Below are 261,747 nucleotides of genomic sequence, written 5' to 3'. Positions count from 1 at the left end.
ATTATACGTAGTAAGCAGTAAATCTAACTTAAACCTATAAAGGGACGCCTTTAGTAGAGAACTAAGAGCGCTATCTAACAATAATTATTAAGGCTAGGGAAACCCTAGGCAAAGTAAAAGAAAGATAGATAGCTAAAGTGCCAGAACTAAGCAGTTCCTAGAGAGGAATACAGCAAGAGCTAAAGACATATGTCCTGCCTATAAACAGCGTTATAATATATCTAACTGCTACTACGTAAATACAGCTAAGGCACCTAAGTAATTTAAGCTAAATAGAGGTGTTGCAAAACTAGTATACTATAAGCTTAAATATAACAGTAACTTACAAAAGAGAATATAGGCAATGTCTTAAGGGACTAAGCAACTGCAAATAATAACAGCGTCTTAATTAATTACTCTACACATTAAGACGTCTTAAACACTAGATAAAATTATTAAGTAACTAGATAGCTAAAAACTTGCTTAGGTTAATAAAGGTAGTATAAAAGCAGCATATAGCGTAAGTAATTAAGGATATCTATTAAAGAAGGCATTTCTCCTAGATTCTAGCTTAACTACGCATATCTACAATAACCTCTTAAGACTTAGAGACGTACGCCAGCCAGCAATAGAAGATTATATCTAGACTAGGAACTCTAAGGTCTAGATATAAAGATATAGTACTATTAATATATTAGTAGAGGGATCTTAAGGTAAATAAGTACTACGCTAAGACAATGTTGCGTAGTGCCTAGATTTCCTCTGCAACCTAGTATTATCTAGGCTACTCTAAAGACAAGGAATATAGTAGGATAACTAAGAAGATCTAACAATACTATGTTTAAGAAACAGTAACACTATAGCTATCCTAATAGAAAGCTTTAGATAGTAGGTTATTAAACAACTAAATATAGCTATAGTAGCACTCTATATGCGTATAAATTATAACAGAAGATTACTATAGAAAGTAACAGCTATAATATACCATAAGAGGCTTAGATATCTAGAACTATCTGCAATTAAGCACCTTATGCATTACTCTAAGGGGGTAAAGATTAAAGGTATTATAACAGTATAATATAACATATATAGATAATTAAAATTAAGGTATTAAATATAAAGAACCCTATAATTAAATAATAAAGGCCTAGGTAAATAAATAGCTATAGACTTCTATAAATATAAAGTAGGAAGCTTTAATAAGAAAAAGAGTTAATTACCTATTACCTGCTGACACTCTTGGTACGTGTAGGACTTCTACTTTAAGGATAATAGGCCTGTAAGATCTATTATCTGTCTACTTAGGATCTTTGTCTAGTTCTTAAAGAAACAGTTTAACATTACAGTTAAGGTAATTAAGACAGATAATAAAATTATTATAGTTAAATAAGAGGTTACGAGATAGTGCACGTCCCTCTTAATAAGACTTAAGCCTTCTGCTCTAGACACATAAGCTTAAAGTAGAGAAGCTAAACACTTAGGGGGTGTAATAAAAGAGAAGGTACACACAATTTAACTAGACGCACATCTAATATAGGAACTCTAGCTAGAAATTACTAGAGCAGTAGTATACCTATACAATTAGACACTAAATTATCTAAATAAGTAGAGATTACTGTACAAAATATTCTTTATGCGCATAGCTACTATAAATAGCATAGTTACTAGACCTTAAAAACTAAACTAGGCTTACTTAAGAGCATACAGATGCAAAGCATTTACTATAACTAATAACACTTATTAAAGAAAATTAAGGCTATAAAGACTAGACCTAAAGGTATAGATTGGATACTTAGTAGGATACCAGTCTACTAACATATACTAAATCTAGGTCCTATTAATAGCTAAAGTAATTAGTAGCTGCAATGTAGTTTTTAATAAAGAAACAATATTCAACAGTAAATAGAGGATATTATAGATAACCTTTTGTATAATATGTTAGAGGAAATTATAACATAGATTAGTATAGATAAACTTCTAGCTATATAGAGCTATATATCTAAAACTAAAACGTTCTATAAGAATAAGATAACGTAGGAGAACACTCTGCGTGCTAAACAACCCTAATATTACTAAGGCAGGAAGATTGTAGAGGCATACCTAACGCCTCTACTAACTCCTCTACTAGCAGTATTCCTAACTAAATAGATAAGCTATAATAAGACAACAGACTAACTTAAACAAGACTAAGGAACGTCTGTAACAACGCTGTAGGCAGCTCTATTTATAGCAGGCACTAAGGTAGAACACCTTAGTTAACATAAAGGAAAACCGTTTAATAAAGCTTAATTAAAGAGGATTATAGCAAAGGGAATTAAGCTGTATTAGAATAAACTTCTACTATTACCTACAGCATACTTAAAGCTAGAAGAGCACCTTCTCTATAAGATGTTTAAATAAGTAGAAAATAAACACCTATAAAGCTACAAACAAATAGAGTTATAGACTAAAGTTCTAGTAGCTCTAGTTTAGGAGTTTAGATAATAAATACTTAAGTATATATAGGTCTATACATATATGTTTAATAAACACTACTACCTTAATAAGTATAAAGTAAGGCTTATAGTTAGAAGAGACTAATAAAATAATATTATGTTATAAGACATATATACAGTAACACTTACAGGCTAATTACTTAGAATACTAATAGCAATTACTGCAAAATATAATCTTAAACTAAAATAATAGGATATTATAAATATGTTTATTTATACAGCTATTAACTACAAAATATACATAAGGATACTAAGAGGATACTAGAAGACAGGCACCTTACTAAAGGTACAGAAAGCCCTATATAGACTCTGTATCTCCCCTCTACTATAGCAGAAGGAATTTACAGCAATATTAGCTAGAATTAGATTTAAATAAGTACTATAAGAGCTATGCTGTATAATTAAGGATAGAATAATAATCTTCTTTTATATAGATAATATTATAATTATATACTACCTAAAGCATAAACAAGAGGCAGATAATGCTATTAAACAGATATAGGAGCGTTACCTATACACTAGAGGAGACAACCTTTAATAGTTCCTTAGTATAGAAGTCTAACGTAATAGACAGTAATAGATAATTTAATTGTTACAAGCTGCATATGTTAATAAGATTAGTTAATTAGTAACTAGACAGGACGTAAGGCATAATACGCTAATATCTTGAATTAAACTTAAGCCTAGGAACAGTCTAGCTAAACTACTAGAGATTAATTAATATTAGTAAAAGTTCAGATCTATATTATTTGTAGTAGTAACTACTTAACCTAATATAGCGTTTACTACGTCGCAACTTATATGCTTTCTAGTTAACCTAAGTAATAAATACTAAGACGCTACTAACTAAGTGCTTCTGTACCTATAGAAGATAAGGAATCTGTTACTTAACTTTAGATAGGGTAAAGGACTTAAAGTTATAAGCAACGTATTATTTGCTAACAACACTATAGACTAGAAGAGTTCCTAAGGATACGCTATTAAGCTATTTAGAGGACTTATTACCTAGAGAGCAAATAAACAAGATACTGTTACAACGTTAACTACTAAGGCTAAGCTCCTAGCACTGTCCTAAGTAGCTAAGGAAGTAATATTTACCTCTTAACTATCAAAAGAACTTTAAGTAACCCTAAGCAATTCTATAATTACAATTAAATGTAATAATATATAGATAATATGTCTAGTTACTATTGATATTACTAAAATATAAACTAAACTTCAGCATATTAATATACACAACTACTAGTTATAATAAGAAGTTAACTGCAAAATAATTTAAGTAGAATATATCCTATCTAATAATATAATTGCAGATAGATTTATAAAGGTGTTACTAATTAGTAAATAGGCTAGCTTTCTTAATTAGTTAGGACTTATTAAGGGCTAGAAGGGTATATTAAGGAATATTCTGCTTAAGAAGATGTAAGAGCAACTAGAGGACCTTATATTAAAGAGTTAATTAACTAGTTTACACAGCTTGCAATAGGATTCTAAGCTAAGGGGGTGTGTTAAATAAAAGGTATTAGAGAAATAGGTTAGGTGATATACCTGCTAAGAAACCGTGCAGGAGCCCCTACCAGAACCTAGATAAGACAAAAATCACCCTTACATAGAACAACAACAGAACATTAATACATTATTATTAACTTATTACTATTACTATCCAATCTAACAGTTTTATACTATCTAGTACAGTAGCTTCTGTAGCTTAGATAGTAAGGTAGAGTGTGCCTTTATTATAGGATTGTTGCGCGTAGTGTTGTAGTAGCATTGTTGTAATAGTGTGTAATAGTGGCGATGTTGGTAAGGGCGCGCTGCTTGGTAGGGGTGCACTGCTTAGTAGTGAAACACGTTAGACAATTATATACTTTAAGAACAAACTAAAGAAGAAGGGGGGATAGTAGTATAATCCTGTGCTAGGGCACAGCACAAACATAAGTACTGGCTAACTAAGACCCCTAACTCTGCCCTAAAGGAATAAACAGTAGAGAAGGATAGAACAGATAAGGATGTTATATAGATGCTTATTAATAAGTATAATATTTATAACTGCTTATTAATAAGTATAGTATAATATTACTATCTATAAGCAACCTTATATATTTTATTAGACTAACTTTGATTTACGCTGGCAAAAGGGTAGGGGGTACCCTAGGGTTGGGTAGGGGTTAGGTACGGTCTGCACGGACTAGGGGTAGGGGTAGGGTAGGGGTAGGGTCCACATAGGGTAGGGGTAGGGTAGAGTCCGCACAGACGTTAGGTAGAGGTAGGGTAGGGGTACCTCTAGCGTAGGGTAGGGGTAGGGTATAGTCTGCACAGACCAGGGGTAGGGGTAGGGTAGGGTAGGGTTTAGGGTAGGGTCTGTAGGGAAGAGGTAGGCCTAAGTAGGGCCCGTAGGTGTCGGCGTGTAACTCTTTAACTAAAGCAGGTATTGCAACACTTTGTACTACAGAAATGTAGAGCAAGACAAGCGCTTTTAAACAGTGTATATACCGTGAGATTCCGATTAAAACTGGTAGAGCTAGAGCAGTTGTTACGTAGGCCTATATTGTGACAACCTAGGATTTACACAACAACTGCTGTAACTCTACCAGTCTTGATTGGAATCTCACAGTATATAGATCGTTTAAAAGCGCTTGCTTTGCTCTACATTTCTGTAGTACAACGTTTTACAATACCTGCTTTAGTTAAAGAGTTACACGCCGACACCTACCCTACCCAACCCCTACCCAACCCCTACCCAACCCCTACCTGTACCCCATGTGGACCCTACTCTACCCCTACCCCTACCCTATATAGACCCTACCCTACCCCTACCTGTACCCCATGTGGACCCTACCCTACCCCTACCTGTACCCCATGTAGACCCTACCCTACCTCTACCCTCTTAGCATGGAATTAGCGTGGGTAGGGGTAGGGTAGGGTAGGGGTACATCACGTGATGTACCCTACCCCTACCCAACCCCTACCCTTTTGCCACTGTACTTTAGTTACTTATTAATAAGTATTATATCTCCTTAGTATATAAGTTAGTAGAAACATAACCCTTATAGTTTAGGTTTAACCTTATTAATTAAGTTTGTCTTTAGAATCTTAACCTGCTCTTAAACTAGACAGTCTACTCTGTACTATTTATTACACCCTATCTTTACAAGCTTTGCTTAAGTTAATAACCCTAACTAATCCACTAGTACTTATCCCTAAGAACTAATAGAATTAGTGCTTACGGTCTTTAACTAAAGTATAACTTTAATAATCGCCTTGTACACTCTTTACAGAAAGGTTAATTTCTATTAATTATTTATCCCAATATTACGAACATGCCTCTCTAACATCTATTTTCAGCGCATGTTTTATAGTGTAGGCGTTGGAACAGGCGTGCTGGCTATTATAAGCTAAACAGAGTGGTTATCTAGTCTTAGTTACAGTACTACGTCAAAAGTTAGTTCCACTAAGCAAATCCCCGCATCATTACCACGCCCACCACCCCACTTTGTAAGGCAATTAAGATAGCTACACATAGTCAAAACGCTCTAAATTTTAAGGTTGTACTGTTCTATACTAGTATTTTGTTTACTAGCCTTTTGCCTTCCTGTAGGCACTTAGGCGTGCTGGCATACTACTAATAAGTTTCTTAATAAGTAAGTTTAGGATACGACGCTAGCACTCCTTTAACGCCTTACAAAACTTATCCTAATACTCTTCTGCCCTGCTATAGTTGTTAAACTGTAGGTAGAGCTTATGTATTATCTGTTTAAGGCGCCACTAGAGGTGTTTAATTAGGTTAAGATTAGGTAAGTAAGCTAGCTATAGGAGAGTTGTAATGTTGTAATCTACTATAAACATCTATACAGCGTAGGAGGTGTGTATATATACGTTATCCTACATAAAAAACTAAGACTTATAATAGTAAGGTAAGAGACCTTACTTAAGTGTTTTAATGTAACTTTAGCTGCTATAGCCACCACGTAGAGCATTAGGATCCCTCTCTATAATAATAAGTAGACTCTACTGTAGTCTACCCTATGCATCTAGCTATATAGCTCCCTACACCATCTAAGCAGGTAGACAACTAGTAGAGATCCTAGTAATTATCCTTAGCTTCTATCTCTTATTGTTGTAGCGAAACACCTACTGCTGTTTATAGCCAGAGCCCTTCTAAACAGAGCACTTATTACTAAACTTAACTGTGTGCTAACGCTAATTAAACGTCTAATGCTTTTAAGTAAACTAAAGACGCTAGAGAGCATGTCTACAAGTAAGTTTAGGCCTCTTTTTACTCCTCTAACAGGTTATATAGTATTGCTTAAGTGCATAATAGATAGTTAACTTACTTAGCTTGTAGGTAGTAGTGTTGTTAGGTAGGATAATCTAGGCAACTTTAGCTAGCTTAGAGTAGGTAATCTAGGGATTCTTTTGCGTTGCGTGGTGTAGGAGCTTCTTCTACGTATTAGATAGTATCTTAGGTATGCCTAAGTAAGGTCTATTGCGTGTAGTTCCTGTAGTGTTAAAACATTTATAAAGATTTTAGATAGTACGCTTATAATAGCTAAAGTAACTAGTAATTTTATAGGTACCTGCACCTGCGTGTAGCCACCTAATTGCCTAATCCTGCTCTACAGAATTTAAGCAACGGCGTTTCTGCATCTAATGGTTAAGAAAGTAAGGGAAACGGAGTGGTAGTAGTGAAGTTGTAGGTGGTTAAAAAGTATGGGTGGCTGGGTTAACGCGTCGGAGGGACGCTAGCGCAGAACTAACTTTTAACGCGCGACTGTATGATGAAATCTCTGGAATAGCCTGTGCGCTTAAAGATTTAGACTAGTTAAAGGTATAATAAACAGAGAAAAACTTCGCTATAGCTATTGCCTGCATAGCAATTGCTACACAGCTATTACTTTATTATAAATACCTCCTATTATAACTAGCTATACTAACCTCCTATACCTAGGCAAAATTAACTAAGTAATAGCTTATGTTATAGACTAGCCTTAGGGTAGGATGTAATAAGGGTTGATATGGTATTGTATCTCTTAAGGAGGTAACACGTTGCGTGTCCTTCTAATATGTCTGTAGGGCACGTAACTGCCCTATCTTGCCTAAGGCTTAGATAAGGTCTAAGCCTATAATATACCTCCTTTCCCTATCTCTCCCTAGCTAAATGTATTTTATAGGGTCTTTTCTGCGTTTTACGTAGATTAGAGGGACGCTAGTAGTAGGTAAACTCTAGAGCTAGTTATAGTTGCGTAAGGGCCTACCTCTTAGTAAGTTAGCTGCTAGTCTAGTCTGTAGTTTACCTAGGGTGGTCCCTACGCGTACCTAGGTTGTTTTTGTTTTGTCTAGCGCACTTGCCTAAGTTAGCTACTATACTACTCTACGCTCCTACCTAACCTACCTGTCTTATGCCTACCCTATTTTTTTGTATTATACCTACACTTAACCTGCTATGTCTATTATTACTTCTAGTTACAGCCACTAGGCTACTAGCTAAGGAGCTGGTGGTCCCCCTAGAGGGGGCGGTTGTAGTCTGCCACAGTCCCTCCCCTCCGCTTATAATATACCCCTAGTATTTTTTATTTCTATAGTTTCTAGTTTAGTTATAGGGCCTAATAGTGTATATAGAAAGCTTACTGCTGTTATATAGGCAACTATAAGGTTAAGAGCAATTTAGATAATAAGGACCTAGTCCCTATCTCTACTAGCGCTGTCCTATACTGCCTATACTGCCTTTTTACTATCCTTACTAGTTAGCCTTATACATATCCTACTTCTATTATAGGCCTACCTACCTACTAACCTTCTACAGCTAACTGTATTCCTAGTACTAGTAAGACGTGCTGTACCTATGCTAAGCGTAAGCATACTTATATGTATAATAACAACCTCTTTACTATAAATACTAAGCTCTGCTACGCCTAGTATAACTTTAAGTAGTATATCTAAGTATATATCTCTGTCCTAGCCCTATATTCCTAACTAACTATAGTTAAGGTATTAGTGCGCGCTAGTAACGCCTATGTTAAGATACCTAGTACCTAGGGTATAGGCGCTAACAAGGCTAACTAAGGGTGTTAGCCTGTCTTCTACTATAAGTTACCCCCTTAGCGCCCCTATAGGTCTTCCTTTCTAACATAACAGTCTTATTAGGCACCTACTATAAGTATAGGCAGGTGTATAAGGCTACCCTTAACTTAGCCCTAGCTAACCCTACGCTGGCAAAGCAGCTAACCACCTCTTACGCTGCCTGTGCCCCTGCTAAGTCTAGTACCTAGGTTGCCCTGCCTACTATGCTGTTGTCTAGGCATTGTAGTAGTAACTAGCTTAATACATACCTTTAACAGTTTGTAGCTACTATAGGGTTAGCCTTCTAGTCCTAGACTAAGCATATAAACTAGATAGAGGTAGTCTAGGCCTATACTACTATAGGTTTTTCTGCCTATATTAGGTGTGCAGCTAACTTAATCTAAAGGATGCTATTAACTAAGTTAAGCGCCTGCTTACTATGCTCTGCTACTGCCTAGAGTACGCTCTGCTGTCCTACTTGTCCTACTGCTGCTGCTCTAATTTCTCTAACAAGCGCCGCTTGTCTGTCTGTTAGCTCTGCTTACCTCCCTGCTATTACTGCTCTCCTTCCCTTATAGAGTTGCCTACACCCCTACGCTGTTACTACGCTCCCTCCCTTATAGAGTTACCTGTGCCCCTACACTATTACTACTTCCCCTCCCCTATAGAGCTGCGCTTATTTACCTACTATTACTACTTACTATCTATTATAGAGCTGCACACACCCTACTATAACTTTAAGAAGATATTATAGCTAACGCATAGCAGCACTATTAAGGCAGATAAGGTAGATAATAACAACAACTATAAAGTTAACTGCTACTGCTGTATTGCGCAGAACTAGGCCTAGGACATAGCTACTGCTGCCTGTTGCTCCCTGTCTGTAGACAACTCTATCTTTTTTAAGTATTAAGGCTTACTGCTATTTGTCTAGTAGTATAGAGCTTAAGGTAGTGTTGTGCTAACGCTGTAAGGTCCCTAAGCTCTCCTGTGCTAGGCCTTGTGCCCTATACAGTATCTCCTAATAGGACCCTATAAGGGTTATTATAAATAACAAAAGTTTCTCCTTCTCTATATCTACTTCTTGCGTACTAAATATATTACTATAAAGGCCTTTTAGGCCTTTATATCCTATAACGCTTTAAGTAGTTCCTACGTTAGTTTGGTGTATCCCTTCTATTTAACTAGAACCTATAACTTGTTCTGCCTGTAAGCCCTCTTTTCTTTTAGGATAGACTCTACCTCCTATTTAGCTAGAGTTAGGTTGTCCTCCTCTAGGACAACTAGCAGGCCTAGTCTACTTTCCTGCAGGCGCTGTGTTAGTAACAGGTTAGAAGCTGCACGTTCTAGTAGGTCTATATACACTATCTTGTAGAGGTTACCTAGCAAATCTAAGGTAACTGTTAGAGGGGTAGGAACTGTAACTACTGTGTACTAGGCTTATAACTAGTTAAGCTTCTAGCTTAGCCTGTTAGTTTTTATATTGCAGAGGGAAAACTATACTCTATCTTCTACATAGTACTGCTCTATAGGCTAACAGCTACAGTTTATTATGTCCTAGGTGCGTTATTACACCTATGCTATAGCTGCCTAGGTAAGCTCTATGCCTTGCTAGAGGTAGTCTAGGAAATAGACTGCCTGTTCCTATAGTGTGTTCTAGCTAATAGTTAGTAGCACTATTGTCTGCAGGAGGTCTATATTATAACTGTAGAGGAGTAGGTTAGAACTAACCCTAGTAACTAAAGAGTTGCAATTATTAAGTGCTAGTTAGTAGGCTAGAAGACAGTTAGGCTAGTTATTCTGTTTAAAGTTAACTATAACCTATAGGACTGCCTACACCTCTTAGTTAGCACGCTCTATCCCTCTGTCTATCTGCAGGTAGTAGGCTGTAGAGAGTAGCTAGTCTACTCCTACAAGGCTACACAGCGTTGTCCAAAAATGTCCTAGCTAATCTAAGCTGCAGTCTAAGATTATAGAGCTAGGAAAGCCTTAGAACTACTACTACGTATTGGAGAAGACCTTAGCGCAATATTCTGTAGTTATAGAAGTTATTGCCTTAAGCTGCATATACTTAGAAAGGTAATCTGTAATAACTAAAAGATAGCATAGTGCGTCTTTATAAGCCTAAGAAAGGTTAACTATAAAGTCTATAGAAATCTAGAACTAAAAACAGTTAGTAATAGGTAATAGCTAGAGTAAGCCCTGCTGTTAGCGCTATAATACATGTGCGGTAAAATAGTAGTAGTTATAGATATAATGCTAAACATCCTATAACATCCCCTTCTAGTAGAAGTTGTGTCTAATAATGTAGAACGTAGCGTTAGCACCTAGATAGCCTATTAGGTTAGATTTATGTGCCCTTTAGATTATTATAGTTATAAGTAGCTTCTAATATAGAACCTATATAACCCTGTGCTATAGCAGCATGCTGTAAGCACTAAGCGTGCAATCTACAATTTACTAAGTAGTCTTAGCCTTAGGAGGGAACTAGTAGGCTCTATTATAGATAGTAGACAGGCGTGCTATATACCCTATATCCTACTAAACGCCTTTATTCTACAGTAATTATATATGCGTATTAATAAAAAGTAGGAGTATACTAGAGCCTAGTGTACTAATTACTAATACTAAAACTAGGGTTATTATCCTATAGACCCCCTCTAACTTCCTATTATAGTCCTGTTCCTAGCAGCTTAGCACATCTAGTTAGGCTGCTAGGCGTCCTAGGCAGAAGTAAAGGTAGAAACAGAACTTTAACAGCTCCTCTGCCTATTAGTGCTACCTCTTACTTAGCCTGCGCGCTGTTATAAAGTACTAGAGGTTCTTATAGTTAGTTAGAATAGTAAACAGCCTAGTAACAGACCCTAATTTAGCTACCTAGACCTCTAGGCACTTTATAACAGCAGTTAACTCCTTATTATAGATAGTATAGTTCTGTTATTCTATTATAAGTATAGCAGAGTAGTACGCTACTAGGCAAAGCACCTTCCTATGCTATTAAGAAAGGCAGCTACCTAGCGCCTTGCTAGAGCAGTCTGCCTCTAATAGTGTTTCTTACTTAGGGTCCTACTAGGCTAGGACTAGTTCTGTTATAAATGTGTTTTTTAGCTAGTAGAATGCTGCATCCTTCTCCTGCCCCTACCTAAACAGGATATCCTTCCCTATAAGTTAATTAAGTAGGGCAGCAATATTAGAGAAGGCTAGGATAAAGTCTTAGTAGAAGTTAGCAAACCTTAGAAAACTGCAGACCTTACGCAAAGACTGTAGGGCTTCCTAATTATAGATAGCCTTAACCTTCTTAGGATTAGGATAAATGTCCTTTCTAGCTTCTATAATATGTCCTAGGTATTATACTTTCTTTATTGCAAATACGCACTTCTTAGGATCTAAATACAGCCCTGCATTGCGTAGGAGCGTAAGGGCTCTGCTAACCTTCCCTAAGTAGTCTGTCCTAGACCTGCTACTATAAACTAGAACATTATCTAGGTACGCAGTAGCATAGTTACCTAATATCTCTTAAAGCGCGCTGTTAATGTAACACTAGAAGGACGCTAGTGCTCTAGCTAGGCTAAATAGGCAGACTAGCTACTTAAAGAGCCTAAAATAGGTGCAGAACGTAGTGAGGTACTTATCTCCTTCTATAACATAAATCTAGTAAAATGCTAAACAGACGTCTACCTTAGAGAACTAGTAGGCACCCCCTAGTATACGTAAGGTTTCCTTAATAAGAGGGAGTAGGTACTAGTTAGTAATTATAATGCTATTAAGTGCGTAATAGTCTACGCACATATGCTACCTGCTAGAGGACTTTTTAACTAGCAGGACTAGAGCCCCTACTAGGGAAGAGGAGGTGTAGATCTACCCCTTGTCTATTAGTACTAACACCTGTTTCTGTAGCTTAAGTAGCTAGTCCCTTAGCATGTTGTACAGAGGACCCTAGGGTAGAGGCTCCTTCTTTCTAGACTAGTTGTGTTACAACTATATATAATAATCTATCTAGCCCCTATATAAAGGGAGGCTAGAGGCCTTGCTCTTATTAAATAGGTCCTAAAACTAGACTAACTTGGAGGGAAGAGGGTCTACCTCCTCTGCCGTCCCTTACGCTCCTAGGGATTGAACTAAGAGGATTTTAGTAATGTTGTAGAGGCTAGTAGAGACAAACTAGTCCCTAGGCAGGCGCTTCTAGAGCCTATTAGCTAGGGTCTTATTAAACTTAGTTGCTAATAGGAGAGCTATATAAACGTCTGCTGTACACTATAAGGATTTATAGATAATAAGGTTCCCTACCTATTATATCCTTAATGTGCCCTTTTCTATATCTAACCCTACACCCTCTTATTAGAGCTAGGGCTTCCCTAAAATAATATCCTAGCTTAGACCTAGCACTACATAGGCTATAGCCTATAAGTGCTACCTGTCTAAGCTATACCTAAACAGGACTAAACAAGAGATTATAGACTTTCTACTAGTACCTACTACTTACGCTAAGCGTTATAGCAGCACCTTAATAAAGTCTCCTTCTAAGCGCGTAGTAAAGTTATTGCTTACTATACTAAAGTATTTATACCCTAAGTCTACTAGCGCGTTAGCCTAAATTACCCTATTAATAAATAATAGAATATAGAATAGGGGCTTGTCTATAGAGTCTGTAATAGCTCCCCTAGCAGCCTATAATACCCCTGTACTAGTAGTCTCCTCTACTAATATACTTCTACAGCACTCCTAACTTAGACTTATATTAGGAGCAGCTAGTTTCCCCTATACAAACTAGCCTCTTTCTTACCTAAGATTATTACTACCTATACTGTAGTTACTACTACATTAGCACAATTCTAGTAAATATGTCCTCCTTTACTGTAACAGGTACATAGGTTAGCCTCCTAGCGTTGCTAGAATACCTTATTAGGAACCTACGTAGCCTAGTTAGGAGCAGACTACTTCTAACCCCTACGCTTAGCACTACTGCTAGTGCAAACTACAGACATAACTGTTATCTTAATATTACTATCCTTATTACACTTAGGTAGCGCCTAGGTAGGGATATAGTGCAGCTAGTTTTCTATAGCTATAGTCTTAACGTCTATAGTAATAGACTTATACTCTATAATAGCTACGTTATAATCTATATAAGTTACTTCTTAGTTTATTACTATATTATAGATATTTGCGTTTAGGGCCTAGTAGAGCTTTAATAGGCGTTGTTCTCTATCCTAGTAGAGGCTGCCACTTTGCACTAGCAGCTGCTTAAACTAGATAAAAAAGTCTAAGAACAACTTGTTAGGACCTTAACAGACGCTTTCTAGTTTTGCCTAAGCCTGTTTCTAGCTGTAGTTGTTACTGTAGCAGAATTCTAGGTATGCTAGGAAGTCCTCTAGGCTCTACACACCTTAGGTACCTCTAATCTTATAGAATAGAGCTATATCTTATTATATAGAGGTATTAAGCTAGAACTATATAAAGGTAAATATGTTCTATAGCCTACTAATAAAGGACATATCTACCTACAGCTTATGTTCTATTATAACCTACTACACCTTAAATAAGGATTTGTCTCTAGTAAAGGCCTTACCTATAGGAAGAAGTTTCCTATAGGCTGTAGACGTCTGTATAGAGGTATATATACCTAAGGCAGATGCTAAAAACAGCGCTTTATAAGGTAGGTTAGGGGCTAGGGTAGATATTAATAGGTACAGCGTTACTCCTAAGAAGGATAATAGGACTGTAGACGCAGGTCTAGTATAGGCGTTAGCTGTTTGTGCTAGAGACTCTATAAACGCGTGTATATTAGAGTTATTATGCTTAAGCAATACTATATACTTATTAGCAGCTATTAAGGCTTACTATAAGTTTGTTATAAACTATAATATCTAGGCTATATATTCCTAAAGGGTTAAGGAGACAGATTTATCTAAGGGGTTATTCTAGTAGCTAGCTAATATAGTATAAGTGCTAGCTGTTCTCCTAGAAGAAGAAATATAAATGTTATAGACTGGCCTTAGGGTGGGATGCAATAAGGGTTGATATAGTATTATATCTCTTAAGGAGGTAACACGTCGCGTGTCCTTCTGATATGTCTGTGGGGCACGTGACCGTCCCGTCTCGCTTAAGGCTCAGACAAGGTCTAAGCCCATAACAGGCCTAGAGATACCTCTGCTATTCTTAGCGAGCTACTATAGGGCTAGTTAGCCTAGACTATATAAAGGTATTAGAGGCTATTACTAATACACTAGTAATAAGTCTTGTTACCATATACTACGTACCTTAATACACCTGCTATCTGCTTTAACACTATCCTCCCTTATGATTGCCTCGTACATTCTTTACAGCTGCGTGTTAAATAGTAAGGTTTATATCTTATTTAAGTACCTAGAGCGCAAGCTGTTTACAGCCTTTTTTGAGGACGCAAATTTATTTTGTTGTTAGGTTATTGCCTTACAAGTTAGAATGTTGGTGTAGTCTTAGCAGAGTGGCCAACTCGCCTGTGTGGCCGACTCACCTGTGGAATACGTTCATAAGCTTAGGATAGGTTAATTAGATACTGCGCAACAGCTTTACGTTGTTAAAGTTTTTATAAATGTTATGTATTTGTTGTCTTTAATAGTGTTTACCATGGGGAGTGTGAATGCGTTTTTTTTTGGTGGCTCGTGCGCGACGCCTTATCGGCCAAAAAGAAAACGAGCTCCTTCGTAGCGTAAAACGCCTTCGTATCCCAAGGCGCATCCCAATTCCAACGTCCGCAAGCGCAAAACGCTGGTAGAGACTAGCGAACCGAATGACATTGACGCAACGTGAAAAGAATCCAGGGTCCGAGGCATCCGGCGCAAAACGCCTTTCGTGTGTAGCGTGTACACGATGGAGGCATCAGCAACTGCAAAAGCCGTCACTAAAAGCCAACCCGATCTGCACGCACGTGACGGTCACCATGCACAGCTTGCGCCCTTTACCATTAACGCTCAACCCTGGATCCTGACACACCACCAAACCCCCGGTCCCAACGCTCATTCAAACGGCGACCTCGCCACCCATCTCGTCCCATCTCGTCCCATTCCACCGCACAGCTAGCCTACCAAACAATCACCACCATCTAATTCCGCGCACGAGCCGTACGCGCATGTCCTCTTAACGTAGCGTGTTTCGCATATCGACCGCGTCTCCAAACCAAGTGTCCGCGCACTCCTTCACACACACACAGACTCCAGATCGCGACGCGGGATCTGTAGATCGCAACCAAAGCGGACGCACTGCGACAGGCGGACGCGTGACTCGAAAACCAGGGTTGCGCAATAATACCCACCATACCTACCTAGTGGGTGGATGGATGGATGGATGGATGGAGCCGTGAGGAATAGCACCGAGATCGCGAAGCGCGCCGCGAGGCGGGGTCAGCTACCTGCCTGGTGAGCAGCGGACGGGGTTCAGGAGGGAGGGTTGATGAACAGGCGGGCGGGCATATGCATGGTCCCCTGGGCGTGACGGAGCGGGTGAATGGGGTGCCATAGTTGGTTAAATGAGCAGGAACGGCTGCTACCAGGGTAGATGTGGGTGGGTGATTTTGCTGTTTTTTGGCCGTTGTGTGGGGAAGATGGGGTTGTGTGTATGTGCTTGTTCGTGACGAAAACCGAAATGCAAAGTGATATCGAACTTTTGTTTTAGGACTATGGCGGAAAAAAAAGGTCGAGTTGTCAAAGGTGGGTCAAGATGGTCAGGACGGCAACTCCACAGATTTCACACCGCGTACCCTTGCATTCGGACGTATTCTCTTCCCTGCATCTCGAGACCCTGTACCCAAGGCAAATGCCAGAAATGGTTTTGTGGGCTCGGGGTTGCTCCTGCGGATTCGTGGATGCCGAAAGGGGATTGCGCGGGACGGATTGTGAGGCGTGATGTGGGTTTCGTGTATTGGAGGAGGCCGGCGGTGGAGCTGTATCTGCGCGGGTGGATTGTGAACGGGACAATATTCCCGAGCCGTCCTGTCAGTTCATGTCAGAGCCTCTGTACAACGAGTTGGTCTTTGGTGTTGCACGCACAGGATGGCGAACTAGGCCTGGTAGGTGCGCAGTTCGTTAGTAGCTGCGTGATATAGAGTGTTCATGCACGTATTTGCCGAATTGTAGTTGTGCTTCGTGAACTGGCAAGACAGGGATGACATGAATGACGACAGCATCGTATGTGGCGCGGTAGAATCAAGCTTGGCACAGGTTTCAGATGGTAAGATGGTAGATTGCAACTGCACGTCTATGCCGGGCATTGCTGAAGACTAAGTAATACCAACACTATAAGAGATCGTGACATGTTCATCGAGACAGCCAACCGGTTGCGGTAAGCAGGGATTGCTTCAGATCAAAGGATTAACGAGATGCATGCTAGATGCAGATAGCGACAGATATGGGCTGCGAGCACTTCGCGAACCAAGATATGATGACAAACAAACAAAGTGTGCCCAAGGGGATATCGTAACCTTGAAGCAGTGGAAAACGCCGGAAGAACGCCCAGGTATTATGCAGGTTCAGTATGATGAAGCGCTGTCGTAGTGTAACAGAGTGATAAGGGTGGCATGTACAAGTGCGGGGTGACGTGAGGGTGACAAGGGAGTGCATGAACGTCGTCTATGCGTTTATGCAGGTTCGAAACGAAACAATCAAGCGAGCTGTTGAGTCGAAACACTCTAGAGCAGATCCATGAGGGACTTGCGCTTCCGTAGCTTTCCGCTCTTGACGGCGGCCATGGGATTCATGTCCGTGTCTGCAAAAGGAGGAAGGACGAGCGTGGGCTCGCGCTCGTCGGCTCCTCTTGCGACCATCTTGGACTGGCGCTGAGGCAGGCCCATGGTGCTGGCTCGATTCAGGACAGGGACTGGAGGAGCCATCTCCGGCGAAGGGCCTCTGGATGGGTCTCCCCCGCGAGACTTTGGTCGCAGGATGGTGGACGCGCGGCGCAGCTTGTTGGGCATTGGGCTCGCGAATCCGGATGTGGCTTCGATGGGCGCAGTCTGTGGCGTCAGGGGTGTGTACGGCGAGACAGGGGCGTTGTTGGCACTCTTCTTTGACGAGGGGGTTATGGCGATCCTAGCGAGGGAGAGCTTCATGGAGATGGACCGCAGACGTCTGTGTGTGGAAGGCTTGTTTGCAGGGATTGCAGTGTTGCCGGCCGGCTTCGCGAAGGGGTCGGTGTTGAGGAAGGCGTGTGTTGCCGGCGACATGGGTGTCGGCGGTGCGGTTTGGTGGGAGAAACGGAACTGAGTCTGTGTTGTCTGGCCTCGCTGCAACTCAGGGCGAGCTCCTGTAGGGATGTAGACTGACGAGCGTCGCGAAGACGCAGTTTCTGGGGTTGCACTGGCAGGTCGGATGGGAGCAGACACTGCGGGCGATGCGCTGCGACTTGATGGTGCGGTGTTGACGGATGAGGGCGCGGAGGTCAGGTCGCCTATGTTCAGTGTGCTTGTCTTGCTTGAGGGGCTGTAGCTTGTGGAGGGGCGTCGAGGCTCGATGACAGCGAGAGGAGAGATGGGGCGTGCCAGTGGGGAGATGGGTCGCTTCAGAACAGGGACGACGTTCAGCGAGTGGCGCTGGACTTGGTCGACCTTTTGTGTCTTGCTCATGGCTGTCGCCGGCAGGTTGGCCAGCGAGACGGAGCGTTGTTGTAAGATGGGACGCTCGAGTGCTGGCGAGCTCAGGTTGAGCTCGACTACCTTGGGGCGGCCCACGAAGGCGTACGAGACTTTGACGGCCGTGTCGCAGCTCTTCCCCTGGTTCCAGCGCGACATGGACATCCTCTGTGCGGAGTGGCATTGCTTGGTCAGATCCTCGACCACGACGGCGTCGTAGTCGTACTCGGACTCGGAGCCAGAGTCCTCGTAGGCCGGCGACAGGTCCTCTTCGCTCGACATGTAGCGGTCCTGGAGGGAGATGGACCCCTTTTTGGTGGGTTGTGTGGCAGCGGTGTCTAGCCGTAATGTGTCGTGGCGGTCGTTGCACAAGGTAGGGCTGGAGGCGGAGCTGTCAGAGCTGCAACGCTCCGAGCGAGTGGCCATGGTGGGCTTCTCGTAGTTCCACGGATTCAGCTGCGTCGACATGACTGTGCTGGCCATGGTGTCTGGTGGGGAAGCAAAGGTGCGGGGGAGACGAGCCAGGCGGCTGCTATTGTAGTGACGGTGGGTGGTTTGGCTGGCCGGGTGGTGCGGTGTGAAACCCCGGGCGTGCAGGCTGAGGCAGTACAAGGCAGCGGGCGAGCTTGGTTACACACGGCTCTTACACTCTTCCAGTCGGCGGCAGCGGACTCTGACAGAGGCTGCAGCAGGGCAGGGCAGGGCCGGGCAGGGCAGGGCAGGGCAAGGAACGTGGACGAGTGGTCAGCTCGTGGTCGGGCAACAGCGTGCGCTGCGTGTGCCTGGGCGCCTGGGGGCTGCTGGAGAGATATAGTGGACGACACAATCCGGCCGTGCGCAGGCAGTGGCAGGGCACCTTCCCTGTGGGTGGTCGCTCCTGCAGCGAAGTTTCAAGTACAGAACGCGAACACGCGAATCCTTAGCACCGAACACCCAAGCGGACGTAGCGCGGGCCCGAGAGCCAACGTCGAGCAGCGTAGAGTCGTGCACTAGGCCGATTGTAATCTCCTCCATGTCATGTCAAGAGCCCCTGCCGCGTGCGCCATCGCCAGAGCCCGCAGGGTGCGCCCAGCGACTCAGTCGCCTGCGAACAGCGTCATGTCATCTCCGCTGTCCGCTGCCCTGTCTCTTGCCCTCTGTCCGCCCCTGGGCCCTGGCGCGCAGATTTGCGCTAAACACACGATCGCGCAAGAATTCACCGCTCTGCAGCTAGCGCAAGCTGCTGCACTGCACTGCACCACCCACTGCACCCACTGCATCCACTGCACCCACTGCATCCACTGCACCTACTGCACTGCACCTACTGCACCCACTGCACCTACTGCACCCACTGCACCTACTGCACTGGCGAGCTGTGCTGCACGCCTCGCTGGTTGGCTGCCGTCCTCGTCGCGGCCTCGTCCCCGTGATGCAAAGGCTCTGCGACCTGCACCGCACCTCGTTGTCCATCTGCGGACCAGCGCATGGCTGCACTGCGGTGGCAACAAATGTCACCACACGACGGCACGCGCTTGCCCTCTTCCTCCTTTCATCTCGTCCCCAAGCACACCAAGCCGCCTACAGGCGACGACATCCCGCCTTCTCAGGGGCAGGCCAACCACAGCCTGCGCTATCCCACTCAGCGACCCTGGAGACCCCTGGTCAAAGCAGAATCGTCTCACGCCACAACCGAGAGAGTGGCCCCTCTTGGAGCCCTGGCCGCTCTCTTGCCGTCACCGTCTTTTCCATTTTCGCTGAACCTGCTCTACCCGTACTGCGCTGTCAACACCACGGCCATCTTCACAGACCCTTTGTTCAGAGCGCCTTCATCCTGGAATGTGCCACCTCTACCGAACCATAGTACAGCTGCCTTGCTCGCTGTACCACTCATGCCCGGCTACGCACTTCTGCCCGTTTCATTCTGACAACCATCTGCGTATTCCCTCAAGTCCGAGGCCCGTATCAGTTGGCTCCTGCTTTACGTGGGGAGATCATTGCCAATACCTTTGCGCACTTTGTGCAACGCTGCGCTCTATTCCTGGACTGGGCATCTTCGCCGGTCTCCACACCCACAACCACGCACGGTTGCTCCTGCACTCCTGCCGTGCCATTCGTTCTGTGAGCGCTATCCCTTCTCCGCCAACACCCGACGGTTCAAGCGTACGCGCCAACAACCATTCAGCTACTGTCGCTCTACACACCACCGGGCTGCGATGAACAGGTCCGCGATTTTGCAGCCTGTATCAAAACCTCATCACCATCGATTTCACTCCCAGAGCCACGTTGCGCCTGCCATTGGCCTGCACACTGGCCCCGACCCTCGCCGATATCTTGGCAACCTAAATTATGAAACCTACTCAGCACGACAGCCGTGATAGGCGCGTGCCGTCCTTGGTGCCAATGCTATCGATACCGGGAGAGTGCCATCACCTCCATCGCGTCACGCTCACCGCTGAGATTTGACAGCAGCCAGTTCGCTGCTCTCAGCTGAACGGTGCATTGTCTGGCCTACGCCATGACCTTTTCGAACAATGCAGCGGCCATTCCTTCTCCATGCCCGTCTGACCTCTATTTTTCTTTTTCTATTACATAATCATCAGCACCGATGCTTTTATCCCAAATCCTGTCAAAGTCACATCGCATATCCTGCATGCTCAGCTCGACAGTGGTACAAGTGGTTGTCGAGTCCACGGCAACTGCGTCGGACATTCCCGGTGTAACTGGCTGCATGGTACCGCATCGAGATCTCCAGGCACACTGCTGTGCCTACCACGAAGAGCAGACTGAGAGATCGACTGCTAGGATGCCCAACGCCCCAAACACCAGCAACAGGTTGAGCTGCGTGCAGCCAGCTCCTCGCGAACCCACACTCACCGGGTGGAGCGGCGGCAAAGAGTCAGAACCCATACTTTCCCTACCAATGTCGAGATCGTGCAGGGTCCACAAAACGATGGACACACGATTGACTTTTGATACCTATGGCATAAATGCAAGGAAAGTAGCCAATTGCAGTGCGGTGCCTGGCGCTGTTGAGGATCGTAGGCTGGAACTGCCGGTCACGCAAGCCACAATTCGCTGGCTCCAAAACATAAAGGCCACCACGAGTATGTAGTGGACGGGTACCAAAGCCATGCATGCAGAGCTAAACATGCCATGACACTGTGTAGCCCTATCAATTCCGGGGAAGCCACTGAGCAACAGGCTTTCTTCTCTACACAGATGCTGACGGGATTTTCAACCGAACATCCTTCATAGCTCCAAGTGCTTTGCAAAGCAGGATCCACGCCACGAAGCGCCCCGCATTCAGGAGCCGTCACCCTAGAAAAGGTGACGCCGCAGTCGACTTCTTCGTCTCCGACGACTTCCGCTCCAAGTCACACAGTCCCGAGCAAAACTTTTAGTTTAGGTAACTCCAGATACCGAAGCGCCGATGTTACAGCAACCAAGCGCTGACAGTCCCATTCCGACTTTCCGTGTGGCACTCCAAGCGCTGAGGACATCAGCTCCATCGTGTGACAAGCAGCTTACCGTGCACCGACCGTCGCACACAACACGATGAACTAGATCGCCCGCTGTGCGACAACCCGACGCCTTAGCGCTGACATGCTGACAGCCTCGTGTGCGGTCGCACATGGGATGGACGAGTCTGGAGACTGTGGAGCCGTTTGCGTTACCGAGTAGACGTCAGATTGAAACGACAGTTGTGCGGTGATACAGCGTCGTTATTCTCCGCAACGCTCGATGACCAGCACCGGATTCTTGACCAGCGTCTGTTTGTCATGCAGAGCTTAACGCCCGGACTATCCACGATGACTCCGCAGGTAAAGGTCATGGCTCAGTGGCATACACCCAGGGTCTCATAAGCAACTCTTTGAATGTCTTGCAGTAGGTCCAAAGCGACTCCACCTCTACCAGCCATTAATGTCTCGGACATGGCTTACTTCCGTCACTTTCTTACGTGCGACATGCACAACAACCCGCTTCGATCCGGGCATAACAGTGACTGTCAGATACCATGTTGCTCTGAATGCGCAGCGGCTTATCGTGTCTCAGACCCTGTACATCATCATCCGAAATATCCGTCAAGGTAGGTATAGTAATTGTCATGCATGCTAGAGCAAGTCAATCTTCATTCAGGGTCGCCCTAATGTTGCCAAGCAAACTAGACACAACTCTGCGTTTTCGCTTAGCGTGTAGAAGAACTCAGAGCAGCTTTACAGATATGCTATAGATTCTTACACACCACACTAGAACTCAAGTGCAGGCATGCTTCCCGTTGGTATGCGAGAGAAGGAGACAGTAGAGCATCGTCAACTGATGGACGTCAAGAGTGAAGAAGTCAAGCAGCATACTTGGTAGCTGGCATAAGTAGTGTAGGTGGGTCCGGGATAAGCCGGAGGTCGCGGAATAGCCCTATTAACTAAATTACATTAAATCCTCCCTATTTTTGTATGTAACACAATGTCTCTTGTCTCTAGAAGCATCTACGTGCCGTTGCCCTACACCCTCATCCTCCTATCTCAGCCATCTCAGCTATCTCAGCCATCTCAGCCATCTCAGCCATCTTAACTATCTGCCGGCCATCCATCTCAGCCATGGCCGGCCAGCCATCTCAGCTATCTCAGCCATCTCATCTATCTACTCAGCTATCTACTCCTGCCTATCACTAATACCTCTCACAAGATAAGCGTCTCTAGGTCCAGACTCTCCGTCTGGCTGGCCATACTTATTAGTTTATTGCCAACCTCCTAAACATCACAGAGAGACAAGTTAGCTATGCCCTTGCTAGTAAACAGGTTACTCTAAGAAGGTGACCTAGTTGCCTACACACTCTTACAGATGCCCAGATTAACTATCTAGAGGCCTACGTCCGATTGTTACAACGCACGCGTTAGATAAGCTATTATTAGCTTGCCTATAGCCCCTTTAATTACTAGGGTGTCTTAGAGCACGTTATCTACTAAGCCCTACAGAGGAGAGGGTACTTACGTCAGATAGCCTAGGCAAAGCTACCTCTCTTACAAGATAATATAGATCTGTGTCTAGAGTAGGCTACGCTCTATGTAGACTAGGAGGACTAGCAATAGTAGAGGATACTGTGGAGTAATAAGACGTAGGTAACTAGAGGGCGGCACTGACAGAGATAGGTTACCAGGAGACCTAGAGAGGAGCTGGATCCTACCTGTGTAGTAGACAAGTTGCTAAAGAAGCGTAGGTAGATGTTCTAGGGCTGCTTCTCTAGCACTACAAAAGGTCCCTCCCTCTTCTAGGAGAAGGAGTAGGCTAGTATTACTAGTAAGAGGTACTGTAAGAGGATAGTCCCTCTAATTTATAGCTGGTTAACCCTTTATCCTAACCTCCTATTTATGCAGGATAGGGCATTAGCTTATAGAGCAGAGTCTACCCTTAAGGAGCTCTATAAGAGAGGAATTAAGCCTATCTACTAGCCTCTATTTTTACTAGATCTTAATCTAATTAAAGCTATCTAGGATAAGATAAAGGACTAGATAGAGACTTACTATCCTAACCTCCCTACTAGCAGGCAGTATAGCTACAAGAGACTTAGGGGTATTATACAGGAGGCCTGGGATTCTATTACTCCTAAGGACCTTTAGAAGGTAGTAGCGAGCATAAAGGACAGATGCTAGGCAGTTATTAAGGCAAAGGGCGGGTACACAAAATACTGAGTAATCAATTCAATTCACCCAAAAATTACAGCTGAGTACCCCTGTCAAGCGTCTCCACCTACACTACTTATGCCTGATACCAAGTAGTCATGATAAATCGGTAGTACTTACTACCCGACACTCCTGAGGTCGGCGATTTTGACCCCTGTCCTCCCCTCTTATACGAGTGCTACTAGGTATCCGAGCATCCCGACTGATCGCCTCAGCAGGCAGTCTGTGCACCGGCACTTTGGTTTTTCTATGTAACAGTTTGTTCCATCGAAGACGTAAAGTATTGCTTTTATTATTATTATTATTATGAATAGTTAGTCAAGTAGGCGTGGTGATTATTATGTACACTAGATTATATAAATCTCTGTTTAAATATGTTATACTTATATTAACCAAGTAGACTGGATATAGCTCGATATTCTATAAGCGTGTAGAAGCACCTGGAGCAGCGTTGCAGATGTTCGGTAAGCTTGCGAGTCCATGAAAACGATAGAGTTCCTTGGTTATCAAAGGCCAATGCGGAGATGTACGTTTACACCAGTAAAGTCTCGGATGGAGAGAGGCTAGAAACAGCGAAATCTGTCGATGATCCATATACAACCCCATCGCACCAGCGCATGCCATCTCCTCAGCGCCTTCACTCCAGCGTCTTCATGTACAGCTCCAGGCTCAGGCCCAAATTGACCACAAACTGCCACTGCGTGTTTCCCCGGAAGAAGCGGCACCAGATCTTCAGCACCGCCAGACCCAGCGGGAACGGCTCGGTTGGTACAGCGAGCTCTGCGTGGAAATCCTCGGCGTCGTCGAAATCGACCACGGCGTAGGCTTCTCTGATGATGCACCGCACCCAGTGGAGAATGCGATGCTCGGACCCTAGTTCTCGTTAGTCTGTGCTGTGCAGTGCATGATTGGGTAGAGGAAGGAACGCACGAGATAACGAGCCCTCCTGCAGCGGATTCGGCAGCGAGCAGAGCCATTTGGCCAGGAAGATGGCGCATTCGAAACTCGAGATCGCGTGCTGCACGCTCCAGAAGAAGGCTTGGCTCCGGGCGACTCGGTCAATGCCTAGCCTCACCGGTATGCTCAGTGCGTGCGTCGAGTACAGGAGCGCGGAGAGCAGATTGTCGTTGCGCTCGATGTCTGGCAGCTGCGCGAGCCCCGCGGCTATCGTGGTAGGATCGCGTGAATCCAAGTAGCGGTACTGCCCGATGTCGAGCGACAGACGTACATAGGCGACGACTAGGAGGGCGCTCGAGGTGAATGGGATGGGCCCGCTTTCATTGTTGGGGTCGAGGATCGACTCCGGGGTTTGTTGCCAGAGCGAGGTCCAGGAGCGGAGTGCGCGGCTGACGGTTTGTAGTTCCGAGGCTGATATCTTGGTAGACGATGTCATGGGGAAGGAAAGCTCACGCACAACATGGATACGCTGGAGTATGGCGTGGAGGAGAATGTAGTTGCCGATAGGACTGGGTATGGGACGGACCGTCTCGCTGCCCGTGGGACCCTGGAGCAATAGCGAGAGTGCTTGCTGGAATGGCATCTGCTCTTCTTTGTTATCTCGTCGCAGAGCGAACCACTGTGCTGCACTCGAAGCTTGCCATTGCGGAGTGCAGCAAGGTAGCTTTAGATGTAGCTCGCTGCTCCAGAGAAGAGGATGGATGTTGTAAGCAATACTGTGCACGTTTATGTAGCAGAAAGCAACCAGCTTCGTACGTCGCGCGGATTCTAGTTGGACCCATTGATCCCACATTGCCGATTTTGAAGTGGACGCAGTGTTGCCGACGCTCTCTTCACGAAGACCAATGTCGCGGAGAGTCTGTACTAGTAGACCTCGAAGGCAGAACGCTTGTTGAAGCAGATCCTTACGTTCCCATGTCGCAAATCCTACGAGCGTAAGAAGCGTTTTTGCCATATCAAGGGGAGCCCACGGCCCAGTGCGTCGCGTAGCAGGAACCGCTTCAGGGGTATACATATCATTCGAGGCGATCAAGCCTAGAGTCTGCGGTCCAAAGTATGACTCTTCTTGTCGAAGTCTTTCAAAAACAATTGCTTTCGCGACGCGAAAGAGGCGTTCAGAACTTCGTTTCTCGAAGCAATATTGGGCTCCTGCTGCGGCCATCGATAAGGTTAACTCCAAAGGGGAGCACGAAGGCTGGAATGTCGACCGGTGGATGTAGGGAAAATGACTATGGAAACCACCAAAGAAGGCCGTAATATAGCGTGTGAGGGTGTGCCTTGAGGGTATCTCGAAGTCAGATATCGGCGCAGGAAACCCGGTCAGCAGCGAGACTAGGAAATTGCGGTGGTCGTCAGTCACGTTGTACGTCCCGCTTCGGCTTCGTTTCTCTCGAACATCTATTCATGTTGAGTCAGCGCAGAAAATGTAGCGGGAAAAATAAAGCAGAAGTAAAACACGTTTGCATACCATCTCCCGAGTGGGACCGAAGATGAACCTGATCATCAGCGGGCGCTGAAGGCAGCCAAGTACTAAACGGTGTGCCAATGTCCTCAGGCGCAGGCGAACGGGTTCTCTCTCGTTCCTGAGAGTGCCGTCTTGACTCCTGGCGTTGTTGCTGTTGATGTGGGTGCTGCTCTCCAGGTTGCAACCAGTCGAAGCTGAATTCAGGAGACCACTGCGCTGACAGCCCCACACCATCGATGAAGTTTACAAAATCGCGGAAGTCCTGTATGCCTTCTTCGTGACAGGTATGAGGCTGTGACTCTGTTCGATTGATTAGCGATTGACTGACAGTGCAATACGTTAAAGCTCTGATACAGGCGTACATTTCCCTGAATATCGGTAGGTACTCAGAGAAGCTGTGCGAAGGTGCTACGAGCTTCTAAGGTCCTAGAAGCCCACAGATTGTTTCAAGAGGAAGATTTATGAGCTGCTAAGTTCGTGGTTCTCCACAGTATGGGAGGGTCTTCCTCAAGAGGAAACTTACCTTGAGTGATGAAGGGCACCTGGGTGTGATGCAGGTTGGTCACAGAAGTTGGGTAGTCTGTCTCACGCATAGAGTGATATATACTCTCTGAGCCCAGGTTGGTGTTTGTTACTCCATTATACGTGAGGAGCTGCGACTGTGCTGTATCTAGACGCTGCGGAGTGCCTCTGCTGTCTGCAGATGTTGATTTCGTCGTGGTTGTAACAGCTTCCCCGCCATGCTGCGAGAGTCGCCAATGACGGGTAAGAAGGTCGCGGCGGGTGTAAGCTGCTCCACAAGAACACTTGTAGGGCTTGTCTCTCGTGTCTAAGGATCGATCAGCTACGACCAGCGTATCGAAAGTGGGGCATCAGACGAGTGCGGAGGTGACGGGTCAAGTGCTCTGCGCGCTTGAAACTACGAGAGCAATGATTGCATATATGGGGCACTTTATGCATATGGTTCTTTGTCGTTGGAGCATGGTATTTTGGAGACGTTGGAGACAAGACGGAGAATTTTGGGCTTGGTTTTGACGGATCTTGACTCCAACCGTTTCGCACCTGCCTCGGCCGACTGGCCAATCAGCACGATTTTGACGATAACGTTACTCCAAATTAGCGCACTAAGATAACGCCGTCCAGGGCTTGAGCGTTGAGCGGAGAACGAGCTGCTGCAACGTCATCCCGTCTAATTTGGATGCCGAAGCTTCCTGTGATGCCTGTCGTATATAGCAAGGCTGATTGAACGAAACAACTACATATTCTTCTATCAAAGTTAGGAGACATTGAGCAGATCTAACATACCTCTTCGACGTAGGCAAAGTCTCAGTAGGATTTGCAGGCTCGCAACTCGCATATAGAACTGCTCTGATTACCGCCTCAAGCCCGAAGGATCTTGTGTTCTTGGCCAATTTTATCCTCCGACACCAGATTACTTCTGGAGTTATTAGTGGCTACTTGGGAGGAACCCCAGACACTTACCTGATCCTATTATCATGGCATCAATCTTGAGGAGACTGCCTGGCGTCGCAATCATCACTGGTGCTGGTGGAACTGGTAAGCTATTTGTCATTACTAATACAGTATCTTCTATGCTTACGGCTATACAGGTATTGGCGCAGCAGTTGCAAAAGGCTTTGCACGCTCGGGCTGCACCAAGATTGCAATCACCGATATCAACCCCGAAACGCTCAAACAGACTAAAGATGCCATTCTGTCTATCGATCCCTCCATCAAAGTCTTTGACCGAGCCGGAGATATTGCAGATGAAAGCTTTGTAGACTCGTTCACTGACGAGGTAACTTCGAAATTCTCCAGGCTCGATTACGCGGTGAATTGCGCTGGAGTCCTTGGGGGTAACCTAGTCAAGGCAGTCGAAATGACGATGGACGCTTTCGATCGACTGAACAACATCAACTATAGAGGGTCATGGCTGAGCTCTCGAGCTCAGCTGAGAAATATGCTGAGACAGGAACCGTTGTCAGAGCAACCTGAGCAAAGAGGCTCTATTGTCAATATCGCGAGTCAGCTAGGTGTTATAGCAAGGCCTGGCGCGGGTGAGTCGAGAGGGTCGTGATGCTTGACCAGAACTAACAGTCTTGTGTAGCTGCGTACTGCGCATCGAAATCTGCCATCATCAACATGACACGCGCAAATGCGATTGATTATTCAGATGATGGGATCCGAGTGAACTGCGTCTGTCCTGGCGTTATCGAAACTCCCATGACGACGACATCTCCGGAGATGGTGGAAGCATTGAAGCCTGCTGTCAACATAGCACCGATGAAGAGGATGGGTACCCCAGACGAGGTAGCAAACGCCGTGTTGTTTTTATGCTCTACTCAAGCATCCTTCGTTCAGGGTCACGCACTTGTAGTTGATGGAGGCTATACAATCAATTAAACTACGATTAAAATTAAGTCATAGTTGCTGCAGTGACAGTCCAAGGCAAGACATCTCAATCAAAGAATTGCAATTCAGATGTGTGCATAGCAACTATGTTCCATAAAGATCTATATGTTCGATTCGATTTAATCCACCTACAGTTTCGGAGGCACTGTCTCGCGTCGAGTGCAGTTATCGCCAAGATTCTTCCAGTCGTTGGCCGACTCCCATGCAAAGCCTGCATCGAGGATCTTCTGTTCTTGATTCAAACCCCCTACGAGTTGTAGCCCCACGGGGAGCATGACGCTAACGTCTTCTTTCGCTGGCGCAAAGCCAACGGGTAGAGACATGGCTGGATGCCCTGTGATGTCGAAGATAGCAGTATTCGTCGTGATGCCCATGCTTGGTTTGAGGGCTTTCATTGGAGAGTCCCCTCGCTTCCAGTCCACATTCGCTGGGGCAACGAACGGCGTTGTCGGCATTACGATGATATCGTACTCCTCGAACAGTTTTTCATACGCGTCCTTTATCTGCTGTGTTATGTTCAATGTCTTAACATAGAGGCCAGGGTAGTTTTGCATCAAAGAGAGCCCGTTGATAATGGTGTTCTTGGTTGAAGGGAAAAGCTTCTGAAATGTCTCGTTGGTCCATGGCTGGCGCACGGCTTCGTATTTTGTCGAAAACACGCCTCTTCGACCATGTGCAAATCCCATCATTCCAAGGGTTCCCGCAATGCGTTGTTGGATAGTCCAGACGGCAGGTCCTTCTAGATGCAACGGAAACGAAATGCGCTGCACAGTAGCGCCTAGCTCTTCGAAAGACTTGACTGCACTGAGTACTACATCTTTGACTCCTGAATCGACAAGGCGATGTTCGAATCCTTCTGTCAGCACTCCGATCTTCATATCAGCTACAGAGCTTTTCAAGCGCTCTGAATACTGTGACGAGCCATGCGAAGGAGCCCCTAGTGTCTTGTCGTCGAAATCGTCTCTCCCACTGATGGCATCTAAACACATTGCAACATCTGCCACAGTCCTGGCGATCGGACCAGCATGGTCGTTGACAGAGTCACCACTGGAGATTCCGGTATACGGAACAAGACCATGTGTGGGTTTGAGACCAACACCTGTAACATATGCTCAGCACAGTTGCTGTGAAAACTGAGCTTAGACTTACATCCGCAAAATGACGCCGGAACTCTGATGCTTCCTCCTTGATCGGCCCCAATGGCAATATCAACCAAGCCCCCACCAACTAGAGCCGAGCCACCCGAGGTACTGCCACCAGCTGAGTAACCACATGCGTAGGGATTGTGAACTGTCCCTTGGGCGCTGGTGAATGATGAGGTGGAGTTGCAGAAGTTCTCGCAAACGGTTGTTCCAACGATGTCTGCTCCAGCTTCGTACGCTCTCTTGACCACAGTAGCATCGAATTCTGGTGTCCATGCAGGTATAGCGTTTGTACCGAAGAACTGCGGAACACCAGCAACTGCGACATTGTCTTTCAAGCAGACAGTCTTGCCGCTCAAAATCCCTCCTTTTCGATTTCCTCGTATCCGGAATTTATGCGCCCAAGCATTTCCAAAGTCTTGTTCGTTTTCAGCAGGACGATGTAGTTGCTCACGGGGGTAACTTTGGGTATCTGGTTGGGGGAAATAATCTGGGAGCTCGAGGATGTGTTCTGCGACATCATGCACAGCTGCTAATAATTGACGATATTCGCCTGACTGATCTGGTGCTACGCCTTGATCGATGCCGATATTTGCCAGAAGCGATTCTACATCGCTTTCACCAACAATATCCTCGCTTCACTTCCAGTCAGTAACATAACCCGAGTAAAGAGCTCCAGGATGACAAACCTTATCGGTGAATCGAAGAAGACTGACATCTTGAATAGTTCTGCGGTCAATCTTCGTGGTTCAAAAATTAGCTGTAGAAGTCAAAACCGACGTTGTAGAATTATTGTCCCAGACATATAGTCTCCCGTCTACGGCAATGATAGGATTACGTACCAGCAGCCAATTGCGGCCAAGTGGGCCAGATAACTCCAATCCGGCCGATATCGCTCGTGGTCAGCTCCAACTAACCCCGACGAGTCGCTGTGTCGCTGCGTCGCCAGTCGACTCCTTGACAGACACTACCTGAACATTTTGAATGAGAACCTAATCTGATTGTGGCCTATTGCGCTATCTGTATGACCAATCTGCCTTTCATCGACTCATGCTGGTATCTGTCGACAAGGCTGGGAATCTGGTCAAAGTTCAAAATCGTCAGGTGTGAGGAAATGTTGTGTTCTGCCACGACCTTGAACATCAGCTCTACTTCTTCCGCACTGGAGACATAGCTGCCTTTGATAACCAGTTCTCGAAACACCATAGCCTCAGAATCGAACTGCCACTTGTCTTTTGGAAGACCCAGCGGCACCATAACACCCTTGTTACCCAACTGCTGAAGGCTCCAAGCATTTGCTTGAATGGAGTCGGTGCAGACTACGATACCAGCAAGTCCTTCGCCCAAAGTGAACTCTAGTATCTGTTTCTCTGCATCGCTGGCAGTGGAATCGACAACAAGGTCCGGTTGAAGATGGTCTGCAACTTCAAGTGCTAGCTGTCGCCCTTCCTCTCTATTGTCGATGGCCACGGCCCTAAACCCCATCGCTTTGGCGAACTGTACTGCAAGATGACCGACACCACCAATCCCAACAATGGCAACCGCTTCACCACTCTTGACGTCCGGTTTCAGCTTTCGCAAAGCACCCCAAGCTGTTGCCTTGAACTGGTCAGTATAGTAATGGTAAATTTTTGGTAAGAAGGGTAACGCACTCCAGCACACATCAAAGGCGCCCCTTGCTCATACGAAACTCCTTCAGGCAGATGCACAGCGGTATTGGGATCAGCTAACATGTACTCTGCGAAAGCACCATCATGCTTGAAGCCCGCCATTTGCCGCTTTTCACAAAATCGTGGATCAGCACGCGTAGATCTCCGCATGTGTTGCTTACACCCAACGCACTGGCGACACGCATCCTTGAAGTTCAAAACACCAACACGATCTCCCACCTTCCAGTGGCCCTGAACTTGATTGCCTATTTGCACAATTTTGCCAGCTGGTTCGTGGGAAGGAATCATGGGCAGCCTTGCTCGGAATTGGCCCTGCAGGACCTGGAGATCCGAATGACAGAAGCCAGCTGCATACAACTTAACGAGGAGGTCATTTTCGCCGCACCTCGGCTTGGGCTTCTTACAGAGTTGATATGGCGTATCGAACTGCATCCACGGTCAGCATTGCCTTCCTAAAACATCGATGACGTCACCATACCTCTACAATCTGTGCCGCGTTCATGTGTCCGGCCATATCTGAGATTGCTGCTTAAAGCGATGTGGTCAACGAGTTGCATAGATGATTTCTTAGAAGACATGCTTGCTTCTATCCGTCACTCGCGATGTGGTGTTGGGCGCAAGGCCGAACTCAGCCGTTCCACAGGTTGGAGTAGGTCCCGGAAAAGTTAGAGTTCCACATAGCCCAGATAACGTTAAATCGAGTTGAGATAAGCGGTAGGTGCTCCAAACCTGAAGGTAGCCCCGCGATGACGCCTATCCAAGCCGCCGTCGGCTTCGAACAGTTTCATAGACAACCTCCCCGCAACGGCTGGATAATATCATAATAAGAGCGACAATTGTCCGAACGCCTTGAATTGACATTCGTCTCGGTTTCCGCATCTCATCGTCAACTACAGTTCACATCACAATGGGCAAGAAGCGTGTTCTCATCTCTTATGGCGTGGATGTCGATGCTGTCGCGGGTTGGTTAGGATCATATGGCGGCGAAAATAGTACCAGTGACATCAGTCGAGGATTGTTCGCTGGTACTGTAGGCACACAGCGTCTCTTGAAGATGTTCAAGAAGGTACATGTGACGTTCTGTGAGCTTTTATAGAACAAGATCTGACAGGTTTTCAGTACGGAATTCGTACCACATGGTTCATACCTGGCCACAGTCTGGAGACGTTCCCCGAAGACATGGCAGCAGTGCGCGATGCTGGTCACGAGATTGGCCTGCACGGCTACAGTCATGAAAACCCGGTCGACATGACTATTGAACAGCAAAGAGACATACTCGATAAGACGTATCGCATGTTGACTGACTTCGCTGGGAAGCCGCCAAGAGGCAGTGTTGCACCATGGTAAGCAGGTGTGATGAAGCATTTTCGATACGATGATCAATATTATGCAGGTGGGAGACTAGCCGGGAGGGTGCCGAGTTACTGCTGTCATATGGTATCGAGTATGACCACAGCATGAGCCACCACGACTGTCAGCCCTACTATCTGAGAACCGGTGACACTTGGACCAAGATCGACTACGAAAAGAAGGCAGATGAATGGATGAAGCCACTAGTCACAGGTCAAGACACAGGACTGGTCGAGATACCTGCAAACTGGTACCTGGATGATCTGCCACCGCACATGTTTATCAAGGGCTCACCCAACAGCCACGGGTTCGTCAATGCACGAGACACCGAGGATTTATGGCGCGATCACTTCGACTATTTCTACAGAGAGTACGATGAGTTTATCTTTGTAAGTGTCCACCTGTCTATCAAGACCTGTATCACGCTTACTGACGAACATTCACAGCCGATCACGATTCATCCAGACGTCTCTGGCAGACCACACCTGCTGTTGATGCACGAAAGGTATATGTTCACATCTACAATATCTCTATTTCAATATCTAACAAGACTGCAGATTGATCGAACACTTCATGAAGCACGAAGGTGTCGAGTTTGTGACAATGGAGGATATGGCAGATGAGTTCAAGAAGAAGAACGCACCGCCTGAGGGAGCTCTGATGCCAGCCGAAGCAGGGCTGAAGCTAAAGTAGTCGACTTAACAGGAACACCGAATGAACGAAAAATCTCACGAATGATTTTCGTATGCCCAGACTTTGTGACAGCGGAAGATGGAGATTCCAGAACTACCCAGTGAGGTTACTTCGGTCTGCTTGTCCAATCTGTAACTCCAGTTTCGGCCGCCGTAAATCGGGTGCGCGCGTATCAACGTGCATATCACTTCCAATTGAGACTTTTAATGTGAGCAAGATATCAGAATTCAAGTTTGATACTGCTGATCAGAACCCATGCTAGATCGCTAATCCCCCTGCCCATGTTCCTCGCTTCAGGGGCCGGGGTTTCCGTTGGCGCAGCTCCAACCCTGACTCCTGTCCAGTTGGAGTAGCGTTCCACGACTCATACGACAGGAAGAAAAGGCCCTATCGCCACTATCTACCCCAACACTATGGGGCGGTGGAGCTCAACCCACCTCCCCAGATTCCCAGTGCGCGTGTGCTATCAGGGCGTGGGCTGTATCTATGTTATCCCAGCACGGCGAATATATATATCCATCTAAAGACTTCGAAAATTGATCGTGGTCATCAGTATTGCACTGTCGATTGTGTGTTTCTTTGCTTGTGCATACCCGTCATGTCGAACGAGAAACATGAAGATGTCATCGAGCCCGTTCAGAGCAGCACCAACAGTATCGATATCGGGAAAGCCGACCTCGAAGATGGCGAAGTCTTCAGGACAGGAGAGGGTCTCGTCAACTTTCGAACGGTTTCATGGATTCACTCTTCGGTGATCTTTTTGAAGCGTACGGATAGCCACACACTGAGGAGACTCAGCGATGCTGACAGTAGGAATATACAGTTATCTTCGCAACCGGTGTCCTTACCATTCCATCTGCCATGTTCACTCTTGGAGCTCTCCCAGGTGCTATCAACGTTCTTGGCTGGCAGTTCCTGAACACTTGGTGCGCCCTCGTCCAGGGACAATTCAAAGCCAATCACCCCGGGTGCCACAGTATTGCTGATATGGGCCAACTTGTCGGTGGTAGAGTCGTAAAAGAGATTGCAGGAATTCTGTTTCTAGTGGCATTCATCATCGTTGGCGCATCCGGAATGGTCGGTGTTTCTACTGCGCTCAATGCTCTTTCGAACCACTCCCTTTGCACAAACTACTTCTCTATCATCGCGGCGGTCATGGTCGGTTTGTGTGCGAGTGTTCGGAGGTTCGAGAAGCTCACATGGATCACATGGGCCGGCTTTGCTTCCGTCTTCATCGCCGTCTTCATCGTTGTGTAAGCGTTCTCAGATTTCAGAGTGTTGCGTTCCTGCTAACAAGATCATAGCGTCGGAGTAACCACACTCGATCGCCCAGCTGCAGCTCCTCAGACCGGAGATTACGAATTTGGTTATCATGTTATTTCCAGCCCAACCTTCGCTGCTGGAATCACCGCAGCATCCACAATTTTCTGCTCGGGCGCCGGAACATCAGCCTTCTTGCCAGTTATGTCTGAGATGAGGAACCCCAAGGAATACTCCAAGGCAGTGAATTGGTGCATGGGCATCGTGACAGCTGCATACCTCTCTTTTAGCCTTGTGGTCTACAAGTACTGTGGGAAGTGGGTCGCGTCTCCTTCGCTCGGCAGTGCTGGGCCAACTGTCAAGAAGATCGCGTACGGCATTGGGCTGATCGGCCTTTGTGTTAGCGGTGCACTTTACGTTCACGTCAGTGCGAAGTATGTGTTCGTGAGGATCTTGCGGAAGTCGAAGCATCTCCAAGCCAACACCGCTGTTCACTGGGGAACATGGTTCGGCTGTGTAGCAAGCATGAGCATAATCAGCTTACTGATCGCCTCGGGGGTGCCGATTTTCAACTACTTGCTCTCGTTGGCGGGCAGCATTGCCTTTGCTCCTCTGGCATTGGGTCTGCCTGGCTGGCTGTGGATCTACGATCACGCAGATTACTGGCGTGGAAATCTGTGGAGGAAAACTCTGTATTGTCTGCATATCATTTTGATACTCCTCTCGGCGTTCTTGACTGTTGGCGGGACATACGGAGTCATTGTGCAGATCACGGACGCGTACAAAGACGGGTCCATTGACTCGGCCTTTTCTTGCGCGGACAACAGCAACTCGTCTTGAGAGGAGCGGCAGTATAATATAGCTTTTAGCAATATCAGTGATTTCCGTGTTGTACTCCTCTATTGCTCGTGGACAGTTTGATGCCCTTTGACTCCGTGTGGACGTGACTGCAAAGCTGCATGCGAAGGTTTGCCGGCAGCGCTCTCCACTTTTCTTCGGTGTCAGAACGGCGGAAGCGCCACCCCATGGGGTAATGACATCCAAATCCACCACTGGATGGGTGAGAATCTGATCTCGGTCTGCACACGATTGCACCTGCTGCAAGAGCACTTCACAAGTTTAGGCTTTTTCTTCGCTTCTTCGGTTCTCTAGTTGTTCCCAACGTTGTTGCCAACGTTGTTGACTCTTGCCGAACATCGTAGCCGAGCGGCATCCCCGCAGAGCAATTGCCGAATCAACATCGTCAACACAAGTCCCTCAACTTTGAGCCTCAATCATCGACAGGAAATCTTTCACAATGGCATCTGAATATAGTATTCCGCGGAAGTTATGGCAGCATTCAAATCCAAAGTCGACTGCGATGTGGAAGTTCATGCAGTCTGCCAACGAAAAGAGAGGTTTAAACATGCAGGTAAGTGGATACATACATCATTCGATACGCAGACTCATACTCAGCTTGAATAGACGTTTCGCGAACTGTACGATTGGAGCGTTGGTGATAAACGCACCGAGTTCTGGGCAGATATGTGGACTGCGAGTGGATTGATCTACGAAGGTAGTTACAGCAAGGTTTGTCCGTCAAAACTGCATGCACCGCCTCAATTGATTCAGAGAAATAGGTAGTTGATACCTCAGTACCTATGGATAGCATACCGCAATGGTTCGAAGGTACACGACTGAACTTCGCCGAGAACATCTTGTACTCTGTTTCACCCACAGACCCTTCGAGACGAACCACTGAGAACAAAGGAGATACCAAAGTTGCTCTGACAGAAGTGCGCGAAGGTAACACAGAGGTACGTCACCTCTCATGGGGCGAGTTGAGACGAAAGGTAGCCGTGCTGGCGAACACTCTTCGTGTGAAAGGCGTAAGGAAGGGCGATAGGGTTGCGGTTGTTGCAAGCACCAGCTTCGATACATTTATCACCTTCATGGCAGTTGTAAGTCTAGGAGGTCTCTTCAGCTCCAGCAGTACCGATATGGGGACCAAAGGCATACTGGAGCGATTGCTGCAGATCAAACCGGTTTACGTCTTCATCGATGACTGGACTGTCTACAATGGCAAGACCTTGGATCTGCGCCCGAAAATTAAAGAAATCGTAGAGGGCATGAGCAATGTCTCCGAGTTCAAGGGAGTCGTAACGCAGCCTCGATTTCCTGGTGCGCCAGCAAGTCTAGAGGGTATTCCACGCAGCATTACTCTGGACAACTTCGTAGAGGCGGCCAAAGGCGATGAGGAGTTGACTTTCGAAAGAGTCGCTTTCAGAGACCCTTTCTTGATCGTGTACTCCAGCGGCACTACTGGTGTTCCTAAATGCATTGTTCACTCTACTGGTGGCGTGTTAATCAGTGTGACTAAAGAGGGTAGACTGCATCGCGAGATGAGTCCTGACAGCGTAGTGTTACAGTACACAACCGTAAGTAATCGAATGCAACTCACTACCACAAGCTGACTCGAGATAGACCGGCTGGATCATGTACCTTGTATCTGTGCAATGTTGTCTCTTCGGCAGTCGATCTGTACTGTATGATGGATCGCCCTTCATTCCATCAGCACAGAGTTTCCTGTCCATACTAGAGGAACAACGCGTCACTGATTTTGGAACATCGCCTCGCTTTCTACAAGAGTTGCAAAAACGCGACATCGTTCCAAAGAATTTGTTCGACCTCTCAGCCCTTCAGTCTGTCTGCACCACTGGTATGGTGCTCTCAGACTCACAATTCGAATGGTTCTACGACGTTGGCTTCCCTTCGACAGTCCACCTTCGCAACATTTCCGGCGGAACGGATCTTGCAGGCTGTTTCGGTATTGAAAACCCACTTGAGCCTGTTTATACTGGAGGTTGCCAGGGGCCATGTCTGGGCACAAAACTGGAAGTTTTCGATAGTACTATCGAAGATGGCCCTGGCAAAGCTGTTCCTTATGGTGAGCCGGGTGAGCTCGTTGCGACAGCATTCTTCCCGAATCAGCCTGTATTCTTCTGGGGCGATGAGAGCGGAGATCGGTATCAAAACGCTTACTACACACGCTTTCCGCATGTTTGGACCCACGGCGACTTCATCCAGATCCATCCAATAACCGGACAAGTGTTGTTCCTGGGTCGTGCAGACGGTGTACTGAACCCCAGTGGCGTGCGCTTTGGCTCTGCCGAGATCTACTCCGTGATCGAAACGTATTTTCCTGAAATAGCCGACAGCATTTGTGTTGGACAACGCCGACCGCAGGACAATGACGAAAGCGTGATGCTGTTCTTGAATATGAACGACGGGTACGAGTACAAAGAAGATCTGGTGAAGCGTATCAAGGATAAGATTGCGAATGAGAGAAGTCGGAGACATGTTCCCAAATACGTGTTTCAGACATGGGACATTCCGGTGCGTATCCTCAAGCACTTTGTAAACATGCATACTGATGGGTGACAGACAACCGTCAATCTAAAGAAGGTAGAGTTACCAGTCAAGCAGATAGTGTCTGGTAAGATCATCAAGCCTAGTGGAACACTGGCGAACCCGGAGAGTCTGAAGTATTATGAGCAATTCGCGAAGGTAGAAGAGGTCTTACAGGGAGAAAGAAAGGAAGGCGCATCGCGGCTGAAGAGCAAGCTATAGAGGGCGCCACTATATCTAAATTACATGTGGAGCTGGATGTGTTCGTTGTTCTGACACCGGCCGAGTGTATTAACTTCGTTGGATTACACGTTTGTAGATCGCGGACGAAATCTCTGTTTTCGATATCAAGATGAACACATCCAGACTCAACAACTCGGTCGATTGTGACAAAGCCCGCTCTCCATCGTAAACATTAGATCTCGGTTGCCATGCGCGGCTTCAGCTGATACAATTTCGTGCACACATCTCGATTCATTCATCTTCAAATATCACAGGTGAGTGAGCCCTTCTTATGTCCCGCTTAGCCGCTTCATAAGTATGCATGTGCACGCACAGCAGGACATGCGACCATCATACATGCCAGCTACTGAAGCGGGTAGCCAAATATGCTTTCGTTAAGCAGAGTGATGTTAGCTTTAGCGTGGCTCCTTCTGTGGTGTATGACGCTACCACGAGCACGTGAGCAGAAACAGCATAACAAGAAAATTCCATAGTTCCAAAGTTGTCGTACTCTTTGCCTTTCGGTTATTGTTCAGCGGCTCCGGATGAGTCTACTTCGATCGTCTGGGCAGATACTCAGCAGCAGGTGCGCATGTCTCTATCGGATCTTGCGGAATCAGTCAGAGCCTACAATCCCGTAACTGAATGATAGGATTTAATGGATCCACATTGACATATGCGAATCTTTGTTTATCGACTAGCCGATTCGATGGGTGCGCACTGTCTGGAAGGCAGTATGCAGTATCCCCAGCACAGCCACAGGCAACGCTCTAACCCATCTTGCTCTGCCGTGGCACGCACATCCTTGATGGTAGTGTAGGCTCGAGCGCCAAAGCAGTATTCCTTTATGATGGAACGCAGCTATGTTTTGTGCCCTGACCGTACACCAGAACCTTTCAGCTGGAAGTCTCCAATGTTTCGCGCTTCGAAGCCTACATTATGAATTCGCAAACCTCTGCTCTTGCTTGCGCGCGTGTTTTTTTGCGCCACGTATGCTGTCCTATAGGCGACCAGATGGCGTACTCGTTGCAATACGACAAATCTGTCGAGAGCTGTATTTGTAGTTTGTGAACCAGATTATGAGGTGGGTTCATTCAAAGGATTTAGCGACTCTTACATGATAGCGAATGGCAGTGACGAGATCAATTCTCTGATGCGGTGCAAAGCATTAAAGCGATTGTTCACGGTCCACAACCTCGAGAAGAGTTCTTCCATTGGCCATATTGACCCTCATATCGTGGATTTACCTTCTAAATCGTGACTGTTTGGATCGTTTTTGTTTAATCTAAAAATCGATCCGTACTCACTGTACCAAATCCAAAAGGAAGCTTAAGTCAGGCTCCACAAGTCCTTTCTTCAAATACACATCCATCTCTCATCACATCTCCCACATACAACACCACCACGTCTCAAACCCCAATACACCAATACACCACTACATCTTTAATATGTGCGACTACGGTCAGTGCATCTAGCTTAGGGCTGGGTCCCAAGATGACCTCAGTACCTACGCATAGCACGCTTCCAATATGCTGCGTGCCAGGTCTTATTCTCTTCGCAATTGATGGTGATTGTGCTGTCAACCAACACATTTCTAGTCAACTTCGATATATCTTTCCATGCTTGGCCCATGGGTACCTTATCCTTCACACAGAACCTCAATGACTGGCATGTGCGCGTCCTGCGCACTTTTCCTGGTTCGTAGTACCCTGATGTATTTTGCCTTACATTCTTGACTGACCTCCCACAGGTATCACTGCCGATTTCTCTTCGGAGTGGAGGGAGGCGCGCTATGCCGGCACGCAGCCTATGGTTGTCTGTCATGATCTGCTCGAGGCAGTAGATCAGTTGCACACCTCCACGCTCACTGATTGTGAGCATGGTGCTCTCTGGAACCAGGTTTTCGAGGTCGCGTATCTGCGGCCTCTGAACACGCTTGAGACGGCGGCCTGGGATCGGGCACTCACAAACTTCGCCGACTATTTGGACCTGAAAGTGCGTCCGTTGCCAAATTGACACCGTCGTGACCCTTTTCTACCCACGCCACCAACTTCTCAGTATGCCTCTTCCGAAAAGAGTATTGTCTCCCGGACCAATTCCGCGACGAAAAGTCCGGATTGTCTGCTTGGTGTGCTTTCTCGTGCACAATCTCCGCCACCAAAGAAGCGTAGTCGCAAGCCAGAGAACCCAGACACACCACCAAAGGAGAATAAACGGGTAGGTCGCCCTCCCGGTTGCCTTGATAAAGAAATACGTCTTCCTCAGAACACGATGAAGGGGATGACAGACGCGGAGAAGAGAAGGCTTACGAGGAGACGAGCTGCGCAAAGGCTACAGCAACCGACTCCTCCCTCCGAAGAGAACTAATCATCGGCATCAATTCCCTCTTTCTCCTCTTTCTTCTTCGGTAAGTCCGCGGGATGCGGGTTTCCTTCGTGGTGGCCATCGCCTCTCATTCTTCCCCAGATGATCATGAAGGCTAGGAAGCCGAGGAGGATGGCGATTATTGTTGGTGCGGCGGGATGGCGCATGGTTTTATTTCCTCTCTTTTTGGTTCGTATGTTTTGGAGCCTCTGCTGTGCTCTGGTCAATGCTGGGCGTTCTTTTTCTTCTTTCCAATCTCTCTTTGGATTCAAGGCAGATGACAAAGAGCAGGCGTTCGATGTTTTACACTCAATACAGCGAACTTGCAAGAATTGTAACTACCCACGAGATCTTCTAACACTCCACTTACCCGCTGTCACAGTATCTGGAGCTATTTGAATGCTATGAAAGATGGCGTTCTTCTGCTGCGAAACTAGATTTGGATGATCGATTGATGGTGGTGAGGTTTTTGAGGACAGACCTCGGATGGGGTTGCGCACTCTCGGTTATTCTTGCCACTCATCTCGCGTGCATTTCCAAGCGACCTTCCACCTGTGTAGTCTACCATACCTATAGCTCTGCTCATTGCTTGCAGAACCGTTGAAGTCATCCAGACTATTGAGTTCATCCAAATTTACCAATTTCATCCCTGGGCCTGGAGTTCTTCAAAAACTCTCAACACAAGGACAGAAACAAGAGATCGCATATCGGAAGTGCATTTAGAGCCACTGAGGACATGCGCGTGTCGCTATGTGTGGCGCGCTGTTTTAGTCCCGGGTCTCGTGTTCTGACCCACTACCTTAAAGTTAATTAGCACTCCCTTCATGGTCCTGCGACCGACGAGATTGCAGGGTACATGTGCGAATGTGTCATCAGAGCTCGCAAATCATAAGGGCAGGGTTCTGTTCAGGCAGGTCATGGTGCAACATAGCGGCCTATTGGTGTATGTAGGCAGCAACACAGTCGTAGATGCTCACATCATGGTCCGTTGAAGTAGTACCTCTCCTTCGGACTCTGTCTAGTGTATACCTGAGATGGAGACTGAGACAGCTTGTATGTACAGATATAAAGTCTAAGCCGAGCCAGCTCGGCTGCAACACCACGTAAAGCACGAGGGGCCATATTACTCAGTCCATCCCGACGTACTTGAACCACAGTGGGCGACAGTCCTCTCGGTTGAGCCACTGCGCGCCATCGGTAAAGCGGCCCATGACGCAGCCCTTGCATTTGGGACTGTTGGGGCAGTTGAAGAAAGGAATGTGCTGGTAGCCGATGTCACGGAACCAATGGATCTTGCTCTTATCCTCGAACAGCCCTAGGGCAACGCTATGCACAGGCGCATCACCCCAACGCTCGTAGAAGAAGCCACCAGCGCGGTCGAGGTGATCGAAGTACTCGCGATACTTCTTGCTGCGCCAGAAGCTCAAGTCGCCGACCTCGAAGTTCGACCAGAAGTGGCAGGTCGAGTATCCGTTCGCCTTCTTGTTATTTTCAGGTCTCCTGTTCCCGTCCTCCAGCCATTCGCGCGCGTTGTTCGGATGCACATAGTCTGGGTGGTCGTGCAAAAACTTTTTCGTCTCGGGCCACAGGGTGGCAACGCTCTCAGCACTATCGTAGATGTTGATGTTGAAACCGTAGGTCTTGTTGTGATCCTGCATCCACGCAAATACATCGTAGTCGACGTCGCAGAAGAAGTGGACGTTGGGCTCGACTCGCCAGTAGTATTGCACGTCTTTCAGCGCGGGATGCTCGCTGAACAGGCCGCTGTTCCACCTACACATCTGGTGATACGACCGTTTCTCCATGTACTGTACTTTCTGCGCTGTCAGAAGGGAGACGGACTCCCGGTAGAGGTCTTCGTTGATCCAGGAGGGTACGTCCCAGTGTTCGGCAGGGACGAGCTCTGTGGGAACAGGTCAGCATTGGCCGTGCCGTGGCTGTCTTGTCCAAAACGCACCATATCGCACTTCCGCCTTGGTAGCTGCCCGTGTCTTCGCCTTGAACTCTTCTGTAAACGGCTTGTCGTTGAAGAAGGTCCATGGATAGTTGAACTTGTGGTTCCACGTCCTTTCGAGATCGTGCATGCTTTGGAGCATGTCGTGAATCTCCTCATTGCGGACCAGGCTCAGGATCGTGGCGTTGATGCGTGCGCTGTTTGGGTTGTTCGGCGCATAGTTGTTCCCATCGACCCGTCGTAAAGGCTCTGGAGGCTCGCCCGAGGCTGTGGCTGCATGTAAGCTTTCCTGGCATTGCTGCAGCTGTGTGTAGTGTATGTGTATACGTACGATCCAGTTGTGGGTCATGGTCCCACTGACCTTCTTTCGACAGCGGGACTGTGTTCGGGACTTTGTTCGGGGCCTCCAGCTCACCTGCAGAGGGAGCTTTCAGTATCTGCACGAACAGGAAGACGAAGACGCATATCGTGGCACCTGCCAGGTAGCGCATGCTCTTTGGCAGCGCCATGATGGAGTAGGAGTGCAGAGAGACGGGGATGCAGACATGGTTCCTATCTTGCGGACATGACCTTCGAGTCGTCGATAAGTTTGGTCAGTTGCGTAACGTGTCAAGCTGCTTCGGGCATGGCGCGCCCGCGTGGAGCCGCGTCAACTGAGGCGTGCAACCGCACCCGCCTCACGCGCGCCACAGTCAGCAAATGAGCGCTCAATGAGCTATCGACTAAAGGCGCGTCGACATGGCCCAGAACGCGAAGATTGCGGGCCTCACAGATGAGCTCATATGCTCGATACTGCAGTTCGACCCTGCGACCAACAGACAAGCGTACAAACGTGCGAAAGACCTCGCAGCGAGAGGCCTACGCGGGCACCAGTACGCTCGAACGAACCAGTTCGATGTCCAGAACAGCTTTGTTGGCCTCGACGAGAAATGTCGTGTCAAAAACCGCGACGATCTGGCTGATGCCTTGCAGCTGAGGCTGCAGAGACTGGAAAGCGTGACCAACAAGTTCAAACCGGAGTTCCTGTCCTTGTTGCTTCAACTTTCTGGCAGGCCGCTGGAAAACACTCGTGTAGAGGCATTGGACCTGCTGAGCCCACCGAGCCCACCGCCACAGCTGACTTGGAACGAGATCCTAGAGGAGGATCCGTATAGCGACGAGGACATATGGAAAGACATTGACTACGCCGTTGAATCCTCCGGCGATGAGCATATCCCACAGAAGCGCAAGAAGCAGCAAGCCACGCCTGCGACAAGCGTCGATGAGGATGACACTTACAATCCGGAATCTTGTCTTGACCCAACTCACAATGTCCTTTTGTTAGATGTCGAAGCAGCGCAGTTCTGGTCTTCCTTCCCGGCCGAAGAGGGTGCTAAGACCGAGATCACAGAGCTACAAGCTATCAGAGAGACCCTTTTCATGCTCGGTGGACTACAGACAAGCTTGTACACAATGGATAAGGGGCGAAGCAGTGTGCGTGTCAATGCACGCTTTAAGCTGAGCCACGCTGTCGTCGCCACCGTGGACCACCTCTTGTCCCAGCTTGCAAGTATTGGCAAGGACCTTCTTCGACTACGACAATGGTCACGGCGATCCTCGATACTACCACTCCTCCAAACTTTCGAAGCAGTCACGCGTGAACGTCTTTCAGAGTTCGATTTTCGCATCTCGCAACTACACCGATGCTATCTCACGCCTGAGTCACCGGTTGCAGTGAGCTTGTTGACGCTGTACAGCAATGTCCGAACCGAAGCTGAGCAAATACTTCATCTGTCGCAGCTCGTATCGGACGTCGAACCCCGATTGCTCATCAACCCATTCAGCCACTTGGAAGAGCTCTTCAGCCAGACTTCACTCGCGCAAATGACGCTTCAGAAGGCCAATTTTGACTACTTTTCTGGCATGCTCTTCGACTGTTTGCAGACCTATCTAAAGCCGATTCGGAGATGGATGGAAGACGGTGAACTGGGCGCGAACGACGAGACGTTCTTCGTCTTCGAAACGGATTCAGGTAGTGATGCTGCCTCGATGTGGCATGATCGTTTTGTGCTACGTCGCGATGCACAAGACCAATTGCGGTCCCCATCCTTTCTACAGCCGGCCGCCATGAAGATCTTCAACACCGGAAAGAGCGTTGTATTCCTCAAGGAGCTTGGGTACAGCCACAATCTTGTGCGGAAACCCGAGAGGGAACCACGCCTGGACCACCTTACCGTATGTGGCTCCTCGGGCGATGTGCCCTTGTCACCGTTCCAGGAGCTCTTCCAGATTGGGTTTGAAAAATGGATCCGAAGCAAGTATTCACTAGCATCTACGTCTCTGCGTACACATATTTTTGAATCTCAAGGCCTGATGCGCATCTTAAACACGTTCCAGATGCTGTATCTCGGCAGCAATGGCGCAATCTTCGAGAACCTGGCGAACGCAATCTTTGAGCGCATTGACTCCGGGCACAGAGGTTGGAGCGACAGATACATGTTGACGGAACTTGCTCGAGGCATCTACGGTGCTGTGCTACAACCGCAAGATGCCGAGAGAATCGTGGTGCGCTCCACCAAACCGAAGGATCAGACACGATCCGTCAAAGGCCTGGCCGTCGTGTCAGTCGACTATTCGGTATGCTGAGCAACTCTTGAAGTCCGCGATACAACTGACGATGACTCTAGCTACATTGGTCTATCCTCAATATCATTCAGCGCTCCTCGATGCCCATCTACCAACAGTTTCATACCCTGCTTATACAGACCTATCGCGCTAAATACGTCCTTCAGCAGTCTCGTCCTACGCGCTCGCACAAGTTCAAACAAGCTGCACAGCTTATCTACAAACTCCGACACAGGCTTACCTGGTTTGTTGACATCCTGCGCTCCTACTATACTGAGACTGTCGTGGCTTTCACAGGTCAAGACATGGAGGCTGCGATGAACAACGCAGCAGACATTGATGAAATGGCACAGTGTCATGTAAAGTATGTGGCGAGGCTACAGGAGCGAGCTCTGCTATCGGAAGATCTCAAACCCATCCACAATGCTGTCCTTGGAATGCTGGATTTGGGCATTCTTTTCGCGAAGGCCGTCACGGACGCTGACAGCAGCGAGTCCGGCAGAATGCGACGCTCAGCATTGAGGCGAAAAAGCACTGCGCTTCAACTCGTTACTGCGGAAACCTCGGATTCAGAAAACGACGAGAACGCCGAAGAAGATGTAGGCAGGAGTAAGGCGTCAAAACGAGCAATAGGGCAAAGTACACAAAAAACACTTGATGTGATCGACCAAGAGTTCGAAAGACTACTACCCTTCATCACAGCAGGCCTCCGAAGTGTTGGACGAGTAGGCGCTGAACCCATGTGGGAGCAGTTGGCCGAGAGGCTCGAGTGGGAAGGAGTTAAAAACAGATAGTGAGCGAATCAGAAATTGAGTACAGCTGGTTGACGGTCTTTGCAGATGAAGATTCGCCCTTACGAGAGCTCCAGCGGTATCACGCCTCTTATGTATCGTCTGAGCAATAGGGCAACTGTACCAGCAAGCATCAGTGAAACAAGCACGAGCGTGGCTGCATGTACTGTAAACATGGACAGGTACATCGACAGGCTGAAACACAGTTCCAGAGCATCTTGCATGTTGTAGGTCTACAATGCCACAGATCAAGAGAGAGATTGTATGTACTAGTTCTTCGCACGGAGGAACTAGGTGTGCTCAGCTCAGCTATGAGCTGGCTAGTTCAACGTGCTCTGTGCACCATACAGTTCAACGCGTAAGTGTCAATCAATACCCCGAAGCCATCTGAACAGCTCAATCGTTGATTGTCGACACGAACGCAGTCCAGACGCCCAAGAGCATCGGCATCGAGATCGTAAGTTTGGACCCTGAAGGCCCGTCACGCCGAACCTTGCCGCTGGATCCAAACCCTGAAAACCGAATATTCGGCTCAGGGATCTTTGACAACACCCTACACGTCTTTAATCAAACGAGAGGGTTAATCGCATCAGTACCATCAACGCTCATCACAGCATCGCCAGGTATTTCAGAGCAAACGAATCATGTTGATGACTTTAATTCATATCCTACGAACCTAAACCAACGCAAATCAGAACTGTCAACGCCATGTTGTGGCGGACGGGTATCGTGTAGTAAAGCATGGAACAAACAGGCGCTCGCATCGTGCCATATAGGGCTGGAGGGGCATCAACGAGTCAGGAAGAGGGAGCGGTGCTGACATGCGCAAACCAGCCCGGGGTATCGTGGGCGCAAACTCCAACGCGCGCGGGAGGAGGGTGTGATGCGTGAGAAGGAAGAGAACCGGGTTTGAGAAAAGAGGGCAGTAAAGAGGTGCGGAACGGAGGATGCGAAAGCGAGCGGGCGCGGACAATGGGCGAGAAACGGATACAGAAACGGGACGCTGGAGATTTGTCGGTCTCTCTCAGGCCTCTCGGAACGCCCTGGTTGGTCCAGGACGAGGGATCTAGCGCGTCTGCGGTGGGTGTGCGAGATGGCCATCTCGCAGACCTGGAGCTATTCAGCCCCGTTATGCATATCGGCCGCGAACGCCGCGAAGTCGAAAAGCGGCGAAAACTCGTTGAACGCAGCGAGGTCTGCGTAAACCCCCTCGAGGGCTTCGTCCACGGGAGGCGTCGCAGCCTCACGCAGAGACAGCTGCGAGGAGGATGACGACGCCCGCACGGGGCCGTCGAGGGCGGGAGCAGGGTCGGGCGGAGACTGCGAATGCGGGTCTTGGGACCAGTAGAGCGCGGGGGGCGAAGGGATCTGGAGGTCGTTGACGACCTCAGAAAAGTCAAAGAAACCCATCGCAGGGGCTTCGGGAAGGTTCCCAGTCGTGGCGGTAGCAGCATCACAGTACCGTGCTTCGGGCCGGAGGTCGTCGACGACCTCAGAAAAGTCAAAGAAACCCATCGCAGGGGCTTCGGGAAGGTACCCAGTCGCGGCGGTAGCAGCACCACAGTACGGGGCATCGGGCTGGAAGTCTCCCACCGACCCAGCGACGCCCTGCTGGGCCGTCAAGGCAGGGACAGGGCCCTGCAGCGGTGGGGGGAAGGGGATCTGATACGCCCAGAACGGATCATGGAGTTCTCCGAACCAGTGAGGTTGGAGTGGTTCAGCAGGCGCTAGGGCCTGCATTGGCTGGTGCTGCTGGTGCTGGTGCTGGTGCTGGTGCTGGTGCTGGTGCTGGTGCTGCTGGTGCTGGTGCTGCTGGTGCTGCTGGTGCTGCTGGTGCTGCTGGTGCTGCTGGTGCTGCTGGTGCTGCTGGTGCTGCTGGTGCTGCTGGTGCTGCTGGTGCTGCTGGTGCTGGTGCTGGTGCTGCTGGTGCTGGTGCTGCTGGTGCTGGTGCTGCTGGTGCTGGTGCTGCTGGTGCTGCTGGTGCTGCTGGTGCTGCTGGTGCTGCTGGTGCTGCTGGTGCTGCTGGTGCTGCTGGTGCTGGTGCTGGTGCAGGAACCCTTCAAACCCCCCCTGCACCACCACCGACCCCGGATACGGCGCCGCGTAAGCTCCAACCAGCTGCGGCGTCGGCGGCGGTGGCGGTGGCGGTGCCAGCACTGGAGCAACCACAGCGCGCAAAGTCCTCCGCGCGTGTCGCGACGCAGGAACAGGCCGTTGACGGGCCCGCTGTCGCTCATACCACGCCGCCAAACGCGCCTCGAAATCTTTACCTCCCTCCAGAGGCCGCGTGTCGCCGCGAGCCCGCCTCATCTTCTTGCCTGCCGCTGCCGCAATAGGCGGGGCGTCGTCCTCCTGCTGCCGTCGCGTGGCGGCCTGCTGCTCTCGCTGTGCAAAGGCGGATACGCCCGCGGAACTGACTGGAGCGCGGGCTTGTTGGACTGGTGCTGGAGCCAGTGGGGCCAGGGCGCGGGGAGTGTGGGCCACGGTGTTGGGCATGTTGGCTGCCCTGTTATGCGGGCCAGGGATCTGGATTTGGTGTGGGGGGGAGGTGTTGTGCTGTGCTGTGGTGTGGTGGAATCCAGTTGTGTTGAGTCGACTTGGAGTGCGTCGAGTTGGGTGTAGACCGGTCCTGTTCAGTCCAAGGGTGAGCTGTGGTATACAGGTAGGCGAAGAAGAAGAAGAAGAAGAAGAAGGCGAAGAGGAAAAAGAAGAAGTGGCTAAAACTAAACAGGTGTTGTGTGTTCGTGGCAGCAGTACGCGGCAGTGATATGCAGTACAGTACCAGTAGGCAAAGCAAAGCGTGAAGTGTAAAGTGTAAAGTGTAAAGTGTAAAGTGTAAGCGTGCACTATAAAGCTTGAGTAACCACCGTAACAGTATACACAAAACCCTCACTCCCCATCCGGGGGCCATCACCTTATATACAGCCCGTCCCTCACAGGACCCACAGAAGGCGTAAAAAACCCTTCTCCACGCGCTCAATAATCGACAGGCGAAAAGCGTCGCTACCACGATAGCAGAGGCGGTGGCAGCGTAGCGTAGCTTTGAGCATGTTTGGTCCGGAAGTCTGCCACATGCCGTTCAAGGGAAGAGAGGGCGATTGGGTTGCTGGGGAGCAGAACCGTTGGTGGTGGAAATTCTCCGACCACGCGCTGAAGGGTCGACAGGCGAAACCGTCTCTCTGCCATCCCTCTACCACGGTGTCAACCCCTGTAGCAGCGTGAGCGTGACTTTAATATCTTCGGTCCGGAAGCCTGCCATATGCGATTCAAGGGAAGTGGGTGCGATTGGGCTACTGAAGAGCAGAACCGTTGATGGTGAGGACGCGCGGCGTGAGAGGTGTGGGTGGTTGGTGGGCGGGATCCGTTGGGTGGGTGGTTGGAAAAGAAAAAAAAAAAAAAAGGACGGCAAGAGAAGAGTGGTGGATGGATGGATGGAAGGAAGAAAAGGGGAAAATCATCATTTGGGACCGGTTCTTGGAGCGGTGACCCTGTAGCTATGCATGCAGCCTGTTCTTACCACTCTTCTCCGAGACACTATAACCCACAACGCCGTGGCCAGCGCTTCGCATCAAAGAGTCGCGGTCGCTGTCGCCGTCCTCGGATCGGGCCAGCACGCGTGATGGTGTCGTGTGTCTTCTGCTCTTTCCGAGCGGCGGCGCGCCAACGGCCAAATTGCTCGCTTATACGTAGCCTGCCAGAGTCGAATCAGCGGCCGCCGGTTGCACGAGACTGCAGCACCAAGGTAGGATTTATAAAATACCTTTCCTTGCGCCCTGGAAGAAGAAGCGGACAACTGCAACCTGCAGACCGGCCATGAGGACCATCAGGCCTCCCTCCATCAAGCTGAAGTTGAAGATGCGCTTCTCGGTGCTCTTGACGGTGCTGAAGTTGCGGTTCTCACGTGTGCGGAAGTACTTTTGGTTGCGGGAAATGGTGGAGAGCTGGGCGGAGAGCTTCAGGATTGATTCTTCCAGGACGGTCGTCTGTTCTGGCGATGACCCCTGTTTGGAGGGGATGGCAGCGCGGGGAGCCTCGTTCTCGACCTGAAAGGTGTCAGCGCCACTGCATCGGGGAGGTTCAGGATGGGGTCGCAAGCACGCACAGCGATTTCAAAGTCGACCAACTTCTCCGCGAACGTGCTCATCTCGTTGTTGAAGCAGAACTCGTACTCGCCGACCTCGGTGGCGGTGAAGACGAAATCGCCCTGTCGCTCCTTGGTGCCGTCGAGGATGACCTTCTGGTTCCTGCCGCTTACCGCAGGACCCACAACCGAGTAGTCAACATCGAAGGAGCCGCCGGACTGGACGGCGAAGTAAAAGGCAACCTTGGTTCCCGTGAAGTCGACGTGCGCGTAGAAGCACGCCTTCTCGTGTGCTTCTAGGCGGTAGGTGAGGGCGGTCGCGTATACGGCGGTGCAGTACGCCAGGAAGAGGCAGGCGATCGTGGCGAAGGACCGCATCGTGGGCGTGGGCGTGGGCGTGGGCGTGGGGCGACTTTTTGTCGGTGGTGTTGTCGCTGTCGTTGTATTATTGGGTTGGTAACAGCTGTCGACAACGAAGGAAGGTCCAAGCCGTCAAGGTCGGAGCTAGGCAGAGCGCGGGCATGTCTGACCAACCAGGAGCGTCTGCGGCCGACCCTGGACCTGAGCTGCTGCGCTGCGCTGCGCGTCGACAGTCCGTCGCCGTCTGGTGTGCGCACAAAGACCCAGCCCAGCGCGACACATGCAACATGTTGGAGGATATATGACATGTTATTCCAACCTACTCTACAGTTCCAATCATCATTACGCATCCAAGCGCCATTCATGACAGCCCTGGTCGAGACGTGTTGCGCGACCAGTCTTGCTGACACAGCAGACCTTTCGGGCTTCCCGTGCGCCATCCATGTGCAGTGTGCCTACGCGTCAACAGCCGTCTCCGCCACGCTAACGATAATAACGCCCCTTGCATTCGTGATGCCCTTTCTTTCATACATGCAACGCAAATCATAGCTGGCCTGTCCTACCTACACGGCCGTGTTGTGGATCAACGGATGAATATCGAGTCCGACTTCCCCCAGAAGCTCCTGCTCTTGTTCGGGTGGTCTAGTCCGAGCGAATGGTCGTCGGCTACAGTGTCCCACAGAATCTCGTCTGTTGACTCGTCAGCATGTGCCCATCCATGACCAGCTGCTGACCGGAAGACTTACCGTCCTCCTCGATGTAAACCGGCTTGGAGTATTGCGCCCTAGGCACCTTGGCAAACTTGATCTTATCGAGCTGCTTTCCCTTGATCTTCGTCAGATCCGAAAGACGCTGCTTGGTTTCGCTGAATGGCTCTCCCTCCAAGAGGGCGAATTGGAAGGGAATGCCGTGGGCCTTTGTGTGGTCCTTGTCGAAATGGAAGACCGAGATCCTGCGCGGCGCATCGATTTCCGGGACGGGCATTGCATACAGTTGCGAGTACTCGGTAAGAGCCGTGATCTGGAGCTCCGACGCCAGCTGCTTGGAGAATCTGTGCATGGATACCTCCCAGAGCTGAACCTTGTTCATCGTCTCGTCGCTAATGTTGACCTTGCGTTGCAGTTCGTCTAGCAAGTCAGCCACCTGGGCGCTCTTGGGAATCATGAGGGTGACCTCCTCCTGCATGGTGTTAGTCTTGTGCACAGTCGGCTGCGTGTCGACAGTACCTCTTTTTGGAGGCCTTCTGGCAACCAGGTCAGCCTAACAGGCTTCCTCTGCTCAAGCTCTTTGAGACTCATCTCGAGCTTCTCGTAAAACAAGGCGTCGGGTCGCTGGCCCGAAGCTTGCGCGTAGCTATAAGGTCCAGGGAACATGATGTTGTTCAGTGTGTGGTTAGCGTTGTACTTGACAGGCTGCTTGGGCTTGCCAGCCGTGCTGACCGTCGTGAATCGCAAATGGGTTGGGTCGGCTTGAAGATACTCGGCGACCTTGGCGGCCATCTGATCGTACGACATCTTCTTGCTCAAAGTCAAGGAGAAGCATGGCAGTTCCACCCCCTCGGGCTGAGACCTTGGAACGAATTCAACGCTGATCCTGTTCAGGAGAAATTCGTAAAAGTCCTTGGCATCGACGTAACCTCCTGTTGACTTGATCTGCTCAGTCTCCTTCTCGGTCAGTGTCTGTTGGACCGTGACGATGTCGCCATCTTGGAGCTCTGATTGCGCGAGTGTTGTCTTGGGCTTCATCCCTTCGATCATGCTCATCTTGATCTCTTCCGACAGCTTCATCGGTGTGCCAGCAGGCCAGCCGAGGAGGGTGCAGATGGTCGGAAATAGGTCGGAGACCCGGTCTTGATAGGCGGCGTAGAAGGTGGTGATACCAAACAGGCTCTGCGTCTTCATGTCGAAGTGCTTCAGGAACAGCATGATGGGCTTGTCGTTTGCGGCCTTCAGCTCCAAGAGCTTGTCGTCGAACGCAGGTGCGCCGTCTGCATCGCGCTGTGCGGCCTTCTCCATCCACAACCTGAATGTCGATTGTTTGGTACCGTGCTTGGCTGACGCTTCCTCCACCGTCATGTCGGGGAACTCTAGAGGTGTGTCTGGACGGATGGTGCCATTTTGGCGGTTCACCATGGACCATGGCCGTAGCATGTCGCCATCGATGCCGAGGTCCTTGCCTACCAGCGAGTTGAATTGGGCCATGGTCATTGTACGGAGGACGCGGTATACCTTGGGATTGGCAGCTGTCTCTGAATCACCCTTCCACGGCACGATATCGAATCCCTGGTAGACCTTGAAGTTCTCCTCGGATGCAACGGCAATATCCATGTACAGATGCGCCTCCTCTCGCTCCTTCTTCTTCTTCTCAAAAGCGGCGTGCTCCTCGGCGATACGCTCCGCTAGATGCTTCGGCGGCGCCACGCTTGCGGAGTCCGGGAGTATGCTGTCGATTCTGCTCTCGCGAATGTAGACCAGCATGTATGCGCTCATGGAGCGCTTGGAAGACCAGGTCCTGGTGTAGGGGTTTCGCTGGCCGGCATTGCCATTTGGCACCTGAGCGTAGTCGCCGCCAAAGTTCTCCTCCAGCGCTTCACGCTGCGTGGCGCGCGTCACGCGGTCATCGTCAAACTTGTAATAGTGTCCGTCCTTTGTGGGTTTGATGAAGGCGTAGTAGTGACCGGCGTTGAGGTCGCCGCTGTGCACCAGGACGCTGTGCAGACGATAGACGTAGGGCTCTGATCGATCGGCGCCCTCGGACAGATAGGGCGATGCGTCCCAAACCTCTGGGAACTCGTAACGGTCGTTGACCTTCATCATGGCATCGCGTTGGAAGTCGTACTCGAAGCGCTTGAGCTGGAGGTGCAAGACCGGGGGGAAGCTCTCGAAGATGACTCCTTTCTTGGCGTCCTGTAGACCGAAACCTTCGGCGAAGTATTTGTTCTCGCCGTCCATGGTTTCGACCTGGACGTAGTCCTTGAAGCTGTCATCCAGGTTCTTGTTTCCGCTGACGTTGAGCTGGATGTCCCAGTAGTCCTCTATCCGGGACGACTCGTAGTCCACGTTGATGCAGGAAATGTACGTCTTCATCTTGCCCACAAACATCCTCTCCAGGGCACCCTCGGCTATGGAACCCTTCATCTTGGCGTCGAGGTTGTCCATGAGAACACGAGATAGCTCCTGCACGTCCTGCTGCTCGAAGATTTGTTTCGAGTCCCAGCCGAAGGAGTGCGTCAGACCCGTGGTGCTGACGGCGTTGTTCGTGTTCTGCAGCAGATAAAAGAGGCGTTGCAACGCGTACGAGCTGCCCTTGTCGTCTTCGTCGGTGGGGATCTGGTAGACGGCCTGGCGGAAGGCGTTTGTGAAGTAGAGCGACTGCAGCAGCGAGTTCAAGTAGCAGGTTGCGCCTTGGTTCTTCAGGCCGACCATGCCGGTCTCCTTCTTGGAGTCGTAGCTGGAGCGGGCTTAGCGCGCGGGCGGTTGGACAAGGGAAGGGACAGACTCACTTCAAGAAGTTGTGCCAGAGCACGCCGGTGGGGTCCTTGAGCACGCGGACGTAGGCTGTGACGTTGGCGGCGTTGCCTTCGACCATGGGACGCCCCCGGTCGTCCCAAGTGTTTGCAAAGAGCCTGCGCAGTTCGGCGAAGCGTGTGAAGCCCCAGTCGCCCTCGTCGGCGGTGAAGCGGTGGTGTGCGGTGTGTGTGATGAACATGGTGGGGTCGTTTGGGTTCCAGAGGACGAGCATGAACTGCACGCAGGCATACCAGTCGTCGGGCATCTGCTTGTCTTGGTAGGCCTGCTCGAGGTAGAAGGAGGCAAACTCGACGTTGTTGCCGTAGGGGAAGAACAGGATGCGCCAGGGCTGTCCGGCGCAGTGGAAGATGGGGCCATGCTCCTTCTTGGTGAGGGTCCGCCAGTCTTTGATCTCCCAGGTGTGGTGTGTCTCGGCGGCCATGTCCTGGTCGGGCAGCTCGGGCAGGTGTTTCTTCATGAAGGCGTCGTAGTCGTCGGCGCGGGGCTCGGGGTCGGCGTCCAGGTCGTCCATCTGGTCGTCCGAGTCGGCGGGGGTGATGATGGCGACGTGGGCCTGCTTGTCGTCGTACTCGTGGTCGACGAGCATGTCGGTGCCGGTCTGGCGCATGGTTAGCGGTGCGTGGAAGGCCATGTTGGGTGCGTGAAAGGCCATGTTGGGTGCGTGAAAGGCCATGTTGGGTGCGTGTGCTGGGGGGGGCAATCGGCTTCTAGACGCTGCGATCCAGCGCTGGAGCTGCAAGCTGGAAGCCGAGAGGTCCCAGGCGGGAAGCGGGAAGCGGGAAGCTGCATGTCTTGTCCCAGCAACAGCTGCGCAGGCGCAAAGCTTACCTGATCCATGGTGGCTCCGGTAGCAGCGGGTGCTGGCGGGGCAGCGGGCAGCGGGCAGGCAGACGCACGGGAAGCAGCGAGCGGGAACCCGGTGGCTCACTGAACAGGGCTGCAGCGCTGTGCTGTGCGCTCGACGCAGAAAAGTCGGGGGGAGGGAAGCTGCGCGCCCGTGGCGGGAAGGGAAGAGGATACAGGAGGGCAGTCGCAGTCGCAGCGGGTAGCTCGATGCTAGCGACCAAGGACGCGTGCCTCGCTAAAAGGTGGCGGCGACAGGACAGGACAGGACAGGATCAAGCTTCGCCGCACGGAGCACTCACACGGCCAAGAGGGAAACGGACAAGGGACGGGGGACAAGGGAAAGGGACAAGGGAAAGGAAAAGGAAAAGGGAAAGGGAAAGGGAAAGGGAAAGGGAAAGGGAAAGGGAAAGGGAAAGGAAAAGGGAAAGGGGCAAGGGAAAATAGAAAAAAAGGGCACAAAGGCTGCAGCTGTCGAGGAGAGCTCGAGGACGTCGGCAGCCTACATGGGCCGGCCGCGTGCAGTGAAGATTGAAGATTGAAGATGGAACATGTTGCTCTGCTCTTGGCGCTTGGTTCCGTCCGCCGACGTCATGCGTCATGCTTGTCCTGTAGAGTGCCACGAACACGAACGAGAGCGAGACACAGCTTTTGCAGCTTTCGAAGCTTCCACCGCTTCCACCGCTTCCACCGCTTCCACCGCCATGTATGCAGCGGGAAGAGGCCTCGCTAGAGCTACACGCCCAGCCCTGTCGTTCTCAAGCCACAGGGGCGCTGCCCATGCTGCCCGTGCTGCCCGTGCTGCCCGTGCTGCCCGTGCTGCCCGTGCTAGCCATACTACCCATACTACCCATACTACCCATACTGCCCATACTACCCATACTACCCACGCTGCCGCTGTAGCCCCCAGATGGAAGCCCTCATCCGCGCTCGACGAGTAAGGCGACAGCACCAGCCTTCTTCCATCCCACTAACACGCTCTAGATGGGTGCAGCGCGAGGCCCGGCCCATCAGCCTCCGCCAGTTGACCTTCTTCGGCAGGACGCTCACCGAGTCTCGTCTGCTGGACTCGGCCAACTACTGTCGACTCGAGCTGCCGACAAGGTAACTTTCCTCCCACCAATGCCCCACCCACAGTCGCTGAGCCAGCCAGACTGGCCCATCGTCTGCGCGACATCCAGACCCTGCCGTACGTCGTCGTTGCGAACCCCCACCTCGCCCACGTCTACGAGTCCTATCTGCACGCCTTTGAGCGATTCCGCCGCGTGCCCGAAATCCGATCCCTCGACGACAACGACCGCTACTGCAAAGTGCTCGAGGAAACCGTCAAGGAACACGCTACCGTCATACCACGACTGGCCATTGGCGTGCTGGAAGTACGCAACCTCATGAAGCCTGACGAGACCGACAAATTCATGACCACCATGTTGCGAGCGGTAGGCGCAAACACCCGACGCTCCCAGGCTCTCGCTGACACCCACAGCGCATATCGCGGCGAGTCATCGCCGAACAGCACCTAGCCCTCACCGAGACCTTCAGTTCGCCCTGGCACTTCCCCCACGCCCAACCGCCCCAGGATCAGGAGGCCATCGGAGAGATCTTCTTACGATGCAACGCGAGAGAGATTGTCGAGTCGTGTGGCAAGACCACGCAAGAGCTGGTCAAGCGTGCCTACGGCGACCACGTCGACATTCCCGACATCAACGTCTACGGCCACCTGGATGCCACCTTTCCCTACATTCTGACCCACCTGGAATACATCATCGGCGAGTTGTTGCGTAACTCCATCCAGGCCGTCGTCGAACAGCGCAAATCCAAAGACGCAAAGCCACCGCCAATCGAGGTGCTCATCTGCGAGACTTCCCAGCACGTCATCATCAGAATCTCGGATCAAGGCGGGGGCATTCCCAACGAGCTGCTGCCCTACTTGTGGAGTTTCAGTAAAGGCCCACGTCGTGAGAAGAGACTGCAAAATCTGGCCAGAGTGCCAAAGCTGCTTGGCACGCTGCAGGAGCTGCACGTCGGCGATAAGTCGGCATCGGAGCTGCAACAAAAGCACAGCATGAGGTCAGGCGACGGCGACGTTCATCGCGGCTCGCTGGCGTCTTTGACCTCCAGGGCGCCTGATCTTCGCCTTGGCATCGGTCTTCCCATGTCGAGGCTGTATGCGGGTCAGTAGAAAAGAACCCGTTTGCCGTGCAGATCGCTGACTGCTCAACCTAGAATACTGGGCTGGCACTTTGGAGATCCACAGCCTCGAAGGCTATGGAGTGGATGCCTTTCTTCAGATCTCAAAGTTGGGCAACAAGAACGAACGACTCACCACACGTGCCTCGATGGATGCCATCTAGAAGGCACGACCAAAGCATCGAGCGTCGTTGCTGGTCTGGCGAAGAGGTGCTCCTGCTTGCCCTTCCACCGCCAGCACAATAGGCCAAGCACAAGCCCGAACCCACCTCCCACTTCGCACGCCAGCACGTATTGTTCATCATCGAGTATCGCATAACAAGGCATCCGTATAGCCATGCACGTTGTGAGTTCCGCGCACAGCACTCGATTGACACCGCTCATGGTTACGTATAGCCTACAGAGGTTGGCATCCTCAGCCATGCGCATCCCTCGCCCACCAAGCATTTGCCGCGCAGTCGGGAAGAACAACGCCTTCGAGCATTGATCAGCCGTCAGACCATCAATGTCAACTTGCGCGGACTGTCTTGCGAGCATGCGGCCACCGTTTCAGAAATCCTGGCCCCCAAGATACGGCGCTCACCTTTCAACGAAGAGGGTATGTGCTGCCCCCTTCGGTCTACCTTGTACATTCAGTACAGTAGACAGAAGCTGACCTTTGATAGTCACTGCCAGCCATCTGGACCTGACCGAGTGCTGGAGAGGCTTATCGCATTCTCAAGCAACAGAGCTTTTGATGTGGTATCACTTCCTGCACAAGTGCTTACAATCTGAGGTGCGGGTCAGCCTGTACGAGGACTTGGTCAAAGGCTTGCTACAAAGCAAAGGTCGGTCTTATCCGCGAGCACGTCACCCACCATCACAAATCTAGATGGAACCTTGCTTGTTTTTGCGCCAGGAACAGACTCGAATCGAGCATAGCTGACATGGTACAGAAGCCATCGACGAAGTCTACCTCGTACCACGCATGCTCGAACATCTCCACAGCCACCGCCATCGCGTAATCGATGTCAGCTTCATCGACCTGATGGACAGCATGATGGGAATGTTCCACGACCGCTTCCCTCACGCAGCGGCCGCGACAGCCTCCAACTGGTCTCATTTCTCTGGCGGTCTCTCGCTCTTTCTACAAAATTTCCTCCGCATTCAAGATTGCTTTTACGAGCTTCCTGATGGCCCATGCCTACTCGTCGACTTCGATTTCACTTATGCTGATTATACCTTGACGGCTACCGGTGACGTGACTTGGCACTTGCCCGACGTCCGGATTCTGAACCTGTCCAGTAGCCGTTTCCCGGGCGAAGAATACCGCATCACTCCTTTCATGCTGAAGGAATCTCACAGCCCTGTCAGTCCATATGATTGTGACGACTACATCGACCAAGTTAGCTACACGCTTCCAAGGTCGCCTCTGAACTTTAGCTGGAATGCAATGAAGCAATGCTTCCAGACTGTTGTACCAGAGTGTGGCCATGTGAGTCTACGTGTTCTTGAAGGCCCTTGGGCTTCGTAAGGCTTTCATTAGCTGACGCGTTGTTAGATGGAAGTACAAACTGCCGAAACGGTATTGTGCGCCACAACCACTACTCCTTTCCCTGACCACGTACTGTTTGAGCGACAGTCGCGATGGAGCATCAAGCTTGAAATTGCGCCCGCGAAAATCAACGTCAAGCCTTTGGTCACGAGCAACGACGAAGGTGTCAGGCTTGATGGCTTCAACAAGAATGAAACCATGGACGCACCGCGCTACGGCGTCGCCGGGATCAAGATGAGGGTGGACTCCAGAGGTCTTGACCACGACACTGTTCTCCAGAAGATATTCGGAAACGATACGGAGCTCCCGTCCTTGCCAAAGCGGAAGGTGTCGAGGCCCGGACTCGTTGATGTAGGCTTCAATGCCAAGCGCAGACGCCGCAATCTGGCCCAAGAAACTGAAGACGAGGCGTCACCCCAAACACACAGTAATCACGACTCTATTCAAACGGATTGGTGCTGTGAAAATGATAGTGCTTGTGCTGCCGACGGCTGCTCAAACGCCGCTCATCCAGAGGCTGCCCGGTGTCACACCAGGTCTCCCAACATGTCATCGCGTACTGAACACAACCAGCCGAAACAACACGACGGGTCAACGCCATTTACTGAGATCGGCACGCCCTGTTCAACCAAGTCTGCGCCAAACAGTACTGTCGAGAGAGCTCACGCGGGCCTTCGGCAGCAGCAGATCATGCACAACTACCAAGAGTTCGCAGAGCACAGGCTTTACAAGGATGCTGGCATGGTTAGTCCTGTCAGCGACGGCGAGCGCACGGCTTTTGAGAACATCTTCCTGGACGACGATGAACCGTGGTCGCCGGTGACGGACAGCAGTGCTGTGGATCTGGACACGGTCATGAGTGAGACATGACGAGGCGTTTGCAGCGTGAGGGCCTGGACATTGCTATTCCTGTTGCGTGTTGGCATGACTCGGTCGGTGTTGCGATTGCCATGAAGACACAAACGTAGCAAGTAGGGCGAATGGACTGGGCGATTGATTGCATTGACACGTTGATTGATTGATTGATTAGTTTAACGTCCTGTGTGAGTCTAAGACTATATAAGACGAGAGTAGTTAAGCTACTCTAGTAATACAAGGAGTGTGTTTGTGTAAAGGGGTAGTAAATACGTGTTCGCAGTCCTATAGTGAGAGCCTATGCTCTTAGTAGTAAACAGAGGGTGCATTGACACGTTGATCGTTTGCCATTTACCTCAGCCTCCTCTCACCGCGCATGGGATGCGACGCGGCCACCACCCATCAGGTTCAAGCCTCAACCGTGCGTTTGTTCTGACCAACGTACACCGTGGCAGTTACTTTCTCTAATCTATAGGCATTAAATGATTATATAAAATTATATATTAATTAGGTTGTTATATCTAGTTATATATTTAATCATTTACTTTCTTTTTCATTATACTTCTTTCTTTCACTGCGTATAGCATGGCATGTGATTTAGCTACCTATTAGGTTTAGGACTTGGTAAGTTGGTAGGGTGTTTGTTAGTGATGTGAATGTAACTGTTGTATTACTGGATATATCTCTGACAGTTATATATATGTTGACTATAACTATACCTCTACTTTTTAGGCTGTTTGTAGTAGGGTGTTTGTAGTAACGTGAATAGATGTTAGATGGATATTTTAGAGGATGAATTGGGTAGGTTGTTATATTTAGGTAGATGGTTGTTTGCTGTTTGTGTTGTAGTTTCTCTACTATATATAAAATGTAACGTGGCTGCCTGTTGGGTTTAGGACTTAGTAGGGTGTTTGTTCTGATGTGGTGTATATATACTGCGGTGGTTGATATCTCTGATGAACGGACATCAAACGATGACACGAGAGCGAAGGTATATAACCTCCAACCTCACCCCACGACTCGTTTCCCTCCCACCGCGACACTGCGAAGCTCCTCTCGGTTCGAATTGGGTTACTCGTCTGACCTTAAATGGATGTTGATACGTACGCTTACCACTTGACTCGACTCACTTTGGTATTTTACCATTCGTGCTTCGATGCGCACATTCATATATGACAACGCGCGAGGCCTGCTATCTACAAGGAACGCCTCATCACGATGCCGTCGCATCGCCACGAGGAAAAAGTGTCGCGGCGCGAGAAGGAACGGGGTGCGCAGAGGCGGTATCCCGTTGAGTGGGATGAAGAGGTGTATCGGTTACTGGGGAGCGGAGGTGGTGATGGTAGGGGTAAGCTTTTGACTCCCTCCCGTGGTGAGGAAGCCCTACGCAGTCCAAACTCCCCACCTCGTCCACGAGACACGCACAGTCTGAGCGGCGCCACACTCCACGACGTCGACGGCCCCCCGGTGCGGCAGAATACTGGCTTCCACATCCTAACGCAGGACCTCATACCCGCTCGTCGCGGCTGGACGGAGCGCCTGGACCATCGCTTTGGGCATTCTCGGTGTCCCGATGAGGAGTATTGTTCTGCCACGGAAGGAGATGGAGAAGATCAAGATGAACAGAGAGACGGTGACAAAGACAAAGACAAAGACAAAGACAAAGACGGGGAAATCAAATTCGCAATCCCACCAAACCGCATCTTGAAAACGCAGACAATCCATGTCGTTTCCTCGCCTGTCAAAGGCAGCGACAACATCACCGCCGCCGCCGCCGATTGCAGATACTCAACCGCCCCTCCCACTGCACCTCGCTCTGGGAAGAAACGTATCGGACTTCGTCACACACAGCGTGATGGACTCGACGCACCACCCCGACCGCACCCGTGCTGTGCGGACAAAGTGGTGACGGTGGATGGTGTGCAGAGTGGAGTTCTTCGCCGTAGTGGGCGGGGAGGTGGGGAGAGGAAAGGGGTGGTGGAAGAGGTTTTCTCGTCGACTTCTGCTTCGTCGTCCGCTTCTGGTACTTCGGGGGGTGAAGATGAGGAGGGTGAGGAGAGTACCGAATATGAAGACGGGAGTACTGAAGATGAGGATGAAGATGAGGAGGGAAGTAAAGATGGAGTACAGGAAGATAGATATGAGGAGGAAGAGAGGTATATCCAAGAAGAGAGGAGTGCGGGGATCTTGCACACGCCTATGCAGTGGCCTCGCACGAAGGATGGTGAGAAGAAGGGGGGAGATGATGTTCTTCTGGATCATGAAGTACGACGGCTGAGAGTTTTTGATCCCGAGTGCTTCCATCCGAGGCTTCAAGCGCAAGGAGCTTCGTGCCGCGATGGCGCGTTTGGGACGTATGCGCAAGATCAAATCGAGGAGTCTCTGCAGTGGCGTCCCCAGCTGGCAGAAACCGGCCGTGGATATCCAACTACCAAATCACCGCAGTTCAGCAATACACAACAACACCGCACATCTCGCTCGCAGCGACGAGCACAGGGACAGCCCACCCAGCAGGATGCGGAGGAATTTAGACCAGCCAACCAGCACCGCCATCACAACACCCTCACTGCTCACATCACACAGTCTGATAGACTCTCCCCCTCAAAAATTCCTCGGTATCGCTACGCCACCCTCGCACTTCCGCAGTCTCAGCCCGCAACCCACAGATCCGGCGCTTATGTCCCTGCGCACCAGTACCCTGACCTCGAATCCGCACGCTTCGCTTCCGCGCAAGGTTGGATGATGAAGCGGGCCTGCCGTTGCTCCGTCTCCCTCCGCCTCATTACCGCACTGTTTACCGCACTGTTTGCGTGTCGGGAGGCAGTGACTTGGTTGACCGAGAGGAGGTGTATGCGAATACCGTAAAAACTCGATTCTCTGGCCGCAAGCTAACAGGGGGCGGCATGGCCCGGATAAGTTTAGATAACGCATAATGCAACATTAGGTAGGGCGCCCTATAATTTTGCATAGCCTGTAATCCCTACACTCCCTAAATAATGCGTGTACCTTTGTTGCAGCAGCAAATATCTGTTATTAATTATTATTTTAACGATTTAGTGTTTAGAAGAGTGGCACGTGCTAAGTTAGCACCTTACCTAATTAAACAGTCTGTAATAGAATAGATAGGCAATTTTTTTAGTATTTATAAACTAAATCTGCTATAAATACGTTAATGCCCAAATATTCTGTTAAACTTAGTAAGTGTTAAGGCCACAGCTCTGCCTACTGTGCCAAGCATGCCTCAAAAAGGTAACAATGCTTACTTTAATAGTAAGACTGTGGCCAGAACAGTACTTATTGCCCTTAGGTCAGAGGTGGACGCATCCATATGCCTGAGGCTTGCTATCACAGGTCAGAGGTGGACGCGCCACATGCCTGAGGCTAAGAGTCTAAGGCTGAGAGCCTAACAGTAGGTAAGACACGTTGCAGAGAAAAAGTGAACGGATTTAGTGGTACACGCTAACAAGTAGTTTAGCAGGTTTCTGATATTAGTCTAAGCGCACCTAGGGGCTCCTATTTGTTAACATCTACTCCACCTCGGCCCTACTAAACTACCCGCTGTTAGCTTGCAGCCAGAGAATCGAGTTTTTACGGTACCACGTACTAAGATTGTGGGCGCAGATGCAGATGCAGACGAGGATGTAGATGTAATAAATAGAGTATTTCTATAATAGAAAGTTAGTCTTTATCTTTACTAACAGTAGAGTTAATTAGCATTTAAAATAAGAGATTTTGGTGTTTTTACTAGTAAAAAGTGGGTGTTTTGCAAATCCAGGCGTTGTGCGCACAGACACGGTACCACGCTAGTCTAGTGTCAAGGTCCAATTAAGATCAACTGCTCTAGATGTCAACGTAGGCAATACCACTGTTTAACTGTTTCCTACTGCTAATAGAGAATAAACAGAGAGTGGTTACGAGACAGTAGCTATGTAACAGTTAGAAGATAAAACTAGATGATTTGTTTAGTATAGATGTTAAATCATTTCTTCTTCTGTTATAATAGCTCTATGAGGTAAGATAAGAGAGAGCTAGAGGAGAAGAGAGTGGAGTTAGTGCTCTAGTGTTAAGGTGTAGGATGTCTTTCTTTTTAGCGAGGCGTTACCTGTTCGTGTCTTGTCTTGTCTTGTCTTGCCTAACCTTGTCCTGACTTGCCTTGCTTCGCCTTGTCTTGTCTTGTCTTGCCTTGCTCTGCTTTGCTTTGCTTTGCTTTGTCGAATCTGCTAGCGTCTTGCCAGGTAGGTATGCCGTGCCATGCTATTCAAAAGTGGAAACGTGGATTTTAGATTCCAAGGTTAGTTCATTTTTGATAAATATAGACACCAACTTGGATATAAACACTCTTGATAATGTAGATGCAGATCAGATGCATGATGACTCGTGATGAAACTACCTGATTGATTGGTATCCAACCCTGAATTTGATTGCAGAATCCAACCCACTTGAAGTAAACGCCGTGGCATCGTGTAATGATGCTGTTTTACATTTCCCATGCCTGACCTTCCCATCCCGCTGACGCCTTGCTATGCCGTGGTATTCAAAGGGGAAAAAAGCCGAATCCAAATTGCAAACCTCTCCATCACTCGTCAGAGTCGACGAGCATGCTTTCGCCAGCGCCGCTCTCCTCATCGACGAAGCCCGCGGCGTGTCTCCTCCCGCGCCTCCGACGTCCGGCGACGCGGTTGGGCTCCATGTCGCGCAGGGCGTTCTTGCGCCGCTTCAGCGCTTCTTCAAAGCCTGGGTCGTCGACCTCATCCTCGATCAGCAGCTGGCCGTTGTGGCTCTGCGCCGGCTCGAACATGGAGACGCCGCTGTCGGTCTCGTTTGCCTCGAGGGCTCTGTTCAGCAGGTCCGTGGCCATGGGGTCCTGGGGCGCGATGGCGAGCGCCTCGTGCAGGACGATGACGGCGTCCCAGCTGCGGCCCAGCTCGAGCAGGACGAGGCCCTTTGCGGTGAAGACGTTTGGGTCTTTGACGCCGTGGCGCAGGACGTCATCGAAGACGCGCAGGGATTCGTCGAGGTCGCCGTTGCGGCGGAGGGCGTGCGCAAGGTTGATGCGACTGGGGATGATGGTGTCGGGGTCGGCTTCATTCTGCTGGGCGTAGGACAGGGCGCGCTGCAAGAGGGAGATGGCGACGGTGAGGTCGGTCTCGTGGAAGGCTACGACGCCCATCTCGTTGAGCAGGAGGGGATCGGTGTCGCAGAGGGCGTAGGCGGCGTCGAGGTACTCGTGGGCGAGGGTGAGGTTGTTGAGCTGGAGGTTCTGCATGCCGAGGAAGAGCTGGGGCAGGTGGGTGCCCTGAAAGAGGCGGGCGGCGGTGCTGTAGGCCGAGATGGCCTGATCGTGCTCGCCCTCTGCGGCGAAGGTGTGGGCGAAGCCGATCCAGGCAGGGCCGAAGTGCGGGTCCATCATGGAGGCCTTTGAGAAGTAGCGGCGGGCGTCTGCGATGCGGTTGGTGGCGAGGTAGAAGACGCCGACGGCGAGCCAGGCGGCGGGCTCGTTGGGGTGTGTGTCGGCGAGGTTGTGGGAGAGCAGGAAGAGGGCGTTCTTCTCGGACAGCTCGTAGAGGGAGGCGAGGTGCAGGGGCAGGATGGCGAAGTTGTACTGGTCGGCGGCGAGGACGGACGAGGTCAGGGCGAGGGCGTCGCGGAAGCGGCCGTGGGTGTACATGAGGTCGGCGCGGGACAGCAGGATGTCCGGGTTGGCGGCGAGGTGGTAGTGGGTGCTGAGGGTCTCGGTGGCGGTGTTGAAGTCGTCGGGCCGCGCGTACTTGGACAGGCGGGTGGTGTAGAGCTGGCGGGTGAAGTGGGCGGCCTCCTGGGCGAGCGAGGGGCTGCCGGCGACGGCGACGGCGATGGAGTCGAAGTCGAGGGCGTCGAGAAAGGCCCACTCCTCGTGGGGCGACATGAGCGAGTTGGCCATTAGGGCATCGAAGGCCTCGAAGCACTGTACGTCGATCTGGACGGCCGTTTTGTAGCAGTCCTTTGCGCGGTCGAACGAGTTCTGCTTGGCGAAGCACACGCCGCGCAGGTAGCACATGGCGGCCTCGGACTTGAGCGTGTCGGCGGCCTCGCGGTCGCGCTCCTCGCTCGTGGGCAGGCGCTCGTTGCGGGCGGCGGCGGCGGCGGTTGTGTGGCGCGGGTGCACGTCGACATGGCGCAGCTTCTGGCGGGCGCTGCCGCTGCCGGGGACGCAGACGAGGTGGGCGGGGTTCTTCTCGCCGAGGATGAGCAGGGCGTCGTCCAGCTTGCCCAGCTTGATGGCGCAGTGGGCGGCCAGGTAGCGGCACTGGGGGTTGCGGGCGGTGAGGTTGCCGCGGGCGAGCAGCGATTGGGCACGGCTGTAGTTGCCCGTGCTGAAGTGCACCTGCGCCAGCCAGAAGGCGTCGTGGTCGTCGCCTGGGGGAGGATAGGAGTGTAAGTGGTGAGGGTGGACAGGAGTATGTGTGGTAAGAGTGGACAGGAATATGTGTGGTAAGAGTGGACAGGAGTATGTGTGGTGAGGGTGGACAGGAGTATGTGTAGTAAGAGTAGACAGGAGTATGTGTGGTAAAAGTAGACAGGAATATGTGTGGTCAGAGTGGACAGGAGTAGGTGTGGTCAGAGTGAACATGAGTAGGTGTGGCGAGAGTGAACATGAGTAGGTGTGGTGAGAGTAGCGAGGTAACGTGACGGGGTGGAGGCAGCATGTCTGGCATCCATCGACTCACCTGTAATGGCCAGCAGTTTGTCGGCGACGAAAATGGCCGTGTCGTACTGGTGCCGGTTGACGGCGTCCTGGCGCCACTCGCGCAGGTATTTCTCCATGCGCGGCAAGCGTTGGGGTGGGCGGGCGGTGGTGGGGCGTGGCCGTGTGGGTGATGTTGCGAGAGTCGGTGCACGCGTTGTTGACGATGCCAGCCTTGCGCGTGGGCATGTGGGGCCATGCCTGCGGGGAGTTCGGAAGTGCCAAGACTAGCCCTGCAGCCATTCACCCTCACACTCGCCTCCACACTCGCCTTCACCACGGATTGCTACGACCATCACCACCACCACCACCACCACCACCAACCACCACCCCCACACAACCCCGCCATGTCTGAGCGAAAGGTCCTCTCCAAATACTACCCCCCCGACTTCGACCCCTCCAAAATCACCCGCCAGCGCGGCCCCAAGAATGCCGGCCCCAAGGTCCAGACCGTGCGCCTCATGGCCCCCTTCTCCATGAAGTGCACCCACTGCGGCGAGTTCATCTACAAAGGCCGCAAGTTCAACGCCCGCAAGGAGACCACCGACGAAAAGTACTACGCCATCGCCATCTTCCGCTTCTACATCAGATGCACCCGCTGCTCCGGCGAAATCACCTTCAAGACGGACCCAAAAAACATGGACTACGAGTGCGAGCGCGGCGCCAAACGCAACTTTGAGCCCTGGCGAGAGGCGAAGCTCGCCGAGGAGACGGAGGAGGAGCGCCTCGACCGCCTGGAGAAGGAAGAGGCCGAGCGAGACGCCATGAAGGAGCTCGAGACCAAGGTCATCGACGCCAAGACGGAGATGGCCATTGCCGACGCCCTCGACGAGATTCGCTCGAGGAACGCCCGCATCGCAAAAGCAGAGCAGGACGGCACCACCGCGACCGTCGCGCCGCCCCCCGACGATGCAGACGCGCGCCGGCAGAAGCAGGAAGAGGACGACGCCGAAGCAGCGCGCAGAGCCTTCAGCAGCCGCGAGATGCCAGACCTGGGTGAAGAGGTCATCGACGAGGACACGCTCGACGAGCCTGTCGAAGCCACCCCCGTCGCCGTCTTCAGCAAGAAGCCAAAGGAGAAGAAGGACTTTGGCGCCGTCCTCGGCATCAAAAAGAAAGCACCTGCGCCCGCTGTCTCAGCACCCGTCAAGGTAGCACCCGTCAAGGTAGCACCCGTCAAGGCAGCACCCGCCCCGAGCACGCTGTCCACGATGCTCGTAGCGGGCTACGACAGCGACGATTGAGTTTTTGTTAGCAGCATCGCTCGGCGTTGATTCGGCATTCACGGCGCATCCAGATACCAATTCAAGTTTGTACTTTCTCGTATTGTAACTGCACGTCTACGTCCCTCGGCGCAGAAGCACATGATGTTCCAAAAAAAACACGGGTACGTCATATCTAGGCACCACTTGCCCGCTTCCAACCGTATCCGGCCGGGCCTGCGGTCGTATTGAGCTCCACCTCCACGGCCTTGGCCTCCGCAGATCCGGAGAAATCACTTCCCTCACCAATCCAGCCCCTCACCCACAAGATTTCCCACAAGGAATCGACGCTTCACCGAGGCTGCACTTCTCGTAAAGGCATTCGCTCCGACCCTCAAATCTCCACTACGCACTACGCTCGGCGATCGGGGCAATGATGGAACTCATGTACAAGGGGGGTCCCTGAACGGAGTAGAAATACGAGCCGCTTGCACTGAGCATCTAGGTAGGCAGTGATCTTTTACAAGAAGAAGACCCCGGCTGCGGCAAATCGTAATTCTACTCTGTTCAGGCACCCCCTTTGTATCACGAACTGCGTGCAGGATAAAAGCACGACTCAACCCACCGAAACACCAGACCTGCTCAACACCTCCATCATGCGTTTCTCCACGTGCCTTGCGCTGCTGCCCAGCGCCCTTGCCCTGCCCACTCTTGACTTTGCCTCCTACATGACCCCTCGCGCCAATGCCAAATCCTCCCTCACCGGCTACCTGGGCGTCTTCTTCCTCGGCGATGCGCCGAATGTCTACTTCTACCAATCGACCGGCAACAACGCGGCCTCCATGAACCCCCTCAACAACGGCGACCCCGTCATCGTCCCCACCCTCGGCACAAAAGGCGTCCGCGACCCCTCCATCATCACCGCCCCCAGCGACCCCAAGTACTACATCATCGGCACCGACCTCAATATCGGCGCCACCACCTGGGACATTGCACAGCGCAACGGCAGCCGCTCCATCTTCGTCTGGGAGTCCACGGACCTGACAACCTGGAAGTCCGAGCGGCTTATCGAGGTGGAAGACGCAAGCGCGGGCATGGTGTGGGCGCCGTCTGCTGTCTGGGATCAAGCAAAGGGCGAGTACCTCGTTCACTGGGCGAGCAAGTTCTACGGCGCCGACGATCCAGGCCACACCGGCGCTCCCAGTGCAACCAAGCTGCGGTACGCATACACGCGCGACTTCACCACCTTCTCGGCCCCAGCAGACTACATCGACTACTCCCCCACCAACGTCATCGACTTGGAGTTCCTCGACCTCGGCGACAACAAGTACGCGCGCTTCGTCAAAAACGAGACGGCCAAGACCGTCTTCACCGAGGTCAGCACGAGCGGTCTCTTCGGACCCTGGACGCGTCCACAGGGCGCAAACTCCATCATCGAGTCCGCTGTCGAGGGGCCCGCCGTTTACTGGGACAACGAAGTCGAGGGCAAAGCGCATCTGCTGTTGGATTTCTACGGCGGGGACGGGTACCGGCCGTACGAGAGTGTCGATGTTGCGGGCGGCGTGTGGACGCCGTCGGATCGCGCCGCGTGGCCCAAGAACCTGAGGCATGGGAGCGTGTTGCCAGTCACGAAGCAGCAGGTCGAGGCGCTGAATGCAAAGTGGGCGTAAAAAACGCTCACATATCCCGAAATCAACATCAAACTATACAAATCAATTTGACCCCACCACCTTTTCTTCCTACTCAAAACACAATTGCAGCCTTGACACACTCCCCCCGCCTTACCACCTCCAAACAGGCACCCCACTCCTCGACACGAAACGTCCGATCCACAACACCACTCACCCTCACCCGCCCAGCCCTCACGTAATCCAACGCGACCGGCACATGCCCCATACTGCAGAAACTCGCCAGCACCTCCAACTCCCTCTCCCAGATGACAAACGGCTCCCAAGCAATCTTGGCCGCCGCGTTGTAAACGCCGTACACGACCAGCTTGCCGCCCTTGCGCACAAAGCGCAGCGCTGACTCGAGCACGCTCGGGCTGCCCGTGGCTTCGATGACGACGTCGAAGCCGTGCGGGTTCGCGGCTTGCAGCGCTGAGAGGGAGGAGGAGGGATCCGTGGGCGAGATGGGGTGGTAGGCGTCTGCGAGGTGCATGGATTGCGCGAGAGCGAGTTTCGCATTGGGGTGTGCGGCGATGGTCAGCTTTTGCTCCTGGGTTAGTAGGCGGTGTGGTGTTGAGGTGTAGTGTTGAGATGACAAGAAAGGAAGAGGGGGGTATATACATACATGCGCACCACCATTCAACCGCACCAACTGCGCAATCAACATCCCCGTCGGCCCGCATCCAAACAGCAACACCGCGCTCCCCACGCCCATCTGCATGCGCTCGATCCCGTGCGCCGCGCACGCCAGCGGCTCCAGCAGCACCGCGTCCAGGAAGGGCAGCGCGCCAATGCAATGCACCTGCCGCGCGGGATAGCGACAGTACTCTGCGAACCCGCCCGGAGCGTTGCCTCCAAAGGCCTTCAGGCGGTCGCAGAGCAGCGGTTTGCGCCGTGTGCAGTGGAAGCACGAAAGGCATGGTTGCAGCGGGTCGGCGGTTACGCGGTCGTGCAGCGAGAGCGCGGTCACGTTCCCCCCCACTGCTACCACCGTGCCGGCTGCTTCGTGACCTGTCACGGTTAGAACTGAGACGAGTGGGTCGAGGTCGCAATGTAGAGCGGATGGGTAGGATGTACCGGGTATCAACGGCCACTGTTCCGGTAGTCAGTTTCGCCGTCGTTTTCTGCTACGGAGCATGTTGAAGTTATCATCACCTTCGCTAGGAACTCGCCCTTGTGGTAGTGGAGATCTGTGCCGCAGACTCCGCAAGCTGCTATCTTGACCTGCTGGCTTCAGTCTTGCTGGAGTGCATTGTCGTGCGTATGTGTACCAGGACGTCGTCGTCGCCAATCTCGGGCACGTCCATCTCGACTACGGCGAATGCCTCCGCACCAGAGTATCTGCTGCATGTCAGCTCTGATTTCGTATACTAAGAAGAAGAAGAAGAAGAAGAAGAAGAAGAAGAAGAAGAAGAAGAAGAAGAAGAAGAAAAAGTATAGAAGCAGCTCTTACTGCAGTGCCTTCATCTTCTCCGGCACGCCTTCACAGCGGCGTTGCCTCAATTCCACATCTGTACTCGAAGCCATCACTACCGCTGTGACAGACGCAATTCTTTTTCTCCACAACGCAGTTCGAGATAAACTGAGCTTTTATGCACACGGCGGCTCGATCCACCACAATGGCACGCTTACTTACACGCGTCTATGCAAGAAGCGGGGTTCCCACGCCTGCTAGCGCGCCGTCCAGGTGGTGACGCCGGTGTGGGGTGCGGTCCGACTTACTCTAGGTATCCGTGCCCGCTTCCAGCATATAGTCACTGGGACACTATCAGAGTTGTTTTGCTCAGACGAAGATGGGAAAGCTCCGCTTGTGCAAACGAGGTGCCAGCAGCCGGCATCTGCCGTTGAAGAAACGCAGTCCTTACCTTTGCGCCCAGATACCACAGCCTGCACGTCCTTCTTACTCGCTCTCTCATGGAGGGCGGTTCGATCTATAGAGAATCTGAGACGGCCAGGACGGCCCTGAGGCGATGAGCTCGGCCGTGACGATAACTCGACATAAAAGGAGCGACAAGATGTACGAGATGAGGGTGTGTGCCGGGGTGAAAAGCGCTGTAGAGTTTCGCTACGTGTGAGAACTAGACGCTTTTCTGCAGTAGCCGCACGTCTAGAGCGAGGGTGATAGTTACTACAATTAGTAGTCAACTTGGACCGCTGATGCAGACTCGATGAGCTTCAACTCGATCTCTAGCACGGTAGTGTGAAATAGTCCTTACAGCATAGCTGATCGAGACTGCTTTGCTGTTGTCCGCCGGTTGGATGGCTCGTTTCTGAAATTTGATAAACAATATGCCAGTGTTTGGGCCAGCGGGTGCAGAGCTTTGCGTTTACAGGGGTAGCGGGGTAGAGAGTTAGTAAGCAAGGGAAAATCACAACAGTAACAGGAGTGTAAATAGCACTGTAAACACTGTTTCATTCATGTGCAGACCTGTAAACTATTTAATCCTCATCATCTTCATCACTGTCCTCTGAGGAGGAGGAATCCATAGCAAGCTCTAGAGCCGCTACGGACTTCTTTACGTCCCGTACGCACTTACGGACCTCTGTAAAAAATGTTAGCAGCCAGTAGATTTCTTTTACAGGCCTGTAACCTACTCTTCTTCTTCCTCTTCCTCTTCTCCTTCTTCTTCTCCTTCTTGGAGGCGGTGGCGGTGGTGGCGGCGGCGGCGGCGGCGGCGGGGGAGGCAGCAGGGGTGGCGGTGGTGCGGCGGCGCTTCTTGGAGGGGGTGGCAGGGGCAGCGGCAGGGGCAGCGGCAGCAGCAGCGGCAGCGGCAGCGGCAGCGACCTGGCGGCGGGACCTGGAGGGGGTGGCGATGGCGGGGACGGGGACGACGGGGGCGGGCGTGGCTGTAGCAGGGTCAATAAGGTCTGTATGGGGAATGTGGAGGCTGTAAACTTACGGCGGAAGGAGCAGCGGGCGCCCTCACTGCCATAGTGGCAGTTGGCGCACGAGTCGAGCAGCTGGCCTGTAACTACCACGCAGGTAGTATACGGGCCAGCTGCTCGCTGGCAGGAGTTGCATTCGGTGGGGGCGACGCGGCCGACAACCTGCGCGAGCGCAGATTCGAGGTTCTGCTGCCGAACTGCTTACTGTCAGTACAGGGCTCTACAGGACACTTACAGGGGGTTACTTACCAGCGAGGTTGAACTTGCTGGGCTCGTAGCCCGCGCGGAACTCCAGCTGGCGCTGGACTGGCCGAGAAGCCAGCCTTGTGCAGGCCCGCGAGGCGGGCGGCATGGCGAGCAGGGCGGCGGCGGTGGGCGGGCCGGGGGCAGGGGGGAGCGGCGGAGGGCGGGGGCGGCAGCGAGGGCGGCGGCGGCAGTGGCAGCAGCAGCAGTGGCAGCAGCAGCAGCAGCGGCGGCGTCAGCGGCGGCGGTGTTGGCGGTGTTGGCGGGGGCGGTGTTGGCGGTGTTGGCGGGGGCGGCGAGGGCAGCGGCGGCGTCGGCGGCGGCGGTGTTGGCGGGGGCGGCGACGTCGTCGGCGGGGGCGGAGGAGTCCATATTGATGACCTAGAGAGTAGTAAAACGGGGGAGGGCGGCTGCCTATATAGTATATCGCAGCCAGCTAGCGGCTGCCAAGACCTGCGATATTTTGGTGTTGTAGCTCACCGTGAATAGTATATTCTGTTTGTCGGGCCAAAACAGTGAATAGGCAGCCATCAAATGATGTTATAGGGCCTGTGGCTATACTGTATCTGGATTGTACAGTCACTGTACGTGGCCTGATTGGTGCTAGATACTGGTACGCGGGGGGTTTGTAAGCTCACGGTGAAGGTCAACCTGCGGGCACAATAGCACCTGTAACGGCAGAATAACTAGGCGGTGACGTACTATTGATAGCTGTTAGCCCGATATACTAGTAGGTTGTGGCAGTAACGTTGACGGGCTGATATACTGGTAGCGGCGACGTTGGCGGGCTAATATACTAGTAGGTTGTGGCTGGCTACAGGAGCACCTCTGGGTATACGATATTAGGGACCGTACGGGATGGCTCATCGCTAGTATCAGGTGCTGGCAGCAGGATTGACAGGCCTGCAAGTGTAGTTACATGGGACATAGCTACGTATAGCTGGCCATGTGTAAACACAGCGTGACGCAGATCAACGCCTACAACAGAGAGTGACTGGCCCTGTGACTTGTTTACAGTGATTGCAAAGGAGAGGCGAACTGGAAACTGGACCCGGCTGACGATAAACGGGAGCTCTCTACTGGTTGAAGTGAGCCTGATACGTGGCAGCAGGCGGAGCTGGCCTGCAAACTCGCCAGATAGGATGCGGGCCTGGATACAGCGGGAGGATATCTGTGTAACCGCTAAACGGGTACCGTTGCAGAGCCCCTGGCTTGGGTACAGGTTCCGTAGAAGCATTATTGGTACGCCTACCTTGAGCAGAAGGCGTGACGGGGGCAGTGACGGGGGCTCAAAGGACTGCAGCAGCTCTACGGGAGGCAGATCCTGTGTTGTATTGTCCTCAACCTCAGCAGAGTCCACTGCAACCAGCTCTACTAGCTCACCAGGGAAGGCAGCAAGCATTGCGGCGTTGATTACAGCTACTGCGTCGTTCCGTACGGCCAGTATAGCACGGCCGTTGAGGACCTGATAGTCCGCAGCAGCCTGCTGGAGGAGGTGCGGCGGATAGACGTGATCCAGGAAGCCCTGTAGGCTGTAGTAGACGGTCATCCAGTCTGGGATGGAGATCAGGCCATCCATCTCACGGGTAGCCAGTCCCCGGCACCAGGCTGCAAAACAGGTGTTGTCAGCCCCAGATAGCACCCGCATATTCTGACGCAGGTGCAGTACGGTCATGTGCGGCCATATGAGCGTAGACTGCTGCAGGCAGGCGTTGACGATGGCAGGCCGCTGGCCCCGGCGGACGACGGGTAGGATCTGGGCAAAATCGCCGCTGGCAATTACAGGGAGGCCGCCAAACAGGGCAGGGGAGCTACGGACGTCCTGCAGCATACGGTGGACTGCCTCGAAGCAGTAACGGTGCTGCATAGGCACCTCGTCCCAGATAACTAGAGTAGCGGCCTGCAGCAGCCGCCCAAGCTCCGAGCCTGGAGCAACAGGGCAGATGGAATCGTCGTGGATATCCAACGGGATCCGGAAACGGGAGTGGGCAGTGCGGCCGCCGGGCAGCAGGACAGCAGCTATACCCGACGACGCAACGCACAGGACCACCCGGCCTGTAGAGCGATAGTAGGCACATATACAGCGCCAGAGGAACGTCTTGCCTGTGCCTGCTAGGCCCTGTACGAAGAAGTGGGCAGTGCTGTGGTCAGCCTCAATAGCGGCAGTAACGGCATCAAATACGGCGCGCTGGTCCATATTCAGCCCTGTAACAGTGTCCCAGAAGGCAGTGTCCTGCCCGTCTGTATCGTAGGCCAGCTCAGCGGCAAGAAGCTGATTCTGCAGCCGTACTCCCCAGTTGAACTGGCACGCAGGGAGTGAGAAATCCGTAAGACGTTTGCCAGACTCTGCCAGCAGCCCTTCTATCAGATACAGGCCGTAGTCAAGGTACGCGTCTGGATCTGCGGATACTAGCAGGGCAGCAGCAGCCTCAGGTAAGTCGTCACACAAATCCGCCTGGAAGGCTGCCCAGATAGCAGCTGGATCTGTAACAGGCCCATTTAAGAGAGCAGCAACGAAGAAGTACCGTAACGCCTGGCCTGTGGCAAACGTAACGGCGTCCTGGAAGCAGGCTACCCAGTCTCCATCGTGTAGCAGTAACCCGCGGGCAGCTGCGGCGGCCTGGAAAGTAGGATACTCTGTGCCGCTAAAGGTACGCAGGTCCGCGTAGGACTGTGGACCCCGTACGGTAGTCAAGAGAAGCTGTAGATAGAACTGTTCACCCTGTAGCGGGCTGCAAAAGTACATGCGGCCAATCGCAGTGCCGCGCTGACGCACGTGCCAGGTCCGTGACGGGAGGTGCTAAACAAACTGGGATGGATAGTCCTGATATAGGACCTCACGGCCATACTCATGGTCAGCGTTGCGCTGGAAGAACGCCGTAAGCGTAGTTACAGATCGCTCCAGGCGGGCTGATAACTCTGCAGTGGTAGCGTTAGCAGGGAACGTAACTATCTGCTCATTCGGTAGGTGGACCGCTAGGGGCACTACAGTGGGCCGCTCCATGTGTACTGGGTACTCAAACAGCCGCCAAACAGCCTCAGATGGACTGATATATCGCCCGTTTAGATGCTGCTTAACCTTATCTGCTTCTGAGACGTTTAGTACTGCCCTGTCAGTGCCCTTGTAGATGTACTTGTGGACGTATTTGATAGCGTGGATAGTGCCGCAAACCTCTACATTGATATGGGCCCAGTACTTACGGAGCAGACCAGGGTTATACGGGACAACCCAGCTGTTATTAAGGTGTACAATACGGCCCTTACACCGTACAGCAAGCGTGCGGCCATCATCCCGGCGCTGATACTCAGGGTACCCGTCCTCATGGACCACTGTAGATGGGCAGTAACGCTTAGGAAAGTTCTTAGAGCACCGCGGCGGGGCGCTGTCGCGCTGAGGCACCATACACGGGGCCTGCAGATTGTGCTCCCCACATGGCCCGTGAAGCATGAAGGTCCGTACAACCTCTGTAAGCAGGCCGTCTGGGTCATCCACAGGGGAAGGGATCTCAGCCCGGATAGTGCTATCAATTGTTACAGGATCCGTGAACGCCTCGCGGTTGTGTGGGGTCAGGAACAGCAGCAGGTGTATATGGGGCAGGCCCCGTTTCTGGTACTCAATCGTGTACACGTGGCCCAGATGGGTGCCGAACAGGTTGCTCTTCACATCGGCTACTAGCTTCTGCACCTTCAGATGGAAGGCCCGGCAGATTAGATCAGGCCGATTCAGGCCTGTCTCCCCAGGGCGGAGCTCACGGGCAACCTCTGGCCAGTATGGGCTAGCTGTAAAAGTGATAAACAGGGTAGGGCGGCCATATCGACGGACGATAGCCATAGAGTCCTGATAGCACTGGCTGACAAATCGTGAGCTGCCTAGATAGGACGACGGCAGGACAACGCGGCGTCCAACAGGGCCTGCCTGGGCGTCGTTGTTGCCCATAACGGCATCAGCAACACCGCTATACAGGTCTGCCCGCAGCTGTGCCTGGTTTGCTCGGATCCAGGCCAGCCGGGCCTGGTTGCAGATAGCCCAGATATCCACAACGTACTGCTGAAACAGCCTGTAGAAGCGGAACGGATTTGTAGTCTGCCCAGGGCGGGGGTGTAGATAGTATCGATAGTAGGTTTGCTGGGTCAGCGACGTCTGCAGACGGGATCCGTCCTGGTTACGGAGCGTTAGCCCCGGCCGCCACCCAGAATCCCCGTGGGGAAACATCAGTACGTAGTGTAGCGGCATGTAAGATGGGTGGGCGGCGCTGATAGTAAACAGGGCGCTGGAGTTACGGGCCGCTAGGACGATGGGACGGGACGTCTCTGCACCTGCTGCGTCAGGTATCACTAGGCCTAGCTCATCGCTAGTAGGTACGTTCTCCCTGCGGCGGTCCTGCCTAGTCTCTAGGGCTAGTGTAAGCCTGCTGGTTAGTATGACGCGGGCGTCTGCAGCGCTACTGTTGAGCCGATCCTGGGCCGTGCGGTATATAGATATATATGGGTTATTGATCTCATATAGCATTGCCGTTAGATCTTGGAGAATCTGGAGCTGTAAGTGGCTGTTCCGCTGGTGGCGGGCGTTGGCAGCGTACTGTGGGTCGTAAAAGTATAGCTGAGCGTACTGCGGCAGGCTTCCCTCGAGAACCTCTACAGGGCCGCTGCGGTGGTATAGGGCCCCGTGGATCTGAAACACCTGCACGCCAGGGCCCTGCGCCCCACGGCTGGTAGGTGTACAGTCTACCGAGGTAAACGCAAAGGCAGCGTTGTAGGCCCGTAGCTCCTTACGGAAGTGCCGCGCTGCTAGAGTATTCGTGTTGAGTAGCTGATACAGGTACGACGGCAGCGGTGTGAGGGCTGGCAGGTCGACCTCGCCGTCCAGGCAGCAGAGAGTAAATCGCGGGTCTGTTACAGAGGTAGTGCTCTTCCGCTCATCTATCCAGTGTAAGGCGCCGCAGGCTGAACAGGGCACCTGCATGCTGCCAATATCGTAGTATACACCATCAGGACGACGTCGCAGGAGCGGGGTGGTGTCCTGTTGGAGCCCTACAAGGACTGTCTCGGGCAGGTCGTCAAACGGGTTATCACTATACTGGGAGCTAGGGGCAGCAGCTGGAGCAGCAGCAGCCGGGTTATTAGGAGTATTACTGGCACTGCCCTCACGGCGTGAGGCCTGTTCAGGGGCGCTAGCACTGGGCGCTGGCTGGGAGGCAGTTAGGCGGTCCCTCTGGGGGCTTGATGGACGTGGAGGTGTAGAGAGACGGCGTCGCCGGCGGCCTGCACGGGACGTCTACTGACTGTAAGCGTAATCAGAGAGAGGGGGAGGTAGTAGTTACGGCACTGCAGTTGCTACATGGCTGGTAGACGCCCCCTATCCGGTTGCGGCGGAAGTTAGCAGATGGGAGATAGGTCCTACAGCTGCTGCAAAATACTTGGGATGATGGCTGGCTGACGGCTAGGGAAAAGACTGGAGGGGGGGGGGGCTAGAACACGCCGTGGACGGGCCATACGAACCTGTAGCGAGCCTGTACAGGACCTGTAAAGCTTTTTACAGGAGTTTACAGGAGCAGATTACCGGAACAATATAGGGCCGCTACGGGCGGTGTAGGACGTCAGTATAGCTGAGAGTTGACGCTAGAGGGTGCACGGCCAGAAAACGACAACTTTACACGTCTGCTGCGCCCGCTACAGGGCTGATTAATTTGTCTCAAGCAGATAGGCAGGTAGCGGCGAGTTTTATCAGCCATCTGGCACTTATTTCAGGGCTTACAGGGGCTTTGTTGGGGAGATCACTTTAACCTGTTTATATATAAGAAGATTACAAGATTGATGAGCCGTTGTTTCCAGTTCAAGTAGCTGAATACCTAGACCGACAGCAAAGTTGTCAAACACATGACAGTTCCAGAATAGACAGTGCCGTTGCAGATAACGACGTTCATCTTCCAGCCGTCAAGATATTGTTGGGGCTAAGAGGCAGTCGCGCAATGCAATTTGCTGAGATACAGGTCATGTTTCCACTCGGTGACTCCGAGACCCGGTCATCGTTTCTCGAGCACTCGGTTTTCAGAAGTCAACTGGGATATGCCTCTGCGCAGGAAACCGATACAGGTTTCTGTCTAGCAACGAGCGAGATCGTTTGCAGGAAGAGATCCGTGCATGTTTCGCTCGGTTTTGATTATCCACATGCGCTTCAACTCCCTCCGAGATGATGGCGTAATAAAAGCTTGGAATCACCGTCCTCTAGAGGTCTAGCAGTCGGTCATTGTTCCAATCAGCACAAAGACAGCTCGGCAGAACAGAAGACGGTCAGTGTTTCGTCAGACAAACGGCTGCTTGACGACCTGAAAATATCATCCGAGGTCGATACTGATACGTCAGCGTAGCGAGGCTCAACCGGAAAGTTCAGGAAGACGTTGAGGGAACAGATCCCTCTCTCCGGAGCCGACTGTATCGCCTAACATGTCGATACTCTGTGTCAGTTGCGGCCGGACATGGACTTGATCTACCCTAGTCAGCATGTTCCACAAATCGTCTTTCCGATGGTAGGACCGAGGCTCGTACGTTGACAACCTGTAGCTTCCAGGCTAAGAACAGAGCTGCTGATACATTGTTCGTATCCGGTAGCCTGGCTCATATTGGAGCTGCGGCTCCGTAAGGCCATTAGTGAGGCTTATCTCGGCAACGGTACAGATCAGACTTGGCGCTACCGGTACTGTATGCTAACCCGATCGTAGCACGAAACAAGCTTCTCTACGAAGCTTGTTCTGAGGTACCATCTATTCCCGGCTGCATTGACATTCGATATTCGGACGAAGCGTTCGAAAAGTCGAGAATCTGCCACCCACAGCGATATCATCGGATACTTCACAGATATCACTAGGTCTAGTTTGTCTTGGTCACAGCAACCGCTTGCTTTTCCCAAAAAAAAAACCTTCGTGATCGCTACTCTCCAACATGGAAGTCTTAGGCAGCTTTCCCTCACAGCACCAACGAGTCCAACAACGACCTACTCCTTCACGTACACAACCGCCAGTGGTATAGCAACACCACTACCATTTACACTCCAGTTCGTCTACCCTAACTACGAAGCATTTCCTGCTCGGCGAGAAGGTTGTAGTCAGGGATTCAAAACCCCCCAGAATCCGGACAGCCGAAATGTTTCATGCGCAATCAGCAACGCAGCGTTGGCAACGATTTCCCTTTCTGGGACTTGTATGCATGTTGTAATGGTGGCAAGCCCGAGGAAGCTGGATACGACGATTATGGGGTATTCCACGGGTGCACAGCCCAGTACTCATGATTGTGGGTACGTGAAGACGGAAACAGACAGTCATCATAGCACATATATAGTATTGGGCACCAGCTGTGAGGTAAAGCCCGCCCCGACAGCGACCGCCTGTTTGATTTCCAAAGGAGCAGCTAGCGGAGCGGGACTAGTATCTGCATAGAAGTCGAAGTTTACAGCAGCCATGTCTGCGGTCGTATCGCTAGGGTGTTTAGCTAGCATGTTGTGATAACAGCCTGGGGCCAGTGAGGTATTGCGGGTCACGAATTTTTGCATCTGCTAGCAACTTTCCGCTTTCCGCATCACTCAAAACTTTCAGCATAAAATAACTGTACATGACTTGTCACTGTACACGCGCAATGAAAAACGACCCAAAGGCTTTCATAATGCGGTCCTTTCACAACGTGACCTGTTCAGCGCGAAGGCGATTTCGCGCAATGCGGTGTCAGGCATAAGTGTGAGGTACAACAATGCAGATCGTAAGCGTGCTACAAGGCACGAAAACTTCTTTCTGTCATGTGAAGTATTGTGATGAGGGTTGTATTGCTATACTGACATCTTCAGATGTGTTCAGTTGCTTCTTTGTCGTTTCCAGAGACAGTCTACTTCTCTCAAGTTGTTCATAATGTTGGCCCTGATGTTAGAACTTCCGTTGTCATGCGAAAGGCGTTCGATTCGACTTCTGATTCCTTTGTGTGTTTGCTGCAAATGCAGAGTTGCTACTCTTTCTTAGTCTCTAATAAGTATTGTGCATGCCATGGAGATTTTGGCGTGGTAGATATAATCCTGTGCTAACATCCGCTTCCTTTCATGGATCGCATGTCCCCAGTTTCTCCTTCACTTCACCAACTTCCGCCTGGATGGAAATTTCGTCCGGGCTACAATGTGGGGCGTTTTTACTGAGGCGTTGACTTCACTCTACGTATAATCGCTCGACACAGATAAACGCTGCGCTTCTCCGCTGTCCGTCGATACCTGCGCTTACACGAATCTACTAAGACTAAGGACTTGATCAGCCATGAAACCTCGCGCAGTATTCTCACTCATTGCACTAGCTGCATTCACCGCTGGTCGCGTTATTCAAGGACCTTTCAGATCGGCCACTGTCACCAGCCTTCTCCCCACATTGCAGTTGCGCAATCTGCAGGTCAACAAGACCGATATCGCTGCAAGCATCGCTGCCGACCATGACTCCAACCCAGAAGACACTTGGTCCTCAGATCCAGACGACGAGGAAGATGAACATCCACTCACACTCACTCCCGAGCAGCAGGAGGCCATCTGGTGCAAAGCCAGGAGTCGCGGTGTCAAGATGATCAAAGCCATGATGATGAACGACGGCGAAGCGCAGACCATGCTAGGTTGGCCATACATACAGAGCCCATGGGATGGCGACCTCAAGCCTGAATTGGAGAAGTGGGGATATCTCGACGATGACGAGAAGCACGAAGAGGTGGATGACCAATGTGACTTCGATAAGACGCACGAGATGGCCGACGCTTTCAAAGATCTCAATGTAGATCCAAGATCAGCGGGGAGTGGCGGCCCCAACCATTGCTTCTATGTCGAGCACATGAACGGTCCTGCCGTCACTCGTGATGAAGACGGTGAGCTGCCATTTGAGGAAGACCAGCACTATCTCGTCGATGGCAAAGACTATCAAGTACGTACAACGCTTTTAGGTACATTTAACTTGCGTTGTCTAACTAGAGAATCTTTAGGTCACACAAGCCTATGCTAAGATCGGCGTCAATCCCACCAACGGACTCGTTTACTTCATCCACCGTGAGAGCCCTGAGAGCGCTGCCGAAGAACACTGGAAGCGAAAGCCTGCTGCAAACGAGCTGCCGGCACTGAGAGCAAGTTCTGACATTGCATGGGGGAGTAAGTATTCTAAAGCCTTCAGGTGATGGAAGGTCAGGTCTAACATGTTCAGTGTGGAATCGAGTCGCATCAGCCGACTTACGCAACTTGAACTACTTTATGGCAGTGCAGGTAATCAATCCGGAGACGCAATACATCATGCAACGCGCTCTGGAGCAACACAACGTTGCCGTGGTGCCAGCATGGCCAGGCAAAGACTTTGAGTTCGCCGTACCCAACGGTAGAGAGCACGAGATGGAGGCCGCATTGGCACTACTAGGTGCGTCACTACACTCAAACATGTCTCACACATACGCATAGCTGATCAAATCCTAAAGGTTCCTCTAACGGACTTGGCGCTGGTTACTTTATAATCCAACATCGACCTCAACTTGGCTGGAAGTATATTTGGAAAGTGAAGATCTTTATGGCCGGTCAAGGTGAGTGGGCCTTGCCTAATGTTCTTTTCTATGTCTCGGACCACGCCACTTTGGAAGGAGAGGGACCGCAACGTCTTCTAGATGAGCAATTGGAGAACCTGCACATTTCACAGCGTCGCAAGAGGGATACGTATGACACTCCTAAGCCCAAGGTTGTGCATAGGAGTAAGGACGGCAAAAACGTAATCCGTGAGCATGTCTTCATGGCCAGATTGTAACTTTGTACTCCAAGTTCGGCGTCTATAGTTATTTCTTGCAGCGAAGATTCTCCACTAAGGTCAATTTTGTGCTCGTTGTGGAGTCCCATGAACAGCGCGACTGTTTGCATATCTTGAAATTACTTACAGCTCCCTCTTTAATTTTTCATACAAATGACGAAGAGTTTCCGAACGGCCAGTGCAGATGGCCAAAAATAGGCGGTCTTTCACCTTCACTGCGCCTCGCCTACCTTAGCGTCAGCGCTCTCGCTCTCCCCTACCATAGAACTCATAGACAATCGCTCTTCTGTACCTTGTCCACTACCAGCCCGGCCTCTCCACGATGAGGCTGTTGGTTGCAGTCGTCTTCGCGCTCTTGCTGGTCTTTGCAGCCGGCAGGGTCGTTCCTGCCCTTCCGCGACCATACAGTGTCACCAACATCACTACCCTTGTCAAGGTTTTCGGAACCCCGCTTGCTGCTGACAACACACTCAAGTATAGCGCAAACCCAGTCCCTGCATCACTTTCATTTCTTGATGAGCCGGTAGTCGCTGCTGAGCCAACACCTCAGCTCGAATGGCAGAAGTATGTCTGTCGAGGTGAGAAGCTCAGCCAGGCGTGTAAGCTGGACAAAGAAAAAGCCATGCAGTTCGTGGAGCCGATCGACAGTATATGGGACAGCACTATGGAAGCAGAGCTCAAGCTCTGGGGTTACAAAGAGCTTCTCGCTGACTCGCACTGTTGCTTTGACTTCTTATCTCAGCATAAGAGACAGCTTGGTGGTAACAAGCACATCCACCAAGCAAGCGTCTTTGCTTCAGAATGGGAAGTTAGCCAGCCCTCAATGATCTTTCACGTCAAAGATGCGCCGCCGCTCACGAAAGCGAATCAGAAAGGTCTGGATCTTCCAAAGCGGAGCAAAGGTCTCGCTGGCCGTGATCTAGCGCCAGCAGCTAACATTCTCCCCCTTTCCTCCTACAACGACGAGCCAGCACTCGGTGGTGATTCACCCCCACCGCCTAAGCGCCCGAAATTAGGTCCAGGCTCCCCTGAGGACCCTTCATTGCCAGCTTCGCCTAGGGCTTCTCCAAAAGATGGCTGGGCGACCTATGTATGCCGTGGTGAGAAGCTGACAAAGGCGTCTAAGCTGGATGCAGACAAGGGAAAAGAGTTTGTGAGCCCTATCGACAGCCCTTGGAGTGGAGCACTTAAAGCAGAGCGCAAGCTTTGGGGGTATACTGACATGCCATACGCTGATTGTGACTTCGAGGGCGAATACTACAATGTCAGAAGGGCGTACAAGGCTCTCAAGGTTCTGCCAGAGAGTGAGAACGAGAGCGAACACGAGGATTCGAACGATTGCTTCCGCATATTTCACTACGATCCTGAAAAGACGGACGACCAAGGCCATGATATCGAGCTTAAAGACCAAACATACAAGGTCAACGATAAAGTGTATCGGGTGAGTGAAGCACACTGTCCAAGAAGAAATCTGTTTGGTGACAACTCTAAATAGGCAACTGGTGCGCACGGTACATTTGGTATCAACGTCAACGAAGGTATCGTTTGGTTTATTGATCGAGCGTCCGCCCCACTCAAGGCTGCGAGTCTATGGGGTGTCGAGAATCCCCCAGTCGACCAACTCCCCGCATTAAGGCAGATGTCAGACCTTGCGTGGGGCTTTTGGCATGAAGCTCACGGTGGCTCGAATCTCGGCCACATCACCAAGTTCATCATACCGCAGATCATCAACCAAGATACGGTCGGCGCGATTCAGCAAGCCCTCGCGACGCACACTGTTCCTGAGGGTCAACAACGACTCACAGCAGTACCGACATGGCCAGGAGTGACATTCGATATTGAGACAGACCAAGGGAAAGCTCTCTTAGGTGAGTTCATCTAACCATCCTCTTGCTGGTAATGATCTCCTTTGGGAACTGATTGCTAATATGGATAGGGTCTCCGAACGGCATTGCTGTTGCGTACTTTCTTTCTCAGCATAAGCCTCAGCTTGGGTCTAACAAATATGTTCACCAGGTCACTGTCTTTCAGCCGGACGAAAATGACATGGACAGCGATGAACCTACGATCGTTTACTACGTCAAAGATGCGCCTTACCCTTCCCAAAAAGATGAACAGACCTTGCAACGGTCAGACGAGAAGAGAACTCTTGCTCGCCGCGACGACCAGTCACTCTGGCAGAAACACGTCTGCAGGGGCGAGAGATTGACTCAAGCATCGAAGCGCAATAAGGATACTGCGATACAATTTGCGAACCCTATCGACAGTGAATGGGACGGCACCCTCGAAGCGGAGTTGAAAACCTGGGGTTATACAGACTTCCGAGGAAAGTCGTTGTATTGCGAGCTCGACAATCTCGCTGACAGCTTGAACCAAATCGGAATTGATACAAGATTCAAGCACAAATCCAAGGACGGTCAAAATCAGTGCTTCAACATAGCACACCGTAATCCAGGAGAGTCAACACCTCTTAAGGATCAGAGCTATACTGTCGGCGACAAGAAGTATCGGGTGAGTGAGCATCATCCTCTTCACGGAATTGGCTGACCTGTAATCCTACTCAGATGACCGACGCATACGCTCACATTGGTGTCAATGCTCGTGATGGAGTCATCTCCTTCCTCAATGTCAAGTCTGCCGAACGTGGTGCCATTCAAGCTTGGAAGGTAGAACGGCCGCTGGTTAATGATCTACCGAGACTGCGGCAAATATCTGATATCTCGTAAGTTGTTTGTTGATGCCACGATCTCGATACACGAACTTACAATCAAATGCAGGTGGGCCTTCTGGAGAAGGGCGCACCCGGATGGAGCCAACCTCGACAACATCAACAAGTTTCTCGTTCACGACATTGTCAATGCCGATACACTGAAACTTATTGAACTAGCGTTGAAGACGTACAGAGTTCCTGACGGACAGCAACGCGAGAGGTATCTACCAAAGTGGCCAGGGTTGGTATTCGACATGGAGACCGACGAGGGTAAGGCGATGCTCGGTGAGTAAACTTCCTGCGTCGAGTTGCGTTTCCTCGCTGGATTGCACCGCTGACACAAATACCCTAGGATCCCCGAACGGAGTTGCTGTAGGTTACTTCGTTGCGCAGCACAAGACTCAGCTTCGCGCAAACAAATATGCGTATCAGGTCACTGTGTGGAAGGACCGAGATGGTGACGAGCAAATGATGTTTTGGGTCAAAAATTCACTTCCTCCGGCAGACGATGGCGACGGAAGCAAGACGCCAGTACCGCAGACTGGCGATGTGAAAACTCATGGCAAGGTGGTAAAGCGCAGCGCCGACGGCAGAAGCATTGTCAGGGAGCATGTTGTGCTTGCGAAGTTGTAACGATCACTGCGAATCAGCCAGGATCGTTCACATGCTGTTCTATGGTACAGGCCATCCTCGAAACATGTGTTTGACTGTGCAAAGTTAGCCCAAAGAGTTGTGCAGGAAACGTAGTACTACCACGAAGCCGTGAAGTAGTGATGGCAACTCGACTTGCACCAAGCAAAGCCTGTCTCTGCGGCCTTCTCAGTCACGACAGTGCCTGACCCTTGGCCCGGTTCATCCGAGCTCTCCACCACATCAAGCGGTCGGTCTATCGCAGCCCACACAGCACGCCTGATGCGCCGACCCTCCACCCAGAATGACGCCACATCGGATACTGCACCCGCCCCACCACTCGCGCCACTCGCACCCCTGCACGCGGAGCCGCAGAGACCCCCCAACTGTGTCCAGCGCAGAGAGCAGCGAAGCCAGCCAAGCGTCCACGCGCGCCCCACACGGAGCCGCAGTCTCCTCTCGCCCCCGATTCGACGGGAGTTTAATTCCTGGCTCCTCCTGCGCCGGAAGGCTCCCTCCGCATGCGGCAGGGCCGGGCGGGCAGGTACGTACCTACTACCTACCATCAGGCAGACAGGCCCAGGCCCTGGGCGAGCGCGAGGGCAAGCGCGCTTCGTCCCCCACCCACTTCCCTGCTGGGGATGATGATCAGCAGCAGACACGGACGCTTGGGGATGCGGGATCTCGATTGACATCTCGATACGAGCGTGCGCCGCAGCGTAAAGGAAGGCATTCCGAACGCCAATGAGCGAGGCCGCCGCGTGGATGCAACGTCGGTGAATTAGCTGCGTGTGCACGGCGGTACCTACGTGGTTTCTGCCGAGCCCGGGGCGGGTTCGCGGCGAGCGAGCGAGGCAGGCCGTTGGGCTTCGAGATGGAAGCGCCAAGTGCGAAAGGCCCGATAGACGGGCTGCTGGTCATGCTTTTTTGTGAAGGCTGGAAGGCTGAGAGGCTGGAGGCCGGGTGCAGATGGGGATGCATTTGTGGGTCAATAGCTCAGTTGGAGCCGGGTTTCGCAGAGGGCGTGTCATTCGGAGAAAAATCGCACGGGGTTGTGCCCCAAAGGTCATGGAACGGTGGGTATTTCTGAAGTGGGACATACACCACCTGTAAGCGGATAGCTTGGGGTATCGATTTCATGCAAAGCCACACGGCGTACGACGAATAAATGAAAACAACAACGTGTCACGCATCAGCTCGCTCCTTCCCGTTGTTCACCGCTCCCGTCCGTCCATCCTCGAGCGTGAGGTCTTCCCACCTCGAGACGACGGCATCCATCGTCGGCCTTGCGGCGTCGGTTGCGACCGACCGTGTGTCTGCGATGAACTGGCTACTGACCAGTTCAGCAGCCTTTCTGGTCCACTCCTCGCTTGTGCAATAGTCCAGCGCCCCCTGTACTTCAGCAGGCAGCCTTACGCCTAGCGCCTTGCACTTCTGTGTCAGGAGTCGGAAGATTGGTTGTGCATAGTAACTGTAGCTGAGGATCACTGTCAAGGCGCGCAAACATGTAACTAGGCCTTGGTAACGTTCGTCCGATTCGGTTTGCGGTAGGCTGGAATCGTCGTCTGATATCTCGTCGAGGGTTCCAAAGCTCGCGACCGTGATGCCGTGCAGGACAAACGTGATGGCGTTTGACCAGCCATGGTGAGTATCGTGCAGTTTGACCACGCGTCGTATCTCCTTCAAGGAGGCCGAGATGGCTGACCTGGCCCGATTGACATAGGCTGCGCCTTGCTCTGATGATGTCCCACGGTCCACAACGGGTCTAAAGAGCTTGACAATGTTGACATTGTATTGCATTCTATGCATGTTAGCAGACATGGCACGGAGGGATGACTCGAATACTCACGCGCAAAGAAGATTTACTTGTGTTGGGTGTCTGTCCGGATCTAAGCTAGCAGGCCGCGAGTTCCACCAACATCTTAGTCGAGAGTAGCAGGCTTCGATCTGATCTGCATTGTGCGTATCGTGCAGGCTCGTGTGCTCATAGTCTTGTATCGTTCTGACACAATCGAGGAGGATCGTATGCAGTGCGCATTCGGAGCCGAAGAGGGCTGCCAGGATGATGTTAGCCCCGAACCTGATTGGGAACAACCGACTTACGTTCAGTATCTCGATATGGGATTGGAGTCAAAGGAAGCGTCGTGATGATCACAGGGGTAGAGTAAGTGATGGACATGGAGCTGTAGCTTTGTTAGCTCGGCGGACACCATTTTCGAGGCTTTGAAATCAACTTACAGCTGAAAGTTGTGCACTGCCCACGCGGTCACTGCTCGAGCTCTTTCCCATCTATCGACAGATACATGCGATGGTGTCGTGCTGTAGTGGGATGATTCATGGTAGAACAGGCCTAGGTGCTGAGCAGTCTTGCATGCGTCGAGGAGAAAGCGTTGTCCGTCTCTGTCTCGGCCATACTTGGCAAGCACGAGATCTATAAAGGGCCGAAGTCAGCGAGCATTTCCAAAGTGTCCATATAGTTTCCGTGGATGGAGATTGATCTGGGAAGATGCGCGCTTACAGAAAATCATACCAGCTTGCACTTTGGTCAGGCTGTCCCTGTCTTTCTCAAGATCCCATAGTCGCCTCGCCTCGTGGTAGAAGGAAGTTTGAATTGAAGATTCCGAGAATGGCTTGTTACGGTCCTTGACCAAGGACGAGTGGAACTACCGCACGGTCAGCTTGCGATTCAGGTATGGTTTCAGCATGCCAGGTTTGAGGACTCACACAAGCGGAAACAAGCACGACGTTAACAAGAAGTTCTGAACAGAAATCGCTACGGTTGCACGACAGATCCGCAAGAAACGCCTCCCGGTCCAAGAAATGGTAGTAGATGTGCTCTCTCTCAGTCCATGTCATGAAGAGATGGGCCAGGAAACCGGTATCATCGGTAACGCCTGTCCAGTTGCCAATGTACCTCAGCCTTGGATCTGCAGCCAGGTCATCCGCAGCCGCAGACGAAGGAGTCTGTAGTATGGCCTCAATGGAAGTGGGTCGAGGCAGAGAGCTTTGGCTCTCTGTGCTGGAGCTGGTCAAAATCGCTCCCGTGTGCGGCGTGCACTCGACTCACCGAGCTGACAGATCTTGGGTGTGTCTCCGCCGTTGGGTAGCTGGACCGTCATAGCCCATTTTGTGTATACCAAGATAGGGTAGAGTGTAGGGCTTCATCGCGCCAGAAGAATCCAGGGCCTGGCGAAGTGGAGGAAGTGTCACAGAGAGAGCAGATTCGCGCTCACGATTGCTTAAAGGCGGTGTGTGCAAAGGCTGATGAGTGAGCGAGTTTCCATGGCGGACAAACTCTGCCAGCTCTGAAATGCGTTGGGAGGGAGGTACGTCCGGGGAGTTTGATCTGATGCGCTTGAGGACCTCCAGGGCTTCCTGCTCAGGTCGCAGTCGAAGGAAGTCATACAACTGGCGCAGATTCGACAGCTCACCCTGCATCTCCTCGTTCTTCCGCTTCATCGCCTGTGATGGCTTCTCGTTGGGCCCGAGCTCGTAAACGCACTCTGTATCTTTCTGAGCGCAGCATGTGCATACTGGACGACTGCCATCACATTTTGACTTGCGTTTTCTGCATGCCACACATGCACCAAGCGTCACTGTTCGTTTCGGTTTCGAGGTCAGAATCGGCCGTGGTTGGGATTGCAGCTGTGGTTGGGGTGTTGGTTCTTGATCCATCCGTGCTGGTTGAAGTGCTCGAAACGTGGACATATTGGCGGTACCATCAACGAGTGGTGCTTGGGGGAAGAACCATTCCAAGCGGAAGATGCCTGAGAAAGTGGGCACCAGCCTTCGAAAATTTGCGAGTCAGTAACAATGATCAATGTTGGAGAAAGACAAATGGGTGACATGGCAAGGGAAATCCGCTCGTGATATGAGAGGGCAGGATTTTCTGTGGGGAAGGCATGCCGGCAGTATGGTAGGGACGAGCTTCACAGGCGCTGTAGTTCAAAGAACGTCTGGCTCGGGCAGACACAGGATGCCGGAGCCTGTCAATCTTCTAGGCTGACGACACTGCAGTGGCGAGATCTTATGAGCAGTCCAAGGGAGCCATTTCGGTCATTAAAGTAGACTACGGGAGGTGCGCATGAGGATCGGACATTCACAGAACCAGCGTCCTTGGATCAGCACGCCAGGACCTCTAAGAACTTGGTAAAGTTCGGCAAGTCATTCGCTGCGGGGCAAAGTCCGCTTGCACTCTGTCGTGCGTCAGGTCGCTAGGCGCCACCCGCGGGCTATCCGATCCGATATGCAACACGCGCATGTATGCTTCCGCAGCTCATCTCGGTCGGCCTGTAATCGATGTACGACACGGATTCCGCAGCAGCTGGATGGCTATTATTGCCTGGCGTATTGAGCATGTCAACGTCTTGAAGAGCGTCGCCGTTTGGACGGATTTGTTCTGTCGTGGATCGTGATCCTCTGTCATGGACCAGTAAGGCAGGCTGAAAACACGCCGCTACCTGGTGTTGTACGCTGGTACGCTGGGTGCAGTTGGAATCGCCTAGTTTTGGCGAATCAAAAATGCATCGTCAACTGTCGGAATAGTGCTCCGTGCAAGTCATGTTCTTGCAAAACCAGAGACGCGAGGAAAACGATTACTCATCACGCCACAGCCATGGCAGGCAGGTGCTCCAGTGAAGGGCCGACAAGATCACATCGTATGACCTGGGAGGATGATACGCTGTGGCATAAGGGCCCAGAGTGCTGAGAAGGAAAGTTAGGCTTTACTTGAAGCTTGCTAGAAATCGGCTTGCCAGAACCATGTCTCAGACTGGTGACAGTCGGGCATACTCTGCAAAGTAGGAGACAGTTCCTGATCTCGATCGTGTGCCTGAGCGATTCGGACAACACGTCCGCGGACTGGCAGATGGAGGCGAATCTGTTGGTGGATCTACCCATAGGGCTGGGGCGCCTCAGCTTGTGTCCACACCACCTTGCCCTGCTTACCACTACCTATCAACGGCGATGATCTGACCGTGAACGTGATTGCTAAAGGAGTGGCTAGCAATGAACAGGATGTTCATAGCGACAGCTTTGATAGGAATCGGGTCGCCTACCTAGTGCAGTCTGCAAGGGTCAGCCATGGTGTGTGCATATCGATGTTTTGGGCGTCGCTGCTGACCGTGACGAGCGAAATTTAGCGATGCAGCACACGATGGTGCTGTCGAGTCTGAAGGCGTGTTACTGTCGCCTGGATGCCAAGATGGTAATGGCTGGTCTAGATTTTGCGTGCACTCTTGTTTCCATCAATACGTGCGCAACTAGGCCAGGGGCGACAACGTTGAATTGAGCACCTGGTGGATCACTCGGGACTTCTATCCGTAGCGAATGCAGTAATCCACCTGGTACGGCACTTTGGCCAAGGCTGTAGTCTGCATTCTGTCGCTCGCCGAAGATACCACTCTCGTCACCTATGACAACGCGGTTGGCATGTCTCACCGGTGTGCCGGTGTGCCTTGCTTGACGCAAGCCACGACTCCAATTCACGTGCAGGCAGCCATGTGCCCGCAATGTTGATGTCAAGTACGCTTCGCAGCTGAACGAACGATGCGTCGGCGAATGGTGAAGGTTTGAGGGCCGCGACGTCGAGCGAGGCCGACGCTATGGCGATATCGACCAGAACATGCACATCAACTGCCGTCTCGAAAGCTTTTTGCACTTTGCTTTCGCCGGGCACGTCGCAACAGACGGAAAAAAGTTCCGGGCGGGCTGTCTTGAACGGAGCACTGCCATCTTGGGCCGTAGGGTGTGCCATGTCAAGCGACGAAGTGATCAACAACAACACGCCCAATGAGGCCAGCTCCGCCTGTGATGCGGACACGAGAGCCTTCCAGACTCATGAGATGTTTGCTTCATCGCCATGGACAGAGAGTTGGTGGATCGGACGCTGAGAGGCGGCCGGTACAATGAGGTGGGGAAAGCAGGTTCCTTCAAGTTGTGGGGATAGGCTACCTATCTGGCCGGGGAACGCATCTGCCTCCGCAGAGCGCTGGATGGCCCTTTTCTTAGCGAGGATCAGCAGTTTCGCCATGCGCATCCAGGCCGTGCCGATGATGCAGAGGGTGCAAGAAGAGCAGGGCCACGAGCAGAGGTGCAGCAGATCGGGCGTTGCGCATTAGCAGTACCTGCGTTGTCACTGTCGTGGTGTGCCAGTTCAGTGATGGAGGCAATCATAGGGCCCAGCACATCGTTTGCAGTAGAGGTTAACTATGGGAGCAAGTTTGTGTGTGCGAAGCCGCTGCAGTAGTACACGTCGAGAACTGCCACAGGGAGCCTTACTCATGCAGGGTCACAAGCTTCGTCTGATGCACATCAACTGGAGAAAAAAGTGTACACAGTATTGCGACGAGCGGGCCAACCCTGGTATTGGGTGCCGCGCGAAATCTGCACGCGGAACTCGTGATGACTGAGCTGCCTAGGCATTGTCTCAATGGAGACCACACATGGCAGGAATCTCCTGCCTATCCACACCCGTGTCATGGCCATGCCGCGTCGCCCAACTGCGATGGACGGCGGACAACAGCGCATCCCCTGGCGAGTACAGGGGGCCACTGTTCTACACAGTCCGCGCATTGAATTCGGCCAACCATCTTATTTCCGGCAAGATCTACCATGGGCACAGGACTAGCTGCGGAGCGCAGTACACGAAGGGTCTACTCAAATCCCACGTCGCCACATCGCATTACTCGGGACGATGAATCTCACAGGGAATGGTCGATGTTGTATTGTGGTTCTAAGCGCAGGCCACTCCGAGATCACAATATTTGACACAACCGACATAGGGCGCGGACAGACACCGCTGGCGTGTCGACCGTCCCAAAAGCCACGGCTTCAGAGATGCCCTACTTCTTTGTAGATCTGGCCATGCTCTTGAGGAAAGTGTTTTTGATGCCCTTTGTGCCTTTGAGCTCCTTGTTTCTGCTTTTGTTCGTCTCCAGATACGCCATGTCTTGTCCACCCGAGTATTCGCTGAGCGCGCCTGCAGTTCTGCGAACACCACCTTTCTTCTTACCCATCCCGGAAGCGTACTTGGATCCAAACGCATCGCCTTGAATATTCTCTGTTCTCGCGTCCTCGTCCTTTGCCAGCAAAACATCCATGAGCAGCTCACGTCTTTCCTGCGGTGTCGCGAAGGCGAGACCGGAGTGTGAGTCGAGACCTTCAAGGCGAGTAATGACTTTGAAAGCGTAACCTTGATCCACGAGGAAGGCTTGTCGTTTGGAAGAGTAGAACATCTCATCTGTATCCTTGGAGACGAGAGAGTAGAAGAATGCGTTGAAGCCTTCATCGTTCCTCCTCTTCGCTCTCAGAATGCGACCCAACCGTTGAGCTTCTTGCCTACGTGAGCCGTAGTGAGAAGATATTTGGATAAGACAGGTGGCCTCTGGCAGGTCCAGACTGGTGTCTCCGATCTTGGAAAGAAATATGGTATTCACCAAAGGATTGTGCTGGAAGTTTTCGAGGATGCGGAGACGCTCGGCTTGTGGTGTTGCGCCGTAAATGTACGCCTTCCCGAGCTTGCGAGAGTATTTCTCCAAAGCATAGACATTGTCGGAAAATACTATGATCTTGTCGCCTCGCGACTCGTGATAGTCGATGAGAAATTGGCATGCTTGGAACTTCCGTGGGTTCATGATGGACAGCAATGCGCGTTTCTGCAGTGACGCTGGTTTCAGCCACTCTTGGTAGAACTCAGGGGTCATTTGACACCACACTTCTGCACACTGCACCCGGGCAATATGGCCTTGTTCCGACAGCTCCTGCCAATTAGCTTCGTACAGCTTGGGACCCACCAGGAAGTTTAAATCATCGATCTTGTCGTCTTCTCGCAGCAAAGTAGCAGTGAGCCCGAGCTTTGCGTGTGATGCGATCTGATAAGTGACCTTCTTGAAGATATTGGCAGGTACGACGTGAACTTCATCGGCAATGAGCAGGCCCCATTCCCTCTCTTTGATAAAGTTCATGACCTTCTCAGCGTCGTGTGACCGTTTCTGGACGGTACTGATCATGGAGTATGTACTGATGATAATGCCAGCGTTGCGAGGGAAGACGTTCTTGTTGTCTGCTGTAAAGACGGCGATGTCTTCAGGATTGATGTTCGACCACTTGATGAACTCGGCTCTCCATTGCACAACACTCATCGCACTTGTGCAGAGGACGATGACCGACTTCTTCACACCGCAAGCTGCTGTGATACCGACGAGCGTCTTTCCTGCGCCACAAGGTAGGACAATGATGCCGGATCGTGCTCGAGAGTTCGAAAACATCTTACTCAGTGCTTTCTCTTGGTAGTAACGAATCTGAGCGTGCGGCTTGAGATCGATCTCGAGGTTGGGATTCTTCATGTCGTTGTTGAAATCGTACTCTTCTGTTAGAGGGAGGCCTATAGCGCGACAACGCTTGACGACCCGTTCTCTCTCATCACTTTTGATTTGGAAAGAGTGGACTTGGGCCACCTCGTCGTCGTCATCATCCTCCCGTAGTGTTGCAATCATGTCGGCCGGTGCTGGCTCGGCACCAGATGGCTGTGCAATCTGGTTGGCCCCAGCAGCGAGTTTGGTGCCTGGAATCGCCATCTGCCCAATCTTCGGCGCAGCCTCCTTGATCAAGCCATCCGTCTGGTCTGCTCTGCATTCGGCGACTATAGGATCACGGAGAAGTTTGTTGAGAATAGTGGGGTCTTCACTTTCGATGAAGGAGAGCGTCTTCTTCAACACAATCTTTGCCTTTCCGAAAGCCGAGGTGGACCTCTCAATGAACTGAATGATTGAATCAGACAAGGCCGTCTTCGAGTACTTGTCGAGCTTGTCGATGATCTCCTGACTGGAGTGGCCGACACTGACGGCTGCGAAAAGACTATGCGTGGTAAGCTGATACTCATGCATTTTGGATACACGCGACTGTGGTTCAGCAATGTTGATCAGGAAGTCTTGCGCCTCATCAAAGAGAGGATGGAAAGACTCGATGATGATACCGCCCGCATCGTTGATCCATAGTGGGCGATTCTGCTGGTCTGCTTTCATGGGTGCGTTCGACTGGTCGGATTTCCTGAACAAATGCGCAGCTGCATCTTGAGGCCGGCCCTGCCGCGCCCTTTTCGTCATAGCTTTCACATCGAACTGGTCCTTCAACGTGTCGAACGTCTCCTGGTCACTCATAACGCCGACGTCATCGTCCCACGCATCCTCTGCCTCCACCTCAGCCGCCGACTGAAGCTTGCGTTTTGGCGGCATGCTGGTGCGCAGCGGCGCGCAGCAGCGCAGTCGACGTTGGTACGGCTACTCCGACGGCGGTATGCACGTGTATGGCGATAGCAGTCGGGAGTACGTGCACGGGCTGTGGGCGGGGTGGGTGCGAGGCGAGTGAGAGTGGGAGTTGAGGTGTCGTGGTGGCGGAGATGCCTGGGATTACCGGTACATGAATGATGAGACTGGAGATTATGTCATCACGACAACCGCGTTCGCACTGTGGCGCAGCGACCTGGGCTGCACGCTGTTCGTCCAAACCTGCTCTGGAAAGCTCGGGTATCGAGACGCTGGGGGCGTTTGTTCTGTTCTGTGTTGTTGCAATCTGGGGTTTGGGTTGGTTTGGTAGGCAGGGCAGGGTCGCGCGAGCAGAGCATGTGATGATGTGAGGCGCTTGGGTCCGTGAGGCGCTTGGGTTCGGCTTGGTTCGTAGGGCAGCGTTTGCCTTGTTTGCCTTGTTTGCCTTGTTTGCATCGCCGACGTCAACGGGTCCGGGGTGGTGCGCTCCATAGCACGAATACGACACACATGCCACACACACTGCGCACATGAAGCCGTGACATGCATTCCAATGGGCGCATCCGACTCCAAACTCACCTTCAAGCAGGGCATCTTCCGCCTATCGGAGCCCAAGCAGATCCCCGCCGACGATGAATACTGGACGGGCTTCTGGCAGCTGCCAGAGTCGGCCGAGGATGTCTTCTCGCTCTTCTCGCCCGCTGACATACGGCGCACCCGCGACGACAACCTAGCCAACCTCGAAACCCTCATACTCGCCGTCACCTCCCGCCTCGTCGTCCTCCGCAACCACCCCTCCTTCCCCGACCCCGAGCTTGCCCCGGAGCGGGATGCGCTCAACTGCATACGCGTGCTTACCAGGCTGCTGCCTTTTGTCTACGAAGCAGACCAGCTGGAGTCATGGGAGGACACGTTCTTCTGGGCCGAGCGCCGCAAACGCAGCCGGCGCGGCCAACTGCTGAAGAGCGAGGTCATCTTCGACGAGTCGGACCCAGACCCAACCCCAACCGAGGCCGAGCCCGAATTCACAAAAGCCAAGCCTTTGGCCGAGGAGATCATAGACACGCTGATCGATCTGCTGTTCTTCTCCGACTTCACGCTGCCCAAGGTCCAAGGAGGCAAGAACAAGGTCTCGTATGCGATCTGGCAGAGCGGTGTTGGCTGCAACACACCAGTAGCCTCGACCAAGGAGCTCGAGAGCAACAGGACAGAGATACTACGGCTGCTGCTCACCTTCGCCAGCAAGTCCATGTACATGTCCGCTGGTATGCAACACGACAATGACATGGCTACACGCCAACGCTGACTCAACACAGCCATACTACCTGTCAAGGGTGTAAGAGCCGTCACCTACATGGCTACCTGCCCAGAGAAGCAAGTAGTCTTATCGGTGCTTTGCTCAATGCTGAATACTGTGCGTCCTGCGCTCTGCATTGCTGCACACGCGCTAACGTCTGCAGACTCTGAAATACAATCCTGCGACATGGCGAGTACCTTACGATCATGTCGTGTTCAGAGACCAGAGGCAGATACTCGTCACCTACTGCTTGCAGCTCCTTTTGGTGCTGATTCTGTACCCCATACCTGAAGCCGGCAACGGCCCTGCTCCAAAGAACTTCTTCAGGCACTTCCTCGGACGCCTACATCGCCCACAAGACTTCCAATTCTTGGTAGACGGAATGACGAGGATCCTAAACCAGCCTGTACGTCGCCATTTCCATGAGACGGAATCATTGGGCTAATACTCTGCAGCTTCAAGCCAACTCATCATACCTCCCTGGAAGCCACAAATCACTGACGTGGGCGCCGGAGATGATTATGCTATTTTGGGAAGCTCTGCAATGCAACAAGCGCTTCCGCTCCTTCATCATTGACACAGACAGAGCGCATGACTTTGTGGTCCTGGTGCTGTACTATGCGATCGACCAGCGCAACGAGCCCTCCAAACAAGGGTTGGTGCGCATGTGCGTCTTTGTGTTACAGACTTTGAGTGTTGAGCCTCAATTTGGCAAGAGTCTGAATAAGACATTCGAGGGACAGGAGTCTCTGCCACCAAGCATACGGATACCTAACTTTCATGGGACCTACGCGGACTACGTCATCACAGTATGTTTCATGGCTCGCATCGCAGCATTAGCTAATGATCTCAGTCGATCTACACACTGCTCACAACTGGCAAGGGCAAGCTAGATGCTGTTTATCCAGCGTTGCTTGCCATCCTCAACAATATTGCAGCACACGTGCAACACCTTGGGCGTGCGTCGAGTTCAAAGCTGCTCCAGCTTTTCGCCTCGATATCTTCGCCTAGCTTTCTGTTGGCCAACGAGACCAACCACACTCTTCTTCATTCTCTACTGGAAGCGATTAACGCCATGGTCGAGCATCAATATAAATGTGAGAAGCAGTCGTCCATAGCCGCGCGCAGTTACTGATTGATTGACCAGACAACCCCAATCTTGTTTACGCGATCATACGATCCAAGAAAAAGTTCCAGGCGTTGCGGGACTTCACGCTTGAGAGCGGGCAAGAGGAGATCGAACGTCAAAATCAGCTGCGCAAGGAAGGCGGTGCAGAGTTGTCAAGGCAGGCATCCATCGACAGCCTACGAAGCCCCACAGCTGCCAGAACCCCATCGTTGGGCAATGTGCCAGAAGAAAACAGCGCTTTCGCCATTGGCAGTGACGAGGAAGATTCTGATATAGAGGAGGCCAGCCCACCTCCACGATCGACATCGCCGATACAGTCACCTCGTTCAGGGGGCTCACGAGGCGCATCACGAAGCGCATCGATAGCCTCTTCGATTGACGAATCGGTACCCCAACAACTTCGCGGCATGTCCGAGAAGGCGCGTGGCAAGATGCCAGTCGGGCAGCCCACCTTCTCCCGCCAGAACAGCATGACAAGCCTCGCCAGCGTAAATGCAACTCCCATGCTTGGCGCAAGCGAGTTCTTTACACCGTCAGTAACATGGGTAAGCATCTCCCACCTATCCTTCCATAAGGCAACGCGCAAGACACTAACTAGCGAGCAGCTCGAGTCTTGGCTATCCGAGCTCCCCCTCCATACCACATTGATGCTCATTCAGACATTGTCGCCCAAGATTGGGCCGAGCGAGGACACAGCCTCAGCCCTCCAGACCATCCAGACCACTACTGTCCCAGGTATAGACCCATCCCCGATCCGCGTGCACCTCTTCGAATGGTCGACCCTCTCATTGGGATGGTATGAGTCGCTTCTCTGGGGCTTCATATTTGCATCGGAGATGGTCGTGGCCAAGGGCACAGCTGGCGTATGGAACAACACGAGCATCAGGCTGTTCAGGGTCCAGCAAGGTGACGCACAGACGCCGAGCTTGCTTGCGCCAAGGGGTGCAGTGGACGCCGTGGGCAGCAACCTGGTGCAGAGGATCGGCAGCCTGAACCTTAGAGGTGGGGCGGCAGCGCACACGGGACGAGGAGCAGGAGCTGGTGGCGGTGCGCAGGCGGGCGTCAGGGACGTATAGTGAGGCAGCTGTCCGTCCCTTTTCCACGGCAGATGGATGGATGGGTAGGTGCACAGTGACTGCTTCGGCCTCGCCTACTGAGGTACATCGGTACTTCTGCCTCCCAGATGCAGGCCGAGGATACCGATTGGTGTGCCTGGCTGGCGCTGTCGCTTCCACGACCACATGCAGGAATCTGTATGTCGATCGCTGGACCCTGAGTGGCGGTGCACTGCCACAGTGTGGCGACGGCTCCAACGTGCAAGGGCGGATGGTGCAACAAATGAGGGCTCACGAATATCAACATACACATTCTAGACTTTTGTTTTCCATGGCACTGAGCTGCAAGTACGCGTAGGCTTGATGCATCCCTGACGTACTCTATCCGTTCATTGCCTTATTCAGCAATGCCTGGCTGCGTTTCGCAGCGCAGTCCGTCGGCCTCGCTATATGGGTGCATGGCACGTACGAGTAGCGGACGGCATACACCGACGACGAAATCCCCGGAAGCTCGAGGTCTGGAGTCCTGTAATCTCGCGCACGCTATGTGACACTCCTCGTCTTCTTCTTCTTCTTCTTCTTCATTTTCTTCTCTCCCCCCTTCTCGCTTCCTGACCGACCCACTGGGATGCACTGTGCATGAACGACAGGCCCGCGCAAACATGAACCGCACGGTGCAGACGGTCCAAGAGGATGTCGACGCTATCGTGCCGTACAGCATGCACGTCTCGTCGCGGTACCTCGCGCTCACGAAGCAGAAACTCGAGCTCACGCGGCTCCCGCGCGAGAACGAGACGCTGGGGCCAGCCGAGCAGTGGGCGCTGGGCACGCCGAAGAGCGTGCTGGAGCCGCTATTGGACCACTGGTATGTTGGTCTGTAGGCCGTACACGGAGTCGATGCTTATGGGTTGATGTTAGGCTCGAGACGTACGATTGGCGTGCTGAGGAGGACGCCTTCAATTCGACGCTGCCGCAGTTCCGCACGCGGGTTTCGCTTTCCCCAGGCGCGCGTGGGGGAGATCAGAAACCTGCGCGTACGCACTTTGTGCATAAACGCTCAGCGCACGCAAGTGCGGTGCCGCTGCTGTACTGCCACTCGTGGCCAGGCAGCTTCGTTGAGGTGCAGCGCATCATTGATCAGCTTGCGAGTCCGGAGGGAGAGGGGGAGCTGGCTTTCCACGTCGTGTGTCCGAGTATACCAGGCTTTGGGTTCAGTGATGCGAGTGAGGACCCTCAATTTGGGGTCCATGGCGCAGCGGAGGTGTTTGCAGGGTTGATGAGGAGGTTGGGGTATGAGCGGTGGGTCGTCTGTGGTAGCGGGTGGTAAGTTGTTTTCGAGATCTGGAGGAGTCTGTGTGCTGACGAGAATCAGGGGATTTGAGATTTGCCGCGCGCTGGCAATTAGGGAGCCTAAGAGGTGTCTCGCTGTGCATACATGCAATCCCCAGTTCAATGCACCAACGGTTAAGGACCAGCCGCTGCTGTGGGTGAAATGGCACCTGGCAAGACTGACGAAGGCGAAGTACCTACCCAGCGATGAGCTTTGGATACCTCCCCTCAGAGCTTACCGCAGTACCACCGACGTGGGCTCACCGAACATCTGGTGGACGACCACTTGGCCCAACGATGCACCAACTGTTCTCACTTCGCCCGCAGACTCTCGCCTTCTCGCTGTGCGATTCTCCCATCGGACTGCTGGCTGTTCTGTTGGATCTCGTGTCTGCGCAGGGGCCTGGGCCATCTGTAAACACAAGACCAAGATTACCATTTTGGGACCCAGGGGAGCTGAAGATGCCGGAACGAGAAGAGGGAGCAGCTGGACACGAAACGGCATCCTCGGACCTGCTGTACATGCCATGCTCGATCTGGGGTGTTTGTGCCTTGACACGTGCTTGGTTCGATGCGGCCCGGATCGACGATGTCTGGAGCGTCGTCTAGAGCGTTCGTTCGCTTTGCGCGCCGTGCGCTCCCCAGCCACAGAGCATTGGGCAGTGACGACACAGCCAGCGTTGGGCGAACATAGGCACGCGCAATTTTCTTCGCCCACGCGAGTTTTGTTGATTCTCAACAACACCACAGCCGCTGTCACTGTGATCGTCGATTCCCCGCGTCAAGCCCCGGTTCTGCGTACGTTTCCACCCCCACATCACTCCGTTTGCCCGCTGTTCGCTGTTCGCTGTTCGCTGTTTGCTGTCCGCCCGCCACCGGCGAAAACTCGCACAACGACTCACACCTCCCCCAGTCAACGCCCAACAGCAATTGCACCGTCTCCTTCACACCGCCCCACCAGTGCACTCGACATCGCCAAGCTGGCCGGCCTACTGTCCACGCATCTCCACACTGCATAGGCCGCGACAGCCCGCAGACAGCTTTTCCCCCGCTCCGCCTCGCTGTTCCATGCGTCAAGAGGATCTGGTACGCTTTCTATCCAAGCCTGCGAAGTGAGTCTCGTCTCCACCGCGCCTTCCACTGCCGCTCCCCATTGATGTCTGTACTCCAGAGACCCTGCTAACAGTCCACAGGCCTAGATAACACCAGCCACCCTCGACCTCCACCCCCAACCTTTATCCACCCTTGAGCAGATCCCTCGTCTGCTGGTCCCGATACTTGTCCAGGGTATCGGAATCTAGTCGGTCGAGGCGCAACGACTGACACCATTCCGCGGCGCAAAGCCTCGTATATTCCCCCCAACTCCCGACCTCCCTAACGTCCTCTACGGTCGTTCCTCATTCAACACACCTGCTGCTGGCACCAGCCAGCCTCTTCAATCCTCGTCCCTCGTGGGCCTTCTCTCCTCAGCCAAGCACCGCATTGCTTGCCTGAGCAGCAGACTGTGCTTCACTGCTCGTCAGTCAGCCAATCGCTACCGGGACCTCCGCGAATACGCCCCACGCAAACGCCCAGACAACGAATACCTTGTGCGCACAGCCGCCACATAGCCAAGAGATGGTCGCCACGGAAATCCCCAAGCACTACACTGCGTCGCCATCTTCGCACATGGGCACGCCTCATTTGACAATCAACAAAGAGGCCACTATCGACCTCGACTCCACCAACTCTTTCGAGGGTCCTGAGAAGCTGCTGGAAGTATGGTTTAGTTCCTCTGCCACCGACCTGCCCGGCCAGGCCGGTCCGCTTGGCCTCAAGAAGGTGTCTGCTGAGATCTGGAAGGAGATGCTTGACCTGGTCAACTGCAAGGTCCTGTCTGTCATTGAGTCTGAGCACGTCGATGCCTACTTGCTCTCCGAGTCGAGCATGTTCGTCTTCCCGCACAAGGTCGTGCTGAAGACGTGCGGTACCACTACCCTTCTCTGGGGCCTCACCCGTCTCCTTGAGATTGCCGCAGTCAATGCCGGCTTCCCCTACGTCACGCCCCAGCCTGGTTCTGGGTTCGCCGCTGCTGCCACGCCATACCGCGTCTTCTACAGCAGGAAGAACTTCCTTCACCCAGAGATGCAGCAAGGTCCTCACCGTAGCTGGCGTGACGAAGTCCGCTTCTTGGACCAGCGTTTCGAGGGCGGCAGCGCTTACATGATTGGCAAGATGAATGGTGAACACTGGTACCTCTACATCACGGGTCCTGATACCAGTCTGACCCCTCCCCCCAGCCCCGGTTCCGAGGAGGTCGATCGTCGTGAGACCAAGACCAAGTTCATGAGCGTCCCTGAGCGCATGCTACCCGAGATGAACACCGACGAAGAAGAAGACGAGACTCTGGAGATACTCATGACTGACCTCGATGTGAAGAACGCCCGTCAGTTCTACCTCGAGGACGCGAGTGCGGTCGCGGAAGGTCGCTATGTCCAGAGGGCCCGTGAGGCTCGCAAGAACGCTATCCAATCCCTTGGCTCCATCCCTGAGGGCGAGTGCGAGAGCCTTGGTGGTTCTACGGTCCTCAACTCTACTGCCACCACCCACATCTCCGACGAGAGCTTCGATGTCTTCGAACAGACTTCCTCCGATCACTCGGGCTTCAATTCTGACGAGGAGCTCACCTTCCCTGAGGAGTTGACTACCGAGGGTCACACCTTGGGTACTGTCGTCTCTGAGCACTGTGGCCTGGCCGATGTCTACCCCACTTCGAAGTACCCGGACGCTCGCATTGACGCCTACCTCTTCACTCCCTGCGGCTTCTCTGCCAATGGCGTTGTGCCCGCTCCAGGCGGCGCGCCAAACGGATCCAAGAAGGGTTCTGATGCCACGCACTACTTCACTGTACACGTCACCCCGGAGCCTCAGTGCTCTTATGCCTCATTCGAGACCAACGTCCCTGCTCGCCAGAGCGGTCGCGAGACTGCTGACGTCATTGAGCACGTGGTTGGCATCTTCAAGCCTGGCCGCTTCAGCATCACTTTGTTCGAGGCCAAGCCTTCGCCTGACGAGCTGCCCGGCAAGAACCTCGAGAAGAGCAAGCGTGTGGAGGTGATCCCTGGCTACCGCCGTGTCGACCGCATTGTGCACGATCTCGAAGGCTACGACCTTGTGTTCAGGTACTACGAAAGGGATGACTGGAAGGGAGGAAAGCCTAGGTTGGGCGAGATCTTTTAGGTGGTGTGGTTCTGGATCAAACCTTGGTTTGAGCTGTCTTCATGTGGACAGATTGCGGATAGGCTTTTGACGTTGTTGGGCGGTCCGTCATTACATCTGGTCTATAGATATTGTATACACTCTCTCTTTGTACAATCTCTACTTTTCTTAGACATACCATCCCTCCAAACCTGTGCATAAAGCTTTTCATCAGCTTTCTATAGTCGTCTGTCCTTCTGAATACTATACTGTGATCCTTACGATTCCGCGCGCTGCTCTTTGCATTTCTATCCTTAACACGCAGTGCAACTTGCGTTGGAACATGCACAAATGGAGCCACACCTCTAACAGCACAGACGTCATTGTACCCAGCTAGTATGTACACGTATTATACACTCAAAACGTTGCTTGACATGAGGTCAGCTTTGAAGGTTCAGCAGTGTCACTGGTTTCAACGCAGTGCTTACTCCAACTCGCATTCACCGCCGGCTCTAACCACACGCTCCAAGCAAATGCAGTAGCCTTGCACCCCCACTTTAGCACAGGGCTCAGACAGCTAGCCCTCGCTCATTTATTACCCCGCATTGTGAACAATGTCGCTGCTAGCAAGCAGGCTGGCGTTCAGCGCTGAACACAAGCAGTAAGTAATCAGCGCTACAACAAGAGTGAGGGTTGCCTAAGCACGTGGTTGCAAAGTTAGCAAGGCGTAAGAAGAGGGTAGATGGGGATATATAGGTTTGTGGTCATTATACTACACTCTTCTATCTTTACTAAGTCTTATTACTAGATATGTTCCCTCCCCTCAAACATGAATGGCATCAAAAGACCAGAAAACCGCGGCAGAGCCAAAAATACCAAGATGGAGATGAAGAAGAGACTGGGTTTTGACTATTACAGTGTCATGGTGAAGCTCCAGCTTCCCCCAGCATGGCTACAAGCTCTAGAGCAACGTCCTAGAATACCGCCAACGCCGCTAGAACACCTTCCAAATGACAACTGGGGCCAGGATGAGTCTTTCCAATTTTGCAAGGCAGATGATGACGAGCCATACTCAACACGCATCCTGCGGTCGTGGTCAAAGAATGGCTCGGAAAACAGCTTGCAAGATGGGGGCGATGCCGTTCCCATCGATGCCGACAACGAGCTTGACCATTCTATGTCTGACCAGGCTGGCACCAAATCCAGCGACGAAATGTCCAGTAACACTGGCGACGAGCTTGAAGATACAGAATATCAAGACTCAACTAGCGCAGTAAGTCCACCACCAAGCAAGCGCCTTTTATCGTTAACATGTGCTTACAGATCCCGCGATTCGAGTATATCCAAGACTGGAGTTATGAGAACAGAAATGATGTGGGTGCGCATCAGCAAAGAGATGGCTGCTGACAGAAGTGGCTGGGTGATACAGACAGTGGAAATATAGGCCTTGCAGGTCCCAGTCGAGATCTTCAGGGATAGGATGGTGCAGGTATGGGAAGAGCTGCCCTGGTACAGCAAGCTTGGGTTGCACAGCAACGACCTTCAGCTGTTCCTGCTCCAGAAGCAAGGGGAATAGAAGTGCTTACAGCACATTCCCGACTACTACATGCTACTTCTTCTTTTACTTTATACAATGGTACCTACTTTCTTCTCTCACTTATATTTGCAAATAGTTTGCGAGCTTTTCGCCTAGATGCAACGTACACCTACTTCTGCTTCTACTTACATAGCTAACAATGTAACTTTAAAGCAAGAAGAGGGCCTGTGTCTTAGGATTTTATATGTTAAGGCATACTTAGCATTCTTTTGCGATTGTACTGTAACGCGTTCTGCTAATACAAGTAAGTACTGGTCAACGTATTCTACCCTGTGTTAATTATTTTCTGATACTTGTACGGCAGATGCAGCGTTCTCGAACATAAGAAGTCTTGTAAACACCTTTAATTAATTCAAAGGTGTACGCTATACAGGGAATAGAGACATATGTCACTGCGCTGAATTTTAGTCTCTTCACTTTTGTCCTACTTTAAATGTTGCAACTAACGAATATCTTGCTGATCTTTAGGACGGTGGTGTACGGGAGCAGTCGGCCGGTAAAAGTTTTCAGCTCGATGCCACTAGCAACCCCTACCACGCTGCATGCTGAAACAGAACTACACGGAAGCAGTCAGCCGTTGAAACTCCTTTGACTTCTGCATTGGACATGTTTCTTGTCTTTAACCGCTTATTACCCTAGGGCGTCTAGACATGTGCCAGTATCATTAAGCAACAGCCACCGGAAGCTTCGGCTATAGTGCCACGCCTCCTTCCCCACAACACATTACGAACAGACAGTAGTACCGTGAGATGAGTGAGCGAGTTATGCTGAGGGTCGAGATTGCGAAGGTGGATTGTATTACTATATCGATGTCATTGTGGCCAAGGGGAGCTCTGGTTGTCTGGGCATCAACTACTCCACCATCAATATATAAAGGGACCACGTCTTACTGAAAATCGAATATTTATCAAACTAACAAAATCTTCCTTTCAAGCAATTTCTAGCTTATCTCGACTGCCAGGAACATGAAATTCTCTCTCACGACCATCCTGCTTGCCAGCGGCCTCGCTGTTGCTGCTCCGGTAGCAGACCCAGAACCACTCTTCTCCCGCCAGGCAGCCCAAAGCATCAACGATGCTATGGTGCGCAAGGGCAAGAAGTACTTTGGTACAGCAACTGACCCAGGACGTTTCAACTCGGGCAGCAACGGTGCAATCATAAAAGCGAACTTTGGCCAGGTCACACCAGAGAACAGGTACGCCCCTCTCTTGCTCCCCTCCTCCCGTGCTCAATACCACGTCCAATCTAGTAGCAACACACTAGCGCTTGGCTATCGAAGAGAGACTGATCTGACGCAGTATGAAATGGGATGCCACCGAGTCCTCGCGCAACAACTTCAACTTCGGCACCGCCGATCAGACGGTCAACTTTGCCACCTCCAACAACAAGCTAATCCGTGGCCACACCACTGTCTGGCACAGCCAGCTCCCGTCCTGGGTCAGCTCCATCAATGACAAAGCGACCCTGACCTCTGTGATGCAGAACCACATCACGACCCTCATGGGGCGGTACAAGGGCAAAGTCTACGCCTGGGACGTTATCAACGAGATGTTCAACGAGGACGGTAGCTTCAGATCCAGTGTGTTCTACAACGTGCTCGGTCAGGACTTTGTCCGCATCGCTTTCGAAGCAGCCCGCAAGGCTGACCCAGCCGCGAAGTTGTACATCAACGACTACAGTACGTCGCCATCCTGCCTGAACAGGAAGGCAGAGACGATCAAATGACACGCCTTAGACCTCGACAGCGCCTCGTACGCTAAGACCCTAGCCATGATCCGCAACGTCAAGGCCTGGCGCAGCGCCGGTATTCCCATTGATGGCATCGGTTCGCAAGGCCATTTGACCTCAGGCCAGGGCGCCAATGCGCCGGCTGCCATGGCGGCGCTGTGTGCTGCTGCGCCAGAGTGCGCTCTGACTGAGGTTGACATCCAGAATGCGCAGACGGCTGACTGGACCAATGTCGTCAAGGCTTGCCTGAGCCAGTCCAACTGCGTTGGTATCACGGTTTGGGGTGTCAGGGACTCAGACTCGTGGAGGCCAAGTGGTAACCCGTTGTTGTTCGATGCTAACTACAAGCCCAAGGCGGCGTACGACACAGTGTTGGCGGCTCTGCAGTAAGCAATGTCCAGGCCCGTGACAGGATCGTTCGTGCGATTGGTGTCTGTATGCTAGTTGTAGATAAAACAATGTCTACTGCATAAGACGTGTATCAGCCAGTGCGATATGTATTCTTGTCATCCTTGCACACAAATGCTGAGCTCCAGTGTTGTTGTTTGCTTTCAGTCTAATTTACCTCCTCTCCTCGTAATCTCTTTCTCTTCCTGAGCATTCTTTGCAGCCTTGATAATAGAAACTCCAACATTCTCACTCGCTCCTTCCTCAGCCTGCCTCGTCCAGAACAAGTCAGCTGCATTGATCCTGACACTTTTTCGTCTTTGTATTTCTGCAACACCCAGAAGCGCCGCTTTCTCTGCGTTCGCTTCGAGCTCGTCCAAATACCGCTTTCGCTTGGCGTATCGTTCAGCCCTCTCCTTCCGCGTTTGCTCAGAGCCAATCTTCGCGAGTGCGAATCGTACGCCAGCTCTGAAGCCCATGAAGATGTGTTCCGAGATCAAGATGGTGATTGGGAGACTGGCCCATAGACTCAAGCCGGCGCGTTCGCTGAGGAAGTTCTGGGATCCGAATAAGTGAACAATGGCGGCGCTGGTCAAACTGCCAAACCATGTGAGAGCTTCTAGACTAGCAACCCAGGGTCCCAGGCCGTCGCTTCGTGTAGGTGCAGGTCTCTGGTACTCGACTGAGATCTTGAGGAAATCAGAGCGTAGCTCAAACCAGTTGTTGATGAAGAAGCCAATAGGTACGAGAGGCCAGACAGGGCTGAACAAGGCCAGGTAGCCAAACTGAATGACCATTTCCGCCACGTCGTCTTGAACGTTGTATTCAGGCCTCAAAGCTTGCTTCCTTGCCCGTCGAAGGAACTTGGCTTCTCCAGGGTCGTCGAGTGCTATTGGCTGGCCGGTCCGTCCCCGCTGATGCAATTTTGTTGCTTGACGGTCGCGCCACCACTGCTTGAACTGAATCTTGAACCAGGGGAGAGCAAGCTCTTCGATCGCTCCCGATACTTGCCCCGTCAGAGTAAGGGCAATCACTTCGTTTCGCAGCCTATCGGGATCGGCTGTAAAGCTGATAGCTCGCCGCTCTCTATTGCCTGTCACTGTGTCGATGCAGTACTGCAACAAAGGTATAACCCGGCTACCAAAAGGAACATACAGGAACGCGGTGATGAAGATCGGCAAGTAGTTCGTGATCGAGTTGAGGACGAATATCTTCTGCGTCAGAGACATCTCATGATGGTCGGCGGTTCGGTGGTTTTCGTATTCAGTCATCTTTGCGGCAATGTCTTCGAGGAAGCTTGTCGCATACGGCAGAAAGACTCCAAGTAGAACTGTTGGAAGGTATTCCTGTTTGCAATCAGTAATTCGTACTGCAATGCAAGATCGATAGTCTGGGTAACTTACAAGGTAGAACTTATATGGACCGTCGTAGGCCTCACTGATGAATGTCTCGATAGCAAAAACGATAGCAATAAGTGCCCCGAGGAAAAGTGTACTGGCAAGTACAAAGGGGATAACAAGTAGCTGTCGAACAACTCTCTTCCACCTTGGAAAGTGGTGAAGTAGCCTTCCAGCTACATCGACTGCAGTGGTCTCATGTTGGAATTGTGGGCGATTAACGTTTAGGTTACCAACACCTCTGACTTGCCAACGAATTGCCAAATCTTGCTCTTGGATCTTCCAGTATTCCAAGAAGACAGTGCACCACACACCTATCATGAGAGCAAACAGTAACGAGTACTGTGGCAGAACCGCCCAAGCAAAGACGCCAGCTACGCATGGAAAGGCGAGGAACCGGAAGTAAGTTTGGAGGAACGCGAAGTAGAAAGCTACTTTCGCTCCCCAAAGGTCACGGATTCGATCAAGGTCGTTGAGATCCAGGAAGATGCGTTTGCTGAGGTGGGCGAGCAGTTGGTTGTTGACAGGCTGATTGTGAAGTGGAAAGATAGAAGATATATTCTCCCACTGCCCGAACCCCGGAGTGATGCCTGCTCCACCAAATTCCTTGCGCCAGTTGACGAGATGGAAAACCGACAGAAGATCATCAGCCTCATAAGCGCCAGCAACGACACTCGAAGCTGTTCCTCCAGGATGTTGCTTGGTGATTCCGTACAGCCAATCCTTCACCCTGTTGAGTCGTTAGTAAATCCCTCCTTCCTCAAGCACTAAACACCAACCTCGACTTGTATACAGTGTTTCCAAGTAGCTCTCTGGGCGCTTGTACGAAGATCAGCAGGGACTGGTCATAACCATGGCGGACTTCCGTATTCAGCCCGGCAGAATGTAGGTCGTTGATTAGCTCTGAAAATTCAGTGACGGCAGTCTCGTGCTCTAGCTGCAGTTAGCAACTATTAGATGTTAATTGAATCACTTCCTGAACCTACGCTGCCAAAGTCGTAGACTACAACATATTTATCGTTGTAAGTGACGTTCGCGAGCTCTTGGTCATCGCCCAGAGTCGTATCGGCTCTCCTCAGCTGCATGTCCCAGGTGTGCGGTCTAGATTTTGAGGGAGCCACAACCCAAATGTGTAACAAGGCTCTGGAACATGGTGAACCCGCCCTGTGGCTGGTGACTTTATAGATTCAGGGATGCGTCGTCATTGTGGCTATTTTAGGAGCGGAGATGATCAAGCCTGTCAAGGGCTGGACATTGGTGGCTCATGGGTGGGTCTGACGGTCAGCCAGCGCTAGTGCGCCGAAAGATCCGGACAGGACCTAGAGAAAAAGCTGAGACGGACGGCTGAAGACGACACGAATTGGAAGTGTTGCTGATGGTTCTGCGCGCAAACAGAGAGGTGATTGTGAGGTAGCAGTAGAAGACCAAGATATTAGTGATGGCAAAGGCAGCCGCTTCGGCGATCTTGCGACTCGCACGTACCGTACCAGCGGTGAAAACGCCAGCGAACAGCCGATCGCTCATCGCATGCCACATCGTCGCTTGCACAACACGTCAACAAACAAAGTCGATCCTTTGTTCAGCAACACCGATTCGCGCGCCGCCAACGCGGAGACAATGAAGGAACCCAAGTGTCAAAACATAGTGCAATAGCCTGGATCACAGCCTGATCAAAGGATCGCAGGAGAATTTCGCTCAGCCTTCTGCATTGTATGCTAATACAGCTTCACAACTGATATAGCTGCACTCATAACCTGCCGAAGAGACAAGGATTCATCCAGGCTCATCATGCCACTCAAAGAAGTTACAGTATGCTCGAGCGCACCTATGCCGAAGGGGTACAGTTTCTTACCCAAAGGCATACGATACAAGACCTTGCATAGTCGCAAACTCACTCATGAAGCAGGCAAAACGCTCTATGTTGTTCTGGATACGAACAAAAGACAACTAGGTCTGCGAGTGCCCAGCTTCATCATTCACCAAGTCCATAAGCAAGCTAAGGAAACCTTGCCAGCCCGGCGCGCCGCAGTTGAAAAGCGCGATGCCACTTTCATCAAAACCGTAGCTGCTCAGCTGGAAGAGCAGTTCCCCGAGATGCCAGAAACAGAAAAGGTGCTTGTGACAAAACATGGCTTCAGGAAGCATTCAGGTCGTGTTGGTAGAACTGGTCAGCTTCCACTGCCACGCAAAGTCCTGCTAGCCGTCCTTGCCCATGTACGTCATAGACACACAAGGTACGACGATATGTTGGCTCGTGGAGTGGAAAGAATCGCTGCAAGGAAAGCGGTCAGCAGAAAGATTGAGAGTGTAATGCGGGATTGGGGTTATGTAAAAGGTAGGGAATAACACATGACCAAATGTCGAGCATTTTCACTAAGCATTCTCGACAGACCTATCCTGGTATTTCAGAGATGATTGTTCAATCAGCAGTACGGACAGCGAATCGGATGAACGATAATATCGTGGAACGCTTGTATTTCTCACCTGACAGCACCGCAACACTCCGACACATGTGGAGTATCCCGATAACTGCAAGCAAAACATGTTGTGCGGGCTTTCGTCATAGATCAGAAAAGGACCAGTTCCGACTACCGTTCACGTCACGCAGAAGCTCGGCCTCGTCATACAAAACCTCCATCTGCTTATCTTCAAGTTGGATGACTTATGAACTTGACATACGGACTTCTCAGAGTGATACGCACCGATGTCCGTGACAAGTAGGCGTTACAACTGGATCTCGCTATAGCCGCTCAACTCCGACCAGAGTTAATCCCCCCCCCCCCAATAGGAAATTCCCCTCTAGAAGCATGTGAGACAATGCAGAAATACAAAGAAAGCTCTTCTGGCCTTGACCTGAAGAAGTCCAATGACGAGTAATTGCAGCACTCAACATCTTATCTCGCAGTATTTCGCCAGAAGACCTCAATCAAAAACATCGCTATAGTCGACGTCACCGGTAACACTTGAAGGCACATCACGGAAGCCCTCCTGAAGAAGAATCGCTTCACAATCACCGCCATCTCTCGCCACGACTCACGAGCTGAGTTTCTGTCCGACATCCAAGTTAGACGTGTCGACTACGATGATAAAAAGTCTATTGAAGATGCCTTAAAGATTCAAGATACACTGATCGTTACAGCATCAGTCTTTGTACCGAAAGACACATCTGCTACACTCACTCGCGCAGCCACAGCTGCTGGCGTTTCGTGAATCTCACTCAACGAATTCGGCATGCACAACATTGATGAGGGAGCAAACGACACTATTGGTCCCGGCAAGAAAGGTAATCGCAATCTTATCGAGTCTCTGGGCGTATATTCTTAGATTGGCATCAGATGTAGATTCTGGTACGAGCACTCGCTTTCGAATGGGGAGCTGTACGGCATCGATATCAAGAAGCGCGAGGTTACGTTCTTTGATGACGGAATACAGAGACTGAGCACATCGACATGGCCACAGGTCAGCTGTGCGGTCGCTGCGTTGCTTTCGCCACTGATTGACGCGAACGACCAACAGAGCGATGCAGTGACGCTGAATGCCTATCGTAATCGCATTGTTTATGTGTCGCCATTCACAGTCAACCAAAGAGAGATGTTTGATTCAGCGAAGCGCATTGCCGGCACTTCGGATGAGCAATTGAAGATCAGCCGGGTGCCCGCGAAGGAGCGGTTCAAGGGGTCTCGTGAACGCATGAAGAGCGGTGACCGACGAGCTTTCGCGCGAGTCCTGTATACGAGGTACTTTTTCGAGGGCGCAGGCTTATTCGAAAAACTGCATGGTCTAGACAACGATAAGTTAGGATTGCCGAGGGAGGGCTTGGATAAATATACAGAGAAAGCCATGCAGCTGGAGCAAGACGAGTACTGGGCGAAGTACGGTCTTTAAACCCATTCTGTACACGATAGCAGATTGTACTTGTCCAATAAAACCACTTGTTTTGCGATATCACAGCTGTCTCTTACTTTGATATCATCTATAGACAGTAGAGCCTGTTCCGCAGCCTCTTGCCTGTGCGATATCACCCAGATGTTCAGAACCGCAGCTGACTCGCCAACGTTATTAGGACAATGTTTTCTGTGAACCGTGTAAGCTTCGCACATTTACAGGGTGTGCCAAAACTCTTCCGATCATACAAGAATGGATTAGCAGTCTTAGTTCCTTGAGACCAGATATGACCATGACAAGGCTTGCAGTGAACGACAGCTCAGGCACAAGTGTGAGAACCGCGTCGACGAGGTCAGTATTGCGCATTACAAAATTGTAAGGTAGCTTCCGTTGAGCGTTCAAATTTGACAGAAACATGCTGGCAGTTCATAGTACTATGACACAATTCAAAAGTTTGAAAGGAGATTTTGTTGTGCTGGCTTTTGAGAGCACCTTTGCCTTCTTCCTCACAAAGTCAGGTAAGCCGCACACAGAACAAATGAAGTGCCACCTGATCTGAAAGCACAGCACGTATTTACGAGCTTTGAGTATAGTTTTGCTTCATGCATGCCAAGCATAAGCAGAGATCCTCTCCCAGCATTGCTTACGTGAGACAGCATTGGTGCTTATATGCAGTCCGCTTACTTGTCAATCTTTACTTACACTATTCCAAACATCTTCCAATCCGTCAAAGTCACGAAATATGCCTCGACCATACGTCCATTCCTTTTATCGAATCTGGTTCACCGTCGTGGACCCAATTATTCTCTTCTTCACAGTGCTGGCATGCATCTTTGCTCCCGCTACCATTCTTGAGACAGCAGTCCCATCGTCTGTCGAGCCTTTTCGGCCCTTGTCCCATGGGGTACTCTTACACGAAACTGCTGCATTGTACGGATTCATGGGCATTATGTTTGCAGTACTGTTGCGCGCTTCGCTAGATCCCAAAGTGTGGATGATCGTCCAGGCTGCAACGCTGGGCGTCGATATTGCGATTCTTGTTACGATTTACGACGCACTCAGGCTGCAGGAGAGGCTTGATGTCAGAGCCTGGTATGGTGGGGATTGGTTTAATGTAGGCTTTACAGTGTGGGTGGGGCTTATCAGAGTGGCGTATCTTCTGGGTATAGGTGTAGATGAGAACAAGAGAAAGACAGGCTAATGGATGGGCCCTCAAAGAAGAAGCAGATGAAAAGTTACGGGTCATGGATAAGATTTATGGTCCATGCAAAGTGCATGGCAAACAGTGGCAGCAGCGCAGTCAAGTTCGTCTTGATGATATACTTGAGGAGCGTCATGAGATGGTCAAACTCTCAGGTGTGTCGTGGTCATGTCATGTGACGCTCGTCCTGACTACATAATTCCAAGTTCCTGGACCATCTATAAGCGAGTCCCCTGTAGTAACTAGATAGAAGTCGTCATCAGGCTCCGCCTGAGTGTCGCTTAGGATCGATATCTTTGCATGAGTCCCGCTACATTTTACATGTACACTCTTGGAACGTAACAATTCCAAACTACAAGGATCTGCAGTTTAGTCAAAGTTGAAATGTAATCAAAAATTGTCAATTAATATGGAAAGTCCAACAGGGTGATTTGTGCACCATGCGCAAAGACCAGCTCGAAAAGCTCCGTTTATTACCTCTTCACCATTGTGCAGAACGAAGAGGAGAAGCAAATTCAGCGCTCGTACACTGTCCAAAGCCGCTTTGTGCTGCCGGTTGTGCAGAAAGCAAAGGATAGCGACAGAGTTTGTGCAAGCTGGTGCACTGTGATCTGAAAGAGAGACGCTGATGGGTTTTGCCATGTGGGGTGGAATCCAAGACTTAGCAATTGCAGATATCCCCATGCCTATATCCCGGCTTGCTGCCTACATTGGGAGATTCTTGGGCGAACAGGGGGTGTTGGTGAACCACCGGCTGCAGTAGGGCTGGGCATGTCTAAATCAACCGAGACATTAACATTGGGTTACCTTTGAGGAAAACACATGTCACATGATTTCATTTATCGAACTCGATAGCTAACGAAGGCGTGCCCAGTCATTTTTCAAGATCTGCTCCATAAGATAATAAATCAATATTCAGGCTTAATAACTCTGAATACGGACTGTATGAAGTCAGTGATGTTCAGCAAAATCGAATCACGATACTACAAGTACAGTGCCTGACTTTCAAACAATGGTCTCCTTCACTTCTCTCTTCCTTCGATGTTCTCACGGAGCGCGCAGACGCCAACACCACGGCGTTCGAGAAATGCCAAACGACCGCCAACTCAGAAGGCTTTCACAGCGGCTACTTCTACTCTTGGTGGTCCGACGGCGGCAGATCGGTCCAGTACGCCATGGACGATGGAAGCAAGTAGTCCGTCACATGGCGCAACACAGGCAACTTTGTAGGCGGCAAAGGATGGAATCCAGGCACTGGCCGGTAAAGACGCCATTACCGCTTCGGAAGTTCAATGGAACCCTGCTAATTCAATGCCATCTTTAAAATCATCAACTACAGCGGCTCCTTCTCTCCCTAGAGCAACGGTTACCTTGCCGTCTACGGCTGTACGCGTAACTCACTGGTCGAATACTACGTAGTGAAGAGCTACGGCACGTACAACCCCAGCAGCGGCGGCCAGCGCAAGAAAACTACCTACACCGACGGCGGCACCTATGAAGTCTACATCGCGACGCGCACAAACCAGCCGTCTATCAATGGCACGCATACCTTTCAACAGTACTGGTCTGTGAGGCAGTCTAAGCGCAGTAGCGGTAGTGTCAATATGCAGAATCACTTCAATGCTTGGGTGGACCATGGAATGCGCTTGAGAACTCACTATTATCAGATCCCAGCTACTGAGGGCCATCAGAGTAGTGGAGTATTGAGATTTATGTGCAGACTTCTTGAGTGCTGCTGCTGCTGAGTGGGTGGTTCTGGATATACGATTGGGGTTGGGAGCGATTGTGTAATGGATTCATCCCCTTTCGCAGGCTTTCACAGATAGAATAGCTTTGTGGAGGTACTTGAGTCGATAGTTTGGTGGATAGAATAGGATTGAGTAATGTCTGTGAACAATGTTAGCGGGCATCTTTGATGATATACCTAATCATTGTCTTTGAAGAAGTGGTGCTGTATTTGTGTCTTGGACACTGATTATTCTCGTCTGAACAATTAAAGTTGCTAAGCACAAGGGGAATCTTCTGGTTACCGTGCTGAATAAAAGATGACACCGCCCAGGCGCCCCTTTAAAGCCTACTCACTGCTCTACCTGAACAAGTAAGAGCGTTGATGTCGTCTCTCGTCCCCACCTATTAGCGGATAGCTGTCCACTCTACCATAATATCTCACCGTCCCAAGTGACCTCGGGTCACCTTCTTCCAGACGCTCTTGACCCGTCCTAGGACACGCTTGCTCTTTGAAGCTCTGCTCTTCGCTAGCCTATCCACTCCCACGAGCGCAAACACAACTCCAACAATTTTACACTTCTCATCCTTGACCATTTTCATCTCCAAGCCCATCAAACCCCCAACTTTAACAAAGTAATCCCGCAGACCCAAGCGAGCGTAAGAGCAACCGGCAGGAAAGCAGATCTGGACTTTAACCACTCCACCCAACGGAAGTGGATCACCCTTTGAACGATTCTCTTGCAAGGCAGTATTACACATGGCGTTGAACATGTGCAGGGTCAATATTTCGACAGCGTGGCCTACTACTCTGCAGGCGTGTTGCTCTGAGACAGCGGAGACGTGTTCAGGGACTGCCATATTGAGAGTCAGGCTGCGGACGTGTGGAGCAAGCGACTCGAGAAAGACTTGTTCGTCATTTCCTAGGCTACCCGATTGGTGAATGTCTGATGCGTATGTAGTGATACAGAGGTTCTGAATATCCTTGTACGTCTTTGGCTCTGAGTCGAGAATAAGCAATGGCTGCTCGTCCCAGAATGGGTCTGAAGGGATGTTCTGAAGAGCGGAGGAGTAGCCAAGTGGCTTTTTGACAGTGCCGATCGTACTTTCTACTCGACTGGTGGTATGTTGGACAATTTCATAGTCAAGTTCCCGCGTCACCTGGCGACAGACCAATCGTAGGTTTAGGATATCGGCGAAGCTTTTGAACCCTCCAAAATCATCGTGAACGGTCTCATCCGTATCTAATACGTTTCCCGCAGCTATAGTGGAGTTGTGTGCCAGCATGGCTTGGTCGTTTGGGGTGCGAGCAACGTTATCAAGACAGTCGCCGTTCTCGGTGGACTCGCTTCCGTTCCAGAAGCTATCGGCAAGGCCGAAATCATCGTTAGTCTCGGCTGAGCAGATGACCTCCCCGTAGATCTTCGCACGAATCTCTGCTGGAAGCCGCAAGAAGTTAGTGGTTGTATCACTCGATCCGGCTTCAATCTCTGCAGTTCCCTCTACTGGGCTGGCTTTCGTGGAGAATAGCTTCCTGAGTGGCCGCGGCATCTTAGCGTGCATTCTCTAGGACGAAAATGAAGGTAGTTGACGCCTCGGGACGTGTGAGTAGTAGAAAAGAAGTGAGTACCGCATGATGAAGCAAAGTGTTAGATACTCGCGAGTGTTGAGGCTGAAGCGCAGCGTCGGTGAAAGGCAGGTCCCCCATCAATATTGACGGGGGGAGAACGGAGCCGATATACTCCGAGCTTGGCAGGAAGGAGAGTCATCGGTGTAGTGCCAAATCACGTGAGGTGCCTTCGCACTGTGGCTGCACAGAAGAACTCTGATGCCTCAGACCCGTTCTGAGTATTTTCACTAGACTGACCATTAAATTTACAGTCTATCTCCCCAAAGAAACTCCAACAGAATTTTCGCTGTTTTAATCTGCATCTCTAGTCCGATCCGCCAACGACATCATATACATGCAATCCAGACTTCCCCCTTACATCACCAAAAGACAGAAAGTACCACTACCGCTAACGACTTCATCTAAATAACCCAGTCACAATTCAACACACCACCAAACACCCTCGTAACCCCCATCACTATCCAGTATCGAGGGGTCGCCGAACAGCCATGTCCTACACCGACCAAGACAACCCAAACTCCAAACTCCACCACCCACGACGTCATCTTCATCTCACTGAACTCGCTGAACAAGTTTCTAAACCCCTCGCCAACAAGCGCGTGATCCAACCTTCCAAGCAGCTCGTCGATCCCGTCGCCACCCCACACAAGCATGCCGCATCCCAATCCAAATCATTTCCACCATCGCACCAGACAGAACCGTACGCACAACACAACAGCACTAGATCCCAACCCCCATCATACTCCACTCCAGCCTCCGCCACACTTCCCCATTCCCATGGACATCTCCCCCGCCGCGTCCAGATGAAGCAATACCCAGCCACCACAAACGCCACCACCCCAACCCACACCCAGGACTCGATGGGAATGAGATGGACAGTGCGATGTAAGGAGACATTGCGCAAGTCCACTGTTTATTCAGTAACGGCAATTTTTTATTAAAAAGAATACAATTATATATATACACACGACCCACACCAACGATCAGGACAACACGCAACAATCCGCGTCAGATTGAGAAGAGCGCATTGCAATCAACGCCAGCCCGATTCAGATTCGAAGAACAAGCCGCAGGGATGGAATCGCACCGATTGTGTGCGTTGAGCGCGGAGAAACGGGGGAAGTGGGTGTAAGGGTTGCAGACTGCTGTGTGTACCAAGAGATCTTCTTATAAATATATATATATACATAAACATGCTTAGAATTTTAATGACTATAGTACTTATACACTACAGCATTACTACTTTTAATATTCTGTCTGTTTGCTTATCTTAGCCAATGCCTCCCTAACGGCCTTGACGGCCTCTCTAGCCTGTTAACGCTCCACAGCGCCCTTATCTACCTAAGTCTTACCCTGCTCTTTAGAGTAGATAGTTAGCCTCACTAAGTTCTTAGTTGCTTTTAGCGTCTGCTGTTCTTTCTTTTAGATTGTTCCTTGCTAGCTTTCTTATACTTTTTTTTTCTTCTAAAATAGAGACAGGCTAATATAGGGGTTGCGTATTGCTGTGTGTATTATAAGGTATTCTGCTAGGTATGCGTATGTAAACATGCTTAGAATTTTAACGTCTACAATACTTATACACTACAGCATTACTGCTTTTGCTATTCTGTCTGTTTGCTCATCTTAGCCAATGCCTCCCTAACGGCCTTGACGGCCTCTCTAGCCTGTCGACGCTCTACAGCGCCCTCATCTACCTGAGTCTTCCCTTGTTCTTTGGATCGGATGATGAGCCTGACCAAGTCCTCGGTGGCTTTTAGCGTCCGCCGCCCTTCCTCTCGCACCGTTCCTTGCCAGCTTTCTCGTGCCCCTTCCCACAACTTCTGCATTCGTCTCAAGCTGAGTGTCAAGCCCAGCGCTGCAACAGCGCCTGCTTCGAACACAGAACAACTCGAGGAGACGTATAGTAGCGCTGACAACGCGCTGGATAGGGATGTCGTGGACATGGTCTGCAAGATGAGTCTTTGGGCGAGTGCTTGGAGGGGAGGGACGTTCGCGGCTACAAGTTCCTCACGCGCAGTCGCTATGTTCTCTGACCAAGGCTGGGCTTTGCGGACTGCGGTTGAGAGGTTGGTAGGCGGTGGGTTGTCGAGAGTGGGTGCTGTGTCTGTCGTTGTCACCGGAATCTCGTACACTACATTCTCGGGCAAGTCTTCGGGGAAGCCAGCCTGTGCCATGCGTCCGGCCAGGAAGATGCTGCTCTTCTCGGCGCTAATGAGCCATCTTCGCTCTATGATCTCCTGCGAGAGCATAGTCACGTCGTCGACACGCCACAAGAGTTTCCACCAGCTGAGCTTGTGCCAATTGCGCGCTGAAAAAGCTTCGTCCAATTCGTCACGGAGCTCAGTGTGACTTCTCTCGGCCCAGACGTCGAGCGCATTAGATATGGCTGCTGTGGCCTCGTGGTCGGTGGATATCGATGCGAGAAGGGTGAGGCGCGCTGTGTCTTCCTTGAGAAGCTTTGCTTCAACATCGTCCGCAATGGAAGATACAAGGGTCCTCATGGTAGGCTTAATGGGCTCGACCGGTTGGAGGTCGCTGATTAGCCATTTGGACAGAGTGGGGAGACCGCTCTTGAACCAGCCGCGCTCGAAGATCTGTGAGTTCGCGACGGATTCGCGGAAGCTTGCGAGCGCTTGTGAGCCAACTTGGACGTTAATTACTGCGCTCTCAGCTTGCGCATCTGTGTGTGCCTCTTTCTGTGGTGCAGGCAGATCGACTGCGACCTTGACCATTTCACGCATGCCCTTGGCGCTGTCGGATGAGAATCTACCGAACGCCAGTGCGCTGTCGAGTCCTTCGCCAAGAATCAATGTCTTGTGCACTGGGTATGGCACGGGTGTGCCTCGCGCAGAAGTAGCCTGCAGCTTGGGCACCAGGACCGACTCCTCCGAGCTCTCCGTTGAGGCGGTCATCAGCATGTTCGCGGTGTCCACATTCAAGGTCGAGACGAGGACTTCCAGGTTGTGCGCTCGCAGGACCCTCGAGGGGGCGGAAAGGACTTTGTACAGCGGTGTCGGGCGGTGCGTGTCGTTCTCGTCTCCGAACCTGGCCATCGTCAGCTCTCTGTCTCGCGTTGATTCCTGGTACGATGCGCTTACTTTAGCAGCACAGCCTTCTCGTTCCCGTCTCCAGCCTTCTCGAGTTCCTTCTCCCAACTCTCTTCGTTGCCCAGTGGATCCGCAAGAAGGAGGCGCGCGAGTCGCTGGGCGCTGGTTTGGCCGTTCAGGCCGAGAACTGTATCCGCCTGTCAGCTATGCGCAGCCTGTGCAAGCATTGAACGCACCGGCAACCCGCGTGACAGCATCTTGCGCCGCCAATCCGCTAAGCGCCAATTGCAGCCTACTGATGTTGACATGGGTCTCGGCAGTACCGCTGAGTGCAGACAATGCATCGTATAGCTCCTTGTTCCGTGGGGGGATGTTGGGGCGCAGGTTTATCGCCGTGGGCGAAACATGTGTGGATGCGGAGCGGACCCGGAGGTTCAACGCGCGTGGCGTTGCATTATGACAGCGAAGGGCGGTGGACAGTCGTTCGACAGCTCGCCCTCTTGTCAGCGACGTCAAACGCGACGCAGAGGCCACCCATGGAGGCATCGGGCTTGGAGTTGTGCATTGCTGTGGGGAAGAGTTGGCATGCTGAAGGTGATGCATGGCGGTTCATCTTCGGGCCGCCAAAAGCTTGGGCCAGTCCACAGTTCATGGTGACTTCACGCGAGCTGGGCGTCGTATGCAAGTAGTGATATGTTTTCAATGAAAGGCCGACTCGCCCAGAGCACGGCGCTTGGCTAGCGAATTACTACCGTTCATCGTAAAGTCGTTTCCTCTAGGTCGCGCTGCTAGTTCGCGTAACGCCAGCGTGGTATGTAGGTAACACCATAGTCCACACCAGATCGAACACGCAGACCAGCGAACCCAGCTTACTCGCTCAAACTCAAAAGTCGCTTTGGCACCTAGCCTCTCCTTGACCCAGAAGACCTGCATCTATTAGCTCGTGTGAGGGCTGACGATACCGGACGACTTACATGCTGATTCTTCGTGCGACCCTGCCCAGCTCCTTGTCGTTCTCCGCGTCCTTTGTGGCCTTCTCGAGAGCCTGCTCTCGGTGCATCTCTTGAGATTTGCGAACCTCCTCGTGGCTTGGCGGCAGACGTTCGTTCTGCAGGTCGACCTTGCGGGCGTCCTCGAAGCTGTGGATGGCTTGCTTGATGCCTTCCGCGCCAAGCATGAGCGTACCCGCCGGGAGGCGGCCACCGGATGCTGTCTTCAACTCAGTTACACGCTCACTCTCTTCACGCAACACCTGGAATACGCGAGAGAGGCGACCAATGGCCAAGATCTTGTTCTTGATGGCGCGGCGCTTGAACTCTGTCGAGTCTGGGTCGAGGTTGGCGAGCGGTTGTGGCGAAGATGGCCCAGAAGCCAACGAGCTGGGGGTCTCCTCCTCGAGCTCTTCCTTGGAACAGGTGTTGAGGATCGCGATGAGCATATCGGTGACTGGGGAAAATTAGCTTAGCGCTGTCGTGGGGTGGACAGGTACGCACTCTTCTCTCCGACGAAAGGCAGGGACCAGGTAAAGACGTCCATGAAGTTGGGCAGCCAGTACGGGTGGGGCGTGCAGTTGAACTGCCTGATGTTCATGACATTGTTCTCGTACTTGAGAACAGCAGCCTTGTTGTTGTAGACATCAAGGTAGTTGGGCGCACTGAAAATGGTCATGACACTGGGGAAACCAGTGGTCCTTGTTTTCCTGTACATGCGGTATCCAGCATCTTGGGCTTCGTGCGCACGAATGATGGAGAGCAGGTTGTTCTTCTCGAGGAAGGCGCATGCGGCGGGATACGAGAAGAAGTACGAGCAACCTCGGACGTGGTTGTGGATGAAGAAGTCGTTGGTCTTTTCCTGTCCAAACTCCTCGAGAGGGTCGGCCCAGAGGATGTCGCACATGAGGCCGTGTGTGGGCGGCTCGCGGAATCGGTCAATCTACGAGAGTCAGCAGAGTTTCCATGGACGTGCGTCTTGTCACATACGCTCTTCAGGTCCTCGAGTGTGTGGAGCTCAGGGCTCAGTCCTCCGTGTATGCACAGGAACTGCTTGTTCATGACAGCAGCAAGGGGGAGCGCGCAGAAGGCGTCCATGCAGGCTTCGTAGACAGCCTCGGAGTACTTGTGCTTGCATTCGAGCTTGAATGTGAAGTAATCGGTCAGATGGCGACATTCGTGGTTGCCGCGGAGCAGCCAGAGCGTGTTGGGGTACCAGATCTTGAGCGACCACAGGTACAGAACGCACTGCGATGGCCAGTCAGCGTGTGCTGGTCACACCGGCGGGGGCTGCCTTACCTCGATACTGAAGTAACCTCGATCAACGTAGTCGCCCAGAAACAGATAGCGTGTGTCTGCGGGGTCTCCACCGACTTCGAAAAGCTTCATCAAATCGTAGTATTGCCCGTGGACGTCGCCGCACACTGTGATGGGGGCGTCCATCTCCAGGAGGTTAGGCTCCGACCTCAGAATCTCCGCACCCTTCTTGATGATCCACAGCGCCTGCTGCTCCGTCAAGCGCCCTTCGCGGTAGAAGTGCTGCTTCAAGAACTGGATGTTGGGCTTTGTGCGGTCTTGGGGCGAGAAGAATTGCTCGTCGGTGGGCGGGTGGAAGGCTGGCGCCTGCACGTCTGAAAGTCACAGCGGGGTCAGCGTCATGTCGCCGGCGCCTCATTGCGAGGAGAAGCTGCTGCTGCTGCTGCTGCTGCTGCTGCTGCTGCTAGCCAGAGCGCGGGCAGAGCTTTGGTGGCGAGCATACCTTTGCATACACGCTCCTGGGTGCTCACTTGTGTGCCGTCTTCCATGGTGTGCAGGGTAAAGTCGATTTCAGGGATGGGCTTCTTCTGCTGGACGGCGCGAATGGCGCTGTCCATGTACGACTGCTGGTCGGCGTCTTGGTTGGTGTTCTCCATGCTGGGCAAACGGGGCTGCGCTGTTTACCGCGAGCTGTGGGCGTTCAAAGGAAGAATGTGGAGGGCGAGGTCGCGAGGCGGTGATAGTGGGGCGGAGAGGCGCACGAACCCAGAGAGTGGCGACGGGGCGTGGAACAACGGCCGAGGCTTGTGGCTGGTGAATGCTGACCGGCGACGGGCGAACAATGTGCTTGGGATGAGCGAGGGCGAGATGTGTCGCCTGCTTCGTCGCGTGCGGGCAGTGCGCTGATGTTTGATGTTGCTAACCCGTCGCACAGCAGGCGCCGAGCTGCTGAGGGGATCGAGCCAAGCCGGCAGCACGAGCAGCACGAGCAGCGCGAGGCTGTCCAGTGGGCCAGCTGCCTCAGGCATGATGACAACATCTCTGACACGGAGCTGCTTGCATGCATTTCGTGCTCATGCAGGTTCGAGAACATGTCTTGCACTGCGAGACGCTGCAAGATGCTGATCATCTCTTCGAATACTGCATTCTCAGACCAGGGTATGCGTTGCCTGCCTGGTCTGTGAGAGGTCTCGCACTTTCCAGCACTGCCGTCTCGCAGCAACACATGGGAAAAACCACCACGTCCACGACAACACTCGATCATGGTCGAGACTGCGCGAATCAATCGCTCTGATGTTAGAGAGCCATACGCGAATAGTTTGACACGCTTCTGGTTTAGTCTGAGACCCTTACCATGAGCGCAGGTTGACCGCCAACGCACAAACACGACACAACACAACGCAACACATGACTTCAGAACGTCTAAACGCAGACAGGGACACATCGTATGCATTAAACGAACGAAGACAGATACGTACCAGTACTCGAGGATTACGATTCAAGTGAGCTGCAAGGCGAGACAATTGAAGCCGAGTGACAACATGATCATGAAAACAAGGTACATCTGAAGTGAATGTATCATATAGATTTTTGATATTTGTACACAGGCAGTGCAGTGCGTATGTAGTGTCGACGTTCGAACCATCACAGACTTCTACAGAATCAAACAAAAAGGGCACACCAGCCATCAAGGCCTGGCATGAATGAAGAAGAATGTACAACAAGAGCGAACCCGAGTCCAAGAAAGCCCAAGCTCATCCATACAAGGGGACCAACTCAAAGGTATAAACAAGCAAACCCAACCTATCCGTCTCCAAACCCTATCCAGGGCGGGTATCCAATCCGAGCCAACTCCAAGCCATGCGTTTCGTAACCATCACAGCGATAACAGACCAAAGGAAAAGACAATCATCAAACGATGGAGTACATCGTGCTTAGAGGAGACGAAGGCCTGAGCCGTGACGCTTGTGAAAATGCGCACGGGGGGAAGAGCGCTTGGTAACGGCGGCGCTGATCCCACCGTTTGTGCAGGCCATGCCAGCAGCGAGCTGCTGAGCAACAGCGCAGCCACGGTTGCAGAGACCGAAAGAGCTGGTGCCGATACAGACCACAGCGCCGTCGTTGGTGCAGGGCGTGCAGTCCTCGCCAGTCGAAGGAGTGCTAGGAGCGGCGGAGGCCACAGGAGCAGCAGAGGCGACCGGGGCAGCAGAGGCGACCGGGGCAGCCGAGGTAGCAGGTGCCGCAGAAGTAGCGGCAGGTGCAGACGAAGCACCAGGGGCGAAGACACCGGGAGCAGAAACAACGGGCGAGGCCGAGGCAACAGGCGCGGCGGAGTATCCAGGGGCTGAAGAGGCAGCGGGGGCTGAGGCCGCAGGAGCAGACGCGACAGCTGAAGAGGCAGCGGGCTGGGTAGCAGCTGGGGCCGAAGAAGCGGCACCTCCAGTAGGCGAGCCAAGCTTTCCGCTACCAGCACCCAGCTTGGTCATAGAAGCACATCCAGCGCCAGAGAGAGAGTCACCGAGGTTGGCACTGTTGCCGTCGACAAGGGAAGAGCCAGGTTCAGGGTAGTTGAAGTCCTCGCCCTGAGTGGTGGCACATTGAGTATCGGGCAAGTTGGCAACAAACATGTCAGGGAGAGCGCCGAGGGCGGAGGCGGCGTTGGCAGCAGAGGCAGTGGCACCGGCTTCACCAACCTGAACAGGAGCGCAGTTCATGTAGAACTCACGGTTTCCGAGCTTGTTCAACCAAGTCCAGGCGAAAGTGTAGCGACCATCAGGCATGCTCTCGGGCATGGTGACGGGGAAAGTAGCAGCACCATGGCCGGCAGGGTTCTCCTCTAGGTTACCTGTGACGTTAGACGGGCAGCCGCCAACGACACTGTGGATGACCTTCCACTGAGAAGACTCTGTAGGCTCAGTGTCTGTGGTCATGGAGAACTGGCAGGAGCCACCACCGTGGACTGCAGAGCCGATGAAGGAGATGGTCTTCGTCTCACCAGCGTTCCACTGGTTCATCTCAGTCACCTCATAGACGCCAGAGCGCTGCTTGCACGGGTAGTCGCCGGGTGCGAGCGGAGAGCTGTTGATCGTGTTGTTGCCGTAAGGGACGGGGTACTCGAGGATCATGTGCGCGGAAGCGCTGGCAGCAAGTGCCAAGAGAGCGGTAACCTTGGAGAACATCTTGATGTCTGAAAGAGTGTGAAGAGTTGGTTTATCTCTGATAATCGCTAGACCAGCTAAACGATAGATGCAAGTATGTAGTGACTGTGTCGTCCGAAGTTGATTGATGAGGCTGTTTCTATGATGAAGTTAGCAAGACTGTGCTGTCGATGGTGCAGCGGCCACGAAAACGTGACGAGAAAGAAGACGAATGCTGGGCATGAACAGGAGGCCAGTGTGTACAAGAGGAGTCATTATGGGCGGATTCGACTACCCAAAACCTATCCGAAACAGGAGAGTGAGGACATACCAAGAAGTCTTGAGTTTTGTAGGACAGACAAGTAGATCAGTGAGACTAGCTCTTTGACAATCAACTCTCAGCTGAGAAGGAATGTGATATCTGCCACAGGCAAGATATGTAAACGAAGAATGAAGAATGAAGCTGGAAGAACTGCTCTGATGAACTTGCGATATGGAACAAGAGGTGCGCCCCTGGGTGCTATATATCCTGTAACCCACCTTTTTAGGCGGGCTGGCCTGTGGCGGTCTGTACGTACAGTAGTCGTGTGCAGGCCAGCAAGGGAACCAGCAGCTGGTGCCACAGCGGATCATGGTCAGGAGCACAGGCTAATCGACGAGGGACAGCCTCTCATGCAACGGTTGATTGAAGGGGCCTTCCGGCTCTGACGCCCGTCGTGGTTTAGTGGGAGTGTAACAGCAAGCGGACTGTCCAGACGGCTCAGGTTCTGCAACGCTGGGCAGGTACATTCTGGTTCTCATTGGTCCGAAGCTCCTCAGGTGGGAATTGTTCCTGAAACAAAAAGCGGAAGTCGACTCAAGTGGGAAGGCATGGGTGGACGTCGCCTCGCGGCCTCCTGACGTCTGCCGGCGGGATCCTTGCACCTGTCGGCCGGGCCCTGCATGTGGTCAAATCGAGGCCTATCGATAAGGGGCATCAGGCCCAAGTGAGTCTGGTGTAGAGCGCGATCGCTTCGAAGCTAAGTCTCAAACACCACCCTCCACCATTTCATTCGTTGGGCTTCTCATCTCAGCGCACACGGCTCTGGCGCCCATCGCCAGTCAACAACGAACCAAGTCAGCTCTCACGACACCTGCGGTGCCTGCACTGTCGTACAAATCGTGTTTGCCGCCGTGTTTGTGACGCAGGCGCAAAGCTGACCGCTCAGGTCCGGTAGAGAGCGGTCGTGTCACGGCTCGCAGCATGCGTGTCTGCTGCAGGGGGTGGGCCTGACTTGAGCGTCGATGCTTGGTGCACCGCCTCTCGGCCTACGCGCGAAGTCCTTATTTTTGGCTGCCATCTCTTTTGCCACTCGGCTTTATACGAGCCTGGAGTATTGAATGCTCCGCATGACTGCTGTGTCTTCGTTACCATGTCTAGAGGAAAGTGAAAATAGACAGCATGAATGATCAGCAGCGGTAGTGAGCTGGCGCGGGTGGCTGCGCCGCAGCGTGGATGACGGATCGACCTGGACGCTCGGGAGAAGCTGGGGGGCCCGGTGGCCAGGGTTGATTGGCCTGCACTTACCGCTTTGAGTATCGTCGGCATGTTTCATCAAAAACAACGCGGCATGCAGCCTGTGATCATGATTGACCAGAAGACCAGTCGACTTGGGCGACAGCGCACCCCACCGTGGAGGCTTGTTCTCATCACGGTGGGTTCAGCAGCGACAGGCAATCAGGACCAGCGGGGTCTGATGGCCTCCGTGAAACGAAACATTCGGTCTCCACCAAAGTGCGCCGGGGAATATCGCCAACGAACTCGTGGGTACGGACTCGCAGATAAAACAGGCTGGAGGAAATGTCGTTGCGAAGGGAGTAGAGTGAGCGTGTGTCTGTCGACTCGACGTGTAGGATCGAACAGGGCAACCACGAAGACATCCCCTGTTGTGCCTGCCTCAACAGGAACTCCCAAGCCTTGGCTATCGTGAGTCCACACATGTTCACGATTGACTTTTTCCTTGTCGTCTCCACTCCTTCAGAATTTACGAAAGGTCACACCTTCCTTCTCGCCACCTCGATGAAGTGCGGCCGTCAACAGCGGAGATGTAAGCACCACACAACTCTTACCGTCGCCCGAAGAAGCATACTCTGCAGCGGCAAGACAAAAAGCATCCGCGCAGAGCTGGCCCAGCTGTCGCTCGCTCATTTCCTATCTGCCAGCTGAACAACGAGCAAGAGCGTCTGACAGGGGAGAGCGAGCCGTGTTGGTCCAGACGGCAGGGTGCAATATACGCTTGAGAATCAGACGGAGAACTCGAAAGTAGGTGATTCGATCTATCACCAAACACAGCTATTGAGCGTACCCTCAGTGCGCTTTACCGCGTCGCAGCCCTAGGCTCTTCTCTGAAAAGCCAATCTGGACTTTTTTCATCACGCCTAGAAGTGGTACAGCGTTCACCAAGGGCTCCTTTTCGATACCCTCGTGCGGCTTGCCATCAGTGCCCGCAAACGAACCATAGCCGTACATTCTCCCAAGTCTCTCAAGGTGTTGTCCACGCTCCTTCTTCGTAAATAGACTCGTTCCACGCATGTCCTGGACTGCTTCGCTAGCAGCAAAAAGCGCTATGATCGCGCCAATAGAGATAGGCATTCTAGGCAGAAACTTGCCTGGTCGCCACAGGTAGATGCATATCGCCACAATGGCGTACAGTGCCAATATTACTTCGGCCATGACAAAAAGTGGCATCGACAAGAAAATGCGTGTCTGGAGCTCATTCGTTTGTCCTTGGATTGCTGGTACGGAAGCGTCGTTCCATGGGACCAAAAGCTTGTCCTTGTTGATACCAAGCCAGATTGCGAAGAGCTTCTTGTAAACCGGGTATAGTTTCCCAGTAATATCTTCAAGTGAAGGCAGGGGTGAGTTAGGGTCAAGGAGCCGGCTATCATTCGTCTGCTTGATCATGAAGTAATTCATAAAGTCGGTAGCGAAAGAGTCGTTGTGGTACCTTCGGCCCTGGGATTGGAAGAGATAGCGGTGGGCTTGGGCGATCAGATCATCAGCACCTCCAGCTGTAGTAGGTCCCGAAGTACTGTTCGTAAAGTGCTGATTGTAGAAGTCAGAAGAGAGTGTGGAAGACACGTCAAGGTCTGTCACGTTTTCTACCCGCCCATTTTTGTCGACACGGACGTTCGCCTGACCAGCAACAAGCTTTGCTCGACAGCCAATAAAGACAGCGGTAGAGTCATCAAGTGTTGTGGTACCGTTCTTCTCTGGTATACACCAGCTATTTTCTCCTCGAACATATCCCAAGAAGGCAGTCTGTTGGCAGAAATCACGCTCTGCGCGAGTTGCGTTCGATTGGGACGGAAATCGAAGGACAAACTCCATTGCCAGTCTGCCTGAGCCGCACACTGGAGGTAAACCGAGAGTCGGTGCCGGGCCTCGTTCCACTGTCAATCGCGTAGAACAGGTGACGTGCTCGCCACTTAGATCGTCCAGCATCGTGATGCTGATATTTGCATATGTATCGGTAATCGAACTTCTGAGATTGACGTGGAAGTCAGTATCTGGTATTGTCTTGCACTCAAGGGTGGAACCAAATGCGGTAGTTTGACCTTTAACGCCTTCAGACCCGTTATACTTTGTTTCGTTCATGAAAGGAATATACATGAACTCATTGTCGGTCCAGGCGGGCAGCGGGTTTCCTGTGGTATAGTTGGACTCGGCGACCATGAACTGATCATAACCCGATCCTCCAGTATAAGCGCCAGATGGATTCTGCTCCATGTCGCGGCTAGTGTCACCTGGACCGACAGTACCATTGACATCAACGAACTTTGCCTGGTATGGTGGAACTAGCTGCACGTTTCGAGGCACTAGCACCGAACTTTCATGGAACATCCCAGAGAATGCAACCGCTAGAAAGTTGGCAAGTAGCGCCATAGTGCAGACAGCTGCGAGTTTGAAGTGCGATGATTTCAAGGCTTTGAAAATGACGAGTTGCGGCGGGAGCGAGCTGTAGTCGGCTTCGATGGAGCGACTTGCAGCCGCGTGGCCGCCACGAAGCTCTTCGAGTGGTTGAAGCATGCAAAGAAGTCGGTTTACGAGAATCCAAATCGGTTCGATCAATGTCGCGAGCGCCGTAGGTATGTAGTTCTCGAGCAGTTGGCGGACCAAGGGGTTTGTGGACGGTCTGACGATGCCTGCTTAATGTTAGTAGGCTTATCGTTTTGGAAAGGTCACGGAGCTCACCAAAAGGCTGGCTTTTATGGAGCAATACACCCAGTACAGCCGCCAATGCAACCTGAAGCAGTAGAAAGAGTAGGATCATGAAAGCTCTGAACTCCTTGGGTCGAACCGGCTTGACCATTTGGGATTCTTCTGATTCAATCTGTACTGCACCGTGGGCGTGGTTGCGGACTGTATCGAAACTATCAGCTTCGATAATACTATAGTCTGATCAGTCTCATAGCCGTATTGAAACCTCATCGGCTAACTTACACAACACCTTCTTGATCACAGTCTAGCTTGAACTTTTTGTCTTTGAGGCTTGTCTCGATCTCGTCCATACTTGCGCGGTCTAGTGCGCTGAACTCTTGAAGGAGGGTTGTGTTGTCAGCAACCAGCGATTGGATGCTTGCAATGGTCGCTGGATCAGAGCGTATTTTCCAGGTAAGTTTCAGAGAAATCAATAATAGGATGATACCGCAAACTGAAACAAAGCCCAGCAGCCCCTCGACGATGTAGGTGAACACAGGCACGACGACAATTGCGGCTGCCTCGTAGTCATAGCGGCCTGAACTGTTGAAAGTAGTTGTGAAATCTTGATCCAGAATCTGAACCATTGATCGAGCAAAGACAATGCGATAAACAGACTCATAAGCGGCAGCCAAGGCGCGAGAATCCAGTAGCTCCTCCAGTGGTCGCTGCGAGGCCCCTATTATGTATCCCGCCATGGGTTGTATATCGGTCGCGAAATTAATCAAGCTTACGGGATGCGTGGATATAGTCTCCAGTTGATCAGGCCATTTGTCTAACGGAAGAGCACCACGGATGAACTCATTCAGCTGGCCGGTGTTCATCTGTTGTTCGAAGTAAGTCGAGTTCCATTTCTCGGCGGGAAGTGCCCTCTTGCCACTCGTTGTGGTGATATTGATAGGTGCTCTGGTCTTAGCATCTATCGTCGCGACTACTTCTTGCTCATAGTAGAAAGGCGTGCAGTAGAGCCGAGTCACTTCGTTCGGCGGGTCTTCGTCTCGCTGCTTGTTCTTTGTGAACCATGCCATGAAGGTATGGTTGGCGTTTTGCGGACAGTAGGTCTTGAGATAGTAATCGGCATTATCAGTGGGATAAAAGCCAATGTAAACTGATGCGTACTCTTTGGTCACCCATATAGATTTACTGTTGTTGAAATATTTCTTTGGTCCAAGTGTTTCATTGCCAATCGGGGTGTAGTAAGAAGTTGGAAAAGCGCAACCGTCGCTGCTTGTCCATTGCGAATTTCGAACTGTGGTTGAATCGGACCCATCAGAGCTTTGCTGCTCAGCTTTTGAGCTTACTCCTGGTTTTTCGCAGTTCATGTCCAAACTGTAGAGGGTTGACGTCGAGGTCCAGGTGCGGTGATTGCCCTTCCTTCCAAGCTCTGCTATTTCCGGCTCGAATGGCGTGAGTGTGTAGTCGCGTGTCATGTACGGAGGCAACGTCTCGTTGAGCCATATAATGCCATGGGCAGAGTGGATATATCGAGCATCCACTTTGTCGCTTTGCTCGCTCGCTGGGATGAAACCAGTTGTATGCGAGAAGCCGATCGTCGAAGAAAGCCGTATTGTTTCGGACGAGAATATACCTGCCTGGAACGGAACAACGCCCCAAGTCACGAACACGACACATGTACTGGCCCAGAAGACCGCCCAGTGCCTGTGCAGCAGTCAGCTTGTTTCATCTCAATAGCATGGTGAGAACTTGTGAGCGGCTCTTACTTTTTCTTGAGAGCGCTTACAGGTACCAACGGTAAGAAGTCAAAAGGATAGCTGAGCAGTAAGCTGTCCTTGCCCCATGCTCCGTCAGGCTTGCTTAGCTGGTGATAAGGCTCTAGTCTCTTCACTTGAAGATCGATCCAACCCCAGAAGATACCAAAGACTAATGCGATGACTGTTGGTAGGTAGAGATACAAAAACGATGTACTGAGAGGTATATCATCGATAGCTTCAGCGATTATAATGCCTCCTTCCTTTTGGCTTTTAGTGAGCAGGAGTTGCAAAACGACGATGAGCGCCCAAGATGCAGCGATGACAGCCGCTAGAGGAAGAAGTCGGTATGCGTTTGGTTTCCATGTGGATTTTGGTGGATTTGAACGCGCCCGCTTCCACCATGGCAACTCCACAACGTGCGAGCCTGGGGTTTTGGTGTTGACATTTTCGGGAATTGCACCCAGAAATGGCGTCTGAACAGAAGCCATTTCCGCAACGTGTGCAGATCCGTCAGCCGCCAGGACGTGGGCGACAAACAGAAACAAGAGCAAGTAAGAAGACGAAAAAGATAATTCTTCTGAAGCTACGTCCAGCTTTCTCGTAGGTCGGTGGCATACTTAATAGTCTTCCGGTGAGCTGTAACCGCCAGACCTGCAGCCGTACCGCCCGCTGCGTCACATGCTCCAATCAACTTCCTAACCCATGTGTCGCAAAACACTAGGGCGTAAGGCGGCCACTACATTGGGACCCAAGCCGCGGCGGTAACCGCAGCTGGAAGAACGTCTCTAAAGAATTCTTGCAGTCCTCAAACGAACTGCGATAAACCCTACGCTCATGGACTTCTTTTTCGCATGTCGACGGAAGTCTGTTTCTGCAGAGCTTGCGACAGAGTGATGAGTGGGAAGGGTACAGGTTATCAAGCAATGCATGAGCTGGTTGATGAAAGACTGTGGTCAAGTTGGTCAACAAAGTGATGCTGAGCTAGGTAGGGTGCCGAACTCGGCAGGACGGCAGAGGAAACAGCCGCAACGATGCGGTTGGAGGAAGGCGCTAGCGGCCGACCCACCGTCGCTCCTTTTCCCTTCCTTCGCATCTACCAACTGTCTCACACTCAACCGCCAAGGATGGTGCATCACATGCAGCTGTAAAATTCAAAGTACACCTGCTTTATCGCCCTTCTGTGTTTGTGATCAGGTTTTTGCTTTGACAAGAGAATTTTTCCTGAATGTAAACACCGTTGCCTTTTTGACTGAATTGTGGTTCCTGTTTTTACAGGGCTGAGCTAGGCCCCCAGTTACGTAGTAAGAAACCATCAGTCTGCCCATCACACATCGTCAGGACCAGCAAGACCGAGAGCCTGTCGCCTTGTAGGTGCCTTCGCATCGAAGTAGGGTTTCTCCGCGAGCGATATTACTCTCGTGCCGTGCCTCGGCTCACTTCCTTCATAGTCCCAGCTGGCGTTGTGAATCGTGATTCTGTTGTCCCACAGCGCAGAAGTGCCAGGCGTCCACCTGAACCGCACCTGGATGTCGACGTTCTTCTCGTACACATCATACAAGTACCCGAGGATCAAGTCACTCTCAGCCTTATCCAGGCCAACAATGCGCACAGTCATGGCTCGGTTGACCCACAGCGCCTTCCAACCCGTCGCAGGATGCACTCGAACGAGCGGATGCACGCGCTCGACGTACTTCGGCCCGGCTGTGGGGTTGTTGCGGTCAAGGTATGGATACGTGCCGCGGTAGACAGCCTGCTTGCCGTCAATGATCTTCCTGAAGTCTGGCGACAGCTTCTCGTATGCTGCATAGCCTACACTCGTCAGCCCTCGATTCGATTATTATAATCAGTACCTACCTGAAGCCCACAGTGTATCGCCGCCAATCTTTGGAACTGTATCGTTATGGAGGTGAGTTACACTACTATTGGTTAGTCTTCATTCACTTGCAAGACATTCAAGCTTACCCTGCTGGCTGCCTCTCGTGCACGAGATCGGAGTGCCACCTGGCCGCTCCTCCCGGCTGCCTGAAGCTGGCTGGAAATTCAGTAGCCTGAAGTGCAGGCCAGATCACAGTTGTACCTGGGACGCCTGGCACTGAAGGTAGTTGAGGCTACACCCATGGTTAGCTACCGTCACAATGTACGAATGAGTAGTGAACCCCTACATGGACTTCAACCTCGCCATACCATTCACCAAGCTTCAACTGCTCTTGAGGTGAGAGGTCCTGGTCTCTGAAAAAGACCACACTTCTTTCCGCAATCAACAGGCCAAGCTCATCCTTTTGCTGGTCGGTGAGATCCTTCAACTGTAGGCCCACGATCTCAGTACCGATGTGAGCAGTGAGGTGTATGACTTCCTTGGCTGCATTGAACAGAGCTTTCTTCTCTGGATCAGCTCGAGATCCAGGTTCTACGTGCTCGCGATCATAGTCCCTGATCTTATACACATCGTCAACATACAGGGGTGTCGCAGGTGTGTACGGATAGCCAGCTGAAAGGTCAATGCCTGCTTTCTCAAACCTCTTCTTTGCGAGCTCTGGCAGATCCAAGGTAACCTTTTTGGGCTGGACGGTGTCCCTCTCTTGGATACCTGAGTGGATTGGAATCGCTATAGGTGCCATCTTGTTGGAGGCGTGTGAGCTTGTGCTTACGTTACGGGCGCGCCCAGTGGTTACTTTTATATTTCTCTACCCTTCGTTGACCGCTCAACTTATCAGAGCACCCTTGCTAATGCACTGAAGGACGTTGCAGCCTTAGAGACGCGTGTTCATGCCGCATAGTGTTGGTGTTGCGGGGTTCAGGGATCACGTCAACTACCTAGCCTATGGCGCGCGTCCACTCACCATTGAGCATCTCGAGACATCGGCCGGACCAATTTCGCATCCTCGAGGACTCTATGGAGGAAGCTCATGTTGGGGCTTCTCGCTTCGGAACACGCGCAGATGATACATGATGCCATCTTTATCCACCATCGCGCCCAGCCATCCCGGACAACTCACGCCATCAGAGACCGAGGTCTCAGTCGAGTTATATACAAGTCAGGCAGCCGAGCCTCGTGTCACATCATTCTTCTGGCTGGCTGCTGCGAACCTGTCTGTCCCCCTGTGTAATACGAGGATTATATCTGGTGAATACCAGCCTCCAGCTCTCACGATTGCACAATCCGAACGGCACTGTGATTTGAGATCTTTCGCGGCACACGTCAGTCGCACTTGACATGTCTTCCAACAGCAAAAGCGTAGCCGTTATTGGAGCCGGCATTTCCGGCGTGGTCACTGCGGCGCATCTTAAGAACAAAGGTCTTGACGTGACTGTCTTCGAGCGCTCTAGTGCTGCTGGTGGCATTTGGTAAGTCACTTCGGTAGGTTAAACGACTGCCGATTAATTTTGTCAGGCTTTACGACGAGAGAAAGCCACTTGAGCCTGCATACCCATCCGTATCAGCTTCGAAGGCGGGGACAAGCTACACGAAAGAGGATGTCCAAGATCTGGAGCTCGAACGACTGTTGCATGCCCCGCCAGGGTATGAGTGCCTGTCTCGCGCGACACGACTTTTGGCTGACCGTGAGATAGGCCGTGTTATATCGGGCTCCAAAACAACGTATCCACGCGCCTTCTCGAAACCACGTTGAACAGATTTCCGCCCGGCACGGAGGATTTCGTGCCACATAGCGTGCTCAAGGATTATATCCAAGATACGGCGCTCACCACCAGCGTCGATGCTGTCACAAGATACAACACCGAGGTCCAGAATGTATCAAAAGAAGGCAAGAAGTGGACTGTACGGACTTCGACGCTACAGATTCGCGACAACGGGACGCAATCTCGAGAAACTTCCATTTCTGTACGTTTCCCCGCTGCAGTCGCAGGATTGTGATCTAACCTTGGCTAAAGGACTTCGATGCCGTTGTTGTCGCGTCAGGCCACTATCATGCTCCGAGAATTCCGGATATCCCTGGCCTGGCAGAGTGGAAGCGCCGGTATCCACAGCGAGTGCAGCATTCGAAAGGCTATCGAAAACCCGAAGACTTCCGCGGCAAGGTGAGCCCGACTGACTTTGAGCTGAAGGAAACCCAGTTTAGGTTGTGACTGACAGCAAATCCAGAACTTCCTCCTCATTGGGGGGTCCGTCTCCGCTACTGACATTGCGCGCGAACTCGGTCCTTTTGCCAACACAATCTACCAATCCCACCGCAACGGACAATTCGACCTATCGTCTGCGTTGCTGCCGGAGAATGGCATCCGCGTGGATGAAGTCATTTCTTTCTCTACGTCCGGCTCAAGCACGCCCCTGCAGCCCTCAGACGCGATCCCACTAACGGTGACGCTAAAATCCGGCGCGCAACTCTGCGACATCCACCACGTGATCCTGTGCACAGGCTACCACCTCACGCTGCCCTTCCTCGCACACCTGCACGCCGACGACGTCCCTGCGCACGCCGCCAACGAAGAGGTGCTGGTCACAGACGGCACTATGTTCCACAACCTGCACAAAGACATCTTCTACATCCCGGACCCCTCGCTTGCATTCGTAGGCGTCCCCTTCTTCACGGCAACTTTCACCCTCTTCGAGTTCCAGGCCATGGTCGTCGCGCACGTCTTCGCCGGCGACGCCCGACTCCCCAGCACTGCGGATATGCGAGCGGAGTACGTGCAGAGGGTCGAGAAGAAGGGGCTTGGTAAGAGCTTCCATAGCTTGAGGGAGGGGGAGGAGGAGTATGTGGCTGAGTTGGTGGGGTGGATGAATAGGGAGTTGGCCGCGCGCGGGAAGGGGCAGTTGGCGGGGCATACACAGCAGTGGAGGGACGCAAAGGAGGAGCAGATGCAGAGGATTAAGGCGCTATTTGCGGCGCCGAAAGGCGCACAGAGGAAGATTGAGGTTACTTGTCAGAGTCAGATTGAGGCGGAGGTTGGTCGTGGGACGGAGGGGGAGGGGACACTGGTGCAAGCAGCAGCGTAGAAGTGTGTGCATAAGTTTGAGGAGTTTGAGACGTTGTAGAAAGACTCTCGTAGCACGCAAGCTGGCGTGTACTCTCTTGACCCTTCCTAGGGCGACGGTGCTTTTGTTCGAGTGTGGCCTTGGAATGAAGTAGACATCACTACAAGAATACAAAAAGTTATCTCCGTGATGTGACAGGTCTAAGAGATCTTTACCGCTGAAAGACACCAAGCTCCTTGCTCCTATCTCTCGTTAGCAACAGCGCAGTGAATCACTGAGAGTACCTACCACCACTCCTTGAACCCAATGGTTGTCACATCAATACCCAGCTCCTTCAGCTCACCCGTGTCGAGATGGCAGTCATACGGTCTCACCGTCCCATCACTTGGCTCTTCCTGCGGCTTGGACGGCGCGAGATTGTCAAGCGGCAATCCCGTAATCTCAGCAAACTTCTGCACAATCTGCCACTTGGTCATCTGGTCCTCGGAGCTGAACTGCAGGATGCGCGGCAGCTCTCGGTCGGCATTCTCTGTGCTTCGATAGAAGTCAGAGACGTCGCGGCACACGCGCCCCACGTCGTCTGTGTTGGTGGGGAAGCGCAGAGCGTGGTCGTCGACGGTGACTTTTGCGTCGGCTGGTGAGAGCTTCTGTGCAGCCCATAGCTGCGACATGAGGACGTTGACGGCGCTTTCTTTAGGCTCGTCGCAGGAGCCGTAGAGAACGGGGACGCGGAGAACGACGGCCTTGTTGCGCGCGTTGGCCTGGGATGCTACGTCGAGGACGGCTCTTTCGCCCTCGAGCTTGGTGCGGCCGTACACGTTTGGTGGGTCGGGCGCTGAGGTTGCTTTGTACGGCGCCTCGCCTGGCCGGCCGGGGAACACGTAGTCGGTGGAGATGTAGATGAGAAAAATGTCACGTGCGACTGTGGCTTCGGCCAGTGCACGGCTGGCTTGCACGTTGATGTTGCGAGCGGCTGCTGGATTGGCTGTGCACGAGTCTGGGAAACGGTTTGCTGCGCAGTGAACGACGACGTCAGGCTTCACATCGTCCAGCAATTGCTCGATGTCTTTGGCGTTGAGGATGTTGAGCTTGAGCACGTCTGGGGGATTGATGCGGTTGAGTCCAGTGCCAACGGCTTTCCAGCCAGCTCGAGCGAACTGGCGCTGCACTTGTCGTCCCAAGAGGCCACTTGCTTTGCTTGTTAGTTAGCCAGGTGTTGTTGTAGACAGTGCAGGTGGCGAAGTACCTCCCGTGACCAGCACGGTGCGTGTGGGCGCATCGATCTTGGCCGTGGTATCAGCCGAGTCGCTCGGGTCTCGATACTCTCCTGAGACGGCATCAAAGACGAGAATGGGCGGGAGGCTGGGGCTGGATGTCATGGCTGTTGTTGTTAGGTCGGCCAATGATGTCAGCGCCGTGAACCCTGGTGGTGGTGGTCGAGTCCGTCGAGTCCCCACACGCCTCGCTAGAGTCGCGTACTTGGTACCCCTGTCCGGCTGTCAGGGCGGTGACGGCGCTTGCTGGTCGGTTGTCGCGACGCTGGCACCGGCCGCTCCAGCGCCCGACGATTGACGGTTGACGATTGACGATTGACGACTGACGACTGACGACTGACGATTGACGCTTGACGACAACAGCAAGCACCATGTCGACGATAACGCAGAACGCTTCCCAGAGCTCATATCCGTACGCACTGGCCTGGTCTGCGCTGCGACAAGCTAACACTGGCCAGCCCTGTGCTCCCCAAGGACTTCAACGCGAACCAGCCCAAGACGATCCGCCTGTATCCTCTCAGCAACTACACGTTCGGCACAAAGGATGGCCAGCCTGAAGAGGACCCGTCGGTGCTGGCGCGGCTGAAGCGGCTGGAAGAGCACTACAGCGAACACGGCATGCGCCGGACGAGCGAGGCGATTCTGGTCTGCCACGAGCACAACCACCCGCACATCCTCATGCTGCAGATTGCAAACGCCTTCTTCAAGCTGTACGTTCGCGCACAGCCACCAAGCGAGAGAGCATGCTGACGTCAGCCAGCCCCGGCGACTACCTGCGCGCAGAGGACGACGAGATCGAGGGCTTCAAGGCGCGCCTGAACGAGCGCCTCGCTCCCGTCGGCACGCAGTTCACCGGCGAGGGCGTCAACGACGAGTGGCAGGTCGGCGACACGCTGGCGCAGTGGTGGCGCCCCAACTTCGAGACGTTCATGTACCCCTTCATCCCCGCCCACGTCACGCGGCCGAAGGAGTGCAAGAAGCTCTACTTCATCCAGCTGCCGCGCAGCAGTACGTCACGCCCTCTGTCACTGCCGCGCCGACGCTGACTCCCATCAGAAGTGCTCAGCGTGCCCAAGAACATGAAGCTCCTCGCCGTGCCCCTCTTCGAGCTCTACGACAACACCGCACGCTACGGCCCGCAGCTGTCAGCCATCCCCCACCTCCTGTCCCGCTACAACTTCGAGTTCGTCGACGAGGACGGCAATGTTGCGGCCACGACTCCCGGTGTTGGGCCGCCAGACGCCAGCGTGCAGACAAAGCTCCTGGCTGGAGGGGAGGACGTCAACATGCAGCAGAACGGAGACGAGGCGAGCGACGTCACCCTATCGTAACGTCACGTCACGCTGTCGTAACGTCACGGCACCCTGTCGTCACGTCACGTCACGTCACGTCACGTCACGTTTCTGTCATGTTCATTGTTCGCTGCCATGAGACGAATGCATGATCGGTGTTGGGCGTTCGTTGCAAGTGTTTGCCGTCTTGCGCACTCAAGCTGGGCTTGCTGGCTCAGCCCACGAGGTTGTGCCAGACCTGGGTTCACGATGACGAAGCGAGGCTGTGACAGATCTGGGGGCACGATGACGAAGTGAAGTCGTGGAATGGATTGAATTTGATAATCGACTTGATTTTAACTGGAGCATACTATGCAGAAACCCCCATCCAACGCCAAAAAAAATACAACCATCGTCTTGTCACCATGCTACCGTTGATGAGGTCAGAGCCCCCTCGGTCAGTTCCAGTACTCAGCGCCCAACTCCCCACCCAGTCCCACGTCATCTCCCTCCATAACAACGCGCCTGACCACCACACCAACCACATCAAGCTTACTGTTCGTCGGCTTGACATCGAGTCCAGAATCCCTCCTCTTCCCACTCGCATCCTGGCCGCCGACCTCCCTAACAACCTCCCACGTCTTCACACCAGTATCAACAAGCCTAGCACGCTTGTAGCTCGCATTACTGACCGCGCGAATCGCAACCACGAACCCCACCTCCCCTTGCTCCTGAATCCACTTCCGAGCCGCATCGTCCTCGGCCCAGATGCGCTTCAGACTCGCCTCGGGATCCTTGAGCAGCCGAACCCGCTGCTCCTCAGCCTCGATCGTCCCGGCTTCCTGGCCGGCACCTAAAGGCTTCTCCACTAGGTGCGTGCCGCCGAAGGACTCAAGGAAAGCGCCGGTTTTCGTGTCCAAGAAGATGACGTCTTTGTACCACCGCGTGCCGATGTCGTCGTAGTCGCGCTCTTCGAGTGAGGAAGGTGTGTGCTGGGAGTGCAGCGACACCAGCTGCCCGCATGGGAGCGCGTCGGTGGGGAGGGGGTGCGGGAGGATGGATAGCTCCGGGATTGTGTTTGGGGAGAGGGATTCGCTGAGGTGGGAGGGGCGGCGGGAGTATTTGGCAGCCATTTTGTCTCAATTCTCAAATGTTGTCGAGTTGGAGAATTGGTTTGGAGAGCTTCAATTGAGCACCGGTGGGAGAATTGGACAAGATGAGAGATGCTGTGAAGCTGAGGAAATGGCGTGAGGTGCTGATCAAGGCAGTTTTGTAGCTGTGCTAAGCTGAGGGGAAGCTCTCGTGAGGGGTCACATCAAGCTCTTTATGTGACTTCATTCGTACCTCTGAGCTGCAGCGACCCCGCCCGGTGCCGCCATGTCGGTGCAATTCCCTCAGGTCACGCTCATGTTACGATTTGGGAAGGCCAGAAAGAGTGGAATGTGAGGCCATGCGCCGTGGCCGCCGGATTCCATCCACAACATGGTGGTGTGACGCGAGGCTCGTCGGTCGCGTGAGGTCGACGATGGTGGTTGTACCTGAGTACGTTCGCTTGACTTCGGGTGGGGCTGTGGGTCCTTCCCGAACTCACCCGATCCTTCCTTCGCTGCAAGGGCGCCAGGGCTGCCATTTGGCGGCGTCATCCTCTGCTGACTGTGCACTGTGCGGTGGCATCATCTTGAATCGCTCCAGATCTCGTGCTCGACCTGCGACAGCGAGTCTGGTCGCCCTCCAGCATTGCACAGATTGTTTTCATACCTGGCTCGGCGCCAGATTGTCGTTCGATGCCAAGTCACGAGAGACAGTTCGATGACTACTGGGATCATAGATATACCGGCACACTCCAGTTACATGTGCGGCCTCTTGTTTTGTATGTTCGAGATACCAGGAATTACGAGTATGTGTCATTCTGCAAAGCTCCAACTGTCAACCGGAGATTCTTTGATTTTCGGAAATCCAAGCCCTGTTCCGCGCCACACTTCCGGACTATCTCAGCCTCCACCTCCTTATCTGCCGTGTGTCATGCGCCCATCATTGGTCCGTCCAGTCTGGCGCTTGCTGCGCTCTTATCAGTGAAGGAGGAAAGCTCCGAGGCCCTCATCGTTCAAGCCGAAATCGCACCGTAGCTGCATGTGAGCCTCAACAACGCCCAGTACAAACATCCGTAACCCCAACTCAACGTTTTGTTCTGGATCTTTTGTTACTACTCTCCATGGAGGCAAGCATCGTATTTTTTAATTTCCGATATATCCTTGACAATGCCTATATTCTTGTTTGACGTGGTTTTAAACCCGGACTAAACTCATCAACAGTATATCATACCGCATGTGGAAACGACAGATCTACTTTTCAACCCGGGGAGATGTGCACTAACCCCCGCATTTTGCGCGTCGCCCTGCCATTGTTCGCCGCTGAACGGGCTGTCCTAGCCTGTTTCTACGGTTACCGCACTGCCGGAACAATTCCGCCCTGCCTTGTACCAGGGTGTTACTATCTAACACGATACACGCACCAAGGTCTATCAAGATAGGTGACCTAAACGTCAACCTTATCTTTCATCTACCCTCAGCAGCACATCTATAAATCCCGAGTCATACACCACGAGAATGACAGAGATCCACACAAAACTGAACAACGCCGAACACATCCAGATGGCAGACCCAGACCTCAAGCAGTTCCCACCGACTACGGACGACGACGACCGCCTAGCACAGATTGGTCACGTCCAGGAATTAGAAAGAAGCTATTCAATATGGTCGCTGGGTAGTTTGTGTCTCTGTTTGATGGCAACTTGGGAAGCACTGTCGACAGTCATCGCAACCGCGTTGACTACCGGTGGTGCCCCATGTTTGTTCTTCAACCTGTAAGCCATCTATCAAGTGCTCATCAGTAAGATGTGACCTAACACCAATAGACTCATTTCAGTCGTCTGTACGATTGCAATTGCATGCTCCTTGGGCGAGATCGCTTCCATATACCCAACTGCTGGAGGTATGATACCCGGCAACACTACGTATCACATTGGCTGACAATCCGGCAGGACAATACCACTGGGTCGCGGCGCTTTCGCCGGCTTCCACACGAGCAGCGGCATCATGGTTCACTGGCTGGATCAACGTTGGAGGACAGATCGTGCTTACCGCCTCTGCTGCGTTTGCGGCTGGTCTTCAGCTTCAGGCTCTGATCATCTTGAACGATACATCATACGTCCCAGCAAGGTGGCAGGGTCTGTTGTTCTACTGGCTCATCTTGCTCTATGCTGCTGCCGTCAACATATGGGGCTCAAAGATGCTTCCCATGGCCAACTTACTTTCTGGTACGCAGCCTGCAGCTCCAATGACCGATTTTTACTGATAAAGTCAGGTGTGTTGCATATCGCAGGCCTTCTCGCTATTCTGGTGACGCTCGGCGTCATGGCACCCAAGAACACTGCTGCGTTTGTCTTCACCGAAGTTTCCAACACCAGCGGGTGGTCCAATGACGGCGTCTCTTGGCTTGTCGGGCTTCTGTCGTCTGTATACCCGCTGCTTGGGTACGACGCGGCGGTTCACCTGGCGGAGGAGATGCCTCACGCTTCACGCAACGTCCCCTTGGCTATGATTGGCTCCGTCACAGTCAACGGCATTCTCGGACTCGGCTACTGCATCATGTTGCTCTTCTCAACTGGCAGCCTGGATACTCTACTTGCCACGCCCACGGGATTCCCATTCATGCAGATCTTCCTCGACGCCACCAAGTCCAACGCTGGTGCAACCGTCATGAGTCTGATCATCACATTGATTGCCATCGCAGCCACCGCTGCTGGTGTCACTTCCACCTCCCGAACCGTCTGGGCATTCGCGCGAGATAAGGCTACGCCATTCGACCGCTACTTTGCATATGTAAACCGGTCTTCTCACATTCCCGTTCGCGCTATCGTCCTCATCACCATCCTGCAAATGTTACTTGGCTTCATCTATCTCGGCAACTCAACCGCGTTCAATGCCATCCTCTCCATGGCCATCCTGGGTCTATACACGTCGTATCTGATCCCCATCATCTACTTCATGATCTACGGTCGTACCAGATTGGCGGTACACGAGTTCGGTTTCTTCAAGATGCCAAAGTTTCTGGGATTGGGATTGAACCTTTTGTCGTGCGCATGGCTAATTCTGGCAATTGTCTTCTCGACGTTTCCTACTTTCATGCCGGTTACCGTGCAGAACATGAATTATTCGACAGTAGTCATGGTCGGCTGGGTGGTTCTGGGCGGCATCTACTACATCGCACTCGGGAGGAAGAAGTTCGAAGTTCCTGTTGTAGACCGAGAGGCGCGTGGCTTTGAGTAAAGCGTTGTCTATCTTGATTATATCTTGCCCCTATCTATGTGCAATATATTCACACGATACACAATATCCCTAACATTCCCGTTCAGCGAACGCTACATCTTCCCCGCCATAGCCTTAGCAAACAACTCCACAGGCGCGGGTCCCTTCGCGCTCGACGTCTCCTCCAGGTTGATACTCGGATCGCTCTTCCGCAGCGCCGTCCTGTACGCCTCCCTCTCGCCGAACCTCCTCACCCACCCCAAAATCCCTTCGTACTCGCTCAAGTCAATCGGCTCAAACATACGCATCGTCGTCACGCACCAGCCCGTCATGACATCCGCCGCGGTAAACTCTTCGCCCGCAAGCCACTTGTGGGACTGCAAGCGATTGTTCAAGTGGCTCAGAGCACCTCTGGCACGCATGTCTGCGCCCAGGTAGCGCATATCTGCGGATGCGTTTGGGATGGCGCCGCGCAACATGGCGCGGCGGAAGAGCGCGGGCTGCAGCGTCGAGTTGGAGAAGTGGAACCAGTAGAGGTAGTCTGCGAAATTGCTGTGTGTGGGCCCTAGAGCGAGTTTGCCGTTGGCGTACTTGCCGATTATGTAGTCCACAATCGCGCCTGATTCGGCGAGCACGATCGGCTTGGACGGGTCGGTGTGGTCTTCCAGCACCGGGGAGGCGCCGAGAGGGTGCTTGGACTTGAGTTCTGGGGGCGAGAGGAGCGGTGAGCGCTGGTAGGTTTCTAGCTTGTACGGGATGTTGAGTTCCTCGAGGAGCCAGGGGATGCGCTCGCCCTGGCCGACTTGGAGATGGTGGACTGTGAGGTTGGGACTTGTCATTTTGGCGGTGTGGGTGGGTGCTGAGAAGTGTTGTGATCGCAAAAGGAGCCGAGATTGTTTGTGAGTAGGTATTTCATTTTGTCGCGGATCTTGTCTTTATGTACTCTGGTCGTCCTCGATGGTCGTCGGCTTTAGTGGATATGCTCCACTTTGCAGACAGGCCCCCGCTGGTGGTGATTCGGCGACTTGGTTAGGGCTCATGACGTAAGTTCATCTTCCGTATCAATAGTATCTGCTGCATCACTTCATCTCCAACATGCCACACACTCTCGATAATAGGCATCGATGATATACACACACAGAAACGCTCGTTGAGGAAGTCCATTCACGATGCTGACAGAGTTAGTCACGTGTGTTCGGCCGAACTTACGTGATTGGTGGAGAACGCTCTCGCTCTAGACCTTCACAACGCATGCTGTCCTTTTGCAACATCAACCATGGATGTGCGGACGAACGCGGTTCCGATCCGAACGGGGACGCCGACGACATGTACCCACATCTCTTCAGAATCTTCGACACCCTTGTTTGACAAACCTTTCGTCAGGTCATCTGACATGTCGACAAGCTGCTGGAGGTCAGTCGAATGGTCAGAATGCATGGCACCTGCATGAGGTGTTTGCTGGCAATTAAACCCTCGTCACGATCGACTGACACAAGCAACTGGGCATATATATATAGGACATTGACTAACGCGAAGAGCACGACTGACACATTGCGAAAAGATGGCCACAGAATCGTATGATGACCCTGTGGAGTACGAAATAGAACGGCAAAACGAGAAGCTCAAAACCCTCAGTAGCCCGTCTGTCATTCAAGACCTTACAGATGACCAAGCTGGACGAATTGCAGACCAGAGAGGCGCTCGACACCTCTTTAATAAGTTCTTAAGCGCCTACCGTCAACGGGCCATCCTTCTCAGGGAAGAAATATGTGCAGTGGATTCTGATGACGAGTCACTTTCTGGCAGTCAGACACACAATGTTTTTCGGTTCCTTGATCTCCCAGTTGAGTTGCGCATCATGGTGTATGAAATACACTGTGCTGAATATAGGAGAGCTTACCGCATCAGTGAAGAGTATTATCGGAAGAAAATAGGTGGTATACAGGGTCCTCTGTACAAGAGGCGCTCAGAAAATAAAGAGGCGTGCTTCCAAATCGAAACTAGGAGAATCGGTACCCAAATCTGGAGTGACATTATCAAGCCAGAACAGGCCTGGAACACCATCACTGAGCCATATGAAGAGTACGAAATCCAGCACCAATACCAAGGAAGTTGCAGGTACAACCACGAACGTCACTTCTACGTGAGTATCGTTTCAGTCAATGCAAGAGGTAACCTATGTGAGAATCTGCCTCCTCTCTTGCTAGTATCTCGCCAACTCTTTTCCGAGGCGTGGGTGTCCAATTTCTCGGTCAGACCTGGTTATCTCAGATTCAAAGTCAAGATTCGCAACTTCAGTGTTTTCCCGTTCCTTCGCCTCGCGCAGCTGTTACAGCGTCGAGATATTCCAATTGATGGCAACATGGTTCAGATCCAGCTCGACAACAGAAGGGACGATGATAGATGTTACAAAAAAAACGAAGTTGAAAACAAAGTTGGAGAAGTAGCTGAAAAAGGTTACGAGGTCTGCAGCAGTAACAGATATGCGGTCAGATCTCGACGTCTGTCACGTCTGTTCGAGCTGCACTGGCTTCAAGGAGTACCGCTGTGGAACTGCTTCACCAATACCAGCTGCGATAGGTTTGAAAGAGACGACGACAGTATCACGTTTCGAACTTGGCTCTATTCTATCCGTCAAATCGTTGCCTTGCATCGCATCGACACTTCCAAATGGCGAGACCTGTCCACTCAACTACTACGCCGACATGATGAGCTTCACAAAGACGAATTTCTCTGGCCGCTCTCGGACTCTTCCATGATCGAAGCGGTTGTCGGTGTCTTCAACGAGGCGCTGAAGTATCAAATCGGTCGCACGGGTTACTATGCTCAAGGTAGGTATGGCGATGCTGTCGCCAAGCAGAAACCACCTGCAGTCCGCGAGTCAAAGGAAGCGCATTACGAAAGCCGTTATGCGCCGGATGACGGGGTCACGACCGAACGAGAGCACGCCATCGTCCACAATGTCACCCTCTACCGCGTCAAGATCAATGAAGCCATCAGGCTCGAGCTTGCAGACGTGTATGAAGAATGGGAGCTGGGTGAGGACGAGAAGAAGATCCCAGAGGATGTTATCTTCTAAGGTAAGACCAGGACCTGGGAAGATGATGGAGAGCGTTGGGGGCAAAGATCTCTCCACTTTAGAACACGAATTGTGAACAAGAAAAAAAAAATAGCCAATAGCAGAAACACCACCTCTAGAACCAACAGTGTCCAATTCCCTATACTGCCAACACGGCTAGTGAGCCCCTGTTGACACCACAACACCTTGATACGAAGGAGCTAGTATTTCGTCTTGCACCGTATAGGTCTAGTACGGTATGGTGTGCGGTGCAACACCAAGTACTAGCTCCTTCGTAGAGTTCCCCTTCATGCTCTATCACATCTCTACCAAGCCCCCATCGCGTCGATACAACAACGTGATCCTCTCAGCTGCACGCAAGAGAATGTAGAATGCAGACTACCATCACATCCTCATGAAGTACTAAGCGGGCAATGAACAGAATTAATCGCAGAGTTTTAGTGGGAGAGGAAATGCATACGAGGTGCGGCGAGGAAAGACGAGCACGTTTGGATTGCAGGTGTGGGTGATGATTGGATGGTATGGGATGGCGTGGTTTGAAGATCGGAGGGGGAGAGAGGGATAGCTGTCTATTGATGAGATTGGATGGAATGGGGCTGTTGGTTTAGATGATATTTCCCGTGACGGTGTGCGATAGGGAGTGCGCGGGTGTGTAGATGCGTGGCAGATCGTTGCGACCGCGATGTGTGACATGGAAATTTGTAGAACAGCACGTTCTAACCTTATGTTTAGAGACGTAGAGAACACATGTTGAGGTGAGGGTTTCTATGACGATACTCAATCCTCCTCCTCGTTTTCCTCTGCCTCCAAACTCCTCAAGTGCGCAAACAGCCAGCTCTTCCCTCTGGAGCCCCACTCGCCGCTCTCCAGCCTATGCAGCTCTTGTTCGAGCTCCTCAATTTTGGCTTCGAGGTACCGGTTTCCGTTCGCCAAGAGCGCGCTGTCTCTCCAGAACTCCTCTGATGCAGAAACGGCGTTTGCGGGTAGTTTATGCTCGTGTTCTGTATGCATCTTGTTGATGCGCGCTTCTGCGAGGCTGATCTCGAGGTGCAGATCTTCGATTTGCGCGTTGGTGCGTTCACGGATGCCAGGAAACTGTAGTGTCGTGCAGCCAGTCCTGTTACAGTGTGCCAAAGCCTCTGCTCTGCTTTGCTCGTACGCGAGGGTTAGCCGCGAGTTTTGAGAGGCGGCGTTGGCTGTGCATTTCTCCAGCCACTCTGCATCCTTTGACGGGGCTACTTCGAGGCGGTGCTTGCATCTTTGGGTGTAGTTGGTGTATCGCGCTTCTTCGTATGTACGCTCGAGAGCAAAGAGCTCCCACAAGATCATGTCTTCCTGTTGTACACAGATACCATTTGGACATAGCTTCGCAACATCTAATCTGGCGGATTCGAGCTCGTGCTGCTGGTCCTCGATGTCCCAGATTATGCGCTGGATGCGCCACTCGTGCAAAGCACATTCATCATCATCGGACGTCATTGAAAGCGCCTCATGGTGGCGGCGAAGACGCTGCTGTGTCCAATGTATCTGGCCCTTCGGTGAGTCGTATGTGCTAGTGCCTTCTATCACAACGGCCTGGTTGGATCCTGCGAGATCGTCGATGCGTTTGAGCACTGCCTCAGCGTGACCTTTGCCTGAGGGCTTGTGTTTCGCGCGGATGAAGTCAATTCTGAATTGATCGGGGTTGAACGAGTCTGGCCAACCGTTGCGTTCAAGCAGCGCTTTTATGGTGTTTGGAGAGACGCCGAAGCCATTTTCACGATTCGACGTCTTCCATGGCGTCCACTTCAAGCTCTGATAGTTGCTTGTGATGGCGTTCAGGATATGCGATGCGCCATCTGATCTGTCCCATATATATTCACCCATGTCTTCGAACCACCAATCATTCATTGCATCTCCAAGCTCCTCCTGGGCCTGGTGCCGCCCCACCCACTCCTCTGCATCGAAAATCCTGATGGCATCTCTTTCTGTGTTATATAGCATCACCCACGTGCGGTCGTTGTTCCAGCCTCCAGTACCCCAGTTAGTGAGCGCAAGATCAGACGGAGAAAGATAGTCAACCCATCCAATGCTTTGCCCGCGCAAGGGATCACAGAGCTCTGCGAGTTGGTCTGGATTCCTGTAGTCCATGAAATGCCCGCCGTAAATCCAGTCAGGTTCCTGTACCAGGGAGGTGTCGACATAGGGCAGGATATTTACAAGGCGAAGCACCGCAGCGTGGGGTTTACATCTTAGGGCCGTCGTGTTGATTTGGTGAGGGCCTCGCCGTATGGCGTTGTGCGGGATGAAGGTTGAATTAGCGAGGGTTGTGTATATGTTGTCCATCAGGTTTGCAATATTCTGTAGTCTGGCTTCGTCATATGACGGGTCTGCGCCAGCAAGAAGCAGCTCGTAGAGGTGTGGAGCACATAGGAGAATGATGAGAGGAAGGGCGAACACGGTAACAGGGTGCTGGAGCCATTGCGAAGTTGGCATGGTGAGATGATGCAGTTAACGAGCGGAAGAAACAGTGATAAAGTACAGAATTGTAGAGGGAACGCCTAACGAGTCAGCAGCATCAGGCAGAAGCGCATGGACTGCTCTGACGATGCTTGCTGATATTATACGACTCGCGACGTGTGCACTGTTGCAAATTCGCTCTGGGTTCTATCAGTGAATGCATGATGTTGAGATTTAAGTGGGGGTTGTGAAAGGGACACAGAATGACGCGCCGTTGGACCCTGGTTTTAGCGCGTCGTGAAAGTGAATTGGACCCCGCGACACCAAAAAGCGGCACACGACACTCGAGAAAAGAGTGTTGGAGCGCGCTTGTACTTAGACACGTGCTATGGAGTTGCTCTCTTCTTTGCTGCCCGGGTCAGCTCCAGCACCCAAGCTGGGCCAATTGCCAACGGAAATGCTCGACTTTACGCTCCTCAAAACAACAGGCACCCTTGCACCACGCCTCGGCCGCCTGTCGCTGCCCAAGCGCAGGAACATGCTGACGCCGGGCTTCATTGGCAACACATCACGCGGCGTCATCCCTCACATATCACAGGACAACTTCTCAAAAAGCCTCGGCCTTGACGGCGTCTACGTCGCGCTGGAAGACTGTAGACATGCCCACGTGAATGACGTAGCGCCTCGCTGACCCTCGTAGTCATTGAGAAGATACCGCAGAAGACACCGCCTGTCTTCCAGTACGACGTCCCCGAGCCGTTGCGCAAGTTCATCGCTCTCCCCCAGGATACCCTCCTCGTCCTCGGCCCGCGCCGCAACCCGCCCATCCCCTCGCCCATACACAGCACCAACAGAGAGCTGGGCGTCTTGACCTCGGTCGGCTTCAAGGCCCTCAGCTCCGAGTACTATGCCGCTGCCGCGCGGAAGCTGCAGCCAGACATCGTCATTGGCTTGGCGGACATTCCATACGGCCAGGAAACCGTGGGGATTAAGCGGAAGGACAAGATGAGCGACCGCACGGAGACGTGGGTACGGGATATCATCGCCAAAAAGGCTACGCTGGACGAAGAAGAGCCCAGCTGGAGCATTTTCGCGCCCATTCTGCCCATCGACCGCGACCTGCAGAGCTGGTACCTCGAACACCTAGTCGACGATATGGCCGACAAGATTTCTGGCGTCGCCATCTACGAGGCCTACCTGCTCGATGACCTGCCTGAAGAACTGCACCGCTTGCCGCGCCTCTCCTTCCATGCGCCCGCCAGCCCGCAGGAAATCCTGCGCCAGGCAGGATTAGGTATGGATATCTTCACCGTTCCATTCCTGACAGATGCAACGGATGCCGGTATTGCGCTGAATTTCACCTTCCCTGCAGCCCCAAAAGACACCACTTCCAGCTCCCGGCAAGACTTAGGACTAGATATGTGGTCAGACGTACATGCTACCTCGGTCACGCCACTAAGCGAGGGGTGCGAGTGCTACGCCTGCAAAAAACACCACAGAGCATACATCCAGCACCTCCTCGCTGCCAAGGAAATGTTGGGATGGGTGTTGATCCAAGTTCACAACCACGCCGTGCTCTCTTCCTTCTTCGCCGGCGTGCGCAAGTCCATCGACGCAGACACATTCGACGCCGACGTCACCGCCTTTGAGCGATACTACGAGTCTACACTGCCCGAGAAGACAGGACAAGGCCCCAGAGTCAGAGGCTACCAATTCAAAGCCGAGGAACACGCCAAGCCCGAGAAAAAGAACCAGAGAGTATTCACAAAATACGACGACGCAAAGATTGCTGAGCTTAGACTAGCCGCTGCGCATGGACAGCAGCCTGGCTCCAAGCCGGCGATGCGAGACGTCATTGACGATGAAGCGCTGGTCGGACTGGTAGGGCTAGGAGAGGTGGATGTCGATGGCGCGCGCCAGGTCGAGAGCTTGAGCCTGGAAGATGATACAACAAAGCGGTGATTGAGATACCCTAGACCGAACAATAATGTCGAGGGTACGACCAGAACTAGACGCCGTGCTATGCAGTGGTGGTGGTACCCCCAGAAAAACCACTGCGAAAGCCAGCATCGCTTTGTTCAAAGAGCAACGTCAAGATTCCCTCATGTTGATACGTTGCCAATGCTTCTCGCAGACCCCCAAGTCCAAAGTATAGCGCACGACAAGAGCGCACGACAAGTACACGCATCCCGTGCTCTCACACTGCAAAAACAAATACAGGAAATTCTGTACCCTAGACACTAATCGGTGACTAACAAAGCAACACTATGTAGTCACAGCACGAAGCCACACTCACCAACCCGCTCCTTCACAGCGCCCTACACCCACCCACACATCACGCCCCCAATACCGTGCACGCACAACACCACCCGCACAACTACAAAGCCCACTACCCACTGCCCCATAACATAGAACAAAACCTCCAAACCCCCAAGCGACTAAAAATGCTGTGCCTAACGCTTCCCTCTTCTTCTCTCTCGACCAACACATCAGCAGAGATGCTAGTCGATACGCGCAAGGCAGGTGCATTGAACATGGTAGATCATAGCGGTACGGTGTGGCGATGCTGTTGCGGCGCGGCAAACACCACGGTTGAGCATCCGGCGCGGTGTGTGACTTGTGGGCATTTTTGGTGTGTAAATTGCTAGGTACCCTCAGGTGATGGGACATGTCCACAAAGTGGATGAATTTAAAAACAAAGCTAGGTCAGCTATTTGCCATGTGCTATTCAAACCGTGTTCTCTGCTTTGACGTGTTTAGTACCCCAGCGCTTTTGCCTTTTCCTCTCCCAGCACGTCGACCAGGCTGGTTAGTTTGAAGCTCGCTTCGGCGCTGGTGCCGCCCTCTGCGAGCTCATTTGCATCGTCGTGCGTGACGATCAGGCCGTAGGGAAAGTCGGCATTCAGCCTGTTGCCTACAGCTGTAAGCCCGTCTGTGTTCGTGACGTGGTCGATGCCCTTTTCTTCGTTGTCAACAATGGTGAAGGTCGATACGTATTTATGCGGCGGCGCACGCTCGTATACAAGATACGCGCTGATGCCCTGGCTGGACACCATGATGTAGCCTCCCGTGCCGTTCTTGGCAGGTACAAGCGTCAGTCCTTCAACGTCGGCGTGCAAGCCGTTGTCGCCCACTTTGGCGAACTGGAAACCCTCGTTGGACGCGTCGGGCTCGGCATCGTAGCGCCAAATGCCGGTCGGTTCTTCGCCGAGAAAGATATAGCCCGCTGCTTCGTCGGCAACACAGCCTTCAACTTGTCCACCTGAGCCACCGGTGAAGTTGCGGACAAGGGATGTCTGGAGAATGCCGTTAGTGGCTGCGGAGAGTTCGTATTGAAGGTATTCGGCCTTTTTGTTGTTCACAAACAGATACTGCTTTTGGGTTTTCGAAGAGCGGTACGTGCAAGATCCATATGGCTCGTAGTCCTCCGGGAGAGTCTGTATGCCCCCAGTAATGTTCTTGAGTGAGCCATCGCTAGCCACTTCCACCAGGCTGTGGAGATTAGTATGCAAACCGACTTTTTGCAAGTTGGATTAGACCTACCAAAGAGTGTTATCGCCACGGCAGGCAGCATATGCAAGGTCGACGGTGCTGTTGCCGATGGGAAGACCATAAATAATGTCAACATTGTTAGGTTCCTGCGCGGTCGAATGTTGCAGCAGTTTTCCTCCAAGATCAAATACACCAAAGCCTTCGCCACCCTGCGACTTGGTGGTAGTGATGATCCGGCTCTGATCTGGCTGCGTAGGATGAATCCACACAGCTGGGTCGTCACCATCACCGCCATTGGCCTCGGTCTCATACTTGGCCTTGACGGCTACGAACGAGCAATCAGGACCTGCCCAGCCAACCTCACACTTGCACACGTTCGGACCATCACAGCTGCCGTGTCCAGAACAGTCGTTCTGGCACGTGGTCTGTGAGCAGTCCGCACCGGCAAAGCCAGCAAAGCAGCCGCAAGTGCTGTTACCCTGAGAAAAGCCGCTGTTCGAGCATGCGTCGGAGATGGGGCTTGTACAGTATCCGCACGACTTGGTATGAGGGTCGAAGTCGGTGTTTGCCTGGATGCCAAGTGACGTGAGAACGCTACTCAGAGACCCAATGGCAACGCCAGTGTCGTCTTCTCCCTCAAAAGCAAGTGCAATGGCGCCGAAGGGGTAGTCGGTCGACGCAGCTTGAAGGACTGAAATATCACCTCCAATAGAGAGCTCCGAGATGCCTTCCAGACTAACCGAACCCTTAGGGCTAAAGCTAGCATCGTAGAGATCGATGACATCATCGTGTGCCACCAGAAGGTAGTCGGTCGAGTTGCTGTGGTATGCGCTGAGGCCTTGAATCTTGAGATCTTCTCCTACGGTGCGAATATCAGGTGCTTCAATACTCTCTGAAGCTTGGAAAGAGTACAGAGTTTCGCCTTCGCCGCCAGAAAAGAAAATTTGTCCATTTGGAAGAACAGTGGCTGTCTCGCCCTCGATAGGTATTGCGAAAGTTTGCACCTGCTCAGATTTCAGCTTGCAGTCAGTTCTAGCAACATTCTTTCTTACCTCGAGAATCTGCACTTCATTGCCCCCACCCTTAACCAAGAACTGAACCACCGCCTTCTTGCCAAATAAGAACACGTAGTTCGCGCCGCTTGTATGACTACGCCAATTCCGGGCTACGCTCCAGTCACCAAGTTGATACTTCCGCGAACCTCCAATCTCACTTCCACTTACTACGTCGTAAGCTCTGATTATTGAATTGGGCGAAGGGATGTTGAAGATAACATCTCGACCACCGACGTCGTAGATGGGGACCGCGATTTTGGTGCGTCCGGACCTTTCGTGCGAGCGCTCAGCAATTGAAGTTGAGTTTGTCGAATTCGAGGCCGCAAAAGTGCGAAAGCCGCCATCTGCTGCACTGCCGTCATTTGCGAGCAGAATTGGGGACGATGCGTAGATCAGCGCTGCGTTGTCAGAGTCAAAGCCGGTGGCGGCTGGGGCGAGACTGATGGTCGCGTTCTGCGCCAATGCAGCAGGGAGCAAGGCTGCCGCCCACGTAAGGCTTTTTGTGAATGTCTTCTTCATCGTTAGAATGCTGCGAGGTCGAATGAGCAGCCTAAGGTCACGGAGAGCGCGGAGGCCTCGCTCTTATCAAGCCGGATATGCTGTGCGTTTTCGCACGGCGACTAGACCTGGGCCCATCAGCGGCCCTTGATCTGCACATGTATCATTATCCATGGACGAGAAAAGCGTCATGTCTCGATGCTGAATTGTTGTTGGTGTTTTCGCGTCCTCATTGACACCGACCGAGGTTTGCTCCTGCTCAAAGGAGCCGCACTCCGACGTCATACAAACCAATTAAAACGCCGACTCGTGCAACGTGAGACAACCGAACAACTTTGTTCGCCACGATCAGCGTGTTATTTCATGTAAGCACCTGCATGAAAGTAGTGACAGAGGCTTGGTATCTTGGGCAACTGAGCACGTGTATGACAGCGAGCGAATTTGTATTCCTTTACCTTCTCCTCCGTTGTTGTCAAGTGAACGGACGCCAACACGCGGTCAGCTACATACGAAAGCCATCCTCCACCATTGTTATAGAGAGCAAGAGTCATAGGCTGCACCAAACAAACGCCCACATCTCTCGAAGATGGACTGGGCCAACGCCATACTGCGTTTAAGTGCCTGCAGGCTGAGCGAAGGTCGAGCCAATAGGACCAAACCTGATGTTCGAGAACGCGACCTGAGCGTTCGGGTATTGAGCCTCGACATCAGAAGGCTCGCCAGATGAAGTAGGACACTCGCCACGAGCTACACCGGGCTGACTGACGTCTTTGTCGGTTGGGTAGCTCGAATCCAGCCTGTTGTATTCAGTAAGCTTCAGGACAGTCACCACACGACAGAACTTCTACTTACCAGAGCATGTTCGCATAGTGGTCATCCCAGAGTGACATGACAAGGGTCATGCCTTCAGCCATAGCCTACTTTAATGTAAGAATCATGAGTAGGTTGGATGACAAAGAACTTACCTTGCCCATAGACGCCATACCACCAAACTTATTGAATGGGTAGACATCTTCCTTAAACACCTTCTGCTGGGTGTCGCACCACTTTTGCGTAATACTGTTGCCTGTCATTCCTGGGATAGTGGGCTGCGGCTGAGGGATGACCTTGCCGCCTTGCACATAGAAACGCTTCAACTCTGAGAGCGTACTGCCGGAACCGACGAACTGGGTGACCACGGTCATCTTCTTGGAGGTATCGACAGTCTTGCCTTTGCCGTAGAAGTTTTTAGCGCCCACACGGTACGGGTTGAAGTCACAGCCGTTCGCGTCGCAAGAGCCAGCATAGCGGTCGAGGGAGTAAGTGCCTCCGCACGTTGCATCCTCACAGACACTGTAACCTTCGGGTTGACAGGAATGAGGGGTCAAAGCCGTAGAGATGGAGTTTGCCTCCCAGACATCCATCTCAGCGCTTGCTCGCGTTAGTTTGGAAGTTGTTGCTTCTCTTACGTGTTACTCACCAGCATGCGCCTTTCTTGCCGACGCCGGCATTTTGATCGTTATCAGACGGCTGCCAGCCTTCCGCATTAGCTCTGATCGACATCAGTATCTTGTCTTTGTTTGAGCATTGTAGATGCTGACTCACTGCCCGTTGATGTACTTGAGGTCGCGAGCGCACTGAGCGTCGCAGTAACCTTGAAAGCATCACATGTCAGTAAGACAATCAAAGCGCAAGAACTGTGTAGCTCACCAGTTCCATACTTTGCACCGGGCGTACCCTGCCCTTTTTCAGGCATCGATACGAAGTAAAGTGCTCCGTTCAGACCGCAAGGGAGTTGAGACATGTCGACGTCAAAACTGAACTCATTGCCGATAAGCTTGAACATCTCGTATGTGTTTGTATCGCGCATTAAGTATGTACGACTGCCGATGTTCGTAGAGTATTGGCCCTTGGTAATGAATTTGAGGTTGAGCGCATTACCAGAGGTTGTGATTCCATAGGTACCGCTGTAGTCAGAGCCCTCAATGGCGCAGTTCGTGGTGCATGCTGAATTCGTAGGGCACAGAGATTTGTTCCATTCATTGCCATCGTAGCAGTTGGTGTAGCTGTTAGCTGATTTGTCATGGAGCCTGCAGGTGTCAGCAGATACAGGGATAGAGAGGTGGGTTGAAAGCACCAGCGCCAGTTGGCGTCAATGGTAATCTCGCCATTCACGTTCGAACAGCTGGTACCGCCTTTGCCAGTGCAGCGCTGCCAGGTCAGCTTGGGATGGGTTTCGGTCTGCTGAGTTCCAATGACCCAGGCAGAGGTTCCCGAGGCAAAAAACGCTACGATAACCTTCATAGCGAGAACCGATGGCATCTTGACAAGATCAGGGAATAGTGGGAAGATGTTGGATGATGGAGATGTTGCGGAGGGAAAACGTGCTTTCTTTATGCTTTCTGAAGCAAAAGCATCACACACCTGTCCGGAAAGACGAATCTTTGATAGAGTAAAGTCATACTGCCAAGTTCTATTCAATAGAAGCTCGTTAGTAGATACAGATTTTCGGAAGTAATGGAAGACAGAGTGGTGTCCGCCTTGGAGAGTATGGATCTAGCGGATCCTTTCAGTGAAACACACTGAACCATTGAGAAGCCCGAACATATCTCTTCGCACTCTCAGGTGATTATCTTTCTACTGGAAGCGAGTGCATATACGTGTATGGTGGAGTTAATAACGCGGGATTCTATAGCTTCAGGCATCCATTGTGAATGCAAGTGCGGGGTTAGCGAATCGGATGCGATGAAACAATGCTTATGATTCTGTGACATAGGGCTTGGGTCCTTTGTTTTCTTTCATCCCTGCCATGTGCGCGTGAGGTGTTCTTGTTCAGTGATACGAGCCAAGCACATATAATACACCCCGCTTAATATCGGTTTGCGGGGTCACAGATGTGGAAGATTCCAGTCAATGCACATGCCTTGATTTCTTACCGACTGTAGATTGAGACGATATTGGCCGCCATACAGAACATTAGCTTTCAGCCTGAAGAGCTGAAATCGTAGGAGCCTCGCTATATGAGCTGACAGCTGTGATCGGTGCGGCCACTCGGAGTTGCTTGGGTGCTCTGTCTCCTGACATATAGAGCCCGCTGTGTCAAGATAGACCATGAAGAGTGACCGGTTCTAGGATCATGTATGTAGATTGCGCAAGCAATTGAGGGAGGGTACCAATATTATAGCCAAGAGCTCGTCTAGATATTGGTGCAACAACAACGTAGTAATCCATGGCATCCGAAGAGCAAAATGATGTGCTGAGGACTGAGGAGCGAACACGCGACAAAGATGTCTGAGTTTACTTTTGATTAGCATCAAACTGACTTCCGAATGGTCTTACTTCTCAGTATGTCCGAACTCGTAGAATTTTTCGATAGTATCGCCAGCCTCGTCTGGTCATGTCTGTACTAATGTCTGCGTGTAAATCCACAAGCAGTGCATCTCCATACGACTGGACACGATTTCGGTAAAGACTATAGCGCTAAATGATCTCATCGACAGCCTTTCATTTGTGCCTTAGGACAGAACGTCTCGCATTGAGAGCCATGTAATCGTCAACGATGCCGATGTAGTCTGCTGGCATATATGGTGTGAACCGCTCAGCCCACCAGCTTTTTTTCCTCTGGTTTGGTACCCCAACATCTTTCAAAAGTAGATCGACGTAGGGCAGACAGTCAAACCACAGCTCTGGGAATCGAGCGCCAAAACCTTTGCTGTAGCGCCACTTTCCAAACTGGGTGTGCAAGACTGTCTCGTACATTATGCGGTCCGAATTGAGTTCAAAGCCTGCTTCAAGGTCTGGGATCTGGTTATCGAAAAATGCTGTGATCCAGAGTGCTTGCGTCTGGGCTATAAGGGTCGTCGCTGGACTACGATACGCGCCTGCAAAAGCGAGTGTGCGGTTGTCAATGAAAGCTGGAGGCACCATGAACCGGTGCAGACGATAAGGTTCCAGGATTGCCTCTACAGCATCTTCGACCATTGGTCTGATTTTCCGAGACGGTGGCTGGTTCTTGAGCTTTGGGCAAGTTTCAAGAATCGTAGAATCAGCTGCTGCAATGTATGGCTGCACAGACAATGGCAAGTGACCTGGAAGACCAAGTTCCCTCTCTGTCACAAAGTCAATCTGTGGAGTATCTTTCCACCCTGTTCCACATATGAGGACATCCGCTTCGATAACATCGCCGTTAGACAGGTGCACAGCTCTGCGCGTGAGTCTCGTGATATCCGCAATGTGAACTTGGATCGAGCCGTTCCGTACAAACTCGAAGAAGTCGACATCGTAGTTCAACAAGCCCCTATTGGTACCAATAAAGAACACATCATCCCACGGGTGCAATTTGGCTGTTTCTGGGTTTTCGTGATACTTGTTGCTTTCTTCAATACTGTGCTGCATCTTCGCGAAAAACTTGTCCGCGATCTTGCGGCCGAGCCAGTGTTGCTGGAAAAAGTTTCGAATGAAGGAGAAGCCATCGTCCCAGATACAGGGACTGAGCCAGGTAATCAGCCTTGTTTGCAGAAGCAGCTCGGGGATAATTTTGAGAGGTGTAAGCCTAGGAGGCGTCATCCAGCATGGTCCGTGTCCGGATTCACGAATGATCCATTCAACTTTTACGCCTGCTGAAGCGTATGCACATGCAATGTCCCAAGAGAACTTTGCACCACTGAGCAACACGACTTTGTTGAAGCTTCCAAGACCACCTTCAATTCTAGCAAATTCGCTGGTATGATAAATCGGGGCTTCGAATGCATCTCTTCCGCGAAGCGTGGGCATGAAAGGCTCTGAGGTCAGTCCGGTAGCCACGATGAGCCTGGATGTTTTGATAGCCATCTTTGTCCCCTCGTTATTGGAAAACCCAGCTACTGTCAGCGTCCATCCTGCGAGTCCATTGTCGACGGCCAGTTCAACACTAGTATTGAAGCGCACAAATTTTAAGAGATCAAATCTTTTTGCAAAGTCGCAGAGGTACTCGTTGACATGCTCTCCAGGTATGTGATCATCAGCCAGGTTGAAGCCATCGGTCTTCATAGGATAGTCGCTGAACTAGAGTTGAATCTGAGCACCCAGCTAAATGGGTGCAAGTGTAGGCTTACCTCAAAACTGTGATTGATCAGCTCTAACGAGACCTCTAAGTACAAGTAACATACGTTCGGAAGTGATTGTTCGTGTGCAGGCCTGGGTATAACCTGTCCTTGGCCCACACTCCCCCTAGCGATCTTTCTTTATCAATAACCAATATCGAACCATCCGGATGGATATCGTGATAAGTCTTCAAGGTAATCAGGCCATGGATGCCTGCAATCAGCTATTAATGATGGTTTGCCTTGTGGAGCTAGAACGAGCTTACCTGCGCCCACAATAACCAAATCGAAGGACTCCATGACTACACTCCAGAAGTTCGGAGCACTCAATATGAGAGAGAGAAGGAGCTGGCTGTTCCTCACCGCATGCAATCTTACATGAATATTAGTCAGGACGCCCTGTGTTAGTGCTTGGCTGAGATGAGGCTGTGGTGTCAACCGATTGGTATCGTCTGTCCTAGATCTCAGCTCATAAAACGTTATGCGAAACACCTACCTTAGTAGGGGGGCGGGATGACGAGAGGCCGCGCGTAATCCACTCTAGTACTAATTGTCAAGACCTCCAGCCCGACGGCACAGTGAAGGGCCGACCGGACCGCCTGGGATGTCAACAGTATATAACCTACACCGGATTGTTGCTAGTTCGGCAGCGATTTGTGTATCCTTACCTGCAATACATCCTTTACCCCCTACTGGTCCATAGTGTGCCACCCCCTCTGATAAGAAACCTAACTCTAATTTCTTATAGAGAGCTATGCAATTAACGTTTTAAATACCCTACACTGTCTCGAGAATCTCTCTGGAGATTTGTTTGATAATAAAAGCTGATTTGAGCTTTAGTGGTTCACTTTTAGTGTTGTTGCTAACTGCTACGCCTGCTGAGATGGGTAGCTCCGGCCGCCGCCTCTCACCTGAGCCCAACTGTGAGGCGGCGGCGGCAGCAGCAGTAGGCTTGTTCAAACGCGTTAACAGCATCCTAACACTCGAAAAACACAAGATAGTACAATTGATAGCTTTAAATGGACTCACATGCGCTTAATATCTTATTTGTATGAAGCTTTCGTAGGTAGATTAACGTACTCCACGGGCGAGTCGGACACACAGGCGAGTCGGACACTCAAATTCACACCAAAAATCACAATTCTTAAACCTTAATACCTCCACAACTACACAATAAAATTATTTAAAAATTAATATACTACGCTGCATGTATATAAAGATAAAGACTATAGAAGCGCTTAGCTTTCCTCCTATTAATGTAGAAGTTAGTAAGTAAGATATAAAATACAGGGATTATTTTAGCGTACTTTTAAATACCTCTATGTGTATCTATAATAGAGCTTAGTGCTTCTAGACTCTTTATTTTTATATAGATGCAGCATAGATTTTAAATTTCTAGACAATTTTATTGTGTGGTTGTAGAGATATTAAGGTGTAAGAATTGTGATTTTTGGTGTGAATTTGAGTGTCCGACTCGCCTGTGTGTCCGACTCGCCCGTGGAGTACGTTATTAATTTAGCATTACAATCCTTCCCTGCACGCTAACTTGGTAAAGGCAGGTTTTCACACAACAATGATAGCTGAACTAGTCTTGAGGGCTGTGGTCTCGACCCCAAAACAACATGTGCTTCGGCTGCCAACTAATTACTATGGTATCCGGCGAAAGTAGAGTCCCATGGACAGTGCGGTGGGTCTTGTGCAGAAACGCCTATTGATGTTTATAACGAACGCGCACGGACGCTTATGCAGATAACAAAGGGAAAAGATGTCCGCTAATTGGTGGAAAGCCAAGAAAACCTCGGGAGTCGGACTTGCCAAGCCTCTGCTTTTCCTCCACATTGCACTGGCCATGGGACTCTACTTTCGCCGGATACCGTAGTAGTGTCGTGGCTTCCAAAGAGTAGCACCAGCAATCTCGATAACGTTCCGTCTAATGACGTAGGTCTTACGTAGTATCTTGCGGGATTTTAGGCTATCTCGAATGCAATCGTGTGAAGACGATCTTTGCACAGAGCCTATGGAACCTATCGCTCGAACTGCGGTCTAGTCCCTTGAAGCGAGTTGTAAAGCTGTGAACGCATTGGATATCTTTGCTGCACGTATACGATGGACACCCGCCTTTCAGATGTATGGTTTGGTGATTAGACGAGCCTTTAGTAGAGGCATGATGGGCGGAGAAAGGTGTTGGGGTACAACAGGCAGAGCTAGGAAAACCTAAAAGATGTACGGATAACTTTGCTCAATCAGAGTCCAGTGTTCTTGCAAGCAAGACAGGCACCTGAATTGAATTACTTCTATACATACAATGCACGATTATGATAACCAGAACAATTGGCGTACTGACCTAAACATATCTGTGACATCAGAACATATTTGTACAGTTGGTGTTGACGTTGATGTTTATCGATCTTGATCGTATGCGACAGGAGTGAACTTGGTTGAGGCAGTCACTTATCTCTGGAGTCCCCAATGCTCCTCGAATAAATCGCAAAGTTGTCCGACATAATCCCAAGTCCGGCTTCTCATGGCTTCGGTGCTGACAGCTGTGCGCTAACAAAGCGCAAGATTGATGAATCTGGAATCAGGAGCTCGAGCCAAAGAAACGATTGGAATATCCACGAGCCGTTCTTGCGTGTTAGTGAAGATGCAGCGAGGCGCTGGGGGGATAACCGGCGCTGACGGGTGGCATTGCGCTTTGGAGGATGTGCAGCTGTGGCTGCTGCTGGTGGAATAGACAACTCTTTCACGAGCTCAATGTCTTCGTCGTCGAAGTCTCGCACGACGATAGACTTCCTCTTTGTTCTTGACTGCCTTGAAGCCTTTTGTACCATTTGATCGAGAAGACCGGAAAGTTTCTGCTGCCGTAGCTCTGTCTTCTTCACTGATTCTGGTACCCTTCTTCACGCAGACCGCGTATTTAGTTTCAATACGACACGTGAACTTGTGGACGTGGTCGCGTCTAGGCCAGCACGGTCGAATTCGGCTGGGACTCTGCTGGCGAAGACCGTCTTGAGTCTGTGAATGTTGCAGGTGCCATCCTTGATGCAGAGCCTACGTTGGGCGACCTCGGGACTGAGGTGAGATAACAGTCAGATCTATTAGATCTTTGGGAGGCAGCGATGATACCCCTTGCAGTGCGTCGAGGCGTTTGCGTGCCCTTTCAACGTTCCGGTTGACTTTGAGTAGGTTTATGCCAACATTGGTGGAGTTGGTAGCAGGCGATGCGGTCGAGACCAGACGAGTGAAGTTCGACGGACGACGGCCATGGGCGGAGCCGGATGTGGTAATAGGCGCAGCGGTCAGTTGCGACAGGGGATGGACTTGGACGAAATTTGATGAATAAATTTATTGACAAATGCGTGAGACCTCGACGCATTAAGGGTTGGCATCGTTTTCATGGTATATTGCTGTGGGCCAGTTTCCAACGTGAAATGCCTCGCTTCCGTCGTCCCACATGTGTAGAGCGAGTGCATACGAAAGGTCTCAAGCAATCATGTTCTTCTCGGTTTCGGTCCGGAACTGTATCGGGAAAGGGCATTTGGCTCCAGCCGATTGCTTTGCGAAGTGATTCGCCGCCTTGCGGGCAGTTGGATAACTCGGAAGCGGCAACACAATTTGTATCTTGCGGGCTGAATGGTAATCTCTCACTGTGAACAGAGACATAGAGTGTGCATACCGTTGGCCATCGCGGCACACGTTGCTGAGGTACGTAGGAAAACGTTACCGTGTTATGCGAGTGCTTTGGTGAGAAAAGAGAAAGAAATTAGTGTTTATCGAAACCGGGTGTTTTCGCCACTGAAGTGCGCCTGCCGTCTCAGCAACAAGGCAGGGTAGTTGGTTACCCCCGCAGTTGAGAAGACCGATAGATGTCGAGAATGGTACAATATGTGCGCCGCTGATAGAGGCGAACTCGGTGTCAACAGCCCAGACCTGGTACTCTTGATATACCTTGCGCATAGATGTAAGTGCGTCTCTAGTGTTGCAGTCAGGGCGCTGAAACATGACATCCTGCTGAAAGTCGATTTGCCTTGCATCCCATCGTTTCTTTTTGCTTATGGTTTGCTTCATCGCCACCAGCCGCTTGTTGTTGCTCATCGCGTTCCAGGGCTGTGGCACCATGGCATGATGATCTGCGCGGAAATCTATTTTGGCGTCAGGCTCAAACGGAGAGACCTGATGTGCTGCAAAAGATGCTTTGCCATTGTACGGAATAGCCTGTATATACTCTTTTACTTTGTCTGGGGTGAAGTTGCGAAGCTCGGTCTCGTGTATGTTATTGTATCGGCTGTCTAATAAGTTAAGATCATTGTTGTATTTCGTAATGACTAGGTTCTCTGACGGTGTTGCAAGCTGAAAAAAATTGAAGATGTTTAGACCTACAACCTCAAAAGGCGTGGTTGGAACAGCTGTACCTATAAAACGTAAAGACGTACAATCTTGCGTAGGCTGTTTGGTGAGACACCGCATCGACTTGAAGCGGCACCACCCCTGTAAATATTTTTGCCGTGTGTGATTGCTTGATTGAACAGCCAAAATTCTCGAGATTGGACTGTATAGCCGGCAGTTTTGGCGCGATTCGAATGTAAAAGTGAATCTCCGAGTTGCCCATGTAGGATCAAATTCGAGGTGTCCTGCTCTCCAAGTAGAATCTTCCAAAATACTGGTATCTGTGAACCGCAGGATAGAATAGCTGTTGAACTTGCAACCATAGCTTTGTTGTGTGCCACGTCCTAAGCCCAGCCAGTCATCGTATTGACGGCGATCTTACTTAACAGGACAGCCTTACTCCTAGTCAATATTGTAGCCAAAGGGATCATGGTATGGAGATCAACGTTGGGATGGGTCTCGTCCGTATAGGTTATAAGGAAATCGGAATAAGCGTTTGGATTGGTCGCCGTGGTTCCCTTCGGCTCGTATGAGTATTTGAGTCGCACCGGCAGTACCTGCATAATTATATTAGGGTCCCCTAACAGTGCGCGAGCCAGCACAGCAACATTGTGCTCTATCAATACTAGTTCCAATTTGGACTTCTACTGTCGGGTCTTCTATCCAACGCCTTCACCTTTGTAGTAGGGATGCTAAGATCAGCAGCCCATGCATCCTCTTCGTCGAAAAGTGGGTTCAAGTGGTAGAGTTACTTTGCATACTCGATCACGTTGTCTAGTATAGTCGATAGGGCCTGGTGTAAGGCGCATCTCTTCTTATAGCTCAAGCTAAAATTATGGTTGGAGTCGAGCGTCTGAGGCACACACTTTCCGCGCGCTGGCATTGCGATTGGATGAGCATCGCCAGTAGACCGTAGAGCAGGATGTTCTACAACGTTGTAGAGCTTATACGGCCACAAACAGTGTATCTGGTGTTGCATGCGCAAATTTTTGGGCTGTATAATGTCAGTCCTGCTATCGGTACATCAGAACGTCAGAGCACGTCACTGACACCTGTTGCAGAAACCGACGATCAATATTCCAACGACAGCTTTATAGAAGCTCTGCATCTGCAGCTTTTGCAAAGAAAGCAGAATTCCTGTAGAGTCTTTTCAGATCACAGGCGATCTGCAGATTGGCACTAAACATCTCCTCCTGTTTGATCGAGTACTGTCGGCTTGTAGCCGGCTTTCTCTGCAACACAAAAGGGTATAACTATGGTAGCCAACACAAGTGCACGGTAGTCAGGTGAGAGCGCCTGTTGGAGGTTCATTGGAGTGTGATGTACGGAGATCAACACCAAGTGGTCACAACAATGCAGAAGGTAGGTTCGCAGAAAAACAACGGCAATTCGGTACCAGCACGTTATGGGCCAGCTGCTATGTATTCGGTTTAGTTGATTGTCGCTAGCGGTCCGTGAGCTAGTCCGTGAACCGTTAGGCAGGTAACTCTAGCCGCCTGTCGGGGATCGAGCGGCCGAGCACCCCACAATTTGCTATCTTCGTGGTGCAAACAACACTGCTACGTTCTTCGTGGAGGAGACTCTCACGATGCCGGCTTTCTCGAATACAATACTCTGACCATCCATGCGTCATGTTACGATCGAATCTGCTGATTACCAGCGCTCGAGCTGGCTTGTGAGCTCGCGTACCTGCATCATCACGCGCAGAGGAGGCTATCATCTTCCGCGTAATCTCGCGAGTCATCACGATTAAAATGCTGCTTCATCCTCGCGTTGATCTCGCTATCGCTTCCGATGTTACTTCCGACAGGTCCTACCCCAGCATAGCGACGTTCTGCTCCGCAATGACGAGAGTGGGGAGCGATAACCGGCTGCGCCTAACTCGCAGAGCAAAAACAACCCCTAATCCTGACCATACCAAGACTTAGTTTCGTATATATTGCAGACCAGTATGCTTGCGCTCCGATGCTTTGACAGCCTGCTACAGTACTCCATTCTCCAGGTCGACATCATGGGTCTCACTAGTGTTGCTCAGCGCTACCTTACGGCCTTTGCGGTCTTCACCGCGGGAAGCGCTTCTACCGTCACATTGCCCGGATATGGTAGCTTCGCTGGCACTACTGTTAGTCATTATCTGACCAAGAGGCCTTTACCAGCTACAGTCGATGCCTGGTTTGGCATTGACTACGCAACTCAGCCCGTGGACGAGCTCCGTTTCGCTCCAGTCGGTCCTCCAGCACCTTTCTCTGGGACGAAGAATGCAACTCAGTATGGTTATTCGTGTACCCAAGACGCATCACTGGTTCCGTATCCTCAGAACGAGGCATGTCTAAACTTGAACGTGTTCCGACCTCAGAATGTCTCCTCGACTGCAAAGCTACCGGTTTTCATCTGGATCCACGGCGGTAGTTTTGTGTCTGGCTCGGCAAGGAGCTTTGACGGTCCGGCTTTTGTAGCGAACTCAGAGGAGCCTTTGATAGTTGTGAACTTCAATTACAGAGTAAGTCACTGCGAGTAGCCAGGTGTAACGCTGTACTGATCAGCCATAGCTCAACTCTCTTGGATTCCTTCCATCCCCCACGTTCGATCGCCTCGGGCTTTTGAATCTTGGGTTGTTGGACCAGCAGCTGGCCTTTGAATTTGTGCAACAGCACATCTCAGCTTTTGGTGGTGACCCTAACCGCGTTACAATCGGCGGCCGCTCCGCTGGTTCTCACTCCGTTGGCATTCACCTTTTTCATAACTACAACAAGACTGAAGGCGCATCTCCATTGTTCTCTCAAGCTATCTTACAATCTGGCAGTGTTACTGCACGCGCATTTCCAAACGCATCATATCCGCTTTACCAAAAGCAATTTTCCCGGTATCTCGAACTTACTGGATGTGGCGGCGTTGCCAACGGTATGGACAGTGAGGTTATCAGATGTTTGCGCGCGGCGAACATCACTTTGATTCAGGAAGCGAGCAGTTTGCTTTACGCTGAATCCGAGTACAGCATCACTTGGCCTTTTCAGCCCACTCGAGGTGGTCCTCTACTCGAAGAAGCAGGTTCCACAGCCGGTATCAACAAGCAGTTCTTCCGCGTCCCGACTATCACAACTAACGTTCGTGACGAGGCCAAATACTACAGCCCAGGCGATATCGAGACCAACGGGGAATTTCTGGATTTTTTCAAGAATCTCATACCCCACCTCTCAGCGCAAGACGTCTCCGACTTGGAGTCCTTGTATCCAGATCCGACCAATGACACCAACGGCGACTACTCTCCATACGCCCACAGCCCTAACTCGACTCAATACGATCGCATATCTGCCGCCCTTACCGACTATATGTACGCTTGTGCTGGCCAAGAGACTGCAGTGCGTATGTCATCTGCTGGTGTGCCTGTGTACAAGATGCTCTGGACTGTCAACAACACCTTCCCGGACTGGAAGGGCATCCCCCATACGGCCGACACCAAGTACACATGGGCTGAGGGGAATGGGACAGGTGGTGTTCAATACCCGGAAGTTGGCAAGCAACTGAACACATATTTCTCCGACTTTATTGCTCACGGCGATCCCAACGCAGGTAACAGGACTGGCCTACCGAAGTGGCCCAGATATGTTGACAACAACGCTGAGGGAGTCCCCGGGCTTCAGCTGAGATTTGAAGCGTTTGGCAACACCAGGGTAGAAGGCGATGCTATCAGGAGAAAACAGTGCGAATGGTGGAGAGACGAGCAAAGGGCAGCGAGACTTGAAAAGTAGTGCAGCGATGACTCAGTCACATTCGTTCCAGTGGTCAAATGACTACCACGGGTACTCGCCTGTGTTATGAATGAACTTGCCAACATCAGCATCCCTCTTTCCCTCTATCACATCCATCAAGCTGAACACTGTCTCCTCTGCCGATCTTGCGCCATGTTCCTTCGTGTTTGCTGCGCTCAGGTTACTGACCGTGAATCCTGGATCGTAGGCAAAAACCTTCATTCCTTTTTTAGTTGCATCTCCATAGTTCAGGCCGTACTCCACATGCTGACATGTCATCAGCATATTCATGGCTACCTTGCTGGCCCGGTATGGCTCGGCTTGAATCTTGTACATGGGCGATTCCGCATAGAGGCGCCTGCCTATCGATCCTGCCCCCGAGGATACATTGACGATTCGGGGGTTTTCCGAATTCTCCAGTAGGTCGATAAGAGCTTTGGTGAGAAGGTATGGGCCCGTGGCGTTGACATCGAATGCATCGCGGAATGCGTGGCGGTCCAGTTCCGAGAAAGATGCAACCGCCGCATTGTTGACTAGAACATCAAGCTTGCCGTGGTTTCGAGCAATGGAAGTTGCAGCATTTGCGATCGTGTCGTCGTCTTGAAGGTCAAGGTGGAGAAATTCGATGCTTCCTGGCAGGTTGCGTGATTGTAGGTCTTTGAGTGCGTCGTTGCCTCGCTGAGTCGATCGAGCCCCAAGAAGGACGTGATAGGTCTCTTTGGCGAGTAGTTGTCGGGCAAGTTCGAAACCAATGCCACTGTTGGCTGTTGACTATCAGCATTCTATCAGAAAAGATACTGAGCCAGGGTTGACGTACCGCCAGTAACGAGTACGATCTCTTTTGTGGTCGCTGTCATATCGTCGATAATGCGGTTGTGCTCGAGGTACAGTCTTTTTGTTTTTCACAAAAGTAGAGCTCGTAGTGCCTCAAAACTTAGCCCTCCACTTTGGCCCTTTTATAGCCTTTTTGTCGTTGTTAGGATCTGGGTTAGCATCGGAGACCCGGTCGGTATACACAAACTCCGCTTTCAGCTGGAGGAGAAAGTGCAATTTTGCAGAGCACACACAGGGTACATCTCACATTCCAGGACTCCTACCATAGCGTTTGATTCACTGAAAGGTATTAAATATCTTCGAATCGTTCTTCTCACAGATTGTAAGGAAGTGTTTGCGACCAACAAGCCAAACATCGAGTTGTGCAGCTCAAATGCTGGTTTTGCACTCTGGTAAGCGCCAGCGAATTGCACTCGATGCAGCAGCGATGACGTCGTTAGTGCTGCACATAGATCCACTCTTGTCGATTCTACAAAAAACGGCTGTAGGCCATCCAGCTTTTGGTGGCCCCAAGACAGCCGACGATGATGACAAAAAGTGAATAGAGTTGTCCACAGCGCGATGGTGAGCCTCGTGTCCTATTGGCATCCTAAACAGCATTTACGACAACTACTACTGGCTGTTTAACGATGCATTTGTCTACCGATCCGCACATACAGCCAAAGGTGCACATGGGAATTGTTCGTAGGATCTGATAACACCATGCCTGCGAAACGTAGGCTGCGTGGATGTTATGGCTTGTGGGGTCAACGTCTTACTCATTTGGGTGTACAGAGATGATCCTCGATCGTCCACTTTAGAAACAGCGTCTTAGAACACCGATCAAGCGACTCTGGAGGTTCCATCTACGGCTTGTAGTGGCATAAATGTGTCGACCAGCGAGATGTTGAAGTACAGCGAGGATGATAGTGTAGCAACTCGTTTCTCTACCGCCGTTTGGTGTCCAGCAGCCGGTGTCATCACGTCCTGGCCGAACCGCAGTCTTGGCGGTAGGGCATCGCTCAGCAGTCGCGTTCGATATCTTTGATAACTCCGCGCCAGCTTCGGACTGATAAGTGGAGATGGCACTGATTAGTGTTGTTGGAGGAAGGGGAGGTATGGACTATTGAATGACTCATCTGTGAGATTAACAGGTAGAGGTTTGGATAGCAGGTTGTTGTAGTCAGTGGTTGGCTTCGATTAGTGAGTTCTCCATGGCGATAGAGCATCTACTTACACGCTAGCACTTTAACGTTATCATTGCTGCTTCTATATCTAAGTAAGCAAGTGTTAGTAGTGCCATAGTGCTCTCTATGTTACTAGCAAAACAGAACTCTTTAATTATCTATTTATCTGCGTCTTACTGTAGTGTCTTCTATAGTCTCTGTAGGTTAATTTCTATGTATGTTATCTCTTACACGCTCTTCTAGTCTAGGACTACACGCTACGTGTATTTTGCTTTCTGCGCTGCTACTGCATACAGTATATGCGTAGGTGTGTTGAGAGATAGCATGTACTGCTACTACTACTATTATATCTAATCAAGTAAGTAGTGTCTATACTCTATTACCCTTTGTACTCCTAGTCTTGGTGAAACAAAAGTCTTGGGTTATCTGTTGATTGATGACTACAGAGCTGCAGAGTGATTGAATTGTAGTGGGGTTTCTACGCGTGTGGTCTTGTTGATGAGGAGGCAGCGGCTGAGCAAGTCCGTCTTGGATGTTCAACCCCGTCGCGATACCGAACAACACTGACTAGTCTGAGTAGCACCCGTGAAGATGAGACTGCTGATCTAGAGTTATTTGATCTGTTTGACATGCGAGTGTTGCGTATCCTTCCGCTCAAGCAACTTGCCAGCTGTTCGAGATGGATGGAAAGCCACAAGCACTGCGTGTGGTGAACATGAGAACTATTACGAGTGTTTTATAATATCAAAAGCTGGCTTCAAGTGTTTATCGTAATACAAGCCGGCTTGGAGTGTTTTATGATATACAAGCAGTTAGTGGGCAGACAGGCAGCTCGTGCACACACGATCGTCCTCCAAGGCTCCAACGTCGACACTAGCCTAGCGCCGTAGGGCTGAATCGGACCTCCGCAGCTGCACACGATACGTGTTAGTTGGAGCTCGACCAACCCCAACTCCCCACCACCTCGCCCACCACCGACACGATGCACTCCGCGCTGGTGCGCCTGCAGAATGTCTTCGGCTTCTTCACAACCGTCGCCTTAACCGTGGCCGCGGTGATAGCGCTGAGCAGCTTCGTGGCGCCGCAGAGCCCCCATGCATCGATAGCGATGCGCAATGTGCAGGTCGTCAAGGGCCGGCCGCACTACTACAGCTACAAGAAGGAGGAGTACGCGCACATCAAGTTTGATCTCGACGCCGGTACGCAATCGCTCTGTGCCCAGCTGCCAACCCACCCACCGTGCTAACGTGCCATCCCAGACCTCAGCACGCTCTTCACGTGGAACACGAAGCAAGTGTTCCTGTACCTGAAGGCCGTGTACCCCTCCCCCCGCGCCGGCGAGCCCTCGTCCGAAGCGATCATCTGGGACGCCATCGTGGCCTCGTCCTCGGCCCCCTGGCACCAAAACCACTACATGCACCCCTCGCCCAAATCAAACTCCAAATCCAAATCCGCACTCCCCAAGAAATCAAAAAAGGCCATCCTCGCCGAGAAGAAGAATCCCGCCTCCCCGTACCCGGTCGGCGAACTGCACCTCAGCAACCAGCGCCCCAAGTACCAGATCACGGACCTGACGGGCAAGCTGCAGAACCGCGACAACGTGACGCTGGAGCTGGGGTGGAACGTGCAGCCGTGGGTCGGGGCGCTGACGTGGACCAACTGGCAGACGGTGGGCGTGTGGAAGGGGTTGGAGGGGGGTCGGAGCGAGAGCTTTACCTTTCCCGAGATTGGGGCCAAGAAGGTCGATAAGAAGCAGCTGGAGACGGAGAAGGGCGCCGAGGGGTATAGGCTGGAGGTGGGTGGGGAGGCGCCGCGGAGGAAGGTGGTGCAGTAGGGGGGTCGGTGCGTAGGGAGGAGAAGGGGGCGAGGAGGGAGGGAGGGAGGGAGGGAGGAGCCTAGATACCGGAGCGTGTGATTGTCGTTTTCGTCTCCAGCAGAATAGCCGCGTCTCAATAGTCGAACAAGCTGCGATACAAAGTGTCCTTATAGTACAAACTCCCTATGCACGCACGCCACGCGATCATACAGCCCGCCTCCACCTCGAACTCAGCACACCTACCGCCTGTTCTTGCTCTTCGCCTTGTTCTTCTTCCCGCCCTGCATAGCCGCCTGCTTCGCGGCCCCCGTCTTCTTCTGATCACTAGCACCCAGCGCTGCCTTCTGCCTGAGGTAAACGCGCACGATATTCTCCACACTGCCCCTATCGTGCTTGACGAGGCGCATGTACGTCAACCTAGCGCGCCTCGCCCGTTTGGCCGCCCGCTGCACCACTTCGATACCCTCGACCAGGGGCGAGTAGACCTTGTACCACATCTCGACGCCGACGCGCGTCAGCTGGCCGCGGAGCAGGATCGCGGTGTCGACCCCGCGGCGCCGGATGTTGATGCACACCCCTGCGAAGGGGTCGCCGGTGCGCTGGCGCACGAGCAGGATGTCGCCCAGCTTGGCGCACTCTGGGTTCTGTCGGTCGAAGAGGCGCGTGCGGGCCCCTGTTGGATCGAGGGATCTGAGCGAGGCTGCTGTGACGGTGGCCAGGGGGAGGGGGCAGGTCTTCTTGATTGCGGGCGCGGGGGCTACGATGTGGAGGCCGTGTGTTTTGTCTGGGGTGGCGTGTTAGTCGGTGCTTTCCATTCACGTCTACAGTAGGGGGTCGTGAATGAACATACTCGTCGGCTTCTGCTCGCCCGCTCTCTTCGCCTTCCGCTCCTTGGGCACCTGCGCGCCCTCGATCGGCCGCCCGTTGACGTACAGGTCCGGGTACAGCGCCTTGTGCATGCGCTCTGCCAGCGTGGGCGCCCGCGTATTCTTGTGTCCGCTGCCCGCGAGCGGTGATGTGACTTTGGCGGTCGTGTTGGCGGTCGTGTTGGCAGTCGCGTTGGCAGTCGTGTCAGCAGCCATATTGACATCCAAATTGACAGTCGAGACTCTAGCAGCCGCGACATTCGCGACAGGCGCCGTCTCCATCACCATCTCGCGGATCCCAGACACGGCTTCCACCCCCTGTGTGCTGGCGAACCGCTGGCTTCGCAGTGTGCGCATGGGCATGGCGAGGCGCGGGACCGCGGCCCTCGTGCAGGATAGCGCGGCTGACATGGCGGTGGGCGGCTGCTCGGCTGGTTCGGCTGCTCGTTGGCGTGCGGTGATGATGCTATGCTTGGGCAAAGTTTCGAGGTGCGGTGGTTGCTTAGTCAGCACGCGTTGAACATGTGCCTTCGCCGCGCATCACAGCCAGGGCAGTTGGATACTTCACTGCAGAACTTGGTTCGGTGTGTTTTTGGTTTCATTACTGCTTTCTGCTTCTTTTGCTTTTGCTTCTGCTTCTGCCTTGCTTTTGCTTCTGCCTCGCTTTTGCCTCTGCCTCGCTTTTGCTTCTGCTTCGCTTTTGCTTCTGCTCGTTTCCAGACCAGTGGAGTTCTGCCGTGGAGCTACGTGGGTGCACGCACGTGCAGTTCCAGGCGTGACCTCCTTGGCCGTTGATGTACTGTAGCTAAGGACCCAAAACTTTTCCATGCCACGCAAGACGCCACCAGATCCTGCGCAGATTCCGCTCATGCTGAAACGCAAACCAAAACTCCATGCTGGGACGTGAGATGGGTGGAGAGGGGCAAGAACCCCAATGCTTAGTGCTCGTAGCTGTGCCACACGAGCCATGTCATGCCATGTCATGCATACACCGCTCTCTCGTCCCCGATGCTCGCTGTGCGGGGAAGGCACTGATAAGGAAAATGGCCAGACACCGCCGCAATGCTGCCGCTTGACGCCATCAAAAAGGGAAGGTACAAAGGTGCCAGAGTGGAGAAAAGATCAAAGTCGGGCCTGGTTGAGCTGGTCGGCGAGACCGCTGATGCCGCTGATGCCGTTGGTCCCGTCGCCGTACGGATACTGATACGGCGCTTGTACTTGGCCCTGCGAGAACAAATCCAGGAGTCAGCAGTTGATCGTGTTGTGCAGGTCGAGCTCGACCTCTCGGCGTGGCGTCTCTACCTCTTCCATCCATGTCAGACCGTTGGCGGCCTCCTCTACAGGGAACACTTCCCGTGCGTACTCCTCCATCGACCGATTGCCTTCCCACAGCTCCAGCGCCGCGTCTGGGCAATCCGGTTCAATGTCCGGTCCAAAGTAAGGAGCGCCCTTCTCGCCAAGCGTGTACTCGAGTGCGGATAGATGCTCTCGGTACCCAATGGGTGTTGGCACGTTGATCATCACGGGGCCCCGCTTATACCGGACGGATCTCCCGAGCCCTCGACTGAATGCTTTGCACACTTCTCTCGGCGTCATGGATGCAAACGCCAGCGGTACCCTAGGTTTGTCAGTACGTAATCTCATCAGCACGTGAGTTTTTTTTTTTTTTTTCCCTCGTGCTTGCAGAAGTGCAGGTGAGGTGGAGTCGGGCTGAGCAATGGAAACTGCGATGCTGGCCACAGATCGAACGACTGTGGGGATTGGTCGCTGTGGGTGGAGAAGGACATGCAGACGCAGGAGACGCTTACCGCTTGCCGTTCCACTTCCGTGGGCCTTCCTTGAATAGCTGGAATAGGGCGGGCCCTACATCATGCTCGGAATCCAGCCATGGGAGTGGCATATCTGGGTGGAAAGGGGCCTGCCATACAAAGCTGCCATCCAACTGGCATTCCATGCGGAACAGAGGGAAATCCAGGCCGGTAAAGTTGTTGTGGTAAATGCCACAGTACACAAAAGTCGCAGGCAGGCCAATCTGGCGGATGTATTGCTCCACGGTGAATTTTGGCGCCCACAGTGGTAGTGATCTCCAGGGCTGGCCAAAGACTGAGTGGTCTGGCATGCTCGAGTAGATGTAGTGTTGGATCCCGGCCTTTTTCGCCGCGTCGGCCAAGGATCGACCGACGGCCACCTCGTCCCCCCAGTGCGTCGTGTTTATAAATGCGCACTGCGCGCTCCGGAACAGGTCGTCGAGAAACTTGCGGTCTTCCAGGCGGCCAACGTACACGGTGACGTTCTCCAGTTCCGATATCTCTTGCGCCACAACGCCGTTCAAGTCCCGCATCTGCGCGCGCACCTGCCATCCCAGCGCCGATGCAACTCGGATGAAGCTCGCCGATTGGCGGCCATTGCTGTTGATGGTAACGACGGTTCTTTGCATTCGGAATCCTGTGGGAAAGCAAGGGAAAAAAAAAAGGGAAAAAAAAAGGGGGAAAAACCAATCTTCTGAAGCAAGACTGGCTGGCAGGCAGCAGGTTTGCGTGCTCTAGCCGTAGGCGAGAGGATGTTGCAAGCGGGAATCAATGACTGAAGGTGGTGAAGTAGGGATGCAGGGTGCAAGCAAGCGTGAGGTGGGAAAATGGTGCACTTGGTTAGGCGCAGGTTGCAATAAAACAGGCCGTCGGACAGTCAAGCGGAGTCAAGAAGGCCGAGGTGGAGTGAGGGTAGTGGGTAGAGTGGTCTGGGAGTGACGGCGGCCGGTCGGTGTAACGATGCCGTTGTTCGGCGCGCAAACGATAACGTGCTGGCGGCGCACAAAGAGATTTGATATCTTTCTTTAATAGCCTGACTAGGGAAACGCACGTGAGCCGTGGAGACGACAGATGTCGTATGGTGTGGGTATGCAGGGCAGGGAGGGCAGTCTTATTAGTGTGCTTGCTCTAAGGATGGAATGCAGTGCCGCCCGGCGTGGGCGTGCTAAGCGTAGGTAGGCTTAAAGAAACGGAACCTCCAACACCATGTTCAGCAATGGCATGACGCGGTCGGAGATGCAGGAGAAAGACGAACTCGAATCCTGCCTCTGGTGTGACTTTTCGGGCCAGGTTTGAGTTGGTCATTTGTTACGCTGACGAGGAATTACCTAATAGCTGGTCCATGGGGACGAATAGTATGCATCTAGCAGGCCAGCATGTATTTCCGTGAGCACCTGATCGTAGCGGTGAGGCCAAGCAAGTGCTCAGACTGGGCGGAGCACGCCTTGAACGGTGCCATCCATCAGCGTCTGGTCCGTGGCTTCTCTCCACTGGCACTAGGTGTATCGTGAAGGATGCGGCCAGCGGCCAGCGGCCAGGGTAGCATTTGGCCTTTGTGAGACACGCCATGACACGCAGATGCACGCATCACCTCCCAGCCCCAGCCACAGCTGGAGACCTCTCGTACCTCGGAATCTAGAGGGATCTTGGTAGGCCACCTACCTGAGCCAGTGGCCACGAGCCCCACCTAAAACTCTGCGGATGCAAACGAGAGGGGTCTAGGGCTTGGTGCACGCCGTGGAATGGAGCCATGGTGCCATGATCCATGATGCGGGGGAATACGCTAACGCCAGGGACAGATGATGCGCCGCCGGGAAGGCCAAAGGAGAGCGCGGACCGGGAGTCAAGCCGGTATCAAGCGGCTCTAGTCTGCTTATGAGCTGCCGACGGCGTGTCGACGTGCACGTTGATGGCCGTCATGCGATCCTCGATATACTGTGTACATTGCTACAGACAGGACAGTTCTTAGCAAGGCGTTTCCTCGACCTTATGGATGACCAGCACCCAAGACGTGCGGTCCGAACAACCCTCACAGATCCATGCGCGCCATCGTTGATACACTTCGGATCCTGTCCGAGCGATGCCGAGCAGAAGTTGCAAGCAATCGTCTCATTTTCCCCACGAGATCCATAATAAATCAATCGCCATGCATCCCCGCAATCTCAACACTCAACGACGACCGTGCGGGCCGTCGACAACACGGCCAGCAAGCCACGTCACGTAATCGCCGTGATTCACCCTTGACAATCGTAGAGGCGTTGGATACGACGGCGGGCGGGCCCATGCCGGTCGAGCGTCACCGTCACCGTCACCGTCACCGTCACCGTCACCAGACCCTGGAAACTGATGCGCTCGGCATGGCGGCATCTTGGGACGCCATGCGTCAACCACAGCAGCGGCCCAAAACGAGTGTTGGGCAAGCCGCCGTCCAAGGGAACCACAGTTACCCGTCGTTCCCAGCATCTGCAACGTGCATGCTGCGTGCGCGACTGCTTCAGCCAATCACGAGCTTCCAGACCTCTGCGCTGCCGTCGCCCTCGGCTGCATGCAGCTTGGCTGCACTCAACTCCTCAGAGTGCAGATGGGCACCGGCATCGATCAACGTCTGTACGTGGTCCCTTAGCCCTGCTGCCGCCGCCAGGAAAAGCGGGGTATTGCCGGATCGGTTGCGAAGATGGACCGACGCGCCCTGTGCGAGAAAGTCGCGAAGGATTTCAACCTTTGGGCTCGTGGCCGCGAGATGCTGTGAAGGCGGCGTCAGCACGTCATCCTGGAACAACGATGCTCCGGATCCGGGTGGTTGATGGTGCTCAACGAGTCAAAGATAAGCGACTGCACCCTCTTACCGCCAGGCTGGTGCCTTGCTGTGAGCTGTTTGGCTCACCGCTGCCCGTGCCGGCGCGATGCGTCTCTGTCCAAGATAAAGACCATCGTGCTGGCACCTTTCTGATTCGACTCTTTCCGATACCGGCGCCGGTGTGCAAGAGGCTGTGGCAGGTACAGTGGAACGCTTGAGCGCAGAGCCTAGCTTGGCAGGCCGGACGAGCTCTGTAGATAGGCATGGGGAAGCTGACTGGAGAGATTCCACTTACAACGGGGGTGCAGCCCTGGTAGTCTGCGTCATTTAGGAGCCAGCGAGACTCGCTCCTGATGATGTCCCTTGTCTCTTGCAGGTCGCCCTTCTGGACCGCGTAGCCGAGAGCCGTCAGACTCGTCAATTCCGGGGTCATCAGCCCGCTTTTCTGGGGATGCTCGAAATGAGTTCGCGTTGCCTCGGTCAGCTCTCCACGAATGGAGATCATCATCTGCCTCGCAACGTCTCCGGGCGATGCATTGGGAATGGACAACAGATAAGCAAGCTTGGTGAGTGCGGCTTCTGTCGTCAGGTCCTGTCCGAACACGACTCCAGCCCGACCTAGGATGGTTGCAGGCGCGTACGTTGGGCTGACGTTGCCGCTCAGGCACTGCGTCACATTCACAATCACGATCCCCCTCTTCACAGCATCTTCCAGCACGCGGATCATGGCACCGTCGGGCCCCGCTGGTGCGTTGCCTGCTCCGAATGTCTCCAAGATAAGCCCCTTGAGACCTTCCAGATGCAGCACTGCATCCACCATGGCAGGCGTCATGCCGGGGAAGACACGGAGTACCACGACGTGTGCCGTATCCAGGTTCTCTTGTATGCTGAAGGGGTTGAGATCTGTGGAACGATGAACTCGGTGCCACAGGACGTTTGTCCGTGTCGATGAAACTGTTGCCAAAGGTACCATGTTAGGGCTCCCAAAGGCATCAAAGCTCTCAGCGGATATTTTCTTTGCCCGGTTGCCACGGAACAGCTTGAAGTTGAAGAACAGGCAGACTTCTGGAATCATGAAGTGTCCAGCAATGATGAGCGAATTGAGCAGGTTGTCCTGGGCATCTGTCTGTAGCTCCATCATCGGCGCTTGGCTACCAGTGAGAATGACTGGTTTACCCAGGTTGTGAAACATGAAGCTCAGAGCGCTCGATGTGTACGCCAACGAGTCTGTGCCGTGAAGGATGACGAATCCGTCGAAGAGCTGGTAGTTTCTCTGCACTGTCCTTGCAATCTGATCCCAATCCTGGGCATTGATCGAACTGCTGTCCAGCAGCTTCTCAAACTCAAGCACACAATACCGCACACGGCGCTCGTACGTGCTGACGGGTGTGCGCAAGCTTTGCACAGCCTTGCGTGTACCCTTGTCATCCGTGACAATCTCCAGTGGCTCAGGATAAGAGCCATCGTTGAACACGGGTCGTGGTGCGAGACCTGACTTCAAGAAGCCCTTTGCAGGTACAAGACCATCTTTGGATTTCCGCATGCAAATTGTGCCACCTAGACACTGTCAGTGATATTCGATCAAGACTCTGTGACAGCCTCAGGGCTGCTGGGACGAAACAAGTCTCATCAACGACACGCCGCGTCCTGATCGTCCACAAATAACAGCATGGAGCGAAGCACCCACCTGTGATGATGATCAAAACCCGTGACTCTGGAAGCTGCAGCTCCAGAAACTCGTTATCTTCCATATTGAGCTATCGCCAAAGCTGCACACAATGCCAATATCACGATCCCAAAAATATCTCTTGAAAAAAACTGCTGCGGTTGCAAAGAATGTCGGTCGGAAACGGCGAAGTGCTGCGTAGCAAGGTGAATGCCTGATGTGCCTTGAACCTCGACACAGCAAGATTTGTCGTCGCGATCCGAGTTGGAACGAAATCGCGCTTGCCTGAAAATCTTCGAACTAGGTCGGCAACCGCAGCTCGCCGCCCTTGGAAACCCAGCAGCGAGCCAGCGAGCCAACGTGTACAGGTAAAACCTCGCGCGATACAACCAAGCTGCCAGAACCCTTGAAACCGATACGCCTCCCAGGCAGGTTTCCCTCCTGAACCCTGCAAGAACGCATTCACCACCTGCCATCGCGAGAGGAAAAATTCAGCCAGTGGAGAACACCACTCAGCTAATGTCCCAATCGGGCCGGCCCAGCACGCTCTCTCGTACCATTTCGGCCAATCACCCGCTATCAGCGCAATAGCATTACCCCTACAAAACTACACTCGATTACCCCTTCAAAACCACCACATTACCCCTTCGAAACCGCGAGATTACCCCCTCGAAACTGAAAATTTTTCTGCCGCCGTCGGATAAGAGATGCACGTGTGCACGGAGGGGGAGGGAGGGGGCGGGCGCGTATCGTAGGTAATGGAATGCCATCTTGTCCGCAATGCGGCGGGTTGCTGCGGCTTCTCGTGGGATTACGTCATGGGGCAGGAAAAATTCGCGATGCGTTGATGGGGTGCGGGCACGTGTAGACGCGGTTGGGCATGGAGTGGGTTGGGGTTGGGGTTGTGCTGCTCAGCTTGCGTTTGTGTCGGTTTGGATTGGCATGGCATGGTGGCTAGGGTGACGGCAGTGGAGTGAAGTGAGTCGTATCATTGGGATTGTTGGTGAACCGACCACAAGGGCTGGGACGAGTCTTGCTTGGATTTGTGCACATGCCAGAGCTCTATGATCTGATACGAGTACAGCGAGTACGGCCGTTTCATGTCGTAGATCTAGGCCTTGCGCTGCTTCTTCGCAGGCGGTGCATCATCCTTCTTGCCCTTGCCCACTAAGGCGCGGATGTCGACCTCCTCGCCAGACTCGTCGTCTTCATCCATGTCGACGTCCAGCTCCGAGAGATCCTCATCGTCGAATTCTTCGCCGTCGTCCTCGAAGTGTTGCTCTGCGACTAGTCAGTAAGGGATTGAGCAGCTGTCTGGATGTACGCACTGTAGTATCGGAGAGCGTTGGGCCACATGTCCTCGGCGATGATGGTAGCAACCTCGTCGCCTCCGGGGAAGACCTCTGTCTCCTGGTAGTCCTGGGGGTCCTCGTCATCCTCATCCTCTTCCTCCTCGATTGACTCGCCAGCCCTGATCTTGGCCAGCTGCTCCTTGTCCTTGTTGACAGCCTCCTCCGATTCCTCGGCGCTGACCCACCGGTAGCCAGACACAAAGGCGAACAGTCCAAAGAAGCTGACGGAGGCTTCTGTCGCAGTCTCAATCTTCTTGGCCAGGTCCTTGTACTCTGGCAGAGCCACCTCCTTCTTCCTGTCTGTGGTCTTCTTCCTCGCCTCTGCAAGCTTGACTGCCGCATCAGTCAGACCCTGGGTCAGGTCCTTGCCCTTCTTCCAGTGGATCTTGACAGGCTCTGAAACGAGACCATCCCAGTCCTTGGTGTGTCTGTACCAGAACTTCTTCTCGAGTGTCTTGTCCTCGAAGTATTCGTTCTCTGAGAATCCGAACTTGAGGGAGAAGCTGCGCGGCGAGCCCTTGGGGTCGTCAACCTCGAAGCGGGAGACTTCGAACGACTCGAAGCAGTCTGCAAAGACCTCGGTGTCGCTGGGCTGGATGAAGTTCTCGACCTCTGGCGGACATTGCTCGAAGACTAGCGACCAGAAGTGGGGGATCGAGGCGACGAAGTCGGTGCGCTTCTTGTAGAGAGGAGCCTTGATGGCCTCGGCCTTGCGGACTGGGGGTGTTTAGTAGCTGGTGAGGATGATGGCGCATGTCATTACTTACTGACTTCAGACTCGGCGTCCTCAAACTCAGACTCAAGCAAGCTCAGCTGCTCAAACTTGACCTCGAGCTGCTCCGGGCTCTCGTGGTCGTGGTCGTGGTCGTGGTCGTGGTCGTGGTCGTGGGCCATGTTGTGAATGCGGTACGCAGTTGGGGTATCTAGAAAGGGATTGATTTAGCATGATTCGCAATCGCCACACGTTTGCGACTGACTTTATGTATGTACAAGTATGCTGACAAGCACGTGGTTGTGTCAGTGGAAAAGTGCGCTGTGAGATACTTGTAGATGCTTGAAAGCTCAATCCAAAATTTTGGCCAGGGTCTGTCCTACGTCAGTTTCGGCCAATAAGAAGCGGGTCGCTGATATCGATAAGCAACCCGCTTCTCCGCTCTGCGCTCTCTCTCTCACTTGCTCAACAACACCTCGTGCTGGAGCTTGCTGCTGTTGGACCCTAGGACCGACATTATCATGCGAGATAATGCGCTTCGACAAGCTGCCAGGATAATCACCGCGTCCTCCCTCCGTTCAGTAATCATACTCAGCTACAGGTCGGTTCCGCTCATTTGTCTTGTTGTTCATCTCTGTCTGCCTCGACTGGCGGGTTTATCGTGGAGATACTACGAGCTAGGCGTCACTTGCACGGTAGCAAGCGTTTGATGATTCAAAACAACAAGTTTGTATCGCACACAGTCATGCTCAGCTTGCACATCAAACAAAGGATACGGAAGTTGTCAAGTTGCAATTTTGGTGCCGATCAGATGCGGTTGTAATTACGACCACCCTCTGACTCTGAAGAATGCAGGCAGCACTGACAGACCAGACCCTCAACGCCTTTAGCTTCCCCTCCAACTTTGGGCCAAATATCGCATCGTTTTGTTCAGCCCCACAGCACCTATCTGCAGTTGTTATTGATCAGCAGCAATGGGCGGAAAGGTCTTCGAGCTCGTGAAGATGCCCAACGGCGGCCCACCTGAGGTACCTCGTATGTCGCCAGATTTATACAAGAAGGTGATAGCAGACTGTCAGCCAAAGCTCCAAGCTCTCTTCAGGAACGTCGTTGTTCCTCGAGATGTTGTTGGTAAAATCGACCACGGTGACGTCGACTTCCTTGTAGAGGGAATTCTCTCCACCACTCCAGCGGAGGCAATTTGGGAGACAACAAAGACCAGATTCGGAGCCGAGCTGCACGTACCACGAAATCAGTCGCAGTCCTTTGGTATTCCTCACCCAGAGATATCAGGTGCTTTCGTGCAGGTCGATGTCGAGCTCTCACCTGGCAGCGGCACGTCCGACAGCGCTGAGCTCTTCGAGTGGACAAAGTTCATGAAAGGCGATGCGGACCTTCTCCAAATCATCGGAATTGCGCATCGGCCTCTAGGTATCACCTGCAACGATCGAGGGCTGCATCTGCGTCTCGAGCAGATAGAGCCGTACGACAAGAAAAAGGCTCTTTTGTTCTTGACGCGCGATCCTGTCCAGGCGATGCAATTCTACGGCTTCGACGTCGACAAATACCACAAGGGCTTCGAGGACGAGACCGATCTGTTCGATTGGGTGGCTGCCGGCAGGTTCTTCTCATCCGAAATCTTCGAGCGCCGAGTCGAGAGGTCCGACGATCGATCTCGGCATTCCAAGAGGCCCATGTACCGCCACTTTGTCGATGACTACATGCCAAAAACACACAGAGGCACAGGTAATGCCTGGTCCAGGGAAAGCGTTCTTTGCGAGGCCATCAAAACATTTGGTGTGCATGCCGAGTACGACGCTATGATGACCGTGCATCTCACAAAGGTAGCGGAAGAGGAATTGTGGAAGGAGGTCAAGGCTGTTATACCAGCCCAAGACAAAGCTCTAGCAGCTGCAGTGCGAGCCCTCCGGCGCCGCGTCGTTTTTAGCAACGGCAAACCACGAATCGCCGATACGCCAACGCTGCCTGGAGATTACATTGTCTGGGCGGAGCACGTCTCTGAGAGCAGCAAAAACGATGTTCTGATGTGGGTTGAGAAGAACTGGCGGGAGGTTAAGAGCAGGGACAAAGCAGGTATGAACGCTGCTAGAGAAGCATGATGTAGGATGCGTTACACTTCCCGTACGAAAGATCTCGTTGCCAGTCTAGGGAAAGACTGGTCTTGAGCTACACCATAATGGCATCGCGGCGCAATGACCGTTTCGATAGCATGATTGTCCTGGGGCTACACAACCTTCGCGATAATGCTCGAAGTAATCACCAGCACCCGTTGTGTATTGGCTGCATCCTTCCACCAGAGTCCTCACGTCCTAATCCCCCACCTCCTACACCAACCCCATCGTCGCATTCCCTCTCTCCTCATGGTCCTTGAACCAATTCAAAAATTGGAACATACTCGCCTTGGGCGTCCGCTCCAGACTCGTATAGTTGACATACTGCACCCCGAACCTGACGCTGGTACCCAGAGCCCACTCAAAGTTATCGAAGATGGCCTGGCGTAGCACGGTCAGCAACACGTCCAGTAAGCATGTGCGTCGAGACAGAGCGACCTACCCAGCCCCACGCGCCGGTGACATTCACGCCATCAACATGGATCGCAAGCAGGATGTTATCGAGATACTGCTGCAGATAGTCTGCGCGCCTCAGGTCCCACAGCGCGGGAGCCAGCGAGGTCCACGACGCCTCAAACGGCTCCGCGAAGCCGAACTCGGTGACGACCATGTCCGGCACGGTCGGGAACAGCTCCGTCTGTATGTACTTGAGGAAGCGCCGCACGCCGCTGGGCGCAGAGTACAGCCACGGCATGGCCGGGTCGGCCGCGGGGCCGATGGGGAATCCGCTGGACGAGAGCGACGTGCTGCCCGCGCACTCTGGGAAGCCTGGGTGCGAGCGGTTGGATACGCAGGCATCGAGGCCGCCGGGGATTTCGTAGGCCAGGAAGGAGGAGTACGGGTCCACGGCGTAGAAGTCGCAGCTCCCCTTGATCATGTCTTTCTCCTCCTGTGTCAAGTTGGGCAGGAGGTCGCCTAGTGTGGACTTCATTGATGCCGGGTAGTCGCCGTCGGTCCAGGGCCCGCCGAACCAGCCGATGCTGAAGTCGAAGTTGCGCTGCCGTGCTTCTTCGTCGCCGGGGGAGGTGCTGTTGGCTTCGTAGTAGTTGGCGCTATTCTTGAAGGTGATTCTGTGTGCCCCGTGGAACTCCTCGTGATACCATTTTGCGACTTTGGCGTGTGCGAGTAGCGTGTGGTGACCGCAAAGGAAACGTGCCGTCGGGCCCCCAGTGATGTTGTTGGGTGCTGGGTAGTACTTTCCGGCCGGGTAGGTTGAGTATTGCCAGTTGCAGTATTGGGGCTCGTTGATGGTGAACCACTGATCCACGTAGGCGTCGTAGCGGGAAATGACGAATTTGGCGTAGTTGAAGAAGTGGTCAACGATGCGGCGGTCAGTCCAGGCGCCATACTCAGCGAAGAGCGCGAGAGGTGTATCCCAATGGAAGAGCTGAAGGTGTGAGCGCTGGATGTGGGTAGTATTAAAGGAGGGTTACCGTGACTGCGGGCATGATTCCAATGGCATGCATCTCCGCAATTACATCGTCGTAGTGATGAACTGCTTCTCCGTTCACCGGTCCATGACCAAAGGGAAAGAAGCGTGGCCAGGAGAAACTGGGGCTGAACGCTGCAGAGGGTTAGCCACTCGAAGCACTCTGATCCGTAACAGACACGTACCAGGCACACCCAATCCCTTCAGTCTAGCAATATCCTGCTTGTAGAGCCAGTAATTGCTACTAACGACATCGCCCGTCGAGTTATCTGACACGTAATTCGGCACTCGGTGAGACAGCAAATCCCAAATACTTGGACCCTTCCCCTCGTCTTTCGCCGCACCCTCGATCTGATATGCTGATGAACTGAATCCCCACTTGAACCCAGCAGGCAGCTTCAGATCCTTGGCTTCAGGGTAGCTACTGCGAACAAGCGGATGGAAAACCTCGCCATCTGGTTGCGGGTAGGCTGTTGGCTCCGGAGTGGGAGAAGCGGTGCTGGTCAGCGGGCCGGTAGCCACGGGGCCTACGAGATCCCAAAGAGATGCAAGAGCATTAGGTGAGGAATCGGTACGATTGTATGCGGTAGGCTGAGCAGAGTTGTTGAATGTTGATGTGGTATAGCCTGCTGGAAGAGTGAAGGATGGAGCAGAGACGTTGCTGTGCTGTGCATGTGTCAGAGGAGCTACAGCAACAAGGAGACCTAGCAAGGAAATCAGTTGCGCCATTATGATTCTGGCTCGGTAAGGGGGACCTTCCTGGGGTAATAGTAAAGTAGAGACTCCAGATACCTAAGCGCAGCGAGGCAGAACCAGGGATCATGTACATGCATGTTGTTGTCATCGTCTTGCGCTTGGTCACCTATCTCCGGTGTATGCATCTCAGCATCCTGAAGTCCCCTCAACTTTCTTTCGCATGCGGTGTAGAGGACCCGTCGTTGTGGGTCGAGCTGCTTGGTTGCTGTCCATGACGTTGGTGTTTGGCTGAAGCTGCAAAGCTAAGGCAGATACAAGCCTCGTCACGTACCTGTGAAGTCATAATTCACCTTACCGACGTTGAAAAGAGCGGAGACGTCGTGAGCGGACAGCTGAGCGGACATTGGACTCCAGCGATGCCCGTGTCAAAAAGAGAATGGCGCGCGGATCCCGGCGACGTGATTGGTGGAGGATGATTGTCTGGAGGAGCAACGCTGCGGGGAAGTCTTGCATGCCAGTGCAGGTCAACTACCACACCAGATGTATGAAGACGTACCGTACTAGTGGTTGAGGCCGAGCAATCGGTGAGGGTGATCGGACCGGGGTCCGAGTTATCGAAATAGGAGTAGCTATTTAGCTTGGCGGGAGTAAGGGTGTCCTAAAAATGGACAATTGCACTGGCAAGCTATCAGCCAAGTTGTATGCCATTCTGTGTCGTACAACAAGCACGAGTTGACGAAATATGCATGCAAACAGGTCGGTTCCCAGATGCAACCAGTGTAAAAGTCCCAATCCCATCTTACTACGCCCTAGACCTCAACACCAACCCCTCCTTAACCATACGCCAACAATGCAACCTCAACCTAAATGGAAACGCACAATGACCCTACATCGTTTGCTACCGTCCATGACCATTTGAACTGCTACGACTCGGTTCCGTGAGAGCCGCCCGTAAAGGTTTCCAGATTCTGACTTTAGCATCGTCACCCGCTGATGCGAAAACGCTGGAATCTTTGGGATGCCATGCAATACTATTCACACAACCAGGATGCGCATCGAGCACTTCAACAAGGACTCCATTGGACCGCCAGATGTATATTCTTGAGTCTGCGATTGGATGTTAGCTAAGAATGTGATAGAAAAGGATATGAAAGTACCTTCGCTGCCGCTCACTACAAAGTTCTCATCCGCGCCGCCAAACGCTGAGCGGATGATGAATTGCTTCTGCTGGTGTCCTTCAAACTTTTGTATCAAGTCCGCACTGTCGATCTCCAGCAGCTCAATCATGTCTGGATTCATGCTGACGAGCATATGCCGCGAATCTTGGCTGATCGTGACGCTGGTCAACTTGGACTCAGGATGCCACTCGCAAATCTTTTTGTAGCTGACGAAATCGTAGACAGCGATTGAGTGCTCAGAGACAATGACGAGGCGCTCGCCGTTGGGCGATATCGCGAGATCGTTCGCGCGGAGTTTCGAGCCGTCTTCACAGAAGTTGTGTATCTGATGACCGCTCAGATCCCAGATTCCACAGCCTAGTTTATCGTCCTGCGATCCAATGACGACGTGTCGACCGTCGGGCGCCCATGCGGCTGTCGTGCACGGATATGTGAAGTCGTTGATGTATAGAATGCACGCGCCAGTCTTGACGTCCCATATCCTAGCGGAGTTTTCCGGCTGCGAACAACACGTAACGATTTTCGAATCGTCCGGGCTCCATGCTAGATGGGTTACCCCTGAATCTAGATGATCCTCAAGATGATGTAGGATCTTGTACGTTGACGTCTCGTAGATGATGATTGTCGTGTCTTTGCTTGTTGATGCCAGTTTGGTGCCATCATTTGAGTACTTCAGATACCAAACTTCGTCTTTGTGGTCTTTGAGGTCTAGGACCGCCTTGGTCGGAAAATCGTCTCGCTCGCAGTTGTGATCAAGGTACAGCGAGGGTGAGTCCGTGGTGTTGTGGTACATACAGTTCGTTATCCAACTGTCCTTGACTTCGTCCAGGAGTGCGGATAGCCGGTGCTCTGGTATCATGACGCTTGGAGATATTGACTCTGTTTGTTTATGAGCATACGTTGTCACAGTAGGTTGAAGAACTCACTGGACAGATCGGAGAGTAGATGTGTTCGTGACTCGCCTTGCGCACCGTCCCACTGCGACTGCTGCCGCAAGTCCTCCGCTGAGGAACACATCATAAGACTGCGATTAGTGAGTGGATGGTGTGGCGCTTCGCATCGATGATAGCTTACCTGGAAAGAGCATGAAGCCGGCTGACGTCCTGACGGAGCGGTGTAAGCTCTTGTCGCAATACTGTCAGTGCCTTGGCAAGGTCTCTCCGCTCCAGTAGCTCCAAGTACTTTTGTTGCTTCATCCAAAACAGCATCTCGTCCCTGTTTGCGCCCTCAGCCAGCGTCAGCCCTCCCGAAGGTTGTGAGTTTGCTCTTGACCGTGATTTGCCCCAAGACTTCCCATACGAGTCGTCCAAGCCTACACCACCCCCGTTGTCGTGGGTCAGGGTGCCGAACAGTAGCTCCTCTGCCTCGTCCCAGTCGCCATCCAGGACGGAGCGGCGGAAGGATGCCACTGTCGGACCTTCTAGCTGACGGCCACTCTCTCTGCACAGCGCACCTGCTGCTTCATGATAGCCCAGGTCGGTCAGACTTTGTATTAATATGCGTGTGATCTCATCCTTGTCGTGTCCAAAGTATGTTGTGGGTACTGGACTGCGGTTCGCCGTCGAGCTTCCATTTGTATACGCGCCGTTGCTTTCCGCACTTGTGCGCGAGTCTCCATTTGCTGCTCTCCCCAAGGGCGACTTGGGCCCTGAGGAGCGTGAAGAGCCGTTTGTGAAGGCTTGTGAGGGCGACGGCGGCTGTTTCAACGGGTCGTTATCGAAGCGCATTGTCCCGTCTTGTTGGCGCCTGCGCTTTGATCTGTGACGAGATGGGCCGGCTGAAGTGTGCTGTTGCTCGATGCTTTCGAGATGTTCGTCGCTCTCCGATGCGCTGTGTCTGCGCTTCTCTCTTGTAAGGTGTTCGGCTGGGCGGTGGGTGGCGGGTGGCTGCTCGGGAGCCCTTGTGGAGGGTTCGGGGGTGGTGATGTGGGCAGAGGATGGCGGGGAAAGAGAAGCTGGGGAGTTCGGCGTGGCTGGGCGGTCGGAGGCGATTAGGGGAGGAAGACTTGGGCTCGTTTCGTCTGCCAGGACGAACGCTTGGACAGGTGACGCGCAGAGGACGCGAGACGTCTCGTGTTGGCGGTGCCGCTGTTGAGATGGATGCGTTCGATTCACCAGTCAGGCAGTTGATCTTTATGGTTCCAGTATGTGTGGGAGCTGAAGAGGCCTGGTCGCCGTGCTGGGTGCGCTTGCGGGGTTGCGTAGAAGCTCGGTGGCAGAGAGTCGTGGACGTGGGCCGTGGGCGATGTCACGGGCGGAGGGATGGCGGAGAGATGGCGGCGGTAGACGTGCGGTGGAGCGGTGGCTGGCAGCTTCTGTGGCGTTCGGCTACCTGCACAGAGGTACGAGGCAGCAAAAGGTCGTGGCCCAAAGCTGTCGCCGTCCGTTGTTGTGGTCGTCGTCGTCGTCGTCGTCGTCGTCGCCGTCGTCGTCGTGGGCCGTGGCAGAGGAGCTTGCGTTACCGCGATGATGCTAGCATCGAGCTTCCCCAACTTGGCAGGCACAAGCTGTGAACGGCCTGCCAGCGCACCAGCAAAGCAGGCAACAGGATAGAGGCCTGTTATCAGCCAAGTGACGAAAAGCTAGAAACCAGAAAATGGTCCAGCATGTCAAGCAGTGGCAGTGTTAGGATCTCGGTGCATTGCATACGAGTACCGGTACGGAGTACAGGCTCCCGCGCTCGCTCGGGTGGAGCCGTCACGAGGGAGCGAGTCCAAGCCTCCTAATCGCCGCCGCTAAGCCAGATAGGTGGCACGCCAGCTAGCACGCCAGCTAGCACCCCGCTGAGTCCACTGAGCACTGAGCACTCCTCCTCCCACTACCACCAACTACACACTATGGTCACCTGCCTCCAAACCGTGTCAGTCACATGTCCAGGCCATTCACGCATCGACCTGGCGCGTTGGTCGTTGGTCGGCTAGCTCTTTCATCTTCAGCCGCTTCTTCGTCACCGCTCCGCTTCGCTGTTTGACATGAGCGTGAGAGGCAGTAGAACGTCGAGATTCACACGAATGAACAGTCGCTCTGTTTTTGCGAACAGTGAGACGTCACGATCCTGCGTCATCATCTTGTTTGTCCAAGTCGTGACCGGCATGAGTAAACGTGAACGATGACTGGGCCGTGGGTTCGCTGGTTTGCATCTTGCTTTTTCTCGTGGTACCAGACTTCACTTGCCCTCTCCTCACATAACCAAGCACCATGGACCGCGCACTCCAGCACAAAAGATCTTGCACCATGTAAACTCCGCCTCCACTCCGCCTTCCCCCTCACACCTTCTCGATAACACTGACTCTGACCATCCACTTCATTGCGCCACCAAGGCTCTGCAACATCCACCTTGCCCATCCACTTTGCCCATCCACTTTGCCCATCCACCTTGCCCATCCACCTTGCCCATTTACCTTGACCGGACACGTCGAGACTCACTCCACCATGTCGCACACCTTTGGCGAGCCGTACGCCATGGATAAAGAGCAGGCGAATGAGAGGAAGCGCAAGCGAATGCTATCCCGTTCTGACGAAGAGATACAGAACGACATGGACAACAAGAAAGTGCCCTACCGACGCGGTTGGCCAGACTTACAGTCGTTGCCCCTCAACAGCACCGACCTCCATATCGAAAATCTCTTTTCTCGTCCACAGCGGGACGACATTATGGCCAGAGCCCGAACCATCTTCGCTGTCCAGCGCCTTGTTACCGATTTCCAAGAGATCACCTTCAGACTTCCTGATAACGTTAATGCCGACGGCTCCACAGACCTTTCGGCATTCGTCACGTTCTTGTTCACAGCTGACATGGTAAAAGACGTTGATAAGGTCGATAGAGTCATTATTCAGATCCGCCAAAGTTTCATGCAGGTTCCTGCCTTTAACGACATCAGCATCGAATGTCTACACCTGGGTTGCCTTGTAGCTCCTCCGACATATGCTGTCTCGCCCAACGACGTCACTGTGCGATCGAAGAGTGAGGCCGTGGTCGACTTCGTGATGCAACAATTGAAGAAAGAGCGCTGCGTCTGGCTCTGCATAGAGGTTGTGCGTCGCGGTCTAGTCGAAGACACTGACCGGTGCCAGCCCACCATCTTGATCACTACCCCGACTGCCAACGAACTGCGTTGGTATACTACGGTCTTACCTGGTATCCGCAACTTTCTTGTCAAGAAGGCGCCTGCTTTCCAGATTGAGCTGCTCAGGGCCGATTCTCTCTTCAGAGCGCGCAAGCAGCACCCGCCCACGGACAAGGTCGACGGAACTTCCTATGAGAAAATTGTCACCATGGGTTCTTCAGTCGGTATCGAAGGCGATGAATTTTCTGGAGGCACACTCGGCGGGGTCGTGACACTGGAAGGTGGAGGCCAGCCCACGGTACGGTGCGGTATCACGAACTGGCATGTGGTTCGTGACAGTCGTCTTGACAAGCATAAGACTCTGTTCCAGAAGCCCCAGTACATGCTCAGCCCTTCGACACAAGATCACCAGGGTTATCTTGGTCATTTTCAGGCGCGAATGAAGAACTATGCGAAAAACAGTGAACAAGGCGATTGCAGTGCTCAAGCCTTGTGGAAGAACGCCAATACGCAACACAACAATATTGCAAAGATCGATCGCACGATTGGATTCGTTCACACGGCCTCCGGTTTCCGGTCCATGACGACTCCCAGATACGCCACAGACTCCATGACTGGAAGCAATGACAACGATAAGGTCAAGAACCAGCTGAGGTTTTCGCTCGACTGGGCACTGATCGCAGTCGCGAGTTCCACTGACCGAGTGTTACTGAATGTTCTTCCCGATAAGAATCTCCTCGTCAATTCCGATAACGAAGTGAATGGGTCTTTCATCTGCAACCAGTGGTCCACCTTCAACGTCAACAAGAATATGGTGAAGGTCGCCAAAGTTGGACGGACCTCTGGTTGGACTTTTGGGCACATCAACTCAGAGCTCATCCACATCAGCCCTGATAACCCAGAGTTCCAAGAGATGGCAAGCCTGTACGGTTCCACCGCTGGCGATCCATGTCACTGCTTCGGCGTCATCTCCGATCCCCGTACGACACTCTTCATGGAGCCTGGAGACTCAGGTAGTATATTGCTGCATCCCGACTCCGGAGCGTGGCTGGGCCTGCTTTTCGGTACTACCGGGAGTGGACACGGAATGTTCATCGCAATCGATCGGATCTTCCAAGATATCAAGGCTATCACTGGACAGGAAGTTACAGCTCCTTCTTTCACCAGTTCGTATGAGTTCGTTAAACGGCTTGCAGCTACGCTAACAGGTTTGCAGGACCGGAGAAAATTGGTCTCGCTCCATACCAGCTCGAGCCTACCGATTAGGCAAATGATATCGAAAGGCGGTCAGTGTGAAGTTCAAAGACACTTCTTACTTTAAGTTTTGGGCCGGTACAAGTGCCACACGCTCCTGTACCCCGCATTAAGGATTGCGCTTTGGTTGGTTTGTCTTGCTCGGAGATCAGGAGTACAAGTCTGGCATCACCTAATTGGTAGACGTACGATTGTTTACCTGTACTCTCGTTTCGTGCGTGAGCGGACATAGATGAATTCATCAGATGTAAGATGATAACTTGACAAGTACAAATGTCTCAACCAATTTGAAGCGGGATGTTAGGCAACAAATCCACTAAAATCCGCGCCAAATCAGGTATAGCGCTTCGTGTATACCCACAAGCAGCGCTACGTTGCTATTCGTTAAAGAAGCACAAGCGAAGCGCTAAAGCAGCCCCTGACGTCTGTGCTCGCTGAGATAACAGAACCAGAGCATTCATAGTAGGATCCGTGTAAACTTCAAAGTAGGATCCGTCTACATTCTCTATCTTAGACTCTTAGGCTGGCTATATCGAGGCCACTCGCGAATCGTGGAGAGCCAATTCCCAGCTTTGGAGTCATTTGCAGCGACATGTCTCAATTTAGGGTTGTCAAATTGGTATTTCTCTCACAATGGCACTCGCAGCGTGGAACAGCCAGGCGACCGCATCGTCTCACTAGCGCTCGATAACGCAAGTAATTCCTTACGCTCGTTCAATGGAAATCCTGCATCACGTTTATCTAACAAAGATGGCTAATTCAGGTTCAGAAGAGACGCCTAGACCGTTCACACATAATAGTGTACGAATGCACCTGCTCCGCACAAAGACACGATAATGTTGACCTAGGCAAGTTTATAAGCTTCCACAGTAACTATCTATAGATCGCGCGGCACGCGAATGAGTCCCCGCAGTGGATTGTCAGTGTATCTTGATCATGAAGCAGCCGCGATAAGGACGTTGAAGAACGCTGCAATGATTGGGCAGAAATACCGCACCACGGGACCTTGAATCCTTTATCTTCAGGTTCCCGTCAGCTCGTCACTTATTGGTCACAACGACAATCACAGTTAAGCCTGCCTCGCACAGTTCCAAGGATGCGAAGCATGATTCGTTCACCAATAAACGGAAGACCCAAGCCAGGTTGGCGTCGTGGCAGTCGCCTTCTACGACGAAATGAAAGCTTGACTTAACTACACAAGATCAGCGCTGGATCTGCCACATACGGCAGGTCGTTCATCTAACTTCATGATTAACCTACTGGGAACCTGGTCAGACGCGGGTTGGGTCGCAGAACAGGATTTTCTGGTACCACACAACTCTCGAAGCTAGCCAGATGCACCAACTGCTTACTCGGTCCGAGCAATAGCTCGTTTCCGTTGTTTCTCGAGATAGCGGTGCGGAGACAGACTCGAGTATATATGACTGGCTACCTCGTGCACCACAAAGACCCGGTCGTGATTCAGCACCCTTACCTCTCTTTCTCACTTCGAAGCTATGACGACCTTGGTCTTGTCGGAGGCAAATCAGTAGGTGTTGAGTTTTAGCTATAACACACAAGCCATGATGCTGACTGCAGTAGACTGCACCAACAGATTGATCAGCCCGGCTTGATCAACAAACAGACAGATTTAGCAGGCGGGCCCATCCTTGCTAAGCCAGAGGTCGTTGCAGCGGCAGAAAAGACCGTTCCTCCGCCACACAACAAAGAAATTCCCCTCAACTATGATGTTCAGGACTATTCGCACGACGAAGTACCTACGGCAGAAGAGAAGCGGACACTGAGAAGGATTGGCGACCCCTTACCCAAGGCGGCTTTCCTCGTAGCTATTGTGGAGCTTTGTGAGCGATTCACATACTACGGCGCTTCTGGCCTATTCCAGAATTACATTCAGAGGCCTTTGGATGGCAGTGAGGGACGCGGCGCCCTCGGTATGGGCCACCAAGGAGCTACCGGTCTCTCCACCTTCTTCCAGTTCTGGTGTTATGTAACACCTATCTTTGGCGCTATCATTGCGGATCAATACCTTGGACGATACAACACCATCCTTATCTTTTGCGGCGTCTACATCGTCGGCCTCATAATTCTCACCACTACATCGATTCCTGGGGCCCTTGCTAATGGATCTGGCATGGGTGGCTTCATCGCTTCTATCATCGTCATTGGACTGGGGACTGGAGGCATCAAATCGAACGTGGCACCACTCATTGCCGACCAGTACAAACGTCGGCAGATGGCCATTAGTACTGATCCGAAAACTGGCGAGCGCGTCATCATTGACCCCGCAATTACTATCCAGAGGATATACATGATCTTCTACTGGTGTATCAATATCGGTTGTCTCGCTCTTCTCCCTACGCCATACATGGAGCGTGACGTTGGATTCTGGTCGGCGTTCCTGCTCTGCACTTGTGTCTTCCTTCTGGGAACAGTGGTCCTTGTACTGGGAAAGAAAGTCTACGTTGTGCGTCCACCCCAAGGCTCGATCATCACCGACGCATTCCGTGTGATCTGGATAGGCATCAAGAACCGGAAACTTGATGCCGCCAAGCCGTCGTACCAGACTGAAACTGGCAAGGAGTCGGCTAAGCTCCACTGGGATGATCACTTTGTCGACGAAGTTAAGCGTTCTCTTATCGCTTGCCAGGTCTTCTGCTTCTACCCTATCTACTGGGTTGTCTATGGACAATTTTCCAACAACTTCATTAGCCAAGGTGCTCAAATGCGTCTCCATGGCATTCCAAACGACCTTATGCAGAACTTCGATCCTATCGCTATTATCGTATTCTTGCCTATTATTGATAGATGGCTATATCCGCTTCTCCGCAAGATGAAGATCCCCTTCCCGCCTATCAATCGCATTGTCGCAGGGTTTTGGATCGCCTCAACGGCCATGATCTACGCGGCTGTTATCCAGCACTTTATTTACAAAGCCGGTCCCTGCTATGACGCACCATTGTGTGACGCTGATCTGGACAGCAATGGCGTGCACCAAGGAAACAGCATCCATATTGCCTCGCAGACAGGCGCCTACATGCTCATTGGTCTGTCAGAAATCTTCGCTTCAGTCACCGGTCTGGAATACGCATACACCAAAGCACCTCCTAATATGAAGTCCTTTGTGCAGTCCATGTATCTTCTTACGAACGCCTTTGGATCTGCCATCTCAGAAGGTCTCAATCCTGTGTTAGTTGATCCGAAGATCCTGTGGATGTACACCAGTTTGGCTGTCTGCAGCTTCGTGGCTGGATGCGCGATTTGGATCCTTTTCCACCATCTGAACGATCAAGAGGAGGAACTGAACGCGCTTGACAAGAACATGGATGAGGATCCGGTGATGAGGAGAGGCAGTGTTGTCACTGGACGCACCGTTGAGACTCACAACGGTAGCGTTGCTGAGAAGGCATAGGGAGTGACTTGATCTGTGTTCAATTGTCATTGGCAATCCGATTAGATTTTTCGTCCAGTCAGGCTTGGCCAATACCCGTACTCACGCTGTTCAGCGTGATCACTTACACGTCTCTCGATGTCTATACTCGTTAAGCTGCCAGCTGTGCACGAGGCATCTAATAAAGATTGCATATACAAAAAAATGTATCCCAAAGGACAAAGTTGCTTGTGAAATGAAATCTGCGAATCACTAAACCAAAACGGTCACCGTCTCCTATTTGTCTCCCTTATCGTGCTCAACAACCCAGTTTTGTCACCTTCATACCCTTGAGATGATGATTGTTTACGCACGATCGAAGCTGTGCGATAGTCGAGCGTGAACTGTAAGATGGCCGAAAGAGCTATAGACCAGCGGCATCAACCCTCAAGTCTTGTACAGATAAGCAGCGCTTCACGTCACAGTCGCACTAGAGCGAAAACAGAAGAACGCTAGCTAGATCATAGATCATGATTACTCTTTCTATACGATAGAACTACCAGTCCGATAATGAGTACTTAGCACAATCACTAGGACCGAGGAATGGCAGATAGACGATAGGTACTAGGGATCCAACACGACAATATGTAACAATGACTGCTAGAACCCAATAGAGCCAGGTAGACTTGTGAAGAGCTCCGTGGGACAGGGTTGGCGTACAGTAAGCTCGATGCTGGGAGAATACCAAGATATTGGGAGTGGAGCACCGGCCTCTTTGATTCAAGCAAAAGCAGCACATCAAGTGTCTAGGAACAGCCAAGAAAGTCAAGACTTGGAAGAAGCAGGTACGAAAAGTCGAAGCAACATCGTGGGACATTGCAGAAGCAGGTGGATGATCCAGACTTGAAGTTGTTCGGCGCAAACTTCATGGTATCATGAATAGTAGAGCCATCGCTACTTTGGTTTTCGTTCGGGCATGTTGAATCGCAGTAACATGATTTGCAGAAACTACAATACAGTGCACTCATTCACCACAATGGGGCCTTGATCTCTTGGCTGACTGTTTTGACAACCACCCTCGGGTAAAGGTAAATCATTCACCGCCCCAGATTTTCGTAGAGGCTCAGCTCAAGTAACGCAGGAATGATATTGCCCGTAAAGGGAATGACAAAAGCGCTTACGAATCATTTCTTGTTTAATCAGTAAACACTTTCTCTGTCCAAAGTAAACCTTCCGTCATATAGTTCGCTCTGGCATTGAAGGCTCGGCTCTCAGCAATTGGCGTGCGGGTTGGGCCCACAGTCAGACCTTTTGACCTCGGCCTCAGTGGCAGGCTCTCTCTTAGGGATGATGAAACCGAGCGCCTCGCCCTCTGCACGGCGGTAACCCTCCTTGGGCACGGTGGTTGAGTCCCCAGCGACAGCCTTCCTCTTGGGAATAATGAAACCGAGCGCCTCGCCCTCTGCACGACGGTAACCCTCCTTGGGCACGGTGGTTGAGTCTCTAGCAGCAACGTTGGCATTGCTGACTTTAGCCTTTTTGTCAGTCCAGGAAGCGATTTTACGGACGTCTGATTGTTCTTTACCTTCAGCGACCGGGGCTGCTAAGACACCCGCACCGAGCACGGACATAACGACGAAGGAGAGCTTCATTGTGCGAGATAGAATGTATGGACTCAGGAGTTGGTTGTGAGACTTGGATGGAGAGTTGGTGAAGAGCTGCGCTGGCACAAGAGCATACTTAAGTTTCCTGGGACGGTATGTTTGAAGTCTCGGTGTCTTCTCTTGCCAACAAAAGAAGCGCTAAGGCATCATCCAACATTCGTATGGACCATAGAGACTGCTCCAATAGGTAGACTGCCAGCCGATGACGACCATGGTATCGATGCCTAACACCAATCTATTCTCTCGACTTCCTGAAAAGATCTGGTCACCTGCATCAGGCCACTCAGGAATCCATGCAAACTCGTTTATGCTCAAGGACGCCTAGAATCCTGTGGCGCGGAACGACAGCATCAAGCAATCCGAACGGTGCCCAAGATCCTTATCACAAGCACGGCAAGCATTCAAACTACCTAATGAGGATCTTCAGCCGGTACCATTACTCAACTCTGCCGATCAAGCATTTTCCTCCTGGAGTAAGTCTGCTTGATCAATCCTTCGCAGGCGGCTAGGCATGTGCGTGCTTGGCCATGATCCTACAGACGCAATAGAAACACTGGCTTTCGGCTTACCTCCATTAACACAAGCTATTAAACTCCATCTGTACTCTCAGTGGACGGACTGCATGTCGTATCTTCGGCAGGTCAAAGTAGTTGGTGGCCTTATATGGACCAATCAGGCAGGTGATAGTAGCTTCTCAAAGTCACCAAATGTACCCGGTCATGACGCGACTAAGGCTATCCATCACGTTATCTAATAGTGCGAAACTCGCATTTGTACCTGGCTCGATAATTAGACTGCTTCGCTACGAAAGCACGGTCAGCTGAACAGTTAGTTCACAGTAAGATTAACATAATATCACAATGAGATGGGCAGAGAGAGTCTACAAAAAGGTGACGACCAGAGATCCCGATGATTGCGAACACGACTACCAAGAACCAAAACCATGTTTTCGACACACAAGCAATTTCATGCACTTCAACCTCGCATTTTTCACTTTCAACGGTATATTTCTTTCCGCTATGCTCTGGAGTTCATACCGACCAACGTCACCAAATCGGCTACTAAAGCAGGTCAATAGCTACAGTGAGCGCTCATATCTCACACTGCGATTATGAAAAGGGTTGACGTATATCGACAGCGCCCCTCCTAGATGCTTACGACTTAGCGTTTCACACTCGCACCCCAAATGCCAGCCTATACAATGTGCCATACAGCATCTACAAAGACAATCCGTCACCCGCCGTAGATGCTGCGTGGGAGAAAATAGCAGACACACCCATTCTCGTCATCTCACGGGCGGATGTGATCCGTATGGGAAAAGACCCTGAATATGCTGTCCAAGTACCTCTCGATTTCGGTGCGCGCTCTTGATCCTTGGTTTCTGTGCATTTGATCACGTCAATACGAACACAGACTAACACACCACAGGCTATGGTGAAGACGGGTTCTTTGCTGTAAATGACGGTCAGCATCTCATTCATTGCTTGAACGAAGTTCGCGAATTCGCGTTCTCTTCCCATTACTACAATGACTCCTCGCCGTTGACGCAAATGCAAGCAGCTCACCGGTCGCGTTGCATTGGTGTGCTTCTCGATGCACTAACGTGCCAGCCGAGTCTAGGTATGGTGTTGTGGGAGTGGGTTGAAGGTCAGGCTATGCCAGAACCGGATTTCGGGGTTCAGAGAATGTGCATCAAGCAGGACGTTTTTAGGGAGTGGATGGATAAGAGTGAGGTCGATAGGAGTGTAATGAAGGGATGGAACGGAAAATGGGATGGTGGTAAGAGCAGAAATAATGGCTCAGGAGGCAAGACCAGAGTCAAGGTCGTACCGCCTGAAGCACAAGATGGAACGGAGTTTGGGCATGACAACATCCATCACCAAGACCATGTCTAGAATGGAACAGTACAAGAGCAGTATGACTCAAACTGGCGATACCAGCTTTCTGCTAATAGTGCAATATTTACCTAAGAGTTTAGCGTACAGACAAAGCTCTCTTGCCACGCAGAATCAATTCGCTGATCATGTACACGTGTAATCAGAGGCTCTACATTTCTGGAGGAGAGGGCTTGTAGATGACTTCAAACAGTCAGTCTTTCTTTGCTCTCCACGCACTAAACCCTCTTCAAGGCCTACAATCGACGCTCGGAGATAGCAGAAGTCCTTATCAAGACGCTCTCGGACAGCACCACTCGCCAATTCACTAAAGTCCCGAGAACACCAAATGAAGCGACCGTGCAGAAATGCGGCTTCTTTGGTGGCGGCCCAGACCGCACAGGCGCCGGTCAACTCGTCTGGTTCTCATGCATGAGAATGAGCAATTAAGAAGGATAGGTTAAAAAAGTACCGGAGTCAAGATCCTTTTCATCAATGCCCAGTTGTTTCCAGTACTCGTTGTAGATCAACCCAAGATGGAGACTGATGATCTGCATCTTCTCGTGTGGATGATCCTGGGCCAGGAGTTGGAAAAGCAAAGCGCCGGAGAGCTTTGAAAGAGTATACGAAGAGCAAGATACCACCTCAGGATGAGATGTGATATGGATGGATGCTGTAGAGATATGCAGAACAAACTGCACTAGGAAACCCGTCCGTCGCGTCGTACTGTTTTTTCATAGATGGTGAAAATGACTTACCGTCTCTTTGTTACCCCGCCTGGGCATGGAGCTTTTCCGTGAAGTATAAAGGAGACCTCAAGTTCACCACAATCTGGGACCACAATTCGCTCGAACCAACTTCCAACAGTGGCTTCACCTCTGTAGACTTCGGGACATTGGCAACATACACGCCAACCACGGTATCCCGGTTGGCAAGTTCCTCCCAAAGCGTGTCAACATCTTCGAAATTCATCCTCGAGTCGATAGCGGGCCGTCTCAAGTACTTCACCGCGACGACCTATGATGACGGATTCGAATCAACACATGATCTTCCAGATCATTGAAGAAAAAGCGACAAATCCTGTCAGCCAAGGGATCCCGCCATCGAGCTCAGCATCTTGCAGCACCGACACACAAGCACATTTTCCTAGCGCTCTTAGACGCATCGCTCGAGTTCAAGCTCTACTCGTCTATCAGTGCATTAGCCTACAAAACGGAGATTCCCGTCTGCGCCACCTCGCGGGAAAACACATATCTGCACCGCCAAGCGGGTTGTTGCAAATGTCAGTGATTGATGAGCAACTCATACGAAACACAACTCGGCTCAGAATTGCACCAGCCCCGGAAGAACGGAGCTGTTCTGACAGAACCGACGATAGATATGAAAGGGAATTCTTCATTAAATATTTTCCATCGGAACCATCAAGCAGCAATGGACTGAGCCTTGATAATGACGACTTGCTCAAGTGGCCTGTCGCCAGCATCAGTCTTCACATTTCCAATCTTCTCGACAACATCCAGCCCGTCAACCACCTGACCAAAGACGGTATGCTTGCCGTTCAAATGAGGAGTGGCGGCAAGTGTGACGAAGAACTGGCTACCGTTGGTGCCGGGGCCACTGTTGGCCATGGACAGAACGCCAGGGCCCGTGTGGAGAAGAGAATTGTCAAACTCGTCTTCGAATTCGCCGCCCCATATCGACTCTCCGCCACGACCGGTGCCGGTGGGGTCGCCGCCCTGGAGCATGAAACCGGGGATTACTCTGTGGAAGATGACACCGTCGTACTTGCCAGCGTCGGCGAGGCCTGCAAAGTTCTGGCATGTCTGGAAGTGTGACGTCAGGAGAGCTCATCACCGTACCAGTCATAGCACATACCTTGGGCGTCTTATCACTGTACAGAGCAATGGTGATGTCGCCATAGTTTGTCGTCATAAGAACTCCCGATGCCTTCTTGGATGAGACGCCCGCGGAAGTGTTGCTCTGAGGAGCTTGAGCAGACGTCGTGGTCGTGGGCGCTGTCCTGTCTTGCGTCTGAGAGGCAGCTGCCGGCTCAGAGTGCGAGCTGGATGAGTCGTGCTTGAAGATTTTCTTGAGCTTGTCCATTGTGATTGTGATTGAAGGCTGATTGGGATTGACAGTGAAACACTCTGAAGGCGATATATGTGATGGGCAACGATAAAGGTCGATGACGGAGTGAGACGGAGGGAGGAGAAGATGATGCCAAAAAGCTGCTGAGATTCAAGGAAGAGAGGAATCTGCTACGTCATTGTGGCTGATGAAAGATGAAAACGTGTGTTGGAGACGGTGCAAGTGACAGTGCCGCACTCATCAACAGGACGTCGTACTATGCCTTGCCTTCTTTTTTGAAACAACTTCGATGTCAACATTTCAATCCATTGAACATCGTAATAGGAAAAATGTGCATTCACGCGTTGGCAAGATCTCGTCAGGGTAATTGCACTAACACACCCTCCCCGGCCGATCTCCCGCGCTGCTCGCCCCACATTGCCATGCTTGGCTTCTCCGCATCCGAATCTTGCCTGGCACAAACCGGCTGTTCAGCTGCACAACACAACAAGACCATATTCGAAGCAATATTCTCGGTTCACTCGTTATTATGTCGACATTGTGTCCACACCCTGTTGGCTGATCGTGTTAGGCGCTGCGTGCACATGTGAAGCCCCTAGCTCATCCTTCGTAGGTCCGCAACCTCGTGTGCGCAGGCAGCTCAAATGGTGCATAGGCCAGAGATGAGGCTGCTGCAGGAAGACAAACGACACGGTGTTGTGTGCGCCTAGAACCCAGATACAACATCGTCCTTGGAGTGCTGGCAGGCACACCTCCAGCTGGCTAACCTTTCGACAGTGCAAAGCGACAGCATAGCCACCAGATGTCCATCCAAGCACCGGGTCGGAAAATCTGCTGGTCCGGTGTTTGCATCTAGCAATATTTGCAAGTTCGGACGATGATTGTCGTCTTCCAAGACAGACTTCGGGAGGATCTCTGCCGGAATGACGCAACGGGCCGACACCGAAGCCGCGCTAGACCTGAACTCGCCCAGAGTGATCTGCATAACCGTCTTGGGAGGTCTTGTCACTCAGGCATGATTCGACTGGGATGGTCTTGGCCGAGTGAAATACGGATGCTGTGTAACTGTAGAGTTCGAATAGCCTCAGAATCGACTGTAGTAGGTTTCTGTACCACAGGTCCACCACGTGGGCCAGGGAGGGCAGGTATAAATCGCAGCTCAAGCGCTCGCTGGTCGACTTCACCACTGTCCCTTGATCCGTACCCTAGCATCATGAAGCTCCTTTCTCTTCTCTCTTCTCTCGCCTTCGCAAGCAGCGCTGCAGCATCACCGCTGGAGATCTCGAAGCGCCAGTCCACCGCCTGGCGCTACAGCTGCGACACACGCGCTGCTCCAGCGGACTTCAAAGCCTTCGATCTCGGCGGGTGTACAGCCCAGCTTTCCTTCACCAAGGACCGCTACGTCGCAATCCAATGGGCCTTCGAAGCCACTTATGCCGACGGCAGTCGCGCTGAGCACAAACCGTTCCGCGACTTCAACAACTTCGGCGTGAGCGACACCTTCTACCCATACCTCGGCAACAACTTCCTCACGAGGCTGCCCGGCAGCTCGGCGTTCACTGCTGTGCATGAGTTCACGAATGTGTGCAAAAGCGGACAGGCGCCTGTGAGCTGGCGGTTCTACACGACCTCGGCGAACAGTGCGTGTTCCCCTGCAGACTACCGGTACACTACTGGCCAGATCCGCACCGTGGGAGGTGTCTCTCGCCCAGCCAAGGTCTCTGGCGTGACGCTGCGGAGAGCGAATACAGCCGGAGACTTCCAGGTCGGCTGGTCGGCTGTCGCGGGCGCTGCTGCGTACTCTGTTATTGTCCAATACCCCACGGGGACAGATGAGGTCGGTGATGCATACACCAATGTGCGAGGTGCACGTGTACAAGTGAGTCGGAACGGTTCCGTTCCTCGCAAGAGGATATCAGATGCTGACGAGACCAGGGAACATCGACGATGGTCGCCACCACCACGCGCAGGCAGGATGTGCAGCGAAAGTGCATTGTCCATGCTGTCAACGCTCAGGGCGTATGGTCGTTCACAAATGATGTCCAGCCGATTGCCGCCAGCTGGTAGAGCTACTCCACGTCAAGATTGAACATCTACGCGGAAGTCAGCTGGGAACGCTATCACCCAAGTACATAGACAGCAGAGCAACCAGATATCGAGCGCGTTGTTGAACAATGCCATGTACCATATCGATACAAGACCCCTTCTCTCGTGCCACCATCTGCTTCTACTGATACAAGGCATCTTTTCGCTCAAGCGCTCAAAAACTCCCACAGTCCGTCTCCTTCGACAAAGTCACCCCAGATGACATTGACCAGCCACACGTCGTTCCTCGTCTCCCGCAGCAACTTCCCGGTGGCGCTCTTGGTCGGGTAGATCCTCTGCCACTCCTTCCAGATGCTGAAGGCCTCGTCCCTCCAGCTCTTGAAACTGACTGCCTCGATGATTGTTGGCGTGACAATCTCCTTACCAGCAAACGTGCCCCATGTCACAGGGTTCACGCCATCTTCCTGGCTGGCTTCGAAGTCTCCCGCTGCGTTACCAGCAAAATAAGTGATTTGCTCGTGGGCGTCGAGGCGAGGCTTAAGTTCACTGAAGGCGGCGGAGGGGATGAAGAACTCAACAAAGGGCTTCTGGAAAACGTAGCCGTTCTTCGGTCCCCAGCCAAAGACAGGGTCTGTGGAGCGAACACCGTTGACAGCGGGCTGTGATGCGACGGTCCACCAGCCCTTCGCGTTGAGGGCTAGAAGCTGTGGAGCAATCGTACTGGTTTCCTCGGACAGTGTCTGCTCGCTCCAGGGGAGGGCTTCGAGGGTGCCTTCAACGTGGCGTTTGAACAGGGCGGAGATGTCATTCTGGGTGACGGGATGGCCCCAGAGCTTGAGCGCTGAGGTGTTGGAGACGTGTAGAGTGGGACCGTAGCCGTCAATTTCACCAAAGGCGGGCGAGCGTGCGTCACCCCAGCGACCATTGGGGAAATCGTCCCATGTTGCTTCGCGGCCGAGCGAGCCTTCACCTTCAGAGATGGCGAGGGTGTTGGCTCGTGTGTTGACGGGCCCTCGCGGCTGGCCAGCTTCTGTGTCGGAGGTTTCGAAAGACTGATTTGATCTCGAGGCTGATAGGCGCTCCCTTATCACTCTGTTGTGTGGGCTCGAGTTGATGGACGAGAGACGGCGTCTCTGCCTGTTCGAAGGAATGCCACTCGGTGGCTCCAGATTGATGGCCGGTGTTGTTTCGATCACGTCTCCGTCATCCTCGGTCGGTATTTGGCCAATGAGGTTTGTGTCTTCCAGGATATGTGATACCGCTTTCTCCAGGTTCAGGGTGTAGAAATGGAACCCTCTCCTGACGACGTCAGGTCGCGATCGAATGTGCTCGACCATCTCGGCCAGGATCTTGACGCCGACTCTCTTCACGAGCTCATCATCGGCCTTGACTGCATCCAGCCTGGCCAAAAGATCCGCCGGCAGATTTGCATGACTCAACTTGGTCGTCCGCCTCAAGATGGAATAGCTCTGGATAGGCATCAAGCCTGGGATGATCGGTATCGTCTTGAATGCGCCACTCTCATGCTCCCTCAACAACGTCTCGAACTTGTCGTACTTGTGCACGTCGTAGAAGAGCTGGGTCATTATGAAGTCTGCGCCAGCCCGTGTCTTTTCGACGAGATGAGGTATGTCGTAGCTCGGGTTCTGATGCTCCGGGTGGCTCTCGTCCGAGTGTCCTTCGGGGTAGGCAGCAACGCCAAGGCAAAAGTAGTCGCCGTACTGTTGTCTGATGTACCTGACCAGGTCGATCGCCCACGTGAAGTCCCTGTTCGAGTCCTGCTCCGGTGTCTTGTCCTCGTCTCGGTACTCCTCGCTGCGCGGCGCGTCGCCACGCAGGGCAAGGATGTTGCGGATGCCGAGCACCTTGGCCTGTTCGAGGGCCTCGTCGACGAGGGCGCGGTCCATGTTGGTACATGTCAGGTGCAGACAAGTGGTAAGGCCCAACTGGCGCTGGCAGATTTCGGCGAGTTCGAGAGACTTTGTCGCTGTGGAGCCGCCGGCGCCCCAGGTCACAGTGACGAAGAGCGGGCGCAGGGCCTGAGACATGCGCTCGAGACGGGTCTGGAGGTTGGCAAACCCCTGGCTCCGTGTTAGCAAGCCTACCGCAGCTGTCGCGCATATCGCGCATATCGCACATATCGCGCAGCCTGCCCATGCCCCGTTCTGGGTGCAGGCGCGTGGTGGGGCGTACCATGGCCGTCTTGGGCGGGAAGAACTCGAGCGAGAAGTAGTTGGCGCCATCGGGCAGGGCGTGGATCTTATCCGTGATCTTCTCCATCGTGGGATCGTGTTGTGCGCAGGGCGGGAGGGGGGTGGTGGGGGGTGCGGAGAGTCATGGCGGCGAAGCTGGGAGCCGTGAAAGAGAGGGCAGCTTGCAGCTGTGGGCCTGTGGCCTGTGGCAGAGAAAGCCGTGTGGGGCAACTGCGATCGGCGACGGGATCCTATTCCTCGATCGAGCTGCAGGAGCCACACACGTCCGGGTGCATGGCCGTAGGCAGCCCGCCCTGCGTCGCCTGCGATATGCCTGCGATATTCCTGCTCACTCTGCAGTCACCGCTGCGATCCGCGAGACTTGCATGTTCGGTGCGAGAGGCCATGTGCGGCGTCTGCAGTGTCACGTGCTCGCCTGCTCGCGCTTCACCTGAGCTGGTCCCACATCAGACTGCCCCTCAAATGCCCCTCAAATGCCCCTCAAATGCCCCTCATCCTCATCACCCCTGCATCCTCCCCCGAGCTGCGAGCATCGCTGCGAGTCTCCAACCGCTGCTTGTGCACGTCCGGAGCGGGGTGCCGGGTCTCCTGCACAGTACACAGTAAGCTGACACGCCATGGCGATGCCTTGCTTTGGTAGCATGTACAGCCCCTCTGCTCGTCTTGCATATGTTGGAACAATTTCTGTCGATAGCTCTTAGAGGTCGTGTCGCCCGCAGTCTACGTATTGCTCCAGTCCAAGACAGTCATCGACGGCCGACATGCTTCTGTCCGTCTTCTCCATCTTCTCCATCTTCCCCGTCTTTGTCCTAACCGCCTCGACAGCAGCCACCGGTGCCAACATGACCGACTCGCTCCCCCGAAGGATAGATGTACACTCGCATTTCCTCCCGCCAAGCTATCGAGATGCACTTGCACAGAATGGCCACTCGCACCCTGACGGCATGCCCGCCATACCGGAATGGTCCATCGACCGACATCTGGAAATGATGAAGACGGCGAATGTTTCCAAGTCCATCCTCTCCCTCTCCTCTCCGGGCACTCATCTCGCGCCGGGCAACGACACACTTGGACGCGACCTGGCCCGCGAGTGCAACGCCTATGCTGCTCACGTGAAGAAACATGACCCCGAGAGATTCGGTTACTGGGCCTCTCTGCCCCTGCCCCATGTTGACGCCGCGTTGAGAGAGATGGACTTGGCCTGGGAAGAGGGCGCGGATGGATTTGGACTCATGACAAACTACCACGGCCTCTATCTGGGCGACCCAGCACTGGACAGCGTGTTTGACAAGATCAATCAGCTGGCCGCCACCGTGTTCATTCATCCGACAAAACCCTGCACGCGCCAAGGAGCTGGCGCAAATGCACAAACACTCGACGCAACGCCGTTTGGAGAGCAGTACCCGGTGCCCATCTTTGAATTCTTCTTTGATACCGCACGGGCTGTAATCAATCTGTTTGGGAGTGGAACCGTGGATCGTTGTCCCAACGTCACTTTCATCGTCCCCCATGCTGGTGGGGCACTACCCCCCTTGATGACACGCTTCATCCAATTCTCGAGCGTGGTGCCGGGGGGAAGAGTGTTGGATGCGAGAAAGGTTCGCGAACAGCTCGATAAGCAGTTCTACTTTGATTTGGCTGGATTCGTCTTCGACGGACAAAGCGGAGCGCAGGGCCAGCTCAAGGCCTTGATCGATGGCTTCGACATTTCCCATGAGAAGCTGCTGTATGGAAGCGACTTCCCCTTCACCCAGACCGAATTCGTGGAAAGCTTCGCCAGGAGAATGAAAGACGGGTTGGAGCATCTGTTCGATCCAGGCCAGAGGATCGCAATCTATGAAGAGAACGCGCGGAAGCTGCTGGGAAAGGAAGATGAGAAGTGACGAGACGGAGCCGTGGGGTTGAGCACGAAACCACAGAGAGGGAGAGCACGAAACCACAGAGAGGGAGAGCAAATAAGGATGATCTAATAATACTACGTCCAAGCTTATATGTACTTGTAGGGGTTCATGATGCCCTTCTGTAAAGACGTCAGCATCAGTCGAAACAAGGCAAAAGGGGGCACTTGCAGGATCGTACAGGTCCTTGATCTGCTTCATCAGCTTGATCATGGTCTCGTTCTTACTGTAGCTGACGTAGGGCTTCTTGGTGACACCAAGGCCATGCTCAGCGCTGATACTTCCATTCCTCTTCTGCACCCACTCGTACACGAAAGGCTCCAGTTTCTTCTCGACAGCCTTGTCGAATCTTCGAGTGGGAATGTTCAAGTGCAAGTTGGCGTCGCCCATGTGGCCGTAGCCAACAACATCGACTACAGGATAGTCGGGACCGTCACCGACGAGACCGGCTTCAGTCAAGCGGTCCCTGGTGTCATTGACGATGTCGTACAGCTCCGAGATGGGAATCGACAGGTCGTACTTGTACACACCACCCTCGTGCCCAAGAACTTCGGTGATGCCCTCGCGCCATGACCAGAGCTCTTGTATTTGCGTCTGGTTGTCAGCTAGGGTGCCGTCGAGGACAATCTCGGACTCCATGACATGCTCGAGGAAAGCTTGGAGTTTCTGCGTGTGTCAGTCGTGGCCGTCTTGACGGTAAGATGCTTGCCTACCTCGCTATCGTGGTCGGTGTTCGAGCCACTTGTCTCGACCAAGCAGTAGAAAGGGTAGTCTCCCTCGAGGGGCATATTCTTGCCGGTGACCTTGTTGACCAGCTTTTGGGTGCGACCGTCCATAAGCTCGAAGGCAGAGAGGATCTCTGCAAGCTGGCCCTTGGCTGTGCGGTAGGCTTCTTGTACCTTCTCGAAGCTTTCGAGGCCGAAGTAGGCAACGTTGACAGCCTGCGATCGTGCCGCGCATTGTATCGACACGGCGGTGATGATGCCAATGGTGCCCTCGGCCCCAATGAAAAGCTGCTTCAGATCGTATCCAGTGTTGTTTTTGCGCAGAGTGCAGAGATCGTTGACAATGGTGCCGTCTGGAAGGACAGCCTCAATGCCCAGAACATTGCCGTGGAGACTGCCGTACCGCAGGAGACGCAGACCGCCAGCATTTGTCGCGACGTTGCCACCAATCTGGCACGAGCCCTTTGCGCCAAGGTCGAGCGGGAAGATGTGATTCCTCTCTGCGAGGTAGTTGTCGGCGGTCTCGAGAATGACTCCAGCGTCAGCAACCAGGATCCCGGAGACTTCGTCGAAGGACCGAATTTTGTTCATCTTCTGCAAGTTGATGACGATCTCGTCGAAGACGGGTACGGAGCCACCAACGAGACCGGTGTTACCGCCCTGTGGCACCACAGCGATCATGTTATCATTGCAGTATTTTAGGATCTTGCTGAGCTCTTCCTTGTTGCTTGGCTTCAAAACGACTTGAGTGTGCCCACGGAACTTGCGCATCCAGTCACTGTTGAAGGGCTCAATGTCTTCTGTCGCATCCTTTGTGAGTCCATCAATGCACGCAGAATCCGAGCCCAACAGCTCTTGGAAGTACTTCACATGCTCTTCTGTGAGTTTGGCAAATTTCGAATCTCTTTGAAGTTCTGGGTATCTAGCAGGGGTCAGACGTCAACTCGGCGATTTATTCCCGGTGGTTGCCACATACGACTCCGAGGTGAATTTGATGGTCTTTGCAGGCGCGGGCCCATCCAAGCCTCCTTTCGAATCTGGCTGGTGAGGTTCCGATGTCGCCGAAGTGATTCTTCTGCGTTGAGGTGCCAATCTCAAGCATTGCGTGCGTGGCGCAACGCGGGCAGACAGCGCACTGCGTCGAAGCGACGATACCAAACGCGCTGAAGTCGCCATAACGCAGGAAGTGAAGGCAAGATCAAAGAGTGGGGGAGCGTTTGAGATGCGCCTCGTTGAAGATCGATGGTCGATGACATAAGACGGCAAGGCTTGGCAGGCCAGGCAAGAGCAACGACGCGGACAAGCTCCACCGAGCTCCCCGTTGACTTGCCGCCGCCATCTACAACACGTCCCCGCCGCCCGATCAGCTCAACGCCGCTGTGTCCCACCCACGCATCGTAGAAAAACGCCGCATAGCACTACACACCTCTCACGATGGCATCAGGCTACGATCGTGCGCTCTCAGGTACAGACCGACAGCAAACAGCGGGCGTATCGCTTTCGGTAGCAGCTGACGCAAGGCAGTCTTCAGTCCGGACGGCCACGTCTTCCAGGTCGAGTATGCCCTCGAAGCGGTCAAGCGAGGTATGCGGTCTCGATCAGGCGTCACAGTGGCGACGGACGACTAATGCCCGGCAGGAACATGCGCAGTTGGTGTGAAGGGCGCGGACATTGTAGTGCTTGGGTGTGAGAAGAGGTCGGCGATGAAGCTCCAGGACACGCGCATTACCCCCTCCAAGATCTGTCTCGTAGACAACCACGTCGCCCTCGCCTTTGCAGGACTCAACGCCGACGCCCGCATCCTAGTGGACAAGGCCCGCCTGGAGGCACAATCACATCGTCTGACGGTGGAGGATCCCGTGTCGATAGAGTACATCACCAAGTACGTTGCCGGCGTGCAGCAGCGGTACACACAGAGCGGTGGTGTCAGGCCGTTTGGCATCAGCACACTGATCGTCGGCTTTGACCCCAACGACAAGACCCCGCGCCTGTACCAGACGGAGCCGTCCGGGATCTACTCTGCATGGTGAGCCGTGTTGACAGAAGATTGAAGTGAAATGATGCCAACTCGTTATAGGAAAGCGAATGCCATTGGACGATCCAGCAAGACCGTGCGCGAGTTCCTGGAGCGCAACCACAAGGAGGGCATGGACCGCGAAGAGACGATCAAGCTCACGATCAAGTCGCTGCTGGAGGTGGTGCAGACGGGCGCGAAGAACATTGAGATAGCGATATCGGCACCGGGCAAGGCGCTGGAGATGCTGCCGGTGGAGGAGATTGAAAAGTACGTGGAGAACATCAACACGGAGAAGCAGGAGGAGGCGGCCAGCAGGAGACCGGGACGGCCAGCGGGCAGCGGAGCGCTTCCCACGCGCCCTACGCCGGCGGAGGGTTCTGGCTCGGGCGCGTAGGGAATGAGGGCATCAGAAGGGAGATGAAGAGGGTCTAGTGGTCTCTTCTACCTTTTATAGAGTAGATTCTCTACTTTTGTGTTGGTCTCCTGTAGTTATGATTCATGGCATGAAATAAAGAAATAGCGTCTAGTCTATTTGACATCTATAGAGTAGATTCTCAGATCCGCAGGTTCTCCATTCCCGTCACTGGTCCGGTGTGTGATGGTGGCTCGACTCGGCGCAGTCTGTGACTTTGTGTGGTGTGGTCTCTTGAGGCGTGGTGTGGTGTGGTGTGGTGTGGTGTTTGTGCTGTGATGTGGTGTACTGCACTGCACTGCACTCACTGCACTGCACTGCACTCACTGCACTGCACTGCACTCACTGCACTGCACTGCACTGTGATGTACCGTGGTTGCGGTGTAGGTATAGCCAGGCTCATCCCAGCTTGTGAGGCGCCTCCTCGACGTCGAAGATGGAGCGCATGTCCTTCTGCCTCTGGCGGTCGTCCTTGATCATCCTGTTGTCGACTCGGGCATCCTCGCCCTCGACGTTCAGCGAGGCCTTGGGCGTGAGGGCGTCGAGGACAAAGTGGTTGTCGCAGTGCGGGCAGTACTCGTCGCTGGGCCTCGGTCAGCATGGCCATGGGGTGTGTGGAGTGGAAGGGAAGGGAAGTGCAGGTGGAAGTGAAGTGCAGGTGGAAGTGAAGTGCAGTGCAGTAAAGTGCATGGGGCCATGTACCTGTCCTCGAACTCGCGGGCGTCTTTGCGAAAGGCCTTTTTGCACTTTTTGCACACAAAGACCATGTCAAAGGCTTGGAGGAGTGGGTGGTCGGCCGTCTCCTGGTGGCACTGGGCGCAGTCGAACCACTTCTTGCAGCATGGCGAGCGGATGGCGACCTGGGCGTTGAGGACGTGTTTGCTGTGGTCGCATCTGTCAGCGGCGCTCTTGGGGGTGGTGGATGGCGGGGTCGGCGGGGGAGAGGTGCGCTGGCTTACCACATGCTTGCGGCCGTGGACGTGCAGTCTGCAGTCGAGGATGCTGCTGCTGTTGCTGTTGCTGCTGCTGCTGTTGCTGCTGCTGCTGCTGCTGCTGCTGCTGCAGGTCGCGGGGTCGGAGCCGTGCGGGTGCGGGTGCGGGTGCCTGCGTCTGTTGTGTTGTGCCTGAGGAGGGTCCAGGCGCGGAGAGGCCAGTCGGGAATGTCGCCCACGGGTCTGGCATCCACAGCATCCACGGCATCCACGGGTCTGCATCCACAGCATCCACGGCATCCACGGCGTCCACACATCCACAGCGTCCACGGCGTCCACAGCGTCCACGGCACCCACGGCATCCACGGCACCCACACATCCCCAGTGTCCACCCCCCCCACCGCCGCAGACCAGCGCTCGCCTTGCTCGGCCGCCTTCACAATCACGAGCGTCTCGCGGTCGCTGCACGGCCACCGCGCCTGAAACACGCCCGCACCTCACATCCCCGCGCAGTCATCCCTGCAGGCCAGCCAGGCTCCAAGGGTACGCGTCCACCGTCGGCCCAGCAAAGCGCCCACGTCTGCCTACGTCTGCCCACGTCTGCCCACGTCTCCGCCGCCCGCCCGCCGCCGCCGCCGCCACCGCCAGCCCTCGACCTCGACCTCGCCCGCCCTCGACCTGCAGCTCCATCGCATCCCCGCCCTCTGCGCCCATGAGCGCCTGCGCCGCGTGACCTCCGCCGCCCGGCCCAGCTCCACCGCGCCCGCACCGCCGCCAGCGCCCAATGCGAACAGCTCCCCGGACGTCGATGAGCAGCTGCAGCACGCCTTCCGGTGCTGGCTGACCAGGAGGATCCCCCCGCCATGGACCAACACGCTGAACACGCTGAACACCCCCCCGACGACACCGACGCCTCGTCCATCGTACGTCGGCGCCCCTCCCCCACATGCACTCCGCCCTGCTCCTACTGACGATGCGCGCAGAAGCCCGTCTCCTCCCTCCGCGCCCAGTTCGAGAACCTGCTCAGCGCAAACAGGGCGCCCGCTGCCTCCCCTCCCCAGCCCTCGCCCGCCCCGCCAGACCGCCTCGCCGCCTCCGACGACCACCGCCGCTCCGACGGCCGCATCTCCCTCGACATCCCCCGCGACCGCCTGGACAGGAGCCCGCTGAGCGTGCGCGGCCTGACGGGCAATGGCAAACCCACCCCGCGCTCGTCCATGCTGCGGACGCCATGGAGCAACCCGAAGCCTCGCCCCACGTCCATGGTCGCCTTTTCCCCGCCCCGATCACCCACGCGCTCGCGCACGCGCTCTCCGCCCAAAGTCACCGTCCAGTCCCCCAAGTCGCCGCCACCGAGCAGCACGCCTCCCGTCCTGTCGCCTCGCCCCTCTCGCCCCAAGTCACACGCAGCCCTAGACTCGCCTTCTCCCCCCGCACCCCCCAACCCCTCGCGCCCTGTCCACATGGCCAGCAGAACCGGCACCCCTGGCCTGGACGCCAAGCCGCTGTCTGCGGCAACCACAGGCTCGAGTCTGTCCGGCGAGCCTCGCAAGAGCGATCGACCGATTTCCTCGGCGCCGCCGATGCCACCTCCTGTCAATCGAGCGGGGAAGCCCAAGCTGGCACCCAAACCGCAGCCGGTAGATACCACAGCCCGGCCAAGGACAAGCTTGGAGCCAGCGGCGAGACCAGAGGAGGAGCGCATCTCCCCTTTCAACACCCCACCCAGCAGTGCAGGCAGCGCCAAAGCCCCGAATGTGTCCCCGCCCGTGTTGCCCGTGGCCTCGAAACCAAAGGGGATGCCCAAGGACGGCTATTTCCCACCTCCGCCCGTGCATCGTGCAGTAGCCGAGAAGCTGCCCTCCACAGACTCGCGAATCGCAAATCAGCCGCCGAGACGCACATCACCGCCGACCTCCCACTCCTTCCGCAACGGCGACAGCCACCAAGATCGCCCAGCACTGCCCGTCAGACGCGACAAGGACACGGTGGATTTGAGGAAGAGCGTGCAGTTGCAGCAGTCGGCGCCGCCAGACGTACCTGTCCGAAGATCTTTGGATCAGGGGAGGCCGCTATCGCTTGCAACCGACCACAATGCGAAGAAGATGCCTCCGCCGCGGCGCGCGCAAACCATCAATTCCACCGTGCCGCCAAGGTTTCTGAGGCCGCCAGAGCCACCACCACCTCGAAAGTCGGGAGAGATGAAGCGACCGACACAAACACCAACACCACCACTTCAACCGCCTCGAAAGCCTTCGCAAGCCTACACATACGATTCAGACGAATCGGACAGCTCACCGGAGAAACAGACTACGGCCGTGCTCACCGACTACCCTGACTCGTCGCAAGCGAATCGAAGACCCCCACTCTTTCCAGATACCATAGGAGGCATACCCACTGGATACGACACCAAGCTGTTCGCCGTTTGTGGGGATTACATATGTACAACAGGATACGTCACGAATGTATGGAATGTGCTCAACGGCCGACTGTTGATGAGCTTGAGCCATGGTGATACCGTGAAAGCTACCGCAGTCGCCTTCAGACCCGCAAAAGACGTCCAAGACGAAGGCAAGCGCCTGTGGCTAGGCATGAACACAGGCGAAATGCACGAGATCGACATACCCACCCAAAGCGTCGTCTTCACCAAGAATGCTCATCCACGCGCAGTCATCAGCAAGATCTTCAGATACGCAGGCGAAATGTGGTCGCTGGATGACGAGGGCAAGCTCCACATCTGGCCAGCGGACGAGTCAGGTTCGCCCTCGCTCCATCAGGCGCCGCTTACCTTCCGAGTCCCGCGGGGCCATACTTTCTCCATTGTCTCCGGCTCGCAGCTATGGGTCGCTTACACAAAAGAGCTACGAGTCTACAAACGTACGGGAGATCACAATCACTTCCAGCCGCTCACCGACGCTACTCTGTCGCAGCTCAATGTAGGCGACGTGACGTCTGGAGCCATCATCAGCAGTCAACCCGACCGCATCTACTTTGGGCACATTGATGGAAAAGTCACCGTGTACGCGAAGAAAGGCTTCGAGTGTCTGGGTGTTTTCAGCGTCAGCTTGTACAAGATTAGCTCTCTCGTTGGTGTCGGTGACTTCCTGTGGGCAGGCTACAGTACCGGGATGATCTACGTCTACGACACTTCATGCACGCCCTGGAAGGTGCTCAAGGACTGGAAAGCGCACGACAAGCCGATCGCAGGCATTGTCGCGGATCGATCGAGTATTTGGAAGCTGGACAGGTTCCAGGTGGCTTCGCTAGGTACAGATACCATGTTGCGCATCTGGGATGGCATGATGAAGATGGACTGGCTTGGTAAGTCAAGCGCCGACATGATTGTGAACTGACGTGGAGCTAACATGGTCCAGAAATCCTAATGCAACAACGCGATTCCGAATACTGCGATTTCCGGGAGCTTTCCGCGCGGGTCATGACCTGGAATGCCGGCGCCGTGAAACCGACCACTCTGCGTCAATCGGGAGATCGGGATTTCCTGCGCGACATCGTGGAACCTGAGAACCCTCCAGACATCTTGGTGTTTGGCTTCCAGGAGCTGGTGGATCTCGAGAACAAGAAGATCACAGCCAAGAGCTTCTTCAAGAAGAAGAAGCAAAAAGATACCTCGGAACACGAACACATGTCCCATCAGTACCGGGCATGGAAAGACCACTTGATACGCGTTCTAGATGAACACGCTCCGAGGGAGAACTACATTCTTCTCCACACAGCCAATCTCGTCGGCTTGTTCACGTGCGTCTTCGTAAAGTCATCAGAGCGTAACAACATCCGAGACGTGAGCGCTGCAGAGATCAAGCTTGGCTTCAGTGGTCGCGTGGGGAATAAAGGCGCGCTGGTCGTCCGCTTTTTACTCGACGACTCGTCGCTCTGCTTGATCAACTGCCATCTTGCAGCCGGCCAGACGCAGACCACACACCGGAACAACGACGCGGCATCCATCATGGAAGCTGCGCCATTGCCAAAACACCGCTCTCCTTCGGACTGTGCAAACTTGTTCGTAGGTGGTGGCGATGGCTCGATGATTCTGGATCACGAGATCTGTATCTTGAACGGCGATCTGAATTACCGCATCGACGCCATGCCACGAAACACCGTGGTCGACTGCGTGAGACAAGGCAACCTGGCGAAGCTTCTGGAACGCGATCAGTTACTGCTCTCCCGCAAGCGTAATCCTGGGTTCCGCCTTCGCGCGTTCAACGAATTGCCCATCCACTTTGCGCCGACCTACAAGTACGACGTTGGTACCGACAACTACGACACGTCCGAGAAGAAGCGCTCGCCAGCTTGGTGCGACCGCCTGCTCTATCGGGGCTTGGGTAGGATCAAGCAACTCGACTACAGAAGACACGACGGCGTAAAGGTATCTGATCATCGACCTGTCAGTGGCAGATTCAAGTTCCGTGTCAAGACGATCAACTCAAAGAAACAAGATGTGGCGAGAGACAAGGCAGAGGTGGAGTACGAGGCTGTGAGGAGACGTATTGCGAACGACATCAGTAAGTAAGCTCCGCGGAGGCAGATCGGCAATGGCTAACGATTGTGCAGAGCAGGATTATCTGATCAACGTATTCGGGCTATCCGCCAAGGAAGCTCAACAAGCCCTCAAGGGCGCGTAAAACCAACGCACAACCAAAAGAAGAAAACCTCTGCAACACCTAATGAACGAACAACGGCTGGAAGAGGCATGAAAAGCATTGCATTACAGGCGATGTGGGCTGCAATTTTGAGCGTTTTGGCGACACGCGAGGCGTTACATTGTTGTTGATCCCAACCCTAATCGAGGCAAGTGCTGTCGCGTGGAGTAGCTGTGACGTCAAGACGACCGAATGTCCATGACGACCACTTCACATTGCGATTCCCTCGCAATCACATACTCAAAAGCTCCCTTCCTGCCTGATCTCAGTGCTTCATGTCCGTATCTGCCATTGCTCTACGTCGCGCACCACTGCCTTCTCCTGCTGCACTTCCCCGCGCACGCCTGCTAGCTGCGCACCTCACACGACCACAGTTCACAAAGTTCTCTACAACCTCCCTTAGAATGGACAAGAATCAGTGCCGCGGCGAGTCAACCACGGGTATTTCCGAGTGGAAGCAGCGCCCTCCTTACCGCGTGCACGACAAGAAAGTCGATAACTTCGACGTCAAGTATTCGGCCAACTGCCATTGCGGCAAGGTCGAGTACCAATTGAGCCGCCGCGAGCCTCTCGACAGCAAGCTCTGCCATTGCACAACCTGCCAGACACAGCATGGTTAGCTCCACCATTCTGACCAAACTGGAGACCTCGCACTGACGCACAGCAGCCGCACCCTTCCAGTGGGCAGCCATCTTCCACAAGGATGACATCAACTTCACCAACGGCCACCACAACCTCGAATGGTACGACCCGTCTGAGAAGTCCATTGAGCACAAGCTACCCTGTAAGGTGCGCTGCTCGTTCTGCCACAGCCCCATCATGGACGAGGGTCGCAACATGATCCTGCTGTTTCCCTCGCTCATCCACCTGAAGACCGACGAGGACAAGGCCTACTTCAAGCCCCGCTGCCACATGTTCTACGGCCAGCGCGTCATGGATATTCCCGACGGCCTGCCCAAGTGGAGCGGCATCAACAACGAGTCAGACCTAATCGAAGACTCACCGCCCGAGAAGGTCAGAGAGCTTGAGAGGAAGCGTGAGCAGGAGCGCGAGGAGAAGATGAAGGAGAACCCCGACGAGGCTACAAAGGAGGGCACCGGAGCTACCAAGCAGGGCGGTAAGAGCGGTGCAGGCGCAAACACCCGGTAAGGGTCTGTTGCTGAGTCGAGCGAGACACGAGGCGTTTGGAGTAGTAAAAGCTCGGGATTTCAAAACTATGATGTATAACAGAAGTGTGCTAGACGCACTACGAGCGAGAGCACGAGCAAATACTTGACTCGGCTTCATGACGCTACGAAAAATGAGATGAAAGACGAAAGACATTTGTCTTTCTCAGCACAACTGCACCTATTCCCTCCCTCTTGTCCCTGGCTGTGTACCGCATGTAGGGGGGCGTCCACCCTTGTCGCTCCTGCCCCCCAGCTGGTTAGTAAGCCGGCAGCGCGGTGTGCGCCTTTAGTGGTGTCTACGCTAAAGCCTAGGTACGCGCTATTAAGCGTAATACGCACAGAGTAGTTAAAGCTGTTAACTAGGGAAGGGCGCAGCGTTAATAGCGCAGCTGCTGCTATAGCAAGAGCGTGTCGCGTCCAGGATGCTTCCTTCCACTTGTTTTCAACCTCTGCGCATCTTCTTTGGTCGTGCACTTTGTCGTCTTCGTCTGGGTTTCTACCTTGCTTAGTCTCAGTTATGTTGTCAATGTTGAGCCGTGTATCGACAGTCAAACTCATCGTTGGTCCGTCTGCCGTACCATACCCAGTGTTCTGACGCGCCTACTGAGTCGATACGATGCGTGAATCCAACCTTCTCTCGCCAAGTCCAACACTTAGATCCAGCTGCTGCACGTCACTGGATACTGGAGCGTGCCCTGCTGCGGTCAGACTGCGCCATGCTGCAGCGTTGATCGAGGTCATTGGATACCAACCATTTTCTCTGCCAAGATCTACTCCGCTCCTTTGGAACAGCGCTCAAACTTCCTCGTCTACGCCTGACTCTGACGCCTTGGCAAGTGTGTGTCGAAGATGCCCGAGGCTGCCCAGAGACATTGGCATCTCAAATTTCTTAACCGACGACAGATTCACCTCAATCGCGATGATCTAGAGCCGTTCCCTAACAAGATGATTATCGGCTGTGGGGGCTGCGGTACCGTTTACGAGATCATGCTCGGTAGTGTGACTTTAGCCCTTAAGACAACATATACGTATACTTACAGCAGATACCCTACAGGAGGTCAACGTCTTTTGCCACGTATGAAAAGACAGACACTAGCATATAGTGGCTCTAATTGGGTTCTATGTGTATACTGAGAAGCGAAGAGGACAATTCGATATCGGCCTTGTTATCTGGCCTGTTGCTTGCTGCGACCTAAAACACTTCTTGAAGGAGTCGGAGGTACTGGTTCGTTTTGACGAACCCACGCTTCTGTTCCATACTCAGAACGAAGAACTCACGTCCGCCATCCACACGGTCAGCGCAATAGCTTACACAGAGGGAATGACTGTGGTCTCACAGCTTTACCATCAAGCTGTAGAACGTTTAGCCTCATACTTTGGTTGCATTGCCAATGCTATCTTATGGCTACACAAAACAGCACATGTCCACTATCGGAATTTGAAGCCCGCACAGATGTTTCTGTTGCGCGGCGGGTTGTGGCTTACCGACTTTGGCATGTCTACACTCATCATCGATCCCGACAACAGCGCGACAAATCGCGCCGAAAGATTGACAATGCGATACAAATCTCCCGAACGTCAACAGGGACTGCCGCGTGGTAGGGCAGAAGATGTATTTGTCCTCGGTTGTATCTACCTAGAGATGGGCTATGTTTTGATTGGGCAATCAGTCAACGATATACACATTCGCAACCGAGTCGAGAATGGTCCTACGAAGCAAGCGTAGTTAACAACATTGACATCTGGCTGGAGCCTCCGGCCTGTACCATGTACTCGACCCAGGGTTTTGATCTCTCTAGATTGCTCAGATACATGCCAAAGTATGGCCCAGAACGTCGTTCAACGATAGGATCTGCAGCCAGTCACCTTGCCGGAAGGTCCAAAACGCCTTTTGATTTCTTCGGCCCATGTTGTTCAGCCGTCACATCCAAGGACGCGAGGCTTTCAATGACAGCACCTCATGTCTACGAAGCGGTTAACGCTAGTCAGAGTCCATCGTCTTGGTACTGGACACTGGACATGCCGGGACCATATGCTAATAGAAGCCCTGGAATGCTGAGCTCTAGCACTACGCTACAGAAGAAGTCTGCTTTCGCTGTCCCTCTGCATCGAAATAGGAATGAAGCGTTCAAAAACCATAGAAGTCACTCTATGGCAGACTTCGCATCTCAGTCAGTCATAGCACCAAAATTCAAAAGTCGAGTTGCTCAGAAGTGCGAGCGAAGGTTAATCCTCCTCGAATTAGGGTGCTGTAGCGGACGTCGCAATGCTCGACTACTGTTTCATCGGCTCTGACTTCCAGCCACTGCATGACCCCGATGTGGATGACTTGTTCCGGACTATGTACCCACCAGGATCGTAAGCAACAGAAGGCTTGCTTCCCTTGCACATGTATACGCCGGACCACTGTGGTTTTGAACTTTTATGAGTGCAAGCTCTGTTTCAGGCTCGGTGAAGGCTTTTGATCTCGCAGATGAAAGTTTCGTTGTTGTTCCAATAGGGACGACGGTCGCACACAAGAAACAGCAACATCATGAGGTTCTTACTCGATATTCCTGCAAGGTTGAAAGCTGTTCCAGGATGTTCGACCGTCGCGATGCACTTTTAAGACATTACAGTGAATATCACCTGAATCTCACCAACGTTCATTCACCTCCTCAGCTTGTTCCAGCAGAATACAAAGAGACTATTCTCTTCATCCCTTTGAAGAATTTCGTGGCCATGAAAGATCTAGGACACGTAGTTGACCACCTGAGCAAGGCCGGATTCATGAACAACACTTATCCTTTTCGAATTACCCATCAAGAAGTCTTTGTGTCAATTGATGTGTGCGGAAACAGACTCATACAATCTTTTCCGAACCCCAAACAACATCCGCCTTTTATTTCTCTTTGGTCTGGATGAACTGACTCTGAGAGCTCTGCCTGGCATCACCTTATACCGCAGTGAAGCCATGGCTATCTTGCTAACGGCTTGGGAGGCTTCCAGATCTCGAATGCCGAGAAGTCGTGTCGCGACAATGCTGTTGGCGGTAGAGTCCGGCTTTATGAGCCAAGACCCCGCAGAAGCCGGGCGACCCGACCCCACTCTGACTGCGAGAAGCCCTCCGACTGGACATGACGTCTAAACAAGCTCGCACTTGCCAGTGGTGCGTATGCACTTACTCAGCAATTGACCGAACTTGCGGGGAAGCAGTGCTAGTGTTCTGCTAGCACTCTAAACTTGGGTGTTGTGTTCCATTTTGGTGCTGGAATTGGTTAGAACGCCCGATCATCTCAGCGGTCGGAATTGCCTTTTGAGTTGCGATATTCGATGTTAAAGGAAACAATCGAAATAAGACACGACGGGATCGTGGCAGCACGTCGCACTTCTTGTACGACGTTATGGAGATCTCGACAAATGGAACCTTCGTGCCAAACGGTGCGAACAATGGCCACACACCTGCTCCCCAGATTGAGTCTCGAATCTTCAGGACCAGCAAGCCGCCATCATTGGAAGAATTCAAGAAACTGACGACGGAGTCCGTTACGATCAACTATCCACTTGCGAGTGACACCATCAACAGCATTCCGATCTACAAGCTTCCTGACTACGCTTCCCTGTCTGTAGAACAGCTCTCCGCTCTGCAAGATGAATGGTACCACATCCTCCTGCACGGCCCGGGTGTCTTCGCGACAAAACACCTGTTCACCAACCTCGGCCTGATCGACAAGGTGAATAATGTCTACTCGACAATCATCGAACAAGAGGCGCAGCGATCGGGCAAGAAAGGCGACCATTTCGCAACCTCGGGCTCAAACTCACGCATCTGGAACTCCTTCTCCAAACACTGCCTCGCCGACCCTTCATCCTTTGTCGAGTACTACTCCAACCCTTGGCTACCGCTCATCTGCTCAGCCTGGCTAGGTCCCCACCACAGACTCACGGCGCAGGTCAACATCGTCCGACCCGGCGGCTCAGCGCAGATCAGCCACCGCGACTACCACATCGGCTTTCAAAGTGCAGCGTCGTGCGAGAAGTTCCCCAAGGCGCTGCAAATCGCCAGCCAGTTCCTGACCCTCCAAGGTGCGGTAGCACACAGCGACATGCCGCTAGAATCCGGCCCGACGCGCCTGCTGCCCTTCAGCCAGAGGTTCGAGGCAGGGTACATGGCGTATCGACTGAAGGCGTTCCAGGACTTCTTCTTGGAAAAATACGTCAGTGTCGCGCTTGACAAGGGCGATGGACTGTTCTTCAACCCGGCGCTCTTCCACGCTGCCGGCGCCAACACGTCGGCGGATATCCAGCGCTCGGCCAACTTGCTGCAGATCTCGAGTGCGTTTGGCAAGCCGATGGAGATGATCGATACGCTGCCGTTGGTGCAGAGGACGTGGGATGATTTACAGGATCGATATCAAAACGAGGGATTGAGTGCCGAGGTCAGGGCGTTTTTGGGGAGCGTCGCGGAGGGGTATCCGTTCCCGACGAACTTGGATAGGAGGGTGCCGGAGACGGCGGGCATGGCTCCGAAGAGCGAGCAGGATGTGCTACTCCAGGGCCTCAAGGAGGAATGGGACAGGGAAGCCGTGCTGAGCGAGCTGAGGAAGCTAGCAGAGGACTCAAACGCTTGACTCCTTCCCTGGAAATCAAAATACGATCAACACACCAGTCACACGACTTCCACTCGATATCGCGTCACCCCAGACAGGAGCGCTGCTCGATACTCAAAACACACTACCAGTGAATTTTTCTCGGTCGCGAGACACACAATCACACAATCACACACACACACACACACACACACACACACACACACACACACACACACACACACACACACACACACACACACACACCCTTCACAGCACCGCGTTTCCCAACCCCATACAACCCCTCCTCTTCCCTCCCCACCACGGCTCCACACTCATCCCCCAAAATGAGCTTCCCCCAAACGCACCTCCCAATCCGCGGCTACATGCACCCCATCACCCTGCACGGCATGGCATCTGTCCATGTCCACACCCCTTCACAGCGCCTCGACCCGGTGCGTGACGCTAGTGCTAGGGAGAAGGTGCGGGATGATATTCAATTGAGAGCCGCGGAAGTACGACGCCGGATCGAGAGCATGGGTAGAGATGATGAGGAGATTGGGGGGTTTGGTGGGGAGGGTGGAGGAGTGGAGCGGAGGGGGAGGGAGTGATGTGCTGGGATTGATTTGGGGATGGGCGGGCGGGCGTTGTTTCTGGTACGGGGTGTGAGTGCCATGTTGCTTTTGAGGTTGTGGTGTAGGGCGCTGGGCTTTTCTTTTTTGTGGTTGTCGTTGTTGTGGAATTGGTTCCTGACTTTGCAAGCTGCGAGGGCTTCGACAGTGGCGGTTTCTTCTCGATGCTCGATGGTTCCTGAGGATCCACGGGTGTTGGTGTGGGCATGGCAGTGTCAGCAGATCTGTTGCTTGTATTTTGCCGTGTGGCTTGTGCGGATGTCTCGTAGAGCTTGTGGGCTTTTGTGCAGATTTTTCGTGTCTCTGTCGTTGCGTACTCCAAAGAATAGACATCAATTGAGGTCTTGATACCAGGCTGGCCTCCAAAACAAACACTGCGATTGTAATGCGGGAATCTACTTGCGAAAATATGAAGCATCTTCACTCGTCCAGGTAGGTGGACCCAACCAGCCGGATTGCCACATTTCATGTGGCGAATGGAAAGATCTCAAACGACAATCAGCGTGTGTGAAGCAGGACTGGCTAGCATTTTGCAATCTTGTCGAGTTTATGAACCTGTGTTTGTCGACTTCACCCTCCACGTTTGACGATGCGTTGTCAGAAAACAGAATTCAACAGGACAGAAACTTACACTCCATGCGTGCAACCTATTTACAATGCTCATCGAATCGAATTTTTCGTATCACGCAGAGCCAAGTACCTACTTCTCCCCTCGAGCCGGGATTGACTGACCCGCCTACACGACTGTGAGCTTTTTCGAGATCATCGTTACACTCACCTCTCAAGCAACACCACACCTTGAGCCCGCTCTGATTCGATTCGTCGTTGCTTAAATCTACTGTCAGGTGTCATGACAACACCCGACAACCTCCTCGCTCTCGCAGCCGAGCTCGCAAAACTGGGCAACGAGTTGACCGCAGTCGGTGTCAGGCTAGCAACAGCAGCATCTGAGCTGGAGCAAGAAGCCGCGAATCTGGCCGAAGAACGCGCGAAGCGATGGGGATTCGAGATCCAGGTCGCTGTTGGCGTGAAGGGTGGGCCAGGGAGTGCTGGAGCGAACTACCAAACGAGTGTCGTTGAGGTGAAGAAGTGAGCGGATCAGATATGACGAGTGCACTTGCCAAAGGCTAAAGTTGTTGTGCACTGCGGTGGAGGACGTGGTTGTGGTGTTTCCGGTTAGCCATGGATGAATTTGAACATCTTACTGGGCGGTAATCAACCTGATCGATGTCATGTGTTATCAGCCTGTCAGTCTCATAGATGTCATTTTCTTTTTGGTAACGAGCGTCTTCTCTGAGCATTTAACATACCAGTCTGTCGTCGCGCTCATCCATGCACGGTTATTATGAGGTTGACGCGCGATTACCCGAGCTGTCGGATGCGCCATCGTTTTGGGCCTAGTGCCAACCCCAATTTGAAGGCTTCATCCCACCTCCGCCATCCTTCCCCACAATATCAAAATGAGTTCGAAAGCAGTCATTTCGGTCATCGGATCGCTCAACGTCGATCTTGTCACTCGCACCTCTCGCGTGCCGGTGGCGGGAGAGACATTGACCTCGGAATCGTTCGACATCGGTTATGGAGGAAAAGGCGCTAATCAGGCTGTCGCGTGTGCTCGTCTGTCTCGGACGCAGCAACAAGCTTCTGAGGGCAAGGCATCTGATGTCGAGGTCCGCATGGTTGGCGCTGTCGGCAATGACGAGTTTCATGAGGGTTTCTTGAAGAGCCTGCAGAAGGACGGATTGAAGACAGACGGGGTCAAGATTCTGAAGGGAAAGAAGACGGGAGTTGCTGTCATCGTGGTAGAGACTGGCACTGGTGAGAACAGGATTATGTTCTGCCCTGGTGCGAACTACGATGTAGAAGCCAAGGACCTTGTGGATGAAGACGCGAGTGTTGCTTTGTTCCAACTTGAGCTTCCCATGGATGTTGTACGTAACAACACACTGCGCAGATAATATTTGCCTGACTGAGCAACTCTAGGTACTACACAACATGAAGGCAGCCCGCAAGAAGGGTGTTGAAACAATCATCAACCCTGCCCCGGCCATCACCCTACCAGCAGAAGCGTACGAGGGACTCGGTCACCTGATCGTCAACGAAACTGAGGCTGCAATCCTCTCTGGTATCGAGAGCCCAACGTCATGGGACGAGGTCGCTGCTGTCTTCATCTCACGCGGCGTGAAGAATGTCATCATCACTCTTGGCGGCGAAGTAAGTTCAGGCTCAGGTAAATGTTGACTCGCCCACTAACGATTCTACCAGGGCGTATTCTACCAGACCGCTAAGCAACAAGCCGAATCCAAGAACGGCCGAATAGTCCCAGCACGCAAAGTCAAGGTTGTTGATACAACGGCAGCTGGTGACACATTTGCTGGTGCTTACACTGTCGCTGTGGCTCATTCCAAATCGATCTCGCGAGGCTCTGACTTTGATCTCGATGCAGCGATTGCGCACGCTAATCGTGCTGCTTCCATGACAGTCCAGAAAGCGGGCGCGCAGTCGAGTATCCCCTGGGCTGACGAAGTACCGAAAGCTTGAAAGCACATTGATACTAAGAAATGACGAGCATGCTCAAAATTCCGTCTAGCATGTCTCTACTCTAGAGCTACGTGATATGTGGATATCGCTTTTGCCAGTGGAACTCTGTGATCGATCAACATGATATCTATGAAAAACGAATAGACGTAGAGCACCTATTGTCGTGGATTGCCTGGGATTGGCTGGAAATATGGCTGTCCATGACTCAAGCCGAACGATTGCATCTGGTACTGAGGGTCATGGCCGGCACCTGCGTCAGGTTCGGACTGACGTGTCCCATGGTCGAATCCTGGCAATGACGTATCGTCACTGCGAAGGGCTGTGCTTTGGTAATTTGCTAAGGAGGCGTGTGGGTCTTGCACCGGTACCGAAAAGTTTTGCTGCCCCGAAACTGGAAATAGGTAGCTCTGCTGCTGAGGCAATGCTTGGTACATCTGGGGAGGATGTGATTGAGCTAGATGGCTCTGTGTCGGATGGGGTTGGTGGTAGAGGTGAGCTCCAGGAAAGCCACCTGCAGATGGGCTCCTGTCTGGTGCAGGAGAGCGACCGGTGTTCACCTTCTTTGGTGTTTTGTCCCGTGCTCTCAGACCAAGCTCCCCAGCGTGCTCCTCAGAGGAAGTCCCGTATATGTCTTTCAGGTATTTGTTGAAGTCACGATAAGCTTTCAACACAGTGTCGAAATGCTTTGACTGGAGGCTGACGGTAGCGTTGGGTGCAAGGACTGCTTCGTGGCTGCCACCTTGCGCCTCGAACTCTGCAAGGGCGAGAGCTGTTTGGCAAGCATTCCGGATCTGCCTGCCATTCAGTCTAGCTTTCTCGTACGTCTGCCAGTACTCCAAAAATCTGAATCCAATGTTCAGCTCATCAATTTTGAGAGTACGTTCGTTCTTCTTGAAACGGTCTTTGATCAAACGAATGTTGAGCGCCAAGATCTTTTCGGTTGACATCCGATCTAGCGGTGGATACTCGAGACTCACGTGTATCCGCGAGGCGAAAGCTTCATCAAAATCACCTATCCGATTGGTTGTCAAGAAGAGGATACCAGTGTAGTACTCGAGTACCCGCAAGAAGACTGTGGACGGTTAGCGACCTTCCCAGATTGTACTTCAGGGTTCTTACCAGCGACCAGAGCATTTCTGTTAAAATCTGCACCACTGACAGCGCGAGATCTGGAAGCTAAGAAGACGTCTGCTTCATCGAGAAGAAGCACACAGTCCCATCGACTGGCCAGTGCAAAGTTTCGTTCCAAGGCTATTTCCACTTCTTTTGCTGTGGAGCCAAGATCGCCTGCGCTGATTGTTAGCGGATTGAAAGTCGTAAAGTATATCTGGAGGACTTACCACACGTTATTTGGAGCAGAGGTTTGCGAAAAGCCTCAGCGACACCTTCAGCTGTGCTGGTCTTCCCAACACCTGGAGCTCCATGTAGGAGTAGGATGAGCCCTTTACCTTTACCTCTGAAGATGTCGACTTCATGGTGCTCTTCGTCTCGGAAATGTTGTGCCACCAAGGAAAGTATAACATCTCTGTGGCCTGGAGGAAGTACCAAGTCGTCGAAAGCAGTGTGTGTAGCTGTTTTGTCGCCGGGCGCTAAGGTGGTCTCAGGCCGGTCCCGCCTGTAATTCACCTCGGTGACATGTCTGAGGTCTAACTCGGCCCATTGTCTAGTTCGTAACACGAAACCGTAGACTCGGTTGGACATGATCAAATACTCATCGTCGGTGAGCGCCGTCGTGTCTCGCTTATTGTTGAGATCGGCAACCGGGCGTTCCAAGGTGGCCAATGAAGGCTGTCCCTCGCGTTCTGGAGGGAGAAGAGTCCGCAAAAAGTCATTTTCGCGCCTCTTGTCGATGTCTTGTTCACTCCAGACTATATCGAAACGGCAGCAAAGTCCGAAACATGCCACCGATTCTGACTCCACCGCAGGCTCTGAGATGTCTACCCATCTGTCCAGTATAGGAGCTTGTTTGACCTTGTCAATGCCAAACATCTGATAGTTGTCGAGGACCACTTGTCCATCAACCATCTCGCGGTCAAAAGTGGGGCCAGCGTAATACACATGACGGGTCAAGCCTACTTGAACAAACTTTTTACCTCTTTCGATCAGCTCCTCACGTACTTTGATATGATCTCTGGCTGTTGCAGAGACTCCTCTGGCATCCTTCTGGAGTGGGGTTGTGCGGAACCGCAAGGGATACACTGGCAGGTCGGTAACCAGTTTTTCGCCCGCAAATGCTCTGATTTCGAAAACCATAGTGACGGGACCTATGCTGAAACCATCTGAGTCAATATAAACGCAGTGTAGCTTGATCGGTTTGTCATCTCCTTCACGTTGATTCTGTGACGGACGCACGATGTCTGAGATTTCCACGCTCTCATGGCCTCCTCTTCTTGGCGGTGGCGCAGGTGTCCATGCATCAATTCCACTCCAGGAAGGAACGGCTCTGTGTTTTGCAGTGGTGACTTTGTGGATACGATATGCCTGATCACCATCGGAATCAATGACTTCACCACCGGGCTCAAATAAAAGCCAGAGATCCGGAAACGTCACCTTCTTACACTCTGCGCTTTCGAGGAATGATAGACGCGGTAATAGATAGTGGTCAAGAAACTCTATCAAGGGTCGCATGTGTTCCAGTGCGAGTTTGGACCCTAGGGCATCTCCTGGGAGCCTGAAGACTGTACTGGACCTTGTACCTTCCTTATCCTGTACCTTATCTGGGCTGATCGTATCTGAGCCTGCGGTACTTTGACTATCTAACGTAGCGTCCATGGCACTATCAGTGATTGGCGGTGTCGGTGAAGTCAGCCCTATAATGTTTTGTCGAGGCACATCTTTATCTGGTGACTTCGACATGTGCGTGTCGACCAAATGCTGATACTGTTTCTGAATACCGTGCCGATGATAAAAAATCAATTTGAAAGGCCTGACCATGACAACAGGGCACACACCCTCGAATGAAAATCCTGAAGCATGCACTTGTCCAAGGATCATGAGCAGGAGATTGGAGTTGATGCGAATGCGCTCTGGTAGGGCCTCTGGTCTGACAAAGATCGGCAACGAAGCAGAGTTCGTGACTGTGATTTTGGACAACTGCGCTTTGGGGGCTGGAAACTCAACACCAGATATTCCAACAAGTACTTCCAATACAGCCCGGTTAGAGGTAGCAATGGGCCCCAGGATCGAAAATTCATTCCAGTGCAATCGGCTGATAAGAGGCGTCCTTTTTGGCACGGTCAGAGCAGCAGAATCCTCGCTTTCGCCATCGGAGGCCTCGACCTCGTTTTTCTTTCGTTTACGCCTTCGTTGCATGTGGTCAACTTTGCGGACAATGCCCTTTGCAACATTACGACGGAGTTTCCACTTCTTCCACGGGTTCCCCGAGAACGGCGGCTCGCACCGACCGTCAGACTCGAATTCGAAGTCAGAGTCGGATATCTCCCCATCTGTACTCTCTTCAAGGATTTTAGCGTGTTCGACGGTCGCATCCTCCAGTTCAGCAACTTTCTGGCGTAACTCTTCCACTTCGCGAAGTACCGCAGACAAGTCGACATTTGAAGGGTCTTGCTCGTTAAGACCGTCCGCTACGCCCGGGTCCGAGGGGTGTTGTTCGGTATTTTCAGTCCCATCTGCATCCACTTGTTGCGCACTCTCCGTCTGAACAGACACTTTGGGGTGCGTCCCGCTCATTTTTGCGCTGAAGGTGGCTGTGTTTGGGAGCTTTAGACAGATAAGCCTGCTGAGCACAAGCAAAGCTGCATCGTCGCACTAGTCTTATACTGTTTTCCCCTCGAATTTGGTCCGTATCAGCGCGCAGGAGTAGAAGCAGGGATGCTATCCACACGACCAATAATACCGTCCTGAGAAAGCCATGCACAGCCGGGCGCTAAAGCTGACCGCAGTGCAGTGTACGGGTCGAATAGAATTGCAGCCTACCCAACCACTACACTGCAGCGCAACCTTGTCCAATATGCTGGGTTGTATGCATGGTGTGCTGGCAGATGCCTTGAGCTGATGCATGCAGTATAACTAGATTGATAGTTGACATATAGTAAGCGAGGCCAGCCGGCTCGGTGTGCGGATATACGGTCTCAAAAGTGCAGCCATAGGCTCTACCTTTCGAAAGCCGGATACTGGCAACTGATGGAACCAGAGAAGCACAAAGCGAGGGATTCTGGCTCTGTTGACGCCTCTCTTCTTCGTCGCCCGATTGCGGTCGACTTCATTAAGAACCGTCTTCCACGATACCATCAAGCATTCCAGGGACCTTCAGCACAATTTGATGTAAGTTCCAGGAGCTACGTCTGCGCTCCTATACAGGACAAGATGCAGACTTGCGCGCCCTCTGGGACGGCTATTCAGTCGAACATCGACGCCATGCCATTCTGGAACGACATATTTGAATCTGCGATGGTAGCTTTCGTAAAGCAAAGTGCTGAGCCAAAAGAGCTCAAAGACTCCAAAATTAAGATTAGGGATGCAAACAGCTGGGGCGAAGTACAAATCTGTCTCCAAACTGCCCAGGATGCCTACATTCAAGCGACTGGTGTGAGAGGATGGATAAGAAAATCGCGACGTGTAGTCGCCGACAATAGCCAGCTCGCTGTACAGGGGTGGAAGTGGGTCCCCAACGTGGAAGTGACCTCCCCCGTTGTGAATGTCGTGCAGAGCCTTTTGGAGGTAAGAGGCTGCCTCCTCTCATTATGATTGCACTACTAACAACAACCCAGGCTATTCGAAACGCAGCGAATGTGCGAAAAGAGATCTTGGTTGGATTTGACGGCCTTGAGGAGACCTTTACCGAGATTGACTTTGTCTTCAGCATGTTCCCAAAAGATACTAACGTCAGGGATGCTGGAATTGGGCTGGTAGCTACTATGTTAGACACCGTGGAAAAAGTCATTGGCTTTTACAAGAAAGGCATTGTGAGAAAAATGAGTTCAGCCTTGTTTCAAGGCGACGAATATCAAGAGAAGATTCTTCAGGGCCTTCAGAACATCAAAATCATGAGCGAAAAGCTATCACATCAGGGAAAAAACTCTCATATGTTCCGCTCACGCCAGGACGATGCAAGGGTAGACAAAGTAGGGAAAGTGTTGCTGGAGGAGACAAGAACAACTTACACCAGCGTTTCCAACATTGAGAATATGGTTGTACAAGTGAAGGAAAGTCAAGAGAGTGGTGTGGTGATGTTGAACAACATCTTCCACTTACTCGACGAAGCCGACAAAGCAAGGAAAGAGAATACTGAACTGAGAAGGAGGCAGGAGCTGCTGGAGCAAAAAGTGCAACGAGCCGTAACGCCGGTGTTAGTATCCACCATGGGCGTATCGCACAGCTTTACGCCTCCGATATCTCCAGAGATTCTTTGGAAACTTATGGACGTATCAGAAATCGAGACCGTCGATATTGAAACCGTTGAGCTCAAACGAGAGAGCATATCCTCAGTCGACCACGGTCGATTCGAGCAGGTCGTCAATATGAACCGCTTCAAACGTTGGATCGTAAATCCCCACTCGGATACTCTGCTTTTGCAAGATAGTTGCAGAGCTGTAGGCGGAGTAACAGCTTCGTCGGCCTTCTGTTCAACAGTGTTCCAGGCACTCAGACAGAGGCAAAGCCTTTGTCCGCTTGTCTTCTTCTGTGGCCTGCACGATGACGAAGACACCAATTACGGCGGAACTGTGCTTCTCAGAAGTTTTATTGCTCAGCTCCTCTGTCGGCAACCGTTCAACACTAATTCCGTCCAACGCCACGTACACTTGGAGAGCGTACAACAAGGAGATATTGCCGCTCTACTACGGCTGTTTTCTTGGTTGATGCATCAGATCGCTGAAGATGTGACAGTTGTATGTATCATCGACAATATTGGTTACTACGAGCGCGATGCAACAGTCGAAGATACTGTTGAAGTTGTCGCGAGCATTTCGCGGTTGATTAACGAAACCGCACTTCGAGCGGCGACCAAATTACTTGCAACGAGCAACACGCCCGTAAGAGAGACACGGCCGTTCTTCAGGGATGATTCGGTCATAAATCTTTCAGCTGTGACGGACTTTGAAGGATCCAGTAAATTCAGGATGCAGCGGCAGTTGCACAACGAGCTAGACGAGGACAGTGTCTGAACAACGGGCTGGTATGAGCTGTTAGTTGATGAATCGCGATCTTCGTTTGGTGCTGGTCATTTTTTGGCGATAGATTAGAACATGCAATAACCAAACGCGTCGAAAGCGCGTGCGAATACATCATGTCATTTGAGATCCGTGCGCTGGCGCTAGCGGTGACCGAAAGCCGGCGACTCGAGCATGCAGTCTTTCACCAACTTGAGCCCCAGTCACACGACTCACTGAACGATAATCTGGACACATTTCGAAACCCTCGTACTCACAAGAGCACGCTACAGATCGAACGAAATCTGCGCTCCATATTACCAACCCCGTCCGCCTTATCCCCCACCACCACCTACGTACCACACTGCATCTGAAACCGCACTTCCAGGACTCCAACACACCATGGCCAACCCAGCTGCAAAACGCCTTTTCAAAGAATACAAAGCGCTATCGTCTGACCCACCGGAAGGCATTACAGCCGGGCCCGTAACTGAAGATGACATGTTCCTTTGGGAGGCATTAATCCAAGGGCCCGAAGGCACACCATTCGAAGGCGGCGTGTTCCCCGCCGAGTTGAAGTTCCCCAAAGACTACCCTCTCGCGCCGCCAAAGATGAAGTTCTTGACAGACATGTGGCATCCCAACGGTACGTCGTCTTCTCTAGAGCACCATTGTATGCGTGCTGGACGGCAATACGCTCTGGACTTGATATACATGGCACGATGACTGACCCAGGCACATAGTATATACGAATGGCGAAGTCTGCATATCGATTCTGCACCCCCCCGGTGACGACCCACACCAGTACGAGCAAGCGTCCGAGCGGTGGTCGCCCATACAAAGCGTGGAAAAGATATTGATCAGCGTGATGAGCATGCTGGCTGAACCAAATGACGAGAGTCCGGCGAACATAGATGCGGCGAAGATGTGGAGGCAGAAGAGGGAGGAGTATGAGAAGGTTGTAAGGCAGAATGTCAAGAAGAGCCTGGGTTTGTGAGGGTAGGCTGCTACGTCTGAAGAGGAAGAAAGGCGAGGTGATCTATTCGGGAACACTCATGAATTATGAGCATAGCATCAGTGGCGTTAAGGGTAGAAGAACAGTCTACAGAGCGTGTGCCGTTAGACAACAGGACATGCAATGCTCCGCAACCTGGGAACTGAAAAGCATGCAACAGACTATTAAGCACGGCTTCAAACGACTTCGATGCCAGACACCTCCCCCCATGCATTGTATCCCACGCCTCGAAAGTTCCACTCAACACTCTTCTGTTGCGTGTTCCCGCTCCCATCTGTTGCTTTGCTGTAGATGACAACGTCCTTGCCTTTCTCAACCTTGACTCTCACCTTCCACAGAGTCCAAGCCCACTTCAATTCTGCGTCTTTGTCTTCGTGGCTTTGGTCCAGCTCTGCGCCCACCCACGTCCTTCCGCCATCAACGCTGACCTCGACCTTGGTGATTGGCCCGTCAGATCCACTTGGCAGAGCGTAGCCTTTGACCTCTATTGCTCCGTCCTCATCTCGCTGAACGGTCGACCCTGCTTTCGGCACGCCAATGACACTGTTGATCGGCATATCTTGCAGTGCTCCGACTTTGCCCCACCATTCTTCAGCCTTCTCCTTGCAGTCGGCCTCCGGTGGTAGGATTTTGTAGTCATGCTGCTGGTAGTAGCTACTGCTTTCGCTCATCTGCACAGTGATGCGGTCCAGCCACTTGACACTCCTCGCACCAGCGATACCCGGTGTGACAATTCTGACCGGTGCGCCGTGATTCGGCGTGAGGGGCTTGTCGTTCATCTGCAAGGCGACTATGATCGAACTATTGGCATCCATGGCTCGTGACAAGGGTATACTGGCGCCGTAGTACTCGTCGTCCTGGGTTGGTGTTTGGAAGCACGAGAATGCAACATGTGCATCGCTCCACTTCTCTTTCTCCACTTTCACGCCAGCTTTGTTGAGGACGTCTTTGAGTAGTGGTCCAGTCCATTTGCAGTTCATCACTGCGCCATCGAACCAATCAATGCCCGACACTTCCTTCAACTTCGTGCGCATGGTGTGACGTCTGTTGCCGGCACATTGTAGTGCGCATATCACGCTGTGTTGAGGGAGTGATTGCAGGTCTTTAACATGAAGTGAGAGCTCCTTCTCCACCAAGCCGTAGACACAGACCTGGTGAGTATTCACGTCGAGGTGCGGGATAGGTCCATGATTACGGTCATAGCCCCCTTCTACTGTGAGGAAACTACAAAATACGTCAGCCACACATACAACACTGGGATGTTTTGAAGTGGTCTCGAAGACTCGTACCTCGAGACAAGCTTATCGAGCTCCGGCTCCCGATTGAGCGGCTTTTCGACAGAATACTCGAGCTAGTGACACCTCTTAGCGCGATTTGCGTTAAATAGGCGACCAGTTCTGGTAATATGTGTAAGTCCAAAGTAGACATACCTGAACCATGATGTGCGATTGTGGACTGGCGGCGATGGCGTGATAGCTTGAGGGCAGGCCTAAACGATGGGCGTTCAGGGTCAAGTTTAAACGAAGTGCGGGGTAGGGTAGACACGGATGCGCGCAACTGACTCTGGTTACGCAACAGGCAGGTACGGATATCAAAGCGGGTAGCTACGGCTTGTGCTGCACGTTGGTACTTGTACGACTTCTATTTGCACCTGACGTGCAGGTTCGTGTTGGATCTGAAGAGTTTGTGAGGGCGAAAACTCGAGAACTGATGACGTTGGTTAGGTAGACGATTGCGACATTCAAGGTGGGCCGTAGAAGTTTCGATGCACCTAGAACTACTCGATTCCTACTATTACAGACCCGTCGTTGTCCTTGCCTAAGGATCAGGTGTGTGATCGGGAGGAAACACTGCTGCTTGCAGGGTCGGCAACGAGCAAGTCAGCTTGATCAACTTACCGAACTTACTTGCAAATAACCAAGCTAAGCAAATTAAGTCTCTCTACTTAAATTTAGAAGCAAGCGATTGTTGACTTGGCTGACTGCATGGACCATTCGAAACGCCGCTCACTATCTGCGGGGTACAACAACCAATCTCCGGACGATCCGGAGACTCTACATAGTAGGTAGACCGTTGCATGAACCTTCCGTCAGGCCAGGTTTAGCCTTTCCTTCTCATGTCCACTTGACCTCGTGCTGCCTGGTAGGCAGTCTCATCAAAAATAGGTGGCCCGTCTACCCTTCTGCTCCTCCCTCTCCTCCTACATTACCTATCAGTCTCATCGCCTCTCTACCTCACATCTCAATACCACCTCTCCTTACAATCTCAGGTGGGTTGTTCCGGTATCTTTTATGGCATTGAACGAGAAGAAAAGATCTACTGAAGACCGAGAAACTTGCCGTAGGAGATTTTGTGTACGAGCCTTATTGTGGCTAGAAGGAGCTGATAGTAGCCTCGCGGTTGTAACATTGTAAGGTGTTAGATACGGCGTCGGGATAAGTAATTTCACGCGTATGGTTTATTGACAAAACAGTATTACTAGGCGTCTGTAATGCCCTTTTGCAAAGCTCGTATAACGTAAGGTAAGTTGTATGTTACAAGCGTGATATCAATCGCTCGGGTATTGCTGGAGAGATCTAATAAAACATCGCCATAAAATCAACCAAAGACTTCAATCATGAATCGGTATTCGATCTTCCTCCCTTCATTCCGTGCTTTTGCATTCATCTGTGAACACTGATCCGCAATCTGCTGACCGATGACAGGTGGTCCGCAGAAGAACACGCCAACGTTGACTTCATCTTTCTTCTTTGAGTCCTTCTCCTGTAGCCTCTTGCCCAAAACCTTGCACATATCTGTGTAATGCTCTTCCATAATCAAGGGGATGTCCGGACGACCGAAGTTTGTGGGATTGCAGAGTCCAGTAATCGGGGATTGTGGGTGCTCGTCGGTCCTGTGCTTTTCGAGTAGCCATCTGAATACGTGTTCAGAGATTTGCTTTCGCTTCTGGGTGACGTAGGTACGGATGCGGATGTCAAGGTGCGAACGGTCGAGTTCATTGGCACGAGTAACCTCATTCAGGAGATCAGAGAACCAGAGTAAGTTGTTCTTATCGCGAACCATCCAGTGGAAGTCAACACGTCGATGGTCTTCGTAAGGCGAAGGGCCCTTGCCGCTTTCGTAGCCGGATTCGGTAGAATTTTCGTTCGTCGCCACACGCTGAAGCTCGTGATATTGAAGATCGGTCAAGACACCCGAGAAGGGTGTGACGCCGATACCAGCTCTATATTGCGTTAGTGTGTACCAACTATATGTTCTCTAATAATGCTTACCCAAAGACCATACTATAGTCGTAGTCATGGAATCGTTGCGCAGGAGCGCCGAAAGGGCCGTCGAGACCAATCTTGATCGACTGCTTCTTGCCAGCTTTCTTGGCGATATCCCGTAGCTCATTTGTCCAGTCACCGTCCGCTTTGATGTGCACTTGCATCCGGTTATTGACGCAAGTTGAAACAGTGAACGGATGCCATTGCCAGCGAGAGAGCTGCGGCACCTGGACAAAGACATACTGCCCAGCTTTGTAGTCCCAGGGCCTCTTGTGAGGAACGTGAGCACTAATAACCGTGGTCTCGTCGTCCAACAACTCGAGCTCAGCGTCGATGGGGCGGAAGCCTAGGACAACCCGCCAGGTGCGTTCGAAGATGACAAACAGTGTAGGAACCGCGAGCCAGTAGCCGAACATGGGCCACTGCAGGAGACCGGCAGTACCGTGCGCAATCATGAGACCAATGATAGGGAAGATGAGAAGATGGCCAAGCTGGAAGACTTCGTAGCTCCACTTGCGCACTTGAGGCATGCTCATTGCGGTCAAAAGGTAGAAGCAACTGATAGCCGTAAGACCCGTCCACCCGGGTAAAGTCTTTACATAGTCGATGTAGGAACGTGGGACCGCATCAGCACCGAGTACGACAGCAACACTATCTTGTCGATGAGCCATGCTTCCGAATACGAATGATCCAGAAAGATGGCCGATAGCATGTAACGTTGCAAAGAACAGGGCAACAATAGACATCTTAATGTGGAATGATTGTGAGAGATCCCAGTTGATGAAACGGGAGATGAAGTAGAAGCGTCGAAGGAAGGTCGACAGCCACCGCGACATGGATAGTATGAGGAAGAAGAATGTAGGGTAGAGCACACCCGCGCATGTCTTTGATAGGACCACGCCCCAACCAAATGCTGGGGTGTACTCATCGTACGTGGTGTATTTGACGAGCTGCCACACGCCAAACGCAGTCATGAAGGCTGCGACGAGACCCAGAAACGCAATTTCAGGTCCTTTGACGGCCCAATAGGCGCGCGCTCGTCTGTAGATCGACATCTGTTTCCAATAGTCATCTTCCTTCTTTGCTTCTTTGCGATCTTGCTCCAGCGAAGGAATATCCCACTTTCTCACACTTTCTGCGAACTTTGAGTCGTCAATGTTGTCCTCGCGAGTTCCGATGACGCTCCGAAGGAACTCATGCCGGGCCTCGTTTCGTGATGCATGGTGAAGGTGATGTAATTGTGCTTTTGGTGCGATCTCCTTGTGGACCTCGTCCAGTTTCCGCTCTAACTCCCAGTAATCGATCCTGCCGTTGTCATCGTGATCCAAATCATGGATGAATCTATTAATTTCGTCGTCAGTCAGGGACTGTCGCTGAGCCATTGAAGGTGGAGTATGGGCGAAGCTGTGGATCAGTCCAAAGGTGATGCCACATGTGGCTCATGAATCCCCTTTATCACCATGTTCGATTCACTGGCGTTACAGCGTGCTGTGAGCATACGTGCGCCGAGACAATAACAGTTGGCACCGACGACCGAACTGGCTAGATTTTGCCCAGAGAAAGGCCTCGACACAGGATACCAAGACGACAAGAGCCTCAAGCCGGAAGTGGTGCCGGCGGACAAGGCTGGCGGAGCGGAATGTTGGCTTCTAGGCAAGCTCCGCTCATGCCGGCCACAAGTCGGAGACAGCCAAGAGCTCCGCACTTGCATGAATTTCTAGTCTTAGCATTTGCTCTTGCGTAACGTCATCTCTGTGAGAACGATAAGCTCGATGAAGGTAGCTGACAGTCGAGTGATGGATCCGTCACCAGCAACAAGCAGTGTGAGATTGTTGGAAGAATGTTGCATCGAAACAATCGCACGGCGCTGAAGTCCAAGAGCACAGGCAGGAAACTCCCAGTCATTTGGTGTTGGACAGAAGAGGCTGAGCAATCAGGGAAGCTGCCGAGCACTTGGCATTTGGTGGCGTAAATACTAGGTAGCGGCAAATCAACATCGCAACTGGACCCCATTAACAAGATCTCAACAGCACCGTAGGTGTTCTCTGCACTCGTTTGCATTCTCCAAATTTAAGCACATTTCGTGATGGAGTCGGGTCGTACTTGGTCTTCTCAATATACAGATCGCACGCAGACTGCCGCGATTCATAAGCGCGCCTTTGACGTCATCAATGAACGCGTCGATGGCTGATCGATCTGAACGAATCTACGATTCCTTCTTCCCTGCATATTAGCATCTTCCCATCCCTAGACTCACGTTTTACCGTGTTTTCTACCTTTCACTCGAGTCTTCTATATGGTCGCACAGTTCATGGCCGAAACATGTCACGCTGCCAACGATGGCCCATCTATCCGAATTACGGAGCGCAACGACCGCACAGTGCTTATGAGCATGCTGATACGTCTCGTGCGCCTCTTTCGCAAACAACTCAATGCCAGCAATCCAAAACATGAGGATGAGTCAATCAGGCTAAAGCCTCCCGTATCCAAGCTGAAACCTTGCAGCTATTCACATCGTACCGTTTGTGATATACACATATATGATATCGTGCCTCCCAAGCAACCAACGAAGACACCTTCAAAGCATATCTACTACATCGCCGGAGGAAGCTGGCAGATGGTACCATCGGAGCAGCATTGGTGGATTTGCGCTAAGCTCGCCCAAGTGTTGCCAAACACCATCGTGTCGATGATCTCGGTCCCACTCGCGCCCAACAACACCGCATCGAGTTCGTTCCCCTGGTGTCTGAGGCTTTACCGCGAGATAATGCAGGTGGCAGACCACGCAGGCGAGCGCGTGACATTCATGGGCGACTCATCCGGCGCCAACATCGTTCTCTGCCTAGTCATGGAGACATTGCGACAAGAAGCCGAAGCCCCGGAGATGTCACGGACACCTACCCCCATCTCCGTAATGACCATCAGCCCTTCCACCGACATGACGCGCACAAACCCGGACATTGAGAAGTTGCGGCCCCTCGACCCCCTGCTCTCTCCCGAAATTATCAGAGCAACAGCAAAAGCCTGGACAGCCGACGACATAGATCCCGCAGACCGCATCGTCTCGCCCATCAACGCCGACTTCTCACTGCTCGCGCGCAGCGGTATCAAAGTGCACGGCGTCACTGCCGGCTACGACGTGCTCAGCCCGGACGGCGTGCGTTTCCGTGACCGATGCTCCGAATACGGCATCAAGGGCGAGTGGCTGCACTGGGAGAAGCAGATGCACTGCTTTGTGCTGACAGCGCCTTACCGGCTCAGCGAGGGCAGGAAGGGGCTGGAGTGGGTGATCGATGTGTTAAAGAGAGAATGAGGAAGGAACGTTGCGTAAGATACCCAGATTCGAGACGAGTACCTTGGTTACAATGCCATTCTCTATATGCTCCTCATGTCCGGCTCTTTCGCACCCGACACACTACAGATGAGCAAAACCTGTATAAACACAGCTCAGTCGCCGGCCCACAAAACAGTAACATCAGAAGTCTCAACATGCCCAGTTGATCCACGCACCGACAGATACATCTTCCCGAATTGCGCTCGCTGCGTTAGCTACCTCCAGCTCTCAACGCTCCCTCTATCCTTCCACATCAATCACTCGATATCGGCAACAATGCACAATCCCCCTACCATATTTCTATTAACTCAATCCTCCCTCACAATCCCCTCTCCCACCTAGTCGACCAAATAATTAGCCTGTGAAGCAGCTCGTACAGCCTCGCAATTCACTACAAGTGCATTGATAGTACCACGGCCATCGTCCAAAGCAGCAGATGATACACACAACCAACAAGCAACTCACTCCCACCTTCCAGCTCGTCGAGATGTGTATATTTAGAATACATTTTCAAAATCAGTGTAGACAGGATTACTAAACACCCACACTTCAACCCCGCAAAGTAGAAAATAATAGAAAGTAATTCAAAACACAAAGGACAGAATCTTCTTCTCTCCTTTCCTCTGATACAACCCCCTCTTCTCCTTGGTCACGTGACCATCTCCGAGCTAGATTCCAGGCAGTGCTCCCCGTGCTTCACGGGTCAGTGTATGTCGTATGCCGTAGCTAGTCACCGACGCCTACATTGTACAAGATGCAAATAAAATAGTTTAAAAAAGGAAAATAAATAAATTTGGAGATGATAATGCACACTGTATGGAAATCATTTCAGAGAGTTAGTTACCTACCTGTCTGGACACTCCACTTCACGTACTAACCTCCTCAAACGAACAAACTGCCTACACACCCCTCGCACAGCCCTCCCCGCTACGCGAGTAAACAGGCTAGTGCACGCTCGCAATCCTAGTTTGGTACTCGCAGTGACGGGTAGCAGTGGATAGTAAGTCAGTGGATGGAAAGATATTGATATGTATTCCGCACGCACGAGGGATGGATGACTGGTGTGTTGGGTTTCGCTAGCAGCATGTAAATTCCGATTAGAAAACGGTGGGGGAGTTGAATGGCATTTGTTAGCAGACGATATCACAGCAAGAGAGAGTTTGTTTGAAATTCATTCATCCATTCTGCTTCGTTCATCCAAGTCTTTCGTGGTACTATCTAACCTCACTTCGTCCCATCCTATCGCATCCCGTCTACTGCGCAGCAGGCGCAGAAGCAGCAGGGGCGGAAGCGCCTCCTCTTGGTGCACCACGTCCTCTGAATCCACCGCGGCCGCGTCCACGGCCCCTTCCACCACGTGCGTCGAGCCCAGCTGGCGGCGGAACATTGGAGTAGTTCTGGGGACGGAAGTTGGGGTTGTTCTGGACGACGCCTTCGGTCGGGTCGGTGTTGTCTGTGCTGGTGAAGCCGCCGCGACCGGGCTTGAGGCCACCTCGGCCACGCGGCACAAAGTTAGTGCCACCGCGACCGCGGCCGCCTCGAGGCGCACCGTTGCCGTTGGGTTGCTGGTTCTGGTCCTGAATTGCGTGGCCGTTGGGCTGTCCGCCACGAGGAGCGAATCCGCCGCGACCCCCACGTGGTGGGCCGCCGTGGATAGGCATGGTCTGAGGGTGCTGGGGGGCTCCGTTGGCAGGAGACGCACCAACACGTGGCGCCATACCACCACCACGGCCTCCCCTGGTGCCATTGGCGCCACCGAACGCACCACGGTAGGAGCCTTGGAGCGGTGGTGGGGCATTTGCTGGTACTAGCTGAGGACCGCCAGGAGCGCCCATGCGCGGCATCGTGTAGGACTGGTTCTGCGGTCGTCTGGCAGCAGCGGCGGCGGCAGCACCCGCGGTGGAGTAAGACACCACTTGCTTGTCTGTGAGGTTCAAGACGGCAGTCGAAGGTACAGTCGAGCCACGGAACGGCGAGCATCGATCACTCAGAGACGTGCCGCTCATGAACGTCGCGTCAAAGACGACATCCAGCAACACGGCACGAGCAGTTCTGGTCTTGCCGATAATCGTACCAGATGCGCCGATCGGTACTCGTCCAGAGTCCTGAACGTAGATCACTCGGTCACCAATGGTGAACTCCTGATGACCAAGACGCTGCTCGGCATCCGAAGGCTTCAGTATGGCGTTGCGCGGTACCTTGCCGATCTTCTTCATCTCCACATCTTGCAGCAGTTGAAGGTTGGCGTCGGCAGCCTGCTCAATAACCTTGACGGTATCAGAGTCAAGCTGCTCTGCATCAAGCGGCACCTTTTCAAAGCTCTTGGTCTGCACCTCCTTCAACCAAGCTCCAATCTCCTTGACTTTCTGCTTGGCGACCTCGGGAGGGTAGAAGTCGGTATCCTCCCATCCATCTCCTGTCGGATTGTTGATGATGCCAGCAAAGAACTCAGGGAACTTAATCATGTACTGCGCGAGCAGATTGACGGCCTTCTGGCTATATTCCCATCCGTTGGCAGACTTGCGCGAGTAGCCCAGGACTTTCAACTTCTTCGCTTCGAACTTCAAGTTCAAACCAAGGTTCAACTTGAGACCGCTGGAGTTGACGTTAAATGAGGATGTCAACTTCGACAAAGCCAGAGGGGGCATGTTCAGCTGCCTGGCGACGACATAAGATGGAAGGTACGGTGTCGACCTTTCCGCTTGCACGACGATCTGACGACCAAAATCTGGCTCCTGCTTTTTGAGCTTAGAAACTATGACCTGAGCCTTGTGGTCTGCGTGACCGACAACCTGCAGTGGGCGACCGTACGCATAGTCGCCGAGGTAGAACGCACGAGAACCCTCTGGGAACTCTTCCTCGATGGACAAAGCAGCCTGCTCCAAGAAGCGTTGATCCGGGCTGATGACGTCCTCAACGACGGTTTGGGGAGCGTACTCGGATTGGAGTCCTGGTACCGCGCCGTACTCCTTGATTGTGGCACCCTCGTCCGTCTTCCTGAGACCCTTGAGCATTTCTACGTGCACAAGGGCCTCTACCTCTCCGGTCATGATGCCAAGACGCTTACCGTAAGTATCCTGGATACGGTTCGTCATCTTCTTCCAATTGGAAATCTCCGTGGGCCCATGTTCGATCGCAAGAGGTGCTGAGACACCATCCTCGGGCAGGTAGTAGTCAAAGAGCTCATCAGAAACCTTGACCACCTTTGCTTCATGCAAGAATGGGTATCCAACGTGAACGGGCTTTCCAAGCATATTCTTCGCATACGCTGCTGAAGCCCTCGGCTCGGTATCCAAGAGAGTGACAACCATGCTCTCGTTACGACTGTCTTGGGAGAAGACGTTGACGCCCGCAAAATCGAGCGCACCATGGAAGGGCAGCACCTTCAGACTAGGGAAACCAGCCAAAGCCGAAGCTCCAAGCTTGACACCATCCATCAAACCAACGTAGTACTCCAGACCGTCCATGGTGGGCAGATCGAAGATGTTCTCGATGCACTTGCAGTTTGGTAGGTCTGGGAAGATACCAGGCAAAGAAGATGGGTACACAAACTCCACGTCCCTGGAGTAAGTGAACTTCAACGAGACGCCGTAAGAGTTGCGAGACTTCTCGTCCTCGGTAAGAAGATGCTCTTTCGTCGCCATAGCCTTGAGCAGCCTGTCCTCCTCGATGAAAGGAATCTTAACGACAGCCTCCCAGTCTTGCTTCTTCCCATTCATGTCGAGATTGAAGTCGCGTGGGTAGAAGTCGATGATGGGGGAGTCGGCGTTCGTCATGAGGGGATGGTAGGCCTCCGGAACGATTGACTTACTGCGGTCAGGTAGTACACCCATGAGTTGCTGGTAAGGCTTGAAGGGCTGGCCAAGCTTGAAGTTGATGTCGGCCTTCAAACCTCGCTTGACATCGGAGATCATGGGCGAGTAGTGGTAGCCGTAGTACCACGGCCACGATGCTACTCCACGGTAGTAGTAGTAGAGAACCCACTGCAGCCCCTGCACGTAGTTTTCTGTCAATTTGCGAAGTTCCTCCTCGTTGCTGCGATCCCAGTCGAACTTGCTCTTGTAGTACTCGTTCTTCCAATCCTTGAATTTCTCGTCGTACTTTGCTTGCATGGCCGATTCAGCCTCTTCGGGCGAAATGTCGACAATCTTGGCCTGGTCGTACTTCTGAACAACTCGCACGATAGCCTTTGTGGATTCGGCAGTGGCTTCATCGTCCTCGTCATCGTCGTCACTTTCCACCAACTTTGGTGGTGCCGAGATTTGCAGATGGCGGTTACCATCATCGTCTTGGACCGTCTTCCACGGCAGGTGGAGCTTGTCCGCAAGCTCCTGAACAAACTTCCGGTCCTCGGCTTTCAGAGCTACAGGTAGATCCAGAGGAGGTTGCTCCACTTTCTGCAAATGATTGCCGACCCAACTCTTCACCTGCGCGAACAACTCCTTCTGTTGCGTGGACATGACAACCGTGCCACGTCGCGCAGTCTTCTCCATAATGTCCTCGCGTCCAAGGCGCTTGCCCTTGAACCAGGCAGCATCCGCATTTTCGGATTCGAAATGGCGGTTCTCGATGTTTGAAAGCTCGTCGAGCAGGAGCGACAGTCGCTCCATGTTGATTACACCACCCTCGTTGATGTATCCTTTGGCCTTTGGCAAAACCGTCTTGTAAACGTTGAACATGAGAGCCAAGGCGCCCTCGTTGATGTGTAGATGAGGAAGATTAGGAAGGAAATCGTTACCAACGAAGAAAGCCATAAGAATGAAATCGTCAATGACACGCTCCATGTCGAATGGGAAGCCGAGAGCACCAGGCTCTGCTAGCTCTTGAAACTCCAATTCCAGGTATTCTCGTACAATACAGAGATGCATCAGGAAGAAGTTCTGATGCTCCAGCTCCTTTGATTTTGTCTTGCTCTGGCGACCAAACGTCACCTCCTCTCGCAAAAGACAGAAATGAGGGTCGTGGCTCAGCAGGCCCAACATGATGAGATCGGCGTCGAGACCGTACAAGCAGTGGCGGCGGTTGGGATCGTACTCCGGCTGGGCTTTCGCCTGACGGATGTACTCCATGATCTTGTGTTCGCCTTCTCCTGGGACTTCGTGGCCGGACAGGACGACTTCCACGCCCTGCCAGTCGAGGTCCTCGGAGACCTTTTTGTTGATGAAATACTTCAACTGCTGGGTGAGCTTCGCCATGAACTCGGTACCGGGGGTGATGCAGTTGCTGTCGAAGGGAGCCTCCTTGGGCATCTCGACACCCTCCTTGATAGCCTTGTCTCGAGCCTTTTCAGCGTCGAGGGCGGTTCGAAAGCGGCGAGCACGCTGCTGGTTCATCTTGGCGCGCGGGGCGACGCCGTCGATGGCCATGAAGAAGAGCTGCTTGGGCTTGATCTTGCCAAACAGGTGCTCGATGTAGTTGAAGATGGCGATGAACATCTTGTCTTCGGTCATGCGGGTGGTGGGGCCGTCGGAGTCATTGTGAGTGCAGTTGTGAATGATGCCGTTCATGTCAAGCTGCGTGATGTGTTAGTTACGGTAACGGGTGCGATTGGTGTGCCGAGCCATACGTAGAGACAGTCAAACTCGGGGATGCGGTTCTCGGCAATGAGCTGAGAGATGCCCGGGTATCGCTCGGACATCCATCTGAAGAACTTGGGGACACCCATGATTACTGCTGCTTTCTAGTGGTGGTGTAGTATTACGTGGAGGCGAATGGCGCGGGCGCGTGGGGTGCGTCGCAGAAGCGAGCAGTGAAGGTGTAGAGAGCGGGGAAGAGAGCGCAAGAAGCGCTGAGTGCGCAGAGGCAGAAAAATAAAGGGGGACGATTCTCGACGCTGGGGTCTTCAAAGAACAGGAGGAGAGGCTCGCGGGCAGCTCTGATGTGATGCTCCAATGCCAAGCCAGGCTCACTAGTGGTGGCGGACAGCAGTCGATGACCGCGCGGTAGGGAAGGCGGTCAGGACCGGCAGTGTTAGCGCAACGCGAGACGCGCTCTGGCACCACCACTTCTGCGAGCTCAAGCATTGGTAGCGACTTGCCTTCACCACAGCACAGCACAGCACAGCATAGCACAACACAGCACAACACAGCACAGCACAACACAGCACAGCACAACACAGCACAGCACAACACAGCACAACACAACACAGCACAACACAACACACCACAGCACACCACACGACATATCGCATACCTGCGCACACACCATGGACGAGACAATGAGCGAAGAACCCAGCTCGCGGGGGAATGAGGACCAGCAGGACGAGGCCGAGCACAAGATCATCAACGAAGAGTACAAGATCTGGAAGAAGAACTCGGTCTTCCTCTACGACATGCTTTATGGGCGCGCGCTGGAATGGCCCACGCTCACGACGCAGTGGCTGCCTGACAAGAAGCCGTGGGTTTGGCTCCGCATCGAGACGTGAAGAGGAGAGGATGCTAACGACAGCAGCGTCGAGGGCACCAGCATGAGCCAGCACCGCGTCATCCTGGGCACACACACATCGAACCAGGCGCAGAACTACCTCCAGATCGCCCACTGCGAGATCCCCGACTTCCGCACCCCCGAGCTGTCTGAGCTCGGCCAGGACCGCGATGAGGTTGGCGGCCATGGCCATGCGAAACGCCCGTTCGACTTCAAGGTCGTGCAGAAGATCAACCACCCGGGCGAAGTCAACAAGGCGCGCTACCAGCCCCAGAACCCAGACATCATCGCCACGCTGTGCACAGACGGTCGCGCCCTCATCTTCGACCGCACAAAACACCCCCTGCAGCCCAAGGGCGACGCCGTCCAGTTCGAGGCCGAGCTGGTGGGCCACGAGAAGGAGGGTTTTGCCATGAGCTGGAGCCCCTTCCACGAGGGCCACCTGGCCACCGGCGGCGAAGACACGACGGTCAAGACGTGGGACATCAAGAGCGGCTTCTCCAAATCCAACAAGACCATCGCCCCGACCGCCTCGTACACCATCCACAGCGCCGTGGTCAACGACGTGCAGTACCACCCCATTCACAACTTCCTCATCGGCTCCGCCTCCGACGACCTCACATGGCAGGTCATCGACACGCGCATGGAGACTCACAAGACGGCGCTGTGGAGGAAGGTGGCCCACGCTGACGCCGTCAACAGCATTGCCTTCCACCCCGAGTTTGACTCGCTGCTGGCGACGGGCTCTGCAGACAAGACGATTGGCATATGGGATCTTCGCAACTTCGAGAAGCCTCTGCACAGCCTCCAGGGCCATCGCAGCGACGTCATTGGCCTGCAATGGCACCCCCAGGACGCCGCCATCCTCGCAAGTTCCAGCTATGATCGCCGCATCCTGCTCTGGGACACGAGCAAGATTGGAGACGAGCAGACCGAGGAGGAGGCCGAGGATGGACCGCCCGAACTGTAAGCTTTGTTTCTGCTTGCATGCTAAAGAAGGATTCTAACACCACCAGCCTCTACATGCACGGCGGCTTCACCAACCGAATCTGCGACTTTGACTGGAACAAGAACGACCCGTGGGTCATGATGGGGGCCGCCGAAGACAACCAGCTGCAGATCTTCCGTCCTGCGCGCAAGCTCGTCGAGCCTGTGCAGAAGACGGTCCACCACGGAGAGGTTTCAGACTAGAATTGTGAAGTGTCCGATTTCGCATGGCTGACGTGCGATTGCAGACCGAGGACAGCAACGACAGCTTGGGTGAAGCGGCAGCAGCGTCGGCTCCTCAACCTGTCAGGCGGGGGAGGGGACGGCCTCGTAAATCCCCGCGACCTGGGGCTGAGCAGGCGTAGGACAAGTCCAGCCACGGTTGTGGTGAACACGCAGAGCTGCGCGAAGTGATGTGTTGTGACAGGGTTGTGACAGGGTTGTGACAGGGTTGTGACAGTGTAGTGACACGGTTCAGCATCGAGCACTCGAGGGCGTTGGGCGCACAAAACGGATATCCCAGAGCAGCGTCAGCTCCATCTCCAATTCCCGCGATAGATTTCAATGCATGCCGCAATCTTCAGACTCGCCGTGTTGCATGGTAGCTGTCTTCGTGGTGCACGCACGACAACGGCCGAGGTACAGGTCCAAGCTCAAGCTCCAGCTCCCCGCATTCGTCGTCACTCTCGTGTCGTCTCATGCATGCAAGCTCCCTCTTACCCAGCATAGCCGGATAGCGATCGACCGCCCTCCATCCCTCTGAGGCTCTCCACCCGACTCCATCCCTCTGAGGCTCTTCACCCGACTCCATCCCTCTGAGGCTCTTCACCCGACTCCATCCCTCTGAGGCTCTTCACCCGACTCCATCCCTCTGAGGCTCTTCACCCGACCGCTGATCGCCCACAATGCTGCTCCTCGGTCTCACAGGCTCCATCGCCACGGGCAAATCGACCGTCTCGTCGCTGCTCCGCCAGGCGCCCTACTCGCTCCCCATCATCGACGCCGACCTGATCGCGCGCCAGGTCGTCGAGCCAGGGACCGCGGGCTACAACGCCATCGTCTCGCACTTCCTGCCTACAACCCCCGACCTCCTCCTCCCCGCCACAGACGCCCATGCGACACCGCGCGGCCGCCCGCTGAACCGCCCCGCGCTTGGCCGCCGCGTCTTCGGCAGCTCGCCCGACAAAGCCGCGGACCGCAAAGTGCTCAACAGCATCGTGCACCCCGCGGTGCGGCGCGAGATGTACAAGCAGATGGTGTGGGCGTATCTGCGCGGGCACTGGGCCGTGGTGCTCGACGTGCCGCTGCTGTTCGAGAGCGGGTGGGAGCGCTACTGCGGCAGCATCGTCGTAGTCGGCGTCAGCGACCCCGCGATCCAGATTCAGCGGCTGCGGGCGCGCGATGCACATCTCACCGAGGAGGACGCGCGGAACCGCGTCATGAGCCAGGGCGACATCAGGGAAAAGGCCGAGCGGTGCTTGAGGCGCGGGGAGGGCAGGGGCGTCGTCGTGTGGAATGACGGCGACAAAGCGCATCTGGAGCGAGAGGTCAAGAGGGTCATGGACGATGTGCGCAGGCGCAGTCCGTGGTGGTGGGCGAAGCTGCTGTGGCTGCTGCCGCCGCTGGGGCTGGTCAGCGGGCTGTGGAGTTGGTGGAACATGCGGAGGGTGCAGCTGAGCTGGGAAGAGGCCAAGAAGAAGGAGAAGGCCAAGTTGTGAACCTTTGCATGGAAGCAAGAATTACGGTAATATTTTGTTTGTTCAATCACCATGTCCTAGCGTTGGCATTCTATCACGGTCTTCGTTCTCCATCTCAGCGCCGGACCCCCTTTACCCTCTACCTTTCACCTCCACTTCTCCCCTCCCACCTTTTTTTCTCAACCCATCGTACACTTTCCCACCTCCCCATCTCATCACCATCCCACCACCACACCTCATCACCATCCCACCACCACACCACCGCACCACCGCACCACCGCACCACAGCACTACCACAATGTCCTCAGCATCCACCCTCGGACCTCCCTCCTACACCGACGGCACGCCCACTCTCCCCCACCGCCTTCCCTCCCCCCACCCTCTCATGTCCACCTCACCCACCACCTCCACCTACACCGGCAGCTACATCGACGACGGCATCGACCTCCTCCCCGCACCAACAGCTCGCGGTTTCGGCCTCACCAATCCCTCCTTGTACACCCCCCGAAGCGCGCACAAGGGCACTGCACCCGCGGCGTGGAACGAGCATGTCGCCAGAGCCGTGGCAGGGGATGTGCGGCGCAGTTTAGCGCGATTGAGACGTGTGGGGGACGTGCAAGTTCGAGGTCTGGAAGACGAAGCGGAGAGGGAGAGGATGGGGGTGGTGAAGGTGCAGGCGCCGGTGAAGTGGGGCACGTTTGTTATTCGGGGGGAGCTGGGGCGGGTGATTGTTGTTGATGCGGAGGGAGAGTTTGATTCTGGGGTGCATGGTGTTGGGGGTGATGACGTTGCCGGGAGGAAGAGGTGGGTTAGGGTTGGGAGTGGCGTTGAGGCGCTGTCGTCGACGAGGAGATCAGATCGTGGCGAGGGATGGGCGGCAATGGTGGGAGCACAGCACGAGCATCTCCCACCTGTCGCTGAGCCAAAACTCGCCTACAGTCACAACGATACAGTCACGATCTCGTCCCCGGCTTCACCAACAGCCTTTCTGATGACACGCGGCCTGAGTGGCTGGCCTTCACGCACGGTATCTCCCAGGGCTACGTCTCCCACCGTGCCGCACGCGATCACCTGGGCCAGTACATCGGTCCCTCAAACACCACCCACGAACACAAAAAGGACGTCAAGATCTCCAGCGAACTTTCCAACCAGCGATCGAAATGCTGGACGCTCCAGCGACGGCAGCGATGTAGGATGGGGCGGCAGCAAGAGCGCACCCAATCCCGGCTGGGGCTCTGACTCCGACTGCGACGACAAAGACGATAAGGAAAGTTGGGACGGCTTCGAGCGGCGCAAGACGGCGAGCGAGGTCAGCGTGGTGGGGAGTGTGAGTGACCGCAGCTGGCCAGGTAGTCAGGACAGCGAGAGACTGCGCAAAAGGAGCAGACCCAACAGACCCAACAGACACGCTCAACCGAACCGGGACACCAGCCAATCCAGCAGCAAGACCCGCCGCGAAAGGAAATAGTCAGGCACGCGTACATGGAGCTCACAACGCGCGACTCCAAAACGCGGACGGACAGACACGACGAAGCCAACATAACACACGCATCTGCTTTGTGAACGAGAAAAGAAGTCGGGTCACATGACAGGACGTCACATGACGTGACATGACATGACATGACCTCACAACCCAGCATAGCACAGCATAGCATGGCGGACGACGGACGTGGCGGACATGAAGGACGTCAAAGAGGCGTCTCGAATCCGGGGTAGGAGGAATGAAAGGAGGCACGTACATCAAAAGGCTCGGTCCGTAGGCGCAAGGGGGGCTGAGGAGAAAAGGATAAGGATGATCTACCCGCATCGTGTCACGTACGCATCACGCATCCCACACAGCCATGGAGAGCAGTAGTAGAGTCTGGGGACGTGACGATTGTACTGCGCTGAACAGCTCCATGTAAGAGATGCGTTACCCGTCTAGACGAAAACGCGTCCGGGGAGCGCTTCGACGCGACAGTCGCGACAGTCAAGGGAACGGACGCCCCACATATCTATCTCGACTCGCCCAGCCACCCAGCCACCCCGCCACCCAGCCACATGCAGCGGTGTATACACAGCACTATACTATGCATGTACTGTGTATGTCCACCAGATACTCGCGCTTTCGCCCCCCGTCTCCAGACCTGCAATGACTCGCGCCGTCTCCACGCCTCCAGACCTCTCACGATGACAGGAGTAGCGCGACGTGAAGTTTCGCACCACGAGCGCGTTCGCGCGCAGCATGAACCACATCCACTACCGCGCATGCACGAGGCGAGGGCTGGCAGGCGTGGACAGCGCACGGCCAGTCGTTGGGCGCTGCATGCAGAGTGGCGTGGTGCAAAGCAAGGTTTCGGGTGCCGGAATCCCTGTGCTAGCGCCGTGTGCTCGCCCTGCCCTGCCCTGCCCTGCCTGTCCTGCATCGTCCTGCCTGCGGGTGGAGCGCTCCAGGACGCGACTTGGGGCGAACAGGTGTCGCGCTAGACGCAAGAGGAACGCGTCGCCAGGCCATTGATTAGGAGCGTGTGCCCGCTTGACTTGATTTCTGGTCTTCCTCTCCTGTTCGCTGTTCCTGAGCCCTTGATTGTCTTTTTTGCGTCTCTGTTGTTGCGACTTGGACTTGCAGCGAACATCTCCCGTTGTTGTTGTTGTTGTTGTTGTTGTTGCTTGGACGACCGCTGGCTTCTGGTAGCCGCCGATTCGCGATACACGTCCGACCCCGCTTGTCGTGTACCGTCAGCTCGACAACCTTGACTACCTCGACTACCTCCGACCTTGACTGACTCGACCACCTCTCACCTTGACTGCCTCGACTTGACTGCCTCAACCACCTCCCACCTTCACTGCCTCCACCACCACCGCGTCGCGCAGCTCGACGCGACCTCTCATTACCCAAAACCGTCCCATCCCTTGTCAGGCGAAATGGCGACTCTTGCGCGCCAGCCGTTTGGCGAAATCAGCACGCCGCGTCTGCAGGCGCTCGGCAGCTCCAAGAACAGGCAGAACGGTAAGACACCTCGCCGGTCGAGCCCTCGTGCTTTGTGGTTACTGAACGCGTTGCGCAGCCCTGTCGCCTAGCGCGCCCACGTTTGCCTGCCCACTGAAGCCCAGCGCCGCATCCTCGACCAGCAAGCGCCAGCGCGAACCGGAAATCTTCGAGGACGACGACTGCGAGAACGCGGATCCGGCTGCCCTCACCTCGCCCACCAAGAAGTCCCGCACCAGCAGCCATGGCTTCGTCAAGCCCGCCCGCTTCTCCATGGTCGCCCCACCCGCCAGGCCCAGCGTCTCTCTCACCGCCAAGCCCGCCCCCTCCATGCCCTACATCCGCAAGTCCCTCTCGTCCCCAAACAGTGCCAAGTCGACGCCCATCACCCACAGCCGCGGATCGCCCAAGAACAAGCGCCTCCACGCCGTCTCCAAGCGCCGCGCCTCTACCTCTCCCTACCGTCGCGTGGACCCGCCTTCTTTCTCTCAGAGCGCCCTGCCCTTCTCCATTGATGCTGCTCTCACCGGCACCCTCTCAAACTACACCCCCAAATCTATCCCCACCGCCACCGTCACCGCCACTGTCGCCGCGACACCGACTCCTGCCCCCCGGCCAGCCTCGTCGCTCGACGAGTCCATGCCCAACGGCTGGTTCTTCGACATCCACGAGGACTCGCCCGAGCAGGAAGCCGCCAACTTGATGGAACACTCCGCCTCCGTCCTCGACATCAGCTCCGACGACGACGCCGAGACCAAGGCGAAGAACGAGGACCTCCTCAGGGGGAAAGAGAACGTCCCGCCGCCTGAGTTTTCTTTGTCACAACCCCGGACAGCGTCTGCAAGCACCATCGACGACGGCGAGGAGACCGAGATTGAAGAGCCCGTAAAGCGCCCCCGCCTGCGCAAGCTCACCCAGGACGCCATGGATGAAGACCGCAGGCCACTTGGTGACCTGCCGCCGAGCGACTTCTACGGCGCCGGCTGCGATGCGAGCTCGTACGTGACGGTTGATACTGGGATCAGGCGGCCCTCGCGGCTGTCCAAGGAAGTGGATGTCGACTCGGCGTCCGAGAATGTAGATCCCGTGAAGAGGCCGAGAGTGGTTGAATCAGTACCTGCAGTTGACGAGCCAGTGGTGGTTGCTGCGAATACCGAAACCAAGACCTACACAGCAGTTGCAACAAGCACATCACCAGAAGAGGAAGAGCACGTCACATCCGCCACCGAACCAACATTACAACCTCTTTCGACTCCAAGTGAAGCGTTATAGCCTTCTTTCTCCATCTGCTGCACTCCAACACGCTTCATTTTCGTCACGAGGTAACGCTGCCACGACACGGCGTTTGGCTTATCATTCTATCAATCATCTTACCTGCGGGGACTGGCGTTTGGGATTGGATCTGGGATTGGGCTTGCAGGCGGATACCTTTTTGCTTTCTGTAGCCACTGTAGCGTTTCTTAGTGCAGCACCAATACACTAACCTCACTTATTCTCCTCTTTACCTGACTACACGCATAACTGCAGATACACTTTTCTTCGTTACAAAGCAATACTGCCACAACACAGCGTTTAGTCTGTTGTTTTGTTAATCATCTCATCTATAGGAGCTTATATTTGGAATTAGATCTACACTTACAGGTATAGTTATACCTTTTTACTTTTCATAGCTGTTGTAGCGTTTCTTAGTACGGCGCTAATACACTTATCTCCTCGCTCGTCCCACCGCTCACTTTATCACGCACATAGCTGTGGTGCAAAAGCGAACCGCAACGGTTAGAGCTGCACGGATCGAAAGACGAGCTACACGTCGAGTCATTGTGTTCAATTCCAGAGTTGGTCAAGGAGAACGACTTGGCAGTGCCCCAGTGCGCAGGACCTTTTGACTGGAACAATCATCTACTACGATATCACCACTGGTATGTCTGCAGCGCCGGGTTTGAGACGGCTAGCCACGTGGGGGAGCTTTGTGGGTTGCTGGGCTGGTCCTCGCGACCTCGCGACCTCAGCTGTCCGTCAAACAGCCTCCTGCCACCACGGATGCGCCATAACCTGGTCTATCGTTGACCTAGCCGTCGGGTCAGGTTTCGTCATTCCAGATATCATCTTCTGTGCCTCGGAACCCAGCTCTTGTCCCCACACCTCGAAGCTCATTTCTGCCTGGTCTTGCACCGCCAACTCAGCCATTTGAGATGCCAATTCGAGAGCTTTTATCTATTTCTCGCTAGCAATGTAGTTGAGAAGGCCCTTGTTTGCTGATCTAAAGTAAGAGAAGTGTTGCGTTGAAATTTCTTGCTCTGGGCTTATGCCAAGCTTGACGAGGTCCTGATAATTGCTAACGAGTAGCACTTCCCTAGCCCTGAGGGTATATATGCACTGCGTGAACGCTTAGCATAAGTTCCTTTAATAATACCTATAAAAATAGTATAGGATATCTTATAACTAGTCTAAATAAGTAAACATCTAATGCTTTAGACAAACCTCTCCTAGTCTGTCCTTCTAGACTGCGCTATATAGCGTTCCCTACTATATAACTAGTCTAAAGCAGCACTCCTGTTTCTAACTTAACAGCGATATCAAAGTCACCTAGAGCGACGTTGGTGATTGTTTTAGTACCCTCTTCGTCGCTAGTCTAGTTGACCAGTATGTTGTCAGGCTTGACTTCTGCCAAGATTGATTGTCAGTTAGGATCTTGTAAATGGAAGATCAAATTTGGACTGGTGATCGTACCAATATGGATCCAGCCCTTGCTATGTAGTTCTTGTATGGCTTCTCCTGTCTGCCGCAATTTTTTCTTCCGTGCTGCATCAGAGATTTTCGAATCTTCCTGAAGCAGTCCAAGCAGGGTGAGTTGGTATTACGGATAGATTAGGACGTTTTCGTCCTCATTGAGATCAACATGCATGCGAAGCCGACGAGACTCAGGAAAATCAGCTACGAGGCGTAAGGACAGGTCATAGAATAATTTGGGCACGCGCTGGAACAGGAAAGACTAGTTATAAGATCTAAATTAACTATTGTTAAGCGAAACTCTAGGTGTAAGGTCTGTATAACGTACTCAGCTTTAAAAATGTTTAATCTAGGATCTTTGCGCTTCTAAAGCACCTCCTGTTAAATGTATACACAACTAGATTTGCTTAAGATAGTAGATGCTATTCTGATGCCTATACGTGAAATTAGGCATAGGTAATAATCTAGACAATTAAGAAGTATAAATAAAGACTTGGACATCAGGAATCTATAGGATAGAAGTTGTCTTAACAGTTGGAAAATTTTCGTAGTTACGGGTGACGATTACGGACAGAGTGGAAATGTCGCAGTAAATACCTACTTATTTGCGGAGCAAGAGGCTAGTCTTTTGCTTCCACAGTTATAAGCCCTTATTATCCGCACGTTTCTGCGTCAGCAAGCCTAGGGTAGAATTCTCTAAAGCTAGTGACCTTAAGCAAGCTAAGCAAAAAAGAAGTAGCGTTAAGACTACAAGACTGTAACGACGCAGGATGATAGAAGTCTCTAATAGATGTGGGTAACCGCTACGAGGTGTATGGGAGCACTAGGATAGTTTACACAGAGAATTGTTCTATTCCTATAGGTCTTATCTAAAAGAATACTTAAAAACTAGCTCTCTATACCTATTGACCTTGTGCCTTTTATACCTTATTAGAGTTAGGAAGAATTAGAGTGCTGGCCTAGGGTGTGGGGTGGACACAGATGTAACAGCACAAAGCTAGTAATAAGTTAGAGAGGAATTAGACAAGGCTTTAGGTAACTAGTGTGTTACACTACCCCCCCCCCCTTTTATAGGCAGATTGTCCTAATACGCATAAAAATCTATATTAATGTCCTCTAGCAGGATTATACCTATTTAGCGTTATTTCAAGGTATTAGTAGCTTACTATTATGTTATTTTAATTTTATGTTAATATTTTTATCTAAGGTAAAGATTACTCTTTCTTGCCTACAATATTGTTGCCTAATTTTAAGGGAAAACTAAGCTATTACCTTTGTTGTTTAGTATGCTATCTGTTTATTATTGTTATTATTATCTAGGCGCGTCACGTATGTATATAAACAGACTATTCCTACACCTTTCCTTACTCTAATAGACACTATTTCTTGCTATAAGCATACCTGCTACACTACCTTATATTCTTTCTAAAATAATTATAGGTTTTATTACTTAGTTACTATACTAATACTAGTCCTGCCTAGAGCTCTTGTAGAGGCCTACAGGGTTATCTGTATTTATTTAGTTTACACCTTTATAAGGGGAAGAGAAGTTAATTACAGCTTTCTTAAGGCGTTATTATCTAAGTATGCTTATTACACACTAAAATATAAGAAGTATTACCTAGTAAGTATAATCTTTCCCTATTTTTACCTAATACTAACAATTTTTATGTTCTAGTTTACGCTAGTCTAGAATACATAACTTTTTTAGGCAACCTTACTACGTAGAGGTAAGAGGTAAGGGAAGAGAGAGAGGATACAGAGTTAGCGGTAGAGGTAGTAGAGTTAAGGTAGGATGCCTAGCGTATTGTTATAGAGTTAGTAAAGAATCTAGCAAGTATAGTACAGGTAGCAACTACCTAGCTTAAAGAAATCTCTACTACTAACATAATGCTACACTAGTACTATATTAGCCTAACTAAGGAAGGAGTATTAGAGAGGAGGAGGAAGGCAAAGTTAGTAGAGAATGTAGGGGTGTTGACTAGGGAGGTAGTTAAGCTGCGACAAGAGATGGTCTGTTAAGGTACTAGAGTTAGAGAGGTGTTAGCAAAGCCAGCACCTGCTCTATCTCCTAAGAAGAAGGGTAGTGCTAATAAGCTAGATATCCTAGCTAACAGTAACTCTATTATAAGTAACATTAAGGACCTATAAGAGGGTTTCCTTATTTATATAGTAAAGAAGGTTCTTTTTCTTTTTTATTCTTTTTCCTTTGTCTTTCTAATGTACAACGCAGTTAGAGGCGTTTTAGATTTAATAGATTTCCTTTGTCTTTTTCTAAATTAAGATGTCTTTATGCTTACTAAATCTCCTAGCCTTCTTTCTATACTTGAATCTACTTAGTTAGTGCCTTTAGAGGCCTAGGTTAATTAGGGTACTTGTTGTGGTATAACCTTAGCTTATATAGAGCTCCTGTAAAGTTCTCTGCAGGATACTAGGTTAGGTCTAGGTTATAGCTAACCTACCTTACACAGTACTTAAACTTTTAGCAGATAATCTTACTAGCTAAAATTTCTTAAACTTCCTATTCTTCTACGCCTTAGATAGGGATACCTGTAGGTTTTAGGGCCTCTTGTCTAGGTAAGGGGTTATTTAGATCCTTATATAAGACGTTTAGTGTAAACACATTATATATTTTTAAGCCTAGTAGAAGTTTTAAATAATACAAGTAACCTACCTACTCTAGGACCTTAAAGGGACCTTCCTACTTGTTAGATAGCTTCTAGCTTAGTTGCTCTATTTTTAATTTCTAGGTAGAAAGATACACTTTGTTACTAATAGTCTAGTTTATAGGGTAATAGTAGCTTTTAACTATAGAGCGTATATAGTCTTAAGCGTTCTCTATATTTTCTTTAGCTACCTCCTAGGGGTTATGCATGCAGGTAGCTAATACTAAGGCATCCTTATAATTAAGTTTCTTAACTAGGTTTGTTCCTAAATTAGCCCTATTCTTATCTTAACTCTGTTTAGGCTTACTACTATAGATAGCTTAGTAAGGCAATATTCTAATTAAGGAATGTAGCAGAGTAAGCTAGGCACAGTTAATAATTAGGAGGAGTTTAGACTAGTTATCTTAGTAGTATAAAATAAATAGGCAAAGTTGCTAATCTATATACTTATTAAGAATTTCTGTTTAGCTATTAGTTTTCTTACTATAGGCTGTAGATAGTTTAATCTTTACGCCTATAATTTACCAGAATTCTAACTAGAAGGTTAATATAAATTATAGTCCTTAGTTACTTACAATATTTTTAGGGGTGTGTCTAAATTCTTATACCTATTATGTAAACAAGTTTACTATCCTACGTGCTGTTATTGTTTTATACCACAGTATTACTATAGCTTATTTAGTTAAGTAATTAATAATAACTATAATCTAGTTATAGCCTGATTTATCATTAGGGAAGTCTTTAAAGTTAATACATAGATGTTGTATTAGTTTGTTAGGTATTAGCAAGGGATGTGAGTATCTGTAGAGTTAGGTCTGTTTTTAGTAACCTTAAAAATAATAAATGCAATTCTGGACATATTGTTTACAAGTAGCACTTATCCCCTTCTAGTAGTATTGTTGTAACAGTATTTAATAAGTCTTCTTCGCACTAGGATAAGCAGTTAATAGTTAGTTATAGGCCTCTCTAATTAGGCAGGTGTATAAGGTAGAGTTAGCTAGTATATATAATTAATCCTAATAGAGTAGGAGTCTGTTATAGATCTGATATGGCGATACTAGAGACAAGCGTTCTTACTTAAAGGATTTCTAATTTTCTTTAATAAGGGCTTAGATTAATTTAAGCAAATCTAGGTCTATAACGGGTTATATTAATTAGATAGTCGATACAGCTAGGTTAGTTTTAGCTAGGTATTTCTAAGCTAAATTAGAATTAATCTGTTTGCGTAACTGCTGTAGTCCTAACAGTACTTAGGATTAGTTATCTTTCTAGGCAGATTTAAGGTTTACTAGATTTTGCTCTTATTAACTAAGGATATTAGCATGCTTATTGTTCTTTCCTAAGGTATATTTAATCCAGAAGTTAGACAGAGCAAGGGCTTCTGCCTATTGTGCTTATTAAGCGTTTAGAACTTTAGTAGTTATAAAATATTCTAAGGATTAATAGTTAGAGTAGACACAGATCTGTTTTGTAGTAGAGGTAAGTTTAGATCTCTACTTGTAGAATGCTTATAAAATAGTAAATAGTTCCTTGTTATATATCTCCTAGCTAAGCTTAGCACTAGAGAGTACTTAGCTGTAGAAAGTAACTAGGTACTATTTATTATTTAGGTGTTGTCAGGACATAACTCCTACAACAACTGTATTAGATATATTAATTTTAATCTCTATATTATACTTAGGGTTAAAGTAACATAAAGTAGGTATAGATAATAGTGCCTCTGTTAAGCTTTTAAAACTAGATTAGCATTAAGTAGTCTATTTAAATAGGTTTACTAGGCTTTATACGGTAATAAGGGGCTTAGCTATATATAAGAATTTAGGTACATATTGTTAATAGAACCTAGTAAAGCCTAAGAACAACTTTGCCCTAGTAATAGTAGTAGGAGGGATCTAATTTCCTAGGGCTTGTACTTTCTTAGAATCTACTTGAATTCCTTTGTTAGTTAGGATATAACCTAGGTATTTGGTACAAGTAACGTAGAACTTGCTTTTCTTAATATCTACTTGTAGTCCAGCTAATTAGAGATGTTCTAATCCTAGTTTAACGTGGCGCTTATGTGTAGCTAGGTCTTTAGAGGAGATAAGGATGTTATTTAGGTACGCAATATAGAAGTTGTTAAGGTATTTAATAAGAACATTATTTATATATTATTAGTTTGTAGCTAGTCTATTACATAATCTAAATAGTAGAACCTTATACTTATAACTGCTGTAATAACTATAAAAAATAGTGTACTCTTCTAACGCAGGGTCTATATGAATTCTATTAAAGGTGTTCTAGATATTAAACTTAGAAAAGATCTTAGCTATTAAAGGTTAGGTAGGTAGCTTATCTATGCGCAGTATTAGATAGGAGTCTTTCCTAGTAAGAGCGTTAAGTTTGCGGTAGTTAACGCAAATGCGCAGGCTTCTATTTAGCTTATTCATATGAAGTATTAGCAATATAAAAGGGCTTTAACTATATTTAATCTAACTGTACTTAAGTTAATCTTGCACAAACATCTTAGTAGCCTTAAGTTCTTTAAGATTTTGCTTATACAGGGGCAAGTAGGGATTTAGTAATTATTCTTCTAAGATAATTTTATAGTTATAAGGGTAGAGTTCTAGAAGGGTTTTAGACTCTGTTTTGCTAAACACATTAGCATATTAGGCGTATTTCTCTAGCAATTGCTCTTTTAAGAGGTAGGCTTTTTCTAGATTGTCTAGGTTAAGATAGTTATTAATAAGGCAGTTGATTTTATATAGACTAGTAGTAAGGAATTTATTATATAGTCTTTTAATAGAAAAGTAAAAGGAGTTTATAGAAGTTATGAAAATATTAACAGCTTAGGTTAGAAGCAAGTTAGCAGCCATTTAGGTCTGGGCTACTGCTAAGGTTTTAGATTTTAGTAATTGTAAATTTCCTCTAATCTAATAGATAGAATAGTTTAGGCTTTAGCTCTAATAATACTCCTTTGTATTCTATAAGTAATCTCTGCGTTATATGTACTGTAAGACATAAGCTTAAGATATAGGGTAGTTAAGGGTTATTAATAATAGAGGGGCAGGGTTATATAAATAAGGATACTTTACTAGCTATATAAGCTAAGTCTGTTCTATATTAAGCTAGAGCTTAAGACATTTAAACTATTTAATACTAATAATACAATCCTAAGATTCTAGGTTAACAATAACAAAGAGGTAGTTAAAGATCTTAGGCCTCTTAATTATTAGGTGTAGCTGTATATACTAGCTTACTAGAGTTATAATTTAGTCTTAGAATCCTTTTATAGTAATCTTAAAGGGTAGCTTTTAGATAGGAGTCCTGAGCACTAAAGCGACTAAGAAGCAATTTTAGAGTCTAGGAATAAAAATCCTTAGGCACTAGTGTTAACTAAGGTGTTAGGTTATACGCCTAGCCCTTAATTTAATAGAATAGAAGAAACAAGAAAATAGGGTCTACTAAACAAATAAGATAAGGAGAGGTTAAATAGGTTATATCGATTTAGGCCTAGGTAAGGTTATCCTCCTAGGCAGAACTGTTTCTCTTAGGTATTAGGTCCTCTTTAAAGTCTTCTTTAGCATTAACGTAATCTTTAGTATCTACCTAGATTTCTTAAGTTTAAGGACTAGTGCAATCTTTTGTAAAATAACCTGCCTTACTATAGGTGCAATAGTTACCTAGAGTTAGCACTTATACAGGTGTAGCTTAGGAGGTAGTTCTAGGTAGAGGTAGAATAGGTGTTAAAGGCTTCTAAATGCTAGGGGTAGGTTAGTTTAGAAGTAGGTTATTAGAACAAGGCTAAATATTAGCTGTTTAGGGTTAGGTCTAAGTTAGGATAGTGTTAGGTAGGGTATAGACAGGGTTCTGTTTTCTTTCTATATTATACGCTGTTAAGTGCTTTACTATAAGTTTAAATAAGTTATCCTACTATCTTTTAAATCCTAGATTTAGACTTTAGAGGGCTAGAGTAATCTTTGTCTACAGGTAGTAAAACTATCCTAACTTAGGTACCTATCCCTAAATAGTAGAACTTAGGAATTGTGCTTTAAAAGTTAGAAATGTATTATCCTTTCCTATTTATAGGCAGTTAAACACAGCCTAACTCTTAGCTTTCTTATTTCTAGTAATAAAATAAGAGTAGAGAAGCGTAATTATTTCCTTAGTGTTCTAAAAATAATCTAAGTTATAAGATAAGTATTAGGGCTTAAGGTATTCCTTAGTAAGCCTAGGAGTGTATCCCTATACTAGAGCTATATCAGCTCTCTCTATAGGATAGTAATCTAAATTAATATTAAGTTAGTTGTAAATTAAGGCTTGCCACTGTTTAAAGGTAGGTTCTTTGCTATTACTTAATTTGTTAATATTTAGAGTTTGTTTACTAAGCCTAGGGGTAAAAACAGGGCTTAGAGAACTAAATCTCTAAGTTAGTTAGGGGGACTTAGTAGTAGGCACAGAATTATCTTTATATAGAGAGGTTTGTGCTTAAAGCCTAGCTATTTTAGACTGTAGTCGGTCTATCTCTGTACGCAGCTTGTCCTACGCTGGCAAAAGGGTAGAGGGTACCCCAGGGTTGGGTAGGGGTTGGATACGGTCTGCACGGACGTTAGGTAGGGGTAGGGTAGGGGTAGGGTCCACATGAGGTAGGGGTAGGGTAGGGTCTGCACGGCTGTTAGGTAGGGGTAGGGTAGGGGTACCTCTAGCGTGGGGTAGGGGTAGGGTACAGTCCGCACAGACTAGGGGTAGGGGTAGAGGTTAGGTAGGGTAGGGTTAGGTAGGGGTTAGGTAGAGGTTAGGTAGGGGTAGGGTAGGGGTAAAGTAATCTTCTATAATACTACAGACAACATACTTAGTAGTATACTACTTAGAAATGCTGTATACACATAGAACTTAATTTTAAAAGATTTAAATAAAAGACAGAATTCTTAGATTTTCTCTATTTATAACAGCTATTTATTACAGAACTATGTATCTTAATACTATAGTGGCCTTGCTCTCTTTTGCAGCTACTGTTCTTGCCAAGATAGAGTTAATAGACTAGTTTCTTTAGTACTACTACTGTGTTACTCTTCTTCTATAACCTCTGTTTCTAGACTAGAACAAGCTAGTACCTTAAAGAGATTATCTAGCTTATCTAAAGCTGCCTCCTCCCCCTCTTGTATCTGTGCTAAAGTAAGAGAATTCTTTAGAATTATAATCTAGTGTATTGTAGTAGCAGATAACCTATACTGTTAGTCCCTAATCACATCCCTAGCTGTGTTAATGTTAGATAATATGCTTAATGTGCAAAGATAATAATTAAGGTGATTAATTGATAATTATCTGTCTTAATGGCTGATTTTATGTGTGTGTGCCGCTAGCCCCTAAGTTAACTAAGGTTAACCCTAAAACCCCTAACTTGGTTTGGCAAGGTCGGTTATCTAACACACCCCCTTAGCTGTAAGGCCCCTTAAAGCTGGACACAATTAGCTCTTATTGTACCTCTAGGTTAGCGAGCTTTTAGTTAAGTAATTCTATCTAGGTGTTAGCTAGCTTTCTTCGTTCAGTATGTTTCTCTAGTCCTAGCTGCCTTGGGAAGGTTAACTACTTGCTTATAGGCAGAGCCTTTATAAGTCTGTTAGCTAACATGTTAGTGGATAGGACATAGGTTACTGTTATAGTGCCTTTATTTACCTCTTATTGTAGCTAGTAGTTATAAATGTCTATATGTTGTAGTTTAGTTTAGAGTTTTAAGACTGCCTTATTAATTAATTAGATAGTCTAGGTATTATTATATTAAATAGTAATTGTTAATTATAAGAGGTGTATGCTAAGTTCTAATAATAGTTATAAGATAAAGATAGCTTCCTTAGCTACCTGTGCTAGGGCAAGTAGCTTTGCTTTAGTTGTTAATATAGTAACTATGTCTTGTTTATTAGCTCTCTAGGTAATAAGTCCTCTATATAGTTTAATAGTATATCCTTAGAAGCTCTTCCTGTTAAGAGTATTATTAGCAAATAATATATTACTAGCAACTACTAGGTGCCTGTTGCCTCTAAAGGTAAGGGATAGGTCTTGCGTTCGTTATAGGTATAATAGTACTTAATCTGCTGTGTTATAGTGCTGCTGTCTAGGGTTAGTTAGAAACTGTGCTAGCCTAGATATGGCAAAGGCAATGTTAGGCCTAGTAGTAACCGCAGTAAAGAGGAGAGATCTAATCTTTCTCTAGTATTTATTAATTTCTAATGCTGCAGCTTCCCCTTTATTTAGTAGAAGCTTAATACTTAATATTAGTGTGTTATGTTGTATGTCTGTCTTATCTGCTAGAAAGTTAATTTTGTTAATGTATAACACCTATAAGAGGAGGATCCTTAGGTTGTCTTAATCTTAGGTTATCTCTACTCCTAGGAACTATTGCAGATTGTTTCCTCCTGTAACAGCGTATTTATTAGTAATATAGCTAAGGGCCTTATCTGCCTTATGTTTTCTAGTTAGGTAATAAGCTATAATAATATTGTCTATATAGAAGAAGATAGTAACTCTATTCTTAAGTAAGCAGCAGGGTTTATAGGGAACAACTGTAAATCTATAGCTTGTTAGAGTAGATGTAAATTCCTTCTACTAGAGGAGTAGAGAGATTCTTAGTCTATATAGTGCCCTGTGTAGCTATAGAACTGTACCTAGTTTCTAATACCTGCGTAGCATTCTTATATAGACCTCTCTGTTAATTAATATATAAATAGAGGCGTTTATAACATTAAACTACTTCAGTTCTAGGTTATGTGCTGCTAAAATTGCTATAAGCATTCTAAAGGACCTGCTAGCTAGTGTTGCTGCGTAGGTATCTTTAGAAGTAATGTTTTGTTACTAGTTACCTTAGACTACTAGTTGCGCCTTATATTTAAGTAGGTAGTAGTTCTTATTAAGCTTATATGTGTATACCTATATACAGTTAAGTATCTAGTATCCTACTACCTTAGTCTTTGTTAGGGGTACTTTAGACTATAACTTTATGCTCTAATAGCTGCTAATGTGTTCTTGCTTAGCTTCTTTAAACCATTTGTGAAGCAGGTGGTCCTCTAGGTTTAATTATGCCATTAGCTCTAGTAGGAGTTAGCTTTAATAAGGCTTAAGCCCTTTTATTAGCATTTATTTTAACCTAGCCTTATTAATATTATTGCCCTAGTATGTGCCTATGCATCTGCCCTATATGCTAGCTATAAATACAGCTTTCTTTAGGATAGTTTATAAAGTTCCTTAAGATTGCGCTAGCGTTAATTTTAACCAATTAGCAGTTAACTAGTGCTACCTGCTAACTCCTAATTCGCTGTTACCTCTTACTAACTAGGATAATAACAACATGTTTATTAACAACGCAACTAGTAGCAGAGTTAGAGGAGGATTTAGATATATATGTCTAGCTTTCTGTCTATTATTATATCCTAGTTAATCTTCTATAGTATTTAAGTGTGTAATAGTATTATCCTTATAGAATAACTAGATTTTAGCCTTATTTTAGGGTAGAGGCAGAAGCTCTACGCTTCTTGTCTATGTTGCTATCTCTTTAAGAGTGCTGTACATAAGGTTGTCTATTAGGTCCTAAGTCTAGCTACTAAAGACAGTATCCTTTTTAAAGATTACATCTCTTATGCTAATAACTTTTACTAAAGTAGGAATCTATATCTAATATATATTTAAGGATTAGTATCCTACTAGGTATTCTACCTATAATCTTAGGTCTAGTTACTAGAGTTATAATTTTCCTTAAAGGGTGTTACTTATACGAGTAAAGGCTTTATATCTATATACTTTTAGATATACCTAGTTTAGTTTCCTGCTTTATATGTTTAGGCTAGCTAGTTAAGCTATATAGGTGAAGAACATATTATAGGGTGTTTTCTAGTTATTTAATAACCTTAGTGTTTAGTTGTGTAGGTATACTACTGCCATTATAATCTCTAGCTATATTTCCTATAG

General features: G+C 51.9%; 92 protein-coding genes across 96 annotated transcripts, besides 137 other annotated features; 45 read left to right on the top strand and 47 right to left on the bottom strand.

Annotated features, from left to right (window-relative positions):
• Positions 1-2,111: part of a mobile genetic element that runs on past the window's edge.
• Positions 1-4,149: part of a mobile genetic element that runs on past the window's edge.
• Positions 2,112-4,151: a mobile genetic element.
• Positions 2,298-2,306: an inverted repeat.
• Positions 2,298-2,697: a mobile genetic element.
• Positions 2,689-2,697: an inverted repeat.
• Positions 3,981-4,149: a long terminal repeat.
• Positions 4,104-4,137: a tandem repeat.
• Positions 4,150-4,153: a direct repeat.
• A 175-nt stretch (positions 4,154-4,328) lies between these two features.
• Positions 4,329-4,594: a mobile genetic element.
• Positions 4,595-4,633: 39 nt separating this feature from the next.
• Positions 4,634-4,718: a dispersed repeat.
• A 47-nt stretch (positions 4,719-4,765) lies between these two features.
• Positions 4,766-5,174: a dispersed repeat.
• Positions 4,881-5,292: a dispersed repeat.
• Positions 5,293-5,373: 81 nt separating this feature from the next.
• Positions 5,374-5,403: a tandem repeat.
• A 15-nt stretch (positions 5,404-5,418) lies between these two features.
• Positions 5,419-5,446: a tandem repeat.
• Positions 5,447-5,457: 11 nt separating this feature from the next.
• Positions 5,458-5,730: a mobile genetic element.
• Positions 5,728-5,759: a mobile genetic element.
• Positions 5,751-5,899: a dispersed repeat.
• Positions 5,900-5,904: 5 nt separating this feature from the next.
• Positions 5,905-7,246: a mobile genetic element.
• Positions 7,247-7,248: 2 nt separating this feature from the next.
• Positions 7,249-7,447: a dispersed repeat.
• Positions 7,448-14,669: a mobile genetic element.
• Positions 11,450-11,498: a tandem repeat.
• Positions 14,669-14,872: a mobile genetic element.
• Positions 14,846-15,044: a mobile genetic element.
• Positions 15,045-15,055: a mobile genetic element.
• A 563-nt stretch (positions 15,056-15,618) lies between these two features.
• EKO05_0009962 (uncharacterized protein) lies at positions 15,619-15,831 on the bottom strand (the record flags this gene model as incomplete). Its single annotated transcript, XM_059637648.1, has 1 exon — positions 15,619-15,831. One exon carries the CDS (start codon positions 15,829-15,831, stop codon positions 15,619-15,621), a length of 213 nt encoding a protein of 70 aa, XP_059493631.1.
• Positions 15,832-15,841: 10 nt separating this feature from the next.
• Positions 15,842-15,869: a tandem repeat.
• A 1,330-nt stretch (positions 15,870-17,199) lies between these two features.
• EKO05_0009961 (uncharacterized protein) lies at positions 17,200-18,621 on the bottom strand (the record flags this gene model as incomplete). The annotated part of the gene is made up of 1 exon (XM_038946974.1): positions 17,200-18,621. The coding sequence occupies one exon, from the start codon at positions 18,619-18,621 to the stop codon at positions 17,200-17,202; it is 1,422 nt and encodes a 473-aa protein (XP_038794520.1).
• Positions 18,348-18,384: a tandem repeat.
• Positions 18,622-18,826: 205 nt separating the features above from the next.
• Positions 18,827-18,864: a tandem repeat.
• Positions 18,865-19,376: 512 nt separating this feature from the next.
• Positions 19,377-19,483: a tandem repeat.
• Positions 19,484-19,601: 118 nt separating this feature from the next.
• EKO05_0009960 (uncharacterized protein) lies at positions 19,602-20,042 on the top strand (the record flags this gene model as incomplete). The annotated part of the gene is made up of 1 exon (XM_038946973.1): positions 19,602-20,042. The coding sequence occupies one exon, from the start codon at positions 19,602-19,604 to the stop codon at positions 20,040-20,042; it is 441 nt and encodes a 146-aa protein (XP_038794519.1).
• A 2,424-nt stretch (positions 20,043-22,466) lies between these two features.
• Positions 22,467-22,617: a dispersed repeat.
• Positions 22,618-22,634: 17 nt separating this feature from the next.
• Positions 22,635-22,683: a tandem repeat.
• Positions 22,684-23,890: a mobile genetic element.
• Positions 23,891-24,076: 186 nt separating this feature from the next.
• Positions 24,077-24,112: a tandem repeat.
• A 320-nt stretch (positions 24,113-24,432) lies between these two features.
• Positions 24,433-27,177, bottom strand: EKO05_0009959 (uncharacterized protein; the record flags this gene model as incomplete). Its single annotated transcript, XM_038943009.2, has 5 exons — positions 24,433-24,668; positions 24,726-26,150; positions 26,221-26,517; positions 26,741-27,046; positions 27,096-27,177. 5 exons carry the CDS (start codon positions 27,175-27,177, stop codon positions 24,433-24,435), a joined length of 2,346 nt encoding a protein of 781 aa, XP_038794518.2.
• Positions 27,178-27,713: 536 nt separating this feature from the next.
• On the top strand, positions 27,714-28,620 carry EKO05_0009958 (uncharacterized protein; the record flags this gene model as incomplete). The annotated part of the gene is made up of 3 exons (XM_038942807.1): positions 27,714-27,774; positions 27,828-28,274; positions 28,325-28,620. 3 exons carry the CDS (start codon positions 27,714-27,716, stop codon positions 28,618-28,620), a joined length of 804 nt encoding a protein of 267 aa, XP_038794517.1.
• A 137-nt stretch (positions 28,621-28,757) lies between these two features.
• EKO05_0009957 (Amidase) lies at positions 28,758-30,489 on the bottom strand (the record flags this gene model as incomplete). Its single annotated transcript, XM_059637647.1, has 3 exons — positions 28,758-29,728; positions 29,779-30,407; positions 30,461-30,489. The coding sequence occupies 3 exons, from the start codon at positions 30,487-30,489 to the stop codon at positions 28,758-28,760; spliced, it is 1,629 nt and encodes a 542-aa protein (XP_059493630.1).
• A 290-nt stretch (positions 30,490-30,779) lies between these two features.
• Positions 30,780-31,955, bottom strand: EKO05_0009956 (uncharacterized protein; the record flags this gene model as incomplete). Its single annotated transcript, XM_038942975.2, has 3 exons — positions 30,780-31,370; positions 31,424-31,867; positions 31,920-31,955. 3 exons carry the CDS (start codon positions 31,953-31,955, stop codon positions 30,780-30,782), a joined length of 1,071 nt encoding a protein of 356 aa, XP_038794516.2.
• A 393-nt stretch (positions 31,956-32,348) lies between these two features.
• EKO05_0009955 (uncharacterized protein) lies at positions 32,349-33,484 on the top strand (the record flags this gene model as incomplete). Its single annotated transcript, XM_038942757.1, has 5 exons — positions 32,349-32,507; positions 32,561-32,784; positions 32,835-33,180; positions 33,238-33,296; positions 33,349-33,484. 5 exons carry the CDS (start codon positions 32,349-32,351, stop codon positions 33,482-33,484), a joined length of 924 nt encoding a protein of 307 aa, XP_038794515.1.
• Positions 33,485-34,082: 598 nt separating this feature from the next.
• EKO05_0009954 (uncharacterized protein) lies at positions 34,083-35,584 on the top strand (the record flags this gene model as incomplete). The annotated part of the gene is made up of 3 exons (XM_038942838.1): positions 34,083-34,251; positions 34,308-34,737; positions 34,789-35,584. The coding sequence occupies 3 exons, from the start codon at positions 34,083-34,085 to the stop codon at positions 35,582-35,584; spliced, it is 1,395 nt and encodes a 464-aa protein (XP_038794514.1).
• A 457-nt stretch (positions 35,585-36,041) lies between these two features.
• Positions 36,042-38,353, top strand: EKO05_0009953 (Acetoacetate--CoA ligase; the record flags this gene model as incomplete). Its single annotated transcript, XM_038942825.1, has 5 exons — positions 36,042-36,155; positions 36,209-36,313; positions 36,364-37,161; positions 37,208-38,119; positions 38,168-38,353. The coding sequence occupies 5 exons, from the start codon at positions 36,042-36,044 to the stop codon at positions 38,351-38,353; spliced, it is 2,115 nt and encodes a 704-aa protein (XP_038794513.1).
• A 1,809-nt stretch (positions 38,354-40,162) lies between these two features.
• Positions 40,163-40,369, top strand: EKO05_0009952 (uncharacterized protein; the record flags this gene model as incomplete). The annotated part of the gene is made up of 1 exon (XM_038942801.2): positions 40,163-40,369. The coding sequence occupies one exon, from the start codon at positions 40,163-40,165 to the stop codon at positions 40,367-40,369; it is 207 nt and encodes a 68-aa protein (XP_038794512.2).
• A 347-nt stretch (positions 40,370-40,716) lies between these two features.
• On the bottom strand, positions 40,717-40,884 carry EKO05_0009951 (uncharacterized protein; the record flags this gene model as incomplete). Its single annotated transcript, XM_059637646.1, has 1 exon — positions 40,717-40,884. One exon carries the CDS (start codon positions 40,882-40,884, stop codon positions 40,717-40,719), a length of 168 nt encoding a protein of 55 aa, XP_059493629.1.
• A 960-nt stretch (positions 40,885-41,844) lies between these two features.
• Positions 41,845-43,180, bottom strand: EKO05_0009950 (putative mannosyltransferase ktr4; the record flags this gene model as incomplete). Its single annotated transcript, XM_038942772.1, has 3 exons — positions 41,845-42,620; positions 42,675-42,938; positions 43,003-43,180. 3 exons carry the CDS (start codon positions 43,178-43,180, stop codon positions 41,845-41,847), a joined length of 1,218 nt encoding a protein of 405 aa, XP_038794511.1.
• Positions 43,181-43,409: 229 nt separating this feature from the next.
• EKO05_0009949 (uncharacterized protein) lies at positions 43,410-46,069 on the top strand (the record flags this gene model as incomplete). Its single annotated transcript, XM_038942864.1, has 2 exons — positions 43,410-45,287; positions 45,338-46,069. The coding sequence occupies 2 exons, from the start codon at positions 43,410-43,412 to the stop codon at positions 46,067-46,069; spliced, it is 2,610 nt and encodes an 869-aa protein (XP_038794510.1).
• Positions 46,070-47,182: 1,113 nt separating this feature from the next.
• EKO05_0009948 (uncharacterized protein) lies at positions 47,183-48,562 on the bottom strand (the record flags this gene model as incomplete). The annotated part of the gene is made up of 1 exon (XM_038946972.1): positions 47,183-48,562. One exon carries the CDS (start codon positions 48,560-48,562, stop codon positions 47,183-47,185), a length of 1,380 nt encoding a protein of 459 aa, XP_038794509.1.
• Positions 47,809-48,106: a tandem repeat.
• Positions 48,184-48,214: a tandem repeat.
• Positions 48,563-48,599: 37 nt separating the features above from the next.
• Positions 48,600-48,640: a tandem repeat.
• Positions 48,641-48,734: 94 nt separating this feature from the next.
• Positions 48,735-48,780: a tandem repeat.
• An 89-nt stretch (positions 48,781-48,869) lies between these two features.
• Positions 48,870-48,905: a tandem repeat.
• Positions 48,906-49,402: 497 nt separating this feature from the next.
• Positions 49,403-49,446: a tandem repeat.
• Positions 49,447-49,466: a tandem repeat.
• A 17-nt stretch (positions 49,467-49,483) lies between these two features.
• Positions 49,484-49,506: a tandem repeat.
• A 309-nt stretch (positions 49,507-49,815) lies between these two features.
• EKO05_0009947 (uncharacterized protein) lies at positions 49,816-50,525 on the bottom strand (the record flags this gene model as incomplete). Its single annotated transcript, XM_038942795.1, has 2 exons — positions 49,816-50,109; positions 50,169-50,525. 2 exons carry the CDS (start codon positions 50,523-50,525, stop codon positions 49,816-49,818), a joined length of 651 nt encoding a protein of 216 aa, XP_038794508.1.
• Positions 50,526-50,555: a tandem repeat.
• Positions 50,556-51,090: 535 nt separating this feature from the next.
• Positions 51,091-54,874, bottom strand: EKO05_0009946 (Ubiquitinyl hydrolase 1; the record flags this gene model as incomplete). 2 transcript variants are annotated; one of them, XM_059637645.1, is made up of 5 exons in its annotated part: positions 51,091-51,197; positions 51,254-51,686; positions 51,734-53,957; positions 54,010-54,635; positions 54,866-54,874. In XM_059637645.1, 5 exons carry the CDS (start codon positions 54,872-54,874, stop codon positions 51,091-51,093), a joined length of 3,399 nt encoding a protein of 1,132 aa, XP_059493628.1. The 2 variants fall into 2 exon arrangements, with proteins under 2 accessions (XP_059493628.1, XP_038794507.1); XM_038942837.2 differs by having other exon boundaries at positions 54,010-54,874.
• Positions 54,769-54,821: a tandem repeat.
• Positions 54,875-54,887: 13 nt separating the features above from the next.
• Positions 54,888-54,950: a tandem repeat.
• Positions 54,951-55,212: 262 nt separating this feature from the next.
• Positions 55,213-55,323: a tandem repeat.
• Positions 55,324-55,545: 222 nt separating this feature from the next.
• Positions 55,546-55,583: a tandem repeat.
• A 1-nt stretch (position 55,584) lies between these two features.
• Positions 55,585-57,231, top strand: EKO05_0009945 (putative protein kinase YGL059W; the record flags this gene model as incomplete). Its single annotated transcript, XM_038942798.1, has 5 exons — positions 55,585-55,817; positions 55,865-55,984; positions 56,034-56,316; positions 56,364-57,051; positions 57,104-57,231. The coding sequence occupies 5 exons, from the start codon at positions 55,585-55,587 to the stop codon at positions 57,229-57,231; spliced, it is 1,452 nt and encodes a 483-aa protein (XP_038794506.1).
• Positions 55,654-55,710: a tandem repeat.
• Positions 55,713-55,769: a tandem repeat.
• A 173-nt stretch (positions 57,232-57,404) lies between the features above and the next one.
• EKO05_0009944 (uncharacterized protein) lies at positions 57,405-59,471 on the top strand (the record flags this gene model as incomplete). Its single annotated transcript, XM_038942927.1, has 5 exons — positions 57,405-57,413; positions 57,464-57,665; positions 57,733-57,894; positions 58,003-58,541; positions 58,608-59,471. The coding sequence occupies 5 exons, from the start codon at positions 57,405-57,407 to the stop codon at positions 59,469-59,471; spliced, it is 1,776 nt and encodes a 591-aa protein (XP_038794505.1).
• A 121-nt stretch (positions 59,472-59,592) lies between these two features.
• Positions 59,593-59,629: a tandem repeat.
• Positions 59,612-59,781: a mobile genetic element.
• An 893-nt stretch (positions 59,782-60,674) lies between these two features.
• Positions 60,675-62,321, top strand: EKO05_0009943 (uncharacterized protein; the record flags this gene model as incomplete). The annotated part of the gene is made up of 1 exon (XM_038946971.1): positions 60,675-62,321. One exon carries the CDS (start codon positions 60,675-60,677, stop codon positions 62,319-62,321), a length of 1,647 nt encoding a protein of 548 aa, XP_038794504.1.
• Positions 61,092-61,124: a tandem repeat.
• Positions 62,322-62,663: 342 nt separating the features above from the next.
• Positions 62,664-62,849: a dispersed repeat.
• A 224-nt stretch (positions 62,850-63,073) lies between these two features.
• Positions 63,074-63,104: a tandem repeat.
• Positions 63,097-63,162: a dispersed repeat.
• Positions 63,163-63,565: 403 nt separating this feature from the next.
• Positions 63,566-63,667: a tandem repeat.
• Positions 63,668-64,032: 365 nt separating this feature from the next.
• On the bottom strand, positions 64,033-66,260 carry EKO05_0009942 (anaphase-promoting complex subunit Cut9; the record flags this gene model as incomplete). Its single annotated transcript, XM_038942912.1, has 2 exons — positions 64,033-65,852; positions 66,164-66,260. 2 exons carry the CDS (start codon positions 66,258-66,260, stop codon positions 64,033-64,035), a joined length of 1,917 nt encoding a protein of 638 aa, XP_038794503.1.
• Positions 65,566-65,582: a tandem repeat.
• A 117-nt stretch (positions 66,261-66,377) lies between the features above and the next one.
• On the top strand, positions 66,378-67,424 carry EKO05_0009941 (Pre-mRNA-splicing factor cwf16; the record flags this gene model as incomplete). The annotated part of the gene is made up of 1 exon (XM_038946970.2): positions 66,378-67,424. One exon carries the CDS (start codon positions 66,378-66,380, stop codon positions 67,422-67,424), a length of 1,047 nt encoding a protein of 348 aa, XP_038794502.2.
• Positions 66,424-66,458: a tandem repeat.
• Positions 66,472-66,516: a tandem repeat.
• A 614-nt stretch (positions 67,425-68,038) lies between the features above and the next one.
• On the top strand, positions 68,039-69,052 carry EKO05_0009940 (uncharacterized protein; the record flags this gene model as incomplete). The annotated part of the gene is made up of 1 exon (XM_038946969.1): positions 68,039-69,052. One exon carries the CDS (start codon positions 68,039-68,041, stop codon positions 69,050-69,052), a length of 1,014 nt encoding a protein of 337 aa, XP_038794501.1.
• Positions 69,053-69,125: 73 nt separating this feature from the next.
• EKO05_0009939 (D-arabinitol dehydrogenase (NADP(+))) lies at positions 69,126-70,516 on the bottom strand (the record flags this gene model as incomplete). The annotated part of the gene is made up of 6 exons (XM_059637644.1): positions 69,126-69,590; positions 69,675-70,060; positions 70,127-70,142; positions 70,205-70,273; positions 70,321-70,390; positions 70,503-70,516. The coding sequence occupies 6 exons, from the start codon at positions 70,514-70,516 to the stop codon at positions 69,126-69,128; spliced, it is 1,020 nt and encodes a 339-aa protein (XP_059493627.1).
• Positions 70,422-70,480: a tandem repeat.
• Positions 70,517-71,339: 823 nt separating the features above from the next.
• Positions 71,340-71,777: a mobile genetic element.
• Positions 71,489-72,550, bottom strand: EKO05_0009938 (uncharacterized protein; the record flags this gene model as incomplete). Its single annotated transcript, XM_059637643.1, has 2 exons — positions 71,489-72,124; positions 72,185-72,550. 2 exons carry the CDS (start codon positions 72,548-72,550, stop codon positions 71,489-71,491), a joined length of 1,002 nt encoding a protein of 333 aa, XP_059493626.1.
• Positions 71,645-71,687: a tandem repeat.
• Positions 71,688-71,762: a tandem repeat.
• Positions 71,778-71,832: a tandem repeat.
• Positions 71,833-72,421: a mobile genetic element.
• Positions 72,276-72,421: a tandem repeat.
• Positions 72,422-72,468: a tandem repeat.
• Positions 72,469-72,543: a tandem repeat.
• Positions 72,469-77,978: a mobile genetic element.
• EKO05_0009937 (uncharacterized protein) lies at positions 72,993-74,924 on the bottom strand (the record flags this gene model as incomplete). The annotated part of the gene is made up of 1 exon (XM_038942842.2): positions 72,993-74,924. One exon carries the CDS (start codon positions 74,922-74,924, stop codon positions 72,993-72,995), a length of 1,932 nt encoding a protein of 643 aa, XP_038794497.2.
• Positions 72,999-74,959: a mobile genetic element.
• Positions 72,999-74,965: a mobile genetic element.
• Positions 73,068-74,965: a mobile genetic element.
• Positions 73,071-73,231: a mobile genetic element.
• Positions 73,071-74,935: a mobile genetic element.
• Positions 73,179-74,959: a mobile genetic element.
• EKO05_0009936 (uncharacterized protein) lies at positions 74,979-77,141 on the bottom strand (the record flags this gene model as incomplete). Its single annotated transcript, XM_059637642.1, has 1 exon — positions 74,979-77,141. One exon carries the CDS (start codon positions 77,139-77,141, stop codon positions 74,979-74,981), a length of 2,163 nt encoding a protein of 720 aa, XP_059493625.1.
• Positions 74,982-77,158: a mobile genetic element.
• Positions 74,982-77,173: a mobile genetic element.
• Positions 74,982-77,176: a mobile genetic element.
• Positions 75,120-76,066: a mobile genetic element.
• Positions 75,522-75,799: a mobile genetic element.
• Positions 77,269-77,291: a tandem repeat.
• Positions 77,979-80,466: 2,488 nt separating the features above from the next.
• On the top strand, positions 80,467-81,969 carry EKO05_0009935 (Mitochondrial import inner membrane translocase subunit tim8; the record flags this gene model as incomplete). Its single annotated transcript, XM_038942976.1, has 4 exons — positions 80,467-81,111; positions 81,170-81,332; positions 81,385-81,591; positions 81,650-81,969. The coding sequence occupies 4 exons, from the start codon at positions 80,467-80,469 to the stop codon at positions 81,967-81,969; spliced, it is 1,335 nt and encodes a 444-aa protein (XP_038794496.1).
• Positions 81,970-82,291: 322 nt separating this feature from the next.
• EKO05_0009934 (uncharacterized protein) lies at positions 82,292-85,312 on the top strand (the record flags this gene model as incomplete). Its single annotated transcript, XM_038942792.1, has 6 exons — positions 82,292-83,410; positions 83,465-83,837; positions 83,906-84,480; positions 84,534-84,691; positions 84,747-84,964; positions 85,032-85,312. 6 exons carry the CDS (start codon positions 82,292-82,294, stop codon positions 85,310-85,312), a joined length of 2,724 nt encoding a protein of 907 aa, XP_038794495.1.
• Positions 85,313-86,494: 1,182 nt separating this feature from the next.
• EKO05_0009933 (uncharacterized protein) lies at positions 86,495-88,768 on the bottom strand (the record flags this gene model as incomplete). The annotated part of the gene is made up of 7 exons (XM_038942908.2): positions 86,495-87,110; positions 87,159-87,363; positions 87,413-87,492; positions 87,548-87,740; positions 87,828-87,972; positions 88,034-88,328; positions 88,377-88,768. The coding sequence occupies 7 exons, from the start codon at positions 88,766-88,768 to the stop codon at positions 86,495-86,497; spliced, it is 1,926 nt and encodes a 641-aa protein (XP_038794494.2).
• Positions 88,769-92,151: 3,383 nt separating this feature from the next.
• EKO05_0009932 (DNA helicase) lies at positions 92,152-94,542 on the bottom strand (the record flags this gene model as incomplete). The annotated part of the gene is made up of 1 exon (XM_038946967.1): positions 92,152-94,542. One exon carries the CDS (start codon positions 94,540-94,542, stop codon positions 92,152-92,154), a length of 2,391 nt encoding a protein of 796 aa, XP_038794493.1.
• Positions 94,543-95,125: 583 nt separating this feature from the next.
• On the top strand, positions 95,126-98,074 carry EKO05_0009931 (uncharacterized protein; the record flags this gene model as incomplete). The annotated part of the gene is made up of 7 exons (XM_038943008.1): positions 95,126-95,837; positions 95,889-95,986; positions 96,033-96,275; positions 96,325-96,678; positions 96,723-96,966; positions 97,017-97,543; positions 97,604-98,074. The coding sequence occupies 7 exons, from the start codon at positions 95,126-95,128 to the stop codon at positions 98,072-98,074; spliced, it is 2,649 nt and encodes an 882-aa protein (XP_038794492.1).
• A 533-nt stretch (positions 98,075-98,607) lies between these two features.
• Positions 98,608-98,646: a tandem repeat.
• A 69-nt stretch (positions 98,647-98,715) lies between these two features.
• On the top strand, positions 98,716-99,991 carry EKO05_0009930 (uncharacterized protein; the record flags this gene model as incomplete). Its single annotated transcript, XM_059637641.1, has 4 exons — positions 98,716-98,918; positions 98,972-99,376; positions 99,426-99,636; positions 99,710-99,991. The coding sequence occupies 4 exons, from the start codon at positions 98,716-98,718 to the stop codon at positions 99,989-99,991; spliced, it is 1,101 nt and encodes a 366-aa protein (XP_059493624.1).
• A 222-nt stretch (positions 99,992-100,213) lies between these two features.
• Positions 100,214-100,247: a tandem repeat.
• Positions 100,248-100,999: 752 nt separating this feature from the next.
• On the top strand, positions 101,000-102,601 carry EKO05_0009929 (Adenosylmethionine decarboxylase; the record flags this gene model as incomplete). The annotated part of the gene is made up of 1 exon (XM_038946966.1): positions 101,000-102,601. The coding sequence occupies one exon, from the start codon at positions 101,000-101,002 to the stop codon at positions 102,599-102,601; it is 1,602 nt and encodes a 533-aa protein (XP_038794490.1).
• Positions 102,602-103,388: 787 nt separating this feature from the next.
• Positions 103,389-103,966, top strand: EKO05_0009928 (uncharacterized protein; the record flags this gene model as incomplete). The annotated part of the gene is made up of 2 exons (XM_038942898.2): positions 103,389-103,832; positions 103,883-103,966. 2 exons carry the CDS (start codon positions 103,389-103,391, stop codon positions 103,964-103,966), a joined length of 528 nt encoding a protein of 175 aa, XP_038794489.2.
• Positions 103,967-105,121: 1,155 nt separating this feature from the next.
• Positions 105,122-106,274, top strand: EKO05_0009927 (Endo-1,4-beta-xylanase; the record flags this gene model as incomplete). The annotated part of the gene is made up of 3 exons (XM_038942750.1): positions 105,122-105,351; positions 105,455-105,834; positions 105,892-106,274. 3 exons carry the CDS (start codon positions 105,122-105,124, stop codon positions 106,272-106,274), a joined length of 993 nt encoding a protein of 330 aa, XP_038794488.1.
• Positions 106,275-106,435: 161 nt separating this feature from the next.
• Positions 106,436-108,753, bottom strand: EKO05_0009926 (uncharacterized protein; the record flags this gene model as incomplete). The annotated part of the gene is made up of 4 exons (XM_038942846.1): positions 106,436-107,617; positions 107,675-108,398; positions 108,448-108,605; positions 108,655-108,753. 4 exons carry the CDS (start codon positions 108,751-108,753, stop codon positions 106,436-106,438), a joined length of 2,163 nt encoding a protein of 720 aa, XP_038794487.1.
• Positions 108,754-111,259: 2,506 nt separating this feature from the next.
• On the top strand, positions 111,260-111,553 carry EKO05_0009925 (uncharacterized protein; the record flags this gene model as incomplete). Its single annotated transcript, XM_038942999.2, has 1 exon — positions 111,260-111,553. The coding sequence occupies one exon, from the start codon at positions 111,260-111,262 to the stop codon at positions 111,551-111,553; it is 294 nt and encodes a 97-aa protein (XP_038794486.2).
• A 3,367-nt stretch (positions 111,554-114,920) lies between these two features.
• EKO05_0009924 (uncharacterized protein) lies at positions 114,921-116,030 on the bottom strand (the record flags this gene model as incomplete). Its single annotated transcript, XM_038946965.2, has 1 exon — positions 114,921-116,030. One exon carries the CDS (start codon positions 116,028-116,030, stop codon positions 114,921-114,923), a length of 1,110 nt encoding a protein of 369 aa, XP_038794485.2.
• Positions 116,031-117,277: 1,247 nt separating this feature from the next.
• Positions 117,278-117,299: a tandem repeat.
• Positions 117,300-117,710: 411 nt separating this feature from the next.
• Positions 117,711-119,702, bottom strand: EKO05_0009923 (uncharacterized protein; the record flags this gene model as incomplete). The annotated part of the gene is made up of 3 exons (XM_038942874.2): positions 117,711-119,154; positions 119,208-119,343; positions 119,393-119,702. 3 exons carry the CDS (start codon positions 119,700-119,702, stop codon positions 117,711-117,713), a joined length of 1,890 nt encoding a protein of 629 aa, XP_038794484.2.
• Positions 119,703-120,058: 356 nt separating this feature from the next.
• On the bottom strand, positions 120,059-122,058 carry EKO05_0009922 (Protein-serine/threonine phosphatase; the record flags this gene model as incomplete). The annotated part of the gene is made up of 6 exons (XM_038942894.2): positions 120,059-120,083; positions 120,131-120,602; positions 120,650-121,088; positions 121,136-121,393; positions 121,445-121,776; positions 121,905-122,058. 6 exons carry the CDS (start codon positions 122,056-122,058, stop codon positions 120,059-120,061), a joined length of 1,680 nt encoding a protein of 559 aa, XP_038794483.2.
• Positions 121,832-121,867: a tandem repeat.
• A 717-nt stretch (positions 122,059-122,775) lies between the features above and the next one.
• Positions 122,776-122,810: a tandem repeat.
• A 526-nt stretch (positions 122,811-123,336) lies between these two features.
• EKO05_0009921 (uncharacterized protein) lies at positions 123,337-124,581 on the bottom strand (the record flags this gene model as incomplete). Its single annotated transcript, XM_038946964.1, has 1 exon — positions 123,337-124,581. One exon carries the CDS (start codon positions 124,579-124,581, stop codon positions 123,337-123,339), a length of 1,245 nt encoding a protein of 414 aa, XP_038794482.1.
• Positions 124,582-124,971: 390 nt separating this feature from the next.
• Positions 124,972-125,011: a tandem repeat.
• Positions 125,012-126,886: 1,875 nt separating this feature from the next.
• On the bottom strand, positions 126,887-130,979 carry EKO05_0009920 (uncharacterized protein; the record flags this gene model as incomplete). Its single annotated transcript, XM_038942905.1, has 4 exons — positions 126,887-128,724; positions 128,774-128,970; positions 129,023-130,438; positions 130,501-130,979. The coding sequence occupies 4 exons, from the start codon at positions 130,977-130,979 to the stop codon at positions 126,887-126,889; spliced, it is 3,930 nt and encodes a 1,309-aa protein (XP_038794481.1).
• An 836-nt stretch (positions 130,980-131,815) lies between these two features.
• Positions 131,816-133,109, bottom strand: EKO05_0009919 (uncharacterized protein; the record flags this gene model as incomplete). Its single annotated transcript, XM_038942804.1, has 4 exons — positions 131,816-132,300; positions 132,346-132,407; positions 132,454-132,599; positions 132,654-133,109. 4 exons carry the CDS (start codon positions 133,107-133,109, stop codon positions 131,816-131,818), a joined length of 1,149 nt encoding a protein of 382 aa, XP_038794480.1.
• Positions 133,110-133,705: 596 nt separating this feature from the next.
• EKO05_0009918 (uncharacterized protein) lies at positions 133,706-135,448 on the top strand (the record flags this gene model as incomplete). Its single annotated transcript, XM_038942751.1, has 5 exons — positions 133,706-133,836; positions 133,883-134,011; positions 134,062-134,332; positions 134,383-134,529; positions 134,594-135,448. 5 exons carry the CDS (start codon positions 133,706-133,708, stop codon positions 135,446-135,448), a joined length of 1,533 nt encoding a protein of 510 aa, XP_038794479.1.
• Positions 135,449-135,638: 190 nt separating this feature from the next.
• Positions 135,639-136,806, bottom strand: EKO05_0009917 (uncharacterized protein; the record flags this gene model as incomplete). Its single annotated transcript, XM_038942891.1, has 3 exons — positions 135,639-135,669; positions 135,716-136,619; positions 136,674-136,806. The coding sequence occupies 3 exons, from the start codon at positions 136,804-136,806 to the stop codon at positions 135,639-135,641; spliced, it is 1,068 nt and encodes a 355-aa protein (XP_038794478.1).
• A 184-nt stretch (positions 136,807-136,990) lies between these two features.
• Positions 136,991-137,058: a tandem repeat.
• Positions 137,059-137,072: 14 nt separating this feature from the next.
• Positions 137,073-138,032, top strand: EKO05_0009916 (uncharacterized protein; the record flags this gene model as incomplete). The annotated part of the gene is made up of 4 exons (XM_038942747.1): positions 137,073-137,113; positions 137,160-137,411; positions 137,462-137,709; positions 137,758-138,032. The coding sequence occupies 4 exons, from the start codon at positions 137,073-137,075 to the stop codon at positions 138,030-138,032; spliced, it is 816 nt and encodes a 271-aa protein (XP_038794477.1).
• Positions 138,016-138,064: a tandem repeat.
• Positions 138,065-138,069: 5 nt separating this feature from the next.
• Positions 138,070-138,102: a tandem repeat.
• A 328-nt stretch (positions 138,103-138,430) lies between these two features.
• On the bottom strand, positions 138,431-139,105 carry EKO05_0009915 (uncharacterized protein; the record flags this gene model as incomplete). Its single annotated transcript, XM_038946963.1, has 1 exon — positions 138,431-139,105. One exon carries the CDS (start codon positions 139,103-139,105, stop codon positions 138,431-138,433), a length of 675 nt encoding a protein of 224 aa, XP_038794476.1.
• A 1,473-nt stretch (positions 139,106-140,578) lies between these two features.
• Positions 140,579-142,300, top strand: EKO05_0009914 (uncharacterized protein; the record flags this gene model as incomplete). The annotated part of the gene is made up of 4 exons (XM_038942845.1): positions 140,579-140,835; positions 140,887-140,963; positions 141,013-141,288; positions 141,336-142,300. The coding sequence occupies 4 exons, from the start codon at positions 140,579-140,581 to the stop codon at positions 142,298-142,300; spliced, it is 1,575 nt and encodes a 524-aa protein (XP_038794475.1).
• A 92-nt stretch (positions 142,301-142,392) lies between these two features.
• Positions 142,393-143,118, bottom strand: EKO05_0009913 (Glutathione transferase; the record flags this gene model as incomplete). Its single annotated transcript, XM_038946962.1, has 1 exon — positions 142,393-143,118. The coding sequence occupies one exon, from the start codon at positions 143,116-143,118 to the stop codon at positions 142,393-142,395; it is 726 nt and encodes a 241-aa protein (XP_038794474.1).
• A 722-nt stretch (positions 143,119-143,840) lies between these two features.
• On the top strand, positions 143,841-145,358 carry EKO05_0009912 (Glutathione transferase; the record flags this gene model as incomplete). The annotated part of the gene is made up of 1 exon (XM_038946961.1): positions 143,841-145,358. The coding sequence occupies one exon, from the start codon at positions 143,841-143,843 to the stop codon at positions 145,356-145,358; it is 1,518 nt and encodes a 505-aa protein (XP_038794473.1).
• Positions 145,359-145,868: 510 nt separating this feature from the next.
• Positions 145,869-145,953: a tandem repeat.
• Positions 145,954-146,135: 182 nt separating this feature from the next.
• EKO05_0009911 (uncharacterized protein) lies at positions 146,136-147,833 on the bottom strand (the record flags this gene model as incomplete). Its single annotated transcript, XM_038946960.1, has 1 exon — positions 146,136-147,833. One exon carries the CDS (start codon positions 147,831-147,833, stop codon positions 146,136-146,138), a length of 1,698 nt encoding a protein of 565 aa, XP_038794472.1.
• A 352-nt stretch (positions 147,834-148,185) lies between these two features.
• Positions 148,186-149,759, top strand: EKO05_0009910 (tRNA-guanosine(34) preQ(1) transglycosylase; the record flags this gene model as incomplete). The annotated part of the gene is made up of 2 exons (XM_038942817.1): positions 148,186-148,450; positions 148,498-149,759. 2 exons carry the CDS (start codon positions 148,186-148,188, stop codon positions 149,757-149,759), a joined length of 1,527 nt encoding a protein of 508 aa, XP_038794471.1.
• Positions 149,760-150,553: 794 nt separating this feature from the next.
• EKO05_0009909 (3-phytase) lies at positions 150,554-152,863 on the bottom strand (the record flags this gene model as incomplete). Its single annotated transcript, XM_038942793.1, has 3 exons — positions 150,554-151,289; positions 151,341-152,293; positions 152,342-152,863. The coding sequence occupies 3 exons, from the start codon at positions 152,861-152,863 to the stop codon at positions 150,554-150,556; spliced, it is 2,211 nt and encodes a 736-aa protein (XP_038794470.1).
• A 592-nt stretch (positions 152,864-153,455) lies between these two features.
• Positions 153,456-155,125, bottom strand: EKO05_0009908 (Cellulose 1,4-beta-cellobiosidase (non-reducing end); the record flags this gene model as incomplete). The annotated part of the gene is made up of 7 exons (XM_038942827.2): positions 153,456-153,639; positions 153,695-153,759; positions 153,808-154,252; positions 154,302-154,373; positions 154,427-154,475; positions 154,532-154,911; positions 154,959-155,125. The coding sequence occupies 7 exons, from the start codon at positions 155,123-155,125 to the stop codon at positions 153,456-153,458; spliced, it is 1,362 nt and encodes a 453-aa protein (XP_038794469.2).
• A 1,200-nt stretch (positions 155,126-156,325) lies between these two features.
• On the bottom strand, positions 156,326-158,202 carry EKO05_0009907 (uncharacterized protein; the record flags this gene model as incomplete). Its single annotated transcript, XM_038942823.2, has 4 exons — positions 156,326-157,864; positions 157,915-157,921; positions 157,969-158,116; positions 158,169-158,202. 4 exons carry the CDS (start codon positions 158,200-158,202, stop codon positions 156,326-156,328), a joined length of 1,728 nt encoding a protein of 575 aa, XP_038794468.2.
• Positions 158,203-158,503: 301 nt separating this feature from the next.
• Positions 158,504-158,629: a mobile genetic element.
• A 329-nt stretch (positions 158,630-158,958) lies between these two features.
• Positions 158,959-159,423: a mobile genetic element.
• Positions 159,424-159,547: 124 nt separating this feature from the next.
• Positions 159,548-159,781: a dispersed repeat.
• A 4,458-nt stretch (positions 159,782-164,239) lies between these two features.
• Positions 164,240-166,037, top strand: EKO05_0009906 (uncharacterized protein; the record flags this gene model as incomplete). The annotated part of the gene is made up of 2 exons (XM_038942769.1): positions 164,240-164,788; positions 164,838-166,037. 2 exons carry the CDS (start codon positions 164,240-164,242, stop codon positions 166,035-166,037), a joined length of 1,749 nt encoding a protein of 582 aa, XP_038794467.1.
• Positions 166,038-166,079: 42 nt separating this feature from the next.
• Positions 166,080-166,894, bottom strand: EKO05_0009905 (uncharacterized protein; the record flags this gene model as incomplete). Its single annotated transcript, XM_038942892.1, has 2 exons — positions 166,080-166,801; positions 166,855-166,894. The coding sequence occupies 2 exons, from the start codon at positions 166,892-166,894 to the stop codon at positions 166,080-166,082; spliced, it is 762 nt and encodes a 253-aa protein (XP_038794466.1).
• Positions 166,895-169,019: 2,125 nt separating this feature from the next.
• On the top strand, positions 169,020-169,871 carry EKO05_0009904 (Signal peptidase complex subunit; the record flags this gene model as incomplete). The annotated part of the gene is made up of 2 exons (XM_038942849.1): positions 169,020-169,236; positions 169,297-169,871. 2 exons carry the CDS (start codon positions 169,020-169,022, stop codon positions 169,869-169,871), a joined length of 792 nt encoding a protein of 263 aa, XP_038794465.1.
• A 33-nt stretch (positions 169,872-169,904) lies between these two features.
• Positions 169,905-169,929: a tandem repeat.
• Positions 169,930-170,092: 163 nt separating this feature from the next.
• Positions 170,093-171,082, bottom strand: EKO05_0009903 (uncharacterized protein; the record flags this gene model as incomplete). Its single annotated transcript, XM_038942753.2, has 2 exons — positions 170,093-170,637; positions 170,704-171,082. 2 exons carry the CDS (start codon positions 171,080-171,082, stop codon positions 170,093-170,095), a joined length of 924 nt encoding a protein of 307 aa, XP_038794464.2.
• A 759-nt stretch (positions 171,083-171,841) lies between these two features.
• Positions 171,842-173,156, bottom strand: EKO05_0009902 (uncharacterized protein; the record flags this gene model as incomplete). 2 transcript variants are annotated; one of them, XM_059637640.1, is made up of 3 exons in its annotated part: positions 171,842-171,943; positions 172,022-172,337; positions 172,528-173,156. In XM_059637640.1, the coding sequence occupies 3 exons, from the start codon at positions 173,154-173,156 to the stop codon at positions 171,842-171,844; spliced, it is 1,047 nt and encodes a 348-aa protein (XP_059493623.1). The 2 variants fall into 2 exon arrangements, with proteins under 2 accessions (XP_059493623.1, XP_038794463.1); XM_038942970.2 differs by having other exon boundaries at positions 171,842-172,337.
• Positions 173,157-174,821: 1,665 nt separating this feature from the next.
• Positions 174,822-174,858: a tandem repeat.
• A 163-nt stretch (positions 174,859-175,021) lies between these two features.
• On the bottom strand, positions 175,022-177,075 carry EKO05_0009901 (uncharacterized protein; the record flags this gene model as incomplete). The annotated part of the gene is made up of 3 exons (XM_038942763.1): positions 175,022-175,270; positions 175,620-176,881; positions 177,012-177,075. The coding sequence occupies 3 exons, from the start codon at positions 177,073-177,075 to the stop codon at positions 175,022-175,024; spliced, it is 1,575 nt and encodes a 524-aa protein (XP_038794462.1).
• A 787-nt stretch (positions 177,076-177,862) lies between these two features.
• Positions 177,863-177,895: a tandem repeat.
• Positions 177,896-177,931: a tandem repeat.
• Positions 177,932-178,101: 170 nt separating this feature from the next.
• Positions 178,102-179,236, bottom strand: EKO05_0009900 (uncharacterized protein; the record flags this gene model as incomplete). Its single annotated transcript, XM_038942767.1, has 3 exons — positions 178,102-178,271; positions 178,319-179,059; positions 179,110-179,236. 3 exons carry the CDS (start codon positions 179,234-179,236, stop codon positions 178,102-178,104), a joined length of 1,038 nt encoding a protein of 345 aa, XP_038794461.1.
• Positions 179,190-179,231: a tandem repeat.
• A 792-nt stretch (positions 179,237-180,028) lies between the features above and the next one.
• EKO05_0009899 (uncharacterized protein) lies at positions 180,029-181,174 on the top strand (the record flags this gene model as incomplete). The annotated part of the gene is made up of 1 exon (XM_038946959.1): positions 180,029-181,174. One exon carries the CDS (start codon positions 180,029-180,031, stop codon positions 181,172-181,174), a length of 1,146 nt encoding a protein of 381 aa, XP_038794460.1.
• A 225-nt stretch (positions 181,175-181,399) lies between these two features.
• Positions 181,400-183,344, bottom strand: EKO05_0009898 (Beta-glucosidase; the record flags this gene model as incomplete). Its single annotated transcript, XM_038942947.2, has 4 exons — positions 181,400-181,567; positions 181,629-182,573; positions 182,620-182,750; positions 182,801-183,344. 4 exons carry the CDS (start codon positions 183,342-183,344, stop codon positions 181,400-181,402), a joined length of 1,788 nt encoding a protein of 595 aa, XP_038794459.2.
• Positions 183,345-184,209: 865 nt separating this feature from the next.
• On the bottom strand, positions 184,210-186,216 carry EKO05_0009897 (uncharacterized protein; the record flags this gene model as incomplete). Of its 2 annotated transcripts, XM_038942918.2 has the most annotated exons (4): positions 184,210-184,418; positions 184,469-185,368; positions 185,416-185,513; positions 185,564-186,216. In XM_038942918.2, the coding sequence occupies 4 exons, from the start codon at positions 186,214-186,216 to the stop codon at positions 184,210-184,212; spliced, it is 1,860 nt and encodes a 619-aa protein (XP_038794458.2). The 2 variants fall into 2 exon arrangements, with proteins under 2 accessions (XP_038794458.2, XP_059493622.1); XM_059637639.1 differs by having other exon boundaries at positions 184,210-185,368.
• Positions 186,217-186,882: 666 nt separating this feature from the next.
• Positions 186,883-186,923: a tandem repeat.
• A 997-nt stretch (positions 186,924-187,920) lies between these two features.
• EKO05_0009896 (uncharacterized protein) lies at positions 187,921-189,876 on the top strand (the record flags this gene model as incomplete). Of its 2 annotated transcripts, XM_038942964.2 has the most annotated exons (2): positions 187,921-189,721; positions 189,772-189,876. In XM_038942964.2, the coding sequence occupies 2 exons, from the start codon at positions 187,921-187,923 to the stop codon at positions 189,819-189,821; spliced, it is 1,851 nt and encodes a 616-aa protein (XP_038794457.1). The 2 variants fall into 2 exon arrangements, with proteins under 2 accessions (XP_038794457.1, XP_059493621.1); XM_059637638.1 differs by having other exon boundaries at positions 187,921-189,876.
• Positions 189,877-191,305: 1,429 nt separating this feature from the next.
• EKO05_0009895 (peptide transporter ptr2) lies at positions 191,306-193,218 on the top strand (the record flags this gene model as incomplete). Its single annotated transcript, XM_038942847.1, has 2 exons — positions 191,306-191,337; positions 191,391-193,218. 2 exons carry the CDS (start codon positions 191,306-191,308, stop codon positions 193,216-193,218), a joined length of 1,860 nt encoding a protein of 619 aa, XP_038794456.1.
• A 1,229-nt stretch (positions 193,219-194,447) lies between these two features.
• On the bottom strand, positions 194,448-194,828 carry EKO05_0009894 (uncharacterized protein; the record flags this gene model as incomplete). The annotated part of the gene is made up of 2 exons (XM_059637637.1): positions 194,448-194,704; positions 194,762-194,828. The coding sequence occupies 2 exons, from the start codon at positions 194,826-194,828 to the stop codon at positions 194,448-194,450; spliced, it is 324 nt and encodes a 107-aa protein (XP_059493620.1).
• Positions 194,829-195,700: 872 nt separating this feature from the next.
• Positions 195,701-196,735, top strand: EKO05_0009893 (uncharacterized protein; the record flags this gene model as incomplete). The annotated part of the gene is made up of 3 exons (XM_038942758.2): positions 195,701-195,923; positions 195,979-196,197; positions 196,269-196,735. 3 exons carry the CDS (start codon positions 195,701-195,703, stop codon positions 196,733-196,735), a joined length of 909 nt encoding a protein of 302 aa, XP_038794454.2.
• A 1,400-nt stretch (positions 196,736-198,135) lies between these two features.
• EKO05_0009892 (Peptidylprolyl isomerase) lies at positions 198,136-198,817 on the bottom strand (the record flags this gene model as incomplete). Its single annotated transcript, XM_038942796.1, has 2 exons — positions 198,136-198,537; positions 198,590-198,817. 2 exons carry the CDS (start codon positions 198,815-198,817, stop codon positions 198,136-198,138), a joined length of 630 nt encoding a protein of 209 aa, XP_038794453.1.
• Positions 198,788-198,848: a tandem repeat.
• A 1,167-nt stretch (positions 198,849-200,015) lies between these two features.
• EKO05_0009891 (uncharacterized protein) lies at positions 200,016-200,869 on the top strand (the record flags this gene model as incomplete). Its single annotated transcript, XM_038942907.1, has 2 exons — positions 200,016-200,681; positions 200,738-200,869. The coding sequence occupies 2 exons, from the start codon at positions 200,016-200,018 to the stop codon at positions 200,867-200,869; spliced, it is 798 nt and encodes a 265-aa protein (XP_038794452.1).
• Positions 200,870-201,054: 185 nt separating this feature from the next.
• Positions 201,055-203,128, bottom strand: EKO05_0009890 (Methylenetetrahydrofolate reductase (NAD(P)H); the record flags this gene model as incomplete). The annotated part of the gene is made up of 2 exons (XM_038942902.1): positions 201,055-202,929; positions 203,042-203,128. 2 exons carry the CDS (start codon positions 203,126-203,128, stop codon positions 201,055-201,057), a joined length of 1,962 nt encoding a protein of 653 aa, XP_038794451.1.
• A 602-nt stretch (positions 203,129-203,730) lies between these two features.
• EKO05_0009889 (6-methylsalicylate decarboxylase) lies at positions 203,731-204,944 on the top strand (the record flags this gene model as incomplete). Its single annotated transcript, XM_059637636.1, has 2 exons — positions 203,731-203,830; positions 203,887-204,944. The coding sequence occupies 2 exons, from the start codon at positions 203,731-203,733 to the stop codon at positions 204,942-204,944; spliced, it is 1,158 nt and encodes a 385-aa protein (XP_059493619.1).
• A 124-nt stretch (positions 204,945-205,068) lies between these two features.
• EKO05_0009888 ((R)-2-hydroxyglutarate--pyruvate transhydrogenase) lies at positions 205,069-206,860 on the bottom strand (the record flags this gene model as incomplete). The annotated part of the gene is made up of 4 exons (XM_038942906.1): positions 205,069-205,081; positions 205,141-205,625; positions 205,673-206,606; positions 206,661-206,860. The coding sequence occupies 4 exons, from the start codon at positions 206,858-206,860 to the stop codon at positions 205,069-205,071; spliced, it is 1,632 nt and encodes a 543-aa protein (XP_038794449.1).
• Positions 206,861-206,945: 85 nt separating this feature from the next.
• Positions 206,946-206,975: a tandem repeat.
• Positions 206,976-207,118: 143 nt separating this feature from the next.
• EKO05_0009887 (Proteasome endopeptidase complex) lies at positions 207,119-208,095 on the top strand (the record flags this gene model as incomplete). Its single annotated transcript, XM_038942896.1, has 4 exons — positions 207,119-207,149; positions 207,209-207,268; positions 207,323-207,710; positions 207,762-208,095. 4 exons carry the CDS (start codon positions 207,119-207,121, stop codon positions 208,093-208,095), a joined length of 813 nt encoding a protein of 270 aa, XP_038794448.1.
• Positions 208,006-208,043: a tandem repeat.
• Positions 208,096-208,354: 259 nt separating the features above from the next.
• Positions 208,355-208,400: a tandem repeat.
• Positions 208,401-208,476: a tandem repeat.
• A 36-nt stretch (positions 208,477-208,512) lies between these two features.
• Positions 208,513-209,077, bottom strand: EKO05_0009886 (uncharacterized protein; the record flags this gene model as incomplete). The annotated part of the gene is made up of 3 exons (XM_038942980.2): positions 208,513-208,696; positions 208,816-208,995; positions 209,073-209,077. The coding sequence occupies 3 exons, from the start codon at positions 209,075-209,077 to the stop codon at positions 208,513-208,515; spliced, it is 369 nt and encodes a 122-aa protein (XP_038794447.2).
• Positions 208,728-208,802: a tandem repeat.
• Positions 209,078-209,113: 36 nt separating the features above from the next.
• Positions 209,114-209,176: a tandem repeat.
• A 114-nt stretch (positions 209,177-209,290) lies between these two features.
• Positions 209,291-209,420: a tandem repeat.
• A 488-nt stretch (positions 209,421-209,908) lies between these two features.
• Positions 209,909-213,685, top strand: EKO05_0009885 (uncharacterized protein; the record flags this gene model as incomplete). The annotated part of the gene is made up of 4 exons (XM_038942836.1): positions 209,909-209,968; positions 210,029-212,366; positions 212,420-213,565; positions 213,615-213,685. 4 exons carry the CDS (start codon positions 209,909-209,911, stop codon positions 213,683-213,685), a joined length of 3,615 nt encoding a protein of 1,204 aa, XP_038794446.1.
• Positions 210,087-210,169: a tandem repeat.
• A 4,570-nt stretch (positions 213,686-218,255) lies between the features above and the next one.
• On the top strand, positions 218,256-219,482 carry EKO05_0009884 (uncharacterized protein; the record flags this gene model as incomplete). The annotated part of the gene is made up of 1 exon (XM_038946956.1): positions 218,256-219,482. One exon carries the CDS (start codon positions 218,256-218,258, stop codon positions 219,480-219,482), a length of 1,227 nt encoding a protein of 408 aa, XP_038794444.1.
• A 131-nt stretch (positions 219,483-219,613) lies between these two features.
• Positions 219,614-219,707: a tandem repeat.
• Positions 219,708-219,991: 284 nt separating this feature from the next.
• Positions 219,992-220,048: a tandem repeat.
• Positions 220,049-220,922: 874 nt separating this feature from the next.
• Positions 220,923-221,165, top strand: EKO05_0009883 (uncharacterized protein; the record flags this gene model as incomplete). The annotated part of the gene is made up of 1 exon (XM_038946954.1): positions 220,923-221,165. One exon carries the CDS (start codon positions 220,923-220,925, stop codon positions 221,163-221,165), a length of 243 nt encoding a protein of 80 aa, XP_038794442.1.
• Positions 221,166-221,532: 367 nt separating this feature from the next.
• Positions 221,533-222,613, top strand: EKO05_0009882 (Ribokinase; the record flags this gene model as incomplete). The annotated part of the gene is made up of 3 exons (XM_038942994.1): positions 221,533-222,003; positions 222,056-222,286; positions 222,338-222,613. The coding sequence occupies 3 exons, from the start codon at positions 221,533-221,535 to the stop codon at positions 222,611-222,613; spliced, it is 978 nt and encodes a 325-aa protein (XP_038794441.1).
• Positions 222,614-222,768: 155 nt separating this feature from the next.
• On the bottom strand, positions 222,769-226,303 carry EKO05_0009881 (uncharacterized protein; the record flags this gene model as incomplete). Its single annotated transcript, XM_038942770.1, has 3 exons — positions 222,769-223,685; positions 223,733-223,900; positions 223,954-226,303. The coding sequence occupies 3 exons, from the start codon at positions 226,301-226,303 to the stop codon at positions 222,769-222,771; spliced, it is 3,435 nt and encodes a 1,144-aa protein (XP_038794440.1).
• Positions 226,304-226,939: 636 nt separating this feature from the next.
• Positions 226,940-228,738, top strand: EKO05_0009880 (uncharacterized protein; the record flags this gene model as incomplete). Its single annotated transcript, XM_038942951.2, has 2 exons — positions 226,940-227,293; positions 227,344-228,738. 2 exons carry the CDS (start codon positions 226,940-226,942, stop codon positions 228,736-228,738), a joined length of 1,749 nt encoding a protein of 582 aa, XP_038794439.2.
• Positions 228,739-229,125: 387 nt separating this feature from the next.
• Positions 229,126-229,720, top strand: EKO05_0009879 (E2 ubiquitin-conjugating enzyme; the record flags this gene model as incomplete). The annotated part of the gene is made up of 2 exons (XM_038942867.1): positions 229,126-229,369; positions 229,467-229,720. 2 exons carry the CDS (start codon positions 229,126-229,128, stop codon positions 229,718-229,720), a joined length of 498 nt encoding a protein of 165 aa, XP_038794438.1.
• A 194-nt stretch (positions 229,721-229,914) lies between these two features.
• EKO05_0009878 (Sulfite oxidase) lies at positions 229,915-230,772 on the bottom strand (the record flags this gene model as incomplete). The annotated part of the gene is made up of 1 exon (XM_038942799.2): positions 229,915-230,772. One exon carries the CDS (start codon positions 230,770-230,772, stop codon positions 229,915-229,917), a length of 858 nt encoding a protein of 285 aa, XP_038794437.2.
• Positions 230,773-232,336: 1,564 nt separating this feature from the next.
• On the bottom strand, positions 232,337-234,386 carry EKO05_0009877 (NAD(P)H oxidase (H(2)O(2)-forming); the record flags this gene model as incomplete). Its single annotated transcript, XM_038942903.1, has 2 exons — positions 232,337-232,961; positions 233,011-234,386. The coding sequence occupies 2 exons, from the start codon at positions 234,384-234,386 to the stop codon at positions 232,337-232,339; spliced, it is 2,001 nt and encodes a 666-aa protein (XP_038794436.1).
• A 914-nt stretch (positions 234,387-235,300) lies between these two features.
• On the top strand, positions 235,301-236,317 carry EKO05_0009876 (uncharacterized protein; the record flags this gene model as incomplete). Its single annotated transcript, XM_038946953.1, has 1 exon — positions 235,301-236,317. One exon carries the CDS (start codon positions 235,301-235,303, stop codon positions 236,315-236,317), a length of 1,017 nt encoding a protein of 338 aa, XP_038794435.1.
• Positions 236,318-237,591: 1,274 nt separating this feature from the next.
• Positions 237,592-242,003, bottom strand: EKO05_0009875 (exonuclease II Exo2; the record flags this gene model as incomplete). The annotated part of the gene is made up of 2 exons (XM_038942787.1): positions 237,592-241,851; positions 241,905-242,003. The coding sequence occupies 2 exons, from the start codon at positions 242,001-242,003 to the stop codon at positions 237,592-237,594; spliced, it is 4,359 nt and encodes a 1,452-aa protein (XP_038794434.1).
• A 378-nt stretch (positions 242,004-242,381) lies between these two features.
• Positions 242,382-242,515: a tandem repeat.
• A 28-nt stretch (positions 242,516-242,543) lies between these two features.
• Positions 242,544-243,952, top strand: EKO05_0009874 (Histone acetyltransferase type B subunit 2; the record flags this gene model as incomplete). The annotated part of the gene is made up of 3 exons (XM_038942871.1): positions 242,544-242,734; positions 242,789-243,727; positions 243,778-243,952. The coding sequence occupies 3 exons, from the start codon at positions 242,544-242,546 to the stop codon at positions 243,950-243,952; spliced, it is 1,305 nt and encodes a 434-aa protein (XP_038794433.1).
• Positions 243,953-244,653: 701 nt separating this feature from the next.
• Positions 244,654-245,466, top strand: EKO05_0009873 (Dephospho-CoA kinase; the record flags this gene model as incomplete). The annotated part of the gene is made up of 1 exon (XM_038946952.1): positions 244,654-245,466. One exon carries the CDS (start codon positions 244,654-244,656, stop codon positions 245,464-245,466), a length of 813 nt encoding a protein of 270 aa, XP_038794432.1.
• Positions 245,349-245,394: a tandem repeat.
• Positions 245,467-245,693: 227 nt separating the features above from the next.
• Positions 245,694-245,736: a tandem repeat.
• A 7-nt stretch (positions 245,737-245,743) lies between these two features.
• Positions 245,744-246,913, top strand: EKO05_0009872 (uncharacterized protein; the record flags this gene model as incomplete). Its single annotated transcript, XM_038946951.1, has 1 exon — positions 245,744-246,913. The coding sequence occupies one exon, from the start codon at positions 245,744-245,746 to the stop codon at positions 246,911-246,913; it is 1,170 nt and encodes a 389-aa protein (XP_038794431.1).
• Positions 246,914-247,028: 115 nt separating this feature from the next.
• Positions 247,029-247,076: a tandem repeat.
• Positions 247,073-247,099: a tandem repeat.
• Positions 247,100-247,452: 353 nt separating this feature from the next.
• Positions 247,453-247,485: a tandem repeat.
• Positions 247,486-247,817: 332 nt separating this feature from the next.
• Positions 247,818-247,862: a tandem repeat.
• A 203-nt stretch (positions 247,863-248,065) lies between these two features.
• Positions 248,066-248,093: a tandem repeat.
• A 256-nt stretch (positions 248,094-248,349) lies between these two features.
• On the top strand, positions 248,350-249,685 carry EKO05_0009871 (uncharacterized protein; the record flags this gene model as incomplete). Its single annotated transcript, XM_038942862.1, has 2 exons — positions 248,350-248,434; positions 248,493-249,685. The coding sequence occupies 2 exons, from the start codon at positions 248,350-248,352 to the stop codon at positions 249,683-249,685; spliced, it is 1,278 nt and encodes a 425-aa protein (XP_038794430.1).
• Positions 248,976-249,025: a tandem repeat.
• Positions 249,686-249,792: 107 nt separating the features above from the next.
• Positions 249,793-249,830: a tandem repeat.
• Positions 249,831-251,899: 2,069 nt separating this feature from the next.
• Positions 251,900-251,958: a dispersed repeat.
• Positions 251,959-252,440: 482 nt separating this feature from the next.
• Positions 252,441-252,459: a tandem repeat.
• A 410-nt stretch (positions 252,460-252,869) lies between these two features.
• Positions 252,870-252,933: a tandem repeat.
• A 19-nt stretch (positions 252,934-252,952) lies between these two features.
• Positions 252,953-253,137: a mobile genetic element.
• Positions 253,138-253,325: 188 nt separating this feature from the next.
• Positions 253,326-253,360: a tandem repeat.
• Positions 253,361-255,139: 1,779 nt separating this feature from the next.
• Positions 255,140-255,361: a mobile genetic element.
• Positions 255,362-255,963: 602 nt separating this feature from the next.
• Positions 255,964-256,028: a mobile genetic element.
• A 78-nt stretch (positions 256,029-256,106) lies between these two features.
• Positions 256,107-257,936: a mobile genetic element.
• Positions 257,937-258,319: a dispersed repeat.
• An 81-nt stretch (positions 258,320-258,400) lies between these two features.
• Positions 258,401-258,487: a tandem repeat.
• Positions 258,488-258,489: 2 nt separating this feature from the next.
• Positions 258,490-258,598: a dispersed repeat.
• Positions 258,599-258,713: 115 nt separating this feature from the next.
• Positions 258,714-258,863: a dispersed repeat.
• A 180-nt stretch (positions 258,864-259,043) lies between these two features.
• Positions 259,044-261,747: part of a mobile genetic element that runs on past the window's edge.
• Positions 259,050-259,053: a direct repeat.
• Positions 259,054-259,217: a long terminal repeat.
• Positions 259,054-261,747: part of a mobile genetic element that runs on past the window's edge.
• Positions 259,534-259,587: a tandem repeat.

This window comes from Ascochyta rabiei, chromosome 18 (assembly GCF_004011695.2).
Source record: "Ascochyta rabiei chromosome 18, complete sequence".
Classification (NCBI taxonomy): Eukaryota; Fungi; Ascomycota; class Dothideomycetes; order Pleosporales; family Didymellaceae; genus Ascochyta; species Ascochyta rabiei.
Note: the sequence above shows the minus strand (reverse complement) of the source record. Positions and strands in the feature narration are given on the sequence as shown.